This window comes from Athalia rosae, chromosome 8, assembly GCF_917208135.1.
Source record: "Athalia rosae chromosome 8, iyAthRosa1.1, whole genome shotgun sequence".
NCBI lineage: Eukaryota > Metazoa > Arthropoda > Insecta > Hymenoptera > Athaliidae > Athalia > Athalia rosae.
In genome coordinates, this window is record NC_064033.1 from 3,694,548 (window position 1) to 3,982,905 (window position 288,358).

Here is a 288,358-nt window from a genome sequence, read left to right on the forward strand (position 1 = left end):
CGTCGCCTTGCTCTTCCGGTTTCCGGATGTCGTACTACTGAAATGCACAATAGAGTCCGCCGAGTTTTACTTGTCAACAATAAACTGATTGTGAGACTGAAAAAAAAAAAAAATAAATAAAATAAAAAACCAATGAAATTTCATCGCTACGTGAATTTCTTCGGTCCTATTCTTCCGTACGTTCCAAAAAAAGATCATTCGGTCATTGCGAATCCATGAGAGGTAATCAAAAAAAAAAAAAACTGATTTTTTACCGAGGCAATTAGAAGCGGGAAAAAAAATGTACAAATATAATTAGTCCGTCATCTCTGATGAAAATTGTATTCCGTTTGAGTATAATGTAGTTGCAGCTTTTGTAACCTTGACCCAAACGGTTCGTTACCCGAGTGATGCATGAATATCTTCCTTTCGCAATTCAATATGCCAATCAAGTTTTAAATCTATTAAGTGAGAGTCCCGCAATCTACTGTACACCGATCGCACATGTGTGCACCTGTATGTGCGTAATTTATCACGATGTATAATCATATAATATGTGCGTAAATATATTATTTATGAATAAACATAGATGATCGTTTTACGGTGGAAAAGATGCAGGTGGTTTTATTATGCTAATATTAAAATTACTTAATCCCAGCAAACGCTGTGTGATGTCGATAAATTAAGAATTTGCCACACGTATGATATCACGTTGATGATATTTTCGATCGTGAGAAATTACTTTTGATTCGAATCGATTTTTTTTTCTCTCACTTCTCTATTTTTTCGCTAATCGAGATAAATTTTATTTATCGATCCGCTAACAAATATTGAGAAACTTTTCGTACGGCTCTAACAAATTTATTAAAAATTACATCGCGATGCAGATCTTCCGTAAAATATTCGCTGCTTATAAGATTTCAGAATTTTTTATAAAATGGCAGTAGGTGAAATTCGCGTTATGTAACGAACATCAAAAAATATTCAACTAGTTAATTTCGCGGACGCGTATCTTATTTCCTTTTTTGTTTTTTAATCAGCGAACAACAATCGGTATAGATACGTACAATTATTGTACCTATATTCTGTGTATAATACCGTGAGAAATATTCAGATTCATCCATTCAATTAACTAGATAGCGTATCGAAAATTTTCATATAATTCTGCACGCTATTAAGCCAAGAATAAAATAATCTGATGTGCCGCACGCGATATTTTTCTTATGGCTGATTTAACGCGTGATTTGACTACCGGACGAAGTAGGTAAGGGGCAGAGTTGGTTCGGGTGTCCGACCAAAACTGGACTATTCTACTGGGACGCAAGTCCGACCAACACTTCGATAAAAATTTTTACAAGAACTTCGGGGTCCCTCGAGGTTCCGTTTTTTTTTTTTTTTCTCTCGTCCTTACAGACATATTTGTATAGAAGGACGTGTGCAGAATTCATAAAAGTACAGTATGGTTACGGCGAATTTTTTTATCATATGAAATGGGGAGAATAAATTATAAAAAAATGTATATCGTGCGTATTATGTAAAAAATGCACGGTGTTCCATATGTGGAAGGAAAGGTTAGCGGAGGTTCGAACTCGTTGATGTTCATAATTATTGTTGTCCGTGAACGCAACTCGAGTTGTTGCATTTTTTTTTACTCGTTGAATTCACCTTTTTTTTTCGTTTCTTCTCTTTGGTATTGAGTGTGGGACTTGAAACTCCAGTTACGTTATGCAACGCAGCGCGTCGCGTCCGACATTTATAATCCGGCAGACTTTACCTCCGATGCCATTACCTACCACTTTTATATATGTACGTGCAACTGTATAACTATATATACACACCGTCGTACATACTCACTGTACGTTGCACTTTCTCCGACACTTATATACAGCTGTTTCGTTGACCACACAACATCGCCGCCGCGGCGGTGCAAAACTTCAACCTGAAAACTCATCCGCAGGAATCTAGACTTTGCGAATCCGTATTATTATATCGTTTACGATCTCCAGAAGGATGTTGAATTTCGAATTCAATCTATGCAAGAAAAAAAAAAAAATGAGCAAAAAAAAGAAGAGCCTCGGAGATTTGGGTACTTGATCGACGTGACGTTGGTTTTTTCCCCAATAGTTCCGTTGGCTTACTTTTTTTCTTTCAAACTTTCTTTCGTTTTTTATCATACCTATCTAATTTGTAAGAAATACTTGTAGAATCCACGAGGTGAAAGAATCTCTATTTTTATCATCATATCATATAGAGACTCCCGTTTTCGGATACAGTAATGTCGAAGTTGGTTTTTTTTATTAAGGGATGAACGGAAATTAAATTATTGCAAATCTATGGCGTGAATAATTGAATATTGTGGATGCGTAGGTGCTATATTTATCCACTACCTACCCTGTATATAGTTATGAATCTATTACTAAGGAAACAAAGAATTACCTAATTACAATTTATCATCGTTGAACGCGAGCAGAATTAAACCTGCAAATTTTGCCCGCAGGGATTGCACAACGATCATTTATTCTTTGATCTTCGTACCCACAACCTGAGGCTATCAACCGAGTTTTGTTTGTAGAATAAAACGCTGTAATACGAATTATATAGAAACTAACTATACACTATGTATACATGTACGTACGTATATATGCATTTTATATCGCGATACATATATTTTTGTTTGCAGATACCGAATAATGTAGGTACTATACACAAGCCCAGGGCGATGCAACGATCGATTGTTTAATTTATAGTCGCAAATAAACTCATCGCCTTCCGTTTCCGGGACTAATAATTCAACCGGTTATTATCAGATACCCGTACTAAATTTGCACAAAAAACTTGAAAGCAAAAAAATGAAATGAAATAAAAAATAATTAGCGATCATCAATTATAATCGCACATTACGAGTGGACCATAGAATCATTTGGTATTCGAAATGAGCAATTTTTTTTTTTGTTTCTGCACATAAAAATGGGGGAAACTTTTAATTCGACGAAATGGGCTAGTTGCCGCGGTGTTTAATTTTTTCAATTTTTTTTCATCCCGTGCTTACGATCCATCCTTTCATTTTCATTAAATATTTTTTCCCGTTGTTTTCGTTTTTTTTCCCCCCTTATTGCTGAAACACAAAGATGAGAATTTATGAGTACACGCGACGTTCTTTCGTGCGGTGAAGCTTGTCCAAGGCAGCCTCTCTAACTTTTGTGTAGAGTATCAGCACATAGCAGCTACACAGCAGCAATTAACGGTTTAGCATACAATGCAATTACGTACATATGTACACGTACGTACGTACGTACGATCATCAGCTTGAAACGCGTTTGTCTCCGCAGCACTGTATGGTATTTGCGGTAGAAGTGTTTGTAATTAGGAAATTAAAGTGGATGGTTTAAAATCATCTAGCGCTTATACGCGATTTTATGCTCGTTAACTCTGTCCCAATGTTCACCTGAATTGTACGTAAAATTCCCGTTCAGACTGCACCGTATGCAGAATTATGCTCATCGTATGTACCCGAAATTTCATATTCAACCCATAACGTTTGACCGCTTCCAGGTAAATAGATACAATCGTCCGCGGTTACATGGATTTTCCTCGATTTCGCAATGTCTGTACCTACCTATTTCAAAAACTAATCGTTCAGTAATTTTCTGGTTTTTTCTTTTTTTTTCTATCAGAAAATTAATTACATTAGGTCGTACCGTACAGGTTGCAGTGTTGATCAATCACCATACCCGATGTAAGGAGGTTATAGTGACGCAAAAACGTTAATTTTCATTTAAAATTGTTTTTTTCTTTTTTTAAATCTTTTTACTTATTTTCACGATGACGTAGTCATTTCGAATGCAGATGTGGTAATAGACGGATAAAAAACGGGGAGAATATCCGATTGAAATTAATCAAAGATAAAAATTTTAAATTGCGAAAATAATATAAGTATGCAGAAAACTTTCGTTATGTCGAAGCACATCGTGTGTGTGTTTGATCGTTTCCGAAGATTTGGTTTTTGGTTTTTTTCATCAATTTTTCTATCATCTCTTCGAGATTGCGATTGTATAAGATATTCGGTTTGTTACCTTATTTTATTCGCATAAATTACAATGTGATATTCCCGAGCGTGATTCGCAATATTCAGAATCAATAAATCGGTCAAAGACATTATATAAATCATCGTATATATGTATATATAAAGTCAACTTTTTCAAACACATTACTTTCTACCGCTGCGGGACCATTATTTTTATATACATCCTTCACCAAGGAACCATTCTACGATATATAAATAAATAGGTAGATAGTGGTGATTGGAAAAAAACAATTTATCCATAGTTGGAGAAATCTTTTTTGATGCTAAGGACATCTTCGTATGTCACACGAATTTCACGGATGCCTTAAATCGCCTTTTGGCTATACGGGCAATTTTTTTTTTTTCAACGAACTAGATGACTAAAAATTACGGAAATGTAAGTGTTGAAATTTTCTGTTGCATGAAAAACGTGGTCATCATTTTTCGTGTACATGCATACATCGTAGTTGTACGATCTAATAAAAGAGGGAGAGGCAGAAAAAATGAGTCATTCGTGTTACGTAGCAAATGAAAAATCGGAGCTGGCTTCGGAGAACGATCCCTTGCGGTTTTATCTGCCTACACGCGTATGAAATGAAAATTGCGAATTGATCCGCCGTATGGAATTCAATGCGTTATACACTAAGCACAACAATTAGCGGGCCACCCTGTTTTTGCTCCGAAAAACGTCCGATTTCGGAAACTCATAACCGCTCGAAAAATTGAGGTAGAGAGTTGTAAAAAATAGTATTTTGAAGCGTGAAGCTTCACCTTTCAGATGCTACAAGTCGATTTGAATTGCGTTTTTGCGTTCACTAGTTGTACTCTCCTGATTCAATTCATGTCGAAAACGTCAAGTGAACTTTTGACTTTGAGAAGGTGCACCGAGTGTCTCAGTCGGTAGATTTCAATTTTTTTGATGTCATTTCGAAGGTTGAAGTGTTCCCTTGAAAACACGTCCCTTAAATTTTTCGTACGATTTTTTTTGCATGAGTTATGCGACTCTGAAGCAGTTATTGTCCATAAATCTTTGATCGAATACCCTGACCGACCCAGTTATCGTATCGAAGTTTTTCAAAAACGAATTTGCAGCTCAAAACTTTGACTTTACGAAACTCTATCGCAGTATTTTCTTATCTGAATTTTCGAAGCTCTGTGACCTTCCGTATGCACCCCTGCGCATCTCCGTGTGAAAGCTTGAAGTTTGACCCCTTGTAGGTCGCGTAAAAATAGCGGGATGGGTGGCCCGTGATACCAAGTTCAAGCTTGAACTGTCCCCTACAAAATGCGCACTTTCGTTTTTTTTTTATCTTTTTTTTCCATCGCGTTATTCAACTCAGAACGCAAACAGAAGATTCAACCATTACCTCCGGCATCAGCATTACCCAAGGTGTACCGTGTAGAGGTTGCTCGGTAGGATTTACACCTCGTACCTTACCTCGTGTGTGAGTATGCATGCATTTTGTGCGTACCAGAGATCAGGACCCCATAGTTCGTCAATTCTACGGTATTTTTTGGCTCCAAACCTTCTCTGGTACGTGTAAGTGCAATTTGCTCGTGGTCGTGTCTGTGTTTGTTTTTGTGTGTGTTTATGTCAGTGTATGACTAAAATCGCGTGTTACCGCCTCAGAGCAGAATTTTTCGTGTTCATGTTTAGAACATGTAGGTGGGGTCATACAGATCGTCAGCACAAAAATCGCATTGTTGTAAAATCTCGCGACGTTAGGTTGAGCGCTGCACGAAATTTGGGGGGATATACCGCAATATCAAATTCGAAATTGCATCAACATGCACGAGAGATGCCGCGAAATAAAGAGGCAAAGAGGCGGTAACACGCGATTGCAAATCGCACATACACGTACCAGAGAAGGTTTGGAGCCAAAAAATACCGTAGAATTGACGAACTATGGGGTCCTGATCTCTGGTACGCACAAAATGCATGCATACTCACACACGAGGTAAGGTACGAGGTGTAAATCCTACCGAGCAACCTCTACACGGTACACCTTGGGTAATGCTGATGCCGGAGGTAATGGTTGAATCTTCTGTTTGCGTTCTGAGTTGAATAACGCGATGGAAAAAAAAGATAAAAAAAAAACGAAAGTGCGCATTTTGTAGGGGACAGTTCAAGCTTGAACTTGGTATCACGGGCCACCCATCCCGCTATTTTTACGCGACCTACAAGGGGTCAAACTTCAAGCTTTCACACGGAGATGCGCAGGGGTGCATACGGAAGGTCACAGAGCTTCGAAAATTCAGATAAGAAAATACTGCGATAGAGTTTCGTAAAGTCAAAGTTTTGAGCTGCAAATTCGTTTTTGAAAAACTTCGATACGATAACTGGGTCGGTCAGGGTATTCGATCAAAGATTTATGGACAATAACTGCTTCAGAGTCGCATAACTCATGCAAAAAAAATCGTACGAAAAATTTAAGGGACGTGTTTTCAAGGGAACACTTCAACCTTCGAAATGACATCAAAAAAATTGAAATCTACCGACTGAGACACTCGGTGCACCTTCTCAAAGTCAAAAGTTCACTTGACGTTTTCGACATGAATTGAATCAGGAGAGTACAACTAGTGAACGCAAAAACGCAATTCAAATCGACTTGTAGCATCTGAAAGGTGAAGCTTCACGCTTCAAAATACTATTTTTTACAACTCTCTACCTCAATTTTTCGAGCGGTTATGAGTTTCCGAAATCGGACGTTTTTCGGAGCAAAAACAGGGTGGCCCGCTAATTGTTGTGCTTAGTGTATATTATGCGTGTTTATTAGGTTTTTTCTGAAAACCGATGCAAAAAAAAAAAAATGTGAAACGCTGCGCGAATTAATTGAAGCTTTTAATGGCAACCGATGAAGGTCCGTATGTACGGGCATATTTGATCCCCGTATATTATAATACATACTCGTTATCACTCGGTTCGATTTTAATTGCGCAGTCAGATACGACGATCTGCGGTAGGTACATCAATTTCGCATAACTGTCGCTTATGTACCACATACTATACCTTCGCGTACATAATCATAGGGTAGAAAATTTTTCGTTCACTTTTTATTATACTTTTTATTTTATCTTTGACTGGATAATTTTTCCTTTTTTTTTCATTTACTCATTGATTTATTCATTTATTACTCTTCCCCCCGAACAAGTTTGCAACGCCGAAACGTATAACAGCGGTATAAAATTGATTAAAATTAGTAATACATCGGAATTTTTTTTGTTTCATTAAAAAAATATTACGAAATATTTTTTGTGCGAACTAATTATTGTTCGGTAATATTAATCGCATGATACAAATATTTTTAATTGTCTCCATGTATAAATATAACATATATGAGAATTATCAGCGTGTTTTTTCGCTCTTTTCTTTGCTTCTTTTCTGCCGGTTTTTTATTTTTTCATTCGTACACCTATCGCGCAGGGGCTTAATCTTCGGATCGAACTTTTTAATCCATCTTATGACCGTTTAATTAAATTGCACCCTTCAGCTTTTACTCACGCCCGTTCACCTCCCCCTTGGGAGAACGCGTAACATTTTGTAAAATACGAAAAAAGAAGATGAAAAAAAAAAACTACGAGATTCTGACGGGGATCACATGTCGTGAGATATAGCGTGCTGCGTGTATTACGTTTGTATTATCCAGTGTGACGAGAAATTACTAATTTTCCTTCGGGAATCCCCGGTGTTTGATACTTATAGGGTAGAGCAAAGAAAAAAAAATACCGAATTAAAAAATTTTCAGCGATAACTTGACATCTTCGTATCATCTGGTAACTCGTTACCGCGACGACGCCTGTTATCTAGTCATTTTTGCGAGAATCCTTAGCGACTACCGAAGATAATATTGTTGCGAAATTTAAACTTTAGGCCCTGCATATCATATATTGCAATTATATTTCGAATCCATTAGCGGTTGCAATTAGTGAAATGCTTGTACAGCGTCGAGTGCAGAAATATTAATTTTCTGTTCATACGCGTTCGATATTACATATCGGTTATTACGTCTAAACGGGATATTACGATTTTAATTTATCAAAACGAATTTTTCATTTTGTAGTTTTTTTTTTTCTTTCACACATACATATATACAGATGTGCAGTATCTGTTTTCATTTATTCCCCCCCCGAATCTGAAGGGTTGGGAATTGCTCGCGAGTTTCGTCCTCTGAGCATTTTATTTTTTTCATTGATTTTTCTCTTTTTTTTCTGTTTTTTTTCTGTTCGTTTCACTTACGTTGAGGGGTAGTCGAAGCCAGATTAAGTCCTAAATTAGACTTATTATGAAATATGACATTTTTATTTCCGGAAAATCGACGTATTTTTATAAGTGATTTACTCGGGTACACGTAAAAATAACGCCTCTCTCCGTCCGCTTTAATATATTGATCTGGGTTGACTGAACGCATCGCGGGGTCATGAATGTATGATCACTGTAACGAACCTTGAGTGGAAACGAGTAGAGAGAAGTGGCCCAACCGAATTCTCCTCATCTTCTTCCTTCTCCTCTCCCTTTCACCCTTCAAACCCTCGAATTACCTTCACGTTCTCTTGACATCCCCATATCTCCATTACCCCGCGTTTATTTATCGAATGCAAATGTGCAGTCACATGTAGGTACAAACGTATTAACGTTTGATGAATTTAAGTACCCTTGTTTCCAACGACGACGTCAAATTCATTAATTTTTCTCCTCGGCCTACAAGGTAAATTATTATAACGTGGAAAAAAAAATCAAACAAAGTGCCCCGTGCAATCGAATTTGACGATAATTTTGGCGCATGTGTAACTTGTTCAATTTTTTTTTTCTTTCTCTTTTCTCTTACTCGGTGTGTATTAAATTTCCTGACTCGATTTATTCGCTGTTATATTTTCGTGTATTTCCACTGGATGAGGATCTGTACTGTATGTATATCGTACATGCTTATACACAGAGAACGTACTACGTTGCCCATTATATCATATCGTGAGTCTGAAAGTTTTTGACGAAGAGATATGATGGCAAAAGGATACAATGTTGGGGACGAAATGGAGGGCAAATCGAATAGAAACCCATTTCGGGTAAAGGGGATGAAGTTTCTTAAGCCTTAAGGGATCCCCCGTGCGCGAACTAGATGCGAGAAGGATGTTGGAAAGAGAAGGGAAGGGAATGGAATGGAATGGAATGGGATATATCTGAGATACCACGAGGCGTATATCTATACACGAGTGTTATACGTGTAGCAATATAGCACCGGCACAGGTATACCTATACCGCTGATAGGGAAGAAGGCGTCGGGACGTTCGCCGTAAGAATCGCCCTCCATTCCACGGATGACGGGTGCCCAGATTCGCGCCAGAATCGATTGATTCTCGAACGTGTCATTTTTCAAATACTCTCCAGAGTTGCCAGACAAATATTTACAGTCGACACCCACCCCCCACCCCCTTAGCCAATCCTATACCAACAAAAATAGGCACATATAAATATACGGGGCGCTGCCCCCGCTACCATTGATATTTTCAACTCACGCGTTTCAGCTGATTTTCGAAATAACGAAAATAATTGAAATAATTTTTTTTCTTCTCTTCAGAATTTCGTACCCGGTATATCCTATTTTATCGTGAACTTTATTCAAGTTGTACAGAAATTAGACGAAATCTTCGCTCGACTGATTCCGGAGGCATTAGCTAATTCAAATTGCGCCACTCTCTCGAGTAGTTGAAAACTTTTTAGCTTTTTCCTTTGTTTTCATTTATTTATTTAGAAATTTCATTTTTTCTTTATTTAATCTATCTCAAAGTATACTCGCATTATTTCCGTGCAGTATAATACGGTGAAATTATTCGCGCTACAGTGAATTATTTCAAAAGCTGTACGATATGAACATATAATAACATCGTGGACAAGCCAATTAAAAAGTTATAAAAAAAAATGTATTACCGATCAAAGAAAATATTGTCACAGCCTAAGAACAAAGAGATGTAGAGTTTTTAAATTTCTAAGAGCATAAAAGTAGTTCTCTTTTCTCTTTTTCTTCTTCTTTTTTTTTTCACCAAACAAAAATGACCGTTCCCGATCAATCCTCTAAACTTAATTTGAAATGCGGGGATAATGGTATGAATAAATATTGAAAAGCGTTTTCATATTCGATGCGCTTGGGTAGAAAAAAAAAAAAATTAAAAAAGTTTCAAAGGTTTTGCACCTTTACATAACAAACAACCCCAGCAGCTTCTCTTTGAACTAATGCAATTATTTTTTCAAAAAATATAAAAAAAAAAAAACCGTCCGCACCACGTCTGCTGCAATCAACCGTTTGTACCACCCGTGTAACGTCAAGATCGGAATTACATGAAAACAAATTAAAAAAAAAAATTCTTCACAATATTATCTCTTTCGTTTTAATTCCACCATTCCAACTTACTCTCTCTCTCTCTCTCTGCAACAGCCAGAAAAGAAAAGAAAAAAAAAAAAGTGAAAAATCGTAAAAAACGAAATTAAAAAAGTTCACTCTCGTTGGTAGGGTAACTCAAACTGGCTAGGGTAAAAAAAGAGAAGGAAAAAAAAAACTGTTGCGATTATTAAAGAAAAATTTAGAAACATGTACATGTAATACGTATATAAATATGTATTATAATAACGTGTTATAATCCTGGAAGTGTAACGACGCGACGCGCGGTTACTGAGGTTAACCAAGTGCAGACTAAATTTATAGTAAACCTCCCCATAAATTACGATGAAGCAACTTATTCTTCGTGCCATGATTTAAATTCTTGTATAATTTTTACCTCGTCCACCATCCAAACACCCGAACACGCTCCCCTAACTTGTTTGCTATGTGTTAAAATGAAGACAAAAAAAACAAAAATAGATTAATAGATCAATAAATAATAAGTATTAATAAAAATAATGATCGTACCACGACGCGTTGGACGAATTATTCTTTTTTCTTAAAGCCGCATTATGTGTAAGAAAGTTAGTTGCAAAAAATTCAATCTAATTCGTAACGTATCTCTATAAGTATGTAATGATAATGCGTTTTTTCATAATTTCGAAATGTGAGAATTTGACGTTCACTATATACTAATAGCAATAATAATCGTTGTTATAAATTTGCTGCTTATTATTTCTCGAGCTAGAAAATCAAATAAATAAGGTACGTAAATATAATCGTGTACCCGTACACGGTTTTTAACTATTACATTTTTTCTTACATAAATTTCACATTTAATTCATGTCCGAGTTGTGAATGAATTTTTTTCTTTTCCTTTATTCGATTCGAATTAATTAATTAATTAGAGATTAAAATGTGCAATAATTTTACGGTTCCTCTGTTCAGATCTTAGTTATATATATATGGATGAAAATTGAGCGAACAAACCGTCGTTATTGCCGGGTTTGAAATTGCCCACGATACAATCCCGTGTACCGAGAGATAAATTAAATATGTACATAGAAAGTATACCAGAGTTGAAATTGCGGATTGCATCGATTTTCCTCGCAGTTTACAGCGAACTGTTAAATTTTTTTTTTTTTTTTACCCTGGAAATGATCGCGTGTCAAATTGCCTCTAAAATGCAGTTCGAAAGATACGTATAGATGTAGAAGTACTCGGTTGGATTGTACCCAGTTTCCCAAGGATTACTTATCCCGTTTGGCAAAAAAATGAAACAAAAAGTTTAAAAAAAAAAACACGAAAAATTCAAACGAAATTACGTGGCATTACATGTCCGCGGTCGCGTAACGAAACTTGATGCGCATATAGTTATTAGCTACAATTGGTGTTGATGTGAGGAGGAAGATAGTACCCAACTCCGTTTTTTCTTTTCTTTTTTATTTTTCCCTCTTTTCTTCTCTTTTTCGCGCGTGAGAAATAACCCACCTGCATTGTGTGCAGATTTAAAATAAAATTGCGAAATATCTTTTGAACATGAAACTATCTTTATATACATTTCTATACATGTATATACGTATACTTATGTATATGTGATTCAGGTTACCGCAAGACATCCGATTTACACAATTTGTAGGGAATTATAAAGTTTTTTTTCTTTTTTTTTTACACGCCGCTGGAGATTGTTTCCCTTTGGGGTTTGGATAATTTTTATAGTTACGTCCTCACACCTGTGATTTTTTTTTTTTTTTCTCAATCTTCTGAATTCCGATAATATTGACGATCCCACCATCGTCATCGTCATTTCGTTGATAAAATCCTTATTTGTAAATCTCACAATTAGGGAAATATTTAAAGTACATGAGAAATAGTTAACGCATAGCGAGAAGAAGAACAAGGGGTACGACAATTTAGATAATCCTTCAGGATTTTTAATTAACCTTAATCTGTGATCTGGAATGTATGAAAGAATCGAACTCGTTGATCGTGCGGACTTTTAGAAATAAAATCCCTCAATTTTATCCTGGATTGTAATTACTAGTCAGTTTCTCAATCCCCGGCTCTTGCATTCGATCCTTGGAAACGAATATCCGTTTGTGAATTCGCTGAGTTTGAACGCTAATCTTGTAAGTTCACTTTACTAAACCGACTACTAAAAAAGTTCGTGATTTCGAAATGAGATTTTATGAATTTTAACTATAATCGATCGATCATATCGGCTTTTATAAATCCCTCTTTGCAGTGGGAAAAAAAATGTATGATACCGCGAAATAATTGATTGAATTTATTTCTTATGATATTCAAGAACAATAATTGATACGTTCACGTTTTATGTATATTATATTCACACTTCGTAAACGTCGACGGTTGAGTGATTTTCAAGGATTAATTTCGAGCACGTCCTTGCAGTACTGTAGAAAATCAGGATGTGGAAGAATCAGAAAAAGAAATAGAATAACAAAAAGAAAAAATTAGAAAATTATGACGAAGAAGACGAAAGATAAAAAAGTCTTCGAGTACGAGTCGCCCTTGAATATTCTTTAGATCGAGTAAGGTACGAATCAGTGCCGGTCAATTATTAACTCATCAAACTTGACCCTGATATTACAGATTCTGAGATGAATTTGTTACAAGTGAAAAATCAAAACATAAATTAATAAAAAACAGCACTTATTTAGCAAATTTTTTTCTTTGACGCTTTCTGACATCGGTAAAGATATTCAACTTTGATCTGAATTTTCCGTCACGAATTTGTAATAATTGTTGTTTCCAAGGATCCCGCAGTGCAGACGAGAAATAACGTAATTAATAATTACTAATTAGTATAAGTACGAGTATAATAATGTAAAAAAGTGAAATCTGTTTATGGTGTCTGACCGAGACCAACGCGTGACGCGAATGGACTTTTTTTTTTCTTTCTTACAGTAATTTTATTACTCGTAATGTGCTCGAAAATTGATACCCCTCGCGAGAAATGAGATGTTTTTTTTTTTTTTTTTTTTTTCAATCCATGAGACATAAAACGAACGATGAAACTAGGATTAAACGGCGAAGAATCGAGGGATCTTGAATTCGTCGGTTCGTTTGAAGGGATAACATTTCCATTTGGGCAAGTCAACGACGTAGAGAGAAAATGTAATACTAGTTTCTATCCGCATTTGCAAACTAAAACGAGATAAAATGCATTGCAACCGTGCAGCTACTCGGAAACTAAGTTATCGACTTTCGTTTCCTCGGAATAAAATTCACACTTGGTACACGGAGTGGTATTGGGACGATGGAATCTCCCTAGACTGAAATCCGGGATACGACCGTAACGAGTGACAAATAATTCGAGAATCGATTCTTCGTGTGTTTTGTGAAAAGCAAAAAAGAAGAACGAAAAAGAAGAAACAAATTTTCGTTGGACAGGTAAGTATGAAATTTATTGTTGCTGGTAACGTAATAAATTCTACGCAGGTATTCACGCACCTCGATTATTCATCGTACGATTACGAAATCGGTCAATGAACAACTTTATAGTATCAAAGATTTAGAAATACTCTTTTACGATGGATAAGATGACCGAATTAGCCAATATTTCATTTGAACAAATAATGCGTAGAATCCATTGATTAGAATTTAGATTACCCAATCTGTGTCGGTCGATCGACGTAATATCGATCTTTTGTTGCTAGGAATTGGAACGGTAACCGATCAGATGAAATGCACTCGTTCGTCACTTCCGTGTTTCGATGATAAACGATCGGCGGAGTACCGAATAATGTAGATTCGTACAATGATAACTTTGAATAATGATGATGTGGGGTTAGAATAAATTCACCTTGGACTCCACACGTTGCACCGCGATTGTGTTGAACATGGTGTAGCGTATCCATGTAATTATCTCGGAGCTTCCCATGACTTGGTCAAGACCCGGCTCGATTTAAAAACCTCGAAAGTGATTCGCGCTGGCCTTTCTGGTGAAAGGTTGTTCTCTCGTAAGTAAGTGAGTACTGCGAAACAGTTGTCTTTAGCTCTCGTATTATGGCATGGTGTAAATCTTCAACCTCATCTCATATAGTATACCTTCAATACTAAGCGATTATCTACAATGAGGCTAACTATATTAACAATCCGGGGAAGGTAAAGATGAAGGATCTGTAAATTTGTAATAGTGTGTAACTTGTGTTCACTTTTCAGTATTACGCAGACATATGAAAGGGTGTTGGGTATAGTAGGGATTTCGATCTCCTTCAGGAGGGGGTCTCTCACTTTACTGGGTCCAGGGCGGGGACCTGTACTCGAAAACGGGGTATAAAAGAGTTCGTCCTGAGACCAGGAGCATCACACTTCAGCATGAAGGTACGTAGTAACCATTGGATCAGTGATTTCATTTGTCTACAAAGTTTTTTGTTCGTCGATGAATTTTCATAACAAAGTTCTTTGACAACTCGAATACTTTTGTGGATAATTTGAAACGTCGATGAGTTTTTAACATTTTTATATTTCTCAAAGTTGAAAACCTGAAGTAGTCTGATTGTAATATTTTTTATTACAGTTGTTCGTTGTCGCTTTGGTTTTGGCTGCGGCCAGCAGCACTTATGGTAACAAAATATCTCCACGAACGGAATACAACGAAGATTCTCGGTTTTAATTACCATCTGGAAGAATTTCATTCTGTGAATTTTCATTTTTACAGGAGGATACATAAGCAGTGGCTGGTCAGGTGGCGGAGGTGGAGGTGGAGGTGGATGGAAGTCCGGTGGAGGAGGTGGATGGTCCAGTGGAGGTGGCGGCGGAGGATGGCCAAGTAGTAGTGGTTGGAGTTCGGGTGGTGGAGGGGGAGGTTGGCCAAGCAGTAGTGGATGGAGTTCTGGAGGTGGCGGATGGTCCGGCGGCGGCGGCGGTGGTGGATGGTCCGGCGGAGGTGGTGGTGGAAAAATCATCAAGATCATCACCGTTAGCGGAGGAGGTGGAGGTTGGCCTTCCGGCGGAGGAGGTGGATGGAAATCCGGAGGTGGAGGTGGAGGTGGCTGGTCAAGTGGCGGAGGAAGTTCCGGATGGTCGAGCGGCGGAGGTGGTTGGAAAAGCGGAGGAGGAGGAGGTGGTGGCGGTAAGTGTGGAAAAAGAACCTCTTCAATCAATTCCTTCGTTTTATTTGCGAAGGGGGTTAAACACCGGAGACTCCTGCAAGACTTCCTTCCGAATAGGAAAAGAAAAGAGAAAATCAAATAAAATGGATAAAATAAATTTCCAACCTTTCGAATCAAACCGGTGATTGCGGTTCGAAGAATAGATCGATGGACGTGGTGATAAATGATTTCCCATAATTTTCTTCGTTTTTCTCAAAAAATAGATTCATCGAAAAAAATACGTACATTTTTTTGTCTAAGGGTATATTAACTCGCTACAAATCAAGCCGTAGGTAACGGTTTGTGAAACATTTCAGTCTCTCTCACCCGAAGACTTGAGGCGTTAGAAATTCTAATCAACGTGTTCATTAACAACTGCAATTATATTTCAGGTTGGTGGTAAACATCGACTGATTTAGAGACCTCGCTGGATTCACCGAGTTTCCTAAATTCAGAATCGGAGAAAAGAATGTACATATACATATCGAAAGGATACATGACAATATAGTCCAACATTAACTTGGATCACTGCTAATTACCCACACTATCTGCGCAAAGAAGAAAAAGGAACGAGAAAAAAATAAGATGGCTGTAATTATTTTGTACATGCAAAAAAAGAAAAACTCATATCAATTTTTGATGAACTTTTCTTCTTGTTTTTTCTCACGTAATAATTAAGCGTGAGTTTTCGAGCACCTTTCCTCATATAAAATTACCCAATACCCCCCATAAAAACCGCGAAACTTGACGAACTATCTCGAAACTATCTCGTATTGAAAATACAGAGAGGAAAAAAAATCAAACAAGTAATCCGCGGATGCACCATTTCTGTACATTCTTTAATAAAGTAATATTTTTTTTTTCGAAATTCTTTCTTCCTTTAAATTTTGATTAACTAAGCTGAGTTTGATTATTTGAAGAATAATGATTTTCAAAGTGAATAACCGTGATTATCGAAATCATTAAGAAGTCGCACACCTGCTACGGTGTATATGAGCGCACTAACTTACTTATATACATACATAACCCCGCGTAAATTAAATAGAACTATATATAATATAAACTTTCTTGAACGGGTTCAGTTTAGGCAGGGGTCATATAACTATGTGTATATATATATATATATACAAGTACAAATCTGGAGGTAGCTGTTCAATTTCAATTTAATTGAGTCTCTCGGAATTAATTAGTTGCTAAGCATTAGGCATAAAGCGACCATACATTCTACCTACCTGGCTTAAATTTGCTTTCTATAATAATTCACCCAAGTAGTAGGATATACATTAAATCCTTTAGTGGCTTCCTCAACTTTACGTGTACTACGATAATTATTTTGAATAGTTTTTTTTGCAAGAAAGATTCTTAGAATTTCTAAATATTTTTATTGCCAAATTTATTGAGAAGATTCGATAAGAAAAATATCAAATCTGAATCGTGTAACATGAATAACCGTCAGAGTTTCGAAGGATATAAGGTGAATATGATTTTGAGTAAGGACTTTGCTGAAAATCACGATCGATTGATTCGAATGATGACCCTCCGGTTCGTGTATATTACGCGGGTAACGTTACTTCTGTAAAGGGAAATTCATAAAGCGGATGTATAAAACTAATTGGCTACTTGAATGTCCCGGGCGTTTCAAGTGTAATGAAATAATTGACGTGAAGTGAGCCAAATTGACGTAGCAAATATACGAAAGGGGGATGAGAGATCGAAAGCAGGACGTCGAGGGGTGCGAAGAATTCAAATATGTACTTGCTAATCCCAGAGACAGATTAAGGGGAAAATGAGGGAACAGATTTACACCTTGTTCTTCGCGTTCGTTCATTCGCGATGATCGACTTTATCGAAACGCGAAAGTTATGGGGAAGTGAAACGGTAACTCGGTCGAAAATTTGAATCATTTTTGATTTTATCGATGGGGAATTCGGCTCGAAAATTGGTTTGAAATCAGAGGTGAAAAGAAAAAAAAATCCTTCCGTAATTCTATTTCCACATTTGCAAGTGGATGTGGATTATTCCGTACGACCTGTGTAGCGTGCGCGATATGTCCGCCATTTGGGATTTAACTGATCCACGGGGCTCAACGTTCTCCGAACTTTATTGAGCGCGGAGACCAATTCGTTAATTCATTTGTTCCGACGGTTACGTAAACGCGATAAGCGATTAATATTGCATAATTATACGTACATATTCACAGTTATATATTTCCATATACCTACACGTATTGCTGTTTGGTTTTGTTTCCAAATACGATAAAGGGGGTTAGGGTAGTAATTGTTTGGGTTACGGTGGGGCACATCTGCGACGTTGTGCGGGCTTTCCCTTCCCTCCCTATCCCGTTTTCAGTTTTACTCCCTCGGGTAGCTTTATCGTCCCCACGTTGCTGCTGGTTGAATTCTTCCCTGTTCTTTTTTTTTTTTTTTTTTTCTTCTTTTTCTTTCTTTCTTTTCCACCGCGCGCCTCTTATATCGCAACTCTGGTGGGGAATAACGTGCGGTATGTAACGTAATGTAATACTTCATGTCACAATGAATTATTATATTACACGCGTACACCCACGCAGCGCGATTAAGATTCAACGGGATTTTCAATCCGTTCAATTGAATCCCGTAAGAAACTCACGACGACAATTATGTCGTTGAAAATTTCACAGCCGATAGGAATCCCCCTTTGAAAGGGGTATTTTTAATTGACCTATTATTGGGCGACCTGCATCAAAAGATTTTTGAATTATATCAGCCTCGTACGTAGCTTTATAAAGCTAGTTCTCAATTGCTATAGGGGATGAAAAATAATTCACCCTGCACTGTGATGTGGGCCGATCGACTTGTATTTATTCATGTATGTATGTACGCTTTATTCTTTGTACCCGTTGATCGGGTCATCAATCAATATTAGACGTACGAATTTCCAGCTCAATTGACTATAAATCTGATTTTCCATGAAAATTCAATTCTTCTACTTCCTGTTATATAATACGTCGCTTCTCTTTGAGAAGTTCGCAGTTTATTGCATCGAATACGCCGCGGGTACACGATGCTCTACAGTTCATACATCCGCGATTCTGATATTATATTGTCATTTTCGAACAATGGACTTTAAAGCTCGTACAGAATTGTTTCAACCCCTTTTCGCAGTAGATACATAAAGCACAACAGTCACTTCCGGTTTGCATGATATATTCCGTTTCGCGATGCATATAAACTTGAACTTAATTTATTGAGGAAATAATTACGCGATTTTTAATGTCACTACTAGGGCAGTTACACGAGCATTGTACGATTGTATAACCTGCATAGGCTTTTTTTGAACAAGTTTTTTTATCTCTGAAGATGTCGCATGATGTACCTTACCCTTGTTCACGGTGGTTCTGTTAGGCTGCGACTAAACCAATCGAAATATTGTAATTTTTCTGCTCCGGAAACAGAAAAATTGGCAATAATTCAATTAATATTATAGATGGATCAATTTGGCTTCTAGATTCGGGTTTCCTAAATAAAAATCCAAAGCGGTACCGCTTGAATTTTTCGGTTTTGGGGTGTCGCTTTTTTATCGCTTTCTTTACCATCAATTTAAGAATATTTCTGCGTCAAAATATTCGAATTTTTTGGTCTACGAGCGAACCCGAGCTATGCTGGAGTCAGCGCAGCCAGCAGCGTAGCGCTTTGTTGTGAGACGTCACCTTGGGGGCTGAGCAGAGGTGACGCCCCACAACAAACCCGCGCGCCCGTGGCTACCTGACTCCGGCAAAGCTCGAGTTCGCTGGTGAATTGAGAAATTCGAATATTTCGACCCATGCATGGATTGCGATAAATCAAAGTGGGTCTTCGTCTAAAAGCAATCGATGTGTCTTCATTTTTCTGCTCCCAACAGCGAATAATTGATGATTACTCGATCGATTGCATGAGTACATAATTTTGGCTTTCAGATATAGTTTCCCGAGCTGATTATACATGAGATTACCCATAAAAAGCCAAAAAAAATTCGATTATTGAGCAAAAAAAAAATCGATTTTTGAGCAAAAAATAAATCATTGTTTTAATTGGGTCTAATACGATTTTCTTATGTATTTTGACCTCAGGAATCCAAATCTGAAAGAAAAATTGATCTATCTCTGAAATTGACCGAGTTATCGCCAATTTTTAGGTTGTTGAGGTCAAAAATTAAAAATTAAGTTTTTAATCTATATTTATGTAATTTGAGCTCAGGAATCCAAACCTGGAAGAAAAATTGATCTATGTATAAAATTTATCGAATTATCGCCATTTTTAGGCATTTTTTTGCATAAATTTGAGGATATCTCGAAGGGAAAAAATCGTAGCTCAATTTGGACAACGGATTCGTGTTCCTGGGGTCAAAATACATAAGAAAAGTGCCATACGATCAATTTTAAAAAATAAAAAATTTTGGTCAAAATTTGAGATTTTTCCAAGGGGTACCCCTTACGATTTTTTCAAATTTTGACCAAAAATTTTTATTTTTTTAAATTGATCGTATGACACTTTTCTTATGTATTTTGACCTCAGGAATACGAATCCGTTGTCCAAAATGAGCTACGATTTTTTCCCTCCGAGATATCCTCAAATTTATGCCAAAAAATGCGTAAAAACGGTGATAATTCGATAAATTTTACAGATAGATCAATTTTTCTTCCAGGTTTGGATTCCTGAGCTCAAATTACATAAATATAGATTAAAAACTCAATTTTTTATTTTTGACCCCAAAAAGCTGAAAATTGGCGATAACTCGGTCAATTTTGAAGATAGATCAATTTTTCTTCCAGATTCGGATTCCTGATGTCAAAATACATAAGAATCCAGTAAAAAAGAAATTTTTCCTCGTAGATTCCAGAACCGCAAAAATCCAAGGGATACCCCTTTGGATGCTTTCGATTTTTGCTCCAAAAATAAAATAAAAATTGATCGTATGCCACTTTTCTTACGTATTTTGGACTGGGGCATACGAATCCGTTGACTAAATTGAGCTCAAAATTAATTTCATCGAGATAGCTCAATTTATCGGGTCCAAAACGCGAATCATTTCGATGGTTAACTTAATTTAGTTCGAAGATTATTCGAGAAGTTCATTGAAATATGTGAAGGAAGACTTGTAAAATATAACCATTAAAAAATGAAGCCTGTAAGTAACAATTCAGTGAAGTGCGGCGCGCGCTTTCAGTTTTCACTAACTGCTTTACAAGTTGACTACCTACATGTATACCTTCCCAGCATTTACAGTAAATTTCTTCCTCTTCATTTTCATCCTCAGCTCGTTTTGAGAGTAAATAAGAAGATCAATTTTCCTATCATGCTACGGAATAACTGCTAAGAATTATCAATCAATGCGTATAACAGTCGCGTCTGAAGAAGAATAATAATATGGTGTCCGCATTTTATAAATCTTGGGAATTATTTGAACAAATGTTTACGCTCAATCACGACGCGAATAAGAGCCGAGGTGAATGAAAAGCGTGAAACCAAAGAGCCCCCCGAAAAAAAAGAGTGAAAAAAGAAAATCGGTAAGAAAAATGGAAGAATCACCACAGGGCGCCTATTACACAACATCCAAAGACGAGGGAACGAATAAATAAATACCGCACCGCCGAAATGATGATAACATCAATCTACAAAATCTAAAAACGAAAGAGTTCGGAATAAATCCAGAAATGAATCGCGTCCGTTGATTCAACGAAATTTATCTTTTTCCTCTTTGTGTTGAAGATCTTTCACATCATCCTTCACGCGCACAATTCCACAATCGAGAATGAGGGAAAGAAAACGCATAAAAAAAAAAGAAAAGATTATCCAAGTCATAAATTTGCAAAAATCGTTGGAAAGATGACTTTTAATCGGATTTGGGAGTACATCTGGAAATCCGATCGTTCCATCCCCTATGAAAATCGTTCAAGAATATTGTGAGACAATGGTTTTACATTTAATCATCATCTTTTACACAACCGCGCCATGGTAGTTGCGAAAATTTGACACAGTTATAATTCATTGCTGCGATCATCGTTCTCAGAACGAATCAATTTATTCGGTCGTCGAATCAGAACGGATTCCGGGCCTCTCGTTTTTTCTCTTTCTCTCGATTCCTTGATATTATTGTTATATTTATTTTTTTTCTCAAATTGTTGTCGTTATCATTATTATTATTATTTTTATCAAGTCCCTCGGCGTAGCTGGCAGGTTGCCGACTTTACGTAGTCGACTATGCGTCGCACCAGCAGCAGTCGCCTGGAAACTCTCATCTTGTCATAAACTTTATAAACGTATACACTCAAGTTCCCGACTCGGTGTTGGGACATAATAACGCTGTAATGAAGGCGACGGAAAAGAGTAAGAAGAAAAAGTCGGTGTGCATGTATAGAAGAAAAAGTAAAAACGAAGGAAAGAAAAGGGGAGTGCGCAAAAATGAGGATAAGAAAAAAGAAACGAAAAAGTTTGAAAAAAAAAAACAAAAAGGAAAGGGAAGGAAGTGTTCCTGGCCTACCTACCTTACTCCTCTAGGTGTTTTTTTTTTTTTTTAGATTCTTATTATTTTTTTTCTTTGTCCCACTACTTCTCCCCCCCTCTCTATAACTCTCTCTCTCTTTCTTTATTTCTTTAAAATGAATCGTTCCGAAGTAAATCCAATTATATTAATGGAAGTGAAGGAATAAAGGAACGCGCGGAGATGCTCTAAGGGTGCCTCATCAATCAAATTATTTTTCGAAAGCTCGGTAGTGGGAGTGGTAGAGTAAAAAAGTAAAATAAAAATTTGAAAAAAAAGAAAGAACGAAAAAGTACAGAGGATATTATATGCACACGTACAGTATTCTTACTACTCTCATACTCTTTCTTCGATCTAAATTTTGCTCCGCAAGTCATGGCCACTGAAGAATTATTGCCGATCGTATACAGATTAGTATTTTTACGATTCATCTCTCAATACTTTTATAGATTTTTCAACCCCGGAAGAAATTCTCTTTTCTTCCACTATATTTTTCATCTCAGTCGGAACGTGTCGAAGTGTTGACAATTTGAGATTTGAATTCTGTCGATTTTTTTCTTTTTTATTTTTGTATGTTTAGTCAAAGGATACGGTTGCACTTTACTCCGAATGGCGAGCTTAAAAGTCTCGAGTTTCTTTCTTTCTTTCTTTTTTTCATTTTTTCTCTTCTTCTTTTACTCTCCCTCTCTGAACGGTCATCGTACTTGAAGACGGGGCGATATGGACGTATTATGTAGCTGCAGAAATTGAAAAAGAAATATATTCGTGACGCCGCTTTTTATTTCAAGACGTCGTCGTCTCGGCACTCGTTCGTATCAATTTAAATTTGAATTTGAATTCGAATTCAATTATGTCATCCCACGCGCCCAGGTATATAGCTACTGTACTTACAGCGGAAAACTCTCGCTACTTAGAATCTTTTTCTCCTTCCTTTTTTACCTCCTCGTTTCCCATAGCGTTTCTACGTCTTCGCACACCTTGCTCTGTTTCGCTCTATAAGTTATACAATTTAATTATGATCATTCACGTTATTGCCTTTTTTCTCTCGTTTCTCTAAAGACGTTCGTGCCTTATCTAATTCTCAACTATTTTTGTGACTCGGCGTATTTTTGGTTTTTTTTTTTTTTATTTGGTAAAGAGAAAAATGAAAACGTTTGCCTCATCGAGCTTTTCTCAATATCTGTAGATCGGGTTACGTTTTACCGTTAATCTGGATTACCCTCAGAGTCTCCGCGATTATTATAATTCGAAATTTTTTGAGGAAGCTTGAATATAATACCGGTAAAAATGAACATATTATTATTTAGGTGCTAATAAAGCAACGCTTTTTCAATTAAATTTTACCCGAATCTGCTCTCCAGCACCCTCCGTGCTCATTCAATCCTTTAATAAGGCAGCGAATTTTTTTAATCAAAAAGTTTTAAAACTGATGAAAAAAATAATGAGTTAACGAAAATATCGTAGCGATATTCGGAGCGAATCAACAACGTTTTATTTTTTTTTTTTCAAATTCGGCTCACAGCTTCCCGTACATCGCGATAATTGAACGAAAAAAAATTATGTATTTTGTCGGAAAACGCTTCAGGGTAGGGAATCATGTTTCCAGTAATCGATGTCTATCTGAAAATTATCGTGAAAATTTTTACATCGAAAGCTTTTTTGCAAATTTTTTTGTTCTCTTTCGATCGCATTTATAAGGGCGAACGGGTAGAGCTACAGGTATAGTGATACGTATAATACGCGTCGGTATCAATGTCAGTGTCACTGTCCAACCCGAAACATGTCAGTGTCAACGAACATGCATTCATTGACGTAGCGGGTAGTACACGTACCTTGTGAAACGTCAATCATCGACTATTCTTCACATTTCTAATTCACGTTAGGGAAAATAGATGATACGTAGAAACGCGGGTCCGGAAGGATTTCTCGCATGTTTAATCCTCCGATAGCACATCGAATTCTCTAACGAAAAGTGTTATAAATTCAATTCATAAATATCGGGAGAGCGATCTTGAGCATTTTTTGAAAGTCTGAGTCGTTGTTTTCTCTCATTTATTGAGAAAATTTGTCAACAAAAGTAGAAGCTTTGAAAAAATGGAATAATGGAGAGCTTTTTTGAAATTCTTTCATCTCACTGAACCGGTAGCAAAAAAAAAATCCAACACGAGCTACGGCCTGGAGAATCATTAGCAAGAGAACAAAATTACTTGAAACTCAAAAAAAGAAAGGATAGAGAGGAAAAACTAGCTCGGAGTTGACTCGTAAATTTTCAAAGAGAGCCATTGCAGCTCTTCCGCGCACAAAAAATAGCCCGATAACTCATCTCCAGAATATTTTAGAACAAGAATAAGAAAGGAGGAAAAAACAAGAAGAAGAAAAAGAATAAAACGCCCGGTGTTTTTTCTTTTTTTTGGCGTATTCAAATGGGACCGATGTAAATTTTACTTGATGTAAAATTATGGGGCTCTTTGTAAAAGTTGTTTAATCGGTCTCAAGTTTTGCATTTAAGAATTTTTTCTCTTACCAATCGAAGCGAGTTAGCGAGACCGCCGTAAAAGCTCGTCGAGAGGGCTCACGAGAGTTGAAAGAAAAATTTTGCGTCGGGCTCGCTTGAATTTCAGAGGAAAATTTCAATCCGAACAATGCCTCGGGAATCCATTGAACAGTACGTACCCATGTACGTACGCGTGTACATAGAACGGATCTTGACCTGCATCAAACTATCGGTACAGTGAATCTAATTAAACGGTATATCAAGGAATTTCTATTGGTATTCCGTGTATATTCGAGAATGGAATTATCGATCGGGTAATACGTGTATACCTGGAGGACGACGAGACGTCGGAGAAGACGTCCTCTCGTCGTCGTCGCGGTCGTCTGTATTATATACACCGTATCGAAATTCAGTGGAGAAAACGTTGAAGGAACACAACTTTACGGTCGATATATTTTAAGGTAGATAGATACGCGTTACCGACCTATCCCGTGACGGTATACGTATATATAATGTAATAATGGTATATATATATATATATATATAACCGTACATAGGTGTAGGTATAGTTCGTAATTCTCACACTCCTATATACCTACATTTTCCGAGCTTCTCGCGGAAGGATGTTTCTCCCATGGGTGATCATTTGATTATAGTATACCCTGACAACCGATTCCACTCCTACGGCACATGGCAGTTCATGCTGACGAGGGAAAATCGCGAAATCTATCCGTTTCTTCTCGCTTCTGGAATGAAATAAAAAATGGAAAAAAAAAAAAGTATTAGTATTTCAAAGAGGAAAAAAAAAAGTCAGCCGAACCGATACACGCATCGCATACTCCTAACCCTTTCCATCGGCTGATGTCGCAAAGTTTGCGAAGCGGTTTGAAAAATTTAAATGACATACTCCAGATTCGACGTGCATTCAACGCACGTGCATGTTCGTTTTTACTTTTACTTTTTTTTTTCACAAGCATTTATACACTTCACTTTTAAGGTGAGCAAACAGAACAAAAAAAAAAAAAAAGGAAAAAACGCGTGCGGTACGACATACGGTAGGCAGGAGGGATGGTATGACCGTATGTTTAGTCTTTATTTTTATTTTTTTTTTTCTTCTTGTCTCGTACTTGACGAAACAATAGGGGTAGAAAGAAAGAAAGAAAGAAAGAAAGAAAGAGGGAGAGAGGAAAAAAAGGAAGTTCCTCAGCGATTGGCTAGGGGAGGAAAAGGATTTTGCATTCTACTTTTATATATTACTGCTCAGAACGATGAGGTTGGTGAGGTACCTACAAAACGTCCGTTAGGAAAACCCTGCAACGTATTTCCGTATAGCCTCAGGTTCGGTTTTAACGACGTGCTCGGGACAGAGTCATAGCGTTTCGCAAAAGTCCCTTATGGAAGCACATATTATTCTCATATACCCCATCTTTCATCACCCCCCGTGTATTTACGTACACCTCGCTGTCTCTCGCGTACCTAACCATTAAAGGTGTGCACGTGTGTCTCGCATTGAGAATTTATCACACATCATCCACATTCTTATTATCGACACTAACGAGAGGAATTTATTTTCATTTTCACGTACGCGTCTGTTTGAAAATCACATTTTCACATCGTTCGAAATTTTTTTTTTTTTTTCTCTCAAAACTGCCCACCGCACAAGACCTCCAAATTTTCTATCGGATATTTCCACCGTTCCCCGAAATACCCGGAGTGCGGAAGAAAAAGGTCGAATTCCGAGAGTGACGCAGATAATCACTCGTGCAAATTGCGAACAAGAAAAAAAAAGAGAAAAAAAAAAAATAGAATGAGAAATTCGCCGCGTTTTTTTATTCGTCATTTTGTGTTCAACGTAATACTTGGGTTCTATACGGTGTGTTCTATTTCGAGTCATTAAGCCAACAGCACGTAACTGCAACGCAGTCCACCTGCAGTCTCGTTGCAACGCCTTTTTATATTATAGTGCCACTGAAACATGGGGACAACTGAGCCAAAGCTGCAAAACACTTTGTTCTTTTGCTAATGGGAGATTAGCATCCCCCACTCGACCCCTACCCCTTTTATTTTATTTGAAAAAAAAAAAAAAAAAAAAAAAAGGAGAAAAAGGAGAAATTTTCTCCTTTTCTTCTTCCTCTTCTTCCGTTCTACCCGGCACAGCTGCCATTGTTCCATTCTTGAAAACGCCTTGAGGTCTGTTTTTATTTACACATATTATATATATTCCCATTATTTTCATATTCACTCGTTCTCTCTCTTTGTTTCTCTATATTTTGTTAAATTTGGTTTTTGGAAAACAATTTTCTCCAACGTATTCTTCGGTCCATTTTTTCCAACTTGTTTTTACGTTCCGTGGTCTCGTTTATCTCTGGCTCACAGTTACCCCCACTTTATGTATAACCGTGCACCCGTACATAAATATATGGGGTATATGATTTTTTTTTTTTTTTTTTTTTTCATACATATAATACGTTTACATATTATACGTACATAGATTCACATACCTGTCTACCTTTTACTACCAACTACCCGCAACGGAGAGCGTGTACAAGGGTGAGTACGTGCGGCTCACAATGGCTCGGGCTTGCGCTCGATAAAGTACCCATGAAATCGCATTTCGATCTTCTATAGGTAAACCTATAGGACCAGAAAGGGAAGGGACGGGGGGGCCAGGGCGCTTTAACTCCACGCCGGAAAAAAATAAAACCATTGAAAAAAAAAATGGTACGTGTGAGTTGGATTTCTTTTTTACTTTTCGCGATGCACCGCGTCCGCGATCGAATAAATGACGTATTTCGCTGTAGGAGAAAATTGAAAATGAAACGTAAAAAAAAAAAAATACGACGAAAAAAAAAGAGAATGGGGTATGTTGCAATGCAGAGAAGAAGAGCTCGGGTTCATTCATAATCACTGCCCTATACTGATGATGTTAATAAAATATAGATACGTATACACATATCATTTTGAAACACGTGCGAACACCATGTACGAGACGGTTGATCTTAGGGGGATGTTTGTGTGTATTTTATACGCGCACGTTTCTCCTCTATGGTATTCTTTCAGAATTCCTATCCACCCTTCCGTGTATATTAGGTATGTGCACATAGGTGTTCGCGCGTATGTATACGTGAGCGACACCATGCGGTGTATTTATTCAGACATGTCTCTCATCTTCTCTCTCTCCTCATTTTCCTTTTTCCCCTCTTCTTTTTCTCCTACCTAACATTTTCTGTTCATGCTACTCTCGCCATAGTACAAGCGGCGTATAGGAAGATGAGAGGGTAAAGGGTAGGGATGGGGATGAAAGTGGCGCCGGAGGATCCGAGGTAGGGATGCAAACGCCAAAGTGTTCCAGAAACTCGCGGTACTCCGAACCAATCGACTGCGATCAACCGGAAAGTAAATTATTATCATTTTAAAACCTCTGATCTTTTTGAAATACAAAAAGCAACGGAATTAGTTCCAATTAATCGATTCATATAAAAATTCGTATAGCGTCCATTTTGTTTTCACTATGGAAAGGGAAAAATCGTGCCCCGTTCAATGACATGGGTAAAGTTCGCGGTCCGTCACTTTTTAGTGAAAATATCGATGACACGATCGATGAAATCCGAAGTCGATGAATGACGAATCGAAGAGATGAACGGACAGAAATCGGAGAAATAAAAATCGAGAAAAGGGCTCCGTGGGTGATTTCCAGCGATTAGCGCAGGTCGTTTGTTCGTCGGATTGGAAAAAAAAGCTGTCTGGAGCGGAACCTCTGGAACATTTGCGACGGGGGGTTGATGGGGTTGGGTTCCTCTTTGTCGCACCTGTCCGTCGGCTGATAACGGCGCGTGCGCGGGTTGCCTTAGGGGTTGACGGCGCGATCAGTTGTAGTCGGTTGTGCCGGGGGCAAAGACGCGCGCGTGACGATGAGACCCCTGTGATTCGCGTTCACGTCCGCTTCCGGTCACGTTTCGTTATATTATCAATAAGAAAGTATTCATCGAAGATTCGCACTCCGTATAAATCAATTGAGAAAATTTTCGCACACCGTAGCGACATACGACGTGGATTCTCTGTAAGAAAGGAAGAACTTTTTTTTTTTTTTTTTCCTCGCAAAATTGTACCCGTTAAAGCTCATCGCCAAATCCGCGAAGGATGTTCGCCTGCTGTTTATTAATCGCAGGTGAGTCTCCGCTAATTATTTTCGTTACATTCGATCATTTCAATTTACTCATTTTTTCCACTTCCTTCTTCCTTTTTCTCTCATCGTCAAACTTTGAAAATTATCTCCATTCTCGTTCCCCTGTTAACGCAATTTTCGAACGTGTATAACCGACCGTTATCTTTTTTCTCTTTTGTTGCCGGCTTTTAATTGTTCGAATCTTATCGATCTTTTTCGAAAAAAAAAAAAAATCACTGCGGTGTCCGTTGCTTGCATGCAAATATTGACGTACTGAGTATTTTTTTGTTGTTCGTTTTTTTTTTATGTTTTTGCATAAAATGAAACGATTTTTTATGTATATTTGACGGAATCGATATCAATAACGACAGTAGATGCGGTTTTAATGAGGACGAATATAAATTGATGATTTAATTAGTTTCATTCACACCCCACGATGTTGATGAGAAGAAGAAGGAGAAGGATAAAAAAAAAAAAGACAAAATTTTCTTCGCGAATTTTCGCGCGGAAGTGTAAGTTTTTCACGGGAGAACGAAGCGAGGAGGAGTTAACGTTGACCAGATTGTCGTAGGGCAGGATTTCAAAGACCGAAAAATCGAGGGAGAAAGTAAAGAAGGTTATAAACGATTTTCGTTCTTCAATATTTTAAACTCATCGGTAATGCGTTAACAGGTAGACGCCAGTGACGAGCATATGGTTCGAAAAAAATGATGGAAAACATGTAAAAGAACGACGCGAGATTTCCTACACGTTTTGCAGACATCTCATGTATTTCATATATATATATACGTATGTCTCATTCAGTAGACTGTCAAGTCTTTGAACGCTCTTCAAGAGTCGCTCACCCCGTGGAGTTATATATTTATGTACGCATATATATGCCTATATTATACACATATATACATATACCCGGAGGCGACGTTCATGAAAGTCACAAATTAAAATAATTTGAGTAAAAAGTTAGGAAAACTCGTGTACATCGCAGTGATATTTTTTGTGAATTTCTTTTTTTTTTTTTTTTTCACGGTGGATCGCAAAGGTCGTGTCCGTGTAACGAAAATCATACAGCGTGTAACGCGAAATAACTTTTTTTCCAAGTTTTTTTTTTTTGTTTTCTTTTCCCGTATCAGAATTCTAAAAAATTCTAAAATTGTCGAACCGATTGGAAAAATTTGAGATGTCCCAAAAAATGATTTGAAAAGATTTTCATCAAACACACGTGTGTCGCCGGGATGATTCTTCGACAACTTTCGACTCGCGCGGTGTTACGTATCGCGCGCGTTATTACCATATATTCTACCTAACGACACGTAACCGATGTAAAATCTGTAGTACACTCGGTCAATTAAGACGGTGGGAGATTATCGCACCGTTGAGAATGCGAATTATTATTGTTTTCGAAGTAAAATTTTCGCCGACAATATCGCCGCGCAACAACCGTACGCGGTGTGAAGGTGGTAACAATTCCTCGGGGATATTATATGTAGATGTACCGCGCTAGATGATATAATACACGACGTCGGACGTGTGTATATCGGCTCGCCGTTACCGTCCGTCTGTAAACGTTGCGCGGGTGCCGCGGATGGCGTCGTGTATCGCACGAAAGTCTTGAATTCGAACACAAGAGTAACACCGTGTTACGTTAATAAGACGCTGTCGACGCCCCGGTATTCCCAACGACGTAGACAGCGGAGGTCCGTAGGAACGACAGGAGCGTTAATGGAATATTTTAATGGCTAAGTAAACCTTTAATTACGGCTTTGTCCGCCGGCTGGGGACATTCTGCCGAAATTGGGGGTAAGGAGATAAGGTGTGCGCGAGAGAAAATCGGAAACCGAGAGAGGGGAAAGACGGAGGCTGTGAGGAGGGGGAGGGGGAAGTGAAGATAATTTATGTGGAATTTGAACTACAGCGCAACAAGGAAACTAGGAGGCGAGGCGAGGATGAGGTGCAATGAAAGCTCGGGCTTGCTCGCGTTCGCGTTCACCCGATTATACTTGGATAACGTCAAGCGACGTGACAAGCTTACCGATTCACCGCACGACGTTCGATTATTTATTCATTACGAATTTACCGAGCATATTATATACCCCCCTGTACCGTCAAACTAACACCGAAATAATAATTATTTATGTATACCTAGTCATGTACGAAGAAAATCAGAATATCCACGCAAGATTATGCGGGATTTGCACATGCACGCCAGTATACTTTACGTGTCGGATAAATTCACACGTACAGGTATGTGTACATAAGTGTACCTATGTAACGTTTGCGAACGTATCAACGCCCCCTAGAAATGTCCGTTACATATAATAGCACATATACATATACATATATATATGTATAATAATGGGGTGTGGGTCGCAAAGCTCGCAGTGGGACTGGACCGTTTGAATATTTTATTCGCCGCAGAGGATGCCCTGATAAAACCAAATCGTTACAGTTTCCTCTTGAAAGAAAATAAAAAAAAAAAGTAATACGTACCTCACACCCGAGGCAACGGGTATTTGAGAACGTAAGATTCAAATGTTTTGTGAAAACGTCGCCGAGGGAAAAATTTGAAAAGTTACGGTTACGGTCTGAGAAAAAAATGAACCTCCCGAAATTTCCGAAGCGATAACGAATTTTGTCGAGCTTTTTTTTTTCATTTATCAGCAAGCGTCGTGGAGAATCAGGTGCTCAGAGAATGGGTCCTAAAAAGTTGCGATAACCTATCAGTTTCGTAATTGTTTAATTTTTTTTCTTTGGTCCTTCGAAGCATCCCGTGTATTTTTGATAAGCGTTTTTTTTCTTTTTTTTTTCGTGAAAGAAATTACGGGGAGAAAGAAAGAAGTTGAGGGAGTGAAGCGGCTAAGCTCGACCTCAAAATTGTATAAGACCGTTACTTGATATTCTATGGGGATCGTCTAACGTTAAATTAGCCGTTCTCCCTTTCCTCTCGGAGTGAAGTGTCCCTTATATTCTCTACGTAACTCTGGAACTCCGTATATACATGGATATGGAATACACGTAGATATATACTATAATATACACAGAACTTGGGAGAAATGTGGGACTCTAGAATGTCGTATGTACATAAATTATACATATATATATATATGTGTGTATGTATATGTATAGGTACGTGACTATATACTCAAAGCTGAACTCGCGAGGGAAGAAGCACCGTGGCTGGTCCTCGCGAACGGATCCGAATCTCTGCAAGCTCTTCCCGGTATTATCGCGCCCTAATTTGCCCACCACCAATCTCCATTCTCGTACTATCCCGTGTACGTGTACCACCCGCCTACCTTATACTTTACTCTTAACGCCATTGTAAAAGGGATGTACTAACCCAAGCATTTCCTCGTACATGCCAACCCCCACTCAGTCCATGTCCTTGGTTAGGTTTACACTAGTTTCGTAGAGGAACGTGTTAACCGCATTCGTGGAATCAAGATAAAACCTTCATCTTATACCCAAAGTACCGATATAGTTTCACTAAAACTTTTTTTGTTTAATTATTTTTCATTGCAACGTTATAAATTTCTCCTGAACAAGCATCATTATTTCAGAAATATTCGTGTAACTTTTTAACCGCTCCCTCCTATCGCCTCTTCAAATTTTTTAATTCAGTTCCGAGACACCTTGTACAGGTACCGCGAGTTTAGGTTTATAGGTACGTGTTGTCGCATATATTTTTACGCGTGTACAAATTACGACAAATCCCGTGCGAGTACACACGTATACCCGACGCTCATTATTCAATTCCTACAATAGTTTCGTCGTTAATAGCAACGATCGGTTTACTTCCAGAAAGTTGGGTATGTTACGCCGTAATAATTCATTAGGGGAAGTTAATACGAGCTAACTATCCACGTTCGCGTGATTCAGTTATCTCGACATTTGAGTGTAGAAAGTTTGAGTTTTTTATCTTCGAAAATTGATACACGAACTTTTGGCGATCGAATCGCTGATCGAAAAAAAAAAAAAAGAGGAGATTCGAGCGAGTCAAACGATTCGATTCTGTGGAAAAAGTTTGTGCAAAAATTGACCCGCGTCCGTATTGAAATGGCTCAAAGAGAAACGTAGAATTTGGAGGAAATATATATTTTTTTTTTCTTTCTTTCTGGTTCAAATTAAAAGCAATTGCAATTTTGTTTTTCGCGTCGTATCAAATACGTAGATGCATGTAACTTGTTACATCGTTATTTATCAAAGAAATGCGCAGTGTGCTTTGGCCGGCTACGCATCGCACGTTTGTAAGTATAGGTACGCATGTGAAGAACGCTGTTTCGCCGTAGTATGCGCGGGGTAATAAAAGCTGTAAAAAATAATCATAATTTCGGAGGTAAAAATCGGACACACGTCCGCGTTGCTGCAGATTTTTGCAGACCGTATAAAAAATGGAGGACGTTACTACGTACACAGCCGTGCGCCAAAAACACGGCTCATACCCCGCGGATAGAGACGACGTGGTGAATATTAAAATCTGAAATAAAAAGTGAAAAACTAAAAAACTTGGACAAAAAATCCGAATAAAAAGGGAACCTTTTATAACCCCCATGGTTCTGTCCCTCTTTTACGTCATATCCCGTAGAACGGAGTTTGCTCTCTATCCGGGCGACAGACATCATAAAATCCAACCCGTTTCCATTGCCTCTAAAGATTAACAACAACCCGTATAACCCGGCGCGCGATAGGTATGGGGAATATATAGAGACATGTCCATATCTTTACTGTCCATCGTTCCCTGCTTTGATGGATTTAACGTATACGTACATCCATAACTATATCGTACGGACGTACGTATATGTATACCATACGGATTTATATGGCCTTATCGAAAAAATTGTACCTAACTTGCAGTTTTTTTTTCCTGTTTTTTTTTTCTTCTTCTTTTTCAATAATTAAAACGATAGGTAATATAATAAATATGCGATTCATTTGGTAGGAATAATTGATGGAAAATTTATACTTGTGACGGGCGTTGAGGTTTATAGAAAAATGAAATGGACTGAAAAATTCATCTCCGGTTGTTAACGTCGTTTTTAAACGACATGTATTCAACGAAAATGCGATGTAAAAGGTGAGGTAAATATGTATGTACCTGCACCGTGTACATGTATCTAAGCTGACGGAAGAGTGACGTTTAGTAAGAGAAAAAGAGAGAGAGAAAGAGAACGTTAACGTTCCTCGTTGCAGTTTATCCCGCTTTTCTTATTCATTTCCGTTAGATTTTTCCAGAAGAAATTTTCCCTTGAAAAGCTCGCGTTGATTTCTTTTTTTTCTTCCTTCTCTGTTGAATATTTTAAACATCTACTTTGTCTCGTCTAGTAAGTGTCCAGGTGTACGCACGGTGGATTTGGCGAAAACTTGAACTTATCGTTGGCTCACTTCGCGATGTCTGAAAAATTTTTGCCAAGCAGAATTGTGGGTTTTTAATACGAGAAAAATGGTATAAATTCTCACCCATGCGAACGCATGATCTTTCGAGAAATATTCTTTCAACTGTGTACGATGTGTAATGCAAAAGCTTCTCTCAACGAAGCAAATAACCTTTAAAGCTTCTTCCCGTATTGTTGACTTTACTATGGAAGCTGGGTTGGTCGAGGTATATGGAAACTCGGGACCATAAATCTTTTGACGACATTGTTTTCCTTTTCATTCTTAAACCGCTTTCTGCTACATGAACTTATATCTTCCCGTAGTATCTGCATCCCATTGCGGAACCGGGGGATGAGGGATCGAGAAAAATATTCCTCCCCCTACCCCGCGACGTCGTATGAAACTAGCTGCAGCTGCAACGGCAGCACGAAGCATATTTTACGCGTATTTCACATCTCGAATCACGGGGTAAAAAATATACAACTTCACCATGGAGATTCGCATTTTCGTTTTTTATGTTCTTCTTCGTTTTTTTTTTTTTATGTTTTTTTTTATTTTTTTGCAACGGCGCAATGCGTGTAATGGTATATATCGCTATACATATATTCGAATGACTACTGGTGCTACTGGAAAATGTTCGCCGAAGCATTTTCGCGGAATCGTGTGCTTCTAAGCCACCATTATTACAAAACCTGGATAGGAGGAGGTACCATACTGAAACCCTGCGGCTATCTTTTTTTTCGTTCTTTTCCCCCTTTTTTTTTTTCTTCTTTTTTTCCCCTCTACTTTGGTTTTTGTCATGTAAAACAAGCGTAGTTGTCCTACAGACTTTGCACACTACGGGGTAAAAATCGCGTGTACACCTACGACGCCACGGTCTACGAACAATGGAAATACCGGTATAGGCATACGCGCGGGGACTCCTCGTCGCTGTCTTCCTTATTGTCAAAAATCTTTCTTGCAAACCGAAAACCGTTTTTCCCGATATTCAATGTCCACGTTAATTGCTGAGAAGTCGATAAGAACCTCCGCAAGTTCTCTCCATTTTTTGATGGATTCTTCTTCTTTCTTCGATCTTAGAAATTGAAGCTATAGTGGCGTAAAAAAAAAAAAATCATCGAACGTGATTGAAAATCGGATGATCGTCGTCGATGAAATTTTTCACTCGTGAATCTTTTCATGTTCTTATCGTTCAAAATTTTCTTCCGAAAAACTCGCGTTCTCGACATTCGGTGAAGTATATTTCGCTTGTTTCGTCGCGACTCGTGTAAAACGAGATATAAATTGGGGAAGAAATTTCGAGCCTCTGTAGGACCAACTGCGGACCGGCTGGTGGGGGGGATGTCCCAGAGTTTTCGTTATACGGTACGCGAATCATGCATTCGTTGGCGATGTTCCAAAATGAAATTTTCTGTGACGTTGCAGCAGACGTCGGTAAATCCATTCTTGATTCACCCTTGGATTCTGGAGGTGGAAATATATGTACAGTGTAGCACCTCATATTTCGCGGACGGGTTACCCCCGACTGCAGTAAGCGCAACGTACCCCATACCACCTATACCGTCGTCGTAGTAGTCGTCGTTGTCATTTTTACCATTTGCGCAGACACGGAAGGCTCGTCACGTACGGAATAAATGAGTCAAGAATTTCGGGCGAATGATTTTTTTTTTCTTTTTTTTTTCTTATCCTTGTTCAAACTTTTCTTCTCTTTTCGTTCAATTTTCTACGTTGACACGATATCCGAGAAGTGTAAAAGGGGAAATTTACGCTCTGAAACAGGAAACAATACAGTCTGCAAGAAAAAAAAAAAAAAAAAAAAAAAACCGAGGAGAAAAGGAAACAAAAAGCCAACAAAGAAATTTTAGGGGCGAAATTTAACGCTGGGAAAAATAATACGGTATGTTTCAGGGGCCGGAGTTTCTTATTTCTTGCAACTTTTAAGGTTGTAAAATTAACGGCAATTAGGGCGAACGAATCTTGGCTAGAATGGGGACCCAAAGTAATCGCCTCTACATCCCTCGCTTTAAACTTTTCTCGAATAAAGTAATGAGTTTCAGACAACCCAGGTGGTCGGTGAAACCGATATGATTTCTAAAAAAAAAAAAAGAATAAGGTTCCCCTACACAACGAAATTGAAAATTTACAAAATCGTATGGGAAATGTGTCTCACTTTCATCTTCTCTCGAAACAAATCTCCGAAGTTGCTCATCGGGCATTGGAAAGGATATCGAGAACCCCGTCTTTCGCCGTAAAATTATAAGGACATTTTGAGGGAGAAAATAAATAATTTATAAAACCGAGGGTGAGATTGCAGGGAAGTTACATCCGGTATCGGTCGTCGGATGGACGGATTTTCGTAGCGCTCGACGTAGGCTGTGATTTTCCCTTCTGTACGAATGCGTCTCTCTCTTCGTCTCTCTAGACTGTGACGGTAATCTTCTCTTGTCTCGATTACATACTCGTCGGTGTCGCTACACTACCTAAACCCACCCTATATCAGAATCCGGGAGACTCGGCGCACCCTTCGCTCGACTCTCGCGCGCGACTTGAATTCAGCCTCAAGGTTCTTAGAGGCAGTCCCTGGTCGACTACAGAATACCCCTGTGCACCAGACCGCACCTAGCCGAACCCTTACCCGACCTGACCCCCCAACCCAGTTGTAATACGACAGCGACGAACCAGCGGCTTCATTTGTGCGAAACCTAGCGGAATCTTTTTTTCCCGAGAGATGCAAGATTAAATGTACCTTCCCCAGTTTCTAACGGTTGACGGCTCTCGGGCCTGATCCCCCGATGCTACCTGTCGCCGTACCTACGTACCCTTTTCCTTTTACTTTCTGTCTCTCGCGCCACCCATCCGTCAACCTCATTATGCGTCCTCCGCAACGGACTCGGAATATGAAAAAAACATCAAATCAAGTTCAGGACATATTATTCTCGCCGACGGTGTACTTGTACGGAATGAACCGGAGCTTTCGAGGGTTTTTTTCATTTATGGGGATGAAGAATTTTACATTTTTTTTCCTAAAATATCTTGAGGGTTTCCGTGTACACCAGACGGTGACTCGAAGGAGAAAAAAGATTTTAGAAATAAAGAACGCACGTTTGATTCGGATGAATTTATGGAAAAGAAAGGGTCATCTGCGTCCACCCCTCGTCTTCCTCGGAGCTTTTCACACCCGCTTCTCTCGAAACGATGTGAAATCTTCTCACGAAAAAACGAATAAAAAAAAACCGAAAAAAGTATCGGGATATTACTTTCCGCTACCACAATTTTCCGTTTGCGTGGAGATCGCGTATTACGCGAGTTTTACATTCGGGTCAGCGGTGACGAATATTCGGGAATACAGATAAGGAGCGCAAATGGAAATCTAAGGGGTTGACAGAATCATCAAATTCGCATCTGTCTGACAAACTTCTCGTTACGTATTTTTGCCATTCAAAGACCTAGAGAAAAAAAAAAACTAAAAAAAAAAAAAATCGTACTCGATTCAAACTTGGTGTCCTCTATTTCGTGTTATGCACAAGTATCTCTGTTCTATTTCCTCTGATACGAGCCAAGTTACGATCTCCGACCCTAAATTGACGCGGGAAAAATGTCGTCACGACTCAACCCTTGGAGCAAAAAAGCAAGAGAAAGAAGAAATCAAAGATATAAAAAAGTAAGGGATATCTCGGTCGCTGATTACCCTTCTTCACCTCGCCAAATAGTTGTTTTGCGAGGTTGATAATCCTCTCCGCAGTCGTCAAGCGAAGAACTTCCCTTTTTCCCCATATCTTTATATATATACATAACGTACACCATTTCTTTTTATATCTCCTTCATTTATGCCATCGCCAAAAAATATTTATTTCTGATTCATCGATCGGGCGTATATGGAGGAGGGCTGGCAAATCGGTACCGAATAACTTTTACCGCCAAGGAATCGAAGGGACTATTTTCGTATTTTTTTTTTTTTTTTTCATACTTTCTCCTACCCTTTTATTGCTTTTTATTTTATCGCGGACAGTCAATCGATTTCTGAAATGATTTTTTTCTCCCTTACGATTTCGCCGCTCGTGAAAATTGCCATATTTTAAGTCGCGTCCGGGGGGATCGATAAACTACGCCGAGGACACTATTGGAAATTCGTTGCTCCGGTGGCAGGGTGTGAGCTGGAAGAAGGATCGATCGATCCTCGGTAATATGACCGGTCGGTTACTTGTATCTTTGGTGGTGGTTGTGCCGGCGGTATTGGTTGGTAGTCAGGTATACGCTTCAGAACCTGTCATCCCGGGAAGGATATTGCAGAGACATGGAATATCTAAATGTTCGTTCAAGTGTGACGGGAGACGTGCATATTCCCGGCGTTAGGGTGATGCCTCTGCATTTGGTCGAAATGGAATATTTAGTGCGTTTCAATCATTCTGATTGAATTGCTCCGGCATTACAAACCGGTGTAATGTCCTCGCGTTGCCAAATATTCTCTGTCAATTCAACTCCGTGCTGATATCGAACAACGATCGCATACGTTTCATACCGTTGAAAGAAAAAACCGGAAAATTTTAATTTACACGAATTTTAATTCTATTTTTCACCCAAATATGATCGGAACATTCGTGCGTGACAGGATGGGTAGGTACAATCTTTAAAAAAGTAGAGCTCGTAGATTTTACAAATTATTCTCTTCGGGGAACCCTCCGAAATGACGGAGCACTGTTTCCCAACGGGGAGAGGAAATAGTCCTGTGGGAAGAGCGGCGTCGCGGAGCGCGTATCGCACGTTCTATTGAAATATATTATCATAGATAAAACCAGACTAGAGAGATTTTTGGGTCTTTTTTTTTTCCCTATCTTCTGCGGACGGATAGTTGAGAGATACAGCAGAGAGTTGCTGTGCGTCATCTGCCGTATATGTGTGTGGGAGAGAGAAAAAAAAATTTCCCACGAACTTTTCCTTTGCACGGATTTGGGACGGCTGAGCTGGAATTATGTATAATTCCTTGGGGATTATCCGGGAGATGTGTCCTTGAGACGTTGCTGACATTGGGGGAGATTAATGCGATGCGTTCTAGACACGCGATTTCGTTTCCTCGTTTACGCGGTTGAAAAAATTTATTAGGGTCTAGTTGTAATCCAAGTTAAAAGGGATGAAGGGAAGCGGAAAAAATAAGAAGGAAAAGAAAAAAGGAATTAAATTCGTAAATAAAAAAAATGATATTAAAAGAAAAACCTTACGTGGCATAACGCGAATTTCTTCCGCGAATGCAGCTTTGTAGTTTTCATCTACATCTGTAAATTTTGGAAATTTTCTCTTCCCTACAATCTAACGGAAAAAAACCTAAAATTTCTCTGCTCATATATTGCAATTGCAGCGTTACTATATCCATGAGCTTATTCATTTGTTATCAGCAAAATTTTATCATACTCTAACGGAAAAAAAATTCGTTGCGCCTATTTCGGAATTGCAAAGCTTGATGTTTCACGTGAAAATTTTTTCCCCCCCTCATTTTAGTTCGTTCATTTTTATTGGTTTCGTTTTTTAATTTATTTTCTCAACTGAAGTTCAGTACTCGTAACTCGCGATGGTACGCATGCATTACATGTATATCCGGTAACTTGCAATTGGAATTTACTACGTTCTTGAAAGTAAAGAGCTTCAGCTTTTTAAAATCATGTGAAGTGGGCTGTCGGTCTCGCTCTCTTGACGACATATATTCAACTTGTTCCAAACGAAATCGTACATGTTGCGTATATAATAATGAATGACAATATCTGGCTATAATATAAATTTCAAACAAAAAATCAACATCGTAGTACATGCTTGGCAACATAGTGTACATATTTTTTCTATTTTATCATTTTTCAAATTCAGTTTTAGTGCAATAAAAACTAAGTGAACCGGATAAATTATACCTACGTATGTGTATGTATCGGGTATGCAGTATCCGTACGGAACTTCGTATGTACAATCCACACATATTTATGTACACGTATGCGTTCATGTAGGAAGGAGTTTTGTTGCCTAGCGTTCTAGCGAAATGAGAAATATCCCAAGGGAGCCGACATGATACAACCCCACGAGGTCTCTTCCGAGTATAGCGGGTTTTTTTTTTTTTTTTATTTCTCTTCCTTCTTTCGAGCTTTTACCCTCTTCTTCCTTTCTCGATACTTTTACTTCCATCTCACTTTCCTTTTTCATTTTTTTTCACCCGATACTCCACCTGCAGAATTCAATCGGGTCGTGTATGTATAACGTTATATGTACACATACCTATATTCCCAACGCTTTCTATATATTATACAAGTGTATATAATATTTTTATATATATAAAACCTACACGCATCCTCCGACTTATGATAGCCGTAGTACCTTATTATCGTGGTAAAAAATTGCATCACATATAGATTTGTAATACTTCAGGTAACTTGAAATCGACGCAATATATGTATACCTACGTGTTAGATATCGTTTGATCTCACAGGAGCAAAATCCCGATATATATATCTTCGTCAAAGGTTCACAAATTCTTCTGCTTCTTTTTCTTTTTAATCTTTTTCTTGCCATTTTTTTTTTTTTTTTTCTCTTTCCTTTCATTTTTCTGTGGTGTAACATTATGAAGTGGATATCGCTGCACAATGATCTCCTTTCACCCTCGTCTTTTTATTGCCAAAGAAAATAAAAAACCTGTATAACGCGAAAAGAAAATTTTAAACTTTAACAAGGTCGTGAAATTAACTTTACATTTTATACCTCAACTTATCAATTATTGGCAAGTAATCAACGTCACCCTCGAGTTTCGTTTCTTTTTCTTTCGTTTTTCTATACAGTTATCTATCGTATCCACATAATTTGCAAAATCTAGAGTAGAATACGGCTGACCTATATTGCGTACACTGACGTGATCAACTTCCTCCCTTCCTATTTCTTTTTTCTTGTCTGATTTTTTTTCAATTTCTTTTAATTTTTCTTTTTTCCATTCCGACGGGATACACGTACACGTACCTACGAGTTTCCTTTTTTGTTGCGTATAGCATTTTTAGATTCAACATTCGTGTGTACAGATATTCATATACATATATAGTAAGTTGATATAACAAATAGGCATGATTTATGTCAGGCGTGCACAATTTGTTCCGCGTCAGTTTTTGCTAGCGACGAAGGGAGTTGAATTATTGCCCTCGGGGCTTTGCCTACTGTTTCTGTTTGCTTTACCTTCGGATATGTGTACGGGTGTCTGTGTACATGTGTATATATTATGTGTATATGCACATATATTACATGGATATGTAATTTTCGTACTCGCGTTTGCTGCGGTCCGCGGACTTAACCCGGAAACGTGCGCCACGTCCTCTGCTCTAAAATATATTACGGCGAGTGTTTTATAATAGTTTGAAATGAGAAAAAAAAAAAAAAAATTCTCATTCTTCGTTTCATGAATATGTAAAAAAATTCAAAACTCGACGAAACTTCGCGAAATTGAAAAAAAAAAAAGAAAGAAAAGAAATCTTTGGGGAACGTGAGGGATGCATTATTTTAACAACCCGTATCTTCGTCGGGATTTAATTACCTGCGCCACTTCAGATTTAATTGCTAATTGTCTACGGCAAATACCTATTTGTATATGTATATACTTGTGTATACCTGAATTCATGTTCTGCAGCGAATCGGAAATTCCGATCATTTGTAGAATTTTCATACGCTTCAATTTATTAATTCTTTGACTGAAATGTTTTCGAGAAGGATTCTGAGTTTTGAATAAATCTCATTTCACAATTTTTTTTCGCATCTGAGAAAGTTCGATATACGCTCAATAAGGTTGAACGGGTTTATTATTATTATTATTATTATTATTGTTGTTGTTGTTGTTATTATTTATAGTGCAATAATCGATTGCTGCAAAGGCGATATGCGAAACTCGGGCGCGTCAAGATTTCTCTTCGATATTATAAGGGTATACCTCCGCAACGAGAGTGGGTAGCTTGCGCTACCGCCGAGCTCGGTACGCGGCACCGCGTTCTCCTCGTGACGTCATTTCCTGCTGACATCGTCATTGTGCGAAGTACATTGTTACTATATAACCATACCCCCGTACCTGTACCACCTCTGGTAACGTAACTTCAACCAGGGATCCCCTCGCTGCAGAGGTGATGAAGTACATAGCCACATTAGGTGCTATGCATAGCGTATATGCTTATACATATATACATATGTACCACGTATATTTATGTATATAGCTGTTATTACCCCGCAGGTTCAACAAGAAGAGCGATCGATTGTTCTTCGAGATTTCATTGTTTCGTCATTTCCACTTTTATCTTTTCTCTTTTTACATTTTTACTTTCATTCGCATTTTGTATAACTTCAACCCTCGCACATTCTCTTCGTATTTTACCAATTATTGCGATGTTATTCTCCTCGTACCACGTACCGATTATCTTTCTCAATCCATGCCACAACAAAATTGAATTGAAAAAAAATTTTTTCACCCCTGAGAAACTCAAAAATAACTTCTCTGAAAACAATTTCATATTTCAGCGTATAGAGACTCTGTCAGAATTGAGTTGGAAAAATAAGAACTTGATTCGGATTTTACTTTCGAAGTTTTTCTTTTTCATATCTCACTTCCATTTTTATTTCATTTCAGTTTTCGAGATTCTTTTTTCTCGTGAGTATGCGATTTAGATGAGGTACCGCTAGTTTTTTTTTTTTTTTTTTTTTATATATAATATGTATACGTACGACTGTGCTGCAGGTTTGAGAGTGAGACTTAGGAATGTCAAGAGTTCATACGTCGAGTACAAAACGTGAGTAGGAACTAGAAAGTCGAGCGGATGCAATTTCCACACTTGCGTAATTCTTCACGTCATCTGTATATAGTATGAACCAGTAGATTTCACCTCTAACGCCAACTACTATGCAAAAGAAAAAAAAAAAAAAAAGAGGAGAAAGAAGAAGAAAAAAATCACCTCAATAATTATTTCGCGTCTTCAAAAAAAGAAAGTAGAATGTACGAATTTATTCTCTCTTTCCTCACTTTTTTTTTTTTTTTTTACTTCTCTAATTTGGTTTTCTCCCCAAGTTTTTTTTTTTATGCGAATTCCGCAATCTGCAGCGTTAATTATTGGCGGATCTTGTTAATTGACGCCTGTCGGTTCCGTTTAGTTTAGTGCAGTTCGGATCAGCTCAGTTCCGTTCCGTTCCGTCGCTCTGTCCTGCAGTTGCATCAGGTACGTTCGTTCCCCGACGACTATTCGCCCTGCAGGCATGTAATCAAGGACGCTGGGAGCAACGATTATCTTACCGTATCGACATCCGGACCATTCAAGCGATATACACCTACTATCTATACCTCCATTCGGATTTACGCTTCCGGGGATTATATCCCAATAGACGAGGGTCGGTTTCATACGGTAGAAACAACCCGTAAGAAATTTTTCGAAATCCTATCGTCATCACGTTAAATTCGCCGTCAGAGATATTATTTTTACTCAATTTATCACAGTGGAAATATTTCACTTGAGATCCTGACTTTGAGTTTTTTTTTTTTTTTTTTTTTTTTTTTTACCTGCACTTACAGCGAAGGGGAAAAATGAAAGGAACATGAGATACGTTCGGATGAATCAAAAATTCACCCATTCAAGAACGTTGTAATTTTTAATGAGACAACACAAGTTTCCGAAAAAGTTGTGAAGATTAAACAAAAAAAAAAAAAAAGTAATAGGATTCTAAGACTTGAGAATTATCGGATTATTCATAAGAGAGTAAATACGTAGTCCTGTTAAGAAAGTTGAGAGTTCGTTCCAGGATTTTTCTTTCGAGTTTTGACTAATGGCTATAAAAGTTGAGGAAAAAGAATCAACCCTTTATCTGAAATTATAACATCGAATTTCCGTTCCAAGTCTTTTCCGAAATTCTTCGTAACGTGTCAAGGAATAAATTTGGTTAGCTAAACGAGTGATGCAGGAAACCAGCGATGCTTACGATTTTGGAAAATTCGAAAAAAATTTCTACCATAATCCTTGCGAATAGCTTTTCCCTTTGGATGTTGTACGTGACTATCTTCGCGCGTTAACGGTCACGGTACGTTTAACCTTCATTACGTCACCAGCGGGACAAGTGATCCGCAACAGATATAAAGAGGGAGATCATAGTAGATAACGTTTAATATCTGTGGAAGTTATGCATGCGTATACATATGTACAAAATAGTCAAAGTATAAATACAACTCGTGAAAACGACCCCTAACTTTCGTTGCAATCGTCCAATATTTTTCAATAAATCTGCGTGAAGGTTTTTCGAGATTTCAAAACTTCGCGATCGAAATTCGTCGCGAGTTATGCGAGCTGTGATTCAAAGAGAAAAAATGGAGAACGTGAATTGCATCAAATCATAATTATCAATAAGGCTCACATATAGTTATATTTTCCAACATATGAATAGGATCTTCCAATTAGCGGTAACGTCGCATGTACATTGCAGCTTCTGCCGCCGCTGCTGTTCATGTGTATGACCAGAAACGTTTGAATGGAAAATAAAAGCTGCAGGAGGCTTTTTCCCATTTTTTTTTTCAATTTATAATTTTCTTGTTTTTTCTCATGAAACGCCGCAGCACATCCTGCAGGTAGAAATATGTGTAGTACCCATAGGTTTCAGACACGTATGCATATCGAAAGCAGTGTTGCATGTAACGCGGTGCGATTACGAGTTTTTTTCGAACTGGAACGCACTCGAGAAGTCAGGGTTGAAGTAAAGTAGAGTATACACAGCGTGTAGCTGTGAAGCTTTTTACAAGAGAAATTTTCAACTCGAATTCAAAAGTCAAACTGTGATTGAAACTAACTATAGTACGTACACACACACACGCGCACACGCACACCTCGGTCACTGAGCAGATTAAAAGGAATTAAAAAATATTTATCGATTACAGATTTTTGGTTCAGTAAATTTTTGCACTATGATCTTTGTATCGGTAAAATAACTGTGTATCCGGGTCGCTGAACTTTTCTAATTTTCAATCAGAGTTCGTCGGTTACTCGACTCCGTGATTTTTTTTTTTTTTTTCTCTTTTTGTTCCAATTTCCAGTTCGATCCGTTTGATAATAATTATAATAATGTATTATATGGATAGTTGCGAGGGTAGAAGTTGCCTTTGTAAGAATCCCAACCCCCCACCTCTACTTCTCGAAACTTTCGTCGGCTTCCTTATATTCACCGAATACTCGGAGAGTTGATGTTCCAATATAGAGTAAACTCCTACGGTCGATGAAGTGATTTTTTTTCCTAATCTATAGGGTTTGGTGAACTGGAATTTAGAATCGGAATTTTTAATTTTCAAAATTCAGGGTGTTACGCGTACACGTACGTTATTTGGAACGTGATGAGAAAATGAAATTTAATTTTTGTCCTATGAAAAAAGTAAACGTCCTTCCATCTTCTTTAATTTTACATTTTTTTTCTAAGATCGTTAAAATTATTACATGCAAATTTCACACGGTCTTTGAATAAACTCTATAAAGTTTTCCGATTTCCCGTCGAGTCTATAAACTCATTTAGTCTCGTTTGAAACTGTATAGGTATATGTATCGCGCAGAGTTCGTTTCTAACCCACCTCCTTATAGTTAGTTGGTTTAATCACGCTTTACAAATTTCTTTCAGTTCGAACATAGAATCGGGTAGTTAGAGTACTTGTTACTTCGAAAGCTCTGCACCGATCATTGGCTGTATAATGGGTTTTATTACGTACAGAGTGACGTAAGTTTAAGTGCAACAAATTTTTACTCTTTCCAAGAGAGAATCGTATGGGGAAAAAAATTATATCGAAATCAAGTTCACAGCCATCATTATTTACTGATTTGAAGAAAATTTTCGTTTTTCATCTCAGGAGGTAAACTTTGATCATGCAATGGAAGGAAGATAACGAGTGTTTGCCGACGTATATGGAGTAAATAAAAATATAAAATTCATGAATCCTGTATGTACGTATACATGGGTACATAAGAAATTCAATTTCGTCGATCGCGTCGTCTATCCGTGAATATATTTCTGCGAATCAAGAATTCCCGCGTCTATAATGATGAAAAAAACTTCTTCAGTTCTGTACCATGCAACCGCCCTACAGCCTGAAAAATCGAAAAAAAGATCAAAAAAATAATCGAAGAATTGTAACGAAGAATAGTTGCTTTCGATTACACGTTCGTTGGCGCAAAAGTTTTAGACCATCTTTCGTTTTTTATTGTCTCATCTAACTTTTGAAAAATCTCTTGAAGTTCTTTGCCTCGGATTTTTTTTTTCACGTACTCCCAGTCTCTTTCTATCGCTTTCTCGTTTTTTAGTTTATTTCTTTTTTGATGCTGCAGGTTTCTTGTAATTCTGCAATATCTGCTGCAGCAATTATGTGAAATACCGTGTAGGTATAGAGGTATGTACGCATACCTACGTGTGCGACAAAGGCAAAATGGGTCGTAGGTATTTAAAAAAAAGTGGTGTGGTGAAAAGAGGGGTGGAAAATTCTCTTTGATGTTAGCTACCCCGCTTATCGGTCTTACACAGAGATTCCAAAATGGTGGATAACTGTAGCTCGGTATAGGTATAACCGTCGTCTCGTTGTCGCTCGATATATAGGTGTGTAAGTTTAAGTTTTTAGGTATAATCGTTATAAAGAAAAAAAAAGAAAATAGAAATAGAAAAATAAAATGTCACAAGTGAGAGCTGAAAATTTGAACTCCAAAAATTTGCATTACATTATTTGTATTATAGGGATGTTTGAGACAATTAATTTTTCAGTAATTCCGATCGATTGACTCAATTATATACCCGGAGTATGTGAACACTAAATTGTCTCGTCCCATTCATTTTTTTACAATAATTTCCTCTGCTGCCGCACAAATCAATGTAATAGAAATACTTGCAAAGCAATCGATAAATTCCGGCTTTAATAAAGTTTATCGAAAAAGTCACCTCGGTTTTCTGTTTCTAATTTAATTTTGGAATCCCTGTCGGGAAGCGAAAATATTGTCTGATCAAAATAGTCAAGATGTGCTGGCCGTAGAGCGAGTGAAATAAAATGATCGGAAAAGAAAGGAAACGAATTTTTATGGAAACTTGAGAGTCTGGACGTTGAACGTTGGCATTCGGGTAGCGCGTGTGGTTCAAATGATATAAAGGACTCTATGGGTTGTGACATGAGTGGTCTTCTTCCAAATCCTTTACGAATTGTTTACGATCTCGGAATGGTTCTAGAATTGCCCGTAAAAAAAAAAAAAAAACGATTGTCCAGACTGTCCTGAACGACCGAGAGAATACAATAGTTAAATCTTCAGTTCTCACTTTTTTTTCACCTGAATTTTCTAATCAAAAATAATTATCTAATTTTTGTTTTTTCTCATTTCTGTTTCAGGTAAGAATAAATTCTCTTCAACTTTCGTCGAGGAATATCGCTATCTTGTTTCTGCCAATGGTAAAGAAAAAAATCGTGAGTAATTGATCTTTTTTGTTTTCTGTTTATTTCTTTTCAGAATACGGTTTTTTTTATGCAAAAATCGGGAATCCGCAGGAATTATGCAGATTTCATGTGTATGAAAAGTATGCGCATATATTTTAAACATGTGACCGTGGCTCATGTAGTAGGTGAAGTGAAGCCGATCGGGATCTATGAGTGGACTGAGATTTTTCTCACGTGTTTTTCTTTTTCTTTTTTTTTCCCCCCCCCAATATCTTGAGAACCCAGTCAGCGAAAGCCATTCCTTAGCAAAAATCCTTGGGAAATACATCACTCCAGCGGCGTTCTTTTCTACCTTTCTCAACCCACACCGCTTCCTTCTGCCGAGGATTTTTTTTATTTCATTTCACATTTTTGTTTTTCCTTTTCAGTTTTATTTTTTTTTTTTTTATCTTCTCCATTTTTTTTATTTCTTACCCAACGGCTCTTCCTCTCACTTCACACCTCGCAAGAACGCGCGGTCCGATCTCGTGCGCGTCGACCCGAAAGGGAGAAAAATACGTAGACACGAACACTTGGTAAGATGGCGGAAAGCAGACGCCAGTTATATTCTGGAAAAAAAAGTATACATAAAACGTGTATATCCTATAAAGAAATCTCCAAGAAAGTATTACTCTCGACAGTTATACATTTTCCTCTCTGATCTGTGTATCTGTGAAAGCTTTCGATGTCCAGATCAGGGTTATACAAATCGGATTCTCGGATCAAATATTCAATTCGGAATAGGCTTTTGGATATTCTTACACGAAAAAATATCTGCGGTGAAGATTTTAAAAGCGAATAAACCAGTTTGTTGTACGCTAGGAGGGGCTTGATTCTAGAAAATCCGTGTACTTGCAGTTTGGAAATTAGTTTTCTGCGAAGTTGCATATTTCGAGGATGAGCGTGAAAGATCATTTGTTCCGTTGCGCGTAAAACCGCCACGTCGCGTTTCTCACCCTCGCGTTACGCTAGATCCCAACGAAATCCTTTGATAAGTTCTGCCAGGGCTCGGGTCATCCCCAAGAGAACCGTTCTCCGTGTGTATCGCAGTGAAACCTCTGTCATCGTAGTTAACCAAAATTTGTAGTAATGAACTCGGTATGTAAATAACTTTCGAAAGGCAAAAATCAGTAGAGTTGTAAAATCCGTGGAAAGTAATACCCGTTTGTTAACGAACTTGTCAAGAATTACAAATTGTATACTTGAAATTTTTTTCAATGCTTTACTGAACATGACGAATCTTTCCATACATATGGATCGAGATGAGCAAACGACGCGACTTAACAAAGATTCTGTATACTTTTTTCTTTTTGTTTTTTTTTTTTCAATTTATTTGAAAGATCTGCACCCAATTGCCTTTCAGCGGTTAGGTAATCGCTTTTGGGAGGTCCAATATTTTCGTGTTTTCACCTTGTTACTTTTCCACCCTTTGCTTGTTTTGCCCAACACACACATACCCTTGATAGTATATATACATGTAGTTTGTCGGTGAAATCGAGGAGTGAAGAGAAAACGTTTTCGCGTTCCGCAGAATTCATTCGATGTCCATCTCGTATGTACAAGAAATCAACAAGTAGCTAAGATTAATCGGAGCGTGGTAGGGGTTGTGCTGCAGGGCCGACAATATACCTAATAATGATGGAAAAAAAGAACGAAAAGGGTAACGCTCGCGAGCCAAGATTTTCTTTCGGTTACTTCAACCTCGTTTACTTTATCGCTGCGTTTATCATACAGTAAGCTTTTTCTCTTCGGGTATAGCTGAGAATAATTTTTTTTTCTTTCGGAAATATGCTCTAAAATTAGACTGGGGATAACAGTAAAACGACAAAGAATACCTTTATAGATATTTCAGGGTAAACGGAATCATTTGCATCGAGTAATCGGCAAGTTTTCGTTTTTCTGAATGAAACAGTTAGAATACCTCAATCGGTGGTAGTCGTAGCCTGATTCAGTTGACAGAATCGTGTTTCCGGGCTCGAAATACAAAAGAATACGGTATGAAATTCTACAAAAAAGTTGATCTTTGACCCAAAAATCGAAAAAATCCAAAGCGATACTACTTGAATTTTTCGGTTTTGGGGTAAAAAATAAAGTATTTTTAAAATTGATCGCATGACACTTTTTTAACGTATTTTGACCTGAGGAATCCGAATCTGCAAGAAAAATTGATCTATTTTCAAAATTGACCGAGTTATCGCTAATTTTCAGCTTTTTGGGGTCAAAAATAAAAAATTGATTTTTTAGTGTATATTAATGTAATTTGAGCCCAGGAATCCGAATCTAGAAGGAAAATTGATGTATCTATAAAATTGATCGAATTATCGCCATTTTTAGGCATTTTTTAGCATAAATTTGAAGATATCTCAGAGGGAAAAAATCGTAGCTCAATTTCGACAACGGATTCGTGTTCCTGAGGTCAAAATACATCAGAAAAGTGCCATACGATCAATTTAAAAAAATAAAAATTTTTGGTCAAAATTTGAAAAAATCGTAAGGGGTACCCCTTGGAAAAATCTCAAATTTTGACAAAAATTTTTTATTTTTTAAAATCGATCGTATGGCACTTTTCTTATGTATTTTGACCCCAGGAACACGAATCCGTTGTCCAAATTGAGCTACGATTTTTTCCCTTCGAGATATCCTCAAATTTATGCAAAAAAATGCCTAAAAACGGCGATAATTCGATAAATTTCATAGATTGATCAATTTTTCTTCCAGATTCGGATTCCTGAGCTCAAATTACATTAATATAGACTAAAAGATCAATTTTTTATTTTTGACCCCAAAAATCTGAAAATTGGCGATAACTCGGTCAATTTCGAAGATAGATCAATTTTTTTTTCAGATTCGGATTCCTGAGATTAAAATTCAAAAGAAAATCGTATTAGACTCAATTAAAACAATGATTTATTTTTTGCTCAAAAACCGATTTTTTTTCTTGCTCAATAATCGAATTTTTTTGGCTTTTCATGGGTTATCTCATGTACAATTAGCTCAGAAATCTAAATCTGTAAGCCAAAATTATGTACTTATGCAATCGATCGAGTAATCATCAATTATTCGCTGTTGGGAGCAGAAAAATGAAGACACATCGATTGGTTTTAGTCGTAGACCCACTTTGACTCGTCGCAATCCATGCATGGGTCGAAATATTCGAATTTCTCAATTCACCAGCGAGCCCGAGCTTAGCTGGAGTCAGGTAGTCACGGGCGCGCGGGTTTGTTGTGGGGCGTCACCTCTGCACAGCCCCCAAGGTGACGTCTCACAACAAAGCGCTACGCTGCTGGCTGCGCTGACTCCAGCAAAGCTCGGGTTCGCTCGTAGACCAAAAAATTCGAATATTTGGACGCAGAAATATTCTTAAATTGATGGTAAAGAAAGCGATAAAATTAGCGATAACTCGGTCAATTTTGTAGATAGACTAATTCAACTCGTGATTTCGGATTCCTGATAGCAAAATACATTATCACAGCATATAAAATAAATTTCTTTTTTCGACCCAAAATTGACCAAAATCCTAGGTCGTTTTTGGGGTCAGAATTTAACTTTTCTTTCTGATAGGGTTTAATAGGATCCCATAGGCTTCTCACTTGTATTTTAAGTTTAAAAATCCGAATCTGCTACCTATATGTGTATTTTACATCACTTATATGCTCGAGAGTTTAGTAATATTTCGTTCCAATATTTTATTTTTTACCCTACTCATTACATCCGGCGTTTATACTCTTGGGCTTGCGTACAGAAGCACGGCTCACCACCGTTGCGTGTACAGCACATTTGCATAAAATTGGAAATTGAAGACACGGTTACCAGAAGAAAAAAAAAAAAAAGTAATGGAAAAATAAATTAATCATTAAACCTCGATTTCGTTGTCGCGCATACTCTGTAGGACATCGATTTATCTTTATACAAATAATACTGCATATATTACATGTATGTACGTATGTGTTCGAGTATCTTTCATAAATCCTTTCGGATCTTCTTTCTTCCTTTTTTTTTTTTTGTTCGCTTCATCTGAAAAAAATAAGACACGGATATTACGTAAGGTTATTATACATTTTTCCCTATTTTTTTTTTCAAACTTCTATAACGAGGATTAGAGAACGTTAATTAATCCTGAAAGGCTAGCTTCTGATCAAAGATTCAATCCCGTCGTTCCTCTAATTATAAATGGGGATATTAAGAATTTGACGTTTTGAAATTCGAATTAATTAACGTCGACGAGTTTCTACAATCCCGGTGATAAAATTAACAATTAGCGAAACACTTGATCCTGTCAGATTAACGACGAAACATCACTCATCCCGATGTATCTACGTATTTAGGTAGATGCCCGGAGGATAATTCTCAATCCGCGAATTTCTTTTCTCTTCTTTTCTCTTACAGTTCATTACACACTATCGTTGGTACTATTACAATGACCGTTCAATGGTAGTTATGTCTGCAATTATAAACAAAAAACGGTATTTTTTACTTTTCTCGGTCTTCAAACAGTCTCTCTAAATCTTTCGAACAGTCTCGAAGAAATCCCCGATCCACTCGGGTCCGGATTAGGGAAAGGCCGGTCTAAGACAAATGGACGATTTGAATTAGCTCTATAAACCGAATCCCAAAACCGTAGGGAATTTTACTTTACCTCTATACTCCCTATAGATGCAGTAAAACTATCAATTAAATAATTTATTCCCTTTCATTTTGAGGAAAGCTCATGCAAATGTAGATATGATTCGTCGCTCATTCTACAGCTCTTCGGAGTATTGAAGTTTTTCATTTTTTCTTTTTTCGCGTAGACCGGACATTCATTTTTTCGGGTTAAAACTACGGGTATAATAATATTCCAGAACGCGAAACTGGATAGTGTAACAAATTTGATTCTGTATTTTTTTTTTTTTTTTCATTTTTCATTTTTTTTTGGGAAAGGTCGCGTACCGTTATCTGTTGTGCACATCGGGGCGCGGTTCGTTCAGCTAACGTAACAATAACTCTTCTAGCTGCCCTGCCCTGCCCTGCCCTGCCCCGGTACGTTTTGGTCCGGCGTTATACTGCCCCGTTGGTGTTGCGCTGACCCGCGGGTGGATGAAGGGGGTTTTGTGACTGGGGTATAGGGGTGCAGGTACAAAGCCTCGGTAATATATTTTGGATTACCCGCACCGTTCACCCTATACCACTCGACTCCCCACCACGTTCACATTCCGGAATGTGCTCCCCGCATACCTATACCTGCGCAAAGTACACCTCCCACCCTCCCTCCCTCCCTCCCCCCTCGTACCGCTGAATACTCATTAAAAGTATCTAGTTGCAAAAAAAAAAAAATGAACCACACAAAAAAAAAGGCGTAAAAAAGTAGAGAAATAAATTGAAAGAAAAGTAAAAACCAAAAAAAAAAAAAAGGAGATAGTAGCATTCCGCGAGTCGTGGAGAATATGATTGTAGGTCGTGATGCGTCGAAGCCCTCGGCCCTCGCGGGGCGAGCGTAGGGTTTAGCTCGTTCGTCGGGTTGTAGGGAAGAAGCGAAAGATGAAGAAGGAGGAGAAATAAAATCGAAAAACTATATGTATTACGCGATTGTGCGCGAGTACGTGTGTTTTCTCTCTTCTTTGAATATAGAATCGATCCGGCTCTGTACCCGTACCAACCCTTCCACTACTCCCCTTTACGGCGTTTCCTCTACATTTGTTTTTTTTTTTTTGGTTCTATTTATTTTTTCTTCTTTTTTCTTTCTCTCTCTCTCTCTCTTCGCCTATCGCGCGTGTAGCCGGAGTACCCCGCCGAGGCAACAAAGGGAACGGTGTGATGGGTCGCCCAGAAAATCGTGCTTCATTAGCGGAATCATATAGAGATACGGTTGCGAGCGCGAAATACGTTACGTCGGCTGAGGGATGGAAAGCTTAAAGTGGAACGGGAGAACGGATGCAGATCCGGCAATGGATTCGCTTTAGCTTAACAAAAAGCTGCTTGTGATGCTCCTGTACCGCTGTAACGCGTAGAAAACGCTCGGGGGATTGAAATTTCCAGGTATTTTCAACTGCACAGTTTCATAGATTCGCCGAGTCGAACCGACCGAATCGATTCTGTGTACATAAAATTTCTGCTATGGGATACTCCCGTACGCGTGCGGCGGTATATACTTTATTCATATCAATACGCGGCGTTCGTCAGTTTGATATCGATACTTTTGAAGTTCGGAATAAAATTAATAAAACGCCAACGCTTTTCATCAACGAAATCGTCATGAAAACCCAAAACCTCGTTTCGAATCATATTTTTATTCTTTTTCTTCTTTTTCTTTTTTTTTTTTTCCTTCATTCCACGGATCTCGTACACGAAAATATTATGTTCGAAGTTTGAACTATGATAAAATCAAACGTACGATGCAATTTTCGTGCGGCTTTTCAAACATGTTTTGATGCGTCAAAAGAATAACTTTCGCGGTGCGGAGTGAGGAGAGAAAAAAAAAAAAAAAACATTTTTGAACCGTATATCTCGGTAGGAAAATGAAATAAAACGCAAGAATTTCACAGCGAATGAAATTCGATTCTTTCGAGATGCACGTGTGAATTTTTTATCTCTCCAAATTGAAATTTCTGAAAAATATATATATATTATAGTTGTATTTTTTTTTTTTTATATATATTTGATAAGACGTAGAGATACGTGCGGTGTATGTAAATCTATCTTGTCAGGGTGAATAAATCAAGTCGGTTGACGTTGGTGCAATTGAACATCTGATTTATTGGCGAGCTAACAGGTGAGAAAACCTATCGGCACGTTCCTTCTCTAGCGAGTACCTCGTAACTAGCTATATAAATTCGATTTACAACGACGCCGGCGTCGCTTCTATTACCACTGGTATAGGTGGCCGGAGGTGTAAGGCGTGTACGTACCACCTACAACCCGTACCGGGAAACGTGCAGACGTCCGACAAACCGAAGAACGATTTCTTCATAAATTGTTCGTTTATTTTTTTTCCCCCCATCGTCGGGACGCGGCGATACTTACACACGTGCGAAGATCGAGGCGATAAAAAAACGCCGAGAAAACAATGGTCCGTCTAATATGAGCGAATTATCAGCGAGCACCGCTATTGGCTCTATTAGCGTTTGATTCAATGGGACGATACGAACGAGGAGGTAATGGCTCCGGGACTTTCGCTTCGATGGGGTTACCCCGATCGGGATGAGAAAAGGAAGGGAAAAAAAAAAAAGAAAAAAAAAAAGATGCGCTCAGGGATAAAGGAATGAACGACTCGTAAAGGTTAGTCTACCGAACGAAACTGGAGTTTCCGTGGCGATCCTGTGGGAAGGGAAAACGTAAAGAAGTACGGGTCTCCAACCCCTCCTCGGAGAGTGTGTGTACGTGCCGCCGCGTACCTCCGTGTACCTCGGAGCCAAGTAGTAGTAGTAGTCAACGTGGTAGTCGGACGGGGACGACGCGAATACGACGACGTCTATAAGAGTTGCGCTAACTCTCCGACGATTTCCCGCTATTTCTATACCGTACATCCGTACGAAGATTGCTTTCAACGCGTATCCAGACGGTAACGAGATATCAAATCGTGTGTCGTTTTTCACGTAACGCGTGAGCTTTTGAATTTTTTTTTTCATTCGCATTCTTTTTCCCTCGCACCCCGATTACGTCCACGTATAATTTCTTCGTCGTTTCATTCGTGTTGCCGAAGACTCGCTTAGACCAGAAACTTGACGTTCCGGTCCGTCACCCTTTCGAGAGCCTACAGTGTGTTGTTTTCTCGCGTTTTGTTCTGAGATGAAAATAAAATTATTTCTACACACGGGAAAAAGTAACGAAAATACAAAAGGCTGAGAATTTTTTTTCATTTTTCTTTTCTCATTCTAGACGGTCGCACTCGACGGTTCAAAAAAAAAAATGCCACCGTTACGTTGTCGGGAATTCTTAGTACTGTACGAAAAAATAAACCCTTCGGATTGAGGGGGATGAAATTTACAGGGAATTCAACTCCCTTTGGTAAGCGGTCGGACGCAGCGCTGCCGAATTTTTCCGAACGATCGAGCAAGTAGAATTCGTTCGTTGCGAAAAATGATAGTTCATCGATACCGAAAAACTTTGACGGGGAACAAAAAAAAAAAGATGAAAAAAAATAAAAATGGGGGCAAAAAATCGCGAAACAAAAAATCAGCGAGCGCCGCGCGCGTTTGCTCGCATGTGACAGTTTATTTTTGTCGCTTCAAACAGTTGTTTGAACGCAATGTGCGTGTTCCTCGGTCCGTCACATCATCGACGGTTCTAATGGACCGAACGCCCAATGAAACCGCCAACAGCACGTGTTTCTCGAAATAGCTAATTGGCTGTGCCAGCGTTTCGATATAACGTGCCTCTTCAGTAAAGTGATAACCCTAATTACTGGGAACTCCAACTCCAACTTCAACTATGCCCATCCCCTCCCCCCCTCCCCGCACCCTCTCTAATCTACTTGAATAGGTACCGATAATATCGTTGCACTAAACAGATACGATTTCGCCATTATATATAAGCCTACGTGTGGGTTGACGCAGGTACCCACATTACGCTACCGTCCACCTATACTGGAAATTCGAATTCGATATGCCGTACGTATCGTCTGATGATACTCCGATGGCTCAAGTGAAACGAAATACGTTTCGGTCCCTCCTCGGAGTGAAATCTAACGGAAATTCGAGGCCTTTATAATTCAGTCTTATTGTTAGTTCGGTATCCGATCATCCAACGAAGATGGAATCGAAGCACGGTCGGTGAAAAAAAATTTGATGACATTAAAAAAAAAAAAAAAAAAAAAAATGACGGGTAAAAAACTTCGCCGTAGTTTAAAATAATCATCGACCGTCCCGCCGATAAACCCACGCCGTCGTGTTAAGCTCGTCGACGTGTCAAATGGTGAAAATCGTCGAAAGCTCTGGAGACAGAGGAGCTTCGATATTTGTTTAGAGAAAAAAAAACAATTTTTATTCGTCGTTCGTTTCGCGGTGTCGGAGTGGATAAAAAATCACAACGGCGTGCACGGTGGTGTAAAGTCCGAGTTGGCAAGTGGCCGAATGTGTTGTAGAGGAATATAAGTCGAATCTCCGATGATTCTTATCTTTCGCACGCTCGGTTATAGCGGAGAAAATCCTTTTTCCCCATCTTTCGGAGGGAAGAGGGAGAAAGGCTCCTTATCCAATGGAGCGGCACCTATTTCGCGATCCTCCAGATAAGAGCTTGCGTAACCCGTACGTGCCGCTGCCCCTGTTACCGTTCGTTAAACGGCTCGGCCAACTGCACCGCCGTAAAATAACACCTCCGTTACAATCTCAGCCGCTGCATTTCAGCTGAAAAGAAAAAAAAAAATTCAAATTCCCTCAATTCTAAATGGTTTGGTTTTCTTCCTTTTCTTCTCTGGTTTTATACAAATGTGATGAGACGTAAAATTCATTTACGATTCACAAAAGGGAGAATCAAAATCGGATGCATTCGATTAATTTTCATTTTAATTTGTTGGTTTTGGCCGAAAATTGTTGGGAACTCACGCACGACGTGGTACAAGCGAACAAAGGCTTGACAATTTTTCTTCTATTCTTTTCCTTCTTCGTTTTCATTTTCGTCCTTTCTTCGACGTCGTTTACAGTTGAGGTACGTTGCAGTACACCTGAACCTTGTAGTGTAGTTATACCTTTACCTACGGTAAAGACGTTTCGCTCGGACGAACTTTGCTTTAAGGGACTTTTTCGCGCGTTTCGCAAGAAAATATAATAAATCGTAATAACGTACGTGAAAAAGTCGCGCAAGTAGTTACGTAGGTAGGTAGGGAAGGTACGTACTACGACTTTCTGTTTGCGACACTAACAATTTTCTGGGTTAAAAATGAACTCGGCGTACTCGTACACCTGTGCATTATATACATCATATGTATAATAAGACGAGAGAGCTGTAGTTAAAAAGAGAACAAAAAAAAAAAAAAAAAGGTCCGTGAAGGGTGAAAGTTGTGAATGATGGGGGGGGGGATGAGGATCGCGAAGGGGTAGTGGTTACCGGAGAACTGTTGGGCCGTAAGAAACGTAAGGAAGGTCTTTTTACATGTAACTCTAGATGCGTACACGGTACCGAATGCGCGTACATCGCTACGAGGAAACACAACATCCGCAGTGAGCCGAGTCGTGAATCCGCCATATTGCGATACCGGAGCTTTCATTATTATTATTGTTATTGTTATTTTTATTATCATTGTTCTACGCGTGCACAAAGTACATGTATAAACGTAACATACTTGAATCTTTTCACTAAACAAAACTAAAAGAAGAAAAAAAAAAAAAACGAAAAATTCCAATATAACGAAATTAATTAATGAATATCGGTATCCAGTGGCGCATTGCGCGATACGTTATCAGTTGAGTAGCACCGATAATAGTGTGGAATCGTCATCAATAACGAAATATTTCGTTGCGTTCTTCTTCCATTTTTTTTTATTCGGCACATCATTTTTCACAGCCATTTTTCTATTTTTTTTTTTACTTCATTTTATACACTTACGCGTTATACGTGGTATAACACCGGGTACATACGAACGGAAGCTGCTGTACACGCAAGAAGAACGCCATTAAATAAATTGCCGAGCGAAGAACAAAAGGAAGAGAAAAGGGAAGAAGGAAAAAAAAAAATCGCTCGCGCGCACTAGCGATGCAAAATTATCATCGCTCCCGCATTTCGGTAAAATAGAACAAAAGGCAATTTGTAATAATGGAATGGAAATATTCATATTATGTGTGTGTATATAGGTATATTTCTGTATGTATGTTTTTTTCATCTCTTCATCTCAAAAGAATGAGAAAAAGAACTCGCGTTAACGGGGGCGGCGATGTTGGGGTGGGCGGGAATAATAATAATAATAATTACTGAAAGAAAGGAATCAAAGGAATTTAATATACGTAAGTAATATAGGATTACATACAACGCGTGGCAGCTACCAAAGACATCAGAAACATAGTGCGCAAAAATTAGGAATTTAAATTACAGAATTCAGAATAAAAAAAAAAAAAAATTTTATACACGTACAAATGTACAGTTGTACGCGTACGGATATATCTATAGGTGTGTATAACGTTCCTAGCAGCTCCGTCAGTGATTACCGCCGACATGTAGTATACACCTGGAGTTGTACTCGTTAGAGTAACAGGGGATGGTAATCTGTTTTACTGACAGAACATGATAACGAACCTGAAAACTCATCCCACTCCGCCGCACGTTACCGCGGGCTCCCCTTTGTACCGCGGCCCTCGGGAAAAAAAAAAAATTCGAAAGAAAAAACGCAAACAAAAAAATAAAAATAAAAATATATACATCAGACTGCAGCCATGTATGCGAAGGTCGAAAAAAAATTGCACCTACGCACCTGGATTTGCAATCCATCCGTCCTGTCCCTTAATTACGGTTTTTTTCTTGCAAGACTCAAGTCGATACCCTGATTAATTGATTTCGTTGCGGATTCGAAAATTTGTTAGAAAAACACCCGTTTCTCCTCATCTTCTGAAATTCAATCTTTTGATCAACTCGGAGAGCTCACTCGTAGAGGTAATTACACGGAGAGTTACAATCTTTTTTCCTTGATTTTTTTTTTTTTTCTGTTTTTTCTGTTTATGGAAACTAGTAACTACGTTATACGGCACGAGACTCAACAACTGACGCGTGTAATCACGAGTTCGTTTCTCTCCTTTTTTTTCCATCCCTCAATTTTCGCTCTCCTGTTTATCTGTACCGGATAAGTGAGAAGGAGAGAGAATAGAGTCTCGGTTGTTTTCGGAATTTAGATTGCGTCGTTAGAGGTGTTGCACGACGAGTACAGTTGGACGCTGACTTTGATTGGGAGATTGATCATTTACATATATCTCCTACCGCGCGAAATTCGTCGTTACATTTCACCATCCTATATAACGAGAAATACATAGGTATTCGCACTACTTGTACATCGGATTAAATCTCGTCGTAATAAACTAAAGTCTGCTGGAATAGAAAATTTCATTTCTGTCGGGAGCGCTCTGCTCGCATAAATTATATTATCAATTCCGTAGTCGTATCATTACACCTCTGTTTTTCCCGATCATCTGAAATTCGTCATCAATGAGTAAAAAATAGAAACTGCTCTAACGTATTCCGCGAAGCATAGAAAAAAAACTTTCAAATTGTACCTGAAAAAACGACGCTCTAAAAGTATCTGCACTTGAAGTTCTCGAAAATTTGTGACTTGAAATAAATCATTGGATAGAAAGAAAGAAAAAAAAAACAAGAAAAAACTACCCTCGAGTACCCATTCGGCAAAAGTCCTTACAGTATTTTGAATAACTGATGATGCGTTACATCTGCACCATTCTTTCCGTTTTCTTCGCTTTTTTATGTAAGCGAAAAAAGGAGGTAATGGAAAAAAGGGATCGTTGGGCACGCGGGGTGTGTGAAACGAACCTTTCTTCTTCTAGTTTTTTTTTTTTTTAATACAATTTTACGGTTGATATAAATAGAAAGAGCTTGAACTCGTTTCCTCGTTTTCTGTTTCATACCCTTTTGCAAGCTTTCGTTGCCTTCGGAAGGAATTTGGCTTGGTTATATAGGGCGTCGTCAATTTTATCGACGCGTGTCATGGGGTTTAAACTGTGTCCGCTTAGTGGTCTCCCTTATCTACGAGTTTCAGCTATCGCCTATATCCCGAACAACGACTATCCACTCTCGCTAACCTTTCGATATCGTGTATAGATATACACCTAGGGCAGCCTGCACCAGCCCGACCATTTTCAAAATTCTGACGACGGGGTAATCTACAGACTTTTTGTGGGTTAGAACCTTCCGGTTTTTTTCTCAGCTCTCCGTTAAATTTCAATTCAAATCGTCGGGCGGTGTTGGTGAAAAATTGCGATAAAAATTATACGCATTATATCGTCGCGGATACATGGAATAGACGAAGAATGACTGATCGAAACGTCGTTAGTTTGGAAACTGATAAAAATGGAGGTGGAACAAAAATGGAAAATAACAAAAACGCGTATGAGAAGAAAAATTATATTAATCAAAAATAAAGGGGATACGGTGCGGGAGATATTGAGCTTGGAAATAAGCGAAGTGAAGAAAAATAATGAAAGGATGTGTAAAAAGTATATATAGATTATATACGTGTGTGTGTATGTACTCGGTAAATTGCAGAGGACTCAAGTCTCAACGTCAATACGTTGGTATATAGGTATGTAAGTATAAGGAGTACAAGTTGTCCAATTACCGACTAAACTGAACGACTGGGAGTACGAGTACGAGACTATACCGTACGCGGCGGAGGTTTCACGAGTTGAATCTTTCAAGGTAGAGAGACAAGACGCGGTACCTAGTTTGACGTATGAATGACGACGTCTGGAGTTTTGAGATAAGATGTTAAAGTGGCGAGGGACGCTTCGCGATCGCGACGTAGAAGCCAGGCAGTTCCTTTTATCCCGATTCTCGTTGGCTTTTGCCATTTTTTTTCCGAATGAAATAAAACAAAGCAGATTTTCTATGGGACACTCGAACGGGGTTGTGTTGTTCACGTTCGAAGACAGCGGTGTTCGCAGCGGCGACGAACCCCGCGATTCGAGATTCTAGTCGCGATTTTTAGCCAGAGGAAAAGAGGAAATGAGAGCGCGTCTCTCAACCTCGGTGTAAAAGCTACGGCTGAAAAGGAACGTAATGAAAATTAAATCGCGCCCAGACACGTCTTAATTATTCAAAGCAAAAGACTTCTTCCTCTTCTCCGGTGCTTCGCCCGGGCCGCGTATCTTCGCATTGTAAACCTTAGATACAAAATACAGTCGCGAAGGGAAAACGAGATATCTCTCGCTTATATTACACGAGGAGACGCGATCGAATCTTTCCTCGAAAATAACATCGCCTCTTAATTCAATAAACGACTAACTGTTTGTAATTACAGAGGCGCGATGGTAATTGGATACAATTTATATTAGCGCTAGCTAGAGACGTTTCCTTGGTAGGGTTCTCGATTCACGGTGAGAAATTAAGGTCCGGATCGGAGATATAGCAAAACTGAGAAAAACGCGGCGCTCGCGGCACCGTGAAAACGAAAAACCGAAACCGAATAAAAAATAGAAAACATTAACAACCATGACAACGCTATTATTGAGAAGTGAATCGATTTTTGATTCGATTACCGGAGTCGACCGTGCGAAGGAACAAAAAAAAATAACTGCCAATTAAGCCGAGACTCCCATTTCCTTTGTACGCCTTTTTTTTCTTTTCTTTCTTTCTTTCTTTAATTTATTTATTTTATTTTTACACCTTTGGGGGGTTGATTTTTCTTTTTTCTCCCATTTTTATCTTATTATTTCGTGTTCGAAAACGTTGGCGTTCAGACGTCTTATATACTTGCTTAACGAAGGAAAACATGCGAAGCCCGATAAATAACTCGATTGTTTTCCTCCTGGGTTTGTATGTACCCAGAAAGAGAAAGAATAAGGACGAAAACCGTCGCCTCGTCAGGTGAGGTGTAGACGAAGGAAGGAGGGGTGGTAGGTGGAGGGTTGAAGGTAATGTGTTCTTTCGAAGAGTCAATATTTGCCGCCTGACGACAGGGGCTTCTCTTTTTCCTTTCCTCTTTTCCTGCTACCTACACTATATACATATCCCTTTCTTTTCCTTTATTCTATTTCTAAACTCACCCCTCCCCCTATCCTCGCTACACTCATTTTGTTTCAACGAGGAGAGAAAATCTTTCCAAGTATTTTTTTTTTTTTTTTCTTTTTTTCTTTTTTTTTTCCTCTTCTCTCTTTCTTTTTTCGCTACAAACGGTTCGGAATTCAACTGGATACCCCCGTTCTTCTGTCTCACTTCTACTTCAGACACCCGTAATATATAGGGGATGTAAATTTTAATGGCAATTTTTAGTAGGAAGAATTTAATAGGGCTATCAACCGGCTTATATCGTTACATAATTTCCTATCGTGTTTCAACGAGTGGGGGCGGTTTATACCCGCGCGTTCGATCTGCTTCTAATTTTCCATTTTTTAAATTCTGTTTCTTTTTCGATTCATTTTTTTTTTTGTTTATTTAATTTCATCCTCTCTTCCCTCCATCCTTTCTTCCTCCGTTTGTTTTATGGGTATGAATGTAAAAGGATTCTAAAATCATCCGTACTCAAAGCCAGAGGATGTAAAGGTGGAAAATAAAGAAATTTAACTTGGTTTGTTTCGTAAATATCCGGTGAAGGATGATCATTCGTCCGAGGCCAATTTTCCGAATGCGAACAGCAGTAGCGTGGGATTTTTTCTTTTCTTTCATTATTCAGGTTTATACTGCGCGGACTGCGCAGCTGTCGAGAATCTTGTTATAATTTTTTCTAATTTTTGTGGATGAAAAACAACAAAGAAATGAAAAATGAAAGAAGGAAACAAAAAAAAAAAAAAACAGAAAAAGAAAAAGAAAGCGAAAAAATATCTGGCGTGTTTCTCGTCTGAATTCTGATTTCGTACAAAAGCATTCCTCGGGAACGTAGTCGAGCGATCATCCTTCGCGAGGAATTCGTTGGCCTCTCAAAACGATCTAACGAGGATGTCACCGGAAGCTGCTTTGTCGCGTCGCGCATGCTTCTCTCATGTCTAATACATTTCATACGTATGTACATATTATATATACATACGGTGAACGTGTATTACATATGTACAATAGAAATTATGGATGAGAACATGCCTCGTATAGAACCTTCGCATGACTGCGCGGTCGTATAATGAGAGCTCTTGTGAGGAGGAAGCGAACTTACAAGGGGTGTAAAAAATCATCGCACGTGTCATGGATCTGCCACGTAATTTTTTACATAATAAAAGATCTACGAAAATTCGTTGCCACAAAATTGACCTTCGCTTCTTCGACATTCGAGGTGATAACGTTATTCGTCGAGAAAAAGAAAAATTTTCGAAATACAATTTTTCTGGAAAAATTTTTCTGTAACGTTGAGATCGATGACGCGACTTTTTCTGCAGATCTTCAGGAATCCTTAGGTGAAGAATCACCTGGGAAAACGTTGACACGTGTCCACGTTATTTTTATGTACACCCTGTACAGAAAACGTAATACGTAAGAGGTACGTACGTAGGTAACGTACGTACGTTACCGCTGGCTGATGGAAGGTGAAAAGTGTAAGGTAAAAGGAAAAAAAGAAAAAGGAAAATTGAAAGGAGATGAGACGCGAAGGCTGCGAAAACGGAGGCTGAGGATGAGGCTGAGACGAAGACGCGTCCTCCTGGGAAATCATCGATGTCCTCTAACTCCTCCTTCCTCCCAGACACCGCGTTGCCTAATACTACTAGGTATATACCCTCCACCTTCCGGTATAATGTGGAGTACATGGCATAGCCTCGTATATAACGTAAACCCTAAACCCTGCACCATCTCTGATACTAATGAGCTACAGGATCCTCCGTCGAAAAAGAAAACGAGTAAGACGAATATCTTGCGACACAAAATTGCTGACGAGAGTCACCATCTTTTTTGTCACATCTCCATTCCAATTTTACTTTTTTTTTTTCATCAATATCATTCCCTCGGTATAACGCACCTTTTTTTTACCTCCATTACGCGACGCGGCAGACTCGAGATTATCATTTTTCTTTTTCGTAATTCTCGTGTTTTTTTTTCTTTGGGAAAAATTAACGTTGCACGAGTAGTGGTGTAATTCGGAACACCCGCGCCAATTGGTTGATGAAACAAAAAATAGGAGAAGAGTGAAAAAAAAACAGTTAGCCGAAGTATAAGTGCTGATAAAAAATTATTGTTATTATACCTATATTACTACCTTCAACCTCATTTTACATACCTACGTTATGTACGGTATATTCTCGTTGAAATTTTTTTTTTTTTATTCCCTTCAGTTTTTCCGCCTAACTTATACACGTCGAGCTTTAAAAGCTCATCCTCGCTCCGTACGAACGTATAACGTCCGAATTACGTTTTTAACGGTAACAGCAAACAAATCCGCACGATTCTTTTTTCAGGCCTTATTTTTTCAGTAAAAAAAAATCCAAAAGCAAATGTAACGGGAAGAAAAATTTAAATGTGTATACCGATCCCCGGAGCTACTGTATAGGCATGTTTGGGGTAGGTAGACTTTATACCGATGAGTTTGGCGATGCCCTGCGGGTGTTTGATTTCCTTTTTTTTTGGTTTCCGTTTCACTCTCTTGTTTTTTTTTTTTTTTTTTTTGGTCCCGCTTTTTTCTGTAAGATTCCTTTTCTTTTCCCTCTTTATTTTTTACTCTCTTGTTCTCTTGTAATTCTTCCACCGTCTCGTGAATTTACGTAAGAGAGTTTCGTTCGACTTGTGTACGTACATACGTGTACACCGTGTCGTCGTCGCGCCCTGTGACGTGCGTTTTCGCGTTCCGAGATCAGAAGAAGAAAACAGAAAAAGAGAAGATGGTCGCGCGCGAGACGCGTTCGCCTACCTAACCGTTGCCGCTGCTTTTGCTTTTGCTTTTGCTGTTGCTGTTGCTGTTGCTGTTTCTGTTTCTCCCTCGTTGCTAGTAAACATTTTACGACAAGCTCAGCATCCTTACCGTATCACCCCTCCTCCTCGCGTTGCTGCTGCGGCTGCCTTTTCCTTCTGTCCCGTAAAACAAAGCTTTCGGAACCCCGGAGACCTTTGGGGTACGCAGAGGTCATAACCTCCTAAAACTCCGGCAACTTCTGTCGAGTAATTTATCCAACGCGCGGTATATATATATACATATGTACACGTGTACATAGGATATACATAGATGTAACGCAGAGAAACGGTCTGATTTAACGACAACTTCATTCGAGACTGACACTTTTTTCAACATCTTGATTTCTTTTTTTTTTACTCTTCCTCCCCACCCTCTCCGCTTCTTACTCTCATCGTCTTTTCATCAAGAAAATTTTATAGGTTTATATATTTTTGGAGAAAAACTTATTTTAGAAGTTTATTGTTCACGTTAAAAAAACGTATATATATTTGCACACGTATGTACATACATACCTTTTGCGAAAGCTTATCCGAATGTGGAACAACCATGTACATTTATATTGCCGTGTATTTTATTATAATATAATACGTATATATATATATATTTTTCGGAATTGCAACGCTACGTGGGGTGAGCCGTATAAGAAATAGGATTATGCCGGTTGGACGAAGGAATATTTCCAACTTCGGTTACATCTGAGGGGGTAGAAGAAACTGGTAAACGATTCTCGTGCACATCTTTCTCATATATATACATATATTCCTTTTTTACTCTTGTTTTACTTTCCTTTTTTTCCATTTTGTTCACCCCACGTTTTCTTATCCCAGTTGATTCGATTTTTTCGATTTATCTATTTCTTTTTCTTATGACTTTTTTTTTTTTTTCCTTCTCTTAATACATCACATAATTTATACAACATTTCGAAGTTTCGCTGGTAGGTTGCGTCGCACTTTTTTTTTCTATTTTCTTTCTTCCTTTTTTCTGTTTTTGTTGGCTGATAAATTTATGACATCTATACGATAAGGTCCTTTCGTGTCCTCCTATTATTCCCAAGAGTCCCTTACCTCCCTTACCCACGGGGGAATTCATTCGCGAAAAGGAAAGCCGAATGTATACCTTTTTTTTTTTTTACTATGGATAGATCTACCGGCTACAGACTCCCGCCATACATCCCCGTAATGCTGCGTACAGGCAGACCGGCTCCGATACAAAATTTAGAAAAAAAGGTCGACGATAAATTTTATTTCAACCACAGAGCGTTCGGGTTCAAGTTCAAATTTGCACAATGGTTTTTCCATTTTACGTCTCCCTACATTTTGTAGTTTCCGTTTTTTTGGGGGGGCGGCTGGGAGTTTGGATGAAAATTATTCTTCGTACAAACGAAACGTTTTAGACGTACACGTTCCATACATGCGAACACAATGGTAGGCGATCAACGTCGAAAGACAATTGAGGCCAATAGGCCAGTGGCCCCGTGTAACTGGACAGAGCTATAGCCCCTCCTGGCGATATTCTGTTAACGGTATAGATATTTCGCAACGACGCGAGGTAGAGGGTACAAGTGACGGGGATGAAACGTAGGATTCTGATACGCTGAAATGGTCAGCGGCCGAAGAGCGAAGTGCGCACCCGGCATTGATTGCGGTCATTGTTGTATATACGTAGCGTAAATATGCCTACACTGACCCTCCGTACTATTCGTAAACTATAATACGCGGAGGCGGAACGTACGTATATGTACGTACACGGATCTCACTCTCCATTCACGAAATACCTGCACACACGCCGCCGCGCGGATCGACATCCCGAATAACCGTATCAGTAGTACGCTAGACTTGTGATATATTATGCGGGGTGGAGATTGCGAATTATTCGATACTCGAATGTCGGCGGGAAGGGGGGGGGGGAGGGGGGGAAGATGATTATAAAGTCGGAAAATTGTGAAAATTCGACGATATCGAGAAGTCGATTTCTTCGATAAACGAAACAAATATAAGGATAAGGAATAAATTGGAGAAATAAGAGAGGGAAGGGTGAAGGTGACGTTTGAATATTTCTTTCCATGCATGGAGGAGGAGATACTGTAAAAGAGAAAAAATACGATCGGTGGAACACCGTGAGATGGGAAATGGCCTAGAACTCTCGTGTCGCGAATGGGAATTTTTACGTACGTCACACGATCTCGCGGTGGCTTTTCAGACGTCAAATCAATGTATATCGGTAGGAAAACCCGGTAAAAAAGGAATGAATATTCATTCGGTTGAAAAGTTTCAAACACACGTACTTATTGTACATATTTATATACGTTTGTGCGGGAGAAAAATGTACGTGTATATTGATAAAAAAAATATTTTCGCTTGGCGCTCGTTTTAACTTTTCGTAAAGACGAAAGGAAACTTTTGTTTTCCATCGGAGGAGTGACTCGTCTGCGAGGAGATGGTGTTATAACTCAGTTACATAGCTGATCGCAATCGAAAACCATTCACACCAGAAACTCGAGTCTGGTGCCCTCAGTTTTCCCCTGAAATGTGGGCGAAATTCACGGAAGATCGTATCGTCCGTCCCGAGGGTCTCCGCTAATCGAGTCTGTCCATCCACTATGAACTAATTTCAGACATACGGAATTCCCATTTCTCTGTCTTCGGGGGTTGAAGAAATATCAAGGACGTACGAATTGCCACGTTCTCGATTGGGATGGAAACTCTTTGGTTTTTTACCTTCAAACTTCTCTCGAATTTTCTAATTTATTTTCATCAATTTTCTTCTTCAATCTGTTTTTTTTTTTTTTTTGGTTTTTTCGTTTTTCAAACGATCGTTAACGTTACGAAGTAATTTTACGGTTCTCATTTTTTTTGCATCCGTGTACCTCTGCGCGGGGGGATGACAATCTTGACAACTACGACCTCTTGTTGTATACACTGTACGGGAGGGCGGAGGGAGAAATATACCTGTCTCTCCGTGTAATCTCCATATTGTGAAAAGCGTAAGCGCTTTCAATTTCTCGAGAAGTCGGGAGAGATAAGGGCGGGAGGGGAGACGACCTCTCCAGAACGCTCCGCTCTACAGGGCGTCCTTGTCGTCTTCATTTCCTGAAACCGGTGGGAAATTCTTTCTTTTTTTTTTTTCTCTCCTCTCCTCTCCTCTCTTCTCTTATCTCCTTCTCTTTCTCTCCGCTAGCCATTCTCTCATCTCCGTGACACCGAGGAGTGCTACAGAGCGCAACCTCCAGCCTACCGCCCGCCACCCGTCCCGCTATATATACCGTACATAAGGTACACCTCGTACCCCGACCTTTTCACCCTCCCCTACCCCCTCGGTTACCGCTACCGCCACTACCACCGCGCCGGTGCTTCATTCTTTCCCCATTCGCGCGCGACCCTGTCCTCGACGTAGCTCGACATTTTAAAACATTCTAAAAGCGAGCCAACTTTTGAAATAAAAATGCCAAGCCCAGTCGCTTGGTTACTACTCGGCGACCTCCGGGGGTGTATTTGCAACTCTTTCCGAGCACGAGCTTTGTTCCTTGGGGATAGCAAAACGGTAAACTTAGGATCACTTAAAAGCCACTACGAGACTACGAAGAAAATGAGAAAACTGTAGCGGAGCTCACACACGTACGCCGGCGGGTTCGGCGGGTTACGTTATATCTATACGTAATAACCGTCGCAGCAAATCACTTTTAATGTCACTCAGGAGTAGTTTGAGAAAATTTTGTAATAACTATACCGAACGCGAACGAACTCTCCAGACGACCTCAGAAAACTAATTGTAAGTACGAAGTGGCGAAGACTTTCGCGCCGAACAAAGTTCCGCCGTTCGCTTGATCCCCGGATATAATTTCCCCTTTGACAAAACCTTGACTGGGACGAAAAATTATTCGCCTTTTTATTACCCGAAAGATAATTGCTCGCTTACGGTTGATCGGTGTCGCGGGTACGATATTTTTCAATTCACCTTCAATTAACTCGGGCTAAACGACAGGCGGCGGCGGCGACGGCGGCGGCGGCGGCGGTTGCAGCTGGTTGTGGGAAGGAGAAAAGAGCCGCGCGTGTATTTCTATGTATCCATAATTTGATTGAACGCTTGCGCGCCCGCGGCACGTGTGCTTTCAATTCTGTTATCATATGATGCATAATTGAGTTACGCAAGCACGCATAATGTGTGGGTTTGACAAACAGCTGTTATAACGGTATCGCTTCGTATATATATACACATATACATATACATATATATATATATTGCGTTGCGGAGGGGTGGTGAATTCTGGGCCAAGGCAGTGGTCCAGTGATCGGCGTCGACCGCATACGCTCCACGTATGACACCTGCGTATCGTGTACGTACCTACACCGTCAATGACCATTCCCCGATATATATTCGCGCCGTGTATTTTCTGCTACGCCGTACTGGCCAACGGCAACATGTGCGTAACACGTGCCCCGACAATTTCATTGCCGAAAATTTCACGCGTACACCTGAAACGCGACCGGTTATCATTGAACACCGTTCGCCGGTGATAAAACAGACGGAGTCCATCGTAAACCTTATATTTCTTTTTTATTCGAATTCTTCTCCTCACTTTATTTTCATTTATTTTTCACAATTCTTTTCTCGCAAAAGGGAAAATCGCCGCACGACGGACGTTCGTTTGTATATAATATAAAAGAAACGCGTCGTTTGTGTTATCCGTGTCTACTCGGTTCGCTGCAAACGTTTCAAACGAAACGAAATTAAACCAGAAATAAAAAACAAGAAAAAACAAAAAATTGGAGAAAGAAAAAAAAGCGATTCGAGATAAAATAAAATTGACGCAAGCGAAAAAATACCTGTACCTGTAGGTACCGCGTTTCGCTCGGTGACGGACTATACATGCACCATACGTGTGTACGCTCGAGCCGCACGCTTTTATTTCCCAGTTTTATTCGTTATCCGGTTCGTTCCGTGGCGAACAAAAAAATAAAATGAGAAAGAAAGAAGGAAACGAATAAATTGAAAAAAAAAAAGAAAAAGTGAAACAATAAAATAAAAAGTACGGTAAAAAGTTTTTGTATTATATTTTCCGACTAAGCTGATTTTTTTTTTTTTTTTTACAAGAAATATCACTGTACAGGTACACGTTATTGTGATATAAAATTTCTGGTCGAAAATAATTTCCGACAAAACGGCGAGAATGTCGTTGGCACGATGTCTTGGAAGTTGGGAGGGGAGGGGGGAAAAAAAAAATGTAAAAAACATAATTTTTTAAATACGTAAAAAGATTTTTTTTTTTAGATAATTAGTAAAAGCCCGAGATTCGAAGCGTCCGATTAGTCACGAATTAGCAGCGTTGCAGACGGAACAAGTCTAGCATTGTTCCGTGAAGTAGATAATCGGCATCCCCTTTGCACTCGTACAACTTAAGGGTAACAAAAGGGTATCGACCCTTCCCCCAACAACTCGCGACACTTTGCTGAGGCATGCATCTTATACTCGTTTACGCCTTGAGCACGTCTTGTTCTCTCCACTACTTTGCAAGTTTCGCTCGTCTGTGTAGCACGTGTACGCGGTGTGTAACCTATCTACCTACCCCTCACTACCTACTCACACTCTGTACACACATTTTTTTCCAACATCCCACGTATTTTTCCCTTCGCTTACGCGATACTACCACTCGTCCGTAGCCGCGACAAGAAGTCGTCTGACCACCCCTGCTACTTTCCTACGTCTTTCGCGCTACTTTTCCTCCGAGTCGCATACCTGCGATCCGGACGAACTTTTCAAACTGAAATCGGTCGTAAATTTTTAACCGAATGCGTCGGGTGCTCCGCGAAAATTTTCGGGATCGATCGCACGCCTCGGCAGAATAAAAAAATGGGTGTAATGAATTTGGGACACTTTGGAGGAACCGATTAAAAAATTCGTCGATAATTTTTTGCTTTTTTTTCTCAACGAACAATCAGAGAAATTGACCAGGGGATCCGAGATCTCGACAGTTTGAAATATTTGTCTCGAAGATAAAGTCGGAGATCGGAGGAGCTTTTTTTTCCTTCTTGATTTTCTCGCGCTTTCCTCGGAAGAGGGTTACGTTCCGTCGGAAATAAAGTCTTTATGCAAACTCGGCCGGTCCGGGCAAACTATAGGTGCACTCGATCGTTGCGTCAACGAAGTGTCGTCGGCGCCGTGAAGTAGGTATAAGAGGTGGAGGAATTGACGTTCTTTGCTTTATGTAGTAGTTACGTACGTGTGTTATATGTGTTTGAACACGTATACGAGCGACCATTTTCTCTCGGGATCAAGTAATTGCCATCTTGATCCGATCCGCAAACACTGTCTCGTAGGCACGAACTGCCATGGCGAAAGCATGCCCGACGACGTATACCGCCGACCAAAGAGTCCCTCGGTCCCATACTCATCCCCTTCAATTCCAAGTTCGCAAATTCAATCTTACTATCCAACCAAATCCAACTCGCCATGTATATACCCACCTTATACCTATCTACCTACATTCTGCTATTGAGTTTCTACGGAGTTTCCCTTACAAGTTATAGTTACAAATACATATAGGTTTATACCTATCTACTATACCTTTCACTTGAATTCCGAATAATAGTTTCTCCATGCATCCATCTACTTTATAACTATCGCGTTCAATGACCCATCCGGAAGTTTATCCGATATCTATAGGCTGATGGAAAAAAAAAGCAGGAAATTTAATGGTAAAGCGTGTATGGAATCATAATTGAAAAATTAAAACAAATTTAAAACTTGAATGATAGAGCAACAAAAGAGAAGAAAAAAAATTGTCGAAAGGATTTAGGAATTTGGCCCGGAAAGAAAAAATTGTAAAATTGTGAAGATCGATGATAAATCTCGTAGAAAGAAACGAAGATTATCAGGAATTGATGAAATACAATTACCGATAGTTTTCCTAAAATTGGAAGTTACCGAGAGACTTGAAAAAACGAAACGGTACAGGGGACCTTTCTCTTATACGTATAGTTCTAATGGAACTGGACCTTCTTGTGCGCTTTGGTCAGAGCTTAACGTTCCTAAATTACGTAACCAATCGGCTGTGCGGTCGAAACCGTTGGAGTAGGTAAGCCCTGGTAATGCAATTAATAATAATTTGCCAGCCGGCGTAAGCCTTCCCGATTACGAGGCTTACTCAACCGGAATGATAATTGCAATCTATTGCCTCACCTCGTCGTACACTAGACGCCATCGAATTATATTTCTATGAATCTGAAAATCGCATCGAAACGTTCGATCATTCGAATGAAAAAAAAAAATAAAATTAATATCCAAATTCGGCTATATTTTTTTCAATTCATTTCGTTGATTATTTTTTACCGAACGGTAATCGATCGGAAAGTTTAATAAGGACGGAGGGAGGAAAAAGAAAATTCGATCACCTTCGAATCTGTATAAAACGGAGAAAAAAAAAAAAGAATTAATATATGCACATATATTGAGATATGATCGGAAAGAAAATTAAGGAGCCTATGAAACACGGTGGTGAGATACTTGGGAATAAATTTTCTTTTTCAAGAGGAATCAATTCGGTATATATAAGAGATAAAAATCATGCAAACAACACCCGGCGGCAACGTCACGTCGGCAGGAACTTCATCCTTCAGAATTGAAGAATAACTCGAAGTGGCCTCATCTACATCGAAATGTGTTTCGGATCCCGCATCTATAGGTATATATAACCTCAACCAGCAAAAAAAAAAAAAAAGAAGAAGAAAAAGTTCACGGGGGGTCGCGGAGGCAGCTGGAACTGGATAAAGAACGGAGAGGGAACGACGAAAAGAGGGAGGGAGAGAAAGCGAGGCAGAAGAAAGGGACTATCCGGGGATTCTACTTCCAGATCTCTCTCTTGCTTTTGAAACTCTCGTAGAGATTCAATGGAAAGGACATGATTGATAAAGAATTGTGGTCGGAAACCGAATGATTCCGTCGGTCCCGGGAATTCGAAAAATGTGTATCGACATTTTCGTACCCCATTTCGTCGATCAGTTTTATCACCGACTAATCCACGCCTCGCCGACGCACTCCTTCTTCTCAAACGAGGCCGGCTCTCGACCGATATAATTTTTTTTTTTCATTTTGAAAATCGAAACCGGTAATTTTGCGATAACAAAAATGGGCGAATAAGTTCCAGCTCGGACGGTGACGTCCTGAAATTGTACAAGTGTGGTAAAGAAGAATAGTCGTTCGCGGATGAGGTGAGATAAAAAAAAAAAAAAAAAAATTGAAGAAACGAAACGACAGATGATGGATGAAAGACGCAAACGAGAAGGACTTCGCGTGGGCGAAAAGGGGGAGTGCAGTGGTAAGGGTAGGGGAAGTTTGATCAATCATAGCCTCCAGGACTGATTATCTACCGGCTAACGTTCCTCGGAATCGAGCGAACGGGACGAGCGAAGTGGCAAAGGAAAATAAAAGAATAGAAAAAAGAAAACGTGAGAAGAAGATAAAGGAAATAAAATACGAACTAAACAACTGATTGATAAAGGTATTGTCCTGACGAAGAGAGAACGCCAATTAGAACACCGTATTATCACTCTTATTGAAAAATTGTCTACGGCGAAAGTAGATGTCGAAGAACAATCTTGATAGCGAGAAGCGACGAATAGTCCGTCGAAATAGATGTGGGAGGACGATTTTTTTTTACTCGAAAGAACTAACTTCATCCCCGTGCCAGTTCTACTTTTGCGAAACAGGTGAACTGTACCAGTTAGAAATATCCGACCGAAAGCGATGAGAAATTTTTATTCGTTTCATTTTCTTCCCCGTATTTTTATCCCGCGCGATGCAGATTGGAGTAAACCGCGGTCGTTGAGTATTTCAAATATTTCCTTCCTCCCTCAAAATTCCTCTTATTATTTCCATATCATCCGAGACCTAATTTCTATACAGTTGCGAGAGGGGTTTCGGAGTTTATCCCGTAGAATCTTCGTTTCAGTTTTTAAAAACGTTGTCGCGAATATCCGCATTTTTTTTCTTATCGTCCCCGCGCACGTCGTAGAGAGGAAAAATGCGATTTGAATACACCCGGGACACCCTTATACCCGGTCGTCGTATAGTAGAACGGCAGCGATTCCTCGAAGACCAACTGTTTTACGAAGGGGAAAAATAAAGAAAGAAAAAAAAATATATTCTCCAATCCCAAATCCGGGACACGGACCTTTTTCGGGACGAATTGAGGACCCCTTACTTATACACCCTTATCAAATCAGATTCCCATTCGACACCGAAATGATCTTCTGAGTAGATCATCTTCTATCCTCTTTTCTTTTTTTCTTTCGTTATTTTTTTTTTTTTTTCTTGTTCTTCAAAAATTGACGACGTTATAAGTGAAGATAATTAGTTGCGAAATTGTTCTTCGATACTACCCTGTATAATGACGTCTTATGTGCGAGTGAGTTGCTGTACGTACACAGCAACCTCGGTAATCGCTGAACTATTTCTGTACAAAGGACAAGAACTTGACGCTATCAAGCCGCAAATGTTGCCGGAGATGAACAGAATGGAATTTCTGAGGGTCGAAGTACATAATGCGAATAATTTCGCCGTGGCACATCGTTGTCCGGATATACACGTATCTGCATCGTCGATGTGTACGAAAATTCTTTACGTTTTTTTTTTTTATTTCTTCTTCTCTTTTCACCAAATAACACTCGTTAATATTGAATTTATCAGAAGTCCACACCGCACGGAATTGCAGCGTAACTCATCTGGGGTTTCTTATACCCGTTCGGTAAGGGGTTGGTTCTTCTTTGTTTTAAATTCAAAAGTCCTCATCGTACTTTCGTAAAAAATTCATTTCGTTATGCTATAAAAGCTTCATCGTTGAAGCTTCCAGACGGCGGGGGTGGTTTCGAAACTCTGCTCTCTTTCGTTCTTTGAAGTTTCGAACTCGAGCCGAAAGGCATATAATAGTATAGTTTGTCAAAAGGCTGATGGCTTAAAGCTTTACTTTATCGAAAGCTGACCACTATGGGGTGGTTTTAAAACAAAAGGAAACAAAAAAAAAAAAATATGAAAATAGAAAATGCAACGCGGCCGGCTCGTCTGGCGGTATTCAAAATAAGGGATGAAAAGGCTCTCTCCTGCAAAAAAAAAAAAAAAAAAAAAAAACTTCCCTCAACAATTTTACCGAGTTATATTACAAAAAAGTTCGTCGATCGATATCTGTGTATATGTTTTTCGCTACCTCGTGATAAATTTAAGAGAAAAAAAAAAAAAACTTAAATTTTTGAATCAACGATTTTTCTCAATATTTGCTTTTTTTTTTGCTCTGTTTCAGCAGGCGCTGCCGCGGCGGTCGTCAGTTCGGTCGGCGGTTTCGACGCACACCTTAGGGGTCCGAGTTTTTTAATCGAACCGCAGTCAAGAATTGAATTTTCAAACTCAAGTGGCGCTTGGCTCGATTGCGCAGCATCCGGAAGTCCGCCGCCAAACATTGATTGGGTAACGGCCGACGGACTTCTGGCGAGTGACGTTCCAGGTGTGCGAAGAGTATTGAGAAATGGCACCCTCGTTTTACTACCCTTTCCGGCCGCTGCGTACAGACAGGATGTTCACAGCGCAGCTTACAGATGCGTTGCGAGTAATGACGTCGGGAAGGTTTTGACCAGAGATGTTCAGGTCAGAGCGGGTAAGCTGCGTTTCTTTATCATGCAATAAAATCAAACTAAACCGGCGATAAAATTTTATAGACTACTTACACGCCTGATTTTAGCGGTGAATTACAACGGGGTATAGGTAATAAGGGTGGCAGGGTGCACTTGAGCAGGTGAATCGCTTCCGAGGGAAAGATTCTCACCGTCTACCGGGCTACTTCTCGCGTTTATAATAGCCGTACCCAATCTTCTTCCTCCGAGATAACAAAATTTAAATATCAACCCGGGTTGTTTTAAGTGGTGAACTAAACTTTCAAGACTCTATTTGCTGTACAGAGATAAGATAAGAGGAAATCTTGATCCGCACGTGACCCGAATCGAAATTAGATGAGAAAGAAAAATCGAAGGCGGCGGTTTCTCGTTTTTTATTCCCTCCGTTTCTAACGTGCCACAGACGAGGGCTGAGCGGTATCCCTGTCGATAGGAAAAATTCGGCAATTTGAGAAAAAAAAAATTCGCGTAGTTTCTCTTGTTCCGCTTTTCTTTATTTCATTTTTCATAAATCAGGATAAAATCACTCGCGTTAAGTAGTCAGCTTTATTACAGTAATTTGGGCCCGCAGGTGGAGTTTTCGCAGCTTTCAGGTTAATTTTGCCTTTCTTTTTGTTTTTTCCCCTCCGAGGGTTTAAGGGGTGAAGTTAACAAAGCGATTAGAAAGCTCACGCTTTTCTCTTTCTCTCTCTCTCTCTCTCTATCCGTACCTCTTTCTCTCTCCGAGGAGCTCAGTTGACCTAGCGGGAACGTGCAAAGCGCGGAACTGGGCGAGTTAATTACCTTTTTTAAAACGCAATCTGAATGCAAAACCGCAACGGCTGTGAGCCTCCCGCCATAAAGGAACGAACTTTTTGTGGTGAGCGAGCCCACCTTCGTAAACTAGATTAAGAAAATCCTATACTAACGATTATAAACTTCACCCTCTGTCCCCATATCTGCACACACACGCGATTTTTTCCCCCATTCTTTCGGCTAATTATCATTTAATAATCACAATATTCGACGCTGATATAGCACAACGAAGATAACGGAGAGAATGTATTGCTTTTTTTTTTTTCTTCAATTTCAACTTTGACATGTGTTGTAAATTTATTATATTCGAGAAAGAAAAACCTCTCCCGTAACACAGCGTTCTTTTCATATTTTTACCGGCTGAAGTAAGACCGGAAAGTCCGGTCATAAAGCAGGCGAGAGTTGGTCAAATCCCTGGGCTGGAGGTTAAGTTCAGTTTTCTTTTTAAATTTATAACCGACCCCCAAGTTATTTTGATTATTCTTTTTTATCACTTTGCTTCTTTTTTCTTTTACTTTTTTCTTGTCTTACAAATTTGATTCACGTTCTTCTTATTAGAGTGTCTCATTCTTTTAACTTTTCCCACGAGGGACTTTTATACCCTAGGGAATTTTCTATAACCAATTTTATTATTATTGTATACATATATATATATATATATATATGTACGAGGAGATTCTCTTTCTGGCTAGCTACCAAATGCAATAATTATTTTTACCCTCTGACGTATATACCATATAAGATTGGCTACCGTCGAAACTCAATTTCGTAAAGCCATAAAAATATGTGTGTCTGGAATAAGACTTCTCTTACAGTTGTTGAGAAATTGGACGATGACGACGACGAATTTCGTAACACCGGTAAATTAAACGCCTGCATATCCCGGAAAATTGTGACAATTTTTCATAAGCTAAAAATTTGAAGCGAAGAAAAAACTTACCAACCTCCCACTAATTTCAAATCGTTAAGTCTTCGAAAGCCTCGAATTTCCAAAGTCTAAAATCGGATCCCTTTTCAAACACATCCCTAAATATTCTTCTTGCTTCGGAGTAAACCGCTTTGAAAATAAAACTTTTAAAATCGGTATCTTCCATTTTAATGAGAAAAAGTATAGAGCAGTTAAAAAGGATCGGGAAAATTTCATACCTCCCGATAAAAAGTAATTTCGGAAAATAACGCGACAGGGGATTTTAAATGACGTTTGTACGACACACCGTGAAAAGAGGGTCCGGAAAAAGCGACTCGCTACCGAAACCAAAGGACGGATTAGGTATACCTACGTTCCCACCGCCGCTTTTGCTTGTTTTCTCGCGTCCGTTTACCCTTGGGCTCTTGATACCAACACAACCGTAATAAGTTTCACGGTTTCTCTCGTGTACCACCTGTACGTATTCGAATATCTATATATATACAGAGAATTCGTGACTCTGGATAACCCAGTTCCTGAGAACAGAAGCAAACACCGTCCCATCCGCCAGAGTCGCACTCTACTACTACTACCACCACCACCGTTCGTTCAAAATCTGTATTCGTAAATGTCACGGGGCAGGGTATGGAATTCCTACGGGAATTCTGGAACAACTTTACCTAACCCCTCCCTCCCTCCCTACCTCCTTCCTCCTTCCTCCCTTAAACCTATATATAAATTGTGTTGCACTGCAGTTCTGCAACAACCCCCGCGGAACTGAAAGCACACGTCACACCGCGTCGCGGTCTTTACCCTGAGGAACGTACACCTATGTCCCCGATCTGTCACTTTTTTTTTTATCTTCGTTCTCTTTTTTTCCCATTCTCAGGGAAGAAGGGATGAAATTTTTTATCTCATAACCTACCGTGTACCGTAGATTAATGTTATTTCTTGTTTTTTTTTTTCAATACATTTTCTTCCCCGTAGGATTTTCAGATTCTTAGCAGCAGTCGAAAAGTTTAAATTCAATGAGAAAAGGACTGAAACTTTTCTATCTAAACTACCTACATTCGTTTGGGAGTTCGAGAATGTATTTTAGGTTTATCAGTTTTTTTTTTTCCTTCCGGTTCTTCATGTCGAACGAAAGGCGAATCGAACGCAAAAAAAAAAAAAAAAAATTCAACGTCACATCGATATGTGGGATTTTTAGAGTGCGAAGAAAACTTTTGAGAAGATGAGAATTTTCTTCGCAGAAAAACTATAAATTTTGGAAATGAAAAACTTTCATAGGGAACGTGACTAGCCTACCGTTTATGTATGTTATGTACATCGATATTCAGGATATTACAAATTATCGCACTTTTTTTTGTGAAGAACAAGAAGGAAATACATATGTCAGCATTCTTACGAGAGTAATAAAATTGTTGTACTGAAAGTTTTCTATTTTTTCTATTCCACAGTCGTCGCCCAGGCCTACAAAGTCGAGGTGGAAGTTATGGGAGGTGCATCCAGGGGTTGCACTGCAGTTCTTCGATGCGTTATTCCAAGTTTTGTCAAGGATCTGGTCAGGGTGGTTTCGTGGCTACAGGAGCCCTCTTTTTACATCTACCCGTCTCTTCAAGGTGGTGAGTATTTTAATTTTTTACAATTGCAAAAAAAAAAAAAGACGAGAGGAGTTCTTCTTCTCTGCAAAATTTACTGCTGCGTCCAACGACATGGACTATTTCAGTTTGCACACTTAAATACAAAAAAAAAAAACCTACGTCATATTCATGCGAAAAAAAAGAATGAAAAATTGCGGAGACTGTACGTGGAATCTGACTGCAATTTTATGCTAGGTAGTAGGTTATAAACTGCACTCTGGAGTACAGGTAGTACATCGCGTTATTTAATACCCATAGCTTTCGGTAATATGGAAAAATAAAGGAATTGACGAAAAAGAAGTAAAGTTGCAAAAAAGTAAAGGAAAAACAAAAAAATTACCGATGAATCTATATATGTATCGTTGTTTATTTTTTTATTTCCATTTTATTTAACATTACCCGGGATTCTATAGTTTTTCTATAAAAGCGCCGGTTCTGAAGTATGCGTATAGGTATATACGTGTATTATAATGAAGAAAAAAAGAAGAAGGAAAAAAAAAGAAAAGAAAAGAAAAGTACCCGCACAGAAAAGTATAAAGTTTTCCAACTACACTGCATTATAGATGTATATATTTGATATTGAAAACGAACTTCCGTGAACACTCGAGTGATATTATACGAATATTATGAATAGTGAAATAACGAGAGCTTGAATTTGAAAACGCTCGCTCTCGATATTCCCATAAGGAAATATTGACATTAGAGTCGTTAGAGCAAATCTACTCTCTCTTACTTCCTATTTTCCTCATCGTTTCTCAATATATTTGCTCATCGCGAGAATTAAGGCCGTGTAATTGAAATTCAATTTTTTTTTTCACTTTTAAATTTTTATACTTACTTTCGATCTTGCAAATATATTTTTCTCTTTCTTCTTATATCCTCTTCTTTCCTATACTCAATCACATGAGTATGTACGTAAATTCTTGCCCCCGTAATTAACTGTACTCAAATTTATCTGATAACAAAAAAAAAAAAAAAAAAATCGCAGTAAAGATAAGCACAGTGAATAATTTTTGTAAAAATTTTGAAATACGCTGCGATAGACGTGCATACCGTAAAGAATTCTGGGATGAGAAAAAAAATTTCGTGCTCTTCTGCAAGCTCGATCCCTTTTCCTCATTATTCGCGAAATCCGAACCGCATGCAGCAGATTTTGCAGAGTAGAAAAATATGTGTGGAAATAAAAATGGTACTTTATATGGGGTAACTTCATGTGTGCGACTGTATATAATATCGCACTTTTGCGGTACCGGTATAGCGTGTACAGAATTGAAAAATATTGAGACCGAAAAGCGGACAAGAAAAACTAGATAAAAAAAAAAAACAGAGAAAAAATCGAAATATATACCTTGCATCGCCCATGGGGCAAAAGAAGGGAATTTCGTAATATCTTCATATTACACGGAGAAGCGCGAGCGCCACGGGAAATCCATATTGTTACCAGACCGTTGCACGCTAAAATTTAATATCACGCATAACATATTACTCTCACTATACAGATATTGTATATATATATATATATACCTATACAGTCACTTTGTATTCCTGGATACGTTAAAAATGAGTGAAAAAATGAAAAAACAAAAGTGTCGGTCGTGCCCGCCACCGTGGACATCGTAAATGGTATTTAATTTGACGAGAACGGGAGTTAGATTTATATGAAAATAAAAAGGAAGAGAAAAAAATCGTTGCAGTTATGTAATGGAAAAAAATGGGAGAGAATAAAGTCACATAGGATTGATGATTTTGGAATGAGAGGAGGGGATTTTTAATCGTTGAATATTATTCGAGTTAAGGGCTGTGTTGTAAAAAAAAAGCAGAGGAGGAGGATATAATATTAATGGAACGAAAAAAGGTTCCTTTTCTTATTTTATTTTTTTTTTTTTTCATTTTTTTACCGGATATCCTGGGGGTTGTTTTCTCTCCCCTAAGATTCGTGCGGTAGGTATAGTGCGGTGGCGATGACGATGAATTTGGAAGCGATCGCAGTCGCCTAAAATGACCGGAAAGCTTTGAATGAAAACGTCCAAGGAAAGAACTCTCTTTATATCGTTATATGTGTAGGTGCTTAACTGTCGACTATATAACTACTACCTATCTTTATATTTATAAATTATTTCCTCCTTCTTTGTAGTTCTAATTCGCAGCTCAATTTGCATGATGATGCTAACGCCGCAGCGCGCAGCAGGGCGCGAATTAGAGCGCCAAAGAAACAGGATTATAACGGAAGTAAATGGAATAAAATCTGGGACAGAATAATAGTCGTGGATCCTTTTTTTTTCAATTTTTTTTGTTTTTTTTGCCGGACTCGCGAAACCCGGAGATGGACATTCGCGATGTTGGGTCCCTGGGATTTTGCAGGGCTCAACTCGTTAACCTAGTTCTGTTTCGGCGGTGTATGTATATATATATGTGCATACAAAAAAATAAATAGATATATATATATATATATACCGAACGAGAACACCCTTTGCGGAATTACCGGGCGTTATCTAACGAAGCTTTTAGTTTTTCGCATGTTCAATTTGACCCATGCCGAGAAGAAGCAAAAAATGAACGACAAAAAATGAAGTAAGAGAAAGATGAGGAGGAAAAGAGGAGACCGAAAAAGATCCAGCAGTGCGGATACGCGTAGTTCATCGTGTGACTTAAATCCGACTTTGATTTCTCGCCCTAATAATTCTGAACCTTTCAGATTTACGCAAAGTGGTGTTCTGATTTATTTGTTTTATATAACATTTTCTTACTTCTGAAATTTTTATTATTCTTCTCTGTCCTCAACAGATGGAAAATTTCACCTTCTACCGACGGGGGAACTTTTGGTACACAGTTTGGAATTCGGCGATCAATTTCCAGTCTACAGATGCCGTACGATGCACCGACTCACGAGACAAGTCGTCGTCAGTTCGGTAGCCAACGTTAGAATAGCTGGTGAGTTTTTTTTCCCTTCTTTTTCCCCCAGATCACGTGCATATCACGTCAGTAAATTATAAATTTCATTTCGCCCGCAGTTTGAAATTAGTGTCTTCAAATTCGGTCGATCAGTTTTTTTTGTTCGTTTTATTTCATCTCGTTTTTCAATTTACATGACGATATGTTACATGGCGCGGTACGTACATATGTTAATTTAATTAGACGTGCATACTGCACTCGAAATTGAATAATTCATATCAACGTGAAGAGAAAACACGTACGAAACGATGCGTTTTGAAATAATGACGGGGAAGGTAGTTTTGTCGATAAATTTTCAAAAGAATCGTCACGTATACAGACGTATCGTCGGTGGGGCCGCTCTCCGCGTTGAAAATACAGTAGGACGAATACCGAAACCGAGCGTGGAAGAGGAATTCATTAATTTAAAATTCTGATAATATTTCGCGTTTTCGCTCTAATTATTTTTCTTCACCGACGCACCGACGCTGCCGCCACGGCGATGGCGGGGGTCGTTCCCTGGTGGATGTAAAAGCTGCCGCGGATTCTCGTTGTCTTCGCTTTGTTTTACATTTTCGGGCGCTGATTGCTGCCGCTGCAACGAACGGCGAAACTCAAAACCTTAGTTCCGTCTGCTGTGTATTTTTTTGTTTTCCTTTTTCTTTCTCTGTTTTTTTTTTTTTTTTTTTTTCTACTTTCGTTGTCTGACAACAATCTCCCGCGATTCCGCTGCTGCAGGTTTATTCAAATTCAACGTATTCCACGCGACTTCATCAACTCCTGCCCCGTTCCAACTTTCAAAGCCGGAGATATAACACGATAAAAAAAAAAAGTAAATAAATAAATAAAATGAATAAGAAGAAGAAGGAGACGAAATAAAACCGAACAAACCAACGCGAAAGAATAGAAGAAGAGATTGCAAAGGTTACTGAATTTAATTAATGAAATTTGCTTCCAACTGTCGTATATTATTTCAAAAGTCCTCGGGCTGAACTAGAAACTAGATTTTCGCCGATCCTCTCCACTGTACGGCGTAAAACCCAAACCATTTGTCTTCTAGGACCGGTAATATTTCGTCGCGGGTTACCTTACTCCGTGGGATAACTAAATTTTCGGTTGTTAGACAATGAGATACGAAAATCATATATACGTGCGTACATATACAGGTATTAGATTTAAACTTTGAGTGATTCGCTATCTCGGCTAAATTTATCATTAGATGTCATCGAACAGCGTACAGTATTCATGGCGTTATACACATAGTTTAATATCGTACATGTTTGGAAACCCGAAAGTGTAATTAAAACAGGTTGCAAAATTCACGCGGTAACAATTTATCACACCTCGGGACTCCCAGGACCACCCTATATATAGTTTCAAGCGAATATATATATATTTCGCACGCATACCCGTGCACGCTGGGATAATTTCGATATAATTTCTCTTTGTTACAAAGATTAAACGGAGTTCGTATTAATTAATTGTATCATATTATATATTTGTTACGCCTACTGGGGGTCCTAAAAACGTCAGCCAAATTATACATTTATCCATAAATTATGAGAATAACTTACGTATAATTTTTATTTTATGAGAATACCACAGACCATTTGGACGCACAAAAAAGGAAATTTTTATTCTAAAAATTTAATCGCATAGGTTGTTCGATTCGGGATAATGACAACAATTCATCGTTTACTTGTCTCTCATCTGGTCTGAAAAAAGGTTTTTTAATTATTTATCTTTGGTTTCTTAAATCAAGAGAATCAGTCGATCTCATTATGCTACGAATACGGAAGAGAAAAAGTTTCTCAAAATAATCCAGAGTAGTAAATGCGCTTAGGACTTTTATATTTTATTCCCGTCTCTTATTTTTTTTTTTTCTTCCTTCATTTTCACCGACCTCTTCTTTGGCAAATAAGGGAGTGGCGACACTTTAAGTTGACGTGCTATTTCCTCCATCTGTACACAATTTTTCCCCTCGGTTTTCCCCCATAAATTATTCCCTCACTAAACTATTCAATCGCCTTTCGTATATCTCTTTTTTTTTTTATTTATTTTCTCCTTTCACCTATGTAGCTCTATTTCTTGTACTCTATCGAAAAGCTATAAAACCGACCCCGCGTTTTCCGCGAAGGACGTCGCGACGTCGACGCCAAGAACCGGAAAACCTAAAATTCTCACTTGATCTAATATTGAAGGACACGAGTTTCTCGCTCTCTCTCTCCAATATACTCCTCACATCCAGTACAAATATATCCTTGCAATGTCTGATAAATTCTTTCGAACACCGAAGTGAAATTCGAATTTGAAAAAAAAAAAAAACTGAAATCAAATAAGATATAATTATTACATTTTCTGTCTATTTTTTTTTGTTCACAGATCACAGAAGCGCCGTTCCTCCGATAATTTTGGAACACTCAGGGAGCGTTCACGTCGCTCAAGACGAATCGGCTTCTCTAGTCTGCGTCGCACAGGCATGTCCTTCTCCGGAATACAGGCGAGTATAAAATGTCCGATCGAAAGAGCGCTAGCGAAAAAATGATCGAGAAATTATGTAATGATCCTTACGAAACGGAACGCGATGCATACCAAGGTAGACGATATGGATATTGTATAGTTTGATTTTGAACGGAGCCCCGGGGGCAGGAAACGAGACCTACGTCAGATTACTGTACATATTAGATTATGTATTATATTATATTATATGTATATGGAAGTTGTTTGCATCAGACAAGCCAGACTTGTTCGTGTTTCGTTTCCTTGAGGATATGGCGCGGGTTTTGTTCGCGAAGGATATGGGGAGGAGTGTACATAGAGCCCACGTCTCGAACGAATTTGAGGTTGTACTCCGGAAAGAGAGAAGAAAACCGGAATTTCACTTCACTTAACTTTGCCTCACTTCACTTCACTTCACTTCACCTCACTTCACTTCATCCTTCACCGCTGTATTTCCTATAGCGTTGCCTATTTACGCTCGAAGGTTTTTGCCATGGACAGAAATGACGATAATTAATTAATGTCGCCTTCGGCAAGCCCCGTCTTCTCTCTTATACTTTACGTTGTATAACCCGATATACAATAAATCTGCGAACCGATCCCCATTATTACATAGATTCGACGTCTCCTACGTAACCGTCAAGTTTTCCTCGAAGAATTTTCCGGAATTTTACGCGCTGTCTTACCCTGTACACCGATATTCCGGGGGTTGCGTAAATTTTGTTTCATAATTTCGATTTTGTTCAAAAGTGTTCCTTTTTTTTTTTTTTGTCTTTCTTTTCTTTTCTCTTGCCATTTCCCAACCACGCCGCACCCACCTTGTTTCACGCCTCATCGAATCGTTCGATTTCTTCTGCGAAAGAAGATCATTATTTCCCTCCGCCGAATGTATACGTTTACAAAAGCTCCGTTGCAGAAAAAAGAAAAAAATAATAATTCCCGGTCGTCCGAAAATTACGTGAAATATCAGAGTTACGAGATAATGACGTATACGTAGAGCACTCTTGTTTTGTGACAGAAATTGTTAGTGAAAAATAAGAAAACAAGAGAAGAGAAAAAAATGAAAGAAAGAAAAAAGCATGCAGTAATGTTTTACGTGTCCAAAATAATACCGTTCTCCAACAATATATATATTTCTACATGGCGTCTAGTCTCTAGGGGTGGATACTAGAAAACGTAAATTCAGAGGGCATGTCGACGTATATGCAAATGTGAAACGAACGTAGGAAGGTATGGAGCATGGCGCCTTTTTTTTTTTTTTTTTTTTTTACTTCTTTTTCGCAACTGCCACTGAATTCCAAAATATATATCAGCTCGCGCCGCTACGTGTACGACTGCAGTGGCCAGTATATCATCTAGTCAGGGCTAACACTTATAATTTAGATTTTCGCGAGCGTTCTCGGGATGAAAATTTTTGATGTTATGAGCTTTGATAATGAATTTTCGACGATTTTTAACAACGATAAAACCGAGGCATAGCCTGGATCCCCCTTAATTTCGACCGAACCCAATTGATCGAGGGTGATTGACCGCGAGGCTTCTAATTCGCGAATATTGTTTCGCCCTGCCGACCAACGCGATGACCGAGAGTCCTTCACGCGGTCTCAATTGGCAGCCAAGTGCCGATCGATGTCCTCCTCCTCCTCCTCCTCCTCCTCCTCCTCCTCCGTCTCATCCGTCTCGTCCTCATCCTTCTTCTCCGCGTCAATTGCTCTAATTAGAAATTTAACTACGATGTACGGAATTTTTTTCATTTCTCGCGTGCAAGAAAATTACTCTTTTCATATTTCCCTCTCTCTCTCTCTGAATTGATTTTTACAAGAGCAGATTCAGAAGTAAAAATCCCGAAAGTTCTTCTTTCTCTTCATACCTACCACCTCATGGTCAAATAATTTGTCCAGTCATCCGGAGATGATTTTTATTGTTGAAAATTGGCCAGTCTTTCTTTTCAACGTTGCACGGTGCAAAAGTGATGTGAAATTTCAAGAACGAAGTTGAATCTTACGATCGGGTTTATTAGGTTCTGCAGAAAATTTGCTCCGTATATAACGAAGTGAAAGAAACTCGAGGGGATGAGACTACTTGAAAAATGACGTGTATACCTACCGAGTTAAAGTTGTTGCTCAATCGGCACTAAGTTTGACTGCAGTTTCTGTCAACTTTTCCATCCACCCAACAGTCTACATTCCGAATGTCTAGTCTCAGAGCCGAGAGTAAAACTTCCGCGGACTATCTTCTTACCTTTTTACACACATATGTACATACCTATAAATATATTTCCTGTATACCTGTGTACGTTACCTACTTCACCACTTTAGCTGCAAGTTTTACCATCTCTCTCTCTCTCTCTCTCTCTCTTTCCCTCTCTTTTACCTTAGCGTTATCTTATCCAAAACGTAGCAAAAGTTTTTAACAGATACTACGGTCGTCGTGTTACCGGTGGAAAGTAAACTCCCGTGTAAAAGCTATGTGAAAAGCAAATTGTAGAATCACTTTTCTATCTCCCTATTTTCTTCTCTTTTTTTTTTTTTCTTTTTCTTCCTTCCGGTTTTCTTGCATTTTCCGGTTACAAGTTGGATGGATCTCTCTGCAGATCTTCGAAAGATGAGGGGGGGGGTATACGTGAATCTACTCTTAGCTTTGGCAAGTTTTCGCGCAAACAGTTGCGTACCAATGTAACATCCCACTGTTTTATATATATATATATATATATATATATATTATTCATGAAGATGGTTCTCGCAAACCGGAGGAGAGCCGATGCTTGTTCTTCCCGGACCACGAACGAGGCTTTTGGGACCCGTACTGGCCATCGAAGCGGTCACCGCTGAGGACAGCGGTGTCTACAGATGTTCAGCGGCAAATCCTGAGGGCGAAGCCAGCGCCGAATTAAGGTAATCCACCTAAAAATCGTTTGGCATTCTCGAAGAAAATAAAAAAAAAAAACTTAAATATTTCGATCGATTAGTCATCCGTTTCGTTTCAATCCCCGTTTCAACGATCTTTCGATTTTCCGCGCAGATTAACCGTGACCGCTCCCCTTCACGTCGAAGTTACGCCGCCGTTGCTGAGCGTTCATTTGGGAGGGAATGCGGAATTTCGTTGCGTAGTCAGTACGCACCCTCAAAGTGGTCAGCATTTCGTAACGTGGTACAAAGACGGCAGACAACTTCCCGGCACCGGTAGACAGTCGGAACTTCTTCAACTGAACGGAATTGGACGCGAGGACAGAGGAATGTACCAATGTGTCGTGAGAAGATCCGAAGGTGACACTGCCCAGGCATCGGCCGAACTGCAGTTGGGAGGTGAGTCTGATTTTCTGTTTAGCTCGTCGAAAGACACGGAGCACGCGAAACCGGGGAATATTATTTCAGCGCGTCGTTAGCCGTATCGAGATACCGAGCAGACGAAATTATTCGGTTTGCCAGGGTTAAAAAATTATATGAAAAATATTCTACGTCCTTCTGTAACGGACGTATGAATACGTATGACTTTTCCTTTTATACACCACCTTCCTATTTCGAGGTAACGAGATCTGGCGAAGGAAAAAGTTCCTCCGGGGTTCGGTATTATATCCACAACGACCCCGGTGGTCATTAAAACTCCGTAATCGTCGAACTTCTGTGTCCCAAACTTTTTATCGCTCAGACTCTGAAAATTTTGTTCAAAAATAATATCGAGGCTTGGAAACCAGAAGCAATTTCATTTATTTGGTTTCTTGTTTTTTTTTTTTTTTTCTTTTTCATCCACAGTGAAAATGCAACTCCACTTTCCTTTCCTTTCCTTTGGTTTTTTTTTTTTTTTTCTTGGTCTATTGGCGCGAGGTTTCATGGCCAATTCGCGGGTTATCCGAATCTCGAACAGTTGGTGGAATTCGTTGTACCTCGACGTGTCCTCGTCGTCTTGTCTTTTTCCATGGCAGTTTCCACGCTCTGGAGATACCCACTCTACGCGCATACATGCCTTATGTATAATACATGTATGTATATGTGAAGCTCGGTGTATTTCCCCATCTACCGGGGGAAGGCCTTTGAACAACAATGAAGTTAGCGTCGCGCTCGTCAGCGTCAGTAATGCACGGAATTCATGTCAAAGGGAATTTCGCAGAGCGAAACGGGATGGATGTTCTAGGGGAAGTAGATCGGGTCGCAACGGGTGCTCCACTCCGTTCAACCAAGAGACGAGAAATCACCGGCTAAAGTCTCCCCTCGGAAAGACACGTAGAAAAAAAAAGAGAAAAAAAAAAACAAAATTCTACATCATCTCGTAAAATTTTTCAACGCGTTTCTCGCGATAACACTTTTCTACTCGGTTGCGAGGATTGTTCAGAAGGGTAACGAAATTGTGGAGTCGATCGTTCCAGGTGTCCAAAAATTCGCTTTTCGTCTAATTCGAGGAATAAAATCTGTTGGATTTGCGAGCGATGATTTGACGAAACGCGCACCTTTCGGGGTTCGATGATATACACGCTTGGCAACAATTCTCAACGACGAGAGATATCTTTGACCTAGAATGTCTCGAGTGTCGGAGTAGAAAGCTCATCGAAAGCTCGCCGGTGTCGAGTTTAACGGAATTTCATCGCGTCGCATTTTTCAGAAGCTAAACAAGGGCAGAAATATCATCAACTTTAGGTAGTGTGATAATGGATACTCAACTTTTAATTAACCACGCCTCGTCGGAATCCAATGTAATGATGTGTTTCAATTAATTCACATTATCGTCCTCGTCGTCGTAGTCGTAGTCGTAATTTTTTCATCCAGATAGGGCTGACAACGAGTCCGTTCGATATTTTCGCAAGCTCGCGTACGTGGGCGTCGGATAAGTTTTTCCTCGGTACCTTTCAACATTTTTAATTTTTCCTTTTCTCTTCCTCTTCTTCGAAATAACGTACCGTCATCCGGCTGTCGAAAGGAATTCTAGCAGCTGTTCACGTTTCACCGAATCCATTGTCCCTGATACCCGTTGGAGTTGCCGCATCAGAATTTCCGCGGGAACACTGTTCAAATAATGTAGGGAGATGGACGGACAGGTTCGTCGATCAATGATCAATTCCTGCAATTCGGTGAACGGTGGAAAAACAACGCGATCCGAACCCTTTTCCCTTGATCCGCCGTCTTTGCCTTTTTCTCTTTATAATTCAACCCCACTACCCGATTTCGGAAAAGCCAGAAACCAACGAAGCCTCCATTATTTCGCCGATTGCCAGAGTTTAAATACAAATTACTCTTTACCGTGTACGCCAAACCCTCTATAGGTACACACACCCACGCGGTTGTACGCGCACGCATTCAGGTAACAACCCTCCATGAGATTTTCACAAAAGTTACATTCACCTCTTCCGAACAAATCAATCAACCGTTCGCTGGTTTGTTCTCAACCCTACGGGCACCGAGTTCCTATATTCTCTCTCTCTCTCTCTCTCCCTCTTTCACTCCTTCTTTTTCCTGACAAGGGTGCGAATAAACGTCCGCGCAGAAACATACAACGAATACCCATCGCCGAGGAAGAATGTCAAAATTTTGTCACGCGTAAATCGGTTCCGAAAAATTTACAAAACTTCTGAAAGAGAATTTTTACGTTTTCGAAACTGGAGAAAATTTTTCGATATTCCGTTCGTCTGGTCGGGTACACGATACGAGTACATCGCGCGCACGCGTACCTATATTTTTATAATAATTTTTCGCGTCTCGTCGTGATGCACAAAGAATTTTCCATTCCATGATTTTTTCCATTTCTTTTAGCAGAAATATGAAATGTGAGCAGACATCTTTTGTTCCAACGTACATTCCTTCCAGCAGACACTCGGAATGGGGTTGTCACCTCGACGGATACCTTATACCGTGTATACTTTTCCGCTCTCTCTCTCTCTCTCTCTCCGGGTGTGACTGTCTTTCCCCATTCTGGCAAAATAAAATAAGGAAAAAAAACGAAAGAAAAAAAGGGAAGTTTTCACGACCGAAGAGTAAAATTTTAGACACTCACTCTCGGAGTTGGACGTTAATTAATAATCGCAGGATGCGTTTCGTATTTTTGTTCTGGGTTTTTTTTTTTTTTCGTCCTCCCCCCCATTGAATCAGTGGACGCTAATTGTTTTCATTTTCGATTTTTCGTTTTATTACAGACGCACCACCCGTTCTCAGCTATTTGTTCATCGAACAAACTCTGCAACCGGGACCCGCGGTTTCCCTGAAATGTGCCGCCGTCGGGAATCCAACTCCTCAAGTATCGTGGGCTTTAGACGGATTTCCGTTACCGACAAGCGACAGGTAAGAACTAAATACTGTCTGTATTTATTCATTAGTTTTGAACAGGAGAAGTAAAAGAAAGAAAATGATTTATTATGTTTTTCATTAGAAGCAACACAATTACCGTTCAAATATGATGCAGGTTTAAAAGAAAAAATGTCCGACTCGTTGAATGAAACTCTACACATTTGTAAATACGTTTCTTTTTTTTTTCTCTAATTTATTCGATTCGATGACTGTTCAATAGAAAAAATTTCGTGAAATACGATTGGAAATTTATCTGCGTGCAGAGTATAGTACAGAGAGTTTTATTCGCACGGTATGAAGGGTTTTACGTATAAAACGAACGAAGTTACCGTACTACGTGAAACTGCAGTTCAGTTTGGTTAATTTAGTTCGGATTCAGTTCGATCTAGTTTAATTTATTGTTAGTTCAGTTTGTACAACATTTGCGAAAGTTATAGTGAGAGCGAGACGTACAATCGTGTAATAACAACGTTACTAGGTAAATATCACCGAACAGTTTTCGTTCGCACCAACAGTAAGATCGACGCGATCCGCTACCCTCTCTCTAAAAACTGGTTATCCCGTAACGAACCTTCCATAAGGGAAAGAATTTCAAAATTTTTACAACCGTTCAAAAAATTCATAAAAAAAATAGAATTCCATTATCTCTTTGACTTACCGGTATGTGGAGTAAATTTCTAAAAGTTATCCGGATAGAGGGGGGAAAAAAAAAAAAAAAGACGCGGTAACTGAACTGAACTGAACTGAATTGTACAATAAAATAATGTACCCAAACGAGCATCTGCTTGGCGCAGTGCTTTTGAGAATAATTTTGCGTCCGTTTATTCTACGTGGCTCTGTACATCGGTAGGTGCATACCTATATGCATGCGATATAACCGCACTGTATATATATATATATATACGAAGTTGAAGTTCATGACTGCAGCATCGGGTGCACATTGCGCGAGAAAATTCGGAAATGAACCGTTGAATTTCGCGTAGATAGTGGATGTGCTCGTACGTAGAGAGTCGCGTGTACGTGTGTAACGTTGCCATTGAATTTTCTCTTTCTCTTTTACCGTCTCTTTTTACTTTGCTATCTCCGGCAAGCCAAGTTTAGTTCGCGATGCTTTTGTGTTTACTCTGCATCATTCGCTCGTAGTCGTTCTTTTAACTCTTTCCTGCCGCTGCGGCAGCGCCAAACCCCGTTCGTTTATACCGCAAAACTCCGTCCGCTACTTTTTACTTTATTTTACTTGGTATTATTATTTTTTATTTTTTTTTCTATTTATTATAATAATTTCTCCTTTTTTTTTTCTTATATCCATCGAGAGCAGAAGCTTCCGTACCTTTGCGCAAAGACAACGTATCTCTTTCGCGTACAGTTTGTGAAATCTGCGAGAGAACATTTTTTTTTTTTTTCCAATCTGTGAAAAAAAAATATATACATCGAGACCATCTTTTTTTCTGTAGCATATTCGTCGAGGGCCGGCAGGGCGAAGGAATTTTATATTCCACCCTACTGGATGTCACACGAAACGCGTTATATGAGAGAAGAGAAAATGAAAAATAAAAAAAAAAATAAAAAAACACGGTTAAAACCAATAGCGGTTCAATTACGAATTCCTACTAGTCTCTGATGACAGGGTCATGTACGTGAAACAGCAAGTGTCGAAAAATAAATTCTACGCTTTGGACATTATATGTACATAGTGTATTTTTTTTTTTTCATTTGATTACCGTTTGTAAAAAAGATAATTTAACTTATTTTATTTTGTTTTTTTTTCTACTGTTCGACGGATGAAAAAGTTTTTCGGCGTTAACCACGCATCTAGGTGTATAGATGCGGCAACGGGCATTCAAATTTCACTCATATAACGGACTATAATTCCTGTTGAAATGGGCGAAATTTTTTTTTTTTCCCACCCTTGCAGTAAAAATATTGAAAGGGAAAAATATAAAGAAGAAAAGAGGAGAGAGAAAATGGAATAAACTGCTCGGTTATAAATTATCCGAGAAAATATATATGTGGGCGGAATCTTCGAACTATTGGAATCAGGATGTTACACGCCTGTATAGCTTCTATCTTTGTTTTCTGCTTTGAAAAGGTTGATTAATTCAGCGTAGTTCGGAAAAGGCGACATTTTCGACGAGCCGTGATAGATAGAGTTTTTCGCGAACAATATAAATCTGTTATAGTATACATCGCGAACCATAGGAAGGAAAAAAGAGAAGTGAGGAGAAACAAACGAATCTTTTATGCTATGAATAGGATTCACTCCCTGGATGAGAAAAAAAAGGAGATAGAAAAAAAAGTGTGGAAGTAAGAAAATTATTCGGACAAAAGAAGAGAAAAGGATGAAATTTTCTAAGACGATAGAAAATAGTGTCAATGGTGCCAATAGGCGATAGACATACGCGAGAACCGGTAGATAGCGGTTGAAATTCGAATACATCGTGATTTCTATCCACCCCATGGAAATTAGCATGCGAAAAAAAGATGAGACGGGATGAAAAAAGAAAGTTCATTAAAACGGTGCGCTCTGACTATTATTACTTCTTATAACGCTAGGGGTGTGTGTGTGTGAATATTATACGTATAAAGCGAGAGAATCGATATTTAGTTTCGAGTTTATACGGAAATTATACGTAACTCTATACACGTACATTCTAATGAGGATATACGACGACATAAACTCGCCTCCTGCAGGACGTCGCGTTGGATATTCCCGATTTTACCTACGCTGTGGCGTAGATACTACGTACACCTTCACTCACATAGGTTTTTGAAGTCCCCACTTCACGTCAAAGAGAATTTAAGGGCGCGAAAAAAGTGAAAAAAAAAAAATCAAAAATTTGAAAGCAAAGTAGGGAAAAAAAACTGCACTGCTTTCGCGTCGTGATCAGGATAATTAATAAGCACATATCTCACGTTTGTAATTAACGTTCGTGTCACACACGCCATATGTGTCCACGTTGCGGAGAAATAGGAGACACAAAAAGTAATGAAATACATATGCCTATATTGGAAAATATCAGAATTCTGAATTTTCCAGTCTTTAGATCTCATTCCCTCGCGGTCAATACGATCACATCTTTATTTCACTAGCAGAAAAATTGAGATACCTCGATGGGTCTGATTCGTAGCGTAGATACATTAGAAAAGCGTAGTACAAACTTCATTTTTGCCCCGAATATCGAAGAAATCCAAAGCGATACCGCTTGGATGTTTCGGTTTTGGGGTAAAAAATAAAGTATTTAAAAAATTGATCGTATGACACTTTCTTAACGTATTTTGACCTCGGGAATTCGAATCTGGAAGAAAAATTGATCCATCTCCAAAATTGACCGAGTTATCGCCGATTTTCAGCTTCTTGGGGTCAAAAATGAAAAATTGATTTTTTAGTCTATCTCGATGTTATTTGAGCTCAGGAATCCAAATCTGGAAGAAAAATTGACCAGTCTATAAAATTGATCGAATTATCGCCATTTTTTAGCATAAATTTGAGGATATCTCGAAGGGAAAAAATCGTAGCTCAATTTCGACAACGGATTCGTGTTCCTGAGGTCAAAATACATAAGAAAAGTGCCATACGATCAATTTAAAAAAATAAAAATTTTTGGTCAAAATTTGAAAAAATCGTAAGGGGTACCCCTTGGAAAAATCTCAAATTTTGACCAAAAATTTTTATTTTTAAAAATTGATCGTATGGCACTTTTCTTATGTATTTTGACCTCAGGAACACGAATCCGTTGTCAAAATTGAGCTACGATTTTTTCCCTTCAAGATATCTTTAAATTTATGCAAAAAAATGCATAAAAATGGCGATAACTCGATCAATTTTATAGATAGATCAATTTCGCTTCCAGATTCGGATTTCTGAGCTCAAATTACATTAATATAGACTGAAAAATCAATTTTTAATTTTTGACCCCAAAAAGCTGAAAATTGGCGATAACTCGGTCAATTTTGAAAATAGATCAATTTTTCTTTCAGATTCGAATTCCCGAGGTCAAAATACGTAAGAAAAACATACTAAACCTTATTAAAAAGATGATTTATTTTTTGCTCAAAAATCGAAGAAATCTCAAGGCGTATACTTCAGATCTTTCGCGATTTTGATCTGAAAATTCAACTTGTTGTTTCGACGGCGTTCGATAGGGTTCCATAAGCTATCCGTATTTCTTTTGATCTCAGGAACGCGGTTCCATCAAGTAAATCTAGCTAGGAATTCAGTTCTGCTAGGTTATTGATCTCGATAACATTTTTACCTGTACTCGAGAAATATAACATACGTGTACACGCGGCGCGCTGTGTTAAAAGACGAGGAGGTTGTAGCCTCGCCCGTTGATTTCATTAACATGTTAATTGGTTATCCGCTGTTCAATTAGTGTACAAAAAACTTCTGTACTCTGACTACAAATATCGATGGTATGGGAAGATCATTCTATACATCGAAAAAAGATATACCTCAACTTTATTTTTCAACGAAAATACCAAACGAAAAAAAAAAAAAAGGAAGAAAAGCAAAGGGGAAAAATAGAACATAATTTATAATTAAAATACAATTTCAATATCACCTAGTGTTCTCGAATACCGACCGTATACACGTAGGTATATACGTATAATGCACATATAGTATGCATATCACTGTCCGGATTCGCATCCCCATCGCCCTCGATGCGGGATTGCAGTTTCAATTTCCATCGCCGGTTAGGCAGAGAAAAACGAAAAAATGGCAAAATGAATTTAACAGAAAAAGAAGAGAGAGAGCGAGAGATAGGGGGATTGGCATAAATGACAGAGATATTTATGAAATGAATAATGGCGTGACCGGTAGAAAGTAGAGGTAAAGTATTTTTCGACGAGTGCATCCGCGGATGACCCCGTATACCTGTATACACGTTATACATATGTACAAAAAACTACTATGTAGCACAAACCCCATTTCTCTTTCTCCGACTACTACTATCGCGTACGTAACATGCATACACATTGAAATTCGAGTAAAACAGACAAAGAGAATACTCGATTATACATGTACACTACTATATTTCTACTATATCTCGTAGAAAAACTACCCGCCGTAACTGACAATCAGCGTTATTCTATGTACGTACCTATATACCCATACATTAATCCATACAAGCTATGTATTTTGTACGTACGTACGTATAATATATTTTCTTTAAAATGAATTTCAATCCGTATACCTATATAATACCAACTGTGCCGTTTTTAATTCTATTTTTCTCCCCTTTCGTTTTCTTTTTTTTTTGTTTTTTATCGTTCTATTTTCTTTTTTCTCTAATTTTTCATTCCTCATTCTTCCGTACCTCCGCTCTTCTCTCGATCGCGCTGTAGGGTCGGGGTCATGTGTCACGTTGAGATCGTGACAGCCGCACGCCATTTTTATTTTACTATTATAAGAGAAATGATATGTACATACACGTATTTCTATCAGGGACCTCGCAAATTGCATTAGCATAGTCACGCTGCCACTCTAACTTGGAAAAAAATTCCTCGATTAAAAATATTCCTTGAATTTACATTATTATTAAAACATATTTTAACTATTATGAAATTTTTTTTTTTTTTTTCACAACTCCGTACACCGCCAGTTTGACATAATTGTTTTTCTGTTCTTCGTCTTCTTTCATTTTTTTACTTTTTCTTTCAATAACGATTTCGCTCGATTAATTGCTTCGCTGATTATTCATCTTGTCTGTTTTCAGAACGGTTATCGGTCAGTACGTGACCGTACACGGGGATGTTATTTCTCACGTGAATATCAGTAACGTGATGGTCGAAGACGGGGGTGAATATTCTTGCACGGCCGAAAACAGGGCTGGTAAAACTACCCACGCAGCTCGTTTGAACGTTTACGGTACGTGGTGAATGGAAATTTCGTTTCAAGCGAAACCCGAAATCAAAAAAAAAATCGTATTCCCCAAAATAGTGAAAGAGAATTTCGAAATTAAGAAAAGAAAGATTGAATGAAAACGAGTAACGGAACTCATCAAATTTATTTTAACCTTAACGATGGTTGGAAAATTTTTGGAACAATTTTTCTTTCAGACATGAATTATCCGGTTACTCTTATTTTCTCTTTTTTTTTTCGCTCTCTTTCATCCCTCTTATCTCGACGTAGAAGTTTATGCATATGTGATTCGCGTGATACAGATGCGCATGTGAATAATTACGACTCAACTTTTTACAATATTTTGTAACATAAGATAAAAAAAAGAATAATGTAAAGCGGACTCCCAGTCATCTTCGTTTCTGAAGTCTGCAGCGGGTGAAGTTGTTTCTCTTCATCAGTTTTTTTATCCTTCTCGTGTGATTTCTGTTTCTCTTTTTCCAAGTGAAGCGAAAGATGGGTATTTTTTATCTCCTCGCAGGTCTTCCCTACATTCGATTGATACCGAAAGTAACGGCTGTGGCTGGCGAAAGTTTTCGATTGAAATGTCCGGTCGCCGGATATCCCATTGAGAAAATAAAATGGGAAAGGGGAGGTCAAGAACTTCCGAATGACATGAGACAGAAGGTGCTTGCCGACGGTACTCTCATCGTTTCTACCGTGCAAAAACAGGGCGATTCTGGAGTCTACACTTGCTGGGCTACCAACAAACAAGGGCACAGCGCGAGAAGATCGGGCGATGTCGCTGTTATCGGTAAGGCGTCGATGTTATATGACATGAAAATTTAGAATTAAGGACCTTCAAGTACAGATTCACGGTTCCCACATCCCTTGAATTTTTTGTTTGTCGTTGACCAATTATTCCCGGATTTCGTACGGGTCGTAATATTATTCGATCATCGGAGAAACTTGTCGTGTTTGCCTGGAAAATTTTTTGGTAATTCGGAGGCACATTCAAAAATTCTAACCCTGAAACGAGGAATCAAATTTATCAAGTTTCGATCAAATTTGATCACGTGAGTCGCGAAACGTTGCGACACCTAATGATGTGACTTGTCATCGAAGTTATCCACCAATTTTATCGATCGTTAATCAAAAAAAAACAAGTCTGTCGACTCGATCAAATTCAGCTAGAAAGCGTATTTGTAAAAATAAATTGACGATCATTTTACTCTCGTAGAATTTAGTTTTTCGAGATTTTTCTACACCGCACATACCGACGGTTACCAAGATTTGAACTTTGTCGCGATAGGGAACCGTGAAGTAGGTTTCAGAAATGAGCGGCACCCGATCTTTGTCATCGGGAGGGAAAACTCTAAGTGAAAACCGATGGAGATGCGGCGACGGCGATTCCAAGGCAGACGAAGAGACGCTGGAGATAAAGACGGAGAAAATATTCCAGGCTCACCGGGGGTTTCTTGACCGAAGGGAACCTACGGGCGAGGAGAAAAAAAAAAAAAGAAAAAAAAACACGTATTTTGTTGTAATTCCAGTTCCCCCAAAAATTAGCCCATTCGACGCAGATCGTGACCTTCATCTTGGCGAGAGGAAAACATTGACTTGTTCGGTAACGAAAGGTGATCTGCCGCTGTCAATATCGTGGCTAAAAGATGGCAGGTCTATGGGACCATCGGAAAGAGTGACGATCACCAATGTGAACCAGTTCAGTAGCATACTGATGATTGAAAGTTTATCTCCAGATCATAATGGCAACTACTCATGTGTCGCGAGGAATTTGGCTGCCGAAGTTTCGCAGACTCAGCGTCTTGTGGTTCATGGTAATCACTTAATTGGCCTCATTTAAGCCCGACGCCCTGCCCGCCCAGTGTGAATGCCTTGTAAATAAGTCTATATATATTATTACTATCATTAGGTACTCATCCTTCTTTTTCATTTATATATATATATATATATATTGATTAGTTTTTTTTCTTTTAACCGTCGACGTGCTCCGGGGAATCGCGTGAAAAACCATATACCGTATCGGCTTTGAATAAATCCAGAGATAAAAGCGTCCAGAATATTCTCCGTTACGAGAATATATAATTATGTATATGTAATTTTCTACGCTACCAATAATTCTTTGACTCGTCTGTTCTTTCTTTCTGCATGCCAACTTCTTTCGTACGTATTAATTTGATTTAATTTTGGTTTTCTAATTATTTTTCTTGTTTTTTTTTTTTTTTTATTCTATTCTACATATGAGATGATATTTCTCGTTAAATCATGCTTGCCAAAATATCCCTTTACTATATAATGCGTATATTACGAGAAAGGAAATTAGAAGAAAATCGAATTGACGAAATTTTCTTGAGACATGTTTGGTAATATGTACGATACAGTTATACCTGTAGATATGTTCGAATTGGACGCTTTTCCTCTGGAATTAAATTCCAAATTTTAACAAATTTTTTTTTTTCTCTCTTTTCGAATCAAGTTATACCACACAATATATGCGTACATACATTTAAAGTTGTCGACGTGGCGATGCGATCCACTTTAGTCACTATAATGTGCCTTGAAGAGGAGAATAAATCCGATCGAAACGTGAGCTGCCTTTTTTAAGAATCGATATAGTTGCCGAAATTTGAATATAGTCGTTGAAAATTTTCGAGTCCTCCTCAATTACAATCGTATCGAGAATGCGTATATCGTTTTTTCACGCGAACTTTATTTACTAGCACAAACCTAACGTGAAAAAGAAAAGGAAAGAAAATAAATCAAATTTTCACCAAATTTTTTTCCATTTAATTTCGATTCACTTCTCTCCCCCGAGCAACGCGGTTAACGATATGAACTAATTATGGGTCTTGCTGATTTATGCGCGAGTGTGTGCCTGCAAATAATAATGAGAGAAAGAAATTACGTTCAACGTAACGAATGAATGACGATTTGTGGACGGAGGAAGTGCAATTACCTTGATATTTATTACGGGGGGGCAGGGGGGCAGGGGCCACCCCTCTCTTGTATATCCACTATAACTACGTTACTATATTACATATCATGCTACGTACTACCTATATACTGTATATACTATATATATATACCATCAACTATATACATACTATTATCGTTACTATTTATACGCATTTTAATTAGACTTTTTTCTTCTTTTCTATTTTCTTTCATCCACGAAATGCTGTAGTGATTCGAATTGAAATTTTTCGTCAATGAGTCAAAAAGTGGGAGTGAAAAAACAAATTAATCGGAGCGTTACGTGGCTACGAGAGAAAGAAAGGAAAGGAAAAAAATCTAAGACGAAAAAAAAAGGAGGAAAAAACCAAAAAGTTTTTTTCGTTTTCATACCATCTTTTTCTCGCTCTGACGTATGGTTCTCTGCTCTTTCTTGACCTTTTCCAGTACCCCCTATAATTGAGCCATTTACCTTCCAAGAGGGACTCTCCGAGGGGATGCGAACGCGGACGGTGTGCGGGGTCGCGGCGGGAGATCCTCCCCTGACTATATCCTGGCTCAAAGATGGCCAAAATCCATTCCAATTGCCGCCTAAGCTAGCTTCCGCTGCCAATGTATCACAACTCGATCCTTACTCCAGTCTCCTAAGTATTTCAAGTCTTTCCGCCGAACATTCTGGCGACTATACTTGCGTCGCCGCGAACCCCGCCGCCGAGGTCAGGTACACGGCCAAGCTACAGGTAAAAGGTAACTAATCACCAGCACCACCACTATCACCACCACCACCGGTTAGGTCACGAGAAAGAAAAAAATACACACACTCACGTCACACGAGGATTATTTTTCGTCCTGGTTAACGAGCAAACGAATTTTTCGCAAAGTTGATAAACCTCGAGGAAAAATTTACTCGGATTTTGGTTTTATGACTGTGAAATTCTACGTAGTTTCGTTTGTAATTTTTTAATGCCGAATTTCTGGCTAACTATCGAACTCGATTCTTCTGAAAGTATTATTATTCGAGATAATCTTAACGAAGATCGTGATAATATCAATGATAGTAATAGTTTTGGAGAACAGCCAGTTTTATGGATAAAATACGTTTGCTCATATATTTACACGCTGCGTTTATCTGTAATCAAAATTCAGTACGATTAATATCGTTTAAAAAATAAAGATAATCAAAATTGAGACAAAAAAAAAAAAAAAACTGATCGTCAAATTCTTAAACTAATTCAGGCGAATACGTATAAAATCTTCTGTAATTACAGAATTCGAAAGTGTCGTGCGAGATTATTTTTTTATGTTCAATCAATCTTCGAAACGTAAAGAATCCGAATGAAAAAATTAGAATCTTCAATATACTTGTACAGAGGTTTGTACAATTTTGATCTTCATTCGCCTCGAGTTGTAATTTAATTACCGTACACTTTGCGATATACATATGTATCATACCTGCTGTACATCGTAAAATTATTTTCGTTTCTACAAATGGATATGATGGAAAAAGGAATAGAAAGAAAAGCGTCTGAACCAGGACGAAAAAGTATAATACATTTCCACTAAATAACGAACGAGTTTTTAGCAAAAATTTTCTCTGCCTCAACTTTCCCATTTTAATATCATACCCATAATACATCATGGGATTATAAATTCACTTATAATTATTTCATGAAAAATTTCATTCTCGCGTACAACGTTATTAATCTGATATGCATCAGAATCATTATAAAGAAGAAAGAGGAAAAATAGATGTAATAAAAACTCGTTCCTAATCGCTACTGGCGCTTAAAAAACTGCAGGGAGTTTTACGAATAAAATCACATTGTTTCAACGTAAAAATCTATTTCGATATGCCGTACGAATTTACTTCTTGTTTGGTACACTGGTATAAAAAAGGTAGAAATCAAGTTGAAGTTTGTGAGAAAAAAATAAAAAAAATAAAAACTCCCGAGTTTCGTCAGTAGGGAACAGAATTTGTCCCGTTCCCCTTTCGACACACCTTCAAAATTTTAGAGACGAGAAAATTAAAATTAAAGAAAAGAAGAGAAAAAAATTAGAGATAAAGATAAAGAGAGAAAAAATTTTCACGTTCATCAACATACATCATTAGTACGCTTTCGGTTTTAATCCTTCGCCTTCATCCGCCATCACCAAATATTCCCGCTAGGAATTTAGCTCACCCATATAATTACATTATGCTCCGCCCGTAATTATTTAATCACGATTATAATCATAAATATATTATTACGTAATGTGTACTAACATTAGGTGTAACGATAGCAGTAATTGAGCGAAAAGGAACAAGAATCCCTGCACCGTATTTATAGTAAAACTGAATACTGATTAAATAATTTGTGGGAAAGGCTTGTGGGGGAAAGAAAAAAAATGTTAGAAATTAATTTTCGAGTGATGCGAAAAATGAATTCAGTATTTTATTAATTTTAGATTTTTGCCCGAGCACTGCAGCTTATAATTAGTTTACATCCCCTGTATTACACACGACACCGTATAAGAACGTATAACATTAGATTTCACACGTATAAATTCGATCGAGCTTTTAGTAAAACAAAAAAAAAAAAAAAAGGAAAAAATCACCCATAGATTTTCCATAGAGTATGAATTTGAGGAGAAAAATAATAATCGCATTTAGCAACTGTTCGATATTTCAAAATTTCGTAAAGAGTTTTTTTTTTTTTTTTTTCTTTTTTCTTTCGTTTTATTAGACAATTTATTTTCACTTAATTAACTCGTTAATGAGTTTCTGTATCGCGGGGTAAAAGAAGCTTCTCGTAGTCGCTCCGGTATAATAATATCCGAAATATAAGGTCTGCCCGTCAGCTCTCTGCAGGCAAGAATTTCATTATTATCTCGATTAATTTTGATCTTCGGAAGATCTACGGCCCGTTCTCTTATAAAGTTACTGTAACGTAAGCTAACGATGAATTATATTATCCTTCGTTCGTTTTTATTCATCTCGAAACCGTTGAAAAAAAAAATTGTTAAATTAATTCGAACATATTTCACATAATTATCTTACGATCGCGAACAGGATCGCTCGAAAGGAGAAAAGAAAAAAAAAGCAGCGATCCAGGTACACGATAGGGTTTAAAAGAAGGATCGGAATAGAGAGTTGGAGGATAAGGAAAAAATAGAATAATGGAAATAAAAAATATAAAATTAGACGAAATAAATGAACGAAAGATTTCGTTGCAAAAGGGTGGGTCGATAAAATTCCTAGCGCGGACGCGGTTCGATCCCCAGTAACCTAGATAATCCCTGGACACAGTGTGCGTGTATTCAGTTTACGTTGCTTTGGCTCTCTGGGAATGCGTCGGTATCTCGTGGACCCCTCTGAGGTTTGTTTGACTTGACAGAATCATATAAAGGTAACAGTTGCACCTCCCTTATTTACCGTTATTTATGATTATGATTATGATTATCGTTATTTTCAATTATTATCATCATTATTAACTCGTGCACGATTGTAAGTATGATATTATACGTCGTACGTATACAGTAGATACGATTATTAGCGCATGTTTTCTCACTCGCTTTCACTTTTTCAACTATAATATATATATATATATGTTTATTAAGATAACAGAAAGTAAAACAACAATTACTATCACGTAGTGAAGATGGGTGTGCGCGTGAATGTGTGGGTGTATGCTGTATATAAAAAAATTAACTTTTTTAAAACTTTTTCTCTTTATTAAAATATCAATCACATTATCTTCGCATGCATAGTTTATCTGCTTCTATCCATACATATATATACATATCTCTGATATTATTATTATTATATTATTATTAACCCCATTCATTACCCCATCACCACCCGGTAATATATATAGAACGTATAGGCCAGGCATCAAAGGTGTTGTGTTTTATCCATTGAATTTGCAAAGCAAAAATCACGAACAGGATCAACAGAAAAAATTAAACGATTGATTGATATCCGTGTACAGGTGTATACATATTTTTTTATGTCGAGTTCAACCTTTTTAATCATTTTTTCCATCGTAATTATACAGTCGATTCATATCTATGTGTATTCGAATAGGTTTTAAATAAAAAAGCACACCACCTCCCAAATGCCTCGTCTACACTCAGCTGTCATGGTAGTATAGTACGTACGTTATATAAATATTATAAATATATATATATAGTTTATTGTCTTTAGTATATGCCTAAAAAAAGGAAAAAAAAAAAAAATTCAAAGAGCAAAAAAAAACTCGGAGATAAAAAATGAAATAAAATAAAGAAAATTTAATTCAACTTTCATTTTTCAATATACTCGTGTGTAAAGTTGTGGATGATATATGAATATTGCGAGAGTATATTATATATACATATGAGAAAGTTATATATTATTTATTGCTTTGATTTATTATTATCATTATTATTATTATTATTGACGAGTAAAATATTGTTGCGATTATATTTTTTATCGTTGCCGTTGTAAAAGATTGAATTTGCCCCCACAGTATGATTACCTTATTATATATATATACACAGTATCTCGCTTATGCAGCGTTATTTCTCACCACAGTAACGTAGATAATCCCGGACCTATTCATCATTATTCGATGTACAGGGTGTTCTTGAAATGACTTTTATTTTATTCTTTGTTAAAACTTTACAACAGCGATTCAAAAAACGATCGCGATAAAAATTCAAATTTCATACACGTATTTACCGTACGGGTATAGGGCATCGAGATTTCTACAACAGGTATAACTCAATCAGGTGTATAACTAAGGGTAGTGAATTTTTTTCGATTCGCCAATTGTAAAATTCTATGAAATTCTGTATAAAAAAAAAAAAAACGGTTCAATTACACTTCTCGCACCTTGATTATAATTAACGAAAGAATTTTATAGATCATTTGTTCGTTGAAACAGTTGATTTGACGAATGACAGTGAAAAAAATGTATATAATTTTCTCGTCGACTAATAAGATATCATTCGATGCAGAGAATTGAGAAAAAAAGATTCAGTACGTTGACTACGATGAATCGCTTATTATCGATCATTCGATTTTATTTAATCATCATATCGCAAAAAATAAAGAGTAAAGTAAAAGTTGGTTGAAGCCGCCCCGTATGTCATCACATCTTTTTCGATATATTATATACATGTATATTAAAAAAATAATATATAATATTCATATGTTATATATTTATTGTAAAGTATCGATTTTATTTATTCTCGATCATACGAATTATTAATATTAATAATAAAGCGATGTTGTATAGTTATCACAGAATATAGTTGAGACACACACGCTTTTTGAATATAATCTTATTAGGATGATGATTATTTTTAATTATTAATTATCATTTTTATAATTATCATTCTTACTAAAACTGCACCCGCGTCCGAACGAATATTCAATTTTTCCAATATATTTAAATATACGGGCGTGATTTTCCATCGTCCTCCTGAGTTTTTACACGCGCGCCAGAAAGGAAAAGAAAAATGAAACATTAAAAACGAAAACGAAACGAAAAAAAATCTTTCGTATATATTATACGTTATATGTATACGTACATATGAACACATGATGTACATGTGTATATGTACGTGCATATGTTTTATTGAGTAAGTCCAGAAAAAAAAAAAAATTAGGATTTTCAAGCACATTGTATTTTATTAATTCAAGCATGTCTGATTTTTAGTTCCACCGCGATGGATCGTCGAACCATCGGATGTCAGCGTTGAGAGAAACAAACACGTTGCTCTTCATTGTCAAGCTCAAGGCGTCCCGACGCCCACCATTGTATGGAAAAAAGCGACCGGTTAGTTGAAATATGGAAAATTTTTCACCTCGCCAAGTTAAATTGCAAAAGCCCGATCTTATGGCTGAAAAAAAATATATATGTAATCCTTTTATCAAAAAAGAGAAACTGAAAGAAAAAAAAAACCGTTCGAGATCAAACGGAAACGATCTCGTTAAATTTTTCGTTCTTCGTTCGCCGTTAATCTCGTCGTATACGTATAGCCGTCGTCGTAAGATTGCAATCTTCCCTCAGAAATTAAAAGAAATAGAAAAAAAAGGAAGTATAAATTAAAGCGTTTATTTCGGAACGAGAGAAGGTCTCGCGACGGAAGGAAAATAGAAAAAAAGTCCTTTCGTTTTATCGTAAACTCATTAAATGGTGACGACGTCCGTCAGGTTTTTCTCTTGAATCAAATAAAAAGAGAATCTAGTTTTCGATTCAGAGTTTTGTAAAGATGTTCGAGATGAAACGAGATGATATCGCTTAAAGATTGTGATTTTTGAGAAACTCGTAATGCTATTTATTAAAATTATTAACTTGCAAATAATTTACATGTCAATAATTTTTTTTTTTTTCATTTTCTTCTGTCTGCACCTCACCGTTTCCCCGCATCAGGAAGTAAATCCGGAGAATACGAAGAGTTGAGAGAACGAATGTACACGAAAATTTTAACCAATGGTACTTTATTTCTGCAACACGTTAAGGAGGACCGCGAGGGTTTTTACCTTTGTCAAGCTAGCAATGGAATTGGTACTGGAATCGGAAAGGTTGTACAACTGAAGGTCAACTGTGAGTATATTTGTCTCATTGAAATTTTACTCAATGTGCGAAAAATATGTCTACAATCTAAACTACCTACTCTCGAAATTTACTCATTCTTCGTTTTTTTTTCGCAAATTATAAAAAGAAATATTCGTCCTTTTTTTGTTCGGAATAAACTGCAGCAGGAAAATTTCGCGTACCCATTCCGCGTATATATTTTACTGGTCCTCGAGATGTTCAGTTTTCTAATTAGTTCGGAAGAGTTAATTACTTCCGAAAGACAATTAAAAACGATATACCTACTCGCGTTAGTGCCGGTCCAGTTTGTCCCACGGGATGTCCAGTCTACCGTTAATTTGATTCTTTTTTTTTTTCTTCATTCGAAAAAGAAGTTACATTATATCGTTGTTTGTATTCGTTTTCATGAAATCTCTGATATTGAAAAATCTGCAAGGCGAACCATCGTCCGCAAAATAATCCTTCCGAACGACGCAGGAATGGCGATTATAACATTTTACGGAGCTATAAAAACGCAATTGGAATTCAGAACACGATACTAGAACCTTCTCTAAAATCGAAGTCACGTTCCGAAGGTGTCGCGGTTAATCGTGAACTTAATTAAAATGTAAACGTGATATCTTAATCACCTGACAATTAATTCTCAAGAATGCACAGATCTTGTTACCAGTTTTTCGCGAAACCGACTCCCACCCCGCGATAATTTATTTTTTTCTTTTTTTCTTTTTTTGGTAAATGTTTCTTTTTAGTCGAACAAAAACGTAGTTGAAAAGAAAGAAAAAATTGACGTGATGAGATTTTAATTAATTATCATATTTCCAACAGCTTCGCCATATTTCGCCGCCCCTTCCAGACTCGTTACTATAAAAAAAGGAGACACGGCTACGTTACACTGCGAAGTACACGGAGACAAACCGGTGACGGTAACGTGGTTGAAGGGTGGAAAAGTCGAGTTGAATCCATCGACGAATTATCGGTGAGAATCGTAACGAAATGTTCGTGAAAATTGAAGCCCAACTTTTTTCATTCTCTTCCAATTTCAACCCGTTCTTTTTCTCCTCCTTTTCATTCACCTGAATTGAAACGATATACGTACGTACGTACTTATATATATATTTTACTACGCGGTATAAAACACTTATATGTACAGTCTTAATGGTCTTAATTTGAACGGTCGTTTTACAAGGGCCCAGGTGCAACCGACTTTAACTTTTCATGCGATACGTTATGTACAGGTATAGCATATATACACTATATAAGTATACAGCATATATGCGTTATATTCGTATTTACGTCACGTATACCAATTCTCGTAAGGGACTACGACGTTTTTTCTTGCCAATTAAATTTAAGGGGGCGTTCTCTGGAATAAAGTAAGTTAATTCACGTACCCTCGCACTGCTTGGGAATTATACACGCTTACTTTAGCCAGTTTCTTTTCTTCAAATTGTGCACATACGTGTATACTTTGAGTGCGAGTAATAATTTCGACGCGCACATGTTTTACGAATCACAAGAACGAGGCGCGATATAATTACTTTTATAAAGATCTACTCAGGTACTTACCCATCACATACTGACATACGACGAAATTAGCCCCGTCTAATATCATTCTTTTTGTCTCTTTTTTTTTTTTTTGCTTCCTCAATTTATTTATTCATCTAATTATCTTTCGAATTTTGAAAAAGCGTCACTGTAAAGCAAGAGGTTACCCCCGACGGGGTCGTAGCTCAACTCCAAATCGCATCCGCGGAGGCATCGGACAGTGGCGCATATTTTTGTCTGGCCAGCAATCTTTACGGTCAAGATCAACAGCTGGTCCAGCTGGTCATTCAAGGTCAGTGATTCATTACATCTATCATTTTTTTATTTATGTTTTCTTCCTATCTTTGTTTTTATTTTTTTGTCTATCACAATCAGATGTGTGATTGATAATGAAATATTTGATTGATCGTCGGCCATTAGGAGAAGAGGGTGCAGCAACAAACGAAAATTTTTATTGCACGAAGGACTCTGCAAAAATATCCTGTACCCGTTGGGCAGGCTGAAACTGACGTTCAATTAATCAACCGCGAGATTTAATCGTGAAGTATAATTAATTACGCAACCTTGTTTGACCCGTTTTTTACTTTTTATATTTTCTTTCACCTCTATCAACGATATCAAAATACCGTTGACCACCACCCCGTGCGGATTCAAGTAACAAACAAAAAACGATAGGATAAAAAGCAATATTAATCGGTTGACTAAAATTCGAGGGGAGGAAAGGGGAATTTAATTAGTAGAAGGACGAACGTTCGCTGTTTAATATCACCTATGATTCATTTTACAGAACCACCTCAACCACCGAATAATTTAGAGACTGCTATGGTAGCCAGCAGAAGTATCAACGTAAAATGGCAACACAAAGCACAAGATACGGGGGAAGTTACGAAATACATCTTACAATTTAAAGAAGGAGAAGGTAAGTCGATCGTTTGTGTGTATTGTACTCCTCATTTTTAAATTTTAACGACCACATTCGGTACGGTTATAAAAGTCGAAAGATGAAAAATCCGAATTTTCTCTCGTTATATCGTTTAAGATTAGCCGGTAGATTTTTATTGGTATTCTTTCCTTTTTCACACACTCTTGAATAATAATGTGAGAAATATGTATATCTCGGATGAGATTCTACGGTACTCGAGCAACAGCCTTGAAGCCAACTTGGGGCGATGTGGAAACAAACTTTGCTTTGAACTTCACCATCGGAAACGCCGTACACAGTCCCTCTTTACGCGGTTTTCTTTATGAAGTTGTTATTAAATTTTGCATGAATTCATTCAAGGAAGGCTCAAAGAAAGGTGCCTCGACGAACACCTGTCTCGAGCCCCATATACATTGCGGAGTAAAATTTTTATCTTGTTTTCTTTTTTTTCTTTCGGATGTTGCGGAAGAATGAAAAATTGATTTTCCATTCCCCGTTACCCTTTCATTGTCTATGGACCGTGGATTTCGAACCGATCCATGTACAGCGGAGGTTTAAATTCTGTAGGAACATCGATGACCCAAATTCTCTGTAACACACCGAAGCGGGAAAATGCATTTACATATCTAGTGTGCCTAGGTAATGTTTTCCATATCCTCGGGATGTGCACCAGAATCCAGAATCGATTAAAAATTGTATTACTATACGACCGCGTTACGTGTGCGTGTATCACGGATAAGAGAAAATTACCCACGCGCACCGCGGATTATTGTAACGATAAACTTTCATGGAACCTAATTGCTCGCTCCGAAAATCTTTTCAAAACTTTCACGCGAACACACACTCCCCTATTTTCTCCCCGAACGTGAAAAACTTTAAAAAATATTATCTAGAGTGTATGAAAAATTTGGATCGGCAAGATTTACGGGGGCTGCAGTGAGTAAAACGTGTATTAATCGTTTGGGTGCAACACGTTCATTAATCTTTCACCTTATGCAACGTAGATCGAATATAATATCCGATCGAGCGAAACAGTTTATAATCGATGAAGCTATCTTACGAGAAAAAAAAATTGCCTCTTTTCCAGTAATATATTTTGAGTCAACGTTTCAATGCAAATTTTGTCAGTAATTTAAACTGACGATCTTTTTTTCTTTCTTTTCTTTGTCAAGGGGGAATATGGCAGCAACAAGAACTGACCGGATCTCCATTACCCTACGCGGCACTTATCGACGACCTAAAACCAGCTACTCGATATTATATTCGTGTGGTAGCCGAGGGACCAGCTGGAAGATCGGCGCCTTCTTCGGATCTCGTTGTGAGAACGGAACCGCAGAGACCGGCTGGACCGCCGATAAATTTGAATGCGCAGTCGGTTTCCGCCACCGAAATTCTCGTCACCTGGAGTCCGCCGATTCCGGAACTCAGACACGGAGATATTCAGAGCTTCAACATAGGCTACAGGGAAACCAGGTGACGGAAATATATATATATATTTATTTTTTTTTTCAATAAATTTCTAAACTTCTTTCCAACTTATAATAAAAGTTCCCGGTGATCGTTAGGGTTGTATTCCCAAGAGCGATATAGCTTCTCTGCATTCGCTCGAAACCCTTGAACGAGTTACGGGGACCCATCGGTTTAATCCAAACTGTTCTATGAAATCTGATTTATTGGGGGTAGATTCAGGGCAGACAGACGACGGACGATCTAACTCACCCAACAAACGACCGTCTGTATGATTCACATTAGAACCGGCGAAAAAATCGGGCTGGTATATTATACTCGTCAACAAGTAAGTTTCTCCATGCAGCTCGTCCGCAATTTCCTTGACAGAGATTAATTCGACGTATTTGATCACCGGGAGCGAGTAGCGTCTGGGATGATTCGTTGTTCGGTTTATTTGATTTCTTTATTCTCGCACATCGTCCTTGAAAATCGATAGCTCTGGAAATCCGACGTACAATTTCACGCCCGTTTCCGGCGACGGCGAGGAAGGTGGTGGCGAACTTCATCTGACGGGATTGAGAGCGTATACGCAATACACCGTGGTGGCTCAAGCCGTGAATCAAGTGGGTACCGGACCTCTGTCAGAGCCTCGTACAACGCAGACGTTCGAAGACGGTGAGTTTTAAATATTTATCCGAACCGCTCATTAGCGGAGGAAGTAGAGACAAGTTTCTTTTCATTAATGTAATTTCGGGCGGGTGGTTTTTCGGCTGAAATGTCACCGCGTACAATTAGATCTAATGACGTACTCCTCCTTCAATTTCTTCCTCCGAAGAAGGGGGAGAGGCCCTCTCGTCAAAAGGACCTTTCAGCTCTACGAAGCGTGCTTTACCATGCTCACCGACCGAGTACTTTGTACGAAATTTTCGGGACCGCCCGGAATCTAGCCATTCAGTAAAATGTCCTTTGAATGGTTGAGCACCGGAACCGGAAACAGTTTACCGAGCTCACGTCCGTTTGAGCCCTCGAGCTCCGACCCCGGCCGGGATCGCTCGTGTTCGGGTTCATTCTTAATAGCCACACCGAGCTTTGACAAAGTTAAATCTTTCCACCGTACAACGAGAACGTGTAATTACCTGACTATGAAACAAAATTTTCTTTTAATTTCGAACCCCCCCAAGCCGAACGCGGTAACAACCGGAGCGGAATTTTAAAAAGCGATATTTAGAAAATATGCGCATCGCAAAACTGATCTCATTTTTTTTTCTACAGTCGAGAGATCTTCGACGAATATCTTCCACTTTCTTTTCTCGTTTCAATTGCAGTTCCCAGTATGCCTCCGGAAGATGTGAGATGCGCGGCACTTTCGTCGCAGTCCTTGCAGATCTCTTGGCAACCACCCCCGAGTTCTCATTCCAACGGTATTATCCAAGGTTACAAATTATACTACGAACCCGTCTTGACCGAAACGTGGCGAGGAGTCGACGAGATGGAGGTGAGTTTCGAAAACTCGCAAATCGTCGTGTGTAGGTATAAGGGGTTTTTTTTTTTTTAAATAATTTTCATTTTTGTTTTTCACAGGTCCGAAAAACTAACGCTTTAACTACCGTCCTGACGAGTCTTCGTCGCTACGCGAATTACAGTATGCACGTTTTGGCGTATACGAGAATCGGAGATGGTGTAGCATCGGCTTTAACTTATTGTCACACGGAGGAGGATGGTACGCGTATTATTAGATTTTACAAACTTGATAATTCCCCGTCTAATTAAGCTGCCAACCGTAGCCGGGGCATGAAGAAAACTGTAATCGATACTCTTGTGCTTTTATTCACAGCTCCTGGAAGCCCCGCGGATATTAGAGTGGTCGTAAGCTCCCCACAAGCTCTTTTCATATCCTGGTTACCACCCCTCGAACCAAACGGACTTATCACGAAGTATAATCTTTACACAAGGTGCGCGTAATAAAGAAAAAAAAAAAAACTATATAAATAAGAAAAAAGATAATAACTGCGCACACGTACGTAAAAATTTATCGAGAATATATTTAACGCGAATGTATATTGTTCTTTCACCTCAGAGTGGTCGACGGTCGCGAAGAACTGAACCATGGGAAAAAACCTCTGTCGGCAGCGGACACGTTCTTCGAAGCGACCGATCTCCAGCAACACGTCGAGTACCAGTTCTGGGTAACGGCCAGTACCCGAGTTGGCGAAGGTCAAAGTTCAAAGGTCGCCGCTCAAGTACCTACTAACAGAGTACCGGCTCGAATCACCTCTTTCGGGGGACACGTAGTTCGTCCTTGGCGGGGATCCGCTACTTTGGAGTGCAACGCGGTCGGTGACCCAAGACGAGAATGGCTCAAAGGGGTTGAACAAATTCGGCCGGGTGCGAATCACAATATACAAATACTTCAGACGGGAGAGCTTGTTCTCGCGAGTCTTCAGACCGAGGATAGCGGGAATTACACATGTCAAGTTGAAAACGCCCAAGGAAGCGACAGGCTACAGTATATGCTCACGGTACAGGGTGAGTTTTGAAATAATGTTTACACTTTTTCGATCGATGTTACTGTCGCACGTAATTTATTTTATTCGGTTATCTCAGTCCCTCCGAGCGCTCCGGTTCTCTACGTAACCAGTTCGACGTCGAGCAGCATACTGTTACATTGGAAACCCGGAAACACGGGGGGTGCACCCCTGACGGGATACACGCTTCATTATCGTCGTACGCACGGAAATCTTGAAGAACTTCAACTATCGCGTAGAGCTACGAGCCACGAGCTAAAGGTACGTGGATCGGAAGTGCAAATTTGAATCGTTTGTAAATTTGCGTAATCGAAAAACGATATTTTTCTGTTTTTTTTTGTTCAGAACCTCCTTTGCGGGAACGCCTATCACCTCTATTTGACATCTCACAATAAATTGGGCAGCAGTCCAGCATCTCCGACACTTTCCGTTAGGACCCTAGGTCAATCGCCTGGGATTCCACCAGCCGCTGCTTTTCTGGCACCGAATTCTACGACTTTAGCCCTTCGACTGCAGATTTGGCCTCACAATGGATGTCCGATAATGTATTTCGTTGTACAGTATAGACCTATTAGCGAGTTTCACTGGACGGTTGTATCGAACAGCGTAAAAGTGCATCGAAGATTTGTGATAACCAATCTAGCGCCCAGCTCAGTTTATCAATTGAAAGTAGAGGCGCACAATGTAGCTGGTAGCAGCCAAGCGGAGTTCACTTTTGTCACGCTCACGAAAGACGGAGGTAATTGATAGCAAAATATTGAAAATTACAATCCACGTTTACTGAATCGTTGAAAAAAAAATTTTTAATCCAGATCTACCTCCGCCGGAACTATCTAAACGTGGGATTATTGCCATCCCATTTTACGCGGATGTCAAAGTTATGCTACCGCTGATTGTCGCGACCGTTGCTTTTTTGGCAGCTGCTGCGACTATCGCTTTTTGCTGGAGAAATCGTGAGTATAAGTTTATTGTGTATCGGCGGAATTATTCGCGTTGAGAGAAAATTTGAGGGATTTCCTCGGTGGAATGTTGTGCGAAATTTACCACAGGGTATTTGGGAGATGGGATTCAGAGGCCTATGAAAGAAACGCAGGAAAATCAACAGAATGCAGAAGCACAGAGGGAACGTTACTACGCAACGATTCATAAAGTCGCACTTCAACAAGCAGCCAACACCGCTGGAGGACCGGACAAAATCCCAGGTGACCATTTATTACAATTACATTATTATTAGTGCGAGGAGGGCATCTACCCGCCAAGTGAGTAAAAGCCCAAAAATCTATTTCATATGCTACCCTCATGTATTTTGCGCTCAGGAATTTAAAATTACCAGTTAAATTAGGGGTAAAAAATAAAATGTTTTTAACATTGATCGTACGACACTTTTCTTACGTATTTTGACCTCAGGAATCCGAATCTGAGAGAAAAGTTGATCTATCTATAAAATTGATCGAATTATCGCCATTTTTAGGAATTTTGTTGCATAAATTTGAGAATATCTCTGCGTCAAATTATTCGAATTTTTTGGTCTACGAGCGAACCCGAGCTACGCTGGAGTCAGCGCAGCCAGCAGCGTAGCGCTTTGTTGTGAGACGTCACCTTGGGGGCTGAGCAGAGGTGACGCCCCACAACAAACCCGCGCGCCCGTGGCTACCTGACTCCAGCAAAGCTCCGGCTCGCTGGTAAATTGAGGAATTCGAATATTTCGACCCATGCATGGATTGCGACGAATCAAAGTGGGTCTACGACTAAAACCAATCGATATTTGTTGATTTTTTTGCTCCCAACAGCGAATAATTGATGATTACTTGATCGATTGCATGAGTAGATGATTTTGGCTCTCAGATTTGCATTCCTGAGGTCAGAATACAATACAAAAGTGTCATCACTTCCTTTTTGGCCCAAAAATCCAAAGAATTCAAGGTATACCGATTGGGATTTGTAGCGATTTTTGGGCCAAAAGTAAAGTAGTTTAAAAATTGATTGTGTTACACTTTTCTGACGTATTTTGACCTCAGGAATCCGAATCTCGAAGAAAAAATGACCTATCTCTAAAATTGACCGAGTTATCGCCAATTTTCAGCTTTTTGGGGTCGAAAAAAAAAAATTAATTTTTTAGTCTCTATTGATGTAATTTGAGCTCAGAAATCCGAATCCGGAGGAAAAATTGAGCTATTTCTGAAAATGACCGATTTATTGCCATTTTTATGCATTTTTTTGCATAAATTCGAGGATATCTCGAAGGGAAAAAATCGTAGCTCATTTTAGACAACGGATTCGTGTTCCTGAGGTCAAAATACATAAGAAGAGTGCCATACGATCATTTTTAAAAAATAAAAATTTTTTGTCAAAATTTGAGATTTTTCCAAGGGGTACCCCTTACGATTTTTTCAAATTTTGACCAAAAATTTTTATTTTTTAAAATTGATCGTATGGCACTTTTCTTATGTATTTTGACCTCAAGAACACGAATCCGTTGTCCAAAATAAGCTACGATTTTTTCCCTTCGAGATATCCTCAAATTTATGCCAAAAAATGCCTAAAAATGGCGATAATTCGATCAATTTCATAGATAGATCAAGTTTTTTCCAGATTCGGATTCCTGAGCTCAGATTACATTAAGATAGATTGAAAAATCAATTTTCCATTTTTCACCCCGAAAAGCTGAAAATCGGCGATAACTCGGTCAATTTCAGAAATAGATCAATTTTTCTTCCAGATTTGGATTCCTGGGGTCAAAATACGTTAGAAAAGTGTCATACGATCAATTTTTTTAAATAATAATTTTTGCCCGAAAATGGAACATTTTCCAAAGGGTACAATTCGGGTCATCGCTAATTTTTTGCTTTTCGGAGCAGAAGAATTGAGGTATCTCGAAAGGCGAAATTCGTAGCTCAATTTACTCAACAGAATCTCATATTTGGCAGGATACTTGGCGTCTTTGTTGTATATTTACAATGTTTCTCCGTGTGATCTTGTTCTCCGTTTCCCTCAACGTTCGGAGGATTATTCTTCCCATAACACAATTTAAAAGGTAGGCGATACCTCTGATGGGTTACAGAGACAGCGGAAGACATCTCGCCGTACGCTACGTTCCAGCTTTCGGAGGGTGGAGGGGCAAACCTGGGAGGCCTGGGAGGTGCGGCAGAAGCATCGGCGGCCGGACTTCACCCCAACAACACCCTTCTTCACAGCTTCATGTATCACGAACACGCAATGACAGAGGGATGCGCCAGTCCCCCACCTGCAGCGGTGATTATATCTTTAGACTACATCTAAATCTCGTCACTAGAACAATTGGATTTCAGAGACAAAGAACTGAAAGATGAAAGGTCTCACTTAACTGAAACTGAGGATGCTATTTTTGTGCCGTGACTAAATGACGTCGTTGGTAAGCCAATAATGTGTTTCATTCTTCATTGTTTCATGCTTTCGCAGTATCAGTACTTGAAGGTAAGAGGATAACGTTTTTCGGTATCCGAATACCGAGTTGATTTATTATCCCATTATTTTCTACAAGTTTAATTGTGACATCTCAGAGTATGAAGAGTGTTTCATCGCGGAAACGTCAACAGAGGAAACCCCAGGCAGGTCAGTCGGCGAGGCAGACACCGGGAGATGTGGAGAGCGACGAAAGCGAGTCTGACCAAGAACAGCTAACCAGTTCAAGAACCGAGTCGTCGAATCAACTAGATGCCGGCAGGCTCAAGCACAGTACGTTTGACTATTATGACATCGGCAGATTCTGACCCTCCCTCACCACAAACCTAGGTCTTTCTCATATTTGGAATTTTTTATTCGTTCAGTAGTGCCTTTATTGAGTAATTATTTAATTATTACAAGTTAATTGTTATGGAGTTTGGCCAGAACCTCATCGTGATCTCAAAGTTCGGTGAAATTGAAAATAATTGAGTTCTTTCTTTTAATTAAAAAATGAATTGAGTTGAAATCTCATTAAGTCGCTATCTCAAGCCTGCCGGAAACCGTATCATTTTGCTCGAAAACAAACCAAAAAAAAAAAAGAAGAAGAAAAAATTGTAAAAAATGTAACGTCTATAAGACTGCCATCGTTACCAACGAATAAATCAATTAAATTTAGAAGACTATTTTTTAAGCCCATAAAACTTTGCTCACGTTATTCCCCTACGCGTCTATAAATCTTCGCGCGATCCCTGTTATTGAGTTACTGAATTTACGAGAATTATTTCCAACTTTTCGTATGCTAAAATTATTTTGGCGCGTTATTCCAATTCAAGATTTGGATTTTTATAAATCAATGGCCAAACTCTGTAGCTGCGAATAACTTTTAATTAAAAATCTGGTAGAAAAAAGAATCTTCGTTGAAAAGATGCAACTGGAATCCGATTAGATCCTCCATGATTCTACCTCTGAAATATTTCGCGAACGACTTTTGTCTCCCAATATGCATGCCGTTAATTATTGATGGTGAAAATAAAATGTCTCCTGCAGCCAATTAGTTAGAAAAGGTACACTGACAGGGGTTGGTTTAGTTCGAGCTGTTTCAGACTTCATCTACCACGGAACGTCCAGCACTTCATCGGACATTTCACCAATGTCGGAGCAGAAGTCCCTTCCCCGAAGAGGGCGATCTAGGTGAGAAATGAAATTTCACAAATTAAAATAGAAAAGCATTCATAGTTTGTTATCTGGTTGACACCACCCCAACCGTTGATTATAATCTTATATTCCAATCAGTCAACATCACGATTGCCAACCGACTTAGGTCAGTTATAAAATATTGTATATACATAAAATAATTATTTACTATTCTAATTTTTTTATTCGCTGTTTGATAATCTATTTAATTATCTTTTGAAAAAAAAAAAAAGAAAAAAAAAACAGTTATTGCCCTTAAAATTTCTCTCATATCATACTGATTGTTTTTTTCATCATCTGCGACTCATTGTGATTGTTTTAAAATTACACCGATATTAATCCTAAAATTTAAGATGGCTCGTCCCGAGCAGGAGTTCACTTCGCACGTTGCTACCACCAATGGCAGTCGCAGAGACAGCGTTCATCGGAGGTCAAGTACCAAACGAACGAAGCGAACGACCAGAATTAAGTGAAGCGGAATGCGATATTGATTCTCTAAAAAAACTCAAGCTTGGTCTCCGTAGTTCGTTGTGGTCAAGACCAGGTACGCAAAACAATCCTTCGTCTGATTACTCAATTGCAGTTTAATGGAAAAAAAAAATCATATCGTAATTATTTGCACAATTATTCAGGTGTGAAAGTTTTCGATCATCGATTGAAATTGATCGTTTCAAAAGGCACTAACGATTGAAAATAGCGTTCATTCTACCTAGTATGAGTAATAATGGAATGTAAGAATTTCGATTCTTAGTTCGTCTGGTTTTTATTTTCGCTTCTTTAATAAGAATTTCTCATAACAAAAATGAAATCTTAATTCTATAATGAATAACAAAAAATTTATCATAGTGTGGAAAAAAGAAATCATCCGTAAAGATCATAATTACCTATATTATAAAGTTATAGTACTTCACTGTATAAGTGAGTTACAGGGTGCTCCCAAAATAATAATTTATTAAGCTATGCAGAATTTTCCATTGTGTTAGAATATCGAAAAAATTCATAACGCATTTTTTATATAATGCTGAATGAATGAAATGAATATAAAAATAAATAAAGGCAAACATCAGTTCCAAAGTACAATTGAGATTCTGCACAACTCGCCGTAGATCTAAAACGTGACGTGTTGACCGAATGCGCAGTATATTACCGGTTCATCCTACTGAAAAGCGATGATATGATCTGTTCAATTTGGACATCTTAAAACTGAAACTGCAATTGATTATTCCAGATAAACTATCGTCGAGTATATGATGTACTTAGAATTACAAAATGAAATCTCAATCAACAGTGAAAAATCCCCTCCTTATTCTAACTCGCGATATAAAATCCATCGACAACGAGTCTTCGGATAGAAAAATAAATGAATAAACAAATAAATACATAAATTAAAAATACCCAAGAAACAAATCAAAGGAGAATAAAACCAAGTAAAATGCATAGTACAATGTGCCAAACGATGACTTGCTCAGAAAGCCGTGTCCATCCTATATATGATTTTTAATAGCGCGTATAACACGCGTCGGATGAGGACAAGGCCGAGACCAAAGACTTATAAAACAGAGCACAGCACCAAATCAAATGAAAATTAAAAAAATATTAATGATTTTCTAACGAATTAAAATTATATAAAATTGATCAAATTTTAATTAGAACTATTGTGCCACGTACAATTTCGAGTCGAGTATAATTATAATTATAATTGTTGTGCCATAAAAACCACTGCAGTTTGCAGAACAACGCCACGCGCTGTTTAGCACAAAATTGTATATCCTATTCTTGTATCTAATGAAAGACATATTAAAAAAAATTAAGAATGATGAAATTAAAAAGAAAACGAAAATAAGTAAATTATGATAAATCGTGGAAAAAAATAAGAAATACTTATTGCAAAATTATCGGTGATGATGATTGAGTGGAGATAAATAAAGCAGGCATTCTAACGGTAAAGTGATAATATTTTAATGATGATGGTGACGATGATGTTGAAAATATGGAAAAGAATTTTGAATTGGCATCAACAATTTTAATGTTGGGCTCTGTTGCATTGTAAAGTTTATATACTCGTTGATTATTCTAAGTCCATTCTAATGTTAAGGTATATAAGATATAATAAGAAAATAGATAACAGGACAGAAAAAAAAAAATGAAAAATACTAATCAAAACTTTGCTGTATATTCATGCTGTATTGTACATTCCCATTCTAATGTATGCATGTGTGTTCCAGTGCGAAAGAAATTATAGAACAAAATTTAGAAATTAATAAAAAAAAAAAAATAGATTTTGTGTGTGCGGTTTGGATGAACGTATTATATGAGTTTATACACTCAACTCTTGCAATGAGACTGATGTAGGAAATTATACGCATTATAAGCGCAGCGCTTTGAACAACTGTAATCAATAATAATTTATTCACAAATCAATTCTTGTACGATTAAAATATTCGCGAAACCTGAATTCAATTTTACATGTATTTATACACGTCTATATGTACAGCTCTGATTTTAATTTTTCTACAGTGACGAAAGATTGCACACAGCTATTAATTTTTTCATTAACTATTTTTTCCGATCACCTTACAACGGTAATATTGCAGAGGTTTGTTATGTAGCTAATCAAAATATCGATAACGTAATATGCATACTTACATACTACGTGAGATCAAAAGTTGTAAAATATAATATTACGTAGATTTTTCGAGAAAATACGCGCGAATAATTTTTCATTATAAGTAGGCATTATACTACGTACTAAATACGTACGAACGTACATACAAACATATACATATTTAATTCGTGTAATTTTGTATATTTCATTATTATATCTTATGAATACTGCCAATTTTTATACGCTCAGTTATACTACCAACTATTATGATTATATAATGAGAGAAGAACAAACAACGTATTTCGATGATGTTATTGTATGATTTTATTTGAGAATTAATACAGAAATATGCCAACCTACAGATGCCATCTGATGAACGAAAGAGTGCAAATCAAATATTTAATTGTATAAAGAAAAGAAGAAAAAAGAAAAGAGGAAAGAAACTAAAACGTGTGTGAATGAAGGTCGTATGCGCATAAATTCCCCCGCCCACCCGCCCTTTAGTAAAAAAGACTGTAAACCCCTCCCAATTTAATTACGGAATTTAAAAATCAATCGATAAAAATATCTAAAAAATGAATAGATAAAAAATAAATAAATACACTATCCCATCGTTTGGGTAGTAACAATGTAATTTCATTTTTAATCGTAAGACGGAACTGTGTTTCAAAATATTATGTCAATCGTAAGATCAATTAAATAAATTGATATGTCTAAGATCACCATCGTGCTCACCAGGTTGGTCTGTGTACCTATAATGACTTGATTTTTATCATTCGTTCCTGCTACTGTATAGAAAGTATTTTTGTACCTATTCTTATGTTCCAGATTCCGACGTCTTCCTTATTACCCCTTTGTTTCACCTTTCCAACTTCAGTCACTGTTATTTCATCCTACAGAACTCACGCTAACTTCCAGTAAGTTGGATAGAAAAAGCTACGTACGAATGATTAACCATAACATTTATTTATTATTTATCTACATAGGTAAGATAACGTATTAACTTATTATGTGATATTATCGATTGCATCGGCAGGTCAAGGCCCTCGAAGTTGAGCAAGTAATGCTTCGTTCTTACGACACTCAATTGTTAATTGGCGAACTGCTGCTACATATCTACGCTGCTGTTCTACCAGTGTTACTAGTTGTTGACTCAAACTATCCCTTCGGGCTCGTTCATCTGCACACCTTTTCTCTACCTGTCGAATGAAATTAATTCAAATAGAGAAGAGTGAACAAGAAGAAAAAATGCTTCGTCCTAGTATTGCATGAAGAATTAATTGAGGTACATACTTTTGTTTTATTTTGTTTAATGCCAGCTACAATGGCTTCAAACTGCTTGAGGAATTGCTCTTTGCCACTCGCGGATGACATTGCTCTGTAAGAAATCGAATCAATCGATAATTTTTTTGGGGCTCAAAGAATGCTTAGAACAGTAAGAAAAAAATCTTACTCGTTATAGTTGTCTTGGATAGAATTGAGCAAAGTCAATTCTTTACTCAAGTACAATTTTGTGTCATCAAGAGTATTATATAACGTGTAATACTGCTTGGTTTCCTTGTGTTTGGCAGATACTGAAAATTTTTTATGAATTTCGAATTATTATAGATATCATTTAATGCAGACGGTTTGAAATTTTACCTTGATTATATAATTCCAAAAATCGTCTCTGATATTGCGTCAACTCCGATCTTCCGGGTACATCGTCTAACTGCCTTGTTAGTGATGCTATGGCTCTGTTTTTTTTAGCTAATTGTAATCTTAGCTGATTCACTTTTTCTTTCTGTATTTCATATTCCGAAGCATCACATTGAGTTTCACCTGGTTCAGTGCTCTCAACATCCGACACTATACTTTGTAGGTGATTTAAATCAGACTTGCACTGTTCTCGGAATTTATGTTCTTGGTCCTTAAGATTATCGTGCATGAGGAGGAGCTCTTGTAATCTCAACAGTATGCTAAAAAAAAACAAAAAATTAGATCACATATTCCAATGCCAAATCTGCCAATCCTTTTACTTTTTGTTTTCACTGGTCTCCATTTCCTCCATCCTTTGAAAATCTTCTTGCACAGTATCCCGTTTCGCGTGTATAGCATTCAATTTATCCGTAGCTTCTGAAACTCTGTTATTTAAATCGTCCTTTTCTTTCCCCAGTCTTAATTTCCTTTCCTGGAGAGCTGCCTTCTGCTTTTCTAAGGCAGCCAACACTCCGAAAGAACTTTCCACACTATCACCCTGTAATGGTGAAATTCAGTAAAGGACTCCTTCAAATGCATAAAGGTATATGTAGCAATTTTCACGGAAAACGAAATACCTTCACGTCCATACTCAGTGCGGCGTAATGTTCAGCAACTTGCACAATTTCTTTAGCCTGCATCCCTACAAGACTTCCAACTGCACTGGCGCTTAGACGACCCTATCCCATACAGAGAAGGTGCGTAATTAATTCATTGGTTTATTCGTCGTTTTTCTTTGAGTATAAGGCTTGGATAATTAATTATGTTCAAAGCCTGGCAAAGTATAAATAACAAAGGCTAACTTACCTCGTGGTCATCGGCAACAGACATATTCTTCATGAGCTCGTCTATGCGCTTCTAGAAATATCGAACACTCAAAAACGCAAATAATAATTATATTATGCACATGACGCCACATCAAACATGCTAAGTCAATTAATATCAGCCAACAAGTGAACTTCAAATTCCCATTGAAAAGTGAGTGCAATTTAAATTATTCAAACATATACAGCATGCTTGATGTATAAAATTGTAATCATATTTTATGACCAACACACACCTCTTCGTCTTGAACTTTCTGCGCACTCAGGGCATCGGCTTCTGTAGACGCGTCATCAGTTGCTATAGAAGGCGATGGTGATACTAGGGATGAAGATCCATATTCCAACAATGTACTTTGAACCTTTTCCATCTCATCATCTGGTGGGGCATCTTTACGTTTGAAGTAACGCTGAGGTGTGTAAACTTGCTACGAGTGGTGAAATTTAGGTAATCTATGATTAATTGATTAGTGATAGTTATTGGATAATAATTGATACCTTGACAATCTTGATATTCTGAATGATATTCTGCTTTTTTGTAGCACATTCATTATCTTCTGCAAATGCGTAATTCTTATCAAACTGGCTGATCGCATAAGATCTAACAAAGTCTCCCATTTCCTCACGCATTTCCATAGATCGTTTTACGAGCCACTGTATAATGGGAAAAATATGGATGCAATCCAATCCTTGAATTTGATGAGGCTCTATGCGATGTGGACAGTTCATTTTGGGAAGCATTGCAACAATTTTTTCGGTCAATGCACTGCAGAAAATATAATAATAGTCCACAATTTCAGCAACATAAAAATCATTACTTGCAAAGAAAGAAATATACAGTGATTATTGTTACATTTTTTGACCAATGGTAAGATTCTCTTGAAACAACAGATCCACATCGACATCAAAGTTACATGATTCAATGCACCATGTCATTCCTCCAACTACCTAAGAACAGAATTATCAGAAGACGGAATAATTGAAAAATTTGAATTCATGTAAAAAATTAATGCTGCAACTAGAATCTCAGGGCGTACGGCCATGCTGTCAGCTGTGTCTGACAACTAAATCCTGTATTTTTTAGTCTGCTACAAACCTTGTCAAAACTTGACAGACCCTTGATTCTTGCACGAAAATAACCGGCAGCGACTAACAAGTCAATTATTTCCTGAAATTTGATGGCTTGTTCCTCGTCTTCGCGGACGTCCGCCTAAAAGGTTAGAAATTTTTAAAGTAAGACGTTAAACTATAACTCGAATAGACTGAAACATTTAAACTAGTTTACCTCTGTGGACTCTAAAGTTTTAGCCGATCTCTTTGACGCGTTAACAAACATTCTTTTTTTATGTCAAAATAACACACAAGTGAAACGTCAAACTGACAGTTTTTGTTGTCAGATTAGGAGCAGAAGGTGCCGGAAAGTTCCGTCAGAGGCTTCGTCCTGTTAGTACTGTTTTGGTTGCGCAGCCCTTCAAACCCTTTGGTGTTTACGTTGAAGGTTTGTTTTATACCCATTTTGCTTTATCAAACTATACTCTTTCTAATATCTGTTATTTCCAATATGCGAGGAAAGTGTTTATTTTTATCGGAGTAACTTTATATAACTCCAATTCAGAACTCCACTCATTGTCAGTTGATTGAAAATGAACGCTTTGTTTAACCTCCCCTTGCAGTTGATATCATTGCATTTCGTTCTTAATGTTATTATTTCATTTTTCTCTAGTATTCGCTAACATGCAGTGGCAAGCGTTTTTAGACGCTCTCAATTCCAAACTACGAGCTGCAAATTTTCTGAATGAAATTGATCGAAATAGGGGCTCGGAGCTTGAAGTAATGTCATGTCTCATCACAGACTCAGACATCAGGTGAGGATCGTTTATTTCCTAGTTTTTTTCAGTATCAAATTATGCACAAGACAAGTAGGGTATGAAGTATTTCTCTGTTCCGTCTTAACAGAAGATTCATGCTCCGTTGGATGGCAGATCAATTCCAATCGAGAGATCTTAAGTCCAAAGAAAAAGCAAAACATCTGAGAGATCAGGGAAACAAACAATTTCAAATAAAGAATTATCAAGCTAGCATACCCCTTTATACCAAAAGTGCTCAATATGCTCCAGTTGAATGTGATGACTTATCAATTGCTATAGCAAATAGATCTGCAGCACTTTATTATATGGATAATTTTGAAGTAAGGATGTTGAATTATTAGTTAGTGCTAGCATTGAGTGTAGATAGGTACACTCAACAGTGCTAGAGAGTTGTATTGGTTTTCAACGTTAACTATAAAAAAAAATTTTCTGTAAAGGACTGCCTGAAAGACATCGATTTAGCGATAAGCAGCGGATATCCCAAAAAGTTGCAACATAAATTATACATACGTTCTGCACAGTGTTACCTTAAGTTGAAAAATCGAAAAAAGGCTGAAGTAGCTCTTAGAAAAGTTGAGGAGATTATTAAGACTTACAACGAATTCCCAGTGGACAAGAAAGGTACAACATCACTGGCTAACAATTCAGATATGATGTCTTTGCAAAAATATAATTATCTTAACAACATATCGAGGTACCAACCAGACTTTACATTATCCTATGATAAGTCATGTTGGCTTACTGATTTCCGCAGTGTAGAAATCAGTCTTCTTTTATTCGTTTGAATTTTACTTTTGATTGTTCTAAAATCTGTTGGTTAAACCAATCAATCTTGAATTGGTTTCAGATGATATTATAAAAGAAGTCTCTGTTTTGGAAACATTTATATCACAGCTGGAAAACAATGCAGCAATTGAAAATACAACAAATCAGTCATGCTTGCGACCAGATTTAGCTTTTGGACACAATGAAAATTTTCCATATGCATCAGCTGCTTTAGATTGTAAATATACACCACAGAACGGAAGATACGTTGTAGCCAACAGAGACATTAAAAAAGGAGATGTTCTGTTTGTTGAAAAACCATTTGCCTTCGTTCTTTTGGATTATGAACATCCAAGTTCAAACTGTAGACACTGCTGCCATCCCTATGATGGAATACCTGTACCGTGCGTATTTTCTTTGTCATAATTTTTTGCCTATAATTGCTCAAGACAGATCACAAAATGAAACTTGCTCTTATTGATGATTCTGTTTTCAACCTCAGCTGCAAAACGTGCCTTGATACAATGTACTGCAGTCTCAGTTGTCTCAAGGATGCATGGTCCTTATATCATAAGTGGGAATGTCCAGGAAGTCAAATAGGCATAGGCCAACAAATTGGAATTGCACATCTTTCTTTGAAAGTCTTGTTAAATGCAGCAACAACTCAAGATTCAAACAGATTTAACGAGGTGCAGAAATTAGTTACAAATATCGATAAACTAACAACCGAAGATCTCCTGGTTTATGGAATAGTAAGCTAAGATCAAATATACTCATGAAAATCTTCAACCAATCATAAGATTAGTCCAGATAACTTTAATTACAATTTCTGATTCAATTGCAGACGGCCGTAATGCTCACGCTCTACTTATATCAATACACAGACTTCTTCAGAACAATCGACCTCAAAAAATCATTCATTGACAAATTTTCAACTAACATTGTTAACTTTGATTGCAATTTGTCGACGGAGAGTGGGAAACAGTTGTACATAAGTTCCTTATTGCTGAAACATACATTGCAGTTGATATGTAACGGTCATGCTATAACAAAACTGACCCTAGACTCGCAAGAAAATGATAAAGTTGTCACGGAACAGCAGGAAAGAGTAGCTACAGGAATTTATACATCAGCAAGTATGATGAATCATTCCTGTGATCCAAATATAATTAATAGGTGAGTACATTATAATATTGAGCTATCAATAAACGCATGGTCAAGCACATGGAGATACGCTTAGACCCTCATAGCACTTTCTCAGAACATCTATTCTATTTTCGTTATCATTATTCTTTAGCTTTGATGACCAGTATCTCATCGTCAAGGCAACGAAGGACATCCCTGCTGGTGACGAAGTACTTAACTGCTATGGTATGTACTTAATCAGTATGAGCGGTTTTTAAATATTCGCCCTTAGAAAGCTCTTAGAAATCAACGATATTTTGTTCATTTATAAACAGGTCCCCATTACCGAAGAATGTCGCGAGATGAAAGACAAGAACTTCTAAGAGTTCAGTACTGTTTCACGTGCACGTGTGAACCATGCACAAGCCCTGAATTACAATACTTTTTGGTAGGATTGCTAATTGATGAAATACAACCGAGTCGCAAAGAACCAAAATCTCTTAAAATTCTAACATTTGATTTCTAGGAAAGATTTAGTGCCTTGAAATGTCCAGAATGTAATGGTGCCGTTTTCAAAGTTTATTCATCTTTGAACTGCTTGGATTGCGGCATATCTCCTGCGATAAATTACGCCGCCGAACTGAGGGAGGCACAGTCTCTTTTTGATGCAGCCCAAGTTTGTATAGAATTAGAACAGGATGCAGAGGCATTAAATAAACTCAAACAATGCTTGAATATTAGACGGAGTGTACTTTACAAACATCATGAATACATAACAAATACTCTTGATCTCATTGGAAAAGTTTACGCTATTTCGGGTGAGTCTTGTAGTTTTTATGTTATTTCCTATGAAAAAAATTATTCATGTTCTAATTATTCCATATATCGATCGACTCCGTAGGTAAATGGCTGGATTCAATTTCCTACCTGGAACATATTATTGCTGGAATCGAAGAAAGGTTCGGCTCAGATAGCATAGAGCTTGCTAACGAGTTGAATAAAATTACAGATATTTGTCTTCAGTATTTGCAAGAGGAAACTAAAACGAGAACAAAACAATACAAGTAAGTTGGATGCTTTTTCTTCATCATCAACTCGACATTAGTTGATAATTCGAGGGTGTTAAAATACTGCTACTAAATTTTAGGAATGTTCTGAAGAAAACTCGTAGATTTTTAAAGCGAGCAGAAGAAATAATGCAATTAAATTACGGCCCCTGGAACGGAGGTTGTCAAGAAATCACGAAGAAATCTGAACAACTATCTACCATATTGAAAAACTACAACATTTAACTGGTCATTGTAATACATATTCACTCTAATTTTCGTTAATGAACATTGATATTCTTTTGCTAAATTCAACGTACTATTTCTTTGTCTCAGACAATCTGGTAGCCCGCTCGCCGATATAAGGTCAATCCTGTCAAAAAGTTGTCAATCATTGATAAACTCCCTTTTTTATACTCCTCACTATCATCCTACACCAACTACCGATCAAGAAATGATAAGCAGACTTTCCAAGTTCCAGGCACTACCAGCCAACATCCCAGCATTTCAGTTTGGACAAGGGTATGTGTATGTCTATGTTTTTTACATTTCATTCGATATTCATGATGCAAAATTTTTTAATTCCGTTGGTCCAATGGACGAAACCTGTTCTGCGATTCCCGGTTCGATCTCGAAACTTTTTTACTATTCATAGAAGAAATATAAAATATTATTGAGATACCGGGAAGGGTAAATGATTATTACCCAAAAATAGAAAAACTAAATTATTCGAGGATCATTGTTTTTTAAAAACAATATTTACTTATTCAGACTCACGTCAGTGAGATATGCAAAGAATCGATTCATCTTACTCATAAAATATTACAGATAGGAATATTCGATAAATTATTCGGGTAGATGAATTAACTTTACAGAGACTACAATCACTGCGATAAATACCCGTAACACAAGCTAAAGACAGCTGCCCGGGAAAAACCAAGTAATCTGCAGCATAAATGAAAAAGTCACGTAATTATATCGCAACGAGTTTTTAACTCTTGATTGTTTTTCGGATAAGCTGCAGATACATCTATTGTACATTTTGAATTTTTAATCAATCTATTATTTCGTTTCTCCTTAACGAGCATACGTTCATGTATGTTTATAATTTACATATGTGTCTCCGTATATCCGCTTGTTTGCGCCTATTATTTGCAATGCATTATCTCACTAAAACGTAGCCCGCGGTATGAGTCACGTACACTTATACCTGATGTAAATCAACCAATGAAATTGAAGTTAACAAATACCTAAACGACAACCGAGTTGCATCAACTGAATAAATTTCAACTATTATGAATAAATTTCAACTATTATTATTTATTTTATATTCTAGTCTGATAGGCACGATCGTCCCGACAGATTGTTACAGCATACTTGTGTATGGCTAGTGAAAATTTTCACCGACTTTTATTAAGTTTTTTTTTTTCGCTTTTGATTTCTTGGTTTAATTCTACACTCCCTTTGCACGAGTAGGTTCGGGGGGGGGAATCATCTCAAATTTTCTGACCGATGAAAACACATAACATATGCATCGAAGATTCATCAAAACGCTTGTCCCGCGTCAATCTTTTTTCTTGATCACACAAAGAATGAGAAACAATAAACGATAAAATCACAGTACAAATAGTTCGTATTCAATGCTGGCTTTTGTAGGTCAATATCATCGCGGCAATAAAATCACACGTACATCTTTTTATTTCCTATACATATCGTACACATGTGCACAACGCTGAATACCTGCGCATACAGATGTAGAAAGAGGGAGAAAGAGGAGAAAAAAAAACGCGACACGTATTATGTAGCCACGCGATGAAGCTTCCTTGACCGTTTCGTATATTCTTGAACCGAATCTGATCGGTGTGAGAAATATAATTGAATATCGAGAACGCATCACGCAATTACACGGTTTTGAATCTCGCGCGTAACGTAACAATAAAAAGTGGGCCACGGTTTCCCTGTTTTTGGGTATGCTGGTACGTCAGTTTCAATCGAGAAATTCCGGCGTAATCATAGATTAGGTTTTGGTAGAAAAAAAGGTAATCATCGTACGTATTTTGCATTTGTAGACTATTCGTCACGTAATATGATTAACCGGTGAATACCGTACGTATGTTGAAGAGCTTTGGGTTATTGGCTACACGTTTCAGTTTCATAACTGCTATAATTTATATAGAAATGAAAAATTTTGTTTGTAGGGATCTGGAATACCCTGATACCTATGAATTCCGTATTCTACTTTTATGACCATATCGCACAGTCATGCAATAAAATGTGATATATGTACGTATATCCGTAATCTCAGCTATTAAAACCTCGCGCGTTATTATAAACATTTTTAACTATTCTAAAATACCAAGTATATGATTTCTAAAAACGTTTTAAAAGCGAAAGTTTATCTGCGATAACAACTCAAAAATCCCTGAATTTCGAGTTCATGGCTCTGCTGCAATTGCGCAAATTTCTTCGAACTCACCTTATTTTTCGTTTCGTTCTTATCTTTTTTTCATGTCATCTATTTTTTCTAGTGATTCCGAGTTGATTCACGTTAAAAAGAAAAAAATTAGATAATTGATCACTAGATCGGGTCGAATCTATCAAGTTATTTGGAAACGACCGACCTCAGCCTTGGCTTTTATTTTATTTATTTTCTTCTTATTTTCTTTTTTGAGAAGGTTGTCTAGACTCCACATATGACTACTAGGTAAAGTTCGATCCGCGAAGGTAAGGTCATCCAGCAAAATTTAAATTATCGTTCAAGGGTCTTTTATACCCACATACGTATCATGTCGTTCACACGATTTTGCGTGTTACGATCAAATTATTTTCAAATAAGTTCACCACTCATTATCGTAATATTTAACTATGTTTTTAATGCAATTTCGAGGATTCTGAGTTAAATTTTTTTCTTTCTTCTTCCATCTGGCCCGTGCGAGGCTGATTGATACCACAGTCAGTCGTTGCACGTTCCGAATCTGTACCATTATCATTCGTTTTTTTTTTTTTTCATCAAACATTGGTAATATGCCTTCGCATGTAACAATTAAAGCGAGACAAACCAAAAAAAATCAGAAAAAAAATTCTCGTATGAATATGTAGCAATCAATCATCTCTGAGTTATTTATTATATACGAGATTTCGTATTATACACCTATGGCGATATTACAGCTTTAATTTATAACGTATTATACCATGCAGACGCGTCGTTGAACTTCTCTCTGTATTCTGAATATCGTCGAAAATTATGCGAAATATTTATTCACATACATATCTATGTCACGTAATTATATACGTATCGTCGTATATAAAACTCGAAAAGCGTACGGGTTCCTCGACTTCATACGTTTAAAAGGATTAAAAATATGCAAACAAACTAAGGTTTGAAGAAAAAAAAAAAAAACTATTATACTTTCATATCGTCCATTTGTAAATTTTCAATTTGATAACTCGTTTGCTTATTCTGTATTTTATTTTTACGTTTTTTCTCCATTCTCTAATCGGTATTGCACAATTTTACGCATCACTCTGGATACTCGACGTATTAAAATCGTCAAAATATTATTGCGTACAACGAGAGTTAACAATTATTCAATTTTACCAAATTACATGACAGATAATTTTACAACCATGTATGAAGTGGATTCAAAATGGGGATATATCTTTTTACAATGAGACTACATTTTTTTTTCATCCTTTTTTCTTCTCATTTTGCAAATGATATATCCTCTCAACATATCATCCGCTTATAAATCGTTGCATGTTAAGGTTCAATTAAATTTTTATTAAACTTCCTTTATTCGGCTCTCCGATTATCTTATTATTCTCAAATTTTACGTATAGTTATAACTCAGGGGGGCACCTAATGCCTGTGTATATCTACTGTTCAAACGACATCGTACGGTTCGAAAATTCCACGTCGTTAAGTAAATTTCAGCTACGTAAAAATAATATACAAGTTTTATTACAGAACATGTCGATATACTTCGCGTAAAAAGATGACTGGTGTTTTTATTTCAATTCTTTAATTTTATCAAATCTTTTTTTCCTTCTTTTACGATTCGTCTACAACGTTTCTCGGTTGGCTCTGAGTATTCCCTCGACACTTGTAATCTTTTCGCGTGATTCTAGTCAATTATCAATAAATTGTTAAATCCCATCTGATTATACGCTCCGGAAACTTCCGTTCGTTCGCGCGGTATCGTCGTATAAAGTCTTGAATTTTGTATAATGTCCGTGTACGACTCCGTACAAAACCCCATGAAATATTATTGCGCGCAATTTTTAATAGAGTAAAGAGGGAAAAAAAATTACACGAAGATTAAAAATTAAAATCTGAGAGAACGAAGCTGTTGAAAAAAAAAAAATTATTATAGTTTACCCGGGACTTACAACGTAGCAACAATAACGATGATAATATCATACATGATGCATCGCGATAATTGGAAGAGAATGAAATTTTTGTATTCGAGGTACGATGAGTCAGACGAGGGGGGTAAGGGTACGATGTGCATAGGTGCAGGTAAAACTGCGGGCAATGCCAGTGTCAACTTTTCCATGATTTTACGCGTGTGGCGCGGCGTGGAAAGAGAAAAGAGAAGCATATTCAAACGAGTAAACGGAAAAAGTTAATACTTTGAATCTACAATATCAAAGCTTGAGCTAAAGTTCGCATTATGGTATTAACGTGAGTAACTCAAAGGTATGAAGTCAGTTTTTACAAGTTTGTCTAAATTATTCGCGTTAATATATTAACCATAACGTACCGTATGCATATACCGAACGTATATATATGTATTTACATAAAATACTTACTCATCGTGTCTACACAAACACACGTTGTGAAATATATTTGTATATATTTTATCACGTTTTCCATACACATCGGAATTTTCATTCATCCCTACTGCAGTTGCTAATATCCATTCATTCGCATCTTCCGCTGCAGAATGAAATTCTTCTTTTTTTTTTTTCTAATTTTCTCTATCGTCTTCTCATATTGCAAAATCCGTACGCGAGGTCTCGTAACTTTCCTGAATAACGAATTTTATTCACATCATCCGGGTTGCTATGCGACGATATACACCTGGTTCGTTTTTCTCCTCTGTACATTTCCCCTCACCTTCTCCCTCTCTCGCAGCAGCGAAAAGGCGCGACTGATTAATTTGCGTCCATATGCAGTTGTTTAATGAAATAATTATCTAATCGCTAAAATAATAATTATACGCTCGTAAAGTTATAACGAAGTTTTCAATCGCCTCTTCTGTGTACACAAATATAATTGTTCTACCTTCTCTTTCTATCTTACTTTTTTCAATTTTCGTTTATTTTATCATTTTGTTTTTCCTCGCTCGCGTTGGAAATTGCATCGACAACCGTTCGGTGCACGTTGAAATTTTGACGAAAAACATTTGGAAATAAAAAGAAAAAAAATAAACAAAACAAATTATTACACGATGATAATTTTTACTCACGTGTATACCGACCAAATTAACACCGCTTACAGATTGTTGGAAATGGAAGAATACGATGTGAACGAAGCGAAAGAAAGAAATAATTAAATTACGGTAACAGTGGTTCATTTGCTAGGTATTAGGTGATAAAGAAAAAAACTGTCTAATCTTTGCCCAACTGCAGTGCCATTCATAAAATGTAATGTATCGATAGAAACGCACAATCTATATAATTATAAATGACAATTATACAGCTGATAACGCCTGATGACGTTCGTATAATTGTTGGATCAATCCGCGCCCTGTGAAGAAAAAAACGAAAAAAAATCTGTACATATATACATTTAATTTACCTAATTATGGGCGGAAATTTGCCCGCACAATGTGAATTATTATACGCAAAATTGTTCGACATTGAACTTTTTTATGTCCTTTTTTTTTTCACCGGTACACGACGTACGAATAAATATAGCTATGTGTCGGTGAAACGCGAGCGAATTTGACAACTGTGCACATACATACATATATATATATATAAATTTTTTTTGAAGGCACCTACGTACACAGGTGTACGTACGTGCAATCGAATTACCTCATTATTGAAGAAAGAAACGTAGTAAATAATAAGTTTTTGAAGAAAAAAGAAAAGAAAGAAAAGAAAAAAAGAATTACACCTAATCAGCTTAATATTGTTGTTAATTTATAATTACACTCTTGTGCAAATTATGTATGCGTGCATCACGTGTAGATAAAAGTACACGACTATTCGGTAACCGTGAAATTTCGCAGGCAGAACTGAAATTGCAAACTCATAAATTAGAAAATTTAGCCGCGCTTTGTACGCGAGAAATAATCAGAAGAAGATTTCCAACGACTTTTTTTTTTCTCCTCTCTTTGGGATATATTTTTTTTTTTTTTTGTTTTTTTTTTTCAAATAAATTCATCGTTTTTCTCAAACGTTACGTAAGCTTGATCGACCATCATGCAGGCTAAGATAATCCATCAAATAGATAATGTCACTCGCGGTGCTAATTAAATTCCCCATCCGCGGCGTGTGCGCATCAGAATCTATGGGCGATGCAATTATGTCCAAATTAGTATAGACAATAACCGTTTCGTTACGTGTGCGTGTGTATATATATGTATATATAATAATTAATTATTTAATTAATCAAGGTCGTCACGACGGTTGGAGGGGAAAAGAAAAAAAAAAAAAAAAAACCTAAAAAAAAACATTATTAATTTTATTTAAAAGTTTCAAACGATTTAGACACGTTATACAGCGCGGTTCGTTCACGTCGCGACTTTGGCGTTGTACAATATAATGTAATATGAACCGTTGATTGCCATTTATCTTGCCATCGTTTTCGCCTCTTGACTTCTTTCTGCGTACAGTTTGCTCGTCGCTCTATTCGCGAAGGTCGCGGAAAATAACCAGGGATTGGAAATTACAGCTACAAGATGATACCGAGTCATACCTACAATGTACCACCGCGCTTCGACTTATTGCCCATTACATAAAAATGCCTCCGCGTATCGATATGTTGTACATGCGATCGGATATTATTTCGTTTAATTTTTCTTTAGAAATTTCTCTTCGAAAAATCTCCAAGTGACGAACCACTTTCGTTTCTAATATATTATAACTGCAACAACACGTGCTGGGGATTTTCCCAGGTTTCAAATGTCAGAAATAAGAGTAAGCAAAAAGGGAAACGTTGTTTAAAGGACGAAAAACCAGCGGGGGTCGCAGGGGTAGGAGATTATATTAATTACGGTCCGATTCACCGTAGCCCCTGCTGTTATATAGGTATATAAACCGGTAGGTATACCTATAATAGTTTTTCTTTTCTCCCTCATATTTGCTAACTAATGGACGAGGGATGCCATAATTTATCCTACGGGATACGCACACCGATACAAAACTACATATCTCCGACGCACCCCGAAGAATTTTTTTTTTTCTTTCCATTGCCTCTTTTCGCCTTTCTTTTTCGTTTTTTTTTTCTTTCTCTTTTCTCTTCCATAAAATTTTCCACACGCCCGCCTCAATCCTGTGGGGGTAACGCGTATTTTACATTCGTGAGGAATTACCTCTCTGCCAATCGGCCATGTGTTCAACACGTACGATTCCAGTTTTAGTTTTATATTTTTGTAAATCTCTTCTCGGCAAATTTTTTAGCCCTTCCCACCCCAAAAAAAAAAACTGAACGGTTGATTTTTGAAGGAGGAAATAATAAAATAAAATAATGATAAATTACAAAAGTATCTCGCTTATACTTAAATCGAAAACGTTTTGCCGCGTGTGTGAATGCACAAAGTTTTTTATGTTTTTCATTTAATTTTTTTATTTTATTTTGTTACATTGTTTGACTACGTGACGCGACTTTTTACCGTGCTTATTATAACGGACGTATATAGATATATATATATATATATATATATATTAACAACAAGACAATAAACTTATCTCTTGCTGCAGTTGAAGCAAATAATATATCGTAATCTACATAGCTATATAATATGTAGATATTATATAGTTCGTAGAGATAGATTTTCACCAAGTGAACAAAGAACCTAATGAAATAGAAGGAATTCATTAAAATTATTCAAAATTAAATTACCGCAGCACGGTAATCCAATTAAATCTTTTATACTCCGTTACGATATGTATCAATATGCATATAATATTTACATGTAAAATAGAAAAATCGTGCGTAATCTTTATAGGCGTCGTCACTGACTCAGAACATAATATTTCGTTATACATACGAGAAAGAGATAAAGAGAAAAAAAGCTGTGTCAATAGTATATTTAATATACATATTTAACACGTAGGAGAAGAGTGTCGGTTAATAAGGTATATTACAATAAATGCCGATATTTAAATGAAAAAAGTAACGGAGAAAACTGATCGTCCAAAAATTATATGGAAACTTTCGTCTCATCTTTTATAGTTAATTTGATATGATCTTATTTTTGATTATAATTTTTCACGCGTTTACAATAGACTTCGATACATCTGCATATATGTTTAAACCGGAGTCAATGCACACGTGTTTGCGACAGAAAAGAAGCAATGAATAAATAAATTAAAAATATTTCGGTGAAAATAAATTTCAAGATAGATTCACTAGAAAACCCTATTGCGTTAACAATAATAATTAACGTCAATTATCGCTCAATTCTCAACTACTCGTTAATAAATTCTAACAACTTAAGACGCGTGTGTTTGATTACCGCCGACACGAGGAATAATATTCTATATACATATATATTTAATGTGTGGCGTGTAATAATTCTGCAAATATTCGAAATTTCGTAGAATTCTGAAAAAAAAAAAAATGAAAAAAAAATGAAAAAATTTCTCATTGCCGATCAATCTTCGTGACCTCATTATTTTCGCGAACATTATTCGCTCCAGTTGTGGAAAAAGTTGGAAAAGAAAAAAGGAATGAATAAATAGAATAATGAAAAATAAATATGTATAGTCAAGATATAATGTATACTCGTTAATGAGAAACATTTGATTAAAAAACTAGAGTGATAAACGATGATTCATTTTTTTATTTTTTCGTTCTTCGAATCATCGCCATTATTCTACTTATATACAGTCTCTGTGAGTTAATGATGTTTTCATATGTATCATAAAATTATACGGGGATCATCAGAGTAATCGTCATCATCGCTCACAGCAGCGAAAACAGAAAATAATAAAACAAGAACGAAAAAACGAAAAAAAAAAAAAAACGATCGTGGTACCTACGTATTAGGCATATGCTCGGTTATATGTACATCGCGAGACGGATCACGATTAATTTGCAAAATTAGGCTATGTAATTGTTGTGATGTTGATGATGATTTACCACGAGGGGATACACTCTACACGTATACAGTTGTCACGTGACCGGTACTGTGGTCACTGCCGCAATAAAAAAAAAAAAAAAAAAAAAAAAATACAGGAAAACAAAAGGAAATAACGCTATACAATTACCATCCATTGATGAGTATAAAACCCTATGTACTTATAATACGCATGTCTCTACCTCAATTGAAATTATCCCGCAATATGGCGATACATTTTCATTATTTTTTTCCTTTTCTTTTCGTTCCTAGCAAATTTTCTGTCTCTAGTTTTTTTTATTTCATTTTTTTTTTTTTTTTTTCAATCATACGCGCATGGATGTGTGCGGAACGGACGGAAATATGCATATCGCGTCGAATTGCGTAACTTCATACGTACGTCCACACGTACACATTTATATTACACGTATCCTGCACCTCCGACTTCCGCAAATCTAGCTACTCGCGTTCCCGTATATCTATCTGCACGTGTAGACGAGATTTTATTCGAATTCGTAGGTAAAAAATGCACAACTATAAATGTATCATAATCAATTTTCGAACACCAATGAAATACGGTGGCCAAATTTATAGTCCTTGGTAAATTTTTCTGTTTCGATAATCTACGAAGAATAATTTGACTCGCGTTCAAAAAAATATTGAAAAAAAGAGAAAAAAAAAAAAAGGAAAACTGTGTCAAGCCGATTCGCCAAACGGCCGGGGGAATCAGCGAAGCGAAACGCGATGATGAGTTTAAAAAAAAAAAAAGAACCAAAAAAGAATAAAAAAAAAAAGGATGAGAAAAAAGATGGTCGAAGAACAAAAGTCGAGGGTAAATCGTTGGATTCATTTTTACGTATCACCACCTCTCGCGTACTAATTAATTGTTTTCGTTTTGCATCATATGATCTTAATATCGTTATGCGATCTTGATTACGATTTCACATATACACGATTACGATGTTATATAATTAAATTAATTTACAATACACATACAGGTATGCATACATATATATATGGATACACTCGAGTCACGGGGTATGAAAGATGATGTATAATATGTTTGATATATATACATGTGTATAGAGAGTAGACTCAGAAGAAATATATTGCGAGCGAGAAAACGTTGTTAAGGGTGCAATAAATTATACCTAGAATTCAGTCATATGTATGAATTATTGTTCAACGCTCCGCGCAGAATGTACACACGTGATACATTTATTTAGAATTCTTTTTTCAATTAAAAGTAGTCTATTCTTTCACACACCTATATAGTGATCTAAATAATTTATCGTAGAATATACTCCTTTTACGCCAGAATAATTTCACCGTATGTCAAGTAAGACAGGAAGAATTTTTATATTCCTCTAAATGTCAGAGAATTCCTCTGGTTATTTTTTTCATTCCCTAGTCAAAGGGTCAAATCAGATATCCTAGTTATACGTCATTGAAATCTCCGCTCATCGAACGTTGAATTGCCTATATACTTTTCGTTCGTTTAGTTTTCCGAAGTGAGGGTGAATTTTTCGTTGGGGAGGTAGGGAATAAAATCAATGCGACGATTTTCGATCAGGGTCTCGTGAGAAACTGAAAAAATAAGAACAAAGTTTCAACCTTCGAGTCTGACGATGATGATGGCGATGTTAATGGTGGTGGTGATCGCGATACGTGCGCAGTTTGAGCTGATATCTAATATTTGCATTCGCAGGTGTTTCTCAACGATTCATATAAATTTTTTTTTTTCATTTTCTTTTTTTTTTCTTTTTTATACCCGTGCGCCTCGCGTCTATGATATATTATTATGTTATGTTTTAAATCAGAAAAACACATTCGCAATCGCGGTTTGTTTTTTTTTTTTCTCACCTCATGGAAGCGGGTATAATATTAATCAGAGGGTTTTTTTTTTTTTTTTTTATTCTTTCCTCAAATTTTAATATAATAAAAATGAATAATTAGAGCAGTGGGACAGAGTGACATGATGACAGTGTCATTCGCTGATAAAGAGCATTCTATTAAATCCCCTTGAACCACGCCATCGTGCAGACAAACAACCTTGTATAATGGCGTCTAATTCATATCAGACATCGCGCATACATATATGTGTAAATAATTATGCATGTAATAACCTCAGGTCGGGTTAGACCTATTATGTATGAAGAAAATATTCAGAGAGACGGAGAGAAGCAATAATTTCGGAAATATCGAAACGTATACTTGAGTCGTTCATCTCCTTAGCGAAAATTGCCGTGCTTTGGGTGTAACATGTATGAGTTCGAAACGGACGCCATATTGTACCGTGTGTATACATGCACGTGTATCGTTAACTTGTACTCTCTGGCGGATAAAAAAAAAAATGAAGAAAAAATAAATAAGTATAAAGAACGTAATTCTTAAAACGGAAGAAGCTGGCATTGAACCGCTCCAAGTATCTTGTACTGTACAGGAAGTGTGTGTCCTATTGAGATGAAAATAAACGCCAAGGTATTCTAGTCGATAAACAGGAAAAATCAATGATCATTTGGTATACGTATATTTTGTATACATAGGTGTACGTTTATAAATTGAATTGCGGAATTTTCGATAAAGCGCATGGAATATGCATACTTTATACATGCGTACGAAATCGCAATTTGCATTTCACACCGTAAAACAGATTATAATAGCGTATTGGTTTTTTGTTATTCCGCAACGATCACTAGGTCATGACCCTGAAATTTGTTGGAAGATATATAAATACCATATACACATATTTATTTATTTTTTTTTGTTCAAACATTTGCATTTTTCGCGATCGCTATCACGCCGCGCGCGCGCGTTATATACCATACATATTTATCGATAGCGAAGGAAAAGGAATACAAACATATTCTGCAGGATTATAGTCACCGCGATGCACCGAGTAAAAAAATTTGTCTGTAACAAACTTTTACACGGTTATAATTTTCTCACAGAATTACGGTGATCGAACCTGAGTCGTCGTCGTCCAACTTGTAACGAAAGAACGAGAGAGAATCACATCGAGAGATGGTCTTCGTAGCAGCATTGCCTTGGGGTCGAACGATCGGAGAGTTCAACGAGTGGAGCTGCACAGGCGAGCATGTTTCCCGTGAAAAGTGGGCGAACGGAACAAAGTAAGAGAATGTTTTTTCAATTATCTTTTTTCAGAATTAAACGGGGACGAACTACCCTTCATTGACACGATCGATAACCCGAATCGAATTATTGTCGACGACCTTCCGTTTCGCGATATTCGATAGCTACACAGCAATTCCGTTGAATTTGAACGTACGGTAGTAGAGCGTTTCACGAGTCCTTTAGGCGCCATCTCGCCAACGCATTTATTATACCTACACACCGGCGCGCGCGGACAACCTCGACCATTACCTTTCGCAATACGTGGGTGATCTTAATTCGATATACATAAATTATGACTTCGCTACCGATACGCGTTTTTTTCCTCGCCTCGAATCGAATCGAATCGATCGAATTCCGCCCGAGAAAAATTGACCGAGTAAACTTTTTCGCGACCCCTCGAATTAAGTGGTTGTTTCCAACGATTTTCCTCCACCCGTGGAGTCAGGTGGCGAACGATATATGTATATAGAAATCTGAGCAACTGAAATTCACCTCGATAAAAAAGAACAAATCAGAGCAGATGAAGAGGAGAGAGAAAAATATAATGCATATAGTTTCGCGGATGGAAGATTTGTATACGAAGTCGGTTTGCGAATGGATTAACCGATTGTTTTTTAAATGTAGTGGGGATTATGTATTTGTACCGCATAATGCAGTCGTGCAGGTTATAAACGCGGAGTCGATGTTTTGCGACGAGTCATCATCGTATGCGTACGTACCGATACTTGGCGAAGTATACAGAGTTTACAACCGCTACGAGTCTCGAGTCTTTAACTATAGAAACGCGATCGAGTGCATCCGAATCGTTCGTATATATGTTCGCAGACGTATGAAATTATAAGATATAATAAAAATAGTTCGTTTTTGCCCGCGAGTCGTTTATAACGATCGCAAACGAAAACTGGAAAACTTAATTCTGAACGATGTTTACTCGCATTCGAAAAAAGTACATGCCCACTACGTGCGTAAATCGGTAACGAGAAATCGACGCTGCCGAGATTATTTCAATTGAATCGAAAATACGAAGTACGAGACAGGGGCCTATTAAAAAATCAAAAAAAATTCGAATCCATTCGGCTGATTTCCAACGCGCTGAAAAAAGCGAAGTGACTTCGGAAATCGGCCGCCATCTCTCTGCGTCCGAAACACTTCGAAAGGTGATCCTGTTATGCGCACCGATCGAAGAGAAGTTTAAATCGGATAAGGACTCTCCGGAATCCTCCGGATCGGAAGAAGAAATCTATAAAAAATTAATTCGCTGGGATAAAAAAAAAAAATCGATCTCCGAGAAGATCTCGGATCCTGCAGCGGTTCGCGCAGCGGGAGGAAGAGGATCTTAACCGATATCGAAGTTTCGCGCGAACGATTTTTTTTCACATTTCGCTCTGACGTTGTAGATGTGCCTAAAACTTGTCTCTACCGTACGAGAATCGGGATTTAAAAGTGGACCGGCCGACGAGGAGCCGAGTGGAATCTCGATCGCGATCGGAATCGGCATAATGTCTTAAGCCGCGGAGTATAACAATCCGTCGATATTGTGCGTATCGGTGTTGACGATATCACAGATATACACGCTCATAGTAATGGTAATAATAAAGTCGCGTCAAACGTGTAGATGAAATAAAGAGGGAGTACGCGAGTATTATGGTATAGCAGCTACGTACTAGCGGGGTACTAAGAGAGACTGGTACGATCGAGAGAGCGGTTTAAACAGGTGAAGGAGGTGACAGTAGTCGTCGGTCCCGTGGTGCGCGCACACACGATCGAAATACCGATGAAAATAGGGAGAAAAAAAAAAAAGAACCGTTGAAAAAATCAAAAAAAAAAATTCGACAAAATAAATGAGAAGGAAAAAAAAATCGCTTTTAAAATCAAACTCGTAGGTATAGGTGTAACGTATACGTTCGTACTCTGCGAGAAAAACTTATACACATACATACATCGATAAAAGGAGAACCGCCGATCGCGAACGCGCGCGTCAAGTGTGGAACCTGCAGTGTACGTATTAATACCGCGTCGACGTCGGGTCGCGTTGTCGCGTTGTAGTTTCACGATCAGTTCTTGGTTAGTTTCTGAGGTCTGAAGGCAGAGTTGGCAACCAGCAAAACCAGCAACCCGCCTTCAAGAGACGAACGAACGTGTATTGTAAAGTCGGAAAACTGAAACGACATACGCTGCTCCTCTTGAGTGTACAACACTCGGTTCGGTGGTGTTCACTTCCAGACACTTCAGCAGTTGTCTCCGAACCCCCGATCAGTTCGGACGTGACTTTTGGTAGAGAGACGAGGGAAGGGAAAAATTTTGAAATATTCCACATACGCGATTTTACGATAGTATATGGTACTTTATAATTATCCATTCAGTCTCGCCAGGTGCTTGGAAAATAACGAAAAGAAATAAATAAATTTATTATAATTTTTTTTCTTTCTCTTTCTTTGGTTCTCGGTTTTTCTCAAAAAAAAAATTTTTCGAAGAGAAATAATTTTTTTTTTTTAAAACGCGCACAACTAAACGACCGACAAAAACCGACTCCCAATCGGTAATTTTTCGGTTGTACACAGGTACTCTGATGTAACCGTATTTTGCATGAAAAGTTTATAACAAAATTTTATTAAAAAAATAAGAGAAAAAAAACTTTTCGAAAGTACGGGTATATAAACTGTATTTTGCTGATATTACATAAATCCTCATGGGAATTTGAATGAAGTAAATTAATTAATTAATTGAATTAAATAAATAATTAATTGATGACTGTAATTCTTAAAGCTCTGCAAAAATATATGATCGCGATAAATTTATTTAAATAAAAATATATAAATATAATACAGGTATAAATGCTTATCAAAAAGTGATTTGCATTGATGATATTGTTATATATATATATACGCATATAAAAGTGAATATATCCGCGAAACGGTGCAGAGGGAAAGACATTAAAACGAAATTATCAACGATCGGACTGATTTCACACATCGCAAAGACGTGAGTTTTGATGTTTATTGTTATCATTATTATTATCATCATTAATATCGGAGTATCATCTTCATATTTTTCTAGTTATCGTTGCGACCAAATTGTTATTCTAGTTTTCCATGCATCCATGCGATCGGTACATGACGTTTCGACGTTGGGTAGATTTTACGATCGTAAAACGACGAATAATTAAAAAGGATAAGAGAGGAAAAAAAAAAAAATAAATAAATAATTATCGGCGCCGTTGAACGAACGAACGAACGGTCGTCGATCGAAGAGCATATTGGCAAGGCCGGATTAAATGTGTGTATCGCGTCGCGGCGCCTTAAGTACGTTGAATCTCAACAACCGTGGAAGGAGTTAAATACCCCCTGGACATTTTGTATTTCATACTTGTACCTCTATACTGACTTTCACTTCCTATACCGTGATCGTTTTAATATCGAGAGTACGTACGTTTACATTTATAATGTGAAAATGAAAAATGGAATATAATTAACGAGTCAAAATTCAAATTCTAATTCGAATCGGAATAAAGAAGACCTTCGACTTTATTCCAAGTACGTATATATGTAATTGGAAAAATTTGAACTCCTTGATTCTTTTTTCAAATTTTTCGTTCGGCAAAGACGGCGATATTCGATCGTTCGAATGGAAAAATAAAATCCTCAATCGCGTAGCGGTAATGGCATTCGCATCGAATTATTATATTCATTTGGAATTCCATTCGCGTACGGATTGTACACAACCTGATCAATCAACTCGTGTCCTACGCGCCGTATAATATCTACGATATAACCTACGTTAACGTGTCCATCTGAAATGTACATAAATACAACGCACACACGTGAACGTACATACCTACCTTACTGTACCTTACATTGAATATAAGGTACAGACATACGCACGATATCTTCCTATCCGTATTACCCGAGGCTATGGTATATTTTGTTTCGAAATACATTATTATATACACACACGTACATACGTGCGATATACATATATGCATACACCTGTGAGATACTCATACGTACTTCGGTGTAGAGTAGACTTTCTAAAATCTGAACGCGTTTATCCGTCTGTCCATCCGTCAAATTTTTCTCATTTTTTTCAAATTTTTCTTCTCATTAATTTCTTTGCTTTTTTTCTTTTTCTTATTGAACAAAATTATTTGCACTCCCGATTGTTCGAATGTAAGTAGATACCATACTCGGTGGGTAAAATAGGATTCGCAAATTGAAAAAAAAATTTTTCAATAACATTTCAATGAACAAAAGAATTTTCAATCGCGGTTTATAATCGAATGAATAATTTCTCCTCGACCACCCTCCGCAGTATTACGTAGCGGATGTGGTATTAAATTTCATTGTGCATAATTAATTATAATTTTCTATGTACAGATCATTTTTACACGTGCAAATTACATATAAAAATGTGTATATTATATGGTGATCCATATGCAAACCAATGAGCGAATTCTATATGTATGTACATGTACATAAAAGTATGTACAACGCGGCCGCAACGGTATCTCGTCACACATTATATCGTACATATATACCTATTTAGTTATTGGAATAAATTATGTATCATGGTGTTACATGTTGGTACGCATATAGGTATATATGGTGTAAAGCTGATAATATATCGCGTTACCTACTGACTCGTATTATACTCACAATTGAGCTATATACCTATATCGCTTCGTACTACACCGAACTGACGCACGCCGCGGTTCAGGAATATCTGTTATAATTATACTCGCAATTAGCCGCGCAAAATTCTTCGACAGAAAGTTACGAACTTCGGACGTACAATTTCTGGATGCGTAGAACAATTTTTATACCGCTCCAAAATTTTTATTTCTCTCTCCTCATTTTTATCGATTTTTTATATTCAACGTCTGCAATGAAATTCGGTTTTCAGTCTCCGTCGCTTTTATTCTTCCTGTTTTTCCTTCTTCCAGTCTTTCGTTTTTCCATTTCCTTTTTTTTTTCTCTTTCCAACCTTGCAATCAGAATGCTCAATGATATACGGGCCCAATTTACGACGTTATACGTGCGTACGTAGGACAACAATAATGCGCTGACTCAGTCGTATTCGCCGTACTTACCTACGTACATCGATGCAGTTCTGCACTCGATTATTACACGCATTTGAAAATAAAAAAAAAAAAAAAATACACATATTATTGCATGTGGTCGACGAAATGACATTTTTTTTTTTCCCCGCACTCGCGACCGACTGGCATCATTCGTGGATTAAATTTTGCGTTACGTGAAAATGAAAAAAGATCAGCCGAATGTTAACTCCGCTCGCACACCCGTGAACACTTGTAACATGTACATTGATGGTTTAGAAGCAAATCTCTATGACGAGGAAAAAAATCTAGACAGCCTGTTTGCTTATCAAAGCCATGTTTGTTCCGTGGGTTTTGCGGTTCCAAATTTTCGTCTTACTTGGCGCGCGTCTGATGTTAAATTAGGTTTGCATATCCTCCGGGGGGATAATGATATTAAGAACTATTTTTGGTACAACGTACAAATGCGGAAAAGCTCTCGGGGATTTGTAAAATTTTTTATATTTGTCTAATTTATTCTAAAAATTGTCGAGTCTACACGCAATTCGCTGCAGGGGTGTAAAGTTGTACGTACGTGATATCCTAATTGTCAATGAGGTTTTTTTTTCTATGTATGCACGCGCGCTTGATTTTCACGTATACAGTAACCGCTCGGTTTACATTGGTGTAGATAAAAATGATCGAGACAAAGTGAATAAACTAATTTGTCAGAAAAACTCGAATCGTCGTAAGTTAATCACCTGTGCGCGGTGGTGGTGGCACGAGGAATACCACCGTGTTTGATTTTTATCGCGTCGGTGAACATCTATACGGACACACGTAATATACAGATAAAATTTTTTTAAACTCGACAAAACAACCCGGTGAAATAACGATACCGCGATAACACATTTTGTAGGTTGTTAAAGTTTCACGATTATTATGGGCGCCGAGAAAATGTGCAGGTCAACGTTTTTCGCGAAGATGAAATTCCGGCGAGCGAATTATTCCGATGCAGCGCGAATTTTTAGGTGCCCGCAAATTAAAAAGGAATCGGAAAATTTGGAAAAAGAAAATCATTTTTGTGTCACGGATTTCGAATTTTCGCTTCTATAAAACGACGCTCGTTCGGTCGCATCCATTAATTATATATACCGGTGCGAACAATGTAATACGTGCGAGATATGCAACTGAAATAATCGTATGCATGTATACATAAATGGAATGCATGGATAGGCTATGGGTAAATAATACGTACATGAAAATAAATGTAAGGAATCAGGACAGGGTCTTCGTTTCGTTGGCCATATTCTTATTTTATTCATCTCGTTTTATTTTTTTCCTTACCTTTCAATCGCATTGCGATACCCGTATCGATACATATGTACGTACATACGCGTACATATGTACGTACAGTACGCGGGTACACGAATTGTTTCGAATACACGATATATTTTTCACAGATAATCAAACGTGATTTGCTTAACAATTTATTTATCTTCACTTTATACGTACGTAAAATAACTTTTTGTTCTAACCTATGTGCGTACATATGTACGTACGTATGAGGTATATAGGTATAATACTCGTACGCAATTTTAAACAATTATCGACGTGGGCGTCATGTCGATGAGTTTCGTTTGCTGCATGTGTACGAGTTTTTTTTTTTTCACAAATCTTTTTCTCTTCTTTGGCTTTAGGTTTTTTGGTTTTCGATTACAATTCATCTTCCTCTTTCTCGAATCTTTCAACGATCGTCGAATCCGACAAATTTCAAGGCGAACAAAAAAGAAACATGAAACGTTCGTGAAGAAGAAACTTTTATTCCTCCCGCGTAGTTGGAAAAAATGACAATTTTCCCATAATTTTCGGGGGGGGTTGGAAATGACCATAGATCGACAAAAAGTAGGTGTAATCTCCGTTATAAAATGAAATTCTGCAAATAGTAGGCCAAGGTTATGACCCGGGTTCTTCTTCGTGTGCTTTCACTGCGCGAAAATTATAACCGTACGCGGTGATATACATATTATACACGTATGTAATGTATTTATACGGTATGTATACGGATAATTACTCGAAGAGGACACATATAATTAGCAACATTTGTATAATGTTGTACAAACAAACACAGGTGTAATTATCGCGACGTAGTATTCGAGTCGCTTGTATCTGCTTTTCTCTTCATTTTTTATCTCAATTTTTCTTCCCCTCTTTCCATCTCAATTAGTTCGGTTTCAGCTGGTATATGAAATATTTTCCCGCATTAGTCGATACGCGGTCCATAATATTGTTAGAAATTTAAATAGCATAATACAGGGGCAATACAACGTGGAAACTGGTCACTCGGTACGCCTGTTCAGCGTTAACCAGCTCACGTGTACGGTGCATGGTGTGGCCAGTTTCCACACGTCGTCCCGGTGTACAGATGCGATGATCAGCCTCGAAATTTTAGCAAATAGAGACAGACGCGCCCGACTATCGTATCCCCCATATAACGTACCGCGTACCTCTATCTACAATTCGCAGTTGTGCAAACTTGGTACGTTGTACATAAAGATTCATCGCGTGTAACTATGTATCCGCGATATATGCATACATATGTATCGAGCGAAAAACAACCTTTTATGACGGTGTAATTAACTATTAGCAATGAATTAATTCACGTCGATTGAATCGGCTGCAATTATTAATTAGAAAAAAGTCCTCTTATCTTCTTCTTTTTTTTTTACTTTATTTTATATGATTTCAATTTATTGTAGGAAGATTATTTTTTTCATTCTTATTCATTATTTTGTTCAGTTTCTTTCATCAGTTTTTTCTAGTAAATTTTCATTACAAAATACCGCAATGTAACTCTCGAGGCATGTACACGTATACCTGTACGCGCATATGTTTAATGAGATGATTAGTCGAAGTACTCGACGTCTATAGGATCGTTTTCGTGATTGATGGATAGTCTGACATTTAATTTTATAGGTAAATTATGTACGTAAATAGGTATATAATAAAGTTTTCTAGGGAAAAACAAATACCTCTAATGACGTGTATAGGTACACATACTTATACATTATATATGTACCTAATATCTGTATGTGATTGATAACCCTGCAGCTCTCGCCATCGGATACCTGAAAACGTATTCTCTTCATATTTTTGTAATAATTCTTTCACACCCAAAATTCGCGCGCTTCAAATTTCGTTGTTCGATTGATTCGGATGATATATATTCATTGTACACGTTATGCTATAATTGTTATACAATAGTCAAAATATAACTATACAGTAAAAAATAGTTATCATTGTTTTGAGTTACTATTGTATCATATTGTATTCCTACAGATACGTGATTTGAATAATTGATTGCTTTTCAATCAGATCGTTATCAGGTACACAGCCAGACTCATGAACGCATATACTCCTACTTGTGTTAATAATTCCGACACGTGACGCGTCTCGCATTCGAATTAGCTGAAACTTATTTCAGTGCCAATTATGCGATTCTAAAACTATTCTAACGAACTCATATCACTCTACCTGATTTTCTTTATTCTCAATATAATATCCGGCATTTTCCATTTTTTTTTTTTTTTTCCACGATTCGCCTTCTCACCCAAATATGCGTACCGGTTTTTTTTTTTTACGGATTTTCTTTTCTCATTCTCGTTGAATTTTTCTATTTTTCGAAAATCATACGCTTGGTAATATTTCAAGACTCCGCAGAGATTGGAGAAAAATGAAAAACTTTTAACAGTCTATTAACCTATCGGTAAGCGTTCTTCACCTGTTGCACGTACGAGCTGTTTGAGGTTGTTGAAAAAAAAAAGAAACGGAAAAAAAGAGAAAGAATGGGAATAAAAAAAAATTTTATGCGAGTACGTTATAGCCACGCAGTGATTGTAGAAACGTCATTTATAAGAATGCGGCGTACGCTGCACGTGCAGAGTAAGGTACACGGGTACGAACTCGAACCCAATGTCCATTAGTGTAGTGTATTTTACCACCTACTCTCATGCACGTACGTATACCGCGCGTATATCGTATACCGCTATTAATCGTTGAGGAAAAAAAAACTCCTTTTTTTTTGATAGGCATATCGTACTAAAGATATACATATCGTATATGTATATCTTTGTTCGTAAACATTCATCCGATATCATATACCAATCGCTCTTTTCTTCTTTTCCTCGAAAGAGAAAGAAGATAAAAAAAATTTCGGTACTTAGAATATTGAGAGAAAAAAAAAAAAAAAACTTCTTTATCGTCGCAGCTAATTACCTACTTTATTTTGTCTGTGAATTATACATCGGTAGTCGCGATATAATTCTCACTAAATAGATATTCTCGTAATTAATTGCTTCTTTTTTCGTTCATCTCGTGGCCATAAGATGATTGATTATAACTTCGCGTACCTCGGCTTTATTTGTGTCTCCTTTCGGCACGTATAGAAATCGAATTCCAAAGAAAGAATATCACTTCCTACTTCGCTTGTGTTATATCCGTTGTACGGACGCATGTTAACCGCAGTTGAAAAATGAGGAGAAAAAATAATTCTCAACCAAGTACAAAAATGACGTTCAATAATAAATTCTGACACGATCATAAATGTGTACGTATACATATATATGTATATATATTAATTCTGCCCCGCGGCCAATAGCTTTTACGCGCAAGGACGTTTGTACAATATGTTGTGTTATAGATGTAACTTAACAAATTTCAACGAATATTTATTAACGTAATACGGATGTACGGGTCTCTCGTGAATTCGTGTAGAAAAATTCATTAACTCTTTTCAGATAGTTTTGCTTTTTTTCTTTCTTTTTGACTTTTTGTCGGACGAATCGATCGAATCATTTTACAGGCGATACAGGCGTGACACGAAGAGAGAGGTATATTCGCATTATATAATTTATACACGGGTCATATATTATATATTAAATTAATATGTTTTTGTTTTTGTAGAAAATTTTGTCGATAAAATTTTTACCGCACAATTTAACTTATTATTAACGCTTGTATGTGGTATGCATGTATACGTACGTGTAACGGAGCTATAAAGTTATGACGTGTTATACGTCGTCTGATCCGCATCACGTGCACGCGTAACTTGCGGAGATTATAATTAGAGAATTATTATAGTTTTCGTTTACAGTCGACGGCAGCTGGTTATTTCTTTCTTTCTTTTTTTTTTCTTTTTTTTTTTCTCAATTTATTTATTTCGAACCTTATTTTTTTTTTTTTTTTTTTATAACATACCGAACGCAAAGAGATCTATATAATAATGTGGGACGTCGTTAAATGCATACGCCCTTGAATTAAGATATAATTCTTTACAATACTCACGGAATCGTTAGCCAGAAATTTGCGCCGAATACTGACCTACGTCAGTTTTATACTCACGCGATTAATCCAGATTATTTTATTACGCACCGCACGCGACGTCCACACGTGTACGTACGTACGTACGTATGTACGTATGAATTTCTAGTTCCATTGAATCATATGTAATTAATGATATAGCGCGCTTTAATAATTGTTACGAGAAAACAAGTAACGTTTTTTTTTTTTCCTTGTTTATTTTTTCTTTCCTAGTTTCGCGATATTATTTTTGTTCAATATCTGCGATCTTCGTTGCCATCGATCGTTTCTCGATACGAGAAATTCTTTCTTTTCAAATTTCCGATCGATGGTTTACAGTTAAATTATCCGCGCGATATCGGATAACAGACGTGTGCGATCCATATAGCAATCTGTACGCAGATTTGTACGTCAATTTTTGTTGTTTTTTCTTCTAGATTGTAATTAATATATACACTCTCGGGTTCGCCTGTACACGGAAAAGAAAAAAAAAAAAAATCGTACAGCTGATAATGACGTCATTATATACAACTTCTTCGAATTGAATCGACGAACCAGTTTGGCCTGGTCAGTTGACACTTGATACGTCCACTTCTCCGACACGAATTCAAACGAATAGTATGTATACACGTGTGTACGCGTGTACGTTTATTTATGTACGTATATAGTACATAATCGACGCCTAAGGACGGTAATTAAAACGGAAGATTTCGGTGTGAACCAATTTAAACCGGCTTTCACTGGAAGAAATTGCATCAGTTAGTTATTCATTTTATTCTTTCTCTCTTTTTCTCCTTTCTTTAAAAAATCTAAAGCGTGTTTCGCACGTACGATCAAAAGTCGTCATTAGTTTTCGTTCGTGATTAATTATTTTCAATCATTCATCATCATCGAGTTTCTATACGATTTTTGTTCCCGGCTATGAGCCATGTACGGTACCTCGGTATGTGCGTATTTTACGAGGATCTCGGGGCTTTAACGTGAATGAAAATTATTTCTTTTGTATAAAATACGTGTAAAAAATTTTTCTAAAATCTTATCCATCTATAACGATCGTCTCCGGTTAATCAATATTCATTACACGCACAGATTGTATACATACGTACCTATTTGCTTCCGAATCATTGGTCTTTTTCGCCTCTTTTTTCAAGCTTTCATTTTTAGAGAAATTATCTTACGTCAAACTACGCGATATCTAGTCGTATATGTACATGTGTGTATATTTTAAATAAATAAATAAATAAATGAAATCATCGTCGAGTGTACGCGAGATTTCGGAAGTGGACGTTCTTCCGATCACGCGAGATGGGATCGAGAAGAGAAAGAAAAAATCCAAAACAATTTAGTTATCGAATATCATCGCGCAAAATGAGCGATCCGCTACCTGCATGAAAGATAAAGGTGCACCACGAGCCTTTGGCGAACAGGTTTCGCAGACTGCGGCAGTATCGATAATAGCGGAGTCGTCTCGGCTTCGAGGAGATCTGAGGGTAAAAAATAGAAAAAGAAACAATTGTAAAAAATAAGTAAATAAATGAAAAAATTCATCAGAAGCTGAGGGCAACGCGTACGATATCGTATGTACATAACGTATGCAAATGCGATTGTACGTGCAAAAAAGGAAGATGAAGAAAAAAAAAAAAAAAATCAAAAATAAAATGAAGAAGAGACCGAGACCGAGTACTTTGTATGCAAATAGACGTCCAGTCTCCTTATATATTACATACCGTATGTGTATATATATATATACTTCGGAGATTCATCCCGAAGATCACATCGATATCGATGCAGGGTACAACGATATGAACCGGGAAAACTGGGATCCATGGGAAAAGTGATGGAGAAAAAATGGAACGACAGATAGACATCTTACGGGTACAGGGGAGATATAAAATACACGTTTCGATCCATCCGCGTCTATTCGTTACATGGTTACCTACACGGGTATTCGTATACGTGAGCATAGAAATAGTAAAACCGCGCGCACGGGCTCGCGGATGCCGTTCGATTCTTGGAAAGCAAAACTAGTTCCATACAACGACCTTTGGTTCCAACCATATACCGTAGCGTATATACTACGTGTACATGTGTATCTGTATGTACTGTACATATGTATATGTATATACATTAAAAAATGAGAAACTAAAAAAACTAAAGGAGCAAATAGGTAAAAATCGTCCGCGAGAGCCAATGGCGGTGAAAGATTATATGGTGCGGCGCGTAGAGAGGATTCGCATACGAAACGTGGAACGCGCGATTCGGTATCGAATTAGCGTTACGTTCTCGCGATCGGCGAGAACGAAATAGCGGATCGTCGATTTTTTTACATTCGCGAAGCGATTTGCGATATATATAATAATTCACCTTCTATCGTCATTTCTTCGAATAAAATCGATCGGTGAAAAAAATTTACCAACACACGACGCAAAACTCATTAATTAGGCTACGTAATTATTCGTTTGCTCGCTCGCCGGTCGAACTATTATATCGACGGCAATCGATAACTCGTAATTACTGTTGATATTACACAAGTAAAACGTACGGTGTGCGTATGTACGTACGTGTACGTACCGTACGTACATACGTAGCGCGATGCCGGGGTCCGCTTTATGACCACAACATAAAACGACGATCAGGTGGTGATTGTTTGTCGATTTATAAATGATGATATGACGCAATAGCGTTCGTGAGATTCCGAAGCGTGCTCCGCACCAAGAGTTTTTCGACTATATACTTACGTACACATACGTATACATATACACTCCTCGTATATACACGCGATGAATATATATTTAAGGATATATTATAGTCAAGGTAGTTTCCAGACTCGATTACCTTTACCTTTTTACGTACGGGCATCGATCGTGTTTTAGTCTCTTTTTCCACACTTGATTATTATATCTTCGTCCGTTCGCAAAGTTCGTATTACACGTAGAATATACGTATATATGTATATATATATTTTCACTCTTTCAAATTCCGTAGTAGGTGTTCACCCCGGAAATAATCAAATATGTATCCGTATGCAAAGTCTCTAATGCGCGGAGAAATTTTTTTTTTTAAGTGAATTTTCATTTCATCTACATCTGCAATTTTAATCGACTCCTTCGCCGGTCCGTGATCTTTTTCTTTTTCTTTTTTTTTTTTTTCTCACAACGATCAAGAGAGAAAAAATCAATCGACATCGAAACGCTTCGAGCAAAAATGTTCGATGGTTAATTGTTCTAAAAAAAAAAAAGAAAAATTGAAAGAAAAAGAAAATTCCATGTGCAGAGTTGAGATCCCTCGATTTTGTTGTTTTCTCAGCAGCTGAACAATCCGTCAATATTTACACGTTATTTAGAAAATGAGACTATGATCGTGTATATTATGCGGTACACACATATCTATGTATCGTCGTGTTAAAAGCACCAACTATATACACAAGATTTAAAATAACAAAATGTTATCCATTTTTGATATTATTAATAATACAACGAAAGTTCTCTTTGTTCGCCTCTTCTCTGCACGCATCATAAACGTTTAGATCTTACGAGAACAAAGCATTTTTTTTTTTTTTTTTTTACCGCGGTAAATTATTCATTGTAATTATATTTTTTTTTTCTTTTTTTCTCCTTTGTACACGATGAAAGCGAATGAATAATTAAAAGTTTGTACGTTTGAAAAGTAAATGTTTTCAATCCGATGGAATCATCATCATCATCCATATATATATGTAGATATAAAAATGATGACGATGATGATATAGCTTGCGGTTTATCAGAAGTTAGCAACAGTGATGAAAGTCTTCAAAGTTTGTTCAGCCGTTTCGTGAATTTATATCTTTAGCCGGTTTTGAAAAGTAGATCGTGTTTCGTACAGCGTCGTGTATCAAACGCTTTCGATTCACGTGAACTTTGTACATTTACGTAAAAAAAAAAAAAATAAAAACAAATAAAAAATAAAACGTTCTCCTCCATTTTACAATAACTCAATTTGGTCTTTTGACTTCAGGTAGCCGAAACGGATAATGGTGGCTTCACAGAACGACGGCGGAAGAAGTGCGGGAGGCGGAAATGGGGGTGCGGGCGACGACGACGCGGTGTACACGGTGTCGGTAAGCGGCGGAGGTTACAGAAACGAGGGTTACAAGGAGGATTGCAACGACGGTATCCCACCGGAACCGACGAAACCGCCCCAATTGCCGCCGGCCGACGACGACACCCAGTCGAGAAAGTTCAAGCTCTCGCGGAGTGAAAAATGGCGAATTTTGAAAAATATCGGTGCCGTGTCGATAGCCTTCATGGTGCAGTTCACGGCGTTTCAGGGCACGGCCAATCTTCAATCCTCCATCAACGCCAGCGAGGGTCTCGGGACGGTATCCCTGTCGGCTATCTACGCCGCTCTAGTTCTATCTTGTATATTCGTACCGACGTTCGTTATCAAAAGATTAACGGTCAAATGGACCCTGTGCGTGTCGCTGTTGTGCTATGTACCCTACATCGGGGCGCAATTTTATCCGAAATTTTACACACTCGTACCCGCCGGCGTGCTCCTCGGTCTCGGCGCCGCTCCCATGTGGGCCGCTAAGGCCACCTACCTCACTCAGGTCGCCGGTGTTTACGCTAAGCTAACGGATCAGCCGGTCGACGCCATCGTCGTAAGGTTCTTCGGATTCTTTTTCCTCGCTTGGCAGACCGCTGAACTTTGGGGAAACCTCATCTCGTCTCTCGGTGAGTCCAAATCCCTTTCAACATTTTTTCAAAAAATTATCGAAGATTTTACTCTGGAAATGGCATATCTTTGTAGAAAAAATATAATGTTGTTTGTATCGAGCTTTTCAAGAAGTATATATATGTATTTTTAAGATCGAATTTGTCAATTGTAATGTCCAAATTGTTTTTTTTTTTTTTTTTTTGGAAGGTACATTACTTTCAATCGTGGTACGAAGAACGTGAAATTTATTTTTTTACCGCGAATCGATTCGCAACAAAATAAAAATTTACACCCATAAATTCGTAATTGCGTAACGCGTTCGTTTCGTCTGTCTGTCTGTCTGTCTGTCCTTACGCGTATATACACGGTACGTACGTATGTAAGTGGCGTTTCGAGAAAGCGCGAATTAAAATATATATGAAGTGAAAAATATACATACACACGGGGCGAACGGGCGAGTGTCGCAAAAGTTTTGAGGTGTACGTGTGGAGTCGATTTGTACCCATCTCGTGCGACGCGTACGACGCAATATACGTATATATATATAAAATCGTCTCGCGGACACATCGGTGGGGGACTGTACGTTTTTACGCGTACGATAATTGAAATTTCGCAAGAGGTTCGCTTATTTTGTTTTTTTTTTTTCGTTCACCTCTATCGGGCGCCGCCATAAAAAACCCTCTTCGACATTTTTTTTTTTATCTCGCACAACCCTTTCCCCGAACGACGTAGGAAAAAATGAGATAAAGAAGGAAAAGATAAATAGCGCGTTGCGAAAAAATTATGCGAAATTTTGTCACGTTATAAGAGAAAACTGTCGAAACTGACACCGTATTGGTAACTGCAACGTCAGGGTCACGTGTAATGATAATCATTCTGGATATACTTGTTATTCGTTTATTTATTCTCCTTTTCTTCGTCTCCTTTTTACTACCTCACCTTGAAAGATATATAAGCTCAATGCTCATCTTGCGCGGATCGAAATGACCTAATACAACTTTGAACACCGCAGGCATACATTATATGAAATAGGACTCTCGAGGGCGTAGAACGTTCGTCTGGTTATTAACCCGAAATTCGTGCACGTACCGATATTCGGATCTGACGATGTTGAGTTTTCTTTTTTTTTTTTTTCATTCCATCGATTCTTTACACTCAAAAGACGCGTCGATCGCCCGGTAGGAGAACTATAGCCTTCGCTAAATTTTGCGACAATTTTGATAGATTCGAGTCGAGACACCGGCAAAGACTATTATAGCGTCTTTGCTAGTTGAATGGCTTCAAGGACGGCTGGCTTATCGACCAACCGGTGGCTGGCATGTGTGAGTCGCCCGGATGCTCTCACCTGCAGCCTCACTTGCGATTCCGCGTAGATTTTACATGAACAGAAAAACGAAACGCGTAACCGCGATGCGCGGACGCGCCCCGCAATCCGCCGTCGTCTAATACTCCGCCCGCGTCTGACCGTACGCGCGGCCCTATCCCTGCGGCGGAGAGCTCGACGCCTGGTCAGACGCTAATCTTGCGCACTGGTATTACCGACGCCCCCTGTTCGCCCGATCGCGTAAAATTGCATTTTTTTTTTTTTCTTCTTCTTTCTACGTCTTGGATCATATTTTTAAATCTTTGACTATAGATGTTATTTTGAACAAATAATATCTAGACATCGATTAACGGACGACGTAATAAATTTGTTATAGAATAAAAAAAACTTCTTATGAGAAAGAGTGAAGAAGAAAACGTCTTCGACCTTTCGAACTTCGATTTCATGTATTAAAATATATACTTTGTATACCGGTCAGTTACTATATGTGTGTACCTGTACATGTATGTGTGAGTAGAGCTGTTCGAGCGATTTTATAAACAACAAATCACAGCGATGATTCGTATAATTATATGGTAAAAAAAATATGGCGAGGGTGAAAGTTTTGCAAGATATATCCCCATATGTATTTAAGCTCACAGATATCATATGTATATGTGCGAATCGCTTGCCAATATATGATTTTTTTAAACATCGATGCATGGGTGACATACCTAGGCGATAAAATATTGAAGCCCGAATTTTTTTTTTTGTTTTTGTTTTTTTGTCGATTTTTTCGAACATTTACCCGTGTACGTGCGCATATAATTTCAAAAATTAATACATAATATCAGGTATAGTTACCGTCTGCCGATATATTCTCGCTTTTTTTTTTTTGCACCAGATTCTCGCGTATCGATGTGGAAAAAAAAAATTACATCGCAACCGATGTAACGAGTACATCTCGCACTGCACATTCGCGTGCGTGTACATCAGAGCGTGTATGTTTTTTTATCCTTCCGCGTGAAGTATCGTCGAATTCTACGAATTTTGCGATTGTATATAAAGTCGCGTGCAACGATTACAATAATTATAACGAATCGCGGGATCATCTCTCGTGAAAATGAGCGCATGTAACGATTTCACGATTGCATCGCTTATTGTCGTACGTACAATTGTATAATCGTATATTCACCGGCTAACTAAGAGATGCGCCGCAATCTTGATTCTGCTCATTTCGCAACGCGTCGATGCGGATGGTATCTGGACGTTGGTGAATGAAAATTTTATTTCAATAGATATTCCTACTGCTGATCGTATGTACGCTCTTCGGTAAATTTACATAGATACGTACATGTATGCGCGTGCCTATATTGATACAAATATTTTATAATAATTGCATCCCATATAGCTTAACGCCGGGGGTTTATCATTCTAATGATATTTATATGAACAACATAACAATTATTTTTGTACAAAAAAAAAAAAATCAACAAGAATAAATTGAAGAATAAATCATAGGCATGCATGTATGATGTAAACAGGTATAAGTAATATACATATCTGTCTATGTGCAGGAAATAGCGATCAATTATTTCGTTTGCAGAGATCTTGTATTAAATAAATATAAATATCGTTGCAAGTGAGGAATATAAAAGGCGCGTGCATGCAACGGACGCGAAGTATGTAATCGTTTTTCACAAGATTGAAGAAGAAAAAGAAAAAAAAAAAACCATACAAACAATTATCGCAATAAAAATTAGCCCCGCGGGGAGAGATCGGCCGTAAAAGCGCGATTCGCTGTTGTCGAGCCGCTGCTGCTGGTCATATACTACTGACGCCGCGCTGCTCACAATCAGCTCCTGCAACCTCTTGCCACGTCAGAAAACGCGACGTCCTTGAGCGTCCTTGGACGTCAATGGACGCTCCGGGATTTTTCACGTCTGCGAAATTTTATATTGAAATCCGGGTGCCGCTCGCAAATGTCGAATAGATTATAACTTAACGCTATATTATACATATATATGGCGTCATCTTTGATTTCTTTCTCATTTTTTCTCTCCTCTCAACTAATGTGAAAATTATTATTTTCATTATTCAAACGGTCGCCGGGTGGATGGGGAGAGAGGGGTGGGATAATTTGTATAAAATACATCCGATTTCTATTCAAACAAAAAAAATATATTGATATTCTCTTCGTCCGTATGTAATTTGAAATAATAAAAATTCTCTTTCACGTTTCAGTTTTGAGCAATGGCGAATTCGGCAGCGGAGGCGGTAACCACACGATTAACGAGGACAAGATACGTCTCTGCGGTGCGAATTTTTGCGTCGTTGGTAACAAAGCTAACGAGGTACTAGAGAGGCCGCCGGATTCGGAAATTTATGAAATATCTGCCATTTATTTGGCATGTGTCGTATTCGCCGTTATCATAGTCGCTCTCTTCGTCGACCCACTCTCCAGGTGAGTTTTTTGAACAAAGAATTTTCATTCGTTGATCGACATTTTATTTTCAAATTTTCTTTCTTCTCATTCATCTTCGTCTCCTCGTTGTATTACACTTTCTCATGTTTTTTTTTTTCCTATTTTCGATTCGTTGCGAACCGTCAAAAATTATCTCGCACCTATTTCTCTCTGTGTAAATACCTTCGTATCGATTAGATCGAATCGTCGCCATTTTCGGCGAAAAATTATAATTCAATTGAAGCAGGTCATTTGCTGTCACGCAAAAGGCGAAAGATTTTGAATACAAAAGAAAAAACAGAAAAAACAGCAAATTGATCCGAAGATATTCAAAAAGGTGTAAAAATTGTAGTTATAATATGTAGAATAGACGGTCGAATGACACCGTTAAAAAATTCTTCTTCGTCGTCGTTATAATAATTCGTCCTTGTTGAGTTGACGAGATCGTCGTGTATAGGATGCGTATACATGCATATAATACAGACGTAATAATTTGAAAAATAATTATTCAAAAATTAACTTCAACTTTGAAAACCTTGAACTGCAGGCGCAGCGTCAGTTGGTTCTGTATCTCAGCTAGTGTGTGGTACATAGAAATAATATATATGTGCGCGTAAAAAAATTTTCACGGTCATTTGAAACGAGATGGTAAATTAATTGTCGCCTTGAAGAATATATCGATATCGTATGTGAGAAACGGAGAATTATTAATATAATCGGTAACGATATGTGTGCGTGATTTTCATGTTCTATGTATTAGCTAGACAATTATTCAAACATACGACATCCGATGAAACGATTAAAAGCGCGATGAAAAATCGTCAAATATATTATAGCGAATACGTGGCGCGGCGTGGATAATTAAAATTTCCTTGCTTTCTCCGGATGTTTATAGATAAATATGTTTGTGTACGTATATGTATATGATAAATAACGGAAATCTACCCCACATAAGAACAATGTATGTGTACATATATATACGTATAATCATTGGGTAACATCCGTAAGTTTGAAACATGATAATGCAAAGTAATTAATGTCAGCGTTCGTATATTGCGCCGATGTGAACTGCGTAGAAATTTTCTTTCTTTCTTTCCTTCGCATCCCTCAGTTTATTATTTCTGAGCAGACTGCAGCGGCACAAAAAATTGCGGCGAAGAATCCGAAGTGTAGACATATCGGTACAGTTGAGAAGACAGCGAATAGAGCTGTACGGCTTCAAGAACCTTCCTCATTACCGTTTCTATATGAGCAGATACTATGTGATTACAAAATGGCGGACATCCGACAAGTAACGCATGAACGCTCGCGATGGTCGTTGTTACCCCGCACTTCATAGATTTATATAAATATACACATCTCCTCTTACATATAGAGATATACGTACATGCGCGCGTATTACACACGAGACTATCTACGCAGCTTTATGTAACACGAAATATACGACGGAAACTTTTTTTTGTTTAAAAATTTAAGATAATCGCGTTACGGAGAAAAGATGAAGTAAAATTCATCGTTATCCGATTCGCGTACAATATCTGATAAACTGTACGTTATTCTTTTCACCCTAAGAAAAAAAAATCATAATTAAAAATCAGGATGAAAAATACAACCGAAGCATGCAGGGCATAGAAAGAAGCAAAAGTAAGGAGAGGGAGAGAAAAAAAAAACTGCAGTGAACAGAAAACGTTATTCGCGTTCTTGGTAGCTTATCGGGGTAACTATGGTACGTACGTGATTATTATCGAACTGAAATGCAGTGGCAAAATTGCACTTACTTCGGTATACACTATGACGACCTGTGTGCATTATGCACGCTACAACTCATACGTATATATATATATGTGACGGTTATCTGTAGGTACATATATGAATATATATACTCGCAAGAAAACTATGTTGTACACGTATTTACATTATACCTACGTGTAGAAGCTGCGGTTTATTGTTCTACACGAACGCTTGTAAAAATGGAAACTGCAGTAGGAAACGGTAATAAGGAAAGAGAATAGGAAAATAAAAAAAATAATTCGGTTTATCTAAAATACTTTTCAAATGATTCACTATTTATGACGTGCGCTGATTTTTATCTCATTGTCGGGGATGAAATATACATATATATATGCAGTTATTTATTTGATTCAGATTTATTTATTTATTTATTTTTTTCTTTTTCGCCTCGTTGATTCTTTGGAAGAAATCGTTCTCGTGATCGATTGTCATTAATTATTATCATCATTATTAATATCGCAACGACCATTAGTAGTTTCATTTCCGGTTGTTTCGCATCCATTGTACGTTTATCGTTATTGTGCCTACACCGATCTCTCGAGATTCTCTGAGAATGGAGAGGAAACAAAAAAGAAGTAACGAATAAATGTGAATTATTTATGAATAATCGATTCGTTGATATTGAATCGGTGAGTGAGATAAAATTTTTCTGCAGTTACATTTTGAAAATTTTTAGGACACGCTATGCAGCAGGCTGCATAGCGTGTTCGGGATAACGAACGCCGCTTGTAAAAATACTTTATTATGTTAAGTTTATCTTTGTTTTCTCCGTTTAAAGTTCGCGCCAATAATCACTACACGCGCGTGTTGCTCGTACACCGACGCAGTGTTATTTAAACATTTATCGCACACACGTATAATATATCTCGATGGTGTACGTGAATTTTTCATACACACTCAGTAATATTGATGACGTATGCGGCTGCAGTATGTATTGTACGATCTTATTTACTTTTCCTGTTTATATATTTTCAGCGGTTAAAATGATAAATTTCTTAATACGGAAACTTGTAATCATTTTACATATGTCCCGTACACAAATACGTATCCACAAACGTCATCGTTATCGATGTAAAATGGGAGAAAAATTTCTGTACCAATATCCGCGCGCGATTCCATCGGATTTGAAATATTTACGAGTCTTTGATTTTCCTCTTTTCTTCCATTTTTTCCATTCTTCTCTACGTTCTTGCCATTATCGACCATCGTCTACGGTACGTTAAATGTCAAAGCCGAACGTGCATGCACGTATTTATTTTTATCTCCACCTGCATTATCCGTAATATTCATTACACTCGCCGATAAAATTGTGGAAGAAAAAATGCAATTTCAAAAAGTCGGGATAAGAAAAATACTCGAACACACATTCACTATACATATTTTTCGATTCGATTTCTTCAATGAAATTCTGCTACATTTACGAAGATTTTGATATTCGCTATAATAAGAAAAATAACAGATAGTAATGATGACGATAAAAGTTTTCTCACGAGTTCACGAACCTCCTATTTACGTATATTTATGTATCGTATATATATATATATTTGTGGGTGTGCTTACGATATACATTCAATTATGTAACATTACACCGATCATGCAGATTATATACATATATATACCTAGAGATATTTTAATATAAATGAATCAAGGTTCTGAGAATAATAAGACAACAAACCGCAGAATTGTACGCATAATATTGCAATATGTATGTACGTACATATAGGTTTATATATAGGCATATTTGTGTACGTATGTATATTTTGCGGTACATCGGAGCTAACGGCCGCACAATAGTGACAAATATATTCGCAATGCACACTCGCGTGTTTGCGTGTGTCTCCTCTGTACCGTGCTTGTTTGTTAGAGAGTGGGTAATTCTATAAAAACTGACTCATATTTTCGATTAATATTGATCGATGCAATGACGCGACCAGACGCGCAGCGTCGTCGTCTCTGTTCTGCATAGAAGTGTCTCGTGCGCGTCTTCTTAATTACTCCACGCGCTCTCCTATATATTCACGTGTAAAGTAGACAGCTGCGTGCAGTTTTCAAAAATTTATCGAAAAACAGAACGCGAATCGAAGTAGGTAATTGACGTTGAGGAAGGAAGAAATAAAGGAAGTGCGTGACGAATGTGACAATAATTTTCCCACGAAGATTTTTCAAACACGAATTTTGTCAGAATTAATTGTATCTGTACGGAATGAATCGATCGCCGGGTAGATCGATTTTTAGACGATCGCTAATTTTATTCGCACGCGCTACGTATTTTAATTATAATTACAGAGTCGTTTGTAAAACGAATGGGAATCGAAAAAAAAAAAAAAACTTAATCTCACGATCGAATCGTCGCATCGTGTAAAAAGGTTCTGAACAAAAAAAAAAAACAGAAAACTCGCTCTCTGCGGGTAAAAATATTTAATACAAAATTTGTGCGAAGAAATTTTTATTTTTCCTTGCCAGTTTTTGCTACACATGACGCGACGCATGTGCGTGCGTGCGGATAAAAAGAACACGTAGATACGGTTCGATTTGCAAAATCGATTTTAACATACCGTAAGTGCGTACGTACAGACGTATAACCTTCGGCTGGAAATAGAGCGAATGTAAAAGATCGTTGAAAAAGTTGAAACAAAAAAAAAAAAAAAAAAAAAAAAAAAAAAAGGATGAGAATAAAAATAAAAAAGAAGCGCGGAGCTATCGCGATATGAGGAGATGAGGTAATTGGAACAGATTTCTTACAGGTGTAAACCACGTTCGTACATACATGCATACGGATTATTCACGTGTACGTCGTGTATATATATATATATGTAGCTGGCAATGCAAAAAGGAGATCATTTCTTGTACAAGTTTTTTTTTTTTTTTTTTCTCTTTTTTTCCCGTTGTGTATATGTATAGAGGTACATGTACAACATAGCTCGGGGCTTTTGCTGAGCTCATTCAGTTTAGAAAATCCGTTAAAAAAAAAAGAGAGTAAAAAAAAAAATATAAGTTTGAGGGGCGTAGGGGCGGGGAAGACGTCGGACCTGTTGCGAGTCGCGATCATATCATCGATACCGTGAAATGCAGACATCTCTCGGATTAAAATTGGTTGGAATAAATTTCGCGAGTTTTTACGTATATACATATTTAGTACATAGCTATTGACGGTATGTACATAAGTTATGTGTTACGACGTAGTGTATGGAGGCTAGCACCGAATGGCGCACGAAAATTATGGATAGGATATACATTTATAGTAATCTTTTGATACGTATATAATACCATAATTTATTAGAGTATTATAAAGTTCAATACGTTTTTCAAATATCTTCAATATATTTTTTTTCCTCAAAATCGTTTGGGTACGAGTGTGTTGAGGATTCTAAATTTTTTTTTTTTTTGGATATCGCGCGATGGTTTTTTGGAGAGAGAAAAAAAAATCTTTTCGAACACGTGCCTTTTCGAATTATATACTCAATTTTATTATCGTCTTTTTTCCGCTTTATTATCTATCCGTGAAAATTAAATTCATGGTATTGTAGATGATTATCGAAACATAACGTTTTTACACGTGAATATAATCACTATTATAATGATCTATGGTTTTACTTATTTATTTATTCATTTTGTTCTATTTTAATCCAAATGAAAAGACGAGTCTGCAGCAGTTGATGACGTCATTTGAATGAGAATTTTGATATTTATCTCACAAGGAAACAGGCGAAACCGATGATATTATACGTTGGCAGATGACGAAAAGAAGGGGAAAAAAATGAAAATAGCAATTAAGAACGTAGCGATCGAAATCTCATAATTATCCAAAAGGATTTTAAAAAACCCGAAATTTATTGAGAGCTTCAGAAAATAATATATACATATATAGTCGAGGTTTCACAATGACGCGTTAATATCGTACAAGGGGCAATCGATTAAACAAAAACGCTGTATAAGAGACGGAAGTTCCTATCATTTGTATTTCGTATTTTTCTTCTCAATTTTTTTTCATCTCCAACTGCAGAGCTACACACGTAACGTACCTACACGTGTTCAGATACACGTAAAACTTCTGCTGCCGTAGTTCAATCAAACGTGATTTGATAAGGTAAATCGTTAATCAGCGTTCAGTAATTACGGAACTGTTTTATACCCTTGGCTATTCGCATTCAGACATTCGGTATGTACAGTAAAAATACATGTGAGACGATTTTTGACGCGGCCAAAAAATGAAAAGAAATTTTTCTTTCTTCCAACTCTTAAGGGTAATGTAAAGGTGCTCGTACACCGTTTGAAGGTTTACGAATTTTTCAAAATTGTCAATTATTACGTAATCACGTAATCAATTAATACAAACGTATATAATACTTATAACGGTATGTTTGGAAAGATGTGGAGCAAAGGAAATAATTCTTTCTCACACATTTTATTTCCATACATACGTCTATATAAATAAGATTTTCAAGTACGTACAGAGATTGTACTCCCATGACATTATAGGTACATATCCACGTATGTATATTATACAAGTATGTACCGTTAGGTATACGCGTTACAACTGTAATATAGGTAGTATGCATAGTATATAAAATTAGAAAAAAAAAAAACAGTTTTACATAAATTAATCAATGGATAATGAAATTAAAAAAAAAAAAAAAAAGTAAAAAACATTACACACATCCCTACGTGTAATTTGCATATGTACGGATATATTTGTTCTCTTCGTACACGCGTATATCTCACGTACATTGCACCTACAGATAGATGCATACGTATATATCAATCTATACTCATGTACACAAACGGAGTGTATGAAATACTCAGACAATTTCATTGCACTCGTATATCATTCAACTTACGTGCAATGAAACTAAACGTAACTTGGCACACACAAATGCAAGTTTGCTTTTTCTCTATCACTCAGACACGCGTACTTATAAATGTGTATATATATATATGGATATTTCTGCGACCTTGGCATGCATGCTAACTGCACGCATTGATTGCCCCACGCGTTCTGAACTGATCATGTGCACGCGGCTATACATATGTACATACATATATACATATACCATACCTATCGTCAAGAATTCAATACATATCTACGTGCAATTGATATGTCGATTTGCAACTCGGTAATAATAATAATAATAATAATAATAATAATAATAATTTTTACGTCATCGTCCAAGACGTTACTGTACCTAGATGCCTGAGGGTTGAAAAGGTGTAACCCGCACAATTCTATATACAGTACATATGTAGCCCGAAATAACGATCGAATTTTGAAAACTGTTGGATAAAAGAAGAAAGAAAAATTTCGCTTCACCCTAACGTGTTACAACTCACTCTATACATATATTTAATTAATTCATATAAATCTGCACGATTGTTGCGATGATAATTATTATTATAGAAGGTACGTCTAGAGCGCGTTGGTTGCAGAGGTCCAGGTTCGATTCCAGAAACTGAAACGTGTTCTCTGGAATGTTGTCGGGTGTGTTATCCGTGTGTAATATATGTATACGTATATAATATGCGAACCTATATATATATATATACGAGTCGCGTTTAAGAAGCTGCAAAATCCGCGAACCTGCAACAACACTCGCTCCTCTTTTTCAATCCGAAAAAAACCCCATTTGTTAACATACGTATGTATAATTTTTCATAACACACCTCGTTATAAACCCGTACGACTCGCACGCGCGTACGATATATGCGGAACGGCAAAGATAAATTTTACAAATTTTATTATCTTTTGAAAAAAAAAAAGTTTTATTTTCAATTTTTTCTTCGACTCTTGTTTTTCGGAGCGCGTGATACATTTCGCTTGAAAATTCCTTTACATAAATATATGTACATACGTACACGTAGAAGGTAGACCGCGTGTAGCCTAACACTAGCCAACGTCATCCGCGACGCGGGCCGGGACCCTCGGGACTTAACTGCAACGTCAGTCCCGTCAAGAATTTTTATTTTATTTTTGTTTTTGTTTTTTATCCTTTTCGGTTTTTCTGTTTCTTTTCTCTCGTTCCTTCGATTTTTATCTCTTCCTTTCCTCTCCTTACCTTTGAATGTATTTTTTTTTTATTTTTTTTTTCTTTTTCACTTCTCGGTGGACGTCGTCCTTTTTTCTCCCTTGAAATTCTATATTTAGCCTGCCTCCCAGGGATCTTCGACCGAGATATGGCGGGAACAAGGATCGGAACAAACCTTAAAGGTGTCTGAGGAGCGTTCGTACATTTTCTTTTATACAAATATAACTGGCACTCGATCCTTTATATAGGGTTAAACTTTTGATCATTCCTACGTCCGAGGATAACGCTTATGATATCATCGGATATAACGCATGCACGGAGATAATGTAATTTGATAACAACTCGTTATAGTGGGTAATATAAAAATTTGCATAAATCTGTATAATTTGTATAATTACAACACGTTACTTTACTTGTAATGTAACCAGTTCGCGCGTATACGTGCATATAGCCTTACCTACACACACCTGGTACGTAGCGGCCACCGCATCGCTGAGGGAAATCGATCGAACAAAGGCATTTGAAAAAAAACAATAAAGATATAAAAAAAACGAATAAAAGATGAGACGAGGCCGTCGCAAGGCTGATCGGCATTGCACAGATTTTTACATCATTTATTCCATTTATTGAAGGAAAAAAAAAATAATTCCATTCGAACGTTTTTCATCGAAACCATATTTTTTCATTTATATTTTCATTTCCACACACGCACGCACGCACACACGCGCACACGCACGCGGGATAATAATTAATAATTGAATTTATTTTCTGCTTCCAGGTACGGTGAAAAACAGAGACGTGCCGATAGTCAGGAATTGAGTGGAATACAATTACTTTCAGCGACCGCGTATCAGCTGAAAAAACCTTACCAACAATTACTCATACCAATAACCGTATTTATCGGTATGGAGCAGGCGTTTATCGGTGCTGAATTCACTCAGGTGAGAACAAAACAAGAATTGAACATCGAACGAATCACTTTTAATTTTGAAGTTTTTTTTACCTTTTTTTCTTTTTTTTCTTTTTTTTCTTTTTTTTCCTTCTTCTTTTGCGAAGTTTCGTACGTACGTACCTCGCACAATAGGTGCGGAGTGCGCGGGTAAAATATTTCGCGGTGCAGCACGAGGTGCTCTTGAAACTTTCAGTTCGGTGGACACGCCCCCTTGTATAATTAGAGAACCGGGAGTGAAACAATTTCGCCATTTATGTTAAATTGCAAAAACTATACGGCAAGATGTTCTAATAATAGTGTACGTATAGATAAAACGAGGCTGCCGTTGCTCCTGCTCCATGCTCCCGCCACTGCCGCTGCAGCTATAGTCGACTGCATTCTGCACTTTCTAATGCCGTTCGTCGCGCGTTATTTACGTACATAACTAACGTATACATATATACATATATATATATATATCTGTACGTGCACCTTATTTGTCATACCTGAACCGAACCCTTGATGCCAGAGAGTCTCTTAGGAATCTTAGAATACCTTTCGTCTTATCATATTTCGCACGGGGTGACCCGGGCCGATTCGATCAAGCTGGTTATCCCGATCCTGCTGGATAAAATCGAAGCGAAGCCAAAGTTGGTCGAATTTTGTGTATTTTCAAAATCGGTTTCTTAATTAATTTTTATTTTTATTTTTTTTGCTTCAATATTCCGCAGTTCATTATTTTCTAAGTTCTGCAGATATTGAATTGTACGACGCTCGCGTACGGGACAAAAATAATGGAATTCTTTCCTCGAAAATCTCCATGCATACGATTGTCTCTTCGACTGCAGGACGATTGATTCTGCAGCCTAGAATAGTTGGTGTACCGCGTCGTTGAAAGGGAAAAAAAGAAAGAAAAAAAAAGTAAAAAATCGCGTAGACGTTCGACGTTCGGACTTTTAATCGAATCTCTGGCCAGATGTATATATTTAATTCCATTGTAATACGATATAACACCGGATACATAGAAAAAGAAGATAAACCTTACGAAATTCTATGGAAATAAATCTCAACGTCCAGCTGCATTAGTTTCTAGTTTCTCATACTCGCAAAAATTCAGCGAATTTTTCGTTCGAATCCTTTTTCGTTATTTGTTACCTGATCCGGGTATGCCAGTAAAGTGTGTATCAAATTATAGGGTAACGTGAATCCCGAAATTTGTTTTTCGAATTATGCGACTGAAGACGGTGACTACAAATTATATCTTGTGCCCCCCCAGACTAATTATATGTATGGAGAGTATCCTTTTTTTTTCTTTTTTTTTTTTTTATAAGCGAATCATTTTTGATTCGATATTTTATAATATTCTCTCGTTGTCCCGGTGCTTATTAATCGAATCATTGCGAAATGAAAAGAAAAAATTCTCTAATCGTTGAGAATAATTATTTAAACGCGATCGAATAGTTGCAATTGTATCGCATGTAGCCGTATGTATCTCGGAATAAATAAGTGCACGATTCGATCCTCGACGTCCGTAATGGCGCCGTATAGCCGGTGGTCACGGGCAAATAAAAGAAGCAGAAAAATAAAAATAAACAGTAAAGTAAAAAGTAAAAGAAAGAAAATTTAATGTGAAAATTCTAAAAGTAGACACGTATGCACATATGTAATTACGTAAAAAGAGAAAGAATTATACGGTAGCCGGTATAAGGTAGGTAGGCATGAGGAGAGGTAGTAGTTGGTATACACACCTATGTAAGAGGAATGACGGAAATCGAGGCGTCTTATAGATAAAAACGTAGCGTTTCGCGGTGATCGCGATCGTGAGCTACTTAAAATGAGTGATTCGTCCGTAGCTAATGTCGTACGTTACACGTCGCGCACGGGTACATACCCGTACACGTTAAGGAGTTCGTCGTTCGTTCATAAGAGTAACTCACTATTTTCTTGTTCGAAATAAAATCGCATCATCGGTTCGCAAGAACTATATTACAGATACGTACGTACGTACGTACGTACCTACGCGTCTCTCTATAGCCTACTTATAAAATATATCTCATATATATATATATATATATACATTTTATACACTGCAAATAACTTGCAATTTTCCAGTCTCCGATGCAGTTAGTTTCAGCTCTTCCTTTTTCCTTTTTTTCTTTTTTTTGTCTCTTTCCTTCTCCTTCTTCTTTCTTTCTTTCTGTCTGCAATTTTCTCTTTTTATACATACTTGTCTCACTGGCGCCGGTACCCAGTGCAGGTACGTTTCTACATAACGTGTCCAGTACGCGTTCACATTGAGATATTATTCATCTGAGAATAATAAATAAATGAATGAACGAATTATGTAGATCAATTACAGCCGGTTCTTCAATAATTTTTTTTTTTCTTTTTTTTGTTTCACTTCGTTCGGAAATATTTCACCTGTAGTTACACCTATGTATGTACATACGTATGTTTATATTTAGGGCTGCCCGAGGGCTCCAATTAACAAGGAATTCCTTAAGATTGGTTGGGACTAAGAGAAGTTATTTTTAGACTCGCATCTCCGTAACGGTATCTCGTCTTTTTCTCAAACTCTTCTGCAGCATCCTGCGCGCGAGCTCGATCTCCACCGCTATACGTATACCTGTTACTTTCTATGTGTACATATATAGGCGTTATATTTATATACCCGCGCACCTGAGTATACCTATATATCTATAAATATATACAGGTACATAAGGGCGTCGAGCCGCGTACGATCAGATCCTTTTTCGTTCTATCTTTTTGTCCTCCTTCCTTCTCTCATTTTGGAGACGTCCATTTTGAAAAATTCTTGCATTCCCTCGTATCGACGCTGATAATCAATTAATCTGTCTGAGGTGATACAATTTCGCGAATAAATTTCAATCCTAACTTTGTACTTTGTACTTTTTTTCTTTTTTTTTTTTTTTAATTATTTGATTCGGCTTTTCGCGGGATGAGGAAAGTTTTGTGCAGACGTTGATACTTTTTTCATCGACTTCGTTATACGGTCGTTAATTTTATCGTTTGGATTGTTTTGCTTGATTTTAATTTAGTTTTTTTTTTTTTCCTATATATATTTATATCGATTTTTTTTTTTCTCGCCGTTGTTATTTCATACTTATACTATACCTACATGATATTGCTGCTGCTGCTGCTGCTGCACCCTGTTGTAAACGTGGTACTCTTGCGTGACGAAACGCGTTCGCGAATTACGTCATATTATAACTGCCTGATGCCAAGGACTATATAGGTATAGGTATGCCGTACATTATAATTGCTCGCCATGAAGTTGTTGTTTACAAAAGCGATCGAGCGAAAGTTTTTTATTTTAACGCGAATAAAAACCATACGAATTCTCTGCGAGGCGTTAAATAATTGAAGAAAAAAAAAAAAAAAAACTAATTCAAATCATGTGGTACAGCGACAGTCGTACACATCTCGATATATGTATTTTATTTCATATACTTTCCGATCATACGCATTGATTTTCTGCTTCTTTCGTATCGTCAAAGGACGTGTCTTTTTTATTCCTTAAAATCATTTCTCAATTTGTCAATGATGAGCCCTTGAAGAGGCACGTTACATGATTATTTCATTGAAGATGCGCGCTGCCGATCAATTCACCTTGACGGAATCTTAATGTTATCATTATCATCGTCATTGTTGTTATTAATAATAATTATCACGGCATATAAGTTTATCGCCACGCGCGAATAAATCCGGTATAATACCTATACGACGCGGTCGAAAATTATACCGCGATGTGCGCAATTTGTTTGTTTTTTTTTTCTTTTCGTACCCCCTGTTCTTCCTCCTCTTCGACTTCTTTATTGTTTTTTTTTTTTTCTGTTTCTTCTAATTATCATCCATATTCGCGACCGACCAAGTGAACCGACGTTTCCTTGATTACGGTCAGGATATAATTGTAGGTATTATATAACTTAATCTTCTCGAAAGGAAATAATGGAAGAAAAAAAAAAAAAAAAAATCAAAATAGAGAGAAGACAATATCAAAAAAAAAGAGGGAGAAAGAAAAATAAAATTATCGAAACTTTTGAGAAAAATGGGGAAATTCCTTGATTTTTAAGTGACTTATATTTTTGCGTTAATTTTTACTCTTCACATTGCATTGAATTGAATTATTTTTCTAATTTAAAAATTTCCATCCGATGTTTCAGGCGTACATCTCCTGCGCACTAGGTGTTCACAAAGTTGGTTACGTGATGATGTGTTTCGGCGTTGTTAACGCGGCGTGTTCCCTGTTGTTCGGTTCGGTGATGAAATTCGTAGGAAGACAACCCCTGATGGCCTTAGGTGGTGTCGTTCACGCGGCGTTAATCGGCGTACTCCTGGTGTGGAGACCGCATCCCGACAATTCTTACATATTTTACACGCTCTCGGGTCTATGGGGAGTCGGCGACGCCGTATGGCAGACGCAGGTTAACGGTGAGTTTTCATATTGTATGATATCACTGATTATTTGAAGAGAAAAAAAAAGGAGAATATTTATGCAATAAAGGTATAGTCCGGAATCTGGAGGTTGTTATTGATTATCATCGTTATTATTCAACTTTACATAGGCTGCACTCTAATTCGTGAAATCGTATTTATCCTTCTTCTTTTTGTCATTCGGTAGTCAGTTATGTGTATAGAATGTAAGTTACAGTTTGACAAAACTTTCTAAACGTCAGTCAACAATCGATAATGTATAATATTAGAGTAATCTGTATAGACACTGTACCGTGCAGCCACGTTATACATATACATATTCGTCGTACATAAAATCACCGTTTTATCTATCTCTACTATTATAATAGATATACCATACGTTTATTACATACTCGCGAATAATTAATCAAAACAAAGGATCGAACGGATCGCAAGGCTATACTCTACCGGTATGTACGTACGTTATTTATACCTGCTTATTGCGTTGCAAAAAATTCGTATCGCACATGAAATTAGTTTTTTCCGGATGTAAATGTTCAATGAACGCGATTACCGCATGGATATTATACTTTGGCGTATGTGGAACTAGAAGAAGTAGAAAAAAGTTTATCTATTTATTTATTCTTGCTGTGGACAGTCGGTCAAAAATTTGATACGTGTACTAATAGGTGTACATAGGAAGGATATTGCATAACTGCCATGTTTCACTTGAATTTTTCTCCATAGTGTACGTACGTACCTATGTGAGTATAATCGTACGGTTATGTTACGTACGTAGGTACGTGAAATAATCTGAACATACGCATTACCTGTATTATAGTTTTTCCGTAAGGTATTACAGGTATGGGTTCCGTACATATATGTACGTATAATGTACATAATACGAGCGATTATACATAGGATCGGCTATTGTGATACCCGTTTAATTTATACATAGAAAATTTCATTCATAACAATGTCTGTGACGCGTTTCGTATGCATATATCTTCGAATCTATTAATATCATCGATAAACGATCGAATGTCAGTCTTTTTTTCACACCTACGCGTTTACTACTGGCACTACCTATACGCTACGTAAATGGCGAATGGCTACCTACTTATGTAGTGTAAAATTATCCTCTTACTATTTTACAATCGCTTGGATGGATTATTTTCAATTTTCTCTCGAATATTTGGACGCCTGGTGAATCGCAACCCGTTTCATCGGACTTGCACGGTATGCAATTCAAGTTCACGATTACTTTCGTGATTATTTTACTTTCATAATTTTTTTTATTGATATTAGCTAATTTATTCGTTGATTTTTTCTTTCATATTTTACAATCAACCCACGAACGCGAATCAATTAAAATTATGATTATCCAAACTGCATTCACTAGAAATACATGAAACGTGTAACTTGGATCTGGAGTACAGACAGAGTAATTATTACCTAATTAATAGAAGCGATCGAGTATTATTATCAGTATTATCATTTTTTCGGATCTTTCTTCGTTTCAACGAACGTGTATAACTAATATTTATATTGTAATCAGGTCGACCTCGTTATCAGGTAACAGCGTTTGAAATTTGTCGATACGTTATTTTTTTTTCTCCCCCAAAACTGTATCGATTTTGTTCATATATTAAATCGTGTCGACGATGACGCATAACGTCACGATTTAACGATCGTATCCTCCAGTTATTTACGTACAGTAGTAGATCATAATTTTTGCGAGACACGTTTTTGCCATGAATATATATTCGCAACGCTTCGATAATTATAATCGTGCAAATTATTATTACTACCTTCAATAATATCGCTATATTTTTTGTTACTCTATATCGACTCCTTTTATTAATTTAGGTACGAAAAGAAAAGAATTATACCCAGTTCTCCTACGTAGATTCTTTAATTTGTATGTCCGAATCGATGAGCGATCTCATCACTTTAATTTTGTGTTTGTTCCGTTTTCTTTTTCGTTTTTCACTTTTTAATGATCATTCATAATTATTCACGAATAACCGAGGTATTAATAATATAGTTAATAATAATTATTTTTGAATAACCATGTTTGTTTCGGTCAATTTAGTTCGTATAACCCCCGAAGCTAATTGCCTCTAATTAACATAAATCTTTACAACCATATAACGTATGTACTGCACATACGTATATGTATATTAATAATAACAAATATATATTTTTCACGTGACGAAAATAAATTTCAAACAAAAAAAGCCAAAGAGAAAATTTTTCTAAATTATAGAATATACCGTTTGTGTCCAAAATTTTTTACGCGTGTTTTACTTTTTCAATATACGTACATATGATATTGATTAACGATCGATTAGAATTCGTTCATTATGATTGATTTTAATTAAATTCGTTGTCTCGCCTTTTATTTCAGGTCTTTACGGAACGTTGTTCAGGCGTAACAAGGAGGCGGCATTTTCAAATTACCGGCTCTGGGAGAGCGCCGGTTTCGTGGTTGCATATGCGTACAGTACGCATCTTTGCGCCCGTATGAAATTATACGTTATGCTAACCGTGTTAATACTAGGTGTTGTCGGTTACGTCATCGTTGAATTACTTCATAGGCGTAAGCAAAAGAGACGTAAGGCTATCGCCGAAGATCCAAAATCCGCTCAAGCCGAAGCTAACAAACCAGAAGAAACTGACGACGAAAAAGACGATATAGATGACGATATAATAATCACCCATCTCTAAAAATTACCTATACATATATATATATATACATATACATACATCATTACGTGAAAAAATTAAAAAAGAAAATAAAAAAATTCAACAAAAAAAAAAACAACAAAATAAAAAACGAAATAAAATGAAATAAATAATTTAAACAATCATGAATTAATAAATACACACAATATCTATTATCATCGCTATTATTATTATTATTATTATTATTATTATTATTAGTATCATTAATATTATTAACGATAAAGTTATTATTATTGAATAATTGTATCAACAGGGTCATCCGCCGATTATATGAAATGTGCGCGCATTAATCAAACACGTATCACTGTCCGTATGGGATATATAATTGTTTTCTCTTTTTTCTATATGAGAAACAGAAAAGAAGAAATGATCACGAATGTATATAGGTATTATACACATGGCTCTTAATTGATGATAGAAATCTAATTATCAATCGTTATTCATAAATATGTGAAACGATGATTCAGTTGATGACAGGTATATAGTTGTTGTAAATTGAATCTGCCCTTTGCACAATGGATTGTAAATTTTGGAGAAATTGTTCCGTGGGAAAAATTTTAAACGATCGTTTTATACTTGAGAAGAACGTTCGATTGTCGTCGACACAGATCGTTCGCATGGAATGAACGATTGAAAAACTCGGGAGCGATCGTTACGCATTGTGAATTTTTTTTTCTTTTCTCTTTTTCATTCTTTGATAATTACTCATTCTCATTAGTTTAGATAATCGAAAGAAAAAAAAGAAGAAGAAAAAAAAGAGCTGTTGAAATATGAATTTTATGTAATAACGATTATGATGAGATACACATAGAACAAGTGCAATACCGTATATATAGTATACAATGTACGATATCATATATAAATATGTAGATTTGACGTTGAACGCGTGTGTGCGAAACGGGAAGAAAGGAAACAAAAAAATGTGTTAATAACGACGAACGTGTATGAACTATATCGTAAAATTCATGAGCATGAATACTCGTAATATTAGAGAAAAGAATAGAAAAAGGAAGAGAGAATAAGAAAAAAAAAATATGGATATACATATCCGAAGACAATAAATAGCGAAAGAATATATCTATAAAATATAAACGTACAAATATATAAACGCGAACGCATATCCACCATTTTGAATATATGTATGTAATTTTATTAATTCTTTCTTTATACGAAATCTCTTTCTCTTCATCTCTGCATATATATGTTTATAGACGCGTTGAAAGTAGAACCGGTGGAATAATCCATGGTAAATAAATTAACAAAAAGAAAGAGAAAAAAAGAACGAACTTTTACGTACTCTACGCGCGTGCGATTTTATATATCGAGGTCACTGATTTGATTTTGGAACAACCGGGAGAACTTCGTATGTAACGTGCGTTGTTAATATACATATGTATATAATTCGTATACTATAATATATTTTATTATACGGACACGTCCTCTTCTAAATGTTCTTTCGCACAAAGACGTTGAAGAGGAAAAAAGGATTGGCAGCTATTTTAAACGAACATACATGTATTTATATATATATATATGTACACGTTTATATGTACGTACCTGTATATTCGCATAACGTTAAGAGCAACGCGGAAGCTGCGAGTATCCTTTACACACACATACATCAATATATATACACACATGTAACCTATTCAAAGATCGGCGGCATCGGCATCGCCATCGCCATCAACGTCGCGGAGGTTGAAAGCGCGTGACCTTCACGTGGACCAGAATTGAGCCCGGAGGCTGCCCGTGTTGTACGAACGGAAATTGTTGTTTCAAACTGAGATCCTCCGATGGAGAGCTCGATGTGGTTAGTCGCAAATATTTATTCATTTTTATTTTTGCCAAATCCTCGTTCCTGTTATCCCTCCCTCCTCTCATCTCTGGTCGCTATCGACCACGGAGTGACGAAGAGATGATGAGGCGGAGAGGAAAGACAGGGATTGGATTCAAAAATACAAATATACATGCTCGTGTACATGACTAGATAAAATGAAGGAATTGTCATCGCGAAATTATCATATAGTGTGTAGTAGTTATTCAGCCCGAATGAATAATTAACGGTTATAGTAATATCGCGCTAACTTCTCGCTATATATACGCGAAGTAGTTCCTTCTTTTTAGTTTTTCTTTTTTTTTTCTGTTTCTTTTGCTCTTTGGAAATCGTTAGGTGGAAGGTAGCGTAACTGAATAAAACAGATCCGGGTATGGTTGGAGAAGAGAAAAACGAAGAACAGGAGATAGATGGATAGATTGACGGTGATTGAACGATCAATCTATCTATCTTCCATGCCGCGGTATATTTTGAGTCCGTATGAAATAGTTTTTTTTTTCCTCTCCTCGCTCGTTCTTCACTTATTTGAGGAATAAAAAATGGACAATGAATTGGAAAAGCAGAGGGAAACGGAAAATAAAATCTTTGCACACATTTTCATCTTCTTTATATATAAATTGCAATCAATTTGTCGTTATGTTGTATTATTTTCAACACGTTTGCCATTCGAAATACACGACATATGAAGATGTACATTCACGTAGCGTTAGAATCCATTGAACAATGTCACATGGGTAATGAAACGATGAGAATAAAAAAGGTTAAAAAATCGATTGAAAAAGTTGTACAGGTATAACGAGGAGCGGCATAAGTATACACGTGGCGATCAGCTGTAAACGCATTCCTTTTTCTCAGTAATTCAAGAAAACTATAATATAATTACTCTTTATATAATGTTACGAAATATAAATGCATGTACACGTATAGCGATAGGGATACAACATATACATGCATTTCCACCTCACTCGTTGTATTTTCTGTCCGAGAGATTCCGATTATTTTCTCTATTGTTGCACTCGATCTAGATCAATCCAATTTATGCAACTCGCACCGCCCCGTGGAACAAAGAGAAAAGAAACACTCGTATTATTATAATATAGATATATGCGTTAAAGAGAGAGAGAGAGAGATAATTACGTGTCGGAATATGTGGCAGATAACTTTATTACATTCCAGAACCGGTGCAAACTCATTGCAGCATTTTTTTCATCTCCATAATCTCTGTTTAATTTTGTTTTAATCGATTTATTTATGTAAATTTTATTATTTCTCGATTATTTCAATTGTATATTTTTTTATATTCTGTCCATTCCATTATCGTGTTGTTTTTAGTTTTATCAATTGACAATAAATTTTATATTTCGTCGATTGTTGAACCGATTCGATCGAATTCATCGGCGGGAGAAAAGAGAGAAATGGGTGATTTAAAAGGAAGAAAAAACTTAGAAAAAGAAATAATTATTCTTTCTAACGCATAATCATATCTGCGACGTGTTCTGACCGTGAATTTGATTGAACTTTGATTTTTCTTTGCTTTTCTGTGATTGAAATTTCACCCCATGCCCTGATGCAGTTTATGGAATATTGTTGAAAAATCTATGAATAACGATCATTTTATTTTTTGAATCATTATAAACGGATTATTCATTAGACAAAAAAATGAAGAGAAAGGGGAAACTGATGAGTTGATTAAAAACTGATCAACTAACTCAGTTAATTATTGAAATTCAGATAGTCAAATTTTGATAAAAATTCATTATCTTTCTACCCACAGCTAACGGTCGATTCGTTAACAATAGAATTGGAAAGTAATTGGAAATAGTAAATGAATGGTGATCATTTGTACAGACTAATTGTCGGATTTTCTTGGCAGCACAATTTTGGAAATTGTATTTGTATAATATAAATGAATAAATGAATGAATAAACCATTAAACAAATAAATAATACGAGTTTATCCGACATATTGTTGAACTCTCCCTTCTTGCGATCGTTTATATTGTGAATAAGTCTATCAACATTGATAATATTGTTATTACTGTCATCGTTATTATTATTATTGTTAATATCGTCATCACCACCGATATGAATATTCTTGTTACGACTATCTTTATGCACGCACCGATGTGTGAGGAGAGAAAAGGAGAAGAAAGGAAACGAAATTTAATTTTTGCGATATCCATTTCGAGCGGTGCGACCGAGAGATATATGATGAAAAATGTCCACATTCACTTACTTACTTATCAGATGTATAATTATACATGTTTACCCGTAAAGATTTTTTTTCAATCATTTTTGTTCTAATCATTTTTTTCCATTATTATTTTACATTACGATTCAATCCTGAGTGATGATACCATAGCTCGATTGAAGAAGGGTAGGAAAAAGGGAGATGATATCGTATCATACCTATACTTCATGATTTGGTTCGCATCATTGCGGGTCTTATGATATAAGATTTGTACAGTACATAACGCATATAGTATGCCTTTACAAATAATGTAAGAGAATCTAGATAACACCAGCATTGTTATTATTATTATTTTATTATTATAATGATTATTCTTTGTCACCAGAATATTATTATCGATGTTATTATTGTTAGTGTTAATTAATGAACATTAATATTGTTATTACACTTGTTAGAATTATTATCATTACCACGTAACAATGCCTCTTAGCGAATATTAGACGAATATCATTTGAATAAATGGTAAAAGAAGTAAATACACCTTTCAGGTGATATTATTTGAACCCTATTTTCTCGGGACAAATTTTCTCTTCCGAAGAAATGTCCTCAACCTCATCATTCTCGAATAGAGCCCCTCCGATCGTCAGGGTCTCAACCTGAATTGGGGAGAAAAAAAATTGCGCGAACAATTCGTCGATCCTTCTATTCCGAAGCAACGGCAGTATCGTCGCAACAGCCGAAGCGACGACGTCGTCAGGAGCGACATCGATGGCAGCGTGCATATCCTTTGAGAAAAGAAGAAAGGAGCTAGCGAGGCGAAAGAGAGAGTCATGCATCGGGGTGAGGATTAGTACGCACTTGCCGCTGCGCCATAATTCTCGGTTTTGTCGAAGTTCTTCCAGTCGCGTTTCGAACGTATCATTGTCAGGAAGGAACGTCTTCCGAATCCTTTTGAGTTCAGCTTCCAGTTTTAATTGAGTAATAACTCGGGAAGTAGTGTTCGATTTGATCCACATATTTTGGAGAGGTGCTTAATAATCAGAAGCTACCGGAGGACCTATGTCATTGGGAATTTCGTGGATTCCGGAACTAGGGAATTTTCCCATAATTTTCATAATTTCAGAATGTTTGTAATAAGATCGAAAGCATCTGTCTGATCTGTCTGATTTGCATTCCTATAGACTAACAATGATTGCATTCGAAAAGCAAGCTAGAATCAACATTCTACGAAACTGCAGATCAAGTTATCTCCAATTGATCGATTGAAGAAGTGAAAAACAAGGATATCTCGAAAGGATTTGATGATAGATTTATAATCTGCAACTGAAATTCACGATCCCGGATTTCTTCCTAATTATTTCCTGATTTTTTCCAAGTGTTTCCAATTTTTTTTAATTCTTTCAAATTTTTCAAATCATTTTTTGAATGTGCCGCCCCTGGGTGGTGCGGGCCCTTGTAATTAATTGTACGGCCCTATTTTTGAGTCCCGCCCATTTTCTCTGAGCTCTGCCCACCGCGAGTACAGCTAGCGCCATGTGGCGGAATTTCAGTGAACTAACCCCTATAAAATTCACAAGGGGTAACCCACCGCGAGTACAGCTAGCGCCATGTGGCGGAATTTTCGTGAACTAAAATCTCAGGTTTCTTGCCCCTTGACGTCAGGCAATGTGTTGCGTGAAAGAGATGTATTTCATGGTCAATAATTTTCCGGTTTCGGAAAAAAGCAAAAGTTTTGACCCTTCTTCGTGCATCAAAAACGCGAAAGTTTTGACCCTCCTTGCAGCAAAACCTAAAAATTATTGACCACTTTCCAAGCAAAAAAACGCGAAAGTTTTGACCCTTCTTCAACCAGAACCGGGAAACTATTGACCACGAAATACATCTCTTTCACGCAACGCATTGCCTGACGTCAAGGGGCAAGAAACCTGGGATTCTAGTTCACAAAAATTCCGCCACATGGCGCTAGCTGTACTCGTGGTAGGCGGAGCCGAGAGAAATAGTGGTCAATACTTTTCCGGTTCTGCTCGGAGGAGGGTCAAAACTTTCGCGTTTTACTCGGGAAAGTGGTCAATACTTTTCAGGTTTCGCTGCAAAGAGGGTCAAAACTTTCGCGTTTTTATTGCACGAAGAAGGGTCAAAACTTTTGCTTTTTTCCGAAACCGGAAAAGTATTGACCACGAAATACATCTCTTTCACGCAACACATTGCCTGACGTCAAGGGGCAAGAAACCTGAGATTTTAGTTCACGAAAATTCCGCCACATGGCGCTAGCTGTACTCGCGGTAGGCGGAGCCGAGAGAAATGGTGGTCAATACTTTTCCGGTTTTGCTCGAAGGAGGGTCAAAACTTTCGCGTTTTCTAGAAGTTAGTTCACCAAAAATCCGCCACATGGCGCTAGCTGTACTCGCGGTAGGCGGAGCTTGAAGAAAATGGCGGCACCCAGAGAAATGCGTGGAAAATTCGCATAATTGATTAAGAAATCGGAAAAAATCGGAAAAAATCAGAAAAAATCGAAAGAAATCGGAGAAAATCGGAAAAGATTGAAAAAAATTGAGAAAAATTGCTTTTTTGTTTAAAAAGAGAATTGAGCTCTTAGGATTAGGCATAGACCATAATTGTAGTCGCCACAGCAAAACGAGTTAAAGGTGGGTAGGGTGTTGTATGGAAAAAACAGTGTCTTTTATGTAAAATATAAGCACGATCTTTATTTTGGCTTGAGATTATTATTTCGTACACAAGGATGCTCGAATCAACAAAGGAGACTGCAGCGATGAAGTTGTACTGGAGGAAGAATAACCACCTCCACTTTAACTCGAAGATTTGATTCGCAGAGTCCTTAGCGGAGGATGATCAACCAATTTCTGTGTATGTAACTTCGCTTGCACGTCCTCAGTTGCCTGTCAGGGGCCAGGAAAGATGCGACGAAGCCAATCATCATACATGCAGAGTGGATAATTGCTCTAATTAAGTTATTATATGGGTTGAATCGTACTGTGTGCATATTTTCTTTATAACTATGAAATCATTATTTTGATGTGACTATTGAAAGTTATATTGTAATAACGAAGCAATGAATATATCTGTAGAAATGAATCCCGAACATGTATGACGATGTACAAACATGTATTTGTGACCTTTAATTTATCAATATATCTGACGACTTTGAGTACAAGATTGTTCGAATACCATCAATCCCACCCCTACACGCCAAATCCACTAATATCCTAGTATCATTGAGAGAGAAACTGATTCCTTGCAAGACTCAGCATATGCCTGCATGTGCATTCAGTCATTCGTTCATGCTTTCACTCGAACCGGAAGAGATAATGCAAAGCTCTAGAATACCGGCCCTGAAAATTAGAAGTTGGCCGAAAAGTGAAGATTTGTATCAGGAGAAGAGGAAACCCGAGGAGGTGGTCCGAAACTTAGTGCCTTATCATGTGCATGCATTCAATCCTCCATGATTCTTTCGAGTCTGATAGAGAAAGCGACTGATTCTTTGCAGAACAGACCATAAGCCTGCCCATGTATTTATTAATTTCAATGAATCGTAGACACAAGAGAGAAAGAATGATTACTAGCTTGAGAACAGCGTTTCCGGAGTTTACAATTGAGGCCAAGAAATTTTATGAGTATCAGGAGAACAGAAAACCGAGGAGGTATTTCGGAATTCTAAATTTTAGCCGAAAAATTTCCTGGGTATCAGGAGAACAGGATACCCGAGAAGGTATTCCGAGACCGGGTGCCTGATCCTGTGTATGCATCCGTTCCTCTGTATAGAATCTCTTCTAGAATTTTATTTTTTTTTTTGGTATCAGGAGAACAGAAAACCGAGGAGGTATTTCGGAATTTTAAATTTTAGCCGAAAAATTTCCTAGGTATCAGGAGAACAGGATACCCGAGGAGGTATTCCGAGACCGGGTGCCTGATCCTGTGTATGCATTTGTTCCTCTGTATAGAATCTCTTTTAGAATTTTTTTTTTTTTGGTATCAGGAGAACAGAAAACCGAGGAGGTATTTCGGAATTCTAAATTTTAGCCGAAAAAATTTCCTGGGTATCAGGAGAACAGGATACCCGAGGAGGTATTCCGAGACCGGGTGCCTGATCCTGTGTATGCATTCGTTCCTTCGTATAAAATCTCTTTTAGAATTTTTTTTTTTTTTAGTATCAGGAGAACAGAAAACCGAAGAGGTATTTCGGAATTCTAAATTTTAGCCGAAAAATTTCCTAGGTATCAGGAGAACAGGATACCCGAGGAGGTATTCCGAGACCGAGTGCCTGATCCTGTGTATGCATTCGTTCCTTCGTATAGAATCTCTTTTAGAATTTTTTTTTTTTCGGTATCAGGAGAACAGAAAACCGAGGAAGTATTTCGGAATTCTAAATTTTAGCTGAAAAATTTCCTGGGTATCAGGAGAACAGAATACCCGAGGAGGTATTCCGAGACCGGGTGCCTGATCCTGTGTATGCATTCGTTCCTTCGTATAAAATCTCTTTTAGAATTTTTTTTTTTCTTGGTATCGGGAGAACAGAAAACCGAGGAGGTATTTCGAAATTCTGAATTTTAGCCGAAAAATTTCCTGGGTATCAGGAGAACAGGATACCCGAGGAGGTATTCCGAGACCGGGTGCCTGATCCTGTGTATGCATTCGTTCCTTCGTATAGAATCTCTTTTAGAATTTTTTTTTTTTTTTGGTATCAGGAGAACAGAAAACCGAGGAGGTATTTCGGAATTCTAAATTTTAGCCGAAAAATTTCCTGGGTATCAGGAGAACAGGATACCCGAGGAGGTATTCCGAGACCGGGTGCCTGATCCTGTGTATGCATCCGTTCCTCTGTATAGAATCTCTTCTGGAATTTTTTTTTTTTTTTGGTATCAGGAGAACAGAAAACCGAGGAGGTATTTCGGAATTCTGAATTTTAGCCGAAAAATTTCCTAGGTATCAGGAGAACAGGATACCCGAGGAGGTATTCCGAGACCGGGTGCCTGATCCTGTGTAGGCATTCGTTCCTTCGTATAGAATCTCTTCTAGAATTTTTTTTTTTTTTTGGTATCAGGAGAACAGAAAACCGAGGAGGTATTTCGAAATTCTAAATTTTAGCCGAAAAATTCCCTGGGTATCAGGAGAACAGAATACCCGAGGAGGTATTCCGAGACCGGGTGCCTGATCCTGTGTATGCATTCGTTCCTCTGTATAGAATCTCTTCTAAAATTTTTTTTTTTTTTGGTATCAGGAGAATAGAAAACCGAGGAGGTATTTCGGAGTTCTAAATTTCAGCCGAAAAATTTCCTGGGTATCAGGAGAACAGGATACCCGAGGAGGTATTCCGAGACCGGGTGCCTGCTCCTGTGTATGCATTCGTTCCTCTGTATAGAATCTCTTCTAGAATTTTTTTTTTTTTTGGTATCAGGAGAACAGAAAACCGAGGAGGTATTTCGGAATTCTAAATTTTAGCCGAAAAATTCCCTAGGTATCAGGAGAACAGGATACCCGAGGAGGTATTCCGAGACCGGGTGCCTGATCCTGTGTATGCATTCGTTCCTCTGTATAGAATCTCTTTTAGAATTTTTTTTTTTTTGGTATCAGGAGAACAGAAAACCGAGGAGGTATTTCGAAATTCTAAATTTTAGCCGAAAAATTCCCTGGGTATCAGGAGAACAGGATACCCGAGGAGGTATTCCGGGACCGGGTGCCTGATCCTGTGTATGCATTCGTTCCTCTGTATAGAATCTCTTTTAGAATTTTTTTTTTTTGTTGGTATCAGGAGAACAGAAAACCGAGGAGGTATTTCGGAATTCTAAATTTCAGCCGAAAAATTTCCTGGGTATCAGGAGAACAGGATACCCGAGGAGGTATTCCGAGACCGGGTGCCTGCTCCTGTGTATGCATTCGTTCCTCTGTATAGAATCTCTTCTAGAATTTTTTTTTTTTTTGGTATCAGGAGAACAGAAAACCGAGGAGGTATTTCGGAATTCTGAATTTTAGCCGAAAAATTCCCTAGGTATCAGGAGAACAGGATACCCGAGGAGGTATTCCGAGACCGGGTGCCTGCTCCTGTGTATGCATTCGTTCCTCTGTATAGAATCTCTTCTAGAATTTTTTTTTTTTTTGGGATCAGGAGAACAGAAAACCGAGGAGGTATTTCGGAATTCTAAATTTTAGCCGAAAAATTCCCTAGGTATCAGGAGAACAGGATACCCGAGGAGGTATTCCGAGACCGGGTGGCTGATCCTGTGTATGCATTCGTTCCTTCGTATAGAATCTCTTCTAGAATTTTTTTTTTTTTTTGGTATCAGGAGAACAGAAAATCGAGGAGGTATTTCGGAATTCTGAATTTTAGCCGAAAAATTTCCTAGGTATCAGGAGAACAGGATACCCGAGGAGGTATTCCGAGACCGGGTGCCTGATCCTGTGTATGCATTCGTTCCTCTGTATAGAATCTCTTTTAGAATTTTTTTTTTTTTGGTATCAGGAGAAAAGAAAACCGAGGAGGTATTTCGGAATTCTGAATTTTAGCCGGAAAATTTCCTAGGTATCAGGAGAACAGGATACCCGAGGAGGTATTCCGAGACCGGGTGCCTGATCCTGTGTAGGCATTCGTTCCTTCGTATAGAATCTCTTCTAGAATTTTTTTTTTTTTTTGGTATCAGGAGAACAGAAAACCGAGGAGGTATTTCGAAATTCTAAATTTTAGCCGAAAAATTCCCTGGGTATCAGGAGAACAGGATACCCGAGGAGGTATTCCGAGACCGGGTGCCTGATCCTGTGTATGCATTCGTTCCTCTGTATAGAATCTTTATAGAATTTTTTTTTTTTTGGTATCAGGAGAACAGAAAACCGAGGAGGTATTTCGGAATTCTAAATTTCAGCCGAAAAATTTCCTGGGTATCAGGAGAACAGGATACCCGAGGAGGTATTCCGAGACCGGGTGCCTGCTCCTGTGTATGCATTCGTTCCTCTGTATAGAATCTCTTCTAGAATTTTTTTTTTTTTTGGTATCAGGAGAACAGAAAACCGAGGAGGTATTCCGGAATTCTAAATTTGAGCCGAAAAATTCCCTAGGTATCAGGAGAACAGGATACCCGAGGAGGTATTCCGAGACCGGGTGCCTGATCCTGTGTATGCATTCGTTCCTCTGTATAGAATCTCTTTTAGAATTTTTTTTTTTTTGGTATCAGGAGAACAGAAAACCGAGGAGGTATTTCGAAATTCTAAATTTTAGCCGAAAAATTCCCTGGGTATCAGGAGAACAGGATACCCGAGGAGGTATTCCGAGACCGGGTGCCTGATCCTGTGTATGCATTCGTTCCTCTGTATAGAATCTCTACTAAAATTTTTTTTTTTTTTGGTATCAGGAGAACAGAAAACCGAGGAGGTATTTCGGAATTCTAAATTTCAGCCGAAAAATTTCCTGGGTATCAGGAGAACAGGATACCCGAGGAGGTATTCCGAGACCGGGTGCCTGCTCCTGTGTATGCATTCGTTCCTCTGTATAGAATCTCTTCTAGAATTTTTTTTTTTTTTGGTATCAGGAGAACAGAAAACCGAGGAGGTATTCCGGAATTCTAAATTTTAGCCGAAAAATTTCCTAGGTATCAGGAGAACAGGATACCCGAGGAGGTATTCCGAGACCGGGTGCCTGATCCTGTGTATGCATTCGTTCCTCTGTATAGAATCTCTTCTAGAATTTTTTTTTTTTTTTTGTATCAGGAGAACAGAAAACCGAGGAGGTATTTCGGAATTCCGAATTTTAGCCGAAAAATTTCCTAGGTATCAGGAGAACAGGATACCCGAGGAGGTATTCCGAGACCGGGTGCCTGATCCTGTGTAGGCATTCGTTCCTAGGTATAGAATCTCTTCTAGAATTTTTTTTTTTTTTTGGTATCAGGAGAACAGAAAACCGAGGAGGTATTTCGAAATTCTAAATTTTAGCCGAAAAATTCCCTGGGTATCAGGAGAACAGGATACCCGAGGAGGTATTCCGAGACCGGGTGCCTGATCCTGTGTATGCATTCGTTCCTCTGTATAGAATCTCTTTTAGAATTTTTTTTTTTTTGGTATCAGGAGAACAGAAAACCGAGGAGGTATTTCGGAATTCTAAATTTCAGCCGAAAAATTTCCTGGGTATCAGGAGAACAGGATACCCGAGGAGGTATTCCGAGACCGGGTGCCTGCTCCTGTGTATGCATTCGTTCCTCTGTATAGAATCTCTTCTAGAATTTTTTTTTTTTTTGGTATCAGGAGAACAGAAAACCGAGGAGGTATTCCGGAATTCTAAATTTGAGCCGAAAAATTCCCTAGGTATCAGGAGAACAGGATACCCGAGGAGGTATTCCGAGACCGGGTGCCTGATCCTGTGTATGCATTCGTTCCTCTGTATAGAATCTCTTTTAGAATTTTTTTTTTTTTGGTATCAGGAGAACAGAAAACCGAGGAGGTATTTCGAAATTCTAAATTTCAGCCGAAAAATTCCCTGGGTATCAGGAGAACAGGATACCCGAGGAGGTATTCCGAGACCGGGTGCCTGATCCTGTGTATGCATTCGTTCCTCTGTATAGAATCTCTACTAAAATTTTTTTTTTTTTTGGTATCAGGAGAACAGAAAACCGAGGAGGTATTTCGGAATTCTAAATTTCAGCCGAAAAATTTCCTGGGTATCAGGAGAACAGGATACCCGAGGAGGTATTCCGAGACCGGGTGCCTGCTCCTGTGTATGCATTCGTTCCTCTGTATAGAATCTCTTCTAGAATTTTTTTTTTTTTTGGTATCAGGAGAACAGAAAACTCAGGAGGTATTCCGGAATTCTAAATTTTAGCCGAAAAATTTCCTAGGTATCAGGAGAACAGGATACCCGAGGAGGTATTCCGAGACCGGGTGCCTGATCCTGTGTATGCATTCGTTCCTCTGTATAGAATCTTTATAGAATTTTTTTTTTCCTTTTGGTATCAGGAGAACAGAAAACCGAGGAGGTATTTCGGAATTCTAAATTTTAGCCGAAAAATTTCCTAGGTATCAGGAGAACAGGATACCCGAGGAGGTATTCCGAGACCGGGTGCCTGATCCTGTGTATGCATTCGTTCCTCTGTATAGAATCTCTTCTAGAATTTTTTTTTTTTTTTGGTATCAGGAGAACAGAAAACCGAGGAGGTATTTCGGAATTCCGAATTTTAGCCGAAAAATTTCCTAGGTATCAGGAGAACAGGATACCCGAGGAGGTATTCCGAGACCGGGTGCCTGATCCTGTGTAGGCATTCGTTCCTTCGTATAGAAACTCTTCTAGAATTTTTTTTTTTTTTTGGTATCAGGAGAACAGAAAACCGAGGAGGTATTTCGAAATTCTAAATTTTAGCCGAAAAATTCCCTGGGTATCAGGAGAACAGGATACCCGAGGAGGTATTCCGAGACCGGGTGCCTGATCCTGTGTATGCATTCGTTCCTCTGTATAGAATCTCTTCTAAAATTTATTTTTTTTTTGGTATCAGGAGAACAGAAAACCGAGGAGGTATTTCGGAATTCTAAATTTCAGCCGAAAAATTTCCTGGGTATCAGGAGAACAGGATACCCGAGGAGGTATTCCGAGACCGGGTGCCTGCTCCTGTGTATGCATTCGTTCCTCTGTATAGAATCTCTTCTAGAATTTTTTTTTTTTTTGGTATCAGGAGAACAGAAAACCGAGGAGGTATTCCGGAATTCTAAATTTTAGCCGAAAAATTCCCTAGGTATCAGGAGAACAGGATACCCGAGGAGGTATTCCGAGACCGGGTGCCTGATCCTGTGTATGCATTCGTTCCTCTGTATAGAATCTCTTCTAGAATTTTTTTTTTTTTTGGTATCAGGAGAACAGAAAACCGAGGAGGTATTTCGGAATTCTAAATTTCAGCCGAAAAATTTCCTGGGTATCAGGAGAACAGGATACCCGAGGAGGTATTCCGAGACCGGGTGCCTGCTCCTGTGTATGCATTCGTTCCTCTGTATAGAATCTCTTCTAGAATTTTTTTTTTTTTTGGTATCAGGAGAACAAAAAACCGAGGAGGTATTTCGGAATTCTGAATTTTAGCCGAAAAATTCCCTAGGTATCAGGAGAACAGGATACCCGAGGAGGTATTCCGAGACCGGGTGCCTGCTCCTGTGTATGCATTCGTTCCTCTGTATAGAATCTCTTCTAGAATTTTTTTTTTTTTTGGTATCAGGAGAACAGAAAACCGAGGAGGTATTTCGGAATTCTAAATTTTAGCCGAAAAATTCCCTAGGTATCAGGAGAACAGGATACCCGAGGAGGTATTCCGAGACCGGGTGGCTGATCCTGTGTATGCATTCGTTCCTTCGTATAGAATCTCTTCTAGAATTTTTTTTTTTTTTTGGTATCAGGAGAACAGAAAATCGAGGAGGTATTTCGGAATTCTGAATTTTAGCCGAAAAATTTCCTAGGTATCAGGAGAACAGGATACCCGAGGAGGTATTCCGAGACCGGGTGCCTGATCCTGTGTATGCATTCGTTCCTCTGTATAGAATCTCTTTTAGAATTTTTTTTTTTTTGGTATCAGGAGAAAAGAAAACCGAGGAGGTTTTTCGGAATTCTGAATTTTAGCCGGAAAATTTCCTAGGTATCAGGAGAACAGGATACCCGAGGAGGTATTCCGAGACCGGGTGCCTGATCCTGTGTATGCATTCGTTCCTCTGTATAGAATCTCTTTTAGAATTTTTTTTTTCCTTTTGGTATCAGGAGAACAGAAAACCGAGGAGGTATTTCGGAATTCTAAATTTTAGCCGAAAAATTTCCTAGGTATCAGGAGAACAGGATACCCGAGGAGGTATTCCGAGACCGGGTGCCTGATCCTGTGTATGCATTCGTTCCTCTGTATAGAATCTCTTCTAGAATTTTTTTTTTTTTTTTGTATCAGGAGAACAGAAAACCGAGGAGGTATTTCGGAATTCCGAATTTTAGCCGAAAAATTTCCTAGGTATCAGGAGAACAGGATACCCGAGGAGGTATTCCGAGACCGGGTGCCTGATCCTGTGTAGGCATTCGTTCCTTCGTATAGAATCTCTTCTAGAATTTTTTTTTTTTTTTGGTATCAGGAGAACAGAAAACCGAGGAGGTATTTCGAAATTCTAAATTTTAGCCGAAAAATTCCCTGGGTATCAGGAGAACAGGATACCCGAGGAGGTATTCCGAGACCGGGTGCCTGATCCTGTGTATGCATTCGTTCCTCTGTATAGAATCTTTATAGAATTTTTTTTTTTTTGGTATCAGGAGAACAGAAAACCGAGGAGGTATTTCGGAATTCTAAATTTCAGCCGAAAAATTTCCTGGGTATCAAGAGAACAGGATACCCGAGGAGGTATTCCGAGACCGGGTGCCTGCTCCTGTGTATGCATTCGTTCCTCTGTATAGAATCTCTTCTAGAATTTTTTTTTTTTTTGGTATCAGGAGAACAGAAAACCGAGGAGGTATTCCGGAATTCTAAATTTGAGCCGAAAAATTCCCTAGGTATCAGGAGAACAGGATACCCGAGGAGGTATTCCGAGACCGGGTGCCTGATCCTGTGTATGCATTCGTTCCTCTGTATAGAATCTCTTTTAGAATTTTTTTTTTTGGTATCAGGAGAACAGAAAACCGAGGAGGTATTTCGAAATTCTAAATTTTAGCCGAAAAATTCCCTGGGTATCAGGAGAACAGGATACCCGAGGAGGTATTCCGAGACCGGGTGCCTGATCCTGTGTATGCATTCGTTCCTCTGTATAGAATCTCTACTAAAATTTTTTTTTTTTTTGGTATCAGGAGAACAGAAAACCGAGGAGGTATTTCGGAATTCTAAATTTCAGCCGAAAAATTTCCTGGGTATCAGGAGAACAGGATACCCGAGGAGGTATTCCGAGACCGGGTGCCTGCTCCTGTGTATGCATTCGTTCCTCTGTATAGAATCTCTTCTAGAATTTTTTTTTTTTTTGGTATCAGGAGAACAGAAAACCGAGGAGGTATTCCGGAATTCTAAATTTTAGCCGAAAAATTTCCTAGGTATCAGGAGAACAGGATACCCGAGGAGGTATTCCGAGACCGGGTGCCTGATCCTGTGTATGCATTCGTTCCTCTGTATAGAATCTCTTCTAGAATTTTTTTTTTTTTTTTGTATCAGGAGAACAGAAAACCGAGGAGGTATTTCGGAATTCCGAATTTTAGCCGAAAAATTTCCTAGGTATCAGGAGAACAGGATACCCGAGGAGGTATTCCGAGACCGGGTGCCTGATCCTGTGTAGGCATTCGTTCCTAGGTATAGAATCTCTTCTAGAATTTTTTTTTTTTTTTGGTATCAGGAGAACAGAAAACCGAGGAGGTATTTCGAAATTCTAAATTTTAGCCGAAAAATTCCCTGGGTATCAGGAGAACAGGATACCCGAGGAGGTATTCCGAGACCGGGTGCCTGATCCTGTGTATGCATTCGTTCCTCTGTATAGAATCTCTTTTAGAATTTTTTTTTTTTTGGTATCAGGAGAACAGAAAACCGAGGAGGTATTTCGGAATTCTAAATTTCAGCCGAAAAATTTCCTGGGTATCAGGAGAACAGGATACCCGAGGAGGTATTCCGAGACCGGGTGCCTGCTCCTGTGTATGCATTCGTTCCTCTGTATAGAATCTCTTCTAGAATTTTTTTTTTTTTTGGTATCAGGAGAACAGAAAACCGAGGAGGTATTCCGGAATTCTAAATTTGAGCCGAAAAATTCCCTAGGTATCAGGAGAACAGGATACCCGAGGAGGTATTCCGAGACCGGGTGCCTGATCCTGTGTATGCATTCGTTCCTCTGTATAGAATCTCTTTTAGAATTTTTTTTTTTTTGGTATCAGGAGAACAGAAAACCGAGGAGGTATTTCGAAATTCTAAATTTTAGCCGAAAAATTCCCTGGGTATCAGGAGAACAGGATACCCGAGGAGGTATTCCGAGACCGGGTGCCTGATCCTGTGTATGCATTCGTTCCTCTGTATAGAATCTCTACTAAAATTTTTTTTTTTTTTGGTATCAGGAGAACAGAAAACCGAGGAGGTATTTCGGAATTCTAAATTTCAGCCGAAAAATTTCCTGGGTATCAGGAGAACAGGATACCCGAGGAGGTATTCCGAGACCGGGTGCCTGCTCCTGTGTATGCATTCGTTCCTCTGTATAGAATCTCTTCTAGAATTTTTTTTTTTTTTGGTATCAGGAGAACAGAAAACCGAGGAGGTATTCCGGAATTCTAAATTTTAGCCGAAAAATTTCCTAGGTATCAGGAGAACAGGATACCCGAGGAGGTATTCCGAGACCGGGTGCCTGATCCTGTGTATGCATTCGTTCCTCTGTATAGAATCTTTATAGAATTTTTTTTTTCCTTTTGGTATCAGGAGAACAGAAAACCGAGGAGGTATTTCGGAATTCTAAATTTTAGCCGAAAAATTTCCTAGGTATCAGGAGAACAGGATACCCGAGGAGGTATTCCGAGACCGGGTGCCTGATCCTGTGTATGCATTCGTTCCTCTGTATAGAATCTCTTCTAGAATTTTTTTTTTTTTTTGGTATCAGGAGAACAGAAAACCGAGGAGGTATTTCGGAATTCCGAATTTTAGCCGAAAAATTTCCTAGGTATCAGGAGAACAGGATACCCGAGGAGGTATTCCGAGACCGGGTGCCTGATCCTGTGTAGGCATTCGTTCCTTCGTATAGAATCTCTTCTAGAATTTTTTTTTTTTTTTGGTATCAGGAGAACAGAAAACCGAGGAGGTATTTCGAAATTCTAAATTTTAGCCGAAAAATTCCCTGGGTATCAGGAGAACAGGATACCCGAGGAGGTATTCCGAGACCGGGTGCCTGATCCTGTGTATGCATTCGTTCCTCTGTATAGAATCTCTTCTAAAATTTATTTTTTTTTTGGTATCAGGAGAACAGAAAACCGAGGAGGTATTTCGGAATTCTAAATTTCAGCCGAAAAATTTCCTGGGTATCAGGAGAACAGGATACCCGAGGAGGTATTCCGAGACCGGGTGCCTGCTCCTGTGTATGCATTCGTTCCTCTGTATAGAATCTCTTCTAGAATTTTTTTTTTTTTTGGTATCAGGAGAACAGAAAACCGAGGAGGTATTCCGGAATTCTAAATTTTAGCCGAAAAATTCCCTAGGTATCAGGAGAACAGGATACCCGAGGAGGTATTCCGAGACCGGGTGCCTGATCCTGTGTATGCATTCGTTCCTCTGTATAGAATCTCTTTTAGAATTTTTTTTTTTTTGGTATCAGGAGAACAGAAAACCGAGGAGGTATTTCGAAATTCTAAATTTTAGCCGAAAAATTCCCTGGGTATCAGGAGAACAGGATACCCGAGGAGGTATTCCGAGACCGGGTGCCTGATCCTGTGTATGCATTCGTTCCTCTGTATAGAATCTCTACTAAAATTTTTTTTTTTTTTGGTATCAGGAGAACAGAAAACCGAGGAGGTATTTCGGAATTCTAAATTTCAGCCGAAAAATTTCCTGGGTATCAGGAGAACAGGAAACCCGAGGAGGTATTTCGAGACCGGGTGCCTGCTCCTGTGTATGCATTCGTTCCTCTGTATAGAATCTCTTCTAGAATTTTTTTTTTTTTTGGTATCAGGAGAACAGAAAACCGAGGAGGTATTTCGGAATTCTAAATTTTAGCCGAAAAATTCCCTAGGTATCAGGAGAACAGGATACCCGAGGAGGTATTCCGAGACCGGGTGCCTGATCCTGTGTATGCATTCGTTCCTCTGTATAGAATCTCTTTTAGAATTTTTTTTTTTTTGGTATCAGGAGAACAGAAAACCGAGGAGGTATTTCGGAATTCTAAATTTCAGCCGAAAAATTTCCTGGGTATCAGGAGAACAGGATACCCGAGGAGGTATTCCGAGACCGGGTGCCTGCTCCTGTGTATGCATTCGTTCCTCTGTATAGAATCTCTTCTAGAATTTTTTTTTTTTTTGGTATCAGGAGAACAGAAAACCGAGGAGGTATTCCGGAATTCTAAATTTAAGCCGAAAAATTCCCTAGGTATCAGGAGAACAGGATACCCGAGGAGGTATTCCGAGACCGGGTGCCTGATCCTGTGTATGCATTCGTTCCTCTGTATAGAATCTCTTTTAGAATTTTTTTTTTTTTGGTATCAGGAGAACAGAAAACCGAGGAGGTATTTCGAAATTCTAAATTTTAGCCGAAAAATTCCCTGGGTATCAGGAGAACAGGATACCCGAGGAGGTATTCCGAGACCGGGTGCCTGATCCTGTGTATGCATTCGTTCCTCTGTATAGAATCTCTACTAAAATTTTTTTTTTTTTTGGTATCAGGAGAACAGAAAACCGAGGAGGTATTTCGGAATTCTAAATTTCAGCCGAAAAATTTCCTGGGTATCAGGAGAACAGGATACCCGAGGAGGTATTCCGAGACCGGGTGCCTGCTCCTGTGTATGCATTCGTTCCTCTGTATAGAATCTCTTCTAGAATTTTTTTTTTTTTTGGTATCAGGAGAACAGAAAACCGAGGAGGTATTCCGGAATTCTAAATTTTAGCCGAAAAATTTCCTAGGTATCAGGAGAACAGGATACCCGAGGAGGTATTCCGAGACCGGGTGCCTGATCCTGTGTATGCATTCGTTCCTCTGTATAGAATCTTTATAGAATTTTTTTTTTCCTTTTGGTATCAGGAGAACAGAAAACCGAGGAGGTATTTCGGAATTCTAAATTTTAGCCGAAAAATTTCCTAGGTATCAGGAGAACAGGATACCCGAGGAGGTATTCCGAGACCGGGTGCCTGATCCTGTGTATGCATTCGTTCCTCTGTATAGAATCTCTTCTAGAATTTTTTTTTTTTTTTGGTATCAGGAGAACAGAAAACCGAGGAGGTATTTCGGAATTCCGAATTTTAGCCGAAAAATTTCCTAGGTATCAGGAGAACAGGATACCCGAGGAGGTATTCCGAGACCGGGTGCCTGATCCTGTGTAGGCATTCGTTCCTTCGTATAGAATCTCTTCTAGAATTTTTTTTTTTTTTTGGTATCAGGAGAACAGAAAACCGAGGAGGTATTTCGAAATTCTAAATTTTAGCCGAAAAATTCCCTGGGTATCAGGAGAACAGGATACCCGAGGAGGTATTCCGAGACCGGGTGCCTGCTCCTGTGTATGCATTCGTTCCTCTGTATAGAATCTCTTCTAGAATTTTTTTTTTTTTTGGTATCAGGAGAACAGAAAACCGAGGAGGTATTCCGGAATTCTAAATTTTAGCCGAAAAATTCCCTAGGTATCAGGAGAACAGGATACCCGAGGAGGTATTCCGAGACCGGGTGCCTGATCCTGTGTATGCATTCGTTCCTCTGTATAGAATCTCTTCTAGAATTTTTTTTTTTTTTGGTATCAGGAGAACAGAAAACCGAGGAGGTATTTCGGAATTCTAAATTTTAGCCGAAAAATTCCCTAGGTATCAGGAGAACAGGATACCCGAGGAGGTATTCCGAGACCGGGTGCCTGATCCTGTGTATGCATTCGTTCCTCTGTATAGAATCTCTTTTAGAATTTTTTTTTTTTTGGTATCAGGAGAACAGAAAACCGAGGAGGTATTTCGGAATTCTAAATTTTAGCCGAAAAATTTCCTGGGTATCAGGAGAACAGGATACCCGAGGAGGTATTCCGAGACCGGGTGCCTGATCCTGTGTATGCATTCGTTCCTCTGTATAGAATCTCTTCTAGAATTTTTTTTTTTTTTTGGTATCAGGAGAACAGAAAATCGAGGAGGTATTTCGGAATTCTGAATTTTAGCCGAAAAATTTCCTAGGTATCAGGAGAACAGGATACCCGAGGAGGTATTCCGAGACCGGGTGCCTGATCCTGTGTATGCATTCGTTCCTCTGTATAGAATCTCTTTTAGAATTTTTTTTTTCCTTTTGGTATCAGGAGAACAGAAAACCGAGGAGGTATTTCGGAATTCTAAATTTTAGCCGAAAAATTTCCTAGGTATCAGGAGAACAGGATACCCGAGGAGGTATTCCGAGACCGGGTGCCTGATCCTGTGTATGCATTCGTTCCTCTGTATAGAATCTCTTTTAGAATTTTTTTTTTTTTTGGTATCAGGAGAACAGAAAACCGAGGAGGTATTTCGGAATTCTGAATTTTAGCCGAAAAATTTCCTAGGTATCAGGAGAACAGGATACCCGAGGAGGTATTCCGAGACCGGGTGCCTGATCCTGTGTATGCATTCGTTCCTTCGTATAGAATCTCTTCTAGAATTTTTTTTTTTTTTTGGTATCAGGAGAACAGAAAACCGAGGAGGTATTTCGAAATTCTAAATTTTAGCCGAAAAATTCCCTGGGTATCAGGAGAACAGGATACCCGAGGAGGTATTCCGAGACCGGGTGCCTGATCCTGTGTATGCATTCGTTCCTCTGTATAGAATCTCTTCTAAAATTTATTTTTTTTTTTGTATCAGGAGAACAGAAAACCGAGGAGGTATTTCGGAATTCTAAATTTCAGCCGAAAAATTTCCTGGGTATCAGGAGAACAGGATACCCGAGGAGGTATTCCGAGACCGGGTGCCTGCTCCTGTGTATGCATTCGTTCCTCTGTATAGAATCTCTTCTAGAATTTTTTTTTTTTTTGGTATCAGGAGAACAGAAAACCGAGGAGGTATTTCGGAATTCTAAATTTTAGCCGAAAAATTCCCTAGGTATCAGGAGAACAGGATACCCGAGGAGGTATTCCGAGACCGGGTGCCTGATCCTGTGTATGCATTCGTTCCTCTGTATAGAATCTCTTCTAGAATTTTTTTTTTTTTTGGTATCAGGAGAACAGAAAACCGAGGAGGTATTTCGGAATTCTAAATTTTAGCCGAAAAATTTCCTGGGTATCAGGAGAACAGGATACCCGAGGAGGTATTCCGAGACCGGGTGCCTGATCCTGTGTATGCATTCGTTCCTCTGTATAGAATCTCTTTTAGAATTTTTTTTTTTTTGGTATCGGGAGAACAGAAAACCGAGGAGGTATTTCGGAATTCTAAATTTTAGCCGAAAAATTTCCTGGGTATCAGGAGAACAGGATACCCGAGGAGGTATTCCGAGACCGGGTGCCTGATCCTGTGTATGCATTCGTTCCTCTGTATAGAATCTCTTCTAGAATTTTTTTTTTTTTTTGGTATCAGGAGAACAGAAAACCGAGGAGGTATTTCGGAATTCTGAATTTTAGCCGAAAAATTTTCTGGGTATCAGGAGAACAGGATACCCGAGGAGGTATTCCGAGACCGGGTGCCTGATCCTGTGTATGCATTCGTTCCTCTGTATAGAATCTCTTTTAGAATTTTTTTTTTTTTGGTATCAGGAGAACAGAAAACCGAGGAGGTATTTCGGAATTCTAAATTTTAGCCGAAAAATTTCCTGGGTATCAGGAGAACAGAATACCCGAGGAGGTATTCCGAGACCGGGTGCCTGATCCTGTGTATGCATTCGTTCCTCTGTATAGAATCTCTTCTAGATTTTTTTTTTTTTTGGTATCAGGAGAACAGAAAACCGAGGAGGTATTTCGGAATTCTAAATTTTAGCCGAAAAATTTCCTGGGTATCACGAAAACAGGATACCCGAGGAGGTATTCCGAGACCGGGTGCCTGATCCTGTGTATGCATTCGTTCCTTCGTATAGAATCTCGTTTAGAATTTTTTTTTTTTTGGTATCAAGAGAACAGAAAACCGAGGAGGTATTTCGGAATTCTAAATTTTAGCCGAAAAATTTCCTGGGTATCAGGAGAACAGGATACCCGAGGGGGTATTCCGAGACCGGGTGCCTGATCCTGTGTATGCATTCGTTCCTCTGTATAGAATCTCTTCTAGAATTTTTTTTTTTTTTTTTGGTATCAGGAGAACAGAAAACCGAGGAGGTATTTCGGAATTCTGAATTTTAGCCGAAAAATTTCCTAGGTATCAGGAGAACAGGATACCCGAGGAGGTATTCCGAGACCGGGTGCCTGATCCTGTGTATGCATTCGTTCCTCTGTATAGAATCTCTTTTAGAATTTTTTTTTTTTTGGTATCAGGAGAACAGAAAACCGAGGAGGTATTTCGGAATTCTAAATTTTAGCCGAAAAATTCCCTGGGTATCAGGAGAACAGGATACCCGAGGAGGTATTCCGAGACCGGGTGCCTGATCCTGTGTATGCATTCGTTCCTCTGTATAGAATCTCTTCTAGAATTTTTTTTTTTTTTTTGGTATCAGGAGAACAGAAAACCGAGGAGGTATTTCGGAATTCTAAATTTTAGCCGAAAAATTTCCTGGGTATCAGGAGAACAGGATACCCGAGGAGGTATTCCGAGACCGGGTGCCTGATCCTGTGTATGCATTCGTTCCTCTGTATAGAATCTCTTTTAGAATTTTTTTTTTTTGTTGGTATCAGGAGAACAGAAAACCGAGGAGGTATTTCGGAATTCTAAATTTTAGCCGAAAAATTTCCTGGGTATCAGGAGAACAGGATACCCGAGGAGGTATTCCGAGACCGGGTGCCTGATCCTGTGTATGCATTCGTTCCTTCGTATAGAATCTCTTTTAGAATTTTTTTTTTTTTTTTTGGTATCAGGAGAACAGAAAACCGAGGAGGTATTTCGGAATTCTAAATTTTAGCCGAAAAATTTCCTGGGTATCAGGAGAACAGGATACCCGAGGAGGTATTCCGAGACCGGGTGCCTGATCTGTGTATGCATTCGTTCCTCTGTATAGAATCTCTTTTAGAATTTTTTTTTTTTGTTGGTATCAGGAGAACAGAAAACCGAGGAGGTATTTCGGAATTCTAAATTTTAGCCAAAAAATTTTCTGGGTATCAGGAGAACAGGATACCCGAGGAGGTATTCCGAGACCGGGTGCCTGATCCTGTGTATGCATTCGTTCCTTCGTATAGAATCTCTTTGAGAATTTTTTTTTTTTTTTTTGGTATCAGGAGAACAGAAAATCGAGGAGGTATTCCGGAATTCTAAATTTTAGCCAAAAAATTTCCTAGGTATCAGGAGAACAGGATACCCGAGGAGGTATTCCGAGACCGGGTGCCTGATCCTGTGTATGCATTTGTTTCCCTGTATAGAATCTCTTTTAGAATTTTTTTTTTTTTGGTATCAGGAGAACAGAAAACCGAGGAGGTATTTCGGAATTCTAAATTTTAGCCGAAAAATTTCCTGGGTATCAGGAGAACAGGATACCCGAGGAGGTATTCCGAGACCGGGTGCCTGATCGGGTGCATGCCTTCAATCCTCTGTATAGAATCTCTTTCAGAATTTTTTTTTTTTGGTATCAGGAGAACAGAAAACCGAGGAGGTATTTCGGAATTCTAAATTTCAGCCGAAAAATTTCCTGGGTATCAGGAGAACAGGATACCCGAGGAGGTATTCCGAGACCGGGTGCCTGATCCTGTGTATGCATTCGTTTCTCTGTATAGAATCTCTTTTAGAATTTTTTTTTTTTTGGTATCAGGAGAACAGAAAACCGAGGAGGTATTTCGGAATTCTAAATTTTAGCCGAAAAATTTCCTGGGTATCAGGAGAACAGGATACCCGAGGAGGTATTCCGAGACCGGGTGCCTGATCCTGTGTATGCATTCGTTCCTCCGTATAGAATCTCTTTTAGAATTTTTTTTTTTTTGGTATCAGGAGAACAGAAAACCGGGGAGGTATTTCGGAATTCTAAATTTTAGCCGAAAAATTTCCTGGGTATCAGGAGAACAGGATACCGGAGGAGATATTCCGAGACCGGGTGCCTGATCCTGTGTATGCATTCGTTCCTCTGTATAGAATCTCTTCTAGAATTTTTTTTTTTTTTTTGGTATCAGGGGAACAGAGAACCGAGGAGGTATTTCGGAATTCTAAATTTTAGCCGAAAAATTCCCTGGGTATCAGGAGAACAGGATACCCGAGGAGGTATTCCGAGACCGGGTGCCTGATCCTGTGTATGCATCCGTTCCTCTGTATAGAATCTCTTCTAGAATTTTTTTTTTTTTGGCATCAGGAGAACAGAAAACCGAGGAGGTATTTCGGAATTCTAAATTTTAGCCGAAAAATTTCCTGGGTATCAGGAGAACAGGATACCCGAGGAGGTATTCCGAGACCGGGTGCCTGATCCTGTGTATGCATTCGTTCCTCTGTATAGAATCTCTTTTAGAATTTTTTTTTTCTGTTGGTATCAGGAGAACAGAAAATCGAGGAGGTATTTCGGAATTCTAAATTTTAGCTGAAAAATTTCCTGGGTATCAGGAGAACAGGATACCCGAGGAGGTATTCCGAGACCGGGTGCCTGATCCTGTGTATGCATTAGTTCCTTCGTATAGAATCTCTTTTAGAATTTTTTTTTTTCTGGTATCAGGAGAACAGAAAATCGAGGAGGTATTTCGGAATTTTAAATTTTAGCCGAAAAATTTCCTAGGTATCAGGAGAACAGGATACCCGAGGAGGTATTCCGAGACCGGGTGCCTGATCCTGTGTATGCATTCGTTCCTTCGTATAGAATCTCTTTTAGAATTTTTTTTTTTTTTTTTGGTATCAGGAGAACAGAAAATCGAGGAGGTATTCCGGAATTCTAAATTTTAGCCAAAAAATTTCCTAGGTATCAGGAGAACAGGATACCCGAGGAGGTATTCCGAGACCGGGTGCCTGATCCTGTGTATGCATTTGTTTCCCTGTATAGAATCTCTTTTAGAATTTTTTTTTTTTTTGGTATCAGGAGAACAGAAAACCGAGGAGGTATTTCGGAATTCTAAATTTCAGCCGAAAAATTTCCTGGGTATCAGGAGAACAGGATACCCGAGGAGGTATTCCGAGACCGGGTGCCTGATCGGGTGCATGCCTTCAATCCTCTGTATAGAATCTCTTTCAGAATTTTTTTTTTTTGGTATCAGGAGAACAGAAAACCGAGGAGGTATTTCGGAATTCTAAATTTCAGCCGAAAAATTTCCTGGGTATCAGGAGAACAGGATACCCGAGGAGGTATTCCGAGACCGGGTGCCTGATCCTGTGTATGCATTCGTTTCTCTGTATAGAATCTCTTTTAGAATTTTTTTTTTTTTGGTATCAGGAGAACAGAAAACCGAGGAGGTATTTCGGAATTCTAAATTTTAGCCGAAAAATTTCCTGGGTATCAGGAGAACAGGATACCCGAGGAGGTATTCCGAGACCGGGTGCCTGATCCTGTGTATGCATTCGTTCCTCCGTATAGAATCTCTTTTAGAATTTTTTTTTTTTTGGTATCAGGAGAACAGAAAACCGAGGAGGTATTTCGGAATTCTAAATTTTAGCCGAAAAATTTCCTGGGTATCAGGAGAACAGGATACCCGAGGAGGTATTCCGAGACCGGGTGCCTGATCCTGTGTATGCATTCGTTCCTCTGTATAGAATCTCTTCTAGAATTTTTTTTTTTTTTTTTGGTATCAGGGGAACAGAGAACCGAGGAGGTATTTCGGAATTCTAAATTTTAGCCGAAAAATTCCCTGGGTATCAGGAGAACAGGATACCCGAGGAGGTATTCCGAGACCGGGTGCCTGATCCTGTGTATGCATCCGTTCCTCTGTATAGAATCTCTTCTAGAATTTTTTTTTTTTTGGCATCAGGAGAACAGAAAACCGAGGAGGTATTTCGGAATTCTAAATTTTAGCCGAAAAATTTCCTGGGTATCAGGAGAACAGGATACCCGAGGAGGTATTCCGAGACCGGGTGCCTGATCCTGTGTATGCATTCGTTCCTCTGTATAGAATCTCTTTTAGAATTTTTTTTTTCTGTTGGTATCAGGAGAACAGAAAATCGAGGAGGTATTTTGGAATTCTAAATTTTAGCTGAAAAATTTCCTGGGTATCAGGAGAACAGGATACCCGAGGAGGTATTCCGAGACCGGGTGCCTGATCCTGTGTATGCATTCGTTCCTTCGTATAGAATCTCTTTTAGAATTTTTTTTTTTCTGGTATCAGGAGAACAGAAAATCGAGGAGGTATTTCGGAATTCTAAATTTTAGCCGAAAATTTTCTGGGTATCAGGAGAACAGGATACCCGAGGAGGTATTCCGAGACCGGGTGCCTGATCCTGTGTATGCATTCGTTCCTCTGTATAGAATCTCTTTTAGAATTTTTTTTTTTTTTTGGTATCAGGAGAACAGAAAATCGAGGAGGTATTTCCGAATTCTCAATTTTAGCTGAAAAATTTCCTGGGTATCAGGAGAACAGGATACCCGAGGAGGTATTCCGAGACCGGGTGCCTGATCCTGTGTATGCATTCGTTCCTTCGTATAGAATCTCTTTTAGAATTTTTTTTTTTTTGGTATCAGGAGAACAGAAAACCGAGGAGGTATTTCGGAATTCTAAATTTTAGCCGAAAAATTTCCTGGGTATCAGGAGAACAGGATACCCGAGGAGGTATTCCGAGACCGGGTGCCTGATCGGGTGCATGCCTTCAATCCTCTGTATCCAATCCTACTCCTACAAGTCATGATGCAGACATTACCTAGTTCATCAGACTTCAACTTCTAGCGAGCTTTTCGTTGAAAGATTGTCAATAAATTTCAACACATCATCAGGAATAATATTGATTTATTCATATAGAGAAGTATTCGTTCACAATGAGTGTGTTACAATGAAAATTCATAGAGGGTTTTTATCGAATGACAATTCTAGATCATACAGAAAATACGTAATCTATGTCCACATCATGAATGTTTGGTTCATTTTCCGGTATTCTAATAAACAATCATACAGATGCACTCGTAAGTCTCGATTCCTTAACGCAGGGTAGAGATTTTCTGGAGCTGCGAATTTTCCATCTGTAACAGAAGAGAAAAGAGTCAATAAATGAGATCAAACTGCATTGCAAAGTTATTGCGTGTTGAGTTATTTTTCACATTGCGACGGATTGAGCTTTTACCAAATCCCATCGAGATATCCTCGAATTTGTACTTTTTCGATCGATTAATTGGCGATAACCTGATCAATTTCATAGATAGAATCATTTTGATTACGGATTCGGATTCCTGAGATCAAAATACATAGGAATGACGTCGAAAAGTCCATGAAAAAAATTCTCAATCTTCATCCCAAATTTTGAGAAAACTCTAAGGCTATAGGCTTACCGTTTTTTCGGGGTATAAAGTGAAGTATTCGCTGAATTAATTCCAGGACGCTTTTCCCACGTCAAAATGCCTAACAAACACGATTCCTTCCTTTCCTGTCTTTTCAACAATTCATAAAACCTCTCCTCGGAAATCACACTAAATTTCGTCACATCCGATTTCATTTATGATCTACATCCTGTCTTCGCGATCTGTGGGAGTAACATAGGTAGCTCTCCTCGATGCTCGATGTTTCGGAAAATATAAAATAAAAAATTATTATCTTTGGGTAATGAGAAAAATACACCGTTATTTCTAACAGCACCTTAATTCCTGATCATTACGGTCTATACCCTGACGCCATCAACTGATAAGCTATCAGGTATGACACCGAGCGAGAATCATATTATAGCATCGTTTGAAGTTCGTCTCTGAAGTGCACATCAGTGCGCGTATTACCGTTGATCCAAGTCGAGCAATTATAAACAAGCCCTCGAGAATTTTCAACGCTCATAATCTCCCGATATCCGTGAATCAGTATTCATCATTAATTATCACATCCGAGAAAATGAAGAAGCAACTCTACCGGGGTTTCGTCCAATTATTATTCTTCATATTCAATCTCCAACGATTCGTGGACTGCAGTATATGCGAAACGTGCATTTGCGCTGAATCAGGTAAGATTTATTCTCTCATTTTTCTTCAACGTTTTTGTCTCGTATAATATCATCGGAAAAATATGTTGCCACTCAAATTTGAATAGCGATCAAACAATGAGTTTGAACGTAATTAATTCCGTGAGTGAACTTCAATAGTACCTGTATAAGAAATCTACCTTTATGTGCGATAAAAGATCCGTCAGCTACTATTTTTATCGCGGTGATGAATCGTCGCTCACGTGACAAAAGAATAGAGCCTATCCCGCGTATTCTTTCGTAAACAAAACTCCAATTGATTACTTTTAAATTGATAATATTTTTCTGGTCTGCTTCTAACTGCGAACTATTGTATTATATTTCAGGTCCCGCTAGGGTAGTAAATTGCAGAGGAAAACGATTGGAGGGGAATAATATTTTTCGTTTCGATTTGCTCATGTTCGACGAAGAACCGCGTCTAGCTGCTTTGAATTTAGCGGAAAATGGCCTGTCCGTACTGCCAGTGGACATGTTCAGGAATTTGAATAACTTGAAAGTATTGAACTTGTCCGAAAATTACATTGAAAATATACCGGACGAAGCTTTCGATCATCTGCAATCTTTGGAGGAGCTCGATTTATCTAAAAATAATCTTACGACCCTTACGAACAGGGTTTTAGAGCGGGTAACGAATATCGAACTACTGGATCTAAGCTCCAATCGAATTTCCGAATTAGATCCGGCGATCAATTTATTGACCAGATTAATCCATTTGGATTTATCTCACAATAATTTAGAAAACCTGCCGAACGGGTCTCTGAAGACCCTGACCGAACTGAGACACCTGGATTTATCTTTTAACAAAATAGTTTCGCTAGGCGAGGATAATCTTTCGCATTTAAATAATCTCACCAGTCTTCTTTTGAACAATAATCATCTGGTCTATCTTTCTCCTCATGAACTTCCCGTCTCCATAGAACACCTGAATGTTGGATACAATATGATTTCAGCGATACCGAATACTCTGGTGAATTTAAAAATTCTGGAGGTTTATTACAACGAGATACGCGAACTAGACGCGGAGACGTTCGGATTTAGCGAAATCGAGAGCCTTAATATCAGCGGTAATAAATTGACGAGCTATCCGGATCTTAAATTAAAGAAGTTGAACGTACTGGACCTGTCTTTCAATCAGCTACCAACGATTCCTGAGTCGATAAGTAACGAAAATTTGCCAAATTTGAGCTTACTTGTAATCAGCGGAAATCCAATTCGCGATTTGAAATTCAATTCGGAACTTCGTCTGCGTTCGTTCGTCGCACAGTCTCTCGATCTCCTCGAAAACATCGACGAAGGAGCTTTCGCCAAACTTGGAAGTCCCGCAGCTGACGAATGCCTCAATTTGACGATATCTAAAAACGAAAAACTCACCTTTATACAAGAAAATGCATTCAACGATCTAAACTTGTGCTCGGTACGTTGCTCGCGTGAATTTCTAATTGATCGTTAAATTTTTTGTTATAATTAAATTTTTTTTTTTGTCTTCACTTTACGCAGTTGGATCTCAGCAGCAACAACCTGATGAGCGTATCACCGCTGATAATCAACTCGAAAAATAATCTTACCAAAAATTACTCGATTGATTTACAAAGCAATCCGTTTCATTGCGACTGTTCTTTGCAATGGATGCTCTTAGAATTGCTACCGAAACTTTACACAATGAATCCAGAGCTATTAGAAAATTTGAGGCAAGTATATAGCTATAATGTAATAATAACTTTCCAAAAACGAATAACTGAAGTAATGAAATAATTTTTTCAAAATATTGTTATTAGATGCGCGACCCCGCCTAATTTGAAAAATCGGAGGATGGTTCATTGGTACAAATGGAAAGAGGAGGTATTTTGCGAAGACTCACAGATACTGGTGTCCAAATCGAGTGTCCAGACAGCAGGAGTTATGGAGAGAAATAACGGAACGATCAAAATAGAGTCCAGCACAGGAATGCTGGCTGCTTTAATCGGTGCCGCTGTGGTCCTGTCGATGTTGGTCGCGATCGGTATAGTTCTGGCTCGAAGGATCGCGGTCCGAAGATCCCGAAGAAACCGGCGATTTTAATCCAATAAGTCGTTCTCGTATAGTTCAATGATACGCCGATTGTAATTAATATCGTCGGTCGAACGGGTGAAGAAATTTGGTAGCAAAATATCATCCCCGTATCGTCTGTGCGAATTAATTCCCAACGGAAGAATACGTAGGAGATTCCTGTTGACTCTGCGTGCAAAATGGAATGGGAAAAAAAAAAAAAAAAAATAACAACAAATAATTAAAACGACGTTTGGTACAAGTCGGATAAATGATTAGGTGAAAATTCTTAATGAACATCGAATAGGTATAGTATAATTAATACCATTACGTATTTCGTTAGCTGTGATCAACTCTAAGGATTTATACAAAGTACATAAGACTACCTACTTTTAGTTTCTACAAGAAATTATGGTGCTGCATTATTCATTGAATTAAAAAAAAAGCATACTACGCTGTAAATAGGAATGCAAAATTAATTTTATAGTATCTATAGGATTTAAAGAGATTATTGTATATAATTTGTAATCTACATTGCTATCTATCGATGTTTTCTTCTCGTGTTAAAATATGGAAGAAAATAAAAGAGAGAATTTCTAAGCTGATAGAACTTCTTAACTCAGAGTCAAAATCCAAATTGAAAATAAAAAATCAGACCATCCACTGAAGCGATGCTTTATTCACGCATTAATTCGTGAGTCGTGAGCGTTTGAATTTTTTTTTTTCTCTAATACCGAAGTTATGAGCGTTTGAAATTAAATATTTTCGCGTGGAAATCGCGTCGCCGCGCTACTTTTTTTGCCTGATGTGAATGCATCTAGTAATTAGCAGCAGCAGCCTATCAGCGCTTATTTTAGGTATGGAGAAAGGGGCTCAAAAAATGTTTTATCAAAATTCCAATATCACCTCATAATTATTCGTCTTTTTTTATTGTTGTTAGAGTTGAAGATTTAATTTTCACGTCGCTATTGGTTTAAATTTGAAATAATTTGTTCGTTAATGCATGATACACCGTCATTTATGTACGTGATTCACGTGTTACACATATTAAAATAAAAATATAAATCTCAAGCTCCCGAACATGATGCTCGTGGACTGTGCGATATTATACTGCCAATAAGACATGTTACACAATATTATATACCTAGATATTGACTGATTTTTTTCATTACATATTCACTAACGATCCCGCATGTGATCTGCATGGAATCGTGATGTGCTCTATCTAATTCGTGTAATATTGTAACAATTTCGATTGTTTTTTTCTGTTCATATGTACATACGTATACTATATATTTACAATCTATGAATTGACTCTCTTCTACAAGCTGAATTGCGAACGAAAAAAAATCACAACAGCACAAGTAACTACTGTGTCAATCAATTATCGTCGAGTAATTTCGGAAATAAAGATAAAATAAAACAAATCATTTCAATTTTATAGGGTAGAGATTTTTGCGCGAGAGACCGTAACGTTTCGTTACATGAATACGTATGAGATTTACTGCCTGTTATAAGAAATTAGAACTAAATTTGATTGAGATAATTATCATGCGCTAATAATAGAATATATTTGGAAGACCTATCGAATTTTTTGCAAAAGCAATATCACCAGAAATGAAAACAGATTGGGAAAAGAGTTTGACCTCAGACCTTCATAAAATTGTTCGACACATGTGCTGAATAAAAACTACAAAATATTCGGCTTCATACTATTATTTACGTAAACTAGAACCGATTGAAAAAACTATGGAACTATTTTCAAGCTTTGGCTATTGAAGACTTTTGATCTGCTCATCTACTTTGGACGATTGATCCAGTTAATTTAATTAACTAAATTACATGTTCCTTATTAATATTCGATTACTTGCATTATTAGTATCATAGAAAGTCATATTAAGAATATAATTCATGTACTTTTTTGTTTATGAGATAAATATTCTCGTACTAAATATAGCACTAAATTGTACACTAAAATATTTTTGGACGCAATATTGAGCGTTGTAAAACTATTGTCATTACACGTGATCTATCTGCCAATGACTCGTTGTTACCCTAGCCGGTGGATTCTCCCTCAATTGACTTAGGAAAGATGATATACTTGTATAGTAGCCCGACTGATTCCATGTTTCGTTGTGAGTGCCATTAGGCACCGGTAGCATTCCTTTGTACGAACTTCCACAGCGCTCGTATAATTCAGTCATCATTCTCGGTGGTACCAAAGTATCCGCCAAACCAGATATAAATAAGCTCGGTACGGTCACCGAGCTAATTTTCTGCAATGACATATACTGGAAAGAAGAGTTCAGCGTATCAAAAAATGTAATTGCAAGATTTGTCGGGGCAACCTGACTCAAAAACTTCTGATTACCTTATTTTTATAACAGAACAGGGGAAGATATTGGAGCAGTTTAGAGCCAACAAGAAGGGCTGCCATATCTGGTATGCTTGTAAATGTATTTTCTAAAATGAGACACCAAATTTTTTTAGCATATTCTGGCCTACTCGCCAAATCGATCGCTACCCCTCCACCTAGATGAAGAATAATTATTTGAAATATCTGTGTATTTGATTTAAAGTTATTGTGATTTGAAAAGTACCTAGAGATCTTCCAAAAATGATAATTTCATCGGTATTGATGTCAGTGCGGGTAGATAAATAGTCCAACCCAGCTCTGGCATCCATATAAAGGCCTTCTTCAGATGGAGAACCTTGTGAAAGTCCATAGCCTCTATACTCTAGCATGAGAATATTACACTCCAACTTCCGATATAATCCAGCGACATTCTGAAGCCTGTTGAGATTAACGAGATGGATGTTGTCAAGACTTTTGTCTCTTGAATATGAATGCTAAATATTTTATATTGAAAACCACTTACCTATGTCCCATGTTTCCAGCATTGCCATGAAAAAATAAAAGTGTAGGCACCTTCTTCGCTTTTTCTTCTGACTGAGATATAAAAAACATGTGCAGCATTGTGCCATCTCCAGATCTAGTGTATACACTTTGATAAGGCAAGCTAAACATGGACGGAGCAGGAACATAGACCCGTGAATGTGGAGGAAGTTCAGGATGATAGAGAAGCCGATCCTCTGTGTGATATAAAATTCCTAAAAAAAAGACATTTGAACTGTATATTCCAAGTCTGAATTTTTGGTACAAGGACGATGTAATGTGGGTAGAAATATGGGATGAAATTGGGTGAAATTCACAAACCTGTTGTAGCGAAGCATAGCAGAAAGAATGCGAATATGCCACCGTACAGCCAATATAAGAGAAAACAGGCGAGAACATAGGCTCCAGAAAATGCCCAACATTTTTTAGCTACACCACTGAGTAGCCTGATGGGTTGACTGCGGGCCAATCTCATGCGGAGTGACATTTTCGAATGGTCAATTTTAACTTGGTATGTTAATTTCAAATCAGCTAATTTGTAGCCTAGCACTATAGGTTACCTAAATAACATGGCAAGCTTTGGAACCGCCTTCATTTGTAGCTCGATCTTTATCATGCCAAATATTGTAAACTGTTACGATGATGACTGCTGAATAAACATTTACAATACCATATCTACTTTGCATTTGTAATTAACATTATAACCCTAAATACTCTGTGTATGTTTGGTCCCGAACATTGGGTACAAAAAACTGCAGTGGAAAACTTGTATTTCCTGGCAAAAATATTAAAATTGAGAGCTTGCGTTCTTGTGTCTGCCTTTATAGTTAGAATACTTTACATTAATGGTTGCCGTCTACTTTTCAGAGAAGGCTTGTCTATCTACGAAGTTTGGCGATGCGGTTGAGTTATGAAAAGCTTATTTGCAAATTATTCTTATTCTCTCAACAAAACACCTTTCTACCTGGCGAACTAAAAATAAAAAATAGTATGTATAGAAAGAATAAATGACATAGTCAACACCGCGTGATATCCAAGCGCAATTGTTCGAAATATCATCCGGGGGTTCTGATGTTAGGACATTTCGGTTTTTAACCTGCTGGCTTTAAGTGTAGTGTTGACGTGCGCGTTGGGGTACGCCAAGATCATTCACATAATCAACATTATTTATTTGTTAACAAATAGAATCCACACAGACATCTCATCTGATTTACGACTCCTCCGAAATTGACGACCCAACTCACCTAATTAAACATGTTCGTGTTGTACCATAATTACTTTAATTCAATTTACGATTCATAACTTAGTCAATAGGTTGCCACCCAAATTGGTTTCCTGGAATAATTTATCATAACATTTAATCATACGGAGAGTTGACAGTATAATTGATATAGTGTTTTTCTCAGTCTTGATGAAAATTTTTGTGTGTGGAATAGAGACTCTTCTCCAATACTCCAAAATTATGTCTAACGAGTACTGGATCCTTTAAGAGTCTAGAACGAATGGATGTGGCTAGGCTGCATCTAGGGGATCGACGAGAGGTGTAATGTGTCCTCTAAGCAGTGTCGCCTCATGGCTGACATGCGGTATACCTCTATGCCCCGCGACTTGTCCACAGAATCCGTTGCTGCTCTGCGAATATCAGAGGTACTAAGTTGCTTATCATCACTTGGAAATATGTATGGCTCGTTATCTATGTTGATGGATTTCAGGAACTTACAGATATTTCTTGTAATAACATGTTTGCATCTAATGTACGAGTGCATAATATATGTCAGCTAACAATGCTTACCATTTGTTTTTACCTGTCTGAAGTGTGCGCCTTTGGATTGTCAGGATAAGTCGTTTACCGGGGATACTAGCTCTTCTAGCGGTCCTCTGTTGCCTTGCGACAAGGACCAGAAAGATACAGTGCACAAGGAACGCAAGGAGCATCGTGAAAAGCCAAAGCCATACAGAAAGTATTCCGAGCTGACTCCACCTCCTGTACAAAGTTGCTACGATAATTATGGGTTTGTTGATGCTTATCGGCACATACAAATAATATATGTATTACATGATTCTCAAAAGTAATGTTTCTGTAGCTTCTGGTTGCAGAAAAATAATTGGTTGTTAATTTTCATTACCCTATTGCTTGGATTTTTGTTTCAAAGATTAAATAAAAAATCCTCTGTGTCTCGATGTTGCTTGTCACTCGTAATTTTTCATTGCATTCTTTTCATTTCAATGGTTACCCCCTAGATAAACTCTTTATACCATAAATATGTAGTACATACCTACACACAACAGTTAGGATTATTGTTGTATAGCGATACAATCTTTTTAGAAGTTCAGTGGCATGTAAATCTAATTCCCTACCTGGACGATGCAACAGCAACTCACCTGTCGCCAACGTTACAGTTGCAACAAATATACAAGCAGAGGATTTGGCTACTCAGCTAACGCTTTTAGATCTAAGCGCTTTTCAATCAATTCGACCCGAGGAATTATCAAGTTGTTCCTGGAATAAAAAGAATAAACTTATAGTAGCACCTAATGTCGTTGGATTCACTAGGAGATTCAATCATGTATGTATATTCGTTTCATTAATCGAATCGTTTTTTCTTACACTTGGAATACAGAATTATTGACTTGCAGGTCAGTTTCTGGACTGTCCAGGAGATACTGAATGCTCCCACACCAAAGCAACGTTGTGAAATATTAATTCATTTCATCAGGGTTGCTAAAAAATTATACGACCTAAACAATCTTCATTCTTTATTCGCTGTCATCTCCGGAATGCAATGTGCTTCCATTTACCGGTAAGAATATTAACATTATCTCTGATTGCCCAGCCTGTCATTCACTTCACAGGTGCATTTCTAATGACTTTTAATTATATGCAAGATTAAGCAAAACGTGGGCCTGTCTTTCAAAGAAGGATAAGATGACGTTTGATAGATTAGCTGAAGTTTTCAGTGATAAGAATAATTGGATGAATCTCAGGGAGCATATAGATTCACTGAAACTACCATGCATTCCTTACTTGGGTTTATTTCTCACAGACCTCGTTTACATCGATATGGCTCATCCCGCCTCAAAGGTAGCCATTAATTCTTTTTTAATCGAAATTGAGACCTTTGAGAGATATTTATTTACTGTGCTTCATTCGTATTTTGATTAAATTTTAGAACAATGACAATCATCAGAGGACCTTGAAAATGAATAACGTGTTGACTAGGGTGGGCACTTTTCAAGCTAGTGAATATCCAGGAATAACTATTTTACCTGACGTCCAACGTTACTTGAATAGTGTTCGATATATTGAAGAATTACAGAAATTCCTAGAAGACGATCATTACAAGTAGGTTCGAAGCTGCTCTTTTATATTGACCTGAAAATAAATGTCTAATTCAATTTTATACTTGCAATTTTTTGTTTACAGATTATCTATGAAACTTGAGCCTAATTCGCCCGCACCTTCTTCAAGCAGTAGCAAAGAATCAGTTGGGGATGTTGCAGGTGTTGCCGCTCTTTCTTTATCACCAGCTAGAGGATGTGCTGGTTCGCTCAGACTACACGCCGCCTCTGCTGCCAATAAATTTGTCCCAGGTCATCGGAAGTGTAGAAGTCTTGGTACAAAGTGAGTAAAAATCCTACACATTTTACTAAAATACATGCGGAACAGAAAATGCAGTGTCTGAAGAATTTTTTTAACTATAAATAAAAAAAGTCCAAAGTCGGTCTACTTTATATTGAGTCAAATCAAACTAAATCAAATTGGTGTCATGAATAACTTAGCCATATAATATATCAGCCATCAAGAAGCTTGTGTAATCGTTCAATGTAACATTCAATAGAAATACCTTCTTCGGAATTCATTAGCTTTTGTCTCAATATGATTCATTAATTAGATTCCGTAGCACCAGTCTCCCACGCAACTTCCACAAGCAAGGAGGACGAATGGGGCCTAGCTTGGCATCAGCTGGGTGAGTCCCAGTGCCTTGCATAGGATCTGCCTAATGTGAACTGCGCGAAATATATAATTTATGCTTATCACATTTTTTCTCCTTCATTCATCACTTTTATTCTTATTATCTTACGTTATTTAATTTTCTTTTTTATTTCAAATTTATTTAACGAAGCTTCTGCATGTCTCATAGGATGTTATGATATATTTGCGACCAAATTGTACTTTTGAATTTCGAATGAAAATTTATTATTTTCAGCACGTGTGCTAGTGCAGTAAATTCTGTGGTATTGAGATACTGCAAACACCGTTGTACGAAATAGTGTCATCGTTGATTAATCACACGTGTGAAAATATCTAATTAATAAACATTAGCATATTATTTAGCATATCAAGAAATTATCACTCTGGTTAGTCAGAGTTGAACAAATGATAGAGTTGAGCACATGGACTTGCGTTCATGCAATTGAATCGTTTAAAAAAGAATGTATGCTTTTTTTTATATAAAAAAGAAAAATGAAACATGATGCAATTTGAATAGTCATAGTTTGAATGCAAACGATGCATGTTTCATGAAAAATACCGGCGGGCATTCTCTAAATAAGAAAATTACATCAATGTTACAGTATATTTGGAAAAAGCACGGCATTACCACTAGAACCAAGTCAATTGACTGTGAGGCACCTTCTCGACGATTCTGTTCTCGAAGAGCCTCACTTGACTCCTCAGGTGGTCGAATTGGAGGAGAATTCTCCAAGTTCTCCAGCCGATGCCCTGGACGATGATTGCAGCCTGCTTTCACGGACAAGGTATACAATACAGGTCTTCAATTTTACAGCCTCTGATGAACCAGTGAACGTTCTGACTCATATGATAAATTCTTAATTTCATGCTAATTTGTTTACAGTGCACTGGCCATATCCCCACATGAGCTAGGTGGGTCCAAAGAGCCTCGTTGTGGTCTGCAGGGCTCTCTGCGGCGTAAAGTTATATTACGAGATGGTCGTAAGCCTGCAGTGACAACATGGCAAAAATACTGGGTTCAAGTATGGGCGTCGTCCATAGTTTACTTTTCGCCCAAATGTTTCAAAGGAAGCGAGAGGTCAGATTTTAAACGTGAGCCATACAAAATGGTCTCGATTCTCGGATGGATCGTCGAACCGCTAGATAGTTCCTTACATCCAGATGCATTTATATTGACCGACCCGAACAAAGGAAACGTATACAAATTCCGCGCAGGGTCTAGTGAGGCAGCAGAACAATGGTTGAGAGAATTACGGGCTACCGCACGTGGCGTGACAGATAAAAAACCCATACCTGCTAACCTCATGTCGTTTGAATAAGTTAGTTTGTATTTTGTACGCGTAGCATCTACTAAAATTTGTGACTAGACAAATCACTCGATCAATTAGTTTTCTCTATAAATTTTTACCGAATTTTTTTTCCCCCAATACTCATTCAATCGAATCAAATCAACTAGTGAATTGAATAGCAAAAAAACAAGTACATAAATATAATTTTATAATCCCAGACCTCTGGTACGTTATACTCAAGCACGAAAAAGGACCACATATTAAAGAACCACTTGATCGAGTCCAAGGGGAAACCCATTAGAAAAGTCTCCTTAGTGCCAGATATTTTTTATCCAACATAGGACTACGTATTCGACATAAAGGACTACTCAATTGTGTTGTTCGTAACTTTTTATACGTATTCTATCGACTACAAACAGCTATCCTACACTAGAAAAAAAAACTATTATCATCATAATTGCTATCAATATTTTTACTATAATTACTATTACTATTATGATAATTACGGTTAACGTTTAATTTATCGTCAATGTGCTATATGCCGATGCAAGACCTGAAAGCAATATATTATGTACAGTGTTATTAGTAACTCTTGAAAAAAAAAAAAAAATGATATTGAGCGACATATCTGAGACATATTTAGTAGCGAGCATAAAAGTTAGGCGCGGTATCGATATTCAAAAATAATTTGTAAAAGAAATTAAAAAAAAAAATTAAAAAAAATGGCCTACGTTCGCTTGGAAAAAATAGATGTTAGTTAAAAGGCTCTATAGTAATAGCCAAAATATTGTGGTGATTCTTTTTTTTCTTTTTTTCTTCAAGCTTGTTAATTCTTACTGAATTTTATCTACAAAGTTTCAATTTCCCTAAAACAGAAAAAAAACCTAATGAAATGAATAATATATCTTATGAAACAGCTCATTATATCTGTGTGCCATTCAGCAGATTTACATAATTATTGATTACCATTTGAAAAAAAAAAAAAAAAATGGAAATCAAGAAACCACTGGACAAGCTTCGATATTGTTATAAATCTGTAAGGAAAATGTGTTTGAAAAGTAAAAAAAAAAAAGTAATACGGCAGAAGCACGCCAGCGACAACCCAAGTTGCCAAAGTGTTTAGACTTATTAATATAATAATTATTTAAATTTATAAGTAACATCAAATCGCTTTTGTAGGTGCATGAATATTGTTATCATCATCATCATCATCATCATCATCATCGTTATTATTGTTATCTAACTGAAATGTTTTTTTCACGTTCCTTGTTTTGTTGTTCTTTCTCGTTTTCAAGTAATAAACTAAGCAGCTTTTTTCTCATTATTAAAAAAACAAGAAAAGAAACATTCAATCAAAAAAAAAAAAAAAAAAAATAGGTGTGCACTCTTTCATGACTTCGACGAATTTCATTTTGTTTTATTTTTCTCCATTGACTTTGATCTGGTAGTAGAATCTCAGAGAAAATAACAAAATTTCCGACAGAATTTTAAAGATCTGATTTCTGTAGTTTAACCCGTAGGCAGCTTCGAATTCGAACTCTCTCTCTACTGAAAGAATTGAGGAAATAAATTTTGAAAGAAAAAACAACTGCTCCTTATTAACCACCATACTGTTTTTAGTTTTTTTCTTTCTCCTATCTCGTTGATAAAATTCGTTCGTATCTCGACAAAAAATATACAAGTACTTTACCGAACACACACGCGCTATACATAGATTTCTATTATTTTTAATAATCTCCATACGCCTACCTGCAAGCTTCATCGCTCATCAACCGATACGTTAACAACAATAATAAGAATAATATTAACAACAATAATAATTACAAAAATACTCCATTCTCTACAATATCTACGAACGTATGTATATAATAGGTATATTTAAATGGTGCCTCTACCCTGTATAGCTTCTGCAGCCTGAATAATATATAAATTGTGAAAAAATTCAAATAAATCAAAAAAAAAAAAACAAAAAAAACAATTTAACATAGAACGATATATCACGCTAACTGATATTATATATATTTTAACAAAGATGTGAATACACAACATACAGCTTGTGACTGATCGATATGAAATTATTATCCAAGGTATTAACATGACACTTAAGCTTATCGTTGTTATTATTAATATTATTATTACTATTACTATCATTATTATTGTTATTAATTTTTATCATAATTACTGTTACATTACTTTATGATTATTTAGTATTAATGTTATTACCGTTAGTATGTCGTGAAAAATATTTTTCAACGATATTATGTTGAATTTATCACATAATTATCTCATTTCATCTGATGAACATACGTGTATATTCGATGTGTTATTGTATGTCTCATATTACGTAGTACATCATTATAGAAAAGAAAAAAGAGACGAGTAAGAAATAAAGTGGAAAAAAAATAAAATAAATAAAATTAGAAAAAATTAGAAAGAAAAAAAAACCTTTAAAAGTAAGAAAAAAGAAAAAATGCTTATTGTAAGGGGAAAAGAAAACATATCTGTTAGCGGAGAGTGAAATAAAGAACGTGTCTTGTACGACGTCATTAAATGAGTGTCTCTTTTTTTTCATTTGAAGTCTCATTAAATTGATAATGTCCCAGAGTCAGCTAGAATTTTGATTGCGTAATATGTTTTATTTATGTTTTTAATACAATTATAAATTTCAACAATAACGTATTAATTATATACGATAATCGATTATCATCGTTAGGTATTATGTATGTATAGAGGTTTATGTAATTATTATTTTCTCTTTTGTTAAAACGGACAACAGAATGCGCCCACGTCATCTATATTGATGCAAAAACCGACTTCGAAGCAATAAGTTCGAGATATAATCAAAGTTCGGATACCTTGACGATCTAGATTAAATTTCGTTTTGACGAAATTTAATAAATTGCTGGCGAATTTCTCCGGGACATCCAGAGCCTTGAAAAATACAACGATTAAGATTGGACGTGTTATTCAATTGCTGCACAGTTACGGTGGGCGAAGGAAAAGCGAAGAAGGTTTTCATGTAGATTTTTTTTTTTTCCCCCTTTCTCCGTTCTTAATTCGACGAAGAACGGGTATTAGAAACGCGCGTGGTAACAGCGCAGAGTATCATAAATATTTTAAAACGAGCGTTCGGTTTTCACGGGCATTGCGAGGTCGAATTTTCAACGCAGACAGATTCGTAACTTGAAAAATTGATTCGTTTTAAACGGTATACGTATGATATTCGAAAATTAATTATCATACGTGTGCAATGTATAGTCAGGTGATGCATAAGCGAATATATGAACACATCGATTACCTCAAGTCTATCGATGAGTTTATCCGGTATGGCCAAAGAGTCGGGAAAAACGATCAGTAGCTCATCAGCGATCGGATCGCCCATTATATCACTTTCGTAAATATCAGCGATGTAACCACGTCCCAATTCGAATGTTAGAAAATCTCGCCGAACTGTACGCAAATCAATAACAGTTACGATTAAATTGATTTTCAGTTTTTACCTTTCGCTGACGCACAATTTGGAAATAAAAAAAAAAAAATAACAAACAAAAAAAAAAACAAATAATAATTTTTAATATTACTGTATTCCGGTAAATTGTTGAAAAATTCATTTCCCGGCAACATTGCCGTCTCGTTTTTCATCGGACCTCCACTCGCCAGTTTCAGAAAAAACGCCACCAAAATGGCTTCGAAGAACACTCTGTCCCGCATCTGTTTACGAGCATCAATTTTCAAATTTCAAAAATTTCTCCAATCTTTATATACGTGACATTTGATTTTCTCGATAATTTCCGTCTACCGACACAGAGAACACTTACCTTCGATCGTAACAGCCACGATTGCGGTAAGTTCGGTGTGCGAAAAAAATTGCTCAGTTCTTTACGAACGATTCAGATGTGAAATTGTCGGAATCAAAATCACCACTGGACATACGAATAATTCCTCAATGCGTTGTTCCCCCGAGTATCGCGGTAATCAGCCGATATACCTACAACAGAAACCGCGAGAAAACCTATAGTTCGTTTGCGCTCGCGCTGCTTCTTTTTAATCCCGGATGACAGTTCCGATTTAGACATTTAATTGATCGTGTCTCATACACGTACAACATTCCATTGCAACCGACTCAGTTATATCGGTTTTGGAACTCGACAAAGTCAGAAAACAACGCATCGCCCAACACCGTTCGAAGATTCTCAAAATATCGAATCGATCAAAAGAAATGAAACAAAAAAAAAAAGAAAAAAAATCCAAAAAATCATTTATGAATACAGAATTATTTCTACCAGACTTTGTATTATATGATAAAATATCAGCCAATCGTGTACGTACATAGCTTCACGTACACCTTTAGGCGTATACACTGCGTACAAATGTACAATTTTCGTTGGGATGGGTGGGATCTTCTAACAATTATATTCAGTTTTGTAAATAATTGAAGAGGTATATGGGAAAGGGGGTGGGGGGATGTAAAGGAGGGCCAGGATGACCGAGAATGGGGTATCGTGGTCCGCCGCAACGGTTCGTAGGATATTAAACCGGGTGCTTAAATTCCCCATGAAGAACAAGTGAGATATTGTAGGTGTACCGAAGAGACGTACGGTGTGCAGGTATAGGTATGTATACCTATGCGTCGGTTCAGCTGTCCATTCACCGAGCGACATTTATCTCATTCTCGCTCCATGTATTACAGTATACGCGAGCGCGTGTATACACGTTTATAAAATATATATATAGAAACCGTGCAAACCATAAACCAACCGACTGACCGAAAACGCTCGTATATTTCTTCGCCGCACCGAAACCCATCCAGCTTCCATTATCACGGAGCGCGCAGCTGCAGCAGCGGTAGCTCGCGAGAGCCGAAGAGATATCGGACGATGAGATTTCCGTAAATAATCTCGACGAGGGAAGCCGTGGATAATTTTCATCGATTGTGTTTCGGCTAATTTTTCTTTCCCTTCGATACGATTTCGTTATCTGCGGTGATTCTGCAACAAAAAAAAACAAAAAAAAAAGATTCCAAAAATCGTATCGCGTGGAGCAAAAATTTCGTCGGGGAGACGACAAACGTTGGAACATGGTTTTTATGATTCATGGAAAATGAAATGGAACATTTTTTTTTTTTTTCAAAATGACATTAAAAACATTCGAATCCGACGAACGAGTCAAAAGTTTACTTCACATTTTCGACACGAGTTGGTTCCGAAGAGTGTAACTGGCGAACAAAGCGATAAAATTCGAATCGACCGAAAGCATTTGAAAGGGGAAGCTTCGAGCTTCGAGATGCAATTTTTCGCAACTTTCTACCGCAATTTTTCGAGAAATTACGCGCCTTCGAAATCGGACGTTTTTTGGAGCGAAAACAGGGTGGCTCGCGCCAGTTCTTGTGCGCGTAGCGTGTGTAACACTATACAATTCACCGGTTGTGCACAAATGTATGCGCGCTATCGCGAACCGCACGCGGTGGGTCAAAAAGAGAAGAGCAAAAAGAAGAAAAAAAAAAAAAAGAAAGAAATAAAAAAAGGAAAGGACAAGTGAAAAAAGGAAGGGAAAAAGAGAACACGGCCGTCAAGTGACCCACGGGGAAATCAAACCGAGGAATCTTCCGCTCATTTGTACGAGCCGTATCTTCTTTGTATGTACGTACATACATATATAGGTGTATATATGTACATGCCATATCGGTGGAATAAAAGTCTATACCTATGTGCACACTTGTACATAGGCGCGCTGCAGGCACAGTGGAAAAAAAAAAACAAAAACCGACCAAATAGAAACCGAAAAAATTTCTCAATAATCGGTGAGAAGCTGTTCACATGTGTGTATACTCTGATTAACATCCCGATCGAATTGATCGAAGGAGTTTCAAAATTTGGGCAAAGTTTCCATCCGTTTCTTGATTTTATTTGTTATTTTTTTTTTTTTTGTGCGTACGCGATGTTTCCTCAGACTTTGATCGGAAGATGAAGGGACGACGATAAATATAGAAAACGGAAGGAGCTGCACCTTCGAAAAATTTCGGATAGAACCCCGATGGATTTCGCATACCCTTGGGTACGATATTATAATCTCGATTAGGCCAGTCGAGCTTATTCCGGTTACATTTCGTTAGCCCGAAAATCCCATCAAATTCTCCCTATATCCGCACATTCGCCTGCAGTACCTTCTTCGTATACGTATGTACGTACGTACGTACGTACCTACAGGTTTTCGTTGTTTGTGGTAACGTCGTCATGGATACACAAAACCTAGTATTCCGTAATACACGTACATACGTGTATGTACACCTACTTGACCTTAAACCATATACATACGTACATACGTACATACGTATACGCCGCGATGCGAACTTGTGCGTACGTAGGGTTTTCTAAATATGATAAAGGAAATTGAAGAGGAAAATTCGCGGATTAAACATCGCTCGAAACCATTTTGCGATGTGGATTTTGTCGGCGACTTTTCATTTCGCAAGCGAATACGGGATGACATGGTTTTTTTGGGGTGGAGAAAAGAAAAGTATGGAGGGAGAAAGAAAATGAGCTTTCTCTCCTCTATTTCTATTTTCATTTTACAACGTTACGTATTCGGTATATCGCATATGTATGTATATATTCGTAGACACGTACGTGCAGGTAGATACGCGTAGGAAGACTGGCTAGCTCGACTGTATTGTATATAAACTCGTAAATCAATGCGCGTCCGCCTTCCGGGGTATACATATACATGTATATACCTATGTACAAATGGCACATGTAACACATGTACACGGGAGTTATGGATACAGGTGTCCTTGTGTATCACTTTCGTTACCGCGTTTACAAATACAGAATAGAAGAGAAAAAAAAACGTTGTAACTCTTCGATAAAGATACGCCGATACTGTGTACCGGTTATGGAGAAAATCTGCGGAAACATAAAATAAAAAAAGCTCGTTCACCCCCCCCCCCCCCCCCCCCCCCCCGTATCACATAGAAATGCTGCAGCTGTACGATAATAATATACGAACGACGTACGCGAAGATCTAGGAACGTTGGTCATTAATTTTCTTTTTATCTAGTTTTTGTAATTTTCTGTTTTTTTTTTTTTTCTTCTTTCTTTTTTCTTTTCCCCGTCGTTTGTCCGAATACAATTGATACGTGGAGCGTGTACACGATGTAATGATATTTTCCACGCCATTCCACGATATTATGTAACTCTATGTACACACCTATAAGTCGCCACAGTAATTTCGAATCGATCGTACATAGCTCTATGTAGGTACATGTACAAGTTTCTTACACAAGTACATAAATATATATATATATATATATATATATATATATATATATATATATATATATATATATATATATATATATATATATATATACGTACGTTCGTGTAACGCGTATTACACGTGATATATACATACGTATGCAAAATTGGGCGAATTTTCACGATGACATCGGGGATTGATATATACATAGTTGCAACGATCCGAATCGTTGGCATTATTTTTCACACGACATTATTTCATTTTTGCAATATCCGGCAAATTTGCGTCGATCGCGCATCGGCTGAGATCCGATCGAGAAAACCGTGAGATGATGGCTCACGTCGCCAATCTGTGTATCATTCGAATACTTTTGCGTCCACGCATTGATACGTATGCGTACATCGCATGTATCCCGTATACGATTGGGGCACACGGGTATGTCGTGTCACGTCATCGTACACGCACACCGTACAACACGATTCATAAAACTAGACGAGCTCGTATCGCACATAACGTAACAAAAGTAGATGTGGAGAAATTTCACCGATTAATCATCAATCTAATGATTCACGGCTCGTCGATTCGAGGAAAAACAATATCGATGACACGCCTACGCCTATCCATGTACGTGAAAACCATGTAACGCAAGTGTGATCGATTGCCAAGCTCTGTATACACACGCGCACACAGTTATGTATCGCACACATACGCACGAGCATAATTATATTTCAACATATATATATATATACACCTACGTTCGTCTATAGAGTTCACGCAATTAATTGATTGATTGATTGATTGATTATTTTACGCATGACGTGTACGCACACGCACACAAGCGTACTCGCTACGTGGGCAAGCGCACGCAACGCGCCCACGGTGTCATCCCATAAAATTCCTATGGTACCGCAAAAAATGAGGGAGGCGGAATACATTTTTTTTTAAAAGGGTATAACAATCGGCCCGTTCGGGGCGCGAAAGCTCGTACGGGAGGAAAGCGAGGGGAAGAGGGGAAAGAAAGTAGGGAAAAGGAAGAGGAAAGTGCAGTGAATTCGCCCTTTTTCCAAACTATACACATATGTATATGTATATGTATGTATGTATATATGTATAACACGTCCGACGTATCTGCAGGCAACCGAGGAGCCGATTTGCACTTTGACGGAGGTCTTACGCGATAATGAGATGACTATTCGGAGGCACCATCACAGAAAATATATATCCCTTATGGGGCAGGGGGTTACGCCGTTGACGGGGGGGGTGACCCGCAAGGGGCGACGGTATCCACCCTCTCGAACGAACGACGTATCGACGTTTGATGGGGGTTCTCTATGGGGCATCGAGATGCACGTATATATATATATATCTATATAGGTATACCGTGTACACATATATATATATATATATATATATGCATATACGCACGAGGAAAGTTCCGCGTGTCGCACATTGTTTGTACATTACGTACTTTTATTCGTTCCGTTCCGTTCCGTTTCGTTTTTTTTTTTTGTTTTTTTTTTCCTCTTCTCTTTTCTTTTTCGAGCGCGGCCTGCGGTGGAGCGGGCAGATTCACGCGTAATTAACGTGTGCGTGTACGGAAAAACGTCCGATTTTCGAAGCCCTATAACTTCTTGAGAAATTAAGGTAGAAAGTTGCGAGAAAAAAAGTTTCGTTCGGTCGAAGGTAATTGGAGCTTCGAAAAAGTTTTCTCGAAAACCTCGATACGACGAGTGGGTCGGTCGGGACGCTCGATCGAAGATTTTTGGAGAACAATTGCTTCGGGGTAGCGTAACTCGTGGAAAAAAAATGGTGAGAAAATTTTGAGAATACATTTTTGAGAGGACACCTGAACCTACGAAATGACGTGAAAAATAATCGAAACCAACGACCGAGGTACCTACCCGGGGCACCTTCGCAAAGTCAAAAGTTTACCTAGCATTTTCGACGCGAGTCGAATCAAAAAAAAGTGTAACCGGGGAACGAAACGTCGCAATCCAGGCTAACCGGAATCATCCGAAAGGTGAAACTGCAAGCTTCGAAATGCAATTTTTTGCAACCTTCTACCTCAATTTCTCAAGAAGTTACAGGGCTTCGAAATCGGGCGTTTTTTGGAGCGAAAAACAGGGTGAATCGCGGACGAACAAGTGCAATGATATTCGGGTACACGTACGCGCGGTACGCGTGCAGGTATTCGTATAGACGTGGGGGGGAGGGGGGCGGGTGGCGAGCACACGAGGAACAAGGAGGAAATCAGCCGGTCCCGCAAGGGTGACAATGCATCGCATATGCTCACCGTATCATAGCCGAGCAACAAGCGCATATTTATTCCCTCGACACCGCGCGGGTGCGGAGGATCCGGGGATTCTCTGCGTGGGCCCCGTCCCGTGCATCATCCTCCACTCGATCCCCTCAGATATTCATAATCCCCCATTCAATGCGCTTTACGCGTGCTTTTAAGATTTCAGATCCCGGGACTTACGCTAATACGTCTGTTGCTAAATAAAACTGGACCGCTGCAGATTCGCTGTTATGTGTATACATATACATACATACATACCTATATGCTTATTATACGTTGCAACACCGACGATCGCGATAAACTTGGATACATTTTATTGTATACGTACGTACGTGACGTACGTGTATAGATTGAAAAAAAAAAAAAAAATTACCGTGTACGCGATTGTTTCGTTCGTTTTTTTTTTTTGAAAAAAAGTAAAAATTTTCCAACGAAACGCAAAATTCGATCTCTGTTTGAAAAAAAAATTAAATAAATAACAAATAAAAATAAAACGCACGCGACGTACTGGCGTAAAAAAAAATATTAACAATGATAATATAGGGTGGAAAAAATTGTGCGACCGATAGGCCGGAGGGGGGGTTAGCGTGGTATACGTATGCGCGCGGGTATAAATAGCTGTGTTATAATATAAATCCTAATATTTCGGTTTCAAGTGTGATTTTATACGCACTTTGTGCCTTCCTTATACGTATATAATACGGGCGCTTTGCAAATGTATATCGCAACCCTACGCCCTGGGTCGTAAATATTACGGGGGTCGATATATTCGCCAGGGATTTCCCGATCCCCGGAGGTTTACGCCCGTTTCCGTTCTTCCCTCGTTCTCCCTTATTCCTCTCGTATAGTTATACCTTCGCATATATATATGTATATATATATATATATACATATACATATATCTCTATATCTATATATATACACACAGAGGTATGTACGTATACACATTTATATATATATACTTTGTACATATATATATATACATACACCCGATTCATCCCACTCGCTGCAAAACTCGCGATTATAACGATGTATATATATACATACGTACATATTTATTAAATATTTAAGTTACGTATATTTACGCGTAAGTACGTGATACGCAGTTCGAAACGGAAAAAATTTAACGACCGTAATTCTTAATCGATCTATTTCACGGTCGTACAAAGTGACCGTGTCACTCGTCGAACGTGTGCAGATCCGTTACATTCGATATCGACTTCAAATTTTTACCATTTTTACCATTTTTTTTTTTTTTTGTTGTTCGAAAATTTGCGGGAGGATAATGAGGGAGGTGAACGTGAAAAAAATCGTTTATCCATGTGGCCGGTTTATAATAAGTCAGCTGGACCGCTGACCCTGACGAATTTTAGATATTTCACTATGTGAGCAGATTTCAGGCGACAATTTATTAACGTATACGGAGGGAGAGAGAGGACGCGGAGAGACGCACGGCGTAGCGTGAGCCTCGATTTTCCAAGAGATCGAGTACACGGGGAGTATGCGACCCGATTCCGAACCCCCCCCGCCCTCTACAGCTCTTATTTGCATCTCTACGATTCGGGCCTCGCAATTTCCGGCTTATACCCGTGTAATATAACGTACCTATCTCCCCCTGATCCCTCCCCTCACACGTGCCCTTCTTCTTAGTCTTCTTCTTCTTCTTCTCCTCTCCCACTTCGTCTTCGTCGCGTCATCTTATCGTTCGCTACTTATCCGTCTTCACGTTTTTCCTCTCTCTCTCTCTGATTCGTTGTATTTTTTTTTTTTCTCTTGTATATTTCATTCACACGAAAAACTGGATTTTCTCCACCGCACCTGTAAAACCTGTAAATTGAATTAGATGAAACGAGGAGCAAACAAAAAAAAAAATTGGTGAACATCTGGGAGTTGACCGACAGATTTGAAAAAAAAAAAAAAAAAATTGATTTCATTCGGTGAAAGATAAAAAACGTAGATGTATATAAAAACTTTGGAATTTCGAAATGCAATGTGCATTCGGATAGTTCTTTCTTTTTTTTATCTCTGCAGTCAAGTGTGTACATCCGCAGCTTGTGATACGTGTATATATATATATATAGGTGAGGTAAGGTTTCACCCTCGCAGAGGTCAGCTAATGTGCTCAAAAATTGTTTGTACGTTCTTTTGGCAGTCGGTTAAGCGCCGCTCAAGTACATACATACATACATACATACATACATACAATATAATACACAGGTCGTGTATAAAGTAGCTACGAGCTACTATATGCATATCCCTTTCACAATATCCCATTACCATAGCGGTGTATAAATACAAATGATTATAATAATCAACGTATAAGCACCATGTACACTCTCCGCTGGTGCAGATGCTCCTAGTATTATATACACATATACATATACATACATACAACAACGTTTCGTATGTACACAAACACCAGATGCAAACATGTTGTGTACGTACGTACGTATAGTGTACATGGAATAAGATTCGAAACGAGCATTTGAACGTTATAGGTAACAACTCTGCAGGTTTCCATGTGTGTTACATACATACATACCTATATACGTACAGGCGTATAATATATACGGGCGGAGATGCATGCGTACACATACGTATACGTATATACATATATATGTACGTATGTCCTATGCAGGAGAGGAGATATAAAGTCCCTGAAATCCAGAGGGAATGGGGTTATAGGTAATGCTTCAGTCGTTGGTGCCAGAACGGAGTCATACCTATAAAGCGCTGGGGGGTTGGGGTGGGGGTTGGGGGGTTCGGGGGTATAACAAGGCCCCGTCGTCTCCCGGCATGGGGTGGTGAGTCCCGAGGGTTTTTTTTCTGTGAACAAACGCCAACAAAAGCGCATCTGTGCCCGATTATATCCCGCCCGATCTCTATTTTCATCTTCACCGTTATAATATAATATAATACACGCTGGTTATAAAAAGCAACCTGTTCGCAAATTACCATTCGGTGTATAGGTCGCGCGTACCGTCGGCGGGCTATACGTGTATAGGCGGTAGACACCCCGCACCGTATACACAGAGCAGCCGGTGCATCACCGTGTCGGGAATTCATTTATCCGGCTAATATAAACATATTGTTACATTTGCTACATATGTATATATATATATATATACGTATGTATAGACAAACTCTATACCTTATCGTATTCCCACCGTGTCCTCTTCTCGAGTATGTATACGTCATGCCCGTGTAGGTATACGTACGGTATGTGTATAATATGTATACATCCTGCGTATACGTCACACCTGGATCATCGTGTTATACCTATATACGACATATGTAATTATATATCGAATGAATAATTAACGGATGTATGGATATGTAATTAAAAATTCATCCGTATATATATATATATATATATATATATATATATATATATACGTACCTACACGCGTAATGACGATTGTTGCGCAAATCAAACCTGACTCTCGTTGTTTCTCTCCGAGAGCAAAAGGAAAATAAATAAAAAAATAAAAAACAGAGGATTTAAATTTATTCGATTTTACGCCGCCGCGACACTACGGATACGCTTTTTCGATTATCTATATATGTGTAAACGCGTGTGTGCCGTCCTGCGGGATGCACGAAAGCCGGATGGCGATAACACAACGATAATGACGATAATGATAACCAACAAGGGCTGGCGGTATACCTACCTATACGTACGGACAGATGTCATCGAGAGATCGCTAGGGTGCGGTAGGGTGATGTCGGCGGGGGGTTTGGCGGCGGCGGTGGCGGCGGCGGGGGGAAGGGACGTCGGACGGGGGAGGGATGGGAGGGATGGATGCTGCGTGTTCCTTGCGAATCCTCCATTTTGTCTTAACGCGGTATGCGCGGTTGCCAGGCAACAGCCCTTACGCTCCCGTTCATATATAATTCAACAGCCAATGCGGGCCACGCAGTAAACGTAGTCGTCCGCCGCCCTCCGGGAAACCCTTGTACACGTTACACGTTACGCGTTACCCGCGTACTTCGCTGCGCTTCGGATCGAGCCCTCGATGGCGCGTAGGGCGAACCAGCTACCTCTTCCTCTTATCCCTCCGCAGTTCGCCCTTGCAGTATCTCCTCTCATTTCATTTCATTTCTTCTTCTCCTCTCGTCTTCCGTATGCAAAACACCGGGAAACGAATCACACGCGTACGATCTCAATCTCGCGTACATCGCGATCAGGTACAACGACGTACGTACGTACGTTCAATCGTCATCTGTACGCCTTCGATTGTACGTACATAGTTCTATGTATATATAGAATGGAATGAATAAAATGAAATGTACGAAGAAAAAGGACGAAGAAAAAAAGAGAAATCGCCATAATTCGATTAATTTGGAAAATCTCTGCGGTATAAAATTCATTTCAGGATTCGACGATGTACACGCGATCCGATTTCTGTATAAATGTACAGGTATACACAGTCACCTGTACCCACACGCGTGTATACATATATGTATACGTAGTTATATATAATGCATCGAAAAGACTGATGTATTACGTTATACGTATGTAACCCGTATTTCGCGTGCGATACATACATAGGTATATATATACCTGATGGTATGATATCTGTCGGTAGCAGGTAGTATATGTATCTATATATATATATATATATAGATACATACCTAAATTCATCCGCAGGCTGGTTCGCGTATATATATATAACACAACGGGTACGACGGTCACTGCAGTCGCATTAGTTAGGGCTAACAACGGTGGCGAACAATCAAAAGCTGATGGGCCATGATTCGCTATGATAATGAATCATGAATACCTCATGAGTCGAGCGCGCGGGTCGGCGAGCGGGATGGCATCTCTCCTCCCGCACGCCTTCCCCCCCCCCCTCCCTCCCCCCTACCCTACGCCCCCGCGTCGACGTCTCCCTCGTCTTCCCTCCTCCTCTCCCTTCTCCCTCCTGTAGCGCTTTGGATACACGTCGCACACACGAACACGCACACGCACACGCACACGGACACGCGCGCGCGTGCATCGGGATCTCCTCCTCCGGATCTCCTGCGCGGGACGTCGAGCGAGTAGCGAGAGGGAGAACAAATGAGGGGGGTGGTGGAGGAGGAGGAGGAGGAGGAGGAGGAGGAGGAGAGGGCGGAGGACTACGCGTTCCGCAACCCCCGGGCGCGGTAATAACGCGCCCACCTATAGCCTCCTCCTGTACGCGATCCTCGGAGCTCAGGGAGCTCCGGTTCGGCCTGAAAAAAAAACTCCTTCCGCGAACACCGTGCCTCTATACTGCTTCGAAAACACGCGGGTTTGCAACGATGTCGGGACGATGATTGAGAGAAACAAAAATAGAAGAGAAACGCGTAGGATCGCAGGTTGTAGCGCGTTTGTACGAAGGAAGGAAGGGGTGGTTTTACGCTCGAAGAGAACTTTCGGCGGTACCGCCAAATCTAAATATCACCCGAGGAGCGCGTCGCGCACCCGCTTGGGCTACCGGACTACTCGCATACTTGGGACGCACGCGGTCCGTCGTCGTAAACTATTTAATGCGAAATCCAATTTACGCCCGTTCGCTTCGCGTTCTCGGGGTAGCTGGGGGTAGCTAGGGGGGTGTGTTTTCCCCGCTTATCGCGAGACACTCGTCAAGCGAATACATATAATTGGTAAAATTTAACGCACACCCACCCCCACCCCACCCCACCCCCCCCGTCAATCGAAGGCCACCCCTAGAAATCAAGAATCGAGAATCGGGGTGGGAAGAATCGAGAAAATCAGGCGGAGAAAATGGAAATTTTGAAATATAATACGAAGAGTGTTGTACGTGTGGGTGTAGGTATACGTATGCGGTATACATACATACGTATATGTACCGTATGCGAACGGTTGAATTGACACAGAGTAGATGGGATTGAGTACATGGAGTTACGGGTATATAGGTGGGTATAGGTAGGTAGGTAGGTAGGTAGGTGGGTAGGTAGGTACGGTGGCAGGTGACGGTGTGTTGCAAGTTGCATAATTGATATCGCCAAAGCCAAACCGCAAGCCATTCGATATATATAAATTCCCTTTCCCTATACCGATCGTTCAGCGAGCCAACGACTGACTGGCAGCCAGTCGAGCAAAAACAGCTGATTGCCATTACAAGCCCCGATCATCCGCGTCCCCCCCCCCACCCCATTTCCCCCCCCCCCTCCCCCCCTCTCGTCGTGCGATCCGCACACACCCCTGTGTTCGAACGCACACTTGTACCGATGCAACCCCCCCCCCCCCCCCCCCCCCCCCCCGCCCCGAAAGTGTGCGACAAATTTATTAATCCATTTTCCCGAAAAATGATCGGAAAAAAAAAAAGGAAACCATCGAAATCGAGACGTCCGATAAAACGATAGGGAAAATAAAATTATTTACTTAGTTGATATTGGGGTGGTGGTCCCTGACGGGGTTGTTTTCGAATTTCGATCCTCCCCGGGGCCTCGAATGCTTCCAAATAGATTTAAAGAAATTCACTGACAATTCGAGATTTTAATATCGACTCCAAGATAGTCCGCACTGCCACTAATGTTTCGTTATGGAAATAACATGAGAATAACACGTCTCGTTATTTGACATTTTAGAGGTCGTCGACGAATAGTTAGAAAGTTATGGGCATACGTATTTTGAAAGACAATTTTAACGCTCTGTGAAAAAAGTCTCTCGTGATTTTTCGCTAAATCGACCGTTTCAAAAGTTATTCCAATGATATAAATTTTATATAAATTAAATTTTTTACCATAGAATTTAAATTTCAAACCAGTAGATCTATAGCGAAAAATCACGAGAGACTTTTTTCACAGAGCGTTAAAATTGTCTTTCAAAATACGTATGCCCATAACTTTCTAACTATTCGTCAACGACCTCTAAAATGTCAAATAACGAGACGTGTTATTCTCATGTTATTTCAATAAAAAAACTTCGGTGCCAATGCGGACTATCTCAGAGTTGATATTAAAAGGTCAAATTTTCAGTGAATTTCTTTAAAAATCTATTTGGAAGCGTCGAAATTCGAAAACAACCCTGTTGAGGTAAACCACCCTATATTAGGTATATAGTCGCGATTTTTCGCGACGCGTGTAAAAAACGTATGAGAAGAATTATTTCAACGACCAAAAGCTGATCAAAGAAAATCGGTGTATATCGCGCGAACCTCGAGATACCAAAAAACTTGTGTACTCGAACGCGAACGTATGTGTGAAAATTATTTACAAATTTTGTACAAAATTCGAATACAAGGGATGACAATGTACGTAACGTGTAACCGCGAGTCGTGCAGTTCGGCGTATATACGCGATGATCTTCACTACCTGTTATTTGTCTAACGGCGAAGGTGGTTTATATGCAGTTTGGTACACATATACATATATCCATATATATATACATATACATATACATATACATCGCGAATCTGTTATACACGCGCACGGGCGTAGGTACCTATATACACGGCGGTTATGTACTGATGCTGTGATATAAATTATAATTAGCCAAGCCTGTAATGCCCTTTGAATAAATAATCAACGAGCAACAACAGCGGCACACCGAGCCGCTGTTATATACCAACATCTAAGCCCGTTTAACTTCAGTGGCTCGCAACCCGTTCCCGAAACCCGTCCAACTTCACCCGGCGACCCCCTTCGGAGCGACGCGCTTTTTTTCAACCCCCTCGAAAAACTTCGCCTCCCGCGAGTGAATTCCCATTTCTTGTGTTTTTTCTTTTTTCATTTTTTCTTCTACCTCGACGGCGCCGTTCGCTTCTCCTCGTTCATCCGCGTCCTTCGGCAAGATTTTCGACGAAGGTTTGGAAAAGTAAAAACTGAAAAAGCCGAAGATTTTGCAATCCCCACTCTACTCTGGGGAAAAAATCAAAAATCTAAACTAAATAAAATGAATGAAAGGTGTGTGGTGGTTTGTTTTTTTTTCTTTTTTTTTTTTTCTCATCTACTCTGGATTTTTCGCTAATATCTAGATCGGGTTTGTATGATTAACGTATAGAGCGACCGGACGTGTGCGCGTTTCGTTTTCGCCTTTTTTTTTCGTTTTAACAACGGCAGCAAAACATCCACGCATTACGTTTACATCGTACCGACCAAACGCTCCGCGTACACGTTCGCTCCTCTGATCCCCCCCCCTCCTTCCCCCCCTCCTCCCACCCCCTCCCCAAAACGTAACCCCGTGTACAGTATAGTCAGATTAAAAGGGTAATAATCAAATACGGTAGGCTTTATTCTCGGGCGTCCCTCGTAATTTCGCGGAAAATATACATACTTCTTCCCCCCCATCCCCCCCCCCTCTTTCACCCTTCCCTCTTTCTCCCTCTCATCCCTTTCGCGAGGCGAAGGTATGTATATACTGTACACGTTCGGAGAGTGAAACGCGCGAAACACCAACCTCGGAGTTCGAGGTGAGGCTGAGGGTAAGAATTACTACCCGAAACGCGGAAGGGTTGCGTCTCTTTCCGGAATCCACGCGCTCCCCTGAAAAAGCTCCCCTCACCGATATACCGCTCCTAACACAACCCACCCCCCCCCCGCGACTCTACGTGTTAATTGCAATCCGTGACGGCGTTTGTTACTCTTCTCTCCGACTACCTGCGCCCCCCCTCGATCCTCCGCCCCCCCTCGATCCTCCGCCCCCCTCTCTCGGTTTTCGGGCACTTCATTCCCCCCCCCCCCCCCCCCCCCCCCGAATATTTTCGTCCCTCCGGTTCTCCGGTTACTTTCTTCACCCCCCTCCGCCTCCGTCGATGTTTCTCGCGTACACCTCGGGGCCCCCGCGGGGTCCCATCGGCGAGGTAAGCGCGCACCCCCCGCCGCCCCGTAATACCTATAGACGCGAAACTACCGCGGGTACACGGGGTTACGTGTACACACGTCTACGGAGAGCACACTTTCACGGTACTCCGTTTATACATGTATGTATACGTTACGTTACGTTACACGTATCGTATATACCGCGCGACGCGACATACACAGGAGTTTAAACGTGTGGAAGTATGCGCGCCCCCGTTGTTACACCTATACACATATAGGTATACTGCATGTACGTACAACGCGCGAAGCAGATCTCGCGCGTCCCTCCGCCGCCGTCGCTCGCTCGCTCGTTCGCCTCCTCGCCGAGCTTTGGCTGACTGGCTGGCTGGCTGGCTGGCTGGCTGGCTGGCTGCACCACCGGCAAGGGGTTAACCTCCTCCATTATTCAGTCGTTCATTATATATGAATAAATTTTCGAGTAATGTCGAGATAAAGCAGCCCAAGTTTTAGGTGCTCGCAAAGCTTTGAATATTTAGGGGCTGCTGTCACGCAATACCGTTATGCTCATCTAGTCGCTAAGTTTCTCCCGAGCTGCTCGAGGCCCACCCCCTACTCCCCCCCCCCCCTCGTCTTCTCCTCATCCTCCTCTCCTTTATTTTATCAGCCGTATCCCTCCCTCCCGCCCTCCCTCCCTCCCATCTACCTACTTACGTTACGTACGTTTTACGTGAAAAAAGGAATCTCGATCTACTTTCCATCCCCGTATCACGGGGGGGGGGGTGCGAGGAAAATATTTACCGATCGTCCCGCGAAAGGACCTCATAATTCCGAGGTGTATCCTTTCGGTCCACGTACGTACGTACGTACGTTATACACCGGCGTGACAATTGGGGATCGTGTGATCCGATTTTTTTTCCTACGGACACGAATAAACGGGACGTACGTACGGTATAACGCTGACTAAGAATGTGTAATGGGGAATTATACAACATGGGAGGCAGATGCCGAGTTTATATACAATATACACACCTTCGATAAATCCGTTATTCCGATTTACGGATGGCGTTAAATACACCCCTCGTAATTCGATACGATCGGATTCTCTCGGCGATCGATTCTTCATCGTCGGCTGAGCCATGGCGAGGGAAAGAGAAGAATTAAGAAGAAAGAAAAAAAAAACGGTGTTATTTTTTTTTTTTTTTTCTTCTTCTCCTCCACCCACTTCGTATTTCGTCGGTGCAGAAAGAGGGGTGAAAAAAAAAAAAGCTCGCCCGGGATACACGTACGTACCTACACCGGAGTAAAAATATGTAAGGTCGGTGCGCGGAAGAAGCGAGCTTCGCGGCGTCGGTACAGGAAAAGGTAAAGAGAAAAGAGAAAAGAGAGGAGAGGAGGGAAGAGGAAGTAGGGCGGAGGGCGGAGGGAAAAAGGGAGCGGGGAATCACCGACCGGCACAAAGCCCGCTAATGGATGTCCACTCCCCGCCCGCCAAAGATACGTCTACCTTTTCAACCGTATACGACCTGCCCGCGTAATCCAGCTGCGTATAACCCGGAGAAAATAGGTTGGGGTTGGTGGCGGGGGCGGGGGCGGGGGGGCGGGGGGGCCTCCAAAAACGGAAGGGGATGTGGACGTGGATGCGAACGGAACGTGGAACGGGGAACTGGAACCGAAAAGTGGGAACACCCGTCGCCGGGACGTGTACGCGGCGATCGCGGGGATGCAAAATTTCGGGGGCGCAAAGTAGACGCGGAAGTTACGCTCGCTTACGCGCGTATACGCGTCCTATATATATATGTATATATAGGTGTACAGAGGTTGTATATACATACATTGAAAAATTATGTACACCCGCATATACGCAGAGACACGTGACTGTGTATCGCGAAGGTGGCGAAAGTCGAAAAAAAAAAAAAAAACTGCAGAGAATAAAAAAGAAAAGGAGAAAGAAAACGGGGAATTATTTTTTTGTCGGAAAAAATCTTACGCGTACAACGCTGCTGCACATCGCGATATGATTTTTTTCCTCCTCATTCTCCTTCCCTCCTTCCTCTTCTCATCTCGGCGTATCCGCGAATATATGTATAGATACTGTAGAGCGCGCTTGGAATAAACTTCTGAGATTTAAGAGAAAAAATATATATGTATATAATATACACAGAGAGAGAGAGAGAGAGGAGAGCGAAGAGAGAGAGGAGAAAAAAGGGCGCTCGGAGGTTGTATAAGGTGGAGGTAAAGGTCGGGGAGGGGGGGGGGGGGGTGGGGGTGGTGTAGCTCGGTGCTTTCAAGAGTGCGCCTACCGATATGCCATTAATAATAAATTCCCTCCGACAAAAGTCTATTGTCGGAACTCTGAATTGTTTGCGTGTCTTTGGAGTAACGGCGGATATAAAGTACGTTACATATATATGTATAATGTATATATATATGTATACATACATACCCATCTACCTATACCGAACGATGCGTACTTACGTTATACAACGAGAATTTTGAATCTTGAGAAAAGAGAAAAACAAGAAAATTACCATCTCCCTATAAAAAATATACTATTTTCGAAAAAAATGAATCCGTGTAACGTGCGATTCGTACGCGAAAGCGGATTACTAATCCGCGCTGGTAGGTTGCGGTGTGAAAAACTGCGTACTCACTACCTGTCGAAACGCACATAAATTTTTTTTCACGTAACCCTCACAATCGCAGGGAAAATGAATTTTTGCAGGACCTTTTCGATTGTGAGCCCGAGCGTTCCGTTGGGCGATTTCGCCAACCGAATAGAGAGAATCGTTAGTTAACGTGTGTATACAGGTTTACACCGGCTATAGGTATGTGTAACGTTACCTATAGGTAGTATAGTAGTTGAGGGTTGTTTCGGGGGCTTTGGTGGCGACTGGTTAGCTTTGGGCTATTTGATGGACGTGCGGCGTCTCGTCGAGGCAGCTATACCGAAAACCGTCCGTCGGTGGGCAATGGGTCGCCCGTATGTAGCGTACGTACATAGGTATACGTATATACATATATACATATATATATAGAGATATATACCTGGAGCGCACACAGAGGGAGAGAGAGTGAGTGAGAGAGGGCGAGAGTTGCGCCGGGGCAAACTACACACAGAGATAGATAGATAGATAGATACATCGGGATAGGTAATCGATAGAAATCCGAGCGGTGTTTGTGGGCTAAAATCAAAGCCCTTGGGCACTTAACCGTGTCGTCGTTGGTCGACAGACGACAGACGACAGACGACGGGGTGGTGGACGACGGGCCGACAGGCGAGGACAACCTACCGACCGAACGAACGAACGAACGAACGAACGAAGGAAGGAAGAAAGGAACGCGCCGCGAGGGGATGGAGGAGGATGGGAGGAGAATTTATAAGAAGGAGGAGGAGGAAAAATCCGGCGCGATATACCGAATTCAGGATAATACGTATATGGTATACGTATACGTGTGTACAATATATACACGGCTCGCGATAAGAGACGAGGAGAATAAAAGGAATCCCGAGAAAAAGGAGAAGAGAAAAAAAGGCCCCTTCGTCCGTTCGTCCGTCCGTCCGTTCGTCCGTGCCGCGCGCGAGGTGGTAAGAGTAAAAGCCGAGGTCCGCGAATCGCGCCGGCCCCACTCTAAACGTCACACACGTCGCTATTTTCTACCCCGCGTTATAGTATCGCTTTCGAAGAAATGGAGGAGGTGGTGGGGCGGGCGGGGGCTTTAATTTTTCAAAGGTTATCGACTGTCCAATGATCTCCGCGATGGGGCTGTGCGTATGTATCTTGGGGTGTTTCGAAAAAGAACAAAAAAAATTTTTTTCTCTTCTTGACTCGACGGTGTCGAAAAGTTCAAAGTACATTTAAAAACGAGAGTTTTGATCCCCGTCAGAGCCCTTGATATCGATGTCAAGGTTTGCCTCGATCCATTTGTAGTTTTCCCATTTGAATAACTCGGGAAAATTTTTTTTTTTCATTTTTGAATTTTAATTACTTCGGAATGGCTCGTTTCCGCAACATGCCGGCGAAAGGTGTTTTATAGGAAATTTCACGCTCTACAAAAAACGTCCGAAGGTCAAAGTTCCTCCGATCAACCGTTTCGAAGATATCTGCGATCAAAAGTAACATCGATCAAAAATTTCAAATATTTTCGCAATAAGATTGCGAAAAAAAATCATCCCTCATATTTATATCGTTTTTTGTTATGAAGATTCGATCGTTTGATAAAATCTATTTAGTATTTGGTAGAGAATAAAATAAATTTGTTATAAAAGAGACCCAAAAATCATTTGTTTGATGTATTTTTAACTTTTATATTTATGTATTTGTGCTTTTTGTGAATTACGTATGGAGTAAATGAGCAAAAAAAAAGTTTAAAATCTCAGATTAACAGAATACAATTGATTTCGCAAAAACAAACGATATAAATATAAAGTACGATTTTTTTTCGCAATTTTATTGCGAAAATATTTGAAATTTTTGATTGACGTTACTTTGGATCGCGGATATCTTTTAAACGGTTGATCGGAGAAACTTTGACTTTCGAACGTTTTTTGTAGAGCGTGAAATTTCCTATGAAACACCTCTCGCCGGGATGTTGCGGAAACAAGCCATTCCGAAGTAATGAAAATGCAAAAATGATAAAAAAAAATTTTCTGTGTTATTCAAATGGGAAAACTACAAATGGATCGAGGCAAACCTTAACATCGATATTAAGGGCTCTAATGGCGGTCAAAATTCTTGTTTTCAAATGTACTTTCAACTTTTCGACGCCATCGAGAAAATAGAAAAAAAAATTTCTTTTTTTTTTGAAACACCCTAATCTATACATACGATAACGGGCAAACGTGAACCACGTCCTACCGCGAAATTTCCAAGGACTCCCCGGTACCCAGTGAAATTCGGCATCGAAACCGGGAGTCGCCCGACCGTCGAAGACGTCGCTAACGAGACACCGATTGAAAAGGGGTCGGACGGAGAGTGAAGAAGAAGAGAGACGCGAAACAAAAAAAAAAAAGAAAAAAGGGCCGGGGGGTAGAAATCAAAATCCCTTTTCGGACGGGTGCTACAGAGGAGCGTTTTATACATGTATACAGACGCTGCACTCTCTCTCTACACACACACACACGTATATGTATACACCACGCAGAGATCCGCGTATAAAGAGCGGGAGATTATCAACCTGCTTTTGGCTCCCGAATAAAAAAGTCCGTAGAATTTCCACATCCCCTTCCGCGCGCGGTCTGTACGCGACCGTGGTCGGATGCTGTAACGTAACATGTCGCCCCTGCAGCCCTGCAGGGCCGGGAGGGCGGGGGGAAGTCGCACCCCCCCTCCCCCCTCACTCGTGTCAGTAGTTCCGAGTTTAGTTGGGAGCTTGTTTTTTTTTTTTTTTCTCTCTCTTTCTCTCTTTCTCTCCTCTCTCTCCACGGGGGTGGGGGTGGGAGGGGGGTTCTCGACGGTGCATCGGAGGGGAGACCGAGACTGCCGCTCTCTCGGTAGTAAAGGGGGGAATCGGGAGGACAGAGGACACCAACCGACGGGGGGGGCGGAAAGCACGCACGCGGGGTCGCGGGTCCCCCGTGGGACAAGACCGGCCGGTCTTTATGCTCGATATAATACCGCTCTCAAAACATACACACTTCACTCGGTACCGCGCGTTTTCAGGGGTTGCTTCCGTCTTTTCTCTCCCTCTTTTTCCCCCTCTCTCTCTCTCTTTTCCCCCTCTCTCTCTCTATCTCCCTCTCTCTCTATCGCACACGCGAGCCACGTACAGTAAGTTCGTGCGCGTGTAAAACTCAAGTACCTCTTTTTCCGCCGTGTGTATACACAGTCGGATCCGTCGGGAGACCCGGCTTTCGACTTCTATTCTAGTTTTTTTTTTTTCCTTTCACCATTCTCCGTTCCTTCTTTATATCTCGTTGTTTGTTTTTTTGTTTTTTGTTTTTTTGTTTCTCTTTTCTTCTCTTTTCTCGCGCGAAAAGAAGATGGCGAAAGAACGAGGAGGGGTGGGGGGGGAGGGTGAGGGAGAGGGAGAGGGAGAGGAGGGGAGGAGGGTAATTACTATTCGTCGGTCGATACGACAAAGAGAGCGACGATTAGAAGAATTTATCCGCGAAGCCGCGGATTTACCGGTTCGACGTTAGGGTGGGGTGGTGGCGGTGCCGCGTTTTCGGTCCGGTTCGAGGAGCGCGGCGGCGTCTTTTACCTACGACGTTGTAGGTAAGCGTAGGCGGGTCACGGAGGATGCGGAGGGGAACGCCAAGGCCGGCTCTCGCGTTTGGCAGACTCGTCGAGCGGCGGGCGAATCTCTCCTCCTCCTCCTTCTATTTAGTAATCCTCAGACGTAAGCCGGGAGTTTACAAGGAATATTTAAGCTCTCCACTAAAGCCGGGATTAAGTCGCGGCAAACGCCTTGATTAACGGAGACAAGCTCGAGACCTTATTTTTCACTTTATTCTCATCAACTTTCAACCCTCCCCTCGTTTGTAAAACCGTGTAAAACCCCGAAAAGAGTGAAAGAAAAGTGAAAAAAAAGAAAAAGAGAAAAAAAAACAGAAATCGAGGAAACTAATTAATCAAAATCTTATTCTCGATAATTACTAGATAATGTAATCTGCAATCCAATTCCCATTTATAATCACTCGCTTCTCTTTTTGATTATATTTTATTTTATTCGTTCCTCCCTTTTTCTCAAGCGACTAAACGTATTTCACCTTATACGTATACGTGTACGATATACCGCGTCGGTGTATAGCGGGTGCTCGTAAAAAGAGAAACGAAATTGTTTTTTCTAATACCACTTTGTATGATACGGTTAATTATTTTTCCTCTTTCTTTTCTTACACTTTTGATATCGAGGTGAAGAGAGCTGCTGCTGCATTTTTTTCGGGGGGGAACTCTAAGTGCGGAGAGTTTTATAATTGCGGGACGGGGGGGGACGGGGGTGTGAATGAGGTATCCCATCACACCCCGAAGGTTTGCCCTTCTTTATGCGTTATTTTCCTCTTCTTTTTTTTTTCTTTCTTTCTCTCTTTTTTTTCTCTCTCTCGGTAGAGGAGAAGAAAATTAATTTTTTTCTTCACTCACCGCCATATTTTATAATTACACGCGACGTGTATAACCTGAACAACCATCACCGACGGAGACTTCTTCGGGGGGAAGAGGGGGATTTTCTTCCTCGTCCTCCGTAGAGCTTGCACCATAAGTTGAATTATGTGCGGGGATAGAAATATAAGAGGCGTCCCCCAAACGATAAAAAGAAAAACTTTTGTAACATTAAATAAAATGAATAATAAAAGTTCGCGTAATTTCATTTGATTTGAGTTCTTTTTTTTTCTCTTCTCTTTTTAGATTAAAAGAAAAAAAAAAAAATGGGAACAACCTCGTTCGTTCGTTCGTTTTTTTTTTTTTTTTCTTGTCTTTTCACCTCTCCCTCTTTCGAGTTATTAGAAATAAGGGTCGTGATAAAGAAGTTGAAAAAAAAAAAAACAACGAAAATACAGAGTCCCTGACGCGTTCGGGACAAACGGGGATTGGTTAATTGTTTTCACTTGAATAGCATCGAGACGAGAGATTACAAAGTTTCTATTACACTGCACGCGTAAACGGAGGGGGGGGAGGGGGAGTTTCGTGTCTCCAATTTACCCTCCGGACCGACTCCCCCCCCCCCCCCCCCATTATTACACACTCTTCGACTAATTGCCAAGCGGACGTTCATAAAATCGCACGCTAATTCGGTGACGATTTCCTCTAATTTTTTCGTTGCTCCGAAGAGCATATTCCTCTGTTTTTTTTCTTTCTTTTTCCATTTCCATTTCCATTTCCCTCTAACAACGATCAGACGTTGCGACGACGAATTCGGCGGACCCAAGAACCAATCGAGGCACCACCACCACCTACGCAAACTCGGCGTATTCGGAGCCTCGGGGTTTGTTGGGATAAACCGAACCCCGTGTAAATCTGGTATATGTACATATACGTACATACGCCACTCGGCGTATACCTACGATATTGTTACGGGTGGGTGTGGGGGGTGGGTGGGGGGGTGGGGGGGTAGGGGGTAGGGGGTAGTAAAGAGCCGGCGTAACGCGTGTTCGTTCGATCGTGATTCGAAACACAATAGCTACAGCCGCGCTTGCCACATGCCGCGAATATACATATGTATACCTCTACGCGTACACGTACATCGCGTACGTTATACATATTACATACACATCCAAGTACATACATACATATATATATATGTTTGGCAACATTTGTTTTACACACGTAAATATACTCGATCATGTATAGATATAATATATATATATACATATATGTATACGTACCTACGCAGTATGCGATGAGCACGTTTTACTCGTACACAGGTGTATGCGGCTCATTCGTCTTCCCGGCGATCATCCGAGGGGCAGTTTTCGGACCTCCACTTTACCTCCACTCCTCGTCCCGAGATCGCGGATCGCAGCTCGTTCAACAAAACGTGTTTAACCCTCGACACCAATTAACGAACAACACAAGAGGGTGGGGGGCGGAAGGGGGGTTGAGCTCGTGAAAATAAAAATAAGAAGAGAGAAACGCGATCGGTATAACAAATCAAAGGAATTAATTTCAGTTGCGCGTAAGCCAGCTGACGTGACTGTACAGCTGATGTGTTTGTACAGTAGTACCTACGCCCGAAGGTGTTTTCGGCATTAAATCGCCCTCCGATGCCCTCGAGGGTCCGCGCTCGAACGGCGACTGATACAGTTGCGGCGAAACGAGAGAACGGAAGAGGTCGATTAAAGATTCATTTTCACCCAATTAGGGGATGATGCGATGTATATATATCATCAGATCAGATTTCTATTACCTTACGTACGTGCGTGTATTCCTTCTTTTTTCGGATTCTCAGTTTTTTCCGAGTTCGGAATCTGCACGGATATTCTTTTTTTGTCCTATCGTTCGTTCGGCTGCGTAATTCGAATCTGGACGAAATCTCGACGAAATTGACGGACGTACCGAGCTCACGTTTACGTCCGGGTTCGTTGGCTGCCGGCCGTTCACTGTACACACACGGTCGAACTCGTTAGGAGGAGTGACAATTATGCGAAACACATTATCGACTGATTTTCTCGTCTCGTCAATCCGCTATCGTCCAATTACCCGTCTCGCTGACGTACGTAATTTTGGACAACGTCCGTTTCGATTAGCCTGTATAACAGTCAACCAAAAATAATGCGATGATAATGATAACAATAATTTAAGTACGGATACCTGTACCGTGTTCGCGTGATTTCTCACGACCAGATTGTTAGATATACGCGTACGCCACTTTACCGCGTAATTATCATAATTGAAAAGCTTTTCTTTTTCTTTCCTTTTTCGAACTTTGCAAATTAATGAATAAATTGAAAAATTTATACATATATGTAAAATTGTGGCCGGTTCTTCTTTTTTTTTTTTTTTTTGCCAACAAAAAAAAAAACAAAAACAAAATTCAACGCGTTGTAATATGAATTTATTAATATAACATCGAGATTTATTTTATTCGTTCTTATCAATTGATTCAATTTTCTTTCTTTTTCTCAATTCTTCTTTTTTAATCATATACCGAATAATGATAACGATAGCACGGATCCGATAAATTAATTTTATGAATAATACACGACGACGATTCTTCACTGCATAATGGCACATGATATGTGTATATGTATACGTTATATATTTATAATTTATATATGTATATTTATATGTACAAATTACTGCAAAGTACAATAATTAATTGTAAAGTATAATTCGCTGCTAAAACTAACTACTATATATATATATACGTCTTTTTCATCCCACATTGATTTCATGAGATCGGTTGCCCTCTTTTTTCCCTCCTTCTTATTTATCTTATCTTCGTTCAATTAATTTATTTTATTTTATTTTATACATATATATTGTTTTTTTTTTGTTTTTTTTTTCTATTCAAAACTTGCATGAAACTGGAACAAAAAAGCAATTGGAATAATTGAGAGGAAAAAGAAGAAAGACATTCATAAAGTATTGATGCGAAGTTTGTAATTAATTAACTAATGATTAATTACGACGTATGTAAATTATGTGAGATAATATCAAAAGAAAGAAAAATTACCCGCGACGAGTCTCGTAATAATGTATTGTCGGTGCAGCAATAATAATGATGATGATGATTTACTGATTAATTGATTATTTAATTAATTAATTATTCAATTAATTAATTAAACTTCAGCTCTATTGCGTTGCACACGTATTTTGTATGTACATGTATGGGTATGTTGTACGATCGATAGAATAATAATGATATATTTACAAAATTATTTCCCATGTATTATATAAACCGCATGATATTATATTATATATAATAAACGTTTAGGAATTTCTAGGGCAGCAAGGGGGGAATGGGGAATTATTATTACACAGGTATATCAATCCTCCGCGATCACAATTGTATTCGTTATTATTATGATAATTATTATTACTATGATATTATAGTTATAATTATTAATATTATTGTTGTTGCTGTGGTTGTTTTTATTATTAGTATTATTATATGTCCTGTTTTACGTATGACTAATTATTCTGTTCATTACACACGCATTCGTATATATGTACATACTTGTATGGGGCATTCCACGTCAAACGGGCCATCATATCCGAAATATTTTTTGAACTCGATGAAACTTTTTCGACCTCTTGAGGAGTCTCGGAAACCTTAGCACTCGGACCACTTGTTAACGCCAAAAGTCCAAATTTCTAGTAGCTTAGATTAACGGTGGGGATCACGAGTTATGTTTTTTGACCTCAGGAATCCGAATCTAGAAGCCGAATCGATCCATTCATGGATATAGTTCAATATATCTGTGATCTGTCTATAAAATTGATCGAACCGTCGCCAATTTTTCGCTTTGTAAAGCAGAAAAATTGAGATATGACAATGGGAAAATTTTGTAGCTCCGTTTACTCAACGGATCCGTGTTCCTGAGGTCGGAATACATTAGATAAGCGTCTTACAAACTTCATTTTTGGCCCAAAAATCGAAGAAATCTAAAGGGGTACCCCTAGGAAATTTTGCGAATTTCGGGCAAAATTTTTAATTCTTTGAAATTGATGAAATGACACTTTTTTCATGTATTTTGATCCCAGGAATCCGAATCTGGAGGAAAAATTAACCTATCTCTTAAAGTGACCGAGTTATCGCCATTTTTCAGGTTTTTAAGGTCAAAAATAAAAAATTGATTTTTTGATGTATCTCTGTGTAATTTGAGCTCAGAGATCTGAATCTGGAAGAAAAATTGACCTATCTACAAAACGATTCGAGTTATCGCCATTTTTTCGCATTTTCTGGCATAAATTCGAGGATATCTCGAAGGGAAAAAATCGTAGCTCAATTTGGACAACGGATTCGTTTTCCCGAGGTCAAAATAAGTAAGAAAAGTGCCATACGATCAATTTTGAAAAATAAAAATTTTTGGTCAAAATTTAAAAAAATCGTAAGGGGTACCCCTTGGAAAAATCTCGAATTTTGGCCAAAAATTTTTATTTTTTAAAATCGATCGTCTGGCACTTTTCTTATGTATTTTGACCTCAGGAACACGAATCCGTTGTCCAAATTGAGCTACGATTTTTTCCTTCCGAGATATGCCCATTTTTGTGCTAAAAAATGCCTAATAATGGCGATAACTCGAATCGTTTTGTAGAAAGGTCAATTTTTCTTCCAGATTCAGTTTCCTGAGCTTGAATTACATTAATATAGACTAAAAAATCACTTTTTTATTTCTGACCCCAAAAAGCTGAAAATTGGCGATAACTCGGTCAATTTTATAGATAGGTACATTTTTCTTTCAGATTCGGATTCCTGAAGTCAAAATACGTCAGAAAAGTTTAATACAATCAATTTTTAAACTACTTTACTTTTGGCCCGAAAATCGATTTTTCGTTTGCTCAAAAATCGATTTTTTTTTGGCTTTTCGAGGGTAATCTCACGTATAATCAGCTCAAGAATCCTAATCTGGAACCCAATATCATGTACTCATGCAATCGATCGAGTAATCATCAATTATTCGCTGTTGGGAGCAGAAAAATTAAGAAATATCGGTTGGTTTTAGTCGTAGACCGACTTTGATTCGTCGCAATCCATGCATGGGTCGAAATATTCGAATCTTTCAATTCACCAGCGAGCCCGAGTTTAGCTGGAGTCAGGTAGCCACGAGCGAGGGGGTTTGTTTTGAGGCGTCACCTCTGCACAGCCCCCAAGGTGACGTCTCGCAACAAAGCGCTACGCTGCTGGCTACGCTGACTCCAGCAAAGTTCGAGTTTGCTCGTAGACCAAAAAATTCGAATATTTTGACGCAGAGATATTCTCAAATTAACCGTATACAAAAAACGATAACTCGGTCAATTTTATAGATGGATAAATTTTTCTTTCAGATTCGGATTCCTGAGGTCAAAATAGGTAAGAAAAGTGTAATGCGATCAGTTTTAAAAATATTTTATTTTCGACCCCAAAAAGTTAAAAATTAGCGATCCCTCGATCCATTTGTTAGATAGATAATAGATATATCGAACTATATCTATGAATGGATCAATTCGGCTTCTAGATTCGGATTTCTGAGGTCAAAAAACATAACTCGTGATCCCCACCATAAATCTAAGCTTCTAGAGATTTGGAATTTCGGCGTTAACAAGTAGTCTGAGTGGTCAAATTTCTGAGACCCCTCGATGATACGTCGATAAAGTTTCATAAAGATCAGAAAAATGTTCTGGTAAAAGTGACCCGTTTGACGTGGATTGCCCCTGCATATGTATATACTATACAAGATAGATTAATTTTCTTTTCTACATTGTCAGGCAATTCAACTAATGTTTATGATATGTATTTATTATTCTCTTACATCGTTTAGCACTTGGAACCTTACCTATATGTAAATTATACATTAAATATATATATATGTTTAATATATATATATGTATATCATTATCTTGTATCCACATGTGATAATTAATTGCTCAAGTATTGTACAGTAAAAAAGATAAATTAGAATCAACGAAATCAATCAAATGAAATAAGTAAAAGAATTCAATGCAAGATATTTTTTGAAAATTTGTCACTTTTCTTTCCTTTTTTTCATCTCTTCTCTCTCTCTTATTCAGGTTACAATATTTACAATTTTTCGTTGAATATATGTAATTCATATATATATTGTATGTATAATTATGTGAATATATGAAAAATAATAATGACAATAAATATGATTAATAATATATGGGTATATTGCTTTAGGTGAATTCATTTATTCATTAATTGTTCGTGTAATTCTTTTTGGTTTTTCTTTTACATATATTTTTTTTTTTTTTTTTCATATCGTCTTTCATATCTTCATTTCGACTAATAGCTTACAAGTAAGGTTCTAATAAATTTCATGAACAATTCATTTTGGCTTTATTTCTTCAAAATTGTATAAATATTTAAATTATAATTCACTATAGCTTTATTATTATAATAATTTATTTAATATAATCGGTAGTGTTGGGTTTGTTTTCTCATTTTTTTGCTTTTATTTCCTGCTTTCATGTATCTAGGTATGTCGTGTCAACTTGTATCACGTTTATACAATAACATTTTACCACTAAACACAATTTTCGTCGTTGCTCGAACGTACGGCGAGATATTCTGCACCGAAATTCAAATGGGGTGGGCAGCCAGCGCGGCGGGCAAACAAAAAAAAAATAGAAAGAAAAAAAGATGATTTTATAATTACTAATAATTGATAAAATCACGCGGCGCGATATCGATAGTGATGGATAGTACAGTACGCATGGTGTTGTACGTACGATGCGTATATTCCGTCCAAAAAAATCTGGCGATCCGATCGAGGAAATTTTTTCCATTTTTGCTCACCCGCCTATCCGCGCGGTTTATTTTATATTATTTTGGCGTTTATATTTTCTTTACGTTTTTTTATCACATAGAATTTATTCGCGGTAGATACTTCACCTCTTCGCTAGTCGTATAGGCACCGCATACCGCGCGATATTTTTTTACGATCTCATCGTATATTGGTTTATTTCGGAAGTCAAAATGTTGAAAGGTCGAGAAAAAAGAAAAAGTCTATTTTCAGACCTCTGCGCTCATCTCGACATTGAATGGCGAAGGTAGATATGCCCGGTACATCGACCCGCACAGATTGGGTCGAGAATCTGCATCGCATAAAATTTTGTCACCAGTTTGCACCTGCACCGCCGTTACCCACCCCCAATTTGTTCTCTCTGTTTCGTTTTTTTTTTTTTAATTTTATTCTTATTTATATCATCATCCCTCGTCGTACCAATCGAAGTTGCATATCATGCAAATCACAGTTATCTAGTACATATTAACTATACATAATGATGATGATTTTCATTCCCTCGAAGGTTTTTTTTATCAATTATTATTTTTTTTTTTTTTAATGCTTTTCATTTTCTGTTCCTTTCGAATTTACGTATCACATGAATTTTATTTCCGTGTACGTACGAGATATGTTTCAATGTTCAATAATAATTGTAATAATAATAATAATAATAATAATAATAATAATAATAATTGTTTTTTCTCTTCTTTTCTCATTACTTTCATGGTAATATAAATAAATAAAAACGTCTGATGAAAACCATATAAGATCTTTTTTTTTTTATATATATATATTAGACCCGGCCAAAAAAATCGACTTTTTTTTTTTTTTTTAACGGTACTTCGAAAATATTATTTGGCATGACGAAAAAAAAATTATTCGAAGCATTTGAAAATTTAAAATATTCAACATTAAGAAGTCCACTGTCGCAAGTTTTGATTTTTTCTCACCGAACGGCTTTTTGACTCGTATCTTCCAAACCGTAGCGGTAAGCGAAATTAATTTGGGAATCTTTTTTGTAGAAAATTGAATGTTTTACAAAAAAGCTTTCTTCGTAAATCGTCGTGAAATTAGCCGTTTCTATGCAATTGCGCCTCCAAGAGTATGTATTTCATTTATTTAAATATCGTTATTAGTAGAAGTCACAGAAATCCATAATAACGGATAGTTTAAGGACAATTCACGAGGAGAGCTTTTTCGTAGAACATTCAATTTCCTACGAAAAACGTTCGCAAATTATACCCGCTTACCGCAATGGTTCGGAAGATACGAGTCAAAAACTCGCTCAGTAAAAAAAAAACAATCAAAAATTGCGACAGACCTCACAAAATGTTGACATTCAGAGCTCAAATTCTCAAAATAATTTTTCTTCGTCATGTCAAATAATACGTAATATATATATATATATATAATATTTTAATATATATATATGTATATATATATATATATATATAGATTTTAGAATCAATTTATTTATATTGCACTAGGATTTTTTTTTTTTTATTATTTTTTTTTCCTTTTTTTCTTTTTTTCTTTTTTTTTCCCTTCCCTTCTTTCTTCACAATCGCATCACCGTACGAAGTCGTACGATTGTGCGAAATGATATTTGCTATACATAATCATTTATCAATTTTAATTTGACTAATATTTGACTAAAAAATACTTACATACGTATGTATATATATATATATATTATATATACATATATATTTAAACCTAAGCACGTATTTACAGTTTAAAAATGTTCACTATATATATTTTTCAATAATAATAATAATAATAATAACAACAACATCAACGATAATTGTAACAACGATAATAATGACATTAATATTAATAATTGTTCGGTAATATTGCTCGATTTACTGCGCTTACGATCCAGCATATTTTATTACGTACCGCACGATTCCGGTGGAACGGTCTGTCGTTATCAGACAGCGCAGCCAGCGACGTAGACCTCTTGTTGTGAGGCCTGACCTCCTGCGGGTCACGTTTCAAAACAAGACTGCTAACAATAAGCTGGTGACCGCGATGACTCGAGAGCGAGTAGTTCGGGTTCGCCGGTAGAACGAAAAATTCGAATATTTCGACGCGTGCGTGAATCGCGACCAGTTTCACCAGAATCCCAACGTATACGGACGACGCGCATACGTACAACGATTTCATACGAAATGCAATCAATCGGTATAATGGAAATGAGGGAAAAAAAAAAAAAATTATAATTTGCAGTTATAAATGCGACGGATGCAAGATCGTTTTTGATAATTAACGTTTTTATAATCGTATGCGTATGTGTGATCGGAAAATTTTGATCGTCGCCAGCCGCGGTATATAGTATAAGTATAATAAGCATGAGTAGCATAGGTATAATTATATAGCATGAAAGTTTGAATTATATTCTTTTCAGGTAAAATGAATTTCTTTAATAAAAAAAAATCCAGTCTTCACAAAATGATGTACCTACTGTACGAAATTTATGCGAATTCGAATCACTTATAAATAAATAATATTCGCTTCGTCTATGCGATTGGCAGAATTTACATTTATGGTTTCATTCGCTTACTCGATGATAATTTTTTTTTGCCTTTCATTAATTTTCTCTTCATTGCATATTGTTATTATTATTATTATTATTATTATTACTATTATTATTATTAATGTTATTATTATTATTAGTTTGGTTTCATTTGGTACATATAGCAGTAGTAATGATATCATATAATATATATACTAACTAATTACCGCGCTGAGATAATTACATATATGTAATAATAATATATATAGCTCTCGTCGAACCAATATAATATTTTCTACAATATTAATAATAATATTCTTATGTATTATGTTTATATATACAATTACATAGGACTGTAATTTCGAGCGAAGCGCACACGATGCGATTTTTCGTTATTCCTTTTCATCCGGATATGAATTTTCTTTTCCTTCTTCTTCCGATTTTTGGTTCGATTTTTTTTTTTTTTTTGTTTTTTACTCTTCCGATCGTTAGGTTATTTTCTATTTTTATTCAAGTATCATTATTACCCTATGTACTACGTAATAATCTACGGTATTGCTTCAATATGATATGATACAGTCTTTTTACTGATTGTCCATTATCACTACGTAATTATTAATCATCAATTATTACTCATTGATATTGAATCAACTTTTTATTTATTCTTTATGTATGTATATATATATATATTTTATTATTATTTACACATAGGTATACGCATCGCCGTACCAAATATTGTACACTGATTGTGAGGATAAAAATTAGCGAGCCACCCTGTTTTGGCTACGAAGAACGTCCGATTTTGAAGAGTTGTAACTGCTCGAAAAATTGAGGTAGAAAGTTGCGAGAAATTGCATTTTGAAGCTTGAAGCTTCACCTTTCAGATGCTTTCAGATGCGATTTGGATTATATCGTTTTGTTCACCAGTTATACTCTTCTGATCCAACTCGTCGCGAAAATGTGAAGTAAACTTTTGACTTTGAGAAAGTGCAACGGGTGCCTCGGTCGTTGGATTGAAATGTTTTTGATGTCATTCGGTAGGTTTGAGCGTCCTCTTCAAAACGTATTCTCAAAATTTTGCGTACGATTTTTTTTACACGAATTTTTCACATTCTCGACACGAGTTGAATCGGGAGAGTGTAACTGGCGAACGAAGCGATATAATCAAAATCGACTGAAAGCATCCGAAAGGTGAAGCTTCAAGCTTCAAAATGCTTTTTCATTCAACCCTCTACCCTAATTTTTTCGCGCAGTTACGACGCTTCGAAATCGGACATTTTTCGTAGCGAAAACAAGGTGACCCGATAATTCATATTCGCACGGTACAAATACTTTTCTATGTACGTACCTATATAAATTTCGATACATATACATACGATACGTGTGCATAATCACGTCGTCATTCGTTATTTATTTTCACCACTCCGAAAGAAATTTTTTTTTTTTTTTTTTTCTTCTTAATTTTATTTAATTTAATTTTTTTTCCTCCAAATATACCACTGCGCGAAGAGAGTCATTTTTTGTAAACTTTTTTATGTGCATTTCCCATGAATTATCATTATTATTAATATTATTGTTAATCAATTAATTAATCAATCATTTATTTTTATCATATAAGCTATTAATCGTTTATCATATTAGTATTAATATCACTTCCGGCACGTACTATTACGTGCGTCGATTTTTACAATATTCAAATACGTAGGTATGTATATTGTATTTGTATATACGTATATATATATACCATGTATATATATATATATATATATATACGGGGGATTAAATATACTTTTTAATAATTGTAATTACGTTAATAATTATATTTTTATTAATCCATTTATTTATTCGTTAATTTATCCCATTAGTTCTTCATCCTCTTTTTATATTTATATAATTATAAATATAATATCGCTAATATAATTAAGTTTTAAATTGTACTTTCCAAATGTTGATCGTTTTCAAATCGTCCATCGATATTTCACCTTTCGTATATCTCATATACATGTACACACATATAAACATATTGCAATTCGATTGACATATACATATATACACATGTATAACAAATACCTGTTTATCGAGGCGGCGATCGTTTTCTTCTTATTTTCATCTTTCTCCTCTCCCTCTCCCTCAACATTTCCCTCCGCTCTCCCCATTTCTCTCTCTCTCTCCATTTTTTTTCAGGGAGGGCTCGTTGATTCGTGAGCATCGGCCTGTGGGGCAAATTGACTAGCGGCCCGCGCCTTAATCTTGAACATTAATTAATATTTCGTTGTATTTTCCGCGAAAGAAAATAACGAGAAACGAGTGAAAACAGAAAAAAAAACCACAGAAAAACACAACAAAATCTCCTGAGATATTCGAGTCTCTCAGGGCCAGCCCTGATACTCGCTCATGGGTTCCGGCTTCGGTTCAAGATTCGGCGGCGGGTACAGTCAGTTTTGCTGTCACAAGCCACCCTCGGGTCAATGCTGGGCGGCGAATTTCATGCGTTTCTGCTTCTGTCGTTGATTGCAGAACCAGACCCTGACGACGTTTTTCTTCAGATCCAGCTTCTCCGCGATGGCGGCTATCTTCTCGCCGGACGGCCTCGGTTGTACGGCGAAATAGGCTTCGAGTGAGCGTTTCTCCGGTGCCGCGATGCTCGTCCTTTTCCTCTTCTTCTCGCCGGCGGGAAGGACCGACGGCGCGTCCGGATCGCGTCTCTTGTTCTTCGCCTGGGCCTCCGCCTCCTCCAGCCAAGCCTGCAGTATCGGCTTGAGGGCGATCATGTTGTTGTGCGAAAGCGTGAGGGACTCGAAACGGCATATGGTGGACTGCGAGAGGGCCCCGACGCCGGGCAGCTTCAAATTCGCCAACGCTTTGCCCACGTCGGCCTGCGTGACGCCGAGCTTTATGCGCCTCTGTTTGAACCTCTCGGCGAATGCCTCCAACTCCCGGGGATCCGTGTCCGCGTCCGGGTGGAGACCCGCGGCTGCGGCGGCCGCGGCCGCCGCCGCCATCGCCGGGTGGTGATGGGGGTGCGGTACGGTGCCGCCTATGTTGGCGTGGTGGTGGTGTCCCATCATGCCGTTCATACCGCCGTAAACCGACGGCCCGTGAATGCCACCGTGATGCCCGCTGCCGCCGCCGGAACTGTCCGACATCGGAGTCAACGTGGTCATGGAATTCGCCGGGTCCAACATGTCGAGACTCTCCATACCCGGGTGGCTCATCTGAAAGCAGAAGAAGAGGAAACGGGAAATATTAAAGACGACCGACGACTGGCGATAAAAAAAAGAAAATTTTCTTTTCTTCTTCTTTCTCCATTTCCTCTTTCTCCTCGTCTTCGGTTTTTCGGTGAACTTTGGACGTCCGACGGCTTCGCGTGATTAACTTTTGCGTAATTCAATCGCGTCGGACCTCCTCGTTTTCACCGTAGGGGTTTTGCGGGGCTGTGTAGAGATCGGTAGCGGAGTAGCGGGGAGGTGGATTTCGGCCGGGAAACGAGGATCGGAGTGTAGACGTTGTGTTTGCCGCACGTGCCGAATCTATACGGAATTCATCGAGCGGGGGGGGTTTGCGGCCTGAGTGGTGTGTAACGTGTAACGGGCGTATACATACAGTGGAGAAGTTTGAGGAAATGTACAAGGGAAAAAAGTTTCGAAGTTATCTGCGATAAAGTTATCGATTCATCGACGTCAATTGTTTGAGCAATACTCATCGAACGATGATTCGAACCGAAGTTCGAACTCGATTTTTCTCATTCTCCTCGTTTTTCAGTTTCATCCAAAAATCGGACAACGCGACGAACTCGCGACGTCCTTTTTTCCCCCGTTACACCCGGCTACTCAGCGTCGCGACGCAATGTTAAAACGTAATCGAAAGCGTCTAACCAAAAGTTTTTCATATCGTTTCACCGTACACGTACGATACCCGTGTACCTACTCGATGTACACGTGTCGCGGCACGTGCGATTCTCGATATCCGACGAACGAACCACCCACCCACCGACGAGTGCATCGACGACTATTATAACGTCGTTCCCGTGTACTCGAAAATATCAACATCGTGACGCGGCACTTTAGGCCCTAAAATTTTGTCGCAGCTGCGTCTCGTCGGCCTCCGTCTCCCGGAAAATAAGAACGCGCACGTACGCCACACTACGCGCGTTTTACGCGTTCATTTCCAATCATTCGAAACCACGTCGTTGCGGTATCGCGTTTAAAATTTCGCCTCTTATCGCTAGCGAGCGAGCGTCTCGGACACCGCGATCTCCTGTATAATATTAAGTCCGCTGATTGTGAGTCGAGAGAAGCGTCGCGACGGCCTCGTCGTCACCAACGCGGTGCGGTCGTCGTCGTCTCTCCTCTCCTCTCCTCTCCTCTCTCTACTTCTCCGCGCACAACTTGCTCAGCTCTGCCGCCCGCTACTCTCTCCTCTTCTATATCCGACGTGTATACCACCCGCCGAACGACCCCTTACAAATTATTTATGAGCTTGCTTCATATTTTCTTTTTCTCTTTTTTTTTTTTTTTTTCTTGTTTTTTTTCATCCATTTTTTTTGTTTTTTTCCTCACTCATATTCGCGATTCATCTTTCGTGCTCTTTTTTTTGTTTGTTCGTTTTTTTTTCCTCGAGCTCTACCGATCCCCCCTCGGTTTCCATCGTGTAAACATTTTCTCGAACTTCGCGTTTCACCCCCCGTATACCCTGAGAATTTAACCCGAAACCCTTTAACCCGTCGAGAAAATATTACTTCTACTTTTTGTTTCTTCGTTTTTCTTGTCCCACGTTCGCGAAAATATATATATATATATACATGTATATACCATACGATTTTCATACAATAATACCGTGGACATAAAATCAACCCCATGTAATATCGTGTCGTGGTTTCCTCCCCTGTCCGTTAGTACGTACGTACGCACGTATACACTACACGGGTTGTGTACATATCAGAATTGCAACGAGTTATACGAGTGTAGGGTGCAACGTCGTGTATACCAATGTGTATCGTATATATAGTGACTGGAGAAGAGGGATGATTCTGTAATATTTCATCATTACGTTGACACCGACGTCGGGATGAGGAGGGTACGGGGGATAGGGGGAAAGTAGAGGGGAAAGGGGGTCGAGGTCACGATGGAAAAATTAGGTAGGAGGACAGTTGTTGTGCGGTACGGTAGGGTTGCACTCCCCCTCCCCCCTCGTTTGACTCCCCTGAATTTATCCACGGAATATATATATGTATACGTAATATACAAAACTCGTTACACGCTTTGAGTGAATTCGTCATTGCGTGTGCGTGTGCGTGTGTGTGTGTGTACGCTGTACATACCAACCCCAAATACGATCACGCGAAATTCGATACCCATCTGTGTATATACGTACCTATCCTTTTTTTACTTTCGTTTTATTTACAACTTCGATATCTTTTTTTTCTTTTTTTTTTTTTTTTTCACTCAGATTCTGATGCGGAAAATTTCACCCGTCACAAGGTTCGCGACGAAAATACCGGAATTTAATTTTTTTTTACGCTTGGGGGAAAATTTTCCTCCCCAGAGAGGAAAAATAAAATAACAAAGGATTACAACCACCTGATCTATGATTCCTATCACTGTGTAACGTGTATACGTAGGTGTCTGTGACTCAGCGATCGGCTGTGATAGAATTTTTCTTCTTCTTCTTCTTCTTCCTCTTTTTCTATTTTCTTCTTTGAAATTTTAACGACTATTTGCTGCTGGTATCTTCGGAGGTAAAAGCAGAAAGAAAGAAAGAAAGAAAGAAAGAAAGAAAGAAAGAAGGAAAAAAAAATAAAGAAGAAAATCCAGAAAGAACAGAAGGAAAAAACAAAACTGCAGAATACGAAACGCGGTCCGGTCTGCACAACCGTGTGTCTACCCATATGTACAAACGTGTGTACATATATGTGTATATATATATATATATATATATGTATGTGTGCGGCGGTGTACTGCAAGGGTCGGGGAAATATTGACAGGGGGTAAACAGAATTAGCCGGTTTCAGAAGGCTCTCTTGTTTGTTTGCGTTTCGAGTCGTTTCCCTCTCTCTCTCTCTCTCTCTCTCTCTTTCTTTCTCTTTCTCTCTCTCTTCGGCATCCCTTACGGTATTTGTTCGTTCGTTCCTCGTACGAACTGCATAGGCGGAGCGGGTACAATTCGCTCGGTCGATCGACGTATATTATATCCGTACATCCCACGTGAGCAGCTTTTCACCTACACCTACGTCGTTGTTCGTTCGATTTTTGAAAAGGGAACAAACGAAAAAAAAAATAAAATAAAATAAATCAAGAAAAACATAATCAAGAAAGTTGGGTAAAAAAAAAAAAAAACACAATTACAGAAGCAAAATATGAAAATTCGACGAATCGGTCAACGAGAAACCTATATGGTTACACATGTTTCACCTAGATGCATAATAATAAAACATGTCGATTGTCGTGAAGTATATAATATATATATGTATATAATTATATGTATAAATATATCGTATATGTATATAAGATAGTTTGATTTCGGACTCACAAACAGATGTGATTGTACCTGATGGTGTGGCCGGTTGTTGGGATGAGGGGTGGGCATGTGAGCACCGTGATGATAAACCGCGACCGGATCGTGTTTAAGGGGCATCGGTGTGCCGGCGTTGTGCTTCCCGAGGTCGGCGGCTAGCGCTTCGGCTCTCGACAGAAGGCCGTCCTGAAGACCTCCGTTCAGACCGCCGAAGATGTCCCCCTGCGATCAAAGAATCGAAAAAAAATCAAAATCAAAATCATAAATCATAAAACAAAAACTACGAAGTCCGAAAACCAGAAATTCGTCGTCGGATCGAAAAGCGTGTTGGAAATTCGCACATCCGTACACCAGTCTGGTTGCGTGAATATTTTTTTTTTTTACACACACGTCTACCTGTGCGCGTGCGACACGTAAACTTACGATAGAAACGAGACGAACTTTTGTGGAATTATTTTTTGAAAACTTTTTTCTCTCGAATCATCCCCTCTTTTTATTTCCTCATCGTCGCGATCGTATATACAACCTATAACGTTATGTACGGAGGTACGCGTATGCGTATGCGTGTATATGTGTATGCCTATGTACACGTACGATTTCGATGGCGAAGAAGAAACCCACGTGCGTCGTCGGGTGTGTGCGGCATGCTTAGGTATCCTACACAACCGCGATCAATGTTTCACGTGAAAACCACCCGACGGTCGCGGGGGCCGGTTGTTTCGATTATTTATGAACTCCGGCGTTTCTTTCCGCATATCGGACGCCGCGACGACTCGCGTCGCCGTATCTTCGTCGGAGTTACGAAAATATAAAGATCACCCGAAAAATTCTACGTTATTTTATTTTTATTTTTATTTTTTTTTGTTTTTTATTTCGCCGTTATCGATTTCCATTTTTTTCTACACTGCTTGAAATTTTTTCGAAAAAACGACACCTTTACACGCGCTTCGGTATCTCGCGTACTACGCGTAAGGGTGGAATTTTGAAATACCGTCAAAATCCTATCTATCAAAAAAAAAAACCAAGAAAAAAAAAAAAAAGGATACGTCCGCCCGATCGTCTTCATTCCTCGATGAAAATTTCAAAAAATTCCACCGCTTTCTCTAATCGAATTCTCCGCACACATGAGGTAATTACAGGTGGGGGGTACGTAGATACCTATTACGTTAATACCTTCCGATGGCGTAAGGGGTGGGTGGGGGTGGGTGGTGATAAAACGTTGCCGAGGTGTACAAGACGGATATACCCCGTATAACGTTGTATCGTGTTAGGGGATGGTTTCTTCGCAGTTATGGAGATAAATACCAGCCTTAAGTGAGACCTAACGGCGTAATAAATCCAGTGTAGCGGTTTTGTCCCGAAGACCGAGTATACCTCGAGGTGGGCTAGAGAATGGAAGCTTTTTTCCCCCGGCCGATCGCCCGAACGCCGCCCGCCTTATTTTCGGCCCACGAGAAACCAACGGGAGTCCCGCGCCCTCCGCGTCCATTTTTCTCTCTCTCTCTCTCTCCCCCTTTTCTCTCAAGTTCTTCGTTTCGGTTCGCGCGTACGTTGTTGTTGTTCTTTCTTCTCTCGTTTTCTCTCTTCCCAGTTTTTTCCCCCGTTACAAAATATTCTTACGCGTAGCGGAGTCGGAGTCCGAGGGCGGACGATACAGATTGGTCTCGTTAGCCCGGCTAGTTAACACACTCGTGGGGAACCCGTTGTTCGGCAAACTTGTTGCTTACGCGAACCACGAGTTCAGTCGATACATATGTACCGCCCCATGTATTACATCGGTCTGCCCTTCGCACCCTGCCGGTGCTAATAGAGTCATTTTTCCAAATCACCCCGCGGTAGCGCAACGATATTTATATGTATACGGTACACACCGTAGACGCTCGAGCGGACCCCCCCCCCCCCCCCCCACCCCGTCCCTCCCTCCCTCCCCGCCCCTGTAAACCGCGCTGGGTGCTGAAGGCCCTTAAATATATAACACGTCGTATACACCCCGCTTTATCTTTCTGACCCCGCGGCGGCGGCGGTAATTAGTCAATTAAGCTTTAAATCACCGGCGTTTATCAACGAGAAACTCGTCCTCCCCGTCCCCCGAAAGACCCTCATTTTTATTCCCTTCTCGTCTCTCCTCTCTACTTTTTCTTCCGTCTCCCGGTTTCGTTCATCGTGAAAAAAAAAAAAAAATCGCTCGCGATGAAACGAATCCTTGGAAATCCTTGGCAAAAATCGGCGACGCTAATTATCTCTCTCCTATTATTTTCATCCTTTTTTTTCCGCGGCGTCGCGACGCGATACGTACACCGTGCGCAGCAACGACGCGGAGGGGCGAGTGGGGGTTGCGATCGTCGGGGAGAAAAAAAACGGGGAAAAAATCGTACGCACCCGATGGGCGTCGCGACGCTATCCTCGAGTCCTCGTCGTCGTCGCGTCGTCGTGTGCCGCCGCCGCCGCCGCCCCCGCGGGTGTGCCGCGGGGCCCGTAAGTGTGACACTTGCCTCTTTTTACGGCACTCAACTTGGCCCCGTGTATATGTATGTAGGTATACCTTATACTCCGGCATCGTATATCCAAATAATCAATTTACCCCCGGCCATAATCGTAACGGCGAGTTAGCGGGTTTTATACACGCCACTCGGTGTATCGCTCCGACCGCCACCGCCAACCGCGACGCACCCGTTTATTACACCTGTACGCCGAAGGACGTACGCGTTACCACCGTCCAACCGACAAGTTACCTACGTACGTACGTACATCGGTATACATTGTACACACGTTCCGCACAAACGAATACATAAAAATATACCAGAGTTTCTTATTTCCTGTATAGATTATATATATATTTTTTTTTCAAAGTTCTCGATCTGTACAGAAAAAAAAAAAAAAAGTTGCCGAAATCCGTATAATCGAATGTAAAAAAATCCCCACGGCGAATTCGTTGGGATATCTTTTTTCTTCTTTATAATATATAGGTCAAGAGACGACCGATCTGTCTGTATCTACAGTACGTGCGATTGATCGATTTATTCATTCGTGAAATTGTTCGAATTTCTCCCTAGAGCGGTGAAAAATGCATCGTCTAACAAGTTGTAAGTATAAAGGCAATGAAGAGTAAGTGTATTCGGCAGATGTACACGGTAACGCGTATACATACGTACATACATACATACATACATATATACCCGTGTACAAGTATATATATATAAGTGTACACGTCGGAAGAGGATTACGCGGCTTCGCGGGGTATAAATATGATGGGGATGTCGGGGGTAGGGGGTAGGGGATGGGGAGGGGGGTGGTGGTAGGGGGACACGTGGAAGGCCGTTAAAAGCATCTTCCCGAGTAATTCCCTTTACTTCGGGTTCTTCCTTCCCCTTTATATATGTATATATATGTATATATATATATATACCTATACACAGTTCCGACGTGTACGTAGCCTCCATCCCGGTAGAGGAGGCCCCGAAGGGTAGGTAGAGCGAACTTTCCTTTTTCGACCAATCGGAGTGAAAGCTCAAACTCCGCGCTAATCAACTCTAAATTCGCAAGCTCTCCACCGCGTTCTCTCGTCTCACAATCAACTGCCGTATAATACTCCTTGTACGTGTATGTATACGTATATACATATATGTATGTGTACAGATTTTGTTGCATAGAAAAAAATTATTTTCATATTATATTCACTCACGTTGTGTCTCGGCGACCACGAATTGCACATGATCGAAGCGTCCTCCAATATTCGACTCTGGAACAGAATGAAGTAAAACAAAATGAAAATACATCAATTTTTTTTTTTCATCTCATCCACATTTTCGTTCACATGTCTCTAAACTCTCTAAACTCTCGTACACGTATATTCGCATAGGATACATAGTATAAAATAAATCAGCTTTGAAAGGCGCACGGAGTATCCGTGTATCCCTGACGTTAGGGGGGTGGGAGGGGAGGGGGGGGATGGTTCGGGGGTGTAATGATAAAAATATCAAAAATTAACGAGGAAGCAAAGTGCTGGAGGCATTTGCCTCCATTTTAAGATTCGTCGGAGGGCTGCGGTATTACATAGGTATCTATATATACATATATATATATAGAGATAGATACATACCATGTAATACACACGTGTACCCGTTACCTAGCCTAATCCTACCCTGCACTCGGCGGATGTATTCCGCATATTATACGTACGATATCGCAAAAATTTACCGAGGGATCGGAGGTTGGAGAAAATATGTTTTTCGGAACAATTTTTGAAAAAAAAAAAAAAAAAACGTTCTCACGCGATTCGAAGAAAATTATTTCGATCCGTCCGACGACAATCGCTAGACGAGTGGATCGCGTCGTTCGATAAAAAGTGCCGAGGACGAGCGAGAGAAAAAAAAAGAGAGAGAAAGAAAATAAAAAACCCAAGAAGAGAAAAAACGAAAATGAGAGGACTCGCGGCGTTTGACAGCTGAGCCGGCGGTGTCCGATGTATACATATAACCGTAGCGAGAGCCGGAGGTACGGGAACGGGGGGGGATGGGGATGGGCGAAGGTTGAAGGAGTTTTTCCGCTCAAGTCTAACTTATAATTACCAAGATTTACCGGGGCGGCGAGTCAGAGTGTGAAATCGTGTTCAAAGTCCTCGCTCGTCGCACTCCTCGCGTTAATAACAAATGAGGCGCAGAAGCAACCCCCGCTATGACACGTACATAGGTATATATATATATATATATATATACATACACATACATATACATACATATATATATATATATACACGTATATATATATACGTATACACCTACTTGTTGGAAAAGCATCGGGTCTGCGATCGTCCCGTTAGCAGCGGGTATATTCAAACTCCCGCAGGTTACGCGGAAGGACGTTACGCCCGAAGGGGGTGACGCCGCGTCCATCCCCGCGAAAAATCCCATCTCAATTTTATAAAACTCTCCCTCCCTCTCCCCCCCTCTCTCTCTCTCTCTCTCTCTCTCTCTCTCTCTCTCTCTCCCACTCTCGCGACAATTTCGACGAACGAGAGCCGTCCCGACCTCTTTTTCCGCACCTCTCCGCGCTTCGTCATTTCTAACCCCGTTACCGGTGTCAACTCTTGTGCTTTATTCACGAATACTTTGCGACGTATAATTATATTTCTTTTTTCTCCCCCCCCCCTCCCCCTCGCCGCGGAAATCTTAAATCTATTCGTTGGACGATAAAAAGGAAGATATATATTGTTTTGGATCGCGCAGAGAATTATAGTGTGTATTTGAGGTAGGTAAGGTTGTCGGTTTTTTTTTGTTTTTTCTGTATTTTTCCGTTTTCGTTTCTTCTCGTAATTGCGAAAATAAGCAAGTGAAGGGTGTAATAAGGCTGAGAGATTTTCGGTTCGAGTGATCGTCATTATTATTTCAGGAGAAAAACAAAGCTGTACGCCGTCGGTTGCAGAGACGCGAGCCTTCTCCGTGCCTTCCGTACCTGCCGTGTAAGAGCATCGGAGAGTAAAGGGAATTTATAAAATTTTCCTAATTTAATATTCCGATTCTCGCTAACGCTTGTACAACGTCGGAAAATACATTTATACACATATACATACATATATATATATATATATATGTGCGCACGGCGTCTTTAACTCTTCGCGATAATTCTCTCCTCTCGTGTACCGCCGATCTTAAGCTTCCCTTGTACATGCAACAAACCCAAAATCGTAGAGAGAAAAATAAAAAGAAAAAAAAAAAAAAAACAAACAAACTTGAGAAGGAAATCGAAGTTTTTTCCGGTTTTTTTCGAATGCTTGAAACCACGTAACTGATGCGATACCGTTCGATTCGTCGAGTGGTACAGATACATATATACGTATATGTACCTCGGAGATATATATATATATATATATATATATATAGATAAATTGGCAAAGTTTGATTAACTCCATCCTTTCGTATGTCCGTCGTCGTCGTACATACAAGAGAGTAGAAACGTAGCTATATAGAATTCGTTGTTGGAAAGTTTTTGGCGAAATTGGTTCGCACGTTTCGTCGACAATTCTCATTGGTCGATGGTTTTTTTTTCCGCCGTTGGGGAAAATGGGAGTTTTGTATACATATATATATATATATATATATATGTATACAGGTGGTGTACCGGGGGGACGAAGGCTACGTTGGACGGATAAAGAAGAAACGGTCTAAGAGAAACCAGCTCGTGCGGATGGTGGTGGTGGTGGTGGTGGCGGCGGGGGGAAGAAAAGAGATAGGGGTTGAGTCGATCCGCCGTATCCATAAAAGAAGCGATCGAGAAACGATTGCGATGCCAGACCCAGGAAGGGGGGGGGGGGAGGGGAGGGTTTGGACGGACGCGTACGTAGGTGTGCGTCGGTAAATGGTATCGGGGCAAAATCGACGCCGGGACGTTGGCGGCGTAGTTGTGGCCTAGGGTTCCGGCGATACTCGGCGAAGTAAAAATCAGTGATTTCGTAACCTCACTTAAAAAAGACGAGGCTCGCTCAATAAAGCGGCTCTGATTGGCCGGCGCCTACGCTACCTCTCAGTCCGCCCCTGCCGCCCGCCAATCGGATCCTCCGGTCCGCCTCATCGATCCACCGCCATCCTCCACCCTGCAGCCGCCATTCCTCCCGTACCGACCCCCAACCTCGCTCTCTTCCTCTTCCTCTTCTCCCGCGAACCCCGTACGTACGCCTTCTACCCTCCACTCCGCCGCGCCGCTTTTCCCTCCCTCCCTCCCGCCCTTCCTCCCTCTCGCCCTTCCTACCTCCCTCCCTCCCTCGGAGTAAACCCTTCCCAGGGTTTATTTCGACCGACTCCCTTCCAATCGCTCCCTCCCTCACATTTCCATTCGCTGTCGTATCTATACCGACGAATTGTATTCGCCGTGGAAACCGTATCCGAAACCCGAACTTCCAGAACTCCAATTCCGCCCTCCCCTCCCCTCCCCTCCCCTCCCCTCCCCGCCCCCCTTCCCTCACCTGGCGGTTCTTGCTCTACTTTGTAGCTTGTGAAAGAAAAAAAAAAATTGATTGATTCCGACCGTTTCCTCTCCGCGGCAAACGAAGAAAGAGGACGCTCTCGGATTGTGGGTCAGAATCAATCTCACCGTCTCGCGACGTCCGATCAAAGTAATTCGATAAAACGATCTATTAATCGTCATAATCCGATGAAAATTCACCCTCCCCGAAAGAACGACCCTTCCGATTACCTCGTCGTTTGCCGTAGATTACGGAAAATATTGCAGAAAATCGGTATAGCACCGGGCGAACCGATATTTCCAACTAAATTTTCCGAATTTTTCGACACAGTTGCGAAACGAACGAATTACCTCAAAGTTCGACTTTTGAAGTCAGAAAAAAAAAGAAGGGAGAGTGAAAACGGGAGGAGAATCGCTTCGAAATCCAAGGAGTTTCCTGGTCGAAAATTGTGGACGGGGCGCGCAGCTACCCCATTTGTTTTAGTGCAACCCTTAATCTCCACCCTCGAGAGGGTCGAGACGCGGTAGTTTTCCCGGTATATATATATATATATATATATATATATACGTATATATAGAGTACGAAGTGCAAGTGCAGGCAATTATCTCAACTCCTCGGGATCATCTTTATGAGCATGCTTACACGCTGCCGCCTCTATACGTGTGTGTATGTACGGTAACTGCGGTAATAAGGGCGAGTAGAGATAGAAGAAAACGCCGGAGAACCGGCCGATTCTATTCCTCCCCCAACGAAGTTTATTGGCCATCTACGGCCGCAACATGCCTCGCTTTATACCTAAAAGTATACGCATACATACATCCGGTACATATATACGAACGTTATGTACACACACGCCATGTACAACGTAAACCTGCACCACGTACGTACGTACCTACCTACCAACCTACCCCCGTACCGTTCGGTATTCCGCGCGCACGTTATACATCAACGGCGTAACACGGTAACCTAAACATGGCGGACGAAACGAGAATTCCAGAAGATTATTATCATCTCCCCTCCGTTTTTCCTCCGAGTATTTCGCCATTTCCCTCCGGTTTTTATTCAACGTTCAATTTTCTTCCAACTTTCGCCCCGAGAACGGAACGCTCTCGGTCACAACCGCGGCGTTTTAGCGCGATTCGAAGTCGCGATGCGGCGTGAATTTCGGCAAAACTAACCTCGCTACGCGCCCGTTGCCGAACACTTATTTTTTTTTCGCGCGTCACGAGAGCCGTTCGGCCGTATCGCGCGGCCGGACGTCGAGGTGACGAATTAGAAGTATACGCGGGGTGAGCGGTGGTCGTGTTTCCGCCCGGTTTCATCCCTTTATTTATTCACCGAGTGGCTTTCATCTCGGGTGGCCCCGGCCGGGGCAACCGACGGGGCAAACACGCGCGGAGTCGTGCGGAGAAGCGGAGCGGAGCGGCGTAAACTCCGGACCTGCATCCGCACGTTTGCGTTTGGTCGCTCTAACGTGTCCGTACACACTACATACACTGCATACGTACGGACCCCCGGCGTCCGACCCGGTCAAAATGTCACGTGACGTTGGCCGTGAAACGAATGCATACGTATGCATGCCGGGGTGGCCAGCTCCAATTTCAACCCTTTTTGCTCCCCTTCCGCTCGCTCTCTCCGCTCACGTCCGACGGTCGTCGTCCCGCGGGAATCCGCGACGTTCGTATCGCGACAAATTTTTTTTGCCGCCAAAAATTTGCGTCCCGAGTACGAATCGAGGGTCGGGTAAAGAGAAAACAAAAAAAACAAAAAATCGAAGGAATCTCGGAGCGATAAGATGGCGAAAAATTTTTTTCCCCCAATTGTAAGATATACCTACGTATAGCCGCCGGATCGCGTACGCGCGGTCTACGCACGTGGGACACCCTAACGGGTAGCGCGCGCGGGGTGACGGGGGTGAAGTGGGGGAGAGTAGTTTGCGTCAAAGTGGGGGGGCGGGGGGGGGGGGGGGGGGGTGAGTCTGATAATTGGACAAGTAGGTAATACACTTAAGGGCTGATTCTATCTCTGAAATAGTCGTAGGACGGACAGGTTGGTCGCGTGGCGAGTCACGTGGCGACACGTGACGTCGACACCCGATTGCAATTCCCAGAGTTCATCCTTTCGCCTCCAACCCCCGCCGTTATATATATATATATATATATATCTCCCCACGCCCGCTACCAACCAATACCCATAGATCCCCCGTTACACCCGATATTCCGCGTGTTGCTACGGTGTCGTCCCTGAGGATCGCGGGATCGCAACGTCTAAATGTGCATTAGATACAGCTGGGGATGTCGAACATTACGAAAATTGAAACGTCGATTTGTCTTTTGCGACCGATTCTCGCCCCCCTCCCACCCCTACGCTAATTGGATACAAGCTTTACGCAAGTAGCTCTTTCAAGGGTTAAATTTTACAATCGCAATAAATCCAAATGATCTCCGGCTCCAATTCCAAAAACTAATTTCACATGTAGGTATATAATACATACGACTCCTCGCCGCTTCCTCTTTGTTCTTTGATATTTTCTGTTGTTTTTTTTTTTTTTTTTTTTTTTTTTCTCGGGGTCTCCAATTTTCTCTTCTATGTCCAGGCCCGCACTTCGCACGGCGCGAGTGCGTTGGGTCGAGAACGTTGTTGAAAAAAAACGAAAAAAAAAAAAAAACGTAATAAATGAAAAAAAAAAAATAAAAAATAAAAAAAAGAAAGGAAGGAAGGACAAACGTGTCCTTGTTTGCCGAGTGACACATCAACTCACGCGTGCTTTTATACCACGTCCCGGGGTAAATTTGGTCTCGACCTTTGTGGGTACGTAAAAAAAAAAAAAAATATACCGCACACATGGCTACGTACAACCTGCGCAGGATATTTGTCGTGACCACCGCGTTAGAGACTGACCGCACACGCAGGTGCGTTCCCTAAAATATATATAATAATTCCTTCCCTACAAAGCTATCTGTTTTTTTTGTTTTTTTATTTTCTTTTTTTCTCGTCTTACTTTTTTCAGTTTTATTTCGTTTCATATTTTATCGTGCGTAAGGAAATTACCGACGAGTGTTCTTTTCGACGAATATTCAGGAATTACGTCGGCAGGATTTATTCTTTAGCTGTAAAAATTGTGGAGAGTGAGGATAAAAGTATAGAGGAAAATCGAAGGAAACTAAAAACCGGCTGGAATCCGTCGGAATCAAGGACGTGTACATTTGCTATGGACCCGATGTCATAGAAGCGAGAATCGCGACGCTCCGTTGGGGGTTGGTTTTTGAATAATTGATAATTTTTGACGCGAGACAAAAGATGAAGAAATGAAAAAAACGATGGAGAATTTAATTACATCGGACGGGGAGTCTGAAGTGCCCGCGGGATGTACGGCAAGGGATATATTATATCGGGAGGATGGAAAAATAATCGAATACAAATAAACTGTGATTACTCGAATCTGGATATAATTATTGAACACGGACGGACGAAATCGTTAATTTTATTTCTCTATTCCCGAATACGACGAGTTTGAATTTTTTTGGTTTTTGAATTCTCACTTTTCCGACGGAGTCAGACGTATTTGAAAATTTTCTCGTCGAACCGCAGGCTGCGATTTGATTGGTATTACCTATTTACCGTACGGGTATATATGATAATAAACTTAGCGCACGAACCGAACAACCGATCCATATAACGGTACATATGTATCCGTCTATGTTCACATGGGTTTACACGGCTATAATAAATACATAGAAAGTTCGCGTGCCCCTCGTGAATTTAGAACTCGTTAAATTCCACTCGTCGCGTCGCTTCCCCTTATTCATACTCAAGTATCATCGCATCGCATCACGGAAACCTCGACAAAACCTTACACACGTACCTACGCGACACACACACTCACGTTATAATATATGTTAAAAGCGAAACGACGATAATCAGCGGGGTAGAGAGAAAAAAAAGAGGGAAAAAAAAACGAAACGAAAGAATAGAGGGGGAAAAAAAATATTGAAAATATTCAATGGATGATAAAACGAAGAGAAACAACCTGAGCCCGGAACCACTCCGCGGCGAACGCGGGCTCCTCGTATTATCATTATCATTATCATTATCGTTATCCTTGTTATTAATATTATAACCATAGCCCGCGTAGGCTGAGGGGCAAAAAGGAAACCCCTGTTACTATTATTGTAATTATACACTTACGTTTATTTCCTGTTTCTACCCCCTCGATATACATACAACGCACCGGCACCCCCGCGTCTTTTGTATCCAGAAAGTTTATGCTGTACAAGAAGGGTGAAACACGAGTAGTTTACCTATACCGCGTTTTCTTTTCCTATTGTAATTTTTTTTTTCTCTACTTTATTCCAATAGAAATGGAAATTAAATTTCAGGTGTGTAGGTACGTACAAACGTAAGACGTTCCACTTCAAACTTGCCACTTTTTTCAAACTTTATTTCGATCTCGATTCAACTTGGTTGGCTGGCCCTTTGGATTGTTTCGAATCTTGGACCGAAGAACGAATTTACCCCATCGAGGTATCTTGACTTTTTCACTTTCCAAGGCGATAAACTGGCGATAACTCGATCGATTTCATGGATAGATCATCTTGACTTCCAGATTCGGGTTCCTGAGATCGCAGTACATAACAATCTATATTATATGCTATCCTCATGGGATTTGAGCTCAGAAATCCGAATCTGAAAGGCAGATTGATCTTTCCACAAAATTAATCGAGTTATCATCATTTTTTTCGCCTTTTGGAGCAGAATAAAAAGGAGTACCTCTTGGATTTTTGCGGTTTTAGAATCTACGATGAAAAATTTCTTTTTCATTAGATTCTTATGTATTTTGACCTCAGGAATCCAAATCTAGAAGAAAAATTTATCTATCTTCAAAATTGACCGAGTTATCGCCAATTTTCAGCTTTTTGGGGCCAAAAAAAAAGAATTGAGTTTTTAATCTATATTAATGTAATTTGAGCTCAGGAATCCGAATCTAGAAGAAAAATTGGTCTATCTTAAAAAATGACCGAGTTATCGCCGAATTATCGCATTTTTTTGCATAAATTTGAGGATATCTCGAAGGGAAAAAATCGTAGCTCAATTTGGACAACGGATACGTGTTCCTGAGGTCAAAATACGTAAGAAAAATGCCATACAATCGTTTTTAAAAAATAAAAAATTTTGGTCAAAATTTGAGATTTTTCCAAGGGGTACCCCTTACGATTTTTTCAAATTTTGACAAAAAATTTTTATTTTTTAAAATTGATCGTATGGCACTTTTCTTATGTATTTTGACCTCAGGAACACGAATCCGTTGTCCAAATTGAGCTACGATTTTTTCCCTTAAAGATATCAGCAAATTTATGCCAAAAAATGCGATAATTCGGCGATAACTCGGTCAATTTTATAGATAGACCAATTTTTCTTCCGGATTCAGATTCCCGAGTTCGAATTACTTTAATAAAGAGTGAAAAATTAATTTTTCATTTTTGAACCCAAGAAGCTGAAAATTGGCGATAACTCGGTCAATTTTATAGATAGATAAATTTTTCCTTCAGATTTGGATTCCTGAGGTCAAAATACGTTAGAAAAGTGTAATACAATCAATTTTCAGGAATAAAAAATTTTGCCCAAAATTTGAAAGATTTCCAAGGGGCACCCCTTTAGATTTCTTCGATTGTTCGGCCAAAAATGAAGTTTGTAAGACGCTTATCTCATGTATTCTGACCTCAGGAACACGGTTCCGTTGGCCAAATTGAGCTACGAATTTTTCCGATGGAGAAATCCTCGATTTTTCACTTTTTTCATCGAAAAATTCGTGACAATCCGATCGCTCAGTTCGGTTTTTCATCGTAGCTTTCGTAATATCTGGAAATATCGACTTTTCGCGTTTCTATGTGGTCTGAACGTGCCTCCCAAGACCCCTCAAGATGTCGAAAAAGTTCCGTCAAGTTCTACAAATATTTTGGCAAAACTTTCCCGTTCGATCGGATTCGGAATCTAAGTTCGAACAATACGCGGAACATCGGCCACCGCACGAATTTTCGAGAACTACCGGAGTACCGTAATTTTGGTAAAACTTCGTCAACAACGACGATATTATAACGACGTAAGCAATGATAATAATGATAATAACGATAATAATAAAATGATACACGGTAATAAAGAGAGAGAGAGTTAAACCGCAGAGGCGTGTGCATGCATCAGGCGAAACGGAAGTACCTGCCAACCCACAATTTCCACCCTTGGAGAACGGCAACCCTCTACAGAAAACCGCAGCTTTTATACCGTACGCGTATGGGGTCGGTCGGAAGGATGAGCTTATAGATAGGAGGCCCCTTCGCTCGCCTTCTTTTTTCTCCTTTCTTTTCTCTTTTAATTTCACCTCCACCTTTTTTCTCTTTACTTCCGCTTTCTCTTCACCTTTTTACTCGAACCTTATACCGAAACTCGGTCCTTTTTTTTCTAAGCCGAAGTTAGTCCCGTCGAGTGTGAACGTACTTCAAGCTGATATACAAGCGCAAACTTACTCGAATGATCAATTTTTTTTCACGTGCACTCTAATCGATCGATTACTCGTTCGGTCATACTGCTTTTTTTGTTCCTTCCTATTTCAATTTTCCCACATCATAATTATTATCGTTACAGTTGAATCGAACGTTGTAAATCAGGTGCATCGTTATTCTCATTATCGGTGTCGAAGATATAAAAAAATTGTCGCAGTTATTTTCAATTTGAGAAAATTCACGGTAAATATCCACGGACGAGACAGAGGGGCGGTGGTGCGATACAGTGTACAGCGTCTAGTAGGTTTCTTGCCACTGCCGCTACTACTACTACTACTACTACTACTACTACTACTACTACTATTACATCTTCTTCGGTGTCGCGTGTACACGTAGGTGTACGGCAGAGAGGAACAATAAATAAGGGGCAAGTGAGTAGTAAATATAAATCAGGAGCGATTGGATGTAAGCGGGGAGCGTTATGTGTCCCAAGTGTCCCGTATGTGGGTGGCATCCGAGGAGTTTTCCTTTTATTTTTTTTCCCTATTTTCTTTCTTTTTTTTTTCCTCTCCCTTTTTTTTACCCACCACCCCCGCAATTTCCTCTTTCCCCTTTGCAATTCACATCCCGCGGACGCTTCCTTTTTTTATTTATTTTTATTTTTTTTCGCCTTCCAATTTTTCCTCATCTTTCGTTCATTTTTTTCTCTTCTCTCCCTCCGTTTTCCATATTCGTTGGTGGCGCGTGTTCGAAAATTTGTAATTTTTTGACAAATCGGGGCAACGGAAATTGAGAAAATTCGAAAGGCGATTCGGTGTCGTTACACGCGCGCGCGATGGAGAGAAAAAAAAAAAAAGAGATGAATAAAAAAAAAAACGAAAATTGAAAAACGAAAAAGAACCTCACAGGTGCGCTGCACTTTGCAACGAAGTTGCAGGTATAGCGTTGTACATATGTATCCGCGCTTGTGTACATAGTCACTATGTAAATATATATATATATATACACATATATATATATATCGATTATGCAATCACGTGACAAGTGCCCACAACGGTTGGTGGTATACGGTAGACGTTACACCTGTGTATTCGTGTCCGTACGAAGAAGTATATAATATACGGCAGAAAATATATATATACATATATACATATATACACGTGCGTAGTGTACGGTAATGGGCTACACCCCACGGTTAGTTCTAACGTTAATTATCGAGTCACGATCGCCGCACATATGTTTGTTCCCAGATTTTTGTTATAACGTACGCGTAGGTATATACGTATACCTGTGCGGGCAGGAAAGTGACGGGGCTCGGATTGTCCTTTTTTTCACCGCCTGCCACGTACCTGCGTCGCCCTTTTCCGCAGGGCTGGGGAACAGGACGAAACACGGAACACCCTTGACGGACGAACCGCGTACACCCACTTGCGCGCCACACTTTCATCTACTCGGCTATTTTATTTTACATGTTTTTGTTTTTTCGTTTTTTTCTTGTCTTTTTTTTACATTCGCCCATATGTCGACCAGATAAATACCATTATTGCGCTGCTATACCCGTGTAGCAGCTAATTAACGAGCGATGAAAATAAGAGAAAATAATCGGGAAAGTTTTTCACTTCCAATTCCCACTTTGTGTCTCTTATATGTATACCGCAAGGATACGTGAGATTTGATTTTTGGGGAGCAAAAAAAAAAAAGGACATCGCCGAAGAAGACCTGCGCTCGACGGGGCGGGGGTGGGTGGGTGGGGCGGAATCGGGAGGAGCAGGATCGAGGAAAAAAAGAAAAAATTGAAAAGAAAAATCGAGTTTGGATACCGGTGTTTACTTTTCCTGGTTAATGAGTCATGACGGAGTGTGTGTGCGGTGCGGTGTACATACGTATCTAGGTATAATGTACCAGCGAACACAATCGATGTAATCACGCAGCCGACGGCCTTGTCACATGTATATATATATATATATATATATATATATTTTTTTTATCATTTGATTATTTACTCGTCTATATATATATATATTTATTTATCCGTTCGTTTGCTCCGTTTTACTTTTGCACGGTTACGACGGGTAGTACCTAGGGGTTGAGGGGAAAAAACTCGACGTCCTGCGGGACGCGTCGGGAATCGAACGGAATTTCGAAAACGGTACGGAATCTGATTTTCGACAATGTTTCCGTCCGCGGGGTTTCGTCGTAATTTTTTATTTCCTCTTTCTAGCCACATTTTCAAACGAAAAGCCTAATGGAACCGAAACGGCGAAATAACCGGGTGAAGGGGATTTAATCGGAGATTAAGTTCAGCCGTGGACCGCGAATCGGCTTTTGGAACTTAATGGAAATATCATCCGCGCTAATACCTCAAATCCTCTTCATCTGTACATACATACATATATATATGGAACCGCCGCTGCAACTTCTGATGCAGCTCTGACGTATCCCGATACACGTACACGTCCGACACGTGTACACGTACGCGTACGCCGACATATTTACGTAAAAACGTATTATACAGTACATTTCATTCGTTAGCTGGCTCACGCACATACATATGTATGTGCATGAATTCATTCGCCGTTTCGTCATTAATAAATATATTAATTGATAGATTTTCTTCGTTCATTTTTTTACCATTCGTTAATTAATATTCCAATTATTTCTTTTTTTCTTCTTCTTCCGTTTACCACTCGACGTTATACGTCACGCAAAAAATGAGTACGTTGGATTCGCTGATCCGAAGAGAGAAGGGAAAGAGAAAAAAAACTTTTTTAAATTGAAATAAAACGGTAATTTTTTTCGATACATTTTTTTTTTTTTTTTTCGTTAGCTGTCTTTCCCCCGGGGGGAAAGCGAGCCTCGGTTGTGTGTCACGAAAAGAATATGTATATTCGTTCTTCGTGATTGCGGCCATCGATCATGCAAAAAATAAAGAGAAAAAAAAATAAAATAACGCGGAAGTCGCGCGCGTCGCGCAGATATCCGTACGACACGTAGGATAACGAAATTTTCCATATCCTCGTCTCCGCGTATACGTGCGTATCTAACCGGAATCAGTTTTTATACGGATTCATCGATCAAAATCATACCGTAAAAAATGAATGGATTTTAATTTTTTCTTCTCGAATTTAAAAAAAAGAAAAAAAATAAATAAATAAACGGATCGCAAAATAAGGAAAAAGGAAAAGTAAAATTGACATTTTTTTTTTTTTTTTGGAAAAAACGTTACGCACGTACGTGCGTACGCGTAACGTACGAAGTTTGGACGTAAGAGCGTAACGTTATAATCTGATGCAAAAAAGCTTTCGTATAATATGACAAAAGCCGTATCTAATTCTCACATGAAAAGCTCGGCCCTTACACGATTCGATCTACAAAGTTCCTGCGTACGTACACACACACATTGTACACATACGTGTACGTATAATTTTGTGCGCGCCGCTCTGTGTGCGCGTGTGTGTGTAGTGCCGTGTGTAGTGCACATTATGATTTCGTATATAGGCCATTTCAGGACGAGTAATCTCATCTGGGCACTCAGCTCGCTGCGACGGTTTTTATCCTATTACGTCACATGAATAAACTAAAGACTGTGGAGACTGCGTCGCGGCGACGCGGCAAGAAGAAAAGAGGAGGAGTAGGAGGAGGAAAGAGAAAAAAAAAATCAAGAGAGAGGCAGGAAGCGGACGGATCGGTATACGGGGGCGGAAAACGGGGTTTATCAAGCTCGAGGAAAATAAGTATCGCGAAACGTTTTCTCCTCCCACGGCGGGGGAAAGAGAGAGAGAAATACGGCGGATGGAGGACGCGCCGCGATTGATTCCTTTTTTTTTTTTTAACCATATCCCGTCCATACGGATTACAAGCTCGTACGGTCCACCGTACACGGTATATACGTATGTGACCTCTGTACGGATATATTTCTAAAAATCTTAGATTTTTTGTCGATAATATTTTTTTCAAAATTTTCAAAGATCCCTTCCATTTTTTTTTTCCATCTACGTGCAACGCTTTCCGAGGGTGCGTTGGAATTTTTTTCTCATTCTTCTTTTTCATCTCATCCGTCAGGTGGTTAAACTTGTTTCAATAAAAAAAACTACACGTCAGATACGAAACTGCACCGATCGCAAGAAGAAAGAAAAGGATTGTTTTCTTAAAAAGAAAAAAAGAAAAAAAGAAAAAAGTATACAAGGGTGAAAAAGTTGGAAGAGCGGAGAGAGCGTCGGGCGGGCGGGTTGGGTCTGAATGAAAATGAAATGGTGTAAAAGCCGGCTCTACATCTACTTCGTTGTAGATTTGTAATTCGCGTAAAACTTTCGGTAATTCAATCTGTCGGCTATTTGGGCTGAGAGAATTCATCCCCCTGTGCCGCCACCTCCCCCCTTTTCCCCACCGACCTTACACCGTATACCGGGCTGCGTGTGTATGTATACGCCCTTTAATTCCGGCGAATTGCGGCAATTTATTTGGGGGAGGGAGGGGGGAGGGGGGAAGGGGGATAATTCGAAAGATCGGTGTAAAGGTATAGCTGAGTATAACTCGTAAGTAAAATGTTGGCGTAAATTCAAATTTATCTACCCGCTTTGTTCGCGTTATAATATTTGTACGTGTTGTACACGTATAGGTGTACAATATACGTATAATACGCACGGCTGTATACACGGTGAAAATTTTCATTTTAAACGCTTTTATTTTTTCTCTCCCTCCCTCCCTCCCTTTTTTTTTTTTGTTTTTCTCTTTTCTCGTCGCGGCATCAAACTTATCGCGATCGTAATGATAACGGAGGTGGCGCGCGCGGTTCTTACCCTATTAAATTTCCATACAATTTACCACCGCGTAAGGTGCGGTGCAAGGTGCTCGTACACCTACATTGTATTGTACCTACGTATTTACAGCCACGTGTACGAAATTCACTCGTTTATCACAATATCCCTTTTAAGTATATTGTGTATATATCTATCTATATATCTATATATTTATGGAAAGAAAACTTTGACGTTGTTCGTTTATCGTGTACGTATTGTAAAACGGTATAGCCTTTACGTATACGTACGATTCGATCGTACGTAATATATATCCGTCCACCCGTGGCGTCCTTTATAATTTCGATTCGTTTGGAAGAGGAGAAGGGAAAAAATAGAAACCGAAAAATAAGAAAACGAAAGTAAGAAAGAAGTTCTCCTAAACGTTGTTAAATATACATTACACGCTGTATATATGTGCGTATATCGTATACAACTACTTTTTAATGTATCAAACTGTTTTCCCGTATACCTATGCGTCTAATTGCCCGAATACAGATGTCATTAATTTTCCATCGTTTCGCTGACGTCGTTCTTTCGAATCGTTCTTTTTGTTTTTCTTTTTCTTTATTCTTCCTCCAAAAGAATTGCGAAAAAGTAACGAAAAAAAAACTGTGGCGTCGGTTCGCCGACGGACATCGGAAAATCGCACCTAAAATTCGCGCGAGATGTGCAAGATCTTTTGAACGTGATTCGCAAAATGGGTCGAGATTAGGGATGGAACGGGGGAAAGATATAAATCGACAGAGATAGAGAGAGAGAGAGAGGGAGAAAAAAAGAGGGGGGGTTGCGGGGATTAAGGGAAGATAATTCGAAATCCGTCGATGGGCGGGAAGGAGGGGTGTGGCTACGACTTCCGGTATTCGAAATGAATATAACATAATCGTTTGCATTGGAAATCTGAATCGGAGCCGTTACAGTAGGCGATAAAGCCTTAATAGCAGCAGTCATCCTCGGTGGCGGTTTTCACATTATTGTTATAAAGGTGTTATAGCTGAATGGTAAAATATTTGATCGGTATCTCCCAACGAGTTATGCATTTTTTATAGGTAACCTGCTAATGCCTTGCCAGCTGTTACATATATATATATATATATCTAAATATCTATATATCTATATATACAAGTGAATTTTATACACGTCGTAACACCCACCGTTTTTTTTTTTTTTTTTTACATTATTCCCACTTTTCCTCATCATCATCGCAACCGAGTAATCACCGTCGCGTTTACACCCGGATGTAAACCGTGCCAAATAAAATTCAATCGAACGTTCGTCTGCGGCGGAGAATGAGGCTAATCGCTTCCGGATGATACAAGAATCTAAATATTCTTTATCTTTACCTTATTCCTTCCCTTACATTTTCCAGACGCTATTTCGTCGAGTCTGTATTACCATACGCGGACGGAGGGGACGGGGGGGGACGAGAGGGGGGGCCCAAGGCAATCGGCGAGTTAATAAGACTCCTCGTAGCGCAATCGGTATGAAAAGGACACGGGGATATTACAAGGATCGTTCCGGCCTGACCTATATATTTCATTAATTGACCATAAATAATAGATCTGACGGTCTGGCGTAAACTCACGGGAGTCCCCCCCCCCCCCCCCTCAAGAAAACAGTAAATTAAATGTATCGTGTACCGCACACAGTCCACATTATCCCTCTAGTTTTTCATTCTTTTTTTGTTTTTTTCTCGCTCTTTCCACCCCAATTTCGCTTATACGCGTACTACATCCCGAAGGAAAATTCTAAGTACCGCGGGGACCGTCACCTCTGACTTATCCTACACCTACGACGACGACGATCACAGTCACGTGAATTTCGCTACGAAACGTCTGGGGAAAAGAGAAGAAGAAGAATAAGAAGAAGAAGAAAAAAAGCTAGACGATCGCCCGTTAATTAGAGAGCGCGCGCGCTGTAACGATTGTCGTCGATCGTCCTCTCTCCCCCGTCGCGGCGGGAGCACGGGGTGATCCTTTGGGGGGGAAAAAAAACACCGAAGGAGAAAAGCGAGTGTAGAGAGAAACGGGAGAAGAAATTCGTGGAAAAACTCACCGTTGGATTCGGCATGCATCGTCTCGGTGGCGGTGGCATCGGTTCGGGCGCCGTCCGATACGGCGACGGCGAATAACGACCGGATGGAAAACATCCCGGTGCCGTTATAGGCGCACCGTGGAGACCCTTGCTGCCCATCATTTTGTCCGGCGAGTACATCATCCTGACGATTTGGATTTTTTCCAGCGAACGATCGACAACCACGATATCGCGTGAGAAGCGGGGAAAAAGAGATAAAGTTTCTTTTTCTCGCACCTCCTTTTTCTCGTTTCCCTCCGACCAAGTTATTTTTTCACTCCTTCGAATTCGGACTATACCTAGCTGCGACTCGTTTGTTATCGAATGACGTTCGTCGAATCCCGAGGCGATGAACCAGATCCGATTTCACCCTTGGATAGAAATTTTATACTCTATCAAAGTCTGTCCTTTTTTTTTTCAGTTTTTCGATGAAGCTTTTTCCACGCGATTAGATCGAAAATACACGAAAAAAAAAAAAACAAACGAAAATAATAAAGAAAACGTCACTGCAGCTTCGCCGACGGCTCAATTTTATATATGTGTACACCGTATACATATGTGCGTACACGTATGTCTGTGTGTATATATATATGTAATGTTTTTTTTTTTTTCTTTCTTTCTTTTTCGCGGTATATTCGACCGACGTCACACCTGTCAGCTGTGTGTACGGGATTGATATATATACACCTATCGACACGTACACGTTGCACGGGGATGCGACGGGACGAGATTTTCGATCTAACGTCTCGTCGGACACAAACCCGTGCTTCTTCTTTCCATTGTTGTTGTTTTTTTTCTCTCTTTCTTTCTGTTACGCGACCGTTGTTTAGTTTATTTTATTTCTTTTTCTTTCGAAAGAAAATTATCTCAACACAATCGCTACCCTGCCCCCATTTTTCCTCGATTTGTTCGACGTACAAAAATAATGTAACATTGGTTATATATACCGTATCGTAGTATAATTTATACTTCACACTTATTAATTATTACCACCACCCCACCCCCCCGTCACAATTTTAATCCATTGCAGCGGACGACGGTTATCAACGTCATGATGTTTTTCATTCGTAAGTTTTTCTTATCAAACCCTTTTTAATTCACACGTTTTTTTTTTATTTTATTTTATTCTCGTCTTCTCTTCTCTCGATTTTACTCCCGTCTAAATATTTTTCCGTTCACACCTGCACCACACCTCGTCGGCGAGTATATCATACGTACATATTCGCCGCACAATTTCTTCGGTTTTTTGTTGTTGTTGTTGTTGTTTTTTTTTTTTATTTTTATTTTTCCCGATTTCCTTCTTCTACTCGCAAACGATTGATGACGCACGTTACGTTTTTCCCGGTCAACGAGTGTGAGAATTTTGCCGAAGCAAAAAAAAAGTGAAAGAAACACAACGAAGGAATAAAAATCCAATCGAATACGAATGTATCGGGTATACGATCACGAGCTTGCACACTGCACCGTTACCTTTCACTTTTGCATAAGTTTTGATGGGGAAAAAGCCAAGAAAAAAAAAAAAAGAAAAAAAACACGGACAACAACGGAAAAACCGGTGAGAAGGATAAACTAAAAGGATAGATCGTTCATCATCACGATTAAATATATTCCTCAATTTTCTTCATCTTTCAAAAAATGAAAAAAGAAACTTCGCGCATTCACCATGTATTTTATATATGGTATTGGATTTATTTTGTTTATCTCCAAAGTTTTGTCCGTCTCCTTCATTCATATACGTATATATATATATATATATATGATATGATAATACGTGTCGTACGAATTCCGCACTCTCGGTTATTTATTTTTATTTATTTTTATTTTTTCTTGATATATATTTAAGCAAGTTATCTTATCCGGATATATACATATGTATATCTAAAAAAAACAGAAAAAAAAACAAGAACGGAAAAACTAATTCAACGATAAAAACTGGGAATAACTTTCGTTTTTAAAAAACATTTGAGCCGTGGTGCGTGGAACGTCGTTTCAACATTTAGCCCAGGATGACCGTATCGTAGGAGTGCGCGACATGTTCTGCAGACGACGGGGAACCCACCATACGTTTAGCGATAGGGGATGATTTTCGAAACACGGTGGGGTTTATCGCGTGGGGGTGGGTTCCGCCGAGCGGAATCCACGGGGTTAAAATCTACCCCCGTAGGGCCGAGGGGCGGAGCCTCGTGCGAACGCCTACGCCGGCGCGAACGCCGAGTTCCTGCGATATTCGTCGGCCATCTTGCGCCTGGATAGTTCCAAACGTTTGACCGTTCTTCCTACTCTTCTACGGGCAAAACCAACCCCCTACCCCCCCACCTACCCCCTCGCGTTGCTCCCGCGAACGCCGCGTACACGTATACACTTACCTCTTCCTTTCCTCCCCGTGTACAGCTCTTACCGCCGCCGCCGCCACCCCCTCCCCCACCCCCCACCCCCCATCTTTATATCCAGGCTTCACCACCACTCCTTTGAATATACCACCGCCGCCGGTTCTCCACTGTTGCTTCCCTTACTTCTACTTCGCCACCCACATCCCCTTTCCGTACGTGTGTATATAGATGTAATATATGTATACATATATACGCGAATATATATCCACCCCGAAAATTTTCTACCTGTAAAACACGTACGTTTTATACACACTGTGTATACGATGAAACCTTCGTGTACTACTCGCGATATACACGCCAAATATATCACATTATCTCGCGTACGCGGGACCTCGTGCCGCGAGTTCGGCCGACGTCTCGAAACTTGCGTCGGAAATTATTGGAGTATAAAAAATCAAAAAAACAAAAAAAAAAGAAAAAAAAAATCTCCCTATTCGCGATTTTTACAGTCGGACGGAAATTTTTGCGACTCCTTTGTCGGGTTCGCATGGAGCGCCGGTCGATTTTTACCGATTATCTAGTTTCGAATAATTCGAGTCTACGTAATTTTTTCCGTTCGATTCGCATCGTTGTTTTCTTTTTTTTTTCTCAATCCAACGAAAGAAAAAGGGTGAAATATGAGGTAGACGAACGCGGTCGCTTTACCCCGACGATTATTACATCGAGGGACGAAACAACTCTTGCAGAGAATGGATGTGATCTCTCGGTATATATTTGCACGTGAAATATTCTCGGGAAAATCTGACGATCGGTTATAGATTACGACTTAACGAGTCAACCGAGTCTTACCAGGTACACACACGCGGATAACGGGTACACCTCGCTCTCTATCTCGGTTCTTAAAAAATTCATATGATCGAAGGTAAAATGTGTAGAACGGACACACGTGTACACGTGTGTACACATACGTGTGTATACTCCGCTGTGATTCTGGTACGTCTGAATCAAAAAAACAAACAAAAAAAAAAAATAAATAAATAGAGTAAAAAAAAGAAACGCTTGTATATCAACGACCCAGATTTTGCAGAGATCAAAATTGAATCTATACCGCGTACACGGCGTGGCGAAGCAAAAGATAACGATATCAATAATAACAATGACAATAACGACAACGAACCGGTATTACGTAAGTCAGTGTAATCGGAATTAAAAATTCATCGACCCTGCGGTGTGAATGGACGACGAATATAAAAAAAAAAGAAGAGAAAAAAAAAACACACACAGTTTAAACGCGGATGTTTCAAGTTGCCGTTGGATTATATGTTTTTTTTTCTCTGTCCTTTTTTTCTTTTCTTTTTTTTTTCTATATCCTTTTTTTATTCCCAAGTCGCCAACTCCGTCCCAGACCCAGTTCCACCCCCGCGACCTCCAACCCCTTCTCCTCCCCCCCTACCCCCCTGGTTTATACCGCGAACAACAAACGAAAGCGTATCGTATTTATACGTAGGTATACACACATCGCCGCACGATATATTATATGACATTATAACCCGGTGGTGGTCGCGGTGCCAAGGTGGACATATGCACTGTGTATCATATCGCTGCACCCCAAGCATATTATGTACGTAACACGCACGAACGGTTCGCGTAACGACGTGTACACGACGAGAGTTTCGAAAGTTTTCGTTTTCGTTTTTTTTTTTTTTTTTTTTTTCCCCCCCCCCTCTTTCGTTTCGCTCGTTCCTTCGTTTTGTTCGAGAGCTTTTTTCGTTCTCCGCTTTTTTTTTTTTTTTTCATGCGAGAGAAAGAATAAAATAAAATAAAATAAAATAAAATGAAATGAGATGAAAAAAATAAAATGAATAAAATAAAATAAAGCGAACGTCGTTCGATCGAACGGAAACACCTGTCGGTCGCCACGCTGGAGAGACACTTATCCGCTACCCGTAATACATACATATACCTGTATACACACGCTTGTATACATAGGTATATATATCTGTGCGATCATTTATATACACATCTGTATCGTCTACCTGTCTTCGTGGGGAGTAAAGGGGGAAAAAAAAAAACAAAAAAAAAAGGAAGAAAATAGGAAGAAGAGTTATACCTGTAATTCTTCCGCACCAGCCGTCTAGAATTTGCATTTTGATTCGCGTCATCGGGGATCAATCCCTTCGGCCGCTCCCGATTCCTCTTCCTCCCGCGCTGCGTTTTTTCTTCTCTCTCAGATATTTTTTTCATTTTTTTTTATCTTTTACCATTTACCGTGTTGCAACGAATTTTTAAATTTTCTACACAAAATTAAATGACAAACTGAAATTCTCCAATAGCTCTCAGCGATTTTTCTCCAAGCTTACCTATCACCATTTTTTTTTTTTTATCTTTGATTTCTTACCCCGTGCAGAAGATTTTCCCGATTCCTCTCTTTATCCCGCGCTGATTTCTTCGCCTTCCATTTTTTTTTTTTTTTTTCTTTTCTTACCATTCGACGCGTTGCAGCCAATTTTTACATATATACAGAAAATTAAACGACAAACTAAAATTCTCCGATACCTCAGCGATTTTTCACCAAGCTTTGCAATCTCCATCTTTTTATTTATTATCATTTTTATTTTTTTTCAGCTTTTGATTTCTTACCCCTCGACGAAACGATCCTTTTCCTTGCCTGCACATTTCTTCTTTCCTCCGGTCATTTTTATACCCCCTTTCGCGGTCGGGTCCTGCACGAAGCGGTGTAGGTACGCCGTCGTCGACGCCGAGGAGAGTACCCACCTAGGGGGGATGGGGGGGGAGGGGGTGGGTGACGGCCAACCTACGACGCTCTGTAAGAGAAATATATATATATACACACACAGGGTCGACATATATATACACACCTACGCTCGGAGTACAAGGTTTGCGCGGAAAGGGTGAGTTGGTACGGAGGGGGAGGGGAAGTGGCAAGAGAAGAGGTCGAGGGGGTCCGAGGGGGAGGGCAGGGGGATGGGGATGGGGAGGGGGAGGGGGAGGGAGGGAGGGATAGCCAGTTTCCAAGGGACTACGGCGGAAGGTTCCCGCGGGTGCTGTGTTATCGCCTCGGCAGGATGACCAGGCCGCGTTCTATCAAATATTAAACCTACTTGCAGCGCCCCCAGGTCATCCGTGGGTCGGCCCCTAGGTCACCCCCGGGTCTGCCATCTACACCCCGCGTCCGTTCGTCTGCAGCGGATAGCTAGACTCCTCGTCGTCGTCGTCGTCGTCGTCGTCGTAGTCGTCGTAGTTGTCCCATCGTCGCGAATGTCTCCGTCCGCCACTTATTCCTCTCCCTCTCGTCCCTCTCATCCCTCTGCTTTTTTATATTCTTCCACCGCTTCTTCTTTCTCTCTGTCTCTCTGTCTCTCTCTCTCTCTCTCTCTCTCTCTCCCCTGTACTCGGGAGTTTTATTTATTTTTACTCCTCGCTTTTCCTTCCTAACCCTCCGGTTTCTTCGCCGTCCTCTTTTTCTTCCCTTGGCACCGGCTCTCGCCTCCTCCGACCGTTTTACCCGACGAATGGCGTGTATAGAGCGTATACGTACAACCCACGAGGTTCGCGTCCAGGGTGGGTGGGGGGGGTGCGGTGCGGCGTGTGTACCGGAGAGACAATTGCTCGGGTCCGCCGATCGTTTGCTCCGTTCCCCAAAAAGGAGGGAACGAGAGAAGAAGAAAAAAACGAAAAAAAAAAAAAGGGACCGAAAAACTAGGGAGATAAAAAAAAAAAAAGAGGCGAAAAACGGAGACGAAAGGAAAATTTCTCTTTTCGCGGCTCCTCGGGGAACACCTACAGACCTCGTTCGCGTATGTAGTGTAACGTACCCGTCCGTCTTACCTGTTCAACTCGTCCTCGTGACAAATCCGATATTTCTTCCCCTGTCTAGCGGCCTAAATTTACTCGAGAGTTGTTGCGTCAATGCGTCGACCAGAACCCCACTCGCCCATCTTCTCGGCGGTCGTCCGAGTTGATTAATTTACCCGCGAAAACTGTGTAGACGGGTAACCCACCGCCGATCCCCCGGCTTCCTTCGATTCCAAATTTCGAAGTGTCTTCGACGTCCGGCAATACTGAAAAAGAAAAAAAAATGAATTGAAAAAAATCATCGAGTGGGTGAATGGTTTAGGGCGGAAAACTGCGAAACACACGCACACGACGTTCTTTCGGACGTCGCGTATTACACACGATCGACAATTTATTTTTACCCCACCCCTCGTCGACGTCGAGCTTTTTTTGTATTTTTTATTTTTGCTTTTGGCTTTTTTCTTTTTGCTTTTTGCTTTCTTTCGATAATTCGAACGAATTTTTACAGATCACACGGTCGAATGACGTGAATTTATTATACACGTGTAACGCACACGTGTATAATTGCAACGGAAACCAAATACGTTGACATGCGAGTTAGGTATTTATAAATAGTTCGAAACGCAAACGGTATAATTCAACGACAAACCATATGCCGTGTATATACATACATACATGTACAAATGTACGGAGTAGGTACCCTTAGCGATGTATCATTACGGCAAAATATACTTGCTCCGCTCGTATTACATGCGATATACATATACGCACACACATATATATATAAAACGCGTGCGTACGTACAAAGACGCAAGAATATATATATATATATCAAAACGACGTTAGTTTCAGTCCACGGCGTATATATGTATACAGCTGTAACGTACACACGCTCGTATCAAACGAGTGTAATAATTATTAAATGAAACAAACTTGCGGCGCGGTCGGTCGTTCGTTCGTTCGGTCGTTCGGTCGGTCGGTCGGTAACGAGTAAATGAAAGTAACCCCGGAATTACGCGGCGATAATACCGCGTATTTGCAATCAAGCTAATGAGTATAATCAGTAACGCGGGTCGTTCCTGGGGCGGCGTTTATATTTCTTCCCCCACATTAACCCCCACACCACCCCCCCCCCCCCATCGCGTAAACGCGGTTCCTACCGCTCCCCCGCTTACGACCCCCACCCCCCCTTCCCTCCCCCTCCCCCTCCGAACGTAGCGTCGTCAGTTTCTTAATTTTTATACCCCTCGAGCGACGATCCGATCGGGTTACGACTCGGCGTTGGAAAGAGCCGAACGATAACGTCGCGAGGAGAATTTGAGAAGGATCCGTCGAGAATGGCGAAATCTTTTTTCGAAAATTTTCGTTCCATAAAATCGCGTTACATCCCCACGTTTCCGTGTGTATACAGCGTAGATATGATATATATAGCGTGTATATTTATAGCGCGATTGCGCGCGATCTGTACGTTCCTATATATTTCGGGGGTTGTAGATTTCAAGTGGGGATAAAACGTGGCGTATACACATATTGTATATACGTATATATATGTATGTATATATATATATATATCGGATGCCCCTTTCCATCGTTCACCGAGAGTCCTGAATCTTTAAAGTGCCGTCAGTCATTGTAACTGCTGATGCGAGGGGCTGTCACGTCGATTAGGTGAGATGGCGTACGTATATGTATATATATGACCTGCAGCGGAGGTTTCGAGACCGAACACTTCTCGGTATACGTATGTATGTATGGATACGCCGTTTCAGTTTCGGGACGTTATCCCGCTATCTCCGATGCCCCAAACTCTCCGTACGGGACGTTCGGCTCACTCTCCTCTCCTCTCCTCTCCTCCTCTCCTCTCCTCTCCTCTCCTCTCCTCTCCTCTCCTCTCCTCTCCTTCGCGCGGTTCTCGGGTTAAACGAAACCCTCCGGATCACCCGCTCGCAAAAACGACCCGCGGATTCCGTTAACGAAAACTTTCCGTTTTCCCCCCGTCAAACCGGAAGGGGCTACCCGAACGAATCCCGATAATTTCCAACGAGCGAGGATTCTTTTTTTTCTGTTTTTTATCTCCTCTCATTTTCGAATAGGGAGGGGGGGGGGGGGGGGGGGGAGAGGGAAATTTTTCCCCCTCCCGAAGAGGGAACCCTGCGGGCTCGATTAACGATGAGCCGCGCGCGAAGTCGAACCTGTAGAGAATTTGGAACGTCGCGCCGCGCGTTCTTACTGTCCCGAATCCATATATTGTTATACGCGACAAAGTTTCTCCGATCAAACTCCCTCAGGATCCGGATATATGTATTTTACCTATATACATATATACCCATAGTAGCGCGTATGAGCTAGCTGGCAAGATTTTGCCACACAGTCGATACACTCCGTAGGTAAAGTCCCGCAAGGAAGGAAGGACGTAAGTAAGGAAGGAAGGAAGGAAGGAAGGAAGGAAGGAAGGAAGGCGAACTCGAGCCCCCCTCTGGGGCAGGCTCTTTTGTGCAGTTTTTATCATAATACACACCTATAAAAGCGTACGTGTTGGTTCGACCGGAGGCATAGAGAGGTGTATAGTTCGGGGTTCCCGTTCCCGTTCCCGTTCCCGTTCCCGTCGAGGTTCCCGGTGCCTGGGGGCAGCCCCTGAGTGCTCGCGATTCGCATGATACTCGTCCCCCCCGCAATCCACCCTCTTCGTGCACCTCTCCTATTCACGTACAGACGTTACCCCGCAGTCGGTCCTCCCCCCCCCCTCCCCCCTCAACGTCCCCCCCGTTTCACCCCCCCGAGAAACGACGATACGAGTACAGCAGAGTCGCGCGAACCGCCGTTCCAAAGGAGCGCGTTCTCTGTACGCGCGTACAGAGAATATACGGGGGGTGGGTTGGGGGTTCGGGGGGTACGGAATAAACTGGTCGCGATTTCGCGTACGTATTATATAATTTATACCGCATCTATCGTTCGCCCTGTACGCGAATCCCTGTGCATTTCGACTTTGCTCCAAGCGCGACGTGTATATGTATATACATGTATATCGTTGTATCGTTGCGAGAATCCCGAGGGATAACGAATCCCGAAGATTCTTCGCTGCATCCCGGATAGCGGAAGAAAAAAAATAAAATAAAATAAAATAAAATACACGCAACGTCTCCAATTTTTATCTCGCCCGAAGAACCGTGGAAAAAACGAATATGTCGCTCACCTGTACGCGATGCGGAGAACCGCGACAAAGCCGCGAACATTCGAATATCCGGCGGAACGGAAACGGATGAGAGACAAAAAAATACCAGCCGAAGATAATTTCCAAATTTCATACGATAAAAAATGTTCGGCGATTGAGTCGCTCCGCGCGTCTCGTATACATACTTGTGTACGCGTGTAACGCGAGTATCTTAGGTAAGGGGGAAAATGCGGGCTAGGAAAAAACGGAACGTGCGGAAAGAGAAACGTTCCTCTCTCTAACGTGTGTAGCGGAGTAAAGATATCCCGGAGCCCTCGGAAAACGCCTGCCCTCCGAAAAGGAAACAGAGCGTCAGACAGTGTACGACGTCGGTGGGGGGTTGGGGGTGGAGGGTGCGGGGGGGGGGGGGGGTGCGGAAGGTGCGCCGTTCGCATACTTATGTTCCGGTTGTACACATAAAGTTGGGCGGGTTGTCGGAAGAAGGGTGAAAAGAGGCGGCGAGGGGGAAAGAGTCGGGGGGGCGGGGGGGCAGGAGACGGAGAGCGCGAAGAGTGGAGCGTTCGGGGTGGACGGTGTGTATCCGGTGCGGCCTCGAGACTCCGGCGCGCTCGATTCTTATGCGGGGCCGCGCTGGTTTTTCCTCCGGTTCGGTGTTTTGCTCTCGAACCGGTGGCTACGAACGACGCCGTTCGCCCGGCGCACAAGAATAAGAAACGCGGGGCATACATAAACAAGAAGAGTGGCCAGGTTGCGGGGAAGAGAAAACGGCTACGGTGGTTCGGGGGGCGGGGGAGGGGGCGGAGGGGGGCGGGGGGCTTAGGATGCAGCAATTTAAAACGTACACCGGAATTCCTCCCACAGGAGCCGTAGAGCGGGCCGCTCTATTGCGAATTTTCTCCGTCCCTAGCGCCCCCCCCCCCCCCTCTCTCTCTCTCTCCTCTACCGAAGACTCCTTCGCCGCTACCTCTTGTACCGAATCCATCCACCACCGCCACCGACGCCGACGCCGACGCCGACGCCGAAGCCGACGCTAAAACTCCCTCGAATTTACAGAGCGTATTACGTACGTACGTAAGTTCAGCGCGCGTTGTATAACCAACCGAATTATACGCGCGATGTATGTATACGTTCGTCGTGTATACTTCTCTACCCGCGGAGATGAAAAAATTAGTTCGCGTTGCTGTAACACGAGGATATTTTTCTATCGTCGCGACGATTTTTTTTTTCTTTTTTTTTTTTTTTTTCAACCCTCGTCTTCGCCGTCCGTGCGACGGAGAGACGTCGCGAAAATACGCTTTTCTTTCTTTCGTTTATTTTATTTTATTTTATTTTATTTTTTTCTTTCTTCGTTTCATTACCAAATGAAAATTTCACCTTTCCGCGTAACGTGTACCTACTTGTACGTACATCCACATCTGGATGAAAAAATTCGCCGCGAGCAAAAATGAAATCCCCCGATTCGGCGGAATCTTCCCTAAACTCGTTAAATCTTTTAACCGAGTAAACGAAAGCCTACGGGCGTCTTCTACTGGCGGATGGAGTAAATACTTAAAACGATATCCCGGCGCTCTCCTTGTAAGGCGTATTTCTCGCCCGGCGGCATCCGGGATACAAGTTAGACGCGGGTAAAATCTCACGTCTGATACGCGCGCACGAGACGACATCCGTCGAAAAAATAATCGGCGTCGAGCGACGATTTTCCTAAATTTATTTCAAACCAGGGGGGTCCGGGGAGGGCGAAAGGGCGACGATCGGATTTCGTCGACGTCGCGCGCTCGCGCGATAATCGCGTCGTGTATCCTCGTTATCGAGGGAGTTGGAAAATTGAATTTCTCTCTCAAGGACGACGATACGCGTTACGCGCCCAGAGCTTTACGGAATAACGTCGTCGTCGTCTCCGCGCGGTGCAAGGTAACTTCGCGTTTAAAACGGCGGAGGTTTCATACCTGACACAGTTGCAGTATAGCTCCGCGGTACAGAGGGGGTTTTAAAGCGCACGTATAGCTCTGACAATGCAACGGCTTAATCAAATAGCGTTAACAATGGAGTATTTCAAGTTGTTTCACCGTTGAGAGAGAGAGAGAGAGACAGAGAGAGAGAGAGAGAGCTACGATTGGATGTTTGAACGGTAGCGCGGCGGTGTCGCCCGGGGCGAACGTGTTTGCCGACGTACCGTATACCGTATACCACCGTATACCACCGTATACGAGGATCGGGGGGAGGGGGAGGGATGAGGTTGAGAGGGCGACGAGCGTACCGCGCGCGGTGTGTCGCTACGGGGGTGTGTATAGAACGCGATATACACGGCCCCGCCACCCACCCCCCCCGGAGCCAGGGGACGCCGATTGGCGGTGGCAATTCTGGTAATGTACCCGTGGGGTTGCCGCACTGCACCGCACGAGGCATCTTCAACCCCCCTTCCCCCCCTTCGCCCCCTTAGCCCCCTCGGAAAAATCGGCCGGGTTTTCCGCCTTTTGAAAGAAAAAAAAAAAAACACCGCCACGCACGACGAACCGGAAGTAACGAGGACGCGGATGACCGCTCGACGATGTCCGAATTATTTTTCGTCTCGTCCGACTTGAGGGGGGGTGGGGGGTGGGGGGTGGGATTGTAAATCGTCTTCGATCGCCGTATAGTTCTCCGACCCCCGCGTTTCGTTGCATGAATATAGCATGGGGTACGTACGTACGTTGTAGGTGAATTGCAGTTGAACCCGGGAAGATGGGTATAAAGAGGTAAAAGTAGCCGAACGGAAGCGGAGTAAACTCCGGAGTGAAAGAAGACGCCCGGCAATAGCCCGGAGTGTTGTGTAGAGTAGGCTACTGCATTGTTTATCGGGGGGGGGAGGGGGGAGGGGGGGGGGGGCGCGGGGTTCCCATTGCCTCGGTACCGACCTTTGTTGTATTTCTTGGTGAAAATATTGTTGCCTCGGGCGCGAACGATTGCTTTATGGTCCATTTCGCTGATTTCTGCTCTCTCGCTCTTCCTCTCTCTCTCTCTCTCTCTCTTTCTCTCGCTATCTTTCGGAAATTATTTTCCATCGGATCCCGTTCCGCCGTCCGGTTGCAGCGCGCCCGAAACACGTGAAACTTGAATAAAAATAAAAAAAATAAATAAATAAATAAATAGAAAGCAACCCGCACCGAATAATCCGAGTGCGCGGTCGGCTCGATCTCGCCTCAAACGATACGCGCACGGTGCGTATCGTTAAAATTCCCCCCCACCCCGAACGGCGAAAAAGATGAAGAATAAATAGAGAGATAGAAAAAAAAAAATGAAAAATGAAAAAAAAAAAATAGAATCCGGCGTACGCATCTAATCCAACGGTAATACGTTCTGGAATTCGCCCGAGTTTCCGGCATTTCCCCGAGCGACCGAAATCCCGTTAATCTAATCGGAGAAAGAATCGAGGGTGCTTTCATTCCGTTTCTCGTGTATATACATATAGCGATCGCGGGGGTTGTTTTTTCTACTTCTTTTTTCCCCCCTCGTTCTTCTTCTTCTTCTTCTTCTTCTTTTTCTCTCGGTTCGCCTCGCCGAACGGCGAATAGTCTCAGCGGCTGCCGTTGCCGGTTTCTTTAGCCCGTGCTGCCGGTGGTATACGGTGCGAAAGTATGATTTCATGAATAGTATATCGTAACGGGTCCGAGGGAAGTGGAAGTGGCAATATTAACCTTTGCTGCTGCGTTAAAGTATCACTTAAAGAAGGCAATACCAGCCCGGCAACCGGCGCTATCAGATTTCCCGGCGTTCCCTATTTTTCCACCCCCTGCCCCTCCCCCTCCCTCCCTCCCCCTCCCACCCCCCCACCCACCCGCCACCACCGCCCCGCTCCATTAATACGCAATGAATAAGACCGATGGCTTCGAGACTTGGACTTTTCACGCGTTATTTCAGCCGTATTAAAAATCCGCGATTGCAGCGGCGGAATGTAATAACTACGGCAATTTTCATTTTGCAATCTCTCCTCCTCTGATTTTTTTTTTTTTTCATTTTTCCCCATCTCGCCTTCATCTCCGGCGAAATCGAGCGACGTACGCGAGGCGATGATCAACCCTCTCCGAAACCTTGAGGATGAGATAAAAAAATTTTACTCTCTCTTTCGGCCGCGGCACGTAAAAAACGCGTATCTGGTAACGTTTCTCCTTATACGGTAGCTACCTACCTACGGTACCTACCTACCTACCTACCTACCCTATAT

General features: G+C 39.1%; 10 protein-coding genes and 3 long non-coding RNA genes across 50 annotated transcripts in view; 8 read left to right on the forward strand and 5 right to left on the reverse strand.

The window, feature by feature from the left end:
* The first annotated feature begins 14,633 nt into the window (after window positions 1-14,633).
* Window positions 14,634-16,116, forward strand: LOC105684967 (loricrin-like). The gene is made up of 4 exons (XM_012398727.3): window positions 14,634-14,760; window positions 14,957-15,002; window positions 15,098-15,511; window positions 15,923-16,116. Exons 1-4 carry the CDS (start codon window positions 14,755-14,757, stop codon window positions 15,931-15,933), a joined length of 477 nt encoding a protein of 158 aa, XP_012254150.1. The 5' UTR covers window positions 14,634-14,754; the 3' UTR covers window positions 15,934-16,116.
* Window positions 16,117-28,387: 12,271 nt separating this feature from the next.
* On the forward strand, window positions 28,388-120,943 carry LOC105684990 (Down syndrome cell adhesion molecule-like protein Dscam2). 14 transcript variants are annotated; one of them, XM_048659730.1, is made up of 33 exons: window positions 28,388-28,687; window positions 75,296-75,646; window positions 78,825-78,989; window positions 81,792-81,938; window positions 84,321-84,438; window positions 87,170-87,331; window positions 87,459-87,742; window positions 90,559-90,703; window positions 96,427-96,578; window positions 97,093-97,365; window positions 98,105-98,389; window positions 105,206-105,325; window positions 105,923-106,096; window positions 106,913-107,063; window positions 107,776-107,924; window positions 108,420-108,551; window positions 109,727-110,027; window positions 110,500-110,678; window positions 111,329-111,498; window positions 111,585-111,723; window positions 111,838-111,955; window positions 112,081-112,529; window positions 112,608-112,789; window positions 112,874-113,267; window positions 113,341-113,481; window positions 113,578-113,730; window positions 115,590-115,780; window positions 115,967-115,981; window positions 116,068-116,242; window positions 117,055-117,142; window positions 117,499-117,689; window positions 120,579-120,667; window positions 120,787-120,943. In XM_048659730.1, exons 1-32 carry the CDS (start codon window positions 28,660-28,662, stop codon window positions 120,659-120,661), a joined length of 5,805 nt encoding a protein of 1,934 aa, XP_048515687.1. In that variant the 5' UTR covers window positions 28,388-28,659; the 3' UTR covers window positions 120,662-120,667; window positions 120,787-120,943. The 14 variants fall into 14 exon arrangements, 10 of the variants coding, with proteins under 10 accessions (XP_048515687.1, XP_048515680.1, XP_048515683.1 ...); XM_048659723.1 differs by lacking the exon at window positions 98,105-98,389 and adding an exon at window positions 99,972-100,271; XM_048659722.1 differs by having other exon boundaries at window positions 28,389-28,687; window positions 117,040-117,142.
* On the reverse strand, window positions 120,696-123,788 carry LOC105684992 (coiled-coil domain-containing protein 93). Of its 2 annotated transcripts, XM_012398763.4 has the most exons (12): window positions 123,594-123,787; window positions 123,405-123,518; window positions 123,162-123,256; window positions 122,807-123,074; window positions 122,548-122,736; window positions 122,295-122,345; window positions 122,066-122,167; window positions 121,769-121,986; window positions 121,392-121,708; window positions 121,204-121,324; window positions 121,044-121,128; window positions 120,696-120,949 (listed from the first exon to the last, which is right to left on the reverse strand). In XM_012398763.4, exons 1-12 carry the CDS (start codon window positions 123,642-123,644, stop codon window positions 120,788-120,790), a joined length of 1,773 nt encoding a protein of 590 aa, XP_012254186.2. In that variant the 5' UTR covers window positions 123,645-123,787; the 3' UTR covers window positions 120,696-120,787. The 2 variants fall into 2 exon arrangements, with proteins under 2 accessions (XP_012254186.2, XP_012254188.2); XM_012398765.4 differs by lacking the exon at window positions 122,295-122,345 and having other exon boundaries at window positions 123,594-123,788.
* LOC125502080 lies at window positions 121,914-123,097 on the forward strand. The gene is made up of 4 exons (XR_007279898.1): window positions 121,914-122,185; window positions 122,261-122,465; window positions 122,578-122,756; window positions 122,851-123,097. It is a non-coding gene; the product is annotated as an uncharacterized LOC125502080 (long non-coding RNA).
* LOC105684991 (SET and MYND domain-containing protein 4-like) lies at window positions 123,393-127,590 on the forward strand. Of its 2 annotated transcripts, XM_012398761.3 has the most exons (14): window positions 123,393-123,525; window positions 123,693-123,806; window positions 124,032-124,173; window positions 124,265-124,496; window positions 124,614-124,797; window positions 125,024-125,345; window positions 125,444-125,693; window positions 125,786-126,117; window positions 126,239-126,312; window positions 126,402-126,514; window positions 126,593-126,884; window positions 126,968-127,130; window positions 127,214-127,367; window positions 127,449-127,590. In XM_012398761.3, the coding sequence occupies exons 3-13, from the start codon at window positions 124,043-124,045 to the stop codon at window positions 127,356-127,358; spliced, it is 2,238 nt and encodes a 745-aa protein (XP_012254184.2). In that variant the 5' UTR covers window positions 123,393-123,525; window positions 123,693-123,806; window positions 124,032-124,042; the 3' UTR covers window positions 127,359-127,367; window positions 127,449-127,590. The 2 variants fall into 2 exon arrangements, with proteins under 2 accessions (XP_012254184.2, XP_012254183.2); XM_012398760.3 differs by lacking the exon at window positions 127,449-127,590 and having other exon boundaries at window positions 127,214-127,422.
* On the forward strand, window positions 127,499-178,880 carry LOC105685003 (UNC93-like protein). 2 transcript variants are annotated; one of them, XM_048659731.1, is made up of 7 exons: window positions 127,499-127,634; window positions 139,357-139,536; window positions 153,924-154,642; window positions 158,173-158,392; window positions 166,982-167,144; window positions 171,319-171,586; window positions 173,979-178,880. In XM_048659731.1, exons 3-7 carry the CDS (start codon window positions 153,940-153,942, stop codon window positions 174,296-174,298), a joined length of 1,674 nt encoding a protein of 557 aa, XP_048515688.1. In that variant the 5' UTR covers window positions 127,499-127,634; window positions 139,357-139,536; window positions 153,924-153,939; the 3' UTR covers window positions 174,299-178,880. The 2 variants fall into 2 exon arrangements, with proteins under 2 accessions (XP_048515688.1, XP_012254212.1); XM_012398789.4 differs by lacking the exons at window positions 127,499-127,634; window positions 139,357-139,536 and adding an exon at window positions 140,936-142,522.
* A 1,629-nt stretch (window positions 178,881-180,509) lies between these two features.
* On the forward strand, window positions 180,510-181,514 carry LOC125502079. Its single transcript, XR_007279897.1, has 2 exons — window positions 180,510-180,985; window positions 181,080-181,514. It is a non-coding gene; the product is annotated as an uncharacterized LOC125502079 (long non-coding RNA).
* A 21,328-nt stretch (window positions 181,515-202,842) lies between these two features.
* LOC105684974 (leucine-rich repeat protein soc-2 homolog) lies at window positions 202,843-205,805 on the forward strand. The gene is made up of 4 exons (XM_012398733.3): window positions 202,843-203,094; window positions 203,439-204,526; window positions 204,610-204,800; window positions 204,888-205,805. The coding sequence occupies exons 1-4, from the start codon at window positions 202,986-202,988 to the stop codon at window positions 205,168-205,170; spliced, it is 1,671 nt and encodes a 556-aa protein (XP_012254156.2). The 5' UTR covers window positions 202,843-202,985; the 3' UTR covers window positions 205,171-205,805.
* Window positions 205,806-206,039: 234 nt separating this feature from the next.
* LOC105685000 (protein ABHD13) lies at window positions 206,040-208,879 on the reverse strand. The gene is made up of 5 exons (XM_012398784.3): window positions 208,355-208,879; window positions 208,017-208,248; window positions 207,738-207,931; window positions 207,509-207,669; window positions 206,040-207,428 (listed from the first exon to the last, which is right to left on the reverse strand). The coding sequence occupies exons 1-5, from the start codon at window positions 208,518-208,520 to the stop codon at window positions 207,156-207,158; spliced, it is 1,026 nt and encodes a 341-aa protein (XP_012254207.2). The 5' UTR covers window positions 208,521-208,879; the 3' UTR covers window positions 206,040-207,155.
* A 5-nt stretch (window positions 208,880-208,884) lies between these two features.
* LOC105684998 (ras-specific guanine nucleotide-releasing factor RalGPS2) lies at window positions 208,885-215,850 on the forward strand. 8 transcript variants are annotated; one of them, XM_048659343.1, is made up of 10 exons: window positions 208,885-209,021; window positions 209,470-209,680; window positions 210,360-210,600; window positions 210,671-210,834; window positions 210,920-211,115; window positions 211,204-211,376; window positions 211,458-211,655; window positions 211,927-212,001; window positions 212,609-212,791; window positions 212,890-215,850. In XM_048659343.1, exons 2-10 carry the CDS (start codon window positions 209,580-209,582, stop codon window positions 213,323-213,325), a joined length of 1,767 nt encoding a protein of 588 aa, XP_048515300.1. In that variant the 5' UTR covers window positions 208,885-209,021; window positions 209,470-209,579; the 3' UTR covers window positions 213,326-215,850. The 8 variants fall into 8 exon arrangements, with proteins under 8 accessions (XP_048515300.1, XP_048515301.1, XP_048515299.1 ...); XM_048659344.1 differs by lacking the exon at window positions 208,885-209,021 and adding an exon at window positions 209,035-209,167; XM_048659342.1 differs by lacking the exon at window positions 208,885-209,021 and adding an exon at window positions 209,148-209,289.
* Window positions 209,505-212,415, reverse strand: LOC125501998. 6 transcript variants are annotated; one of them, XR_007279757.1, is made up of 8 exons: window positions 211,879-212,415; window positions 211,493-211,680; window positions 211,301-211,406; window positions 210,642-210,755; window positions 210,416-210,533; window positions 210,090-210,120; window positions 209,826-210,017; window positions 209,505-209,665 (listed from the first exon to the last, which is right to left on the reverse strand). It is a non-coding gene; the product is annotated as an uncharacterized LOC125501998 (long non-coding RNA). The 6 variants fall into 6 exon arrangements; XR_007279752.1 differs by having other exon boundaries at window positions 210,090-210,309; XR_007279755.1 differs by having other exon boundaries at window positions 210,090-210,309; window positions 211,301-211,420.
* Window positions 215,851-216,050: 200 nt separating the features above from the next.
* LOC105684964 lies at window positions 216,051-217,274 on the reverse strand. Its single transcript, XM_048659364.1, has 4 exons — window positions 217,114-217,274; window positions 216,877-217,006; window positions 216,594-216,745; window positions 216,051-216,226 (listed from the first exon to the last, which is right to left on the reverse strand). The coding sequence occupies exons 2-4, from the start codon at window positions 217,004-217,006 to the stop codon at window positions 216,056-216,058; spliced, it is 453 nt and encodes a 150-aa protein (XP_048515321.1). The 5' UTR covers window positions 217,114-217,274; the 3' UTR covers window positions 216,051-216,055.
* Window positions 217,275-249,461: 32,187 nt separating this feature from the next.
* LOC105684978 (inhibitory POU protein) overlaps window positions 249,462-288,358 on the reverse strand; it is a 46,300-nt gene continuing 7,403 nt past the window's right edge. For 7 of the 10 annotated variants that reach the window (XM_048659354.1, XM_048659351.1, XM_048659353.1 and 4 more), the window contains 5 exons: window positions 281,019-281,251; window positions 279,280-279,994; window positions 258,198-258,254; window positions 254,531-254,737; window positions 249,462-251,217 (listed from right to left, as the gene is read on the reverse strand). In XM_048659354.1, coding sequence (XP_048515311.1) covers window positions 250,468-251,217; window positions 254,531-254,737; window positions 258,198-258,227 — 987 coding nt within the window. In that variant the 5' untranslated portion in view covers window positions 258,228-258,254; window positions 279,280-279,994; window positions 281,019-281,251 and the 3' untranslated portion in view covers window positions 249,462-250,467. Of the gene's footprint in view, window positions 251,218-254,530; window positions 254,738-258,197; window positions 258,255-274,821; window positions 275,682-279,279; window positions 279,995-280,291; window positions 281,252-288,358 lie in introns of those variants that run through there. The other 3 variants (XM_048659352.1, XM_012398739.3, XM_020851790.2) reach the window with 3 other exon arrangements.

What these genes read in the sequence shown, in the direction of transcription:
- LOC105684967 (XM_012398727.3), top strand. An exon ending in TGCGGCCAGCAGCACTTATG is followed by an intron (nt 15,003 to 15,097) that starts GTAACAAAATAT and finishes TCATTTTTACAG; the next exon opens with GAGGATACATAAGCAGTGGC.
- LOC105684990 (XM_048659729.1), top strand. Translation starts at nt 28,660, where the DNA reads ATGTTCGCCTGCTGTTTATTAATCGCAG. An exon ending in AGCCAACGTTAGAATAGCTG is followed by an intron (nt 81,939 to 84,320) that starts GTGAGTTTTTTT and finishes TTTTGTTCACAG; the next exon opens with ATCACAGAAGCGCCGTTCCT. An exon ending in AGGACCGGACAAAATCCCAG is followed by an intron (nt 113,731 to 115,589) that starts GTGACCATTTAT and finishes GATGGGTTACAG; the next exon opens with AGACAGCGGAAGACATCTCG.
- LOC105684992 (XM_012398763.4), bottom strand. Translation starts at nt 123,644, where the DNA reads ATGTTTGTTAACGCGTCAAAGAGATCGGCTAAAACTTTAGAGTCCACA. An exon ending in GAGACCAGTGAAAACAAAAA is followed by an intron (nt 121,709 to 121,768) that starts GTAAAAGGATTG and finishes GTTTTTTTTTAG; the next exon opens with CATACTGTTGAGATTACAAG. An exon ending in ATCCAAGACAACTATAACGA is followed by an intron (nt 121,129 to 121,203) that starts GTAAGATTTTTT and finishes GATTTCTTACAG; the next exon opens with AGCAATGTCATCCGCGAGTG.
- LOC105684991 (XM_012398761.3), top strand. Translation starts at nt 124,043, where the DNA reads ATGCAGTGGCAAGCGTTTTTAGACGCTCTCAATTCCAAACTACGAGCT. An exon ending in ATCACAGACTCAGACATCAG is followed by an intron (nt 124,174 to 124,264) that starts GTGAGGATCGTT and finishes CCGTCTTAACAG; the next exon opens with AAGATTCATGCTCCGTTGGA. An exon ending in TATGATGGAATACCTGTACC is followed by an intron (nt 125,346 to 125,443) that starts GTGCGTATTTTC and finishes TTTCAACCTCAG; the next exon opens with CTGCAAAACGTGCCTTGATA.
- LOC105685003 (XM_048659731.1), top strand. Translation starts at nt 153,940, where the DNA reads ATGGTGGCTTCACAGAACGACGGCGGAAGAAGTGCGGGAGGCGGAAAT. An exon ending in TTCGTCGACCCACTCTCCAG is followed by an intron (nt 158,393 to 166,981) that starts GTGAGTTTTTTG and finishes TTCTGCTTCCAG; the next exon opens with GTACGGTGAAAAACAGAGAC. An exon ending in ATGGCAGACGCAGGTTAACG is followed by an intron (nt 171,587 to 173,978) that starts GTGAGTTTTCAT and finishes CTTTTATTTCAG; the next exon opens with GTCTTTACGGAACGTTGTTC.
- LOC105684974 (XM_012398733.3), top strand. Translation starts at nt 202,986, where the DNA reads ATGAAGAAGCAACTCTACCGGGGTTTCGTCCAATTATTATTCTTCATA. An exon ending in ACGATCTAAACTTGTGCTCG is followed by an intron (nt 204,527 to 204,609) that starts GTACGTTGCTCG and finishes CACTTTACGCAG; the next exon opens with TTGGATCTCAGCAGCAACAA. An exon ending in GAGCTATTAGAAAATTTGAG is followed by an intron (nt 204,801 to 204,887) that starts GCAAGTATATAG and finishes TATTGTTATTAG; the next exon opens with ATGCGCGACCCCGCCTAATT.
- LOC105685000 (XM_012398784.3), bottom strand. Translation starts at nt 208,520, where the DNA reads ATGTCACTCCGCATGAGATTGGCCCGCAGTCAACCCATCAGGCTACTC. An exon ending in GCTGGAAACATGGGACATAG is followed by an intron (nt 207,932 to 208,016) that starts GTAAGTGGTTTT and finishes TAATCTCAACAG; the next exon opens with GCTTCAGAATGTCGCTGGAT. An exon ending in CATTTTTGGAAGATCTCTAG is followed by an intron (nt 207,670 to 207,737) that starts GTACTTTTCAAA and finishes TTCTTCATCTAG; the next exon opens with GTGGAGGGGTAGCGATCGAT.
- LOC105684998 (XM_048659341.1), top strand. Translation starts at nt 209,606, where the DNA reads ATGGCTGACATGCGGTATACCTCTATGCCCCGCGACTTGTCCACAGAA. An exon ending in CTGCTCTGCGAATATCAGAG is followed by an intron (nt 209,681 to 209,848) that starts GTACTAAGTTGC and finishes ACCTGTCTGAAG; the next exon opens with TGTGCGCCTTTGGATTGTCA. An exon ending in AGTTGCTACGATAATTATGG is followed by an intron (nt 210,046 to 210,359) that starts GTTTGTTGATGC and finishes CAATCTTTTTAG; the next exon opens with AAGTTCAGTGGCATGTAAAT.
- LOC105684964 (XM_048659364.1), bottom strand. Translation starts at nt 217,006, where the DNA reads ATGCGGGACAGAGTGTTCTTCGAAGCCATTTTGGTGGCGTTTTTTCTG. An exon ending in CAACAATTTACCGGAATACA is followed by an intron (nt 216,746 to 216,876) that starts GTAATATTAAAA and finishes ATTTGCGTACAG; the next exon opens with TTCGGCGAGATTTTCTAACA. An exon ending in AACTCATCGATAGACTTGAG is followed by an intron (nt 216,227 to 216,593) that starts GTAATCGATGTG and finishes GTATTTTTCAAG; the next exon opens with GCTCTGGATGTCCCGGAGAA.